The following is a 288,358-nucleotide window of genomic DNA, read 5'->3' as shown; positions in this document are numbered from 1 at the left end:
CTTCTAAGGATGAGGAGTCCACAGCCTCTCTGGGCAATCAGTTACAGTGCCTCACCACCTTATTTCCTTATAAAGAATTTCTTTCTCATATCTAATCTAAACCTGCCCTCCTTCAGCTTAAGGCCATTCACTACATGGCCTTGTGAAAAGTCCCTGTCCAGCTTTCTTGTGGGCCCCGTTTGGCTACTGGAAGGCTAACGAATTCTGGTGTTAACAGTCTAGAAAATTATAAAAAGCAAAAATAACAAGAAATCAATCTAGACAGAGTACAATCTATGCCATTTCCTGGTGCTTACAAAGTCTCTTCAATAAGTTACAAAGGACGACGTTTTCTTGTTTTGCATGGCCTAATGATAGCCCCAGAAAGGACTGATTTCACTAATGCCTGGAAACCTCATGTGTAATGTTGAACATGACACTGTTAGCTGTGTAAGTGCCAAAGAAATATTTTGGGTTGGGTTTTTTTCAAATTATAAAGTGATTTTTATTACTGTAGATCCAATTATACCAAAAGATGTTTGACCTACATGTACGATCTTCTAAAATTTATATAGCTTCTTCCATGATTGGTGATTACCAAATTATCTAACAAGAAGTTTTTCACAGGGATGGACATTTTTTATACTCAAATGTAAGTCAATCAACCTGTGGAAACAGGTAACTATAAAACTCAAGTAACATTTTAAGTTCACTAGGTTTGCTATCTCCAGTGCCCCAAGGTACTGGAGGAGAAATCATTTTAGCCTCTTAAGCCTGCTTAGACTCCATTTGCTGTTGTTGGAGAGAGAAATTTCTGTAAGAAAAATTAGTGGATATATAAGAAAAAGAGTTGAGTATTTCCACTGAGACACAGTTTTGCCCCTGCAGTTTCTTGTAATTGACTGAAGAGGCTTTGCCGTAGGGCTTCCTTCAATTACCTGTCAGTCAGCCTAAACTGCTTCTTAGAGCATTGTCCTGAATAAATGAACCTCTAGATTAAATCACTGTGATGGACACATAAGCACATATTTATAAGAACAATTACAAATACCCTCACAAACTTTATGTCTCCCCTTATGGGAATTCCTTAATGTTTCAGGGTTTCGTTCCATTAGCACTTCATTAGAAATGTGAATCGATGTAACTGTCCCTCCCATACAGTAAAAAACCTGATGATTTCATATAAAATCCAGTAGCCAATTATTTCTTCTGTGAAGCTTTCAAAACATACTACCAATTTAAGTTACACTCATGTAGGTAATGGTGGCAATCTCCTTTAAAGCATTTCTTTCCTTATTGTAAATTAGATAACCTCCATGTACAAGAAGTGCCATATTCATTATGCAAGAGCTGATGTATGTGATACTTATAGGAATATCTAATGCAGGTAAAAGCATGAGTACAGAATGTGGTCAAGTGAACTAATGACTGCAAAGAACATAAAATACTTAGAGAATTTTTCTAGCCTCCATACCATGAAGGACAGAAAGGTTAAATAGCCCCAGGCACTCTTTCTACCAAGAAGGAAGGAAGACCTTCTCAGCCTAGGAGGGTTTTTTAGTACTTTAGCATATTGCATGTCAAAGTATTAAACTCTCACCAATTATTCAATAATTTGGTCAATAATTTATTGCGTTGGTTAATGCACCCAACTGTTCCATAATTTATTACGTTGGTTAATGCACCCAACTGTTAAACCAGCTGTAGCAAAATCCTTATCCTGAGTGTTAAAGCTCTGAGATTGAAAGGAAGCAGGTCCACTGAATTCTGGTTTCATTAGAAGCCAAGATGACCCAAGTTCCTTCCTGATGAAAAGTGTATAAAAATGTATAGACTATTCGAGTCTAATCATATAATTTTATATTTAATTAAAAGTATCTTAAAAGCGAAGTGCTCATCTATTGCAACATGTAGAGTCTCAGTCTACATGATGAAAAAAAATGTTTTGCAACAAAGCAGGGGGGAAAAAAGAAAGAAAAAAAGGAATTCTCACTGCTCCCAAAACCCATCTTCAGACACAGACATGTTTGCCTTTGCCCAGCCTAGCAGCAGACATATTCAGAGCTGCCACCAGAGCGAATGCTTTTGGCAGAGTGAGCTCCTACATGGTGTGGATGTCAAAGTATCAGCTGCCACTGAATATATGTAACTTGTGCCTGTTAGAAGGCAAAGTGTTCTCTGTCACAGCCACATTACAGCTTGGTATGGAAGGAAAATATTTTAAGTTTCATGTAACAGATTTCAGGAGATAAAAAAAATGACACAGTTCTGAAAGGCAAAGCTAAACTATCTGGACTTTTTCTTCCTTTCTATCTTAGGCAGTGAACCCTCATGATGCCCTTCCTCCCTGAAATGACTAATTTATACAAACTCAGTCTGCCTCAAGAATTAATTTGTGACAGTGAAAGGAGAGCAGATTGTTATGCCTTTGGGTTAAGAACCTCCTGATACGTCAGGGACATTTAAGACAAGTTATCAGTGGTATTTTCAGACTTACATTTTATACTCCTCTTTCATTAGCTTATTTTAGGTTTTGGAAATGCAGTTTCACAGCTCCACACTAAAACCTACAAATCCCTAGCATTTCACATTTCCAATTGCTGTGGACCTGTGAAACTGCATTAAAACATGTCAGGAAAAGAAGTTTTGCATTTCAAAGACATGAACCTAAAGGTATATCAAGGTTTCTTCTTCAAAGTGCTTAATTAATGCACCATTTCCAGTATTTCCAAAGCCTTGGATTGCCCCCCCATGTCACACTGATAAGGAATCTGAGCATGCACCATCCTCACATCCTGTGACATGTACTACACACTACACCAGGTGATACTAGAGATTATGGCTATAACCCCATAATCCTCAGGCTCACTGACATTTGAAATGCAAAACATGCTCCTTGCCTCTGCACAGCCTCAATAAACCAAAACTCTGAGAATAAATGACTGCTGAGGCAGAGCAGCGACCCTTTGAATGAGAGATACCCTTCAAATTTAAAGAAGCACAAAAACCCCTGAAAAATAGTGAGTTATGTGCCACTGAAAAAGAGGCAGAGAAACACAATAGAAGAGCCTTGAATAAAAATGAAAACCTAATCACACTGCTGAGGTTGTGGATAGTGGATAGAACATTTCATCCCCTTTTTTGCATTCTGTTCAGTCAGGTAGGCATAAAAATGACCTTTCTTGTATTCATATTTTCAGAAACCTTTTTCAAGCAGATGTTCTTTTTATCTGCATGGATCTCAGCTGGCCTTCAGCACAGATGATACCAGATGTTCTGCATTTAAGGACTACATTCTGAAAAGTTAAGCCTGGGCAGTACAGCAGGTATCTGTGTGTGAGCAATTCACCTTCTTCATCCCTGGGATCTTTCAAGTGCTATGTGACCTCAGCAGAGGCTGCCAATAAGCAGGAAACTGCCTGGTTCCTCTGCTGCTCTGTGACATATGTTGTCCAAGAGTTCTGGTATGGTTCGAAGGGTCCTGTGGTGCTCCTAGGACCCTGGCTTACAGCATCAGAAGTACTCTCTCACAGCTTTTTTTGTGGACTTCCAGCCTTGGCACTACACAAGCTTCTGAGCCATCCTGTGCTCTTACTAAAGTGAGGTTTTCTCAACAATGAACAGGAGTTAAAATTGAGACCATTTCCTTCCTTTCAGCCTCAGACTGTAGGCAGTTTTCCCACTCTGTTTTGTCTAGAATAAACCCCCCCCCAAAAAGGCTGTGTACTGAAAGCAAAAGGGTATGTAGCTATTTAGCTTCCCTAGTACCGTGTACAAAACCACCTAGAATTGGCCATACCAAAAGATCACTGTGGCTCAAAATCTTCTCTCTGAAGTGGCCAAAAGCAGGTTCCCATAGAAGATGGCAGGTAAGGATACACCTGTAGCTACTTGACCCAACTAATGTCACAACATCCACAGGGACAATGGCCACAGTGAGGTGAGGGTACTGGTGTACTGGGTAGCTCCAGGTGCATTTATCTGTCTGACAGATTCATGAACTCATGCATCTGTGCAATGCTGTGGCACAGAGCTCATGGCTGACCTATACAGCACTTGATCAGATTAACAGTGAGCAGGTGAAATTTCACATGTTAGCAAAGGTGTGTGTAAAAGGAAGCTCTTGAAATAGAGACTAATGAACACTGAAAGGTAAATAGCACTAAGGAAAAAAAAATGAAGGAAAAAAATAAAAAATAGCATTAAGGAAAAAAAATTAAGTAGTACACGTAATATGGTGTTAATCTCTCATTTGCCTTTGGTCCTAACAGAAAGGTACTGGAAATTTAGAAAAGTAACATTTGCAACCTGGATGATGATGGTGGATGATGATGATTATTGTTACTACTACTACTACTACTACTACTACTACTATGACTACTAGTACAACTCCTATTGCAAATATCCGCTTGGACCAGATCAAAAACCAGGGATTAACAAAACTACACATCCCAGCTGCTAAAACTTATTTAGTCAGCTGACATCTTGTACATTTTCTTGAAGAAAAGGCAGACTTTTTTTAAGAACATTTAAGTTTAGTGTTACAACATATAGGGGAAAATAAAACAGGGACACTCAGGAGAAAAAAAGTGAAAAATGAGAATGGGCTAATCAAAGAAGAGAATGCAAATTGCTAGAAGTATAAGGATATTGATGAAACCTGAGGGTTGTCCTTCTATTTTTATACTTCGAAAGACTTTGGTTGTATCTTACTGTAACTAAGTGCCTGGAGACCTGTAGCAGCTCCAGCAACAAAATGCCAGCAAGTGGAAAGGTGGAATGAAAGAGGGGGTTTGCAGGCTTTTAATAAGTGAGTAGAAGAAGAGTGGTAGAGAGACATCTGCCACTCCTAATCCATTTACCAGCCAGGATTTCGGCTTTGAGGAGATTTCTTAGTCTGGACAGACAGAGGAAGGAAAGTGAAGAAGAATTAAAAGATGTCTGTTCATTCAATCACTTTGTTATGAATCTAAAGGATTTGACTGAAAGATCTCATCTGGTCCTAGATTTTTCCAGTATAAGTATCTTGATTTGTTTGTGGAAAACAATAGAGCACAGTTCACAGAGCAGTCAAATTTTCTTGCACGTGTCATTTGAGATTGTAAAATTGTTTTCAAAACATTTATATCCCTCTGGAGTTTTCCAGCCCTGACCCACATCTTCATATAATGTGTTATTATTGCTGCCATATCTGAGAGCCTGTGGGCAAAACCAAACACAGACTAATACTTCCAGAGCCAGTTTGCCTGCTTACAGAGAAGAGAGTATATACAGACAGACAGATGCATAAACAAGGAGCAAAAATATCTCTGAAAACACATTGCTACTGTCCCTAAGAGGCATTTGGCTCTTCAACAAAATTTTTTCACTATATTCCAGCATTTAATTACATTACTATGGATGACAGGAAGTCATGCTCCTTCATCCATGTGGGGATATAGAGATTACTGAAGGGTAGGCTAAAGAGCTGAGTGTATTATAGCATTAACACTGTTTTATGCCCCATTAATGAACCTTGTTCAAAGAGAATACAAAGAAATACCTTTGATTATAGATCGGAAAAAGATGTGTCAATATTGAAAGATATTCAGCACTAAGAGGAACTCACACAATTTATGGGGAGGAAAAATGAAGCAGGGAAACTATACCATGCAGTCTCAACAAATTCCTTTTAAAAAACTACAAATGCTTATTTACATAATTTCTGTAAAACTTATTTGGCTTGCAACTTGCTACTGAATTGACTAGTTCTAGAAAAAAACTATATACTTGCACATCAAATACTAGATGTCAAAATAATGGGGGTAGTTGCAAAGCAGCTGCTGCAGCAAAGGGGGGGAACCCCCTTTTTTGACACACAGGAGAAAGCAGAAGGGTTATTTGCATTTAATTTCTATCATGTTGTGAAGGACTTATATAATGTTAATGTATAATGTTTCTGAGTACTTCTTGCAGTTTATTAAGGATGTCGTTCTACTTCCTGCTCTTTTCCCAGTGTTTTTTGTGACAGCTTTTCTCAGGCAGATGGACCTTGATAGAAGACCAGGGGAATATATCTTCTAATCAGCACTGAATCACAAGCCAAATGCAATAAGCACATGGCCCACCTAGCCCAGGTTAGCCTCAGCTCAAAACACTTTTTACTCTTAGGTTGCACAGATTACCTCTAACCCCCAAGACACGTGGAAAACAAAGTTAATACCCCAGACTTGCTTCACAGAGGCCTATCACATGCTAGCAATTTTATCCACCAGCACCCTTATCCATGATCAGCTGCTTATAACCCAGAGGTAAGAAGTAGCTTATTTCAGGCTTCTGGAGTAACACCCCATTCCCTAGAAATATTTCCTGAGGTACAGATTATTTGCTGAATGAAACCACTGTGCTGACCTGTAGCAAATACGTGACTATTTCCAGTCACCTTTTTCTGCACAGCACATGCAGCAAAAAGCATAGAGTTCAAATTCTATTAAGAGGTTTACTCTAGAACTGTGATCATTTAATAGGATCTTAAAATTGAGTAAAACACACAGTGAGATTTAGCATAAAAAAGCATGGATTTTTTTAACAGACACACATTTTACATGGTTCTTTATTTATTAGAAATTTTAAAGAGGAATGATAGACCTATCTCTATACTATCTAATAAGCAATTATGTTCTTTATTTTAAAAATCAGATTTTTCAAAGATAACAGAGCATGCTGAAAGTATCAGAGTACAGAATTACTTGCATATCTAGCTGAAAAGTCGTGAAAATAAAGTAGTAACCCCTGGTAATTCCTAGGTATTTAGGATTACCATGGAATAGCACTGAAAGGAACTTGGCAAATGATTTAAGAATGCCTCAGAGTGTAATTATGTGCAGATAGAGGTCACTGGGTACAGTATTCTTGCTGTGGTTTGGAGTTCATAAAATAGTGAGGGTCATATTCTAAGGTACTTTTAATTCCATTCTATATAATTGAGGTGAAAAAATAGAAGGATGACAGTATCTAATTTTACTTCTAGGTCATTATAACACCTCTGATAGGATTTTTCCATTGGACAGCAGGACAGCCAGGAAGCATGTGAAGAAAAGATCAAGAAAATTAAAAAAAACAGATGTGAATTTGAAGAACTCGGAAGAATCATATCTTGAACTATTTTCCTGTCTTCAGGAAAGGAAGAAGTCAGAAACTTTTGCCAAACCATGAGGAAGCTGCTTTGTGCTCATCCAAGAGGTTTTACCCTCATACCTGGAGTGCGTCCCTCCTGAGGAAATAGCTCCCTCAGGACTCTTAAGATGCTCCTCTCGAGATGCTCTCTCTAGAAAGCAGTTTTACAAAACCAGTTCTTGACTCATTGCCAAGACACTTTCTGGAGGCCCTGGGAGCTTGTTTCTTTGCTGACACAGTGCCCTCACTGCCCCCACCTTAGTACATCTTTTCTTACCATTTAGTCAAGCACTTGTTGAGAAAAATACGCATTTAAAAAAAAAAAAAAAAATCCCTCATTGGCATGCAAAGACTCTCTCTTACACTGGAAAACCCCTTTGTTATTTCCCAGTGGCATGTCTCAGGGGCTTCAGCAGGGACCTGTTCAGATCAAGAGCCTCTGACCACACAAGTGCCCTGCAAAGTCTGCAAAGGAAGGATGAGAAATGCACAGAAAGCCCACAGTCTCAAAGTCCCCTGGCAGTGCCAGTCCCTTCCTCCCTCTCCCCTGATAACCACAGCTCAGGAGCTGTGCTTGCAAAGAATTATGAACCAAACTCGAGTGAAAATATCAATGAACATGGTGTTCACAAATCATCTGAACAAGCTTTATTTATTTGGGAAAAACTGTTACTTGTCACTGTGATCAAGGTTTGAAATGAAGCCACAATTATAGCATTAGTTTTCCTTCACAAAGACCAATGAATCAGAGACCTGACATTTAGGATTATACTTAATTTTATTAAGTGTACAAAACCAATGAAATACGGAATTTGCCTTTTTCAAGTCACAGAAGTTTTCACTTAACATTCAGGGTTCCTCTGGAAAAGAAAGAGGTTAATCTCGATTTATTATAAGGGAAAGAATTCATTAGAGTAAAAATAAAGTTCTCTGATAAATTACATGTAAATTATATTTTGTCAGGAAACTAAAACTGACAATCAAATAAAAATACCCTGAATAGTCATTATGGTAGCACAGATGTTCTCCTGCCCACATTTCACTTTGACTTTTTCTATTCAAGCAGCACTAAAATAGATAATTGAATAAGAAGCTCTAACAGCAGGCTACAAAACCTTTCTGTCCAACTCAGATCTTTCTTTTCCACCCTTATTCACAAACCTGTTGCTCCCGGGCCACATTTCCTGGATATTGAACAGGGGGAATTCTATTTAAAAAATAAAATATTTTGCAGAAATATGAGCTCTGCAGCTGTTATGATGCCTTTTTTTAAGCACTCTGCACTGCATCTTATTAGCATTTCATGGAATTTGACTAAGGAGTTCAAAATGAGGGCAAATGTGAAGTTCTCAGAAGATCCACTAATTCAACAGCTTGGAGAGAGTAAGCGTTCCAATAAATCACATTAAAAACTGTTAAAAACTGTTGCTGAGTCAACAACAAAGTTTGCATACAGAGTCTGCTAACTGGTTTCATGGAAAATTTATGTTTGTGCCTACAAAACCTTGGGGTTTGCTCCTGAGAGCTACTAAGGGATTTTGTTTTAAATGGAACTTTGCAGACCAGACCTCTGCAGCCCTTCTGAAAGTTCCTGAGAGTTTGCTTACATGTCATATGATTAACTGGTATTGTCAATTTACTATGTTAACTGGGGAAAAAAAAAAAAAAAAAAAAAAAAAAAAGGCAAAACAAAAAACCCACCAAAACAAACAAACAAACCAAACACACCCACACACAGACACACACACAAAAACCCCTCCAAAAAACAAACAAGCAAAAAAAAAAGCAAAACCAACTGAACAAAAAACAACCCTTTCAACAATCAAGCAGGCCCAAAGCACCAGATTCCTCAGCAAAGCAAGAACTCGAAAAATATCACAGGGAATTGACAGAAATGTTTCCAGTGGTCCATTCTGTAAAATGCATTTTTAAAATTAAACACAGTCAAGTATCACAGCCAAGGGTTACTTGGACCAATGCCATTATTATTTATCTCTTTTTTATGCAAACTCTTCCATTCAGAACTATGCACCTGGAAAATTTCAACTGTCTTACTTGGGGCCCAGGCACAATATCACTTTACCAAGTTCTGCCTCTGTGTATATGTGGCCCTCCAATACTGCTGCAGAGTAAAGCATATCAATTTTACATGAAGTCTCAAAAATTCTGTGACTGAGAGGACAGAACTTCTCCCTTCCACTCTGGTAGAGCTTTAAGCATCTAAACCTCTTTGAAATGAAAATATCTGTCTTAAAAGCAACCCATGACATGGTTTTCTACCCCACCTCATTGCAGACTACCAAAAAAGAGTGTGCAGCTCAACAAGGCCAGTCCAGGGACAGTGAGGATGTCCCCCCCCAGAGCATGACACACCCTGTTCTGGCTTGCCAAATCCTAGTCAGGATTAAGCACGTCCAGTTTTACCGCAGACAGAAAAATTGTTAGCTGTACTCTCATTCACCTGAGACAGCACCGTTCCTTGTCCCATGCCCAATCTAGACCAACACACGGAGGAAGCTGAATTTTTTACCTGCTGAAGCCACACCATGTGAGCCAGACCTCTCATCAGGGAGTCAATGCATTCATGAGCAAACCATCCTTAGCACTGAGTCACAGTCCACAGAAGACACCTCTGAAGCCCCAGAAACCCCCTCTGTGGTTCCAGGACCACAGGATGGGTCAGGCTGGAAGAGACCACAGTGGGTTATTTGGTTCCATCTCCCTTCTCAAGGAAGGCTATCCCAGAGCACGTTGTACAGGATTCCGTCCAGATGGTTCTAGAATATTTCTACTGATATATTCACAGTCCTACAGGGAGCTTTGCACAGAAACTCATTTAGGGGCTGCAGGCTGGGACTATGTTTCTGAGAGCTATGTTCCATGCATCTGCAATGATTTTTTCCTTATCTGCCAGGCCTTGAAAAAATCTCCTTTCCCTTCCTCAGCCATTAGTCATTTTGTGTTTAGATGTCCCTTACAAAAATGCTCTCAGATTCATTATTTCTGCTCTTTTTTCCTTTAATTGGAGTAGATTATTGTGGCTAAATGAAAGCATTTGAGGTCAGCTGACTGAATGAGGTAGCATTTTAACTGTCAGCACTTCAATTTGGAAAAAAAAGAGAAAGCTACAGCAATAAAACTTTGAAAGGCTAAAATGTTCTGAGGACAGAGATTCACTTTGAGTTGTTCCAGGTATTCTATATTTCAAAATCTCACTTACAGCTGTTTAATTAAATTGGCTTTTTACTTTCTTTTGGAGACATCAAAGTCCCAGTATCTGTCCTTGAGAGATAAGTCCTGAGATAGATAGGTACCTTCACTGAGGAAAACTCAGGGTAAATTCTAAAAATCTCCTTTGGACCCCGCTTATCTGAAATGCAGAGCAACTAAAGAGTCTTATAGAAAATAAAGAATGAATCTGGTCCAGAAGACACAATTCTTTGGAATTATCTAAAAAAATGGTTGAGCAACATGTCACATCAGTGTGTGTGATGATACAGCCTCAGCTTGCTTATCCTAAACATCAAATATTTAATTTCCTCCAACTCCTTTTTTTTGTATCTTCATGCTTTTAATGGAAGGATTCAAGAAGAGGTTCCAGAATTGGGAGGCTGCTTCTAGTGATAGTTGAAGAATATTTTCCTGCTATGTCTGAGAAATGTGTGCAATACGAACAGGTAATGTAAGGAAAGCAGGTTCTTACACTTCCTCTTGTGTCTGGCATCTTGAGACTTCCTATGCATGGCTGAGGGGCGCATTTCTAGCAGCTACTTGTGAGTGCAGAGGGCTTTGCAAACAGTGGTCCTCGCTGCTTCTTGCCTGTAAGCTGCTGTGCATTTTTTTAGTAATTGCCTAAACTAAACTGATTTTATGTGTTCTCCACAGCAGCAAGGCTGTCACATGCTGGCCCAAAGGTCTCTGTGGCAGATAAGTGACCACTGCTGCTTTTCCTCTCACGTTACATTACCAAACTACCTCCGGATACCACAGCTCTCTAAACATTTCCTGCCAGAAATAACTGCAGCCCAGGCTTTCTAGAATACATAGATGTGTGCTTTTCTAACACCCATTTCAGCCTGTGCATTATCCAGGAGAGCTACTGGAGAAGAACATGTGATATCTCAGTCCCTCTTTTCTCCTTATTTTGCAACCTGGCACTGATGTGATGAGATGCCATAAAAAGTGAAAAGAGGAAGGCAAAGTGGAAAGCAGCATGTCTCCACTGCACAGCCTTGGCTGTCAGCACTGACTGGCTTAGACACTCCCTGAGCCACAGCTCACACCCCAGCTCTCACATGTGCCTATTTGCCATAGACTTGACTAACCCTTTTTGTGACCCCATTCATACCTTTGGCCTCCCAAACATCCTGTGATGACGAGTTCCCCAATTTAAGCATGCATTGTACAGAGAAGGACTTCCTTCTCTTTGTTTCAAACCCACTGACTGGTATTTCCAGTGGGTATCTCAGACTGTGAGATCCCAGTGAACAGTTGTTCCCTTGTTGTCCTCTCTGTACCATTTTTTTTAATAAACTTTCTCAATCTTTTTCAGCCCTCAAAGTTCCCTCCTATACTGAACACAACTTACCTGTATCACAGAACACTAGAAAGTGTCAGTTCAACCAAACAAAAGCTCTTACATTTGTTTCTGCTTTGTTTACATAAATTTTCATTGTTTACATAAATTTACATTGAGGTTATTCATTAACCTCAATGAAACCCAAAAATGCTGAAAAATACAAGGCCAGTAGTGCTTAAATCTTCAACTGAATTAGGATTTCCAAACCAAAGACTGATGAATCCCCATACACACACACAAGAACCACACCAGCCTCCTTTGGGACAAAATGTCTCAATGGTTTTTTATAATTCAGATACCACAAACCAGCATTGATTTTCCCTTGCTCCAAGAGAAAGATTCTAGTCTGGAAAACTGCTCATGCACTATTGCAACCAGAGATCTATACCCGAGCACTTCACCCTCCAGATCTTATTCTAGTGCTTACTACACATTCAGTTCCCTGAAATGCTTAGTCTCAGAGAAAAAAAGGCCCCATGACACTAAAAATATGTCTCAAAGTAATTTTCCATTAATGGTGAATTAGAACTGTATCACCATGGCAGTAAACAGTAACTGAACAATGATACTCTAGAAAAATCTCACTGCAGCCATAGGGGCAAAATAAAAGTGTGTTCCATCAAGCAGGAGCAACATGGGAATTCATACAGTTGTAGCATTGAGAGGATAGGTCCCTGTTTTTATGAGAACAATCACGGACCTTTAAATACTTGGAATGTATTTAAAACTGAGCTTTGTGCCTAGTTTCTTAGTTTCCTTTCTTCAGTCTGAAGTCTGAAAAGTTTTGAATATTATGACATCAATCTCATTTTATAGGAATAAAGTTGTCAGAAACCAAGGATAGCTTTATCACTAGAGCAAAACCATGCCTGTAGTGTGTGTTTGTGTGCTTGTATTAAGGATGGGGAGAAAAATCTATTATGAAAGAATTAAGATGCTTAAAAATATCAAATATCAAGAAGAAAATACTGCGTTCACTGAACAGGAATTCAGCTCTAAGCAAAAAGTAGCAGACAATTTTAAAACTGTAACTGTGCCATTTCAAACCAAACAAATCAAGGTGATTCCCAAAGAGCAGTTAAGCTAGACTGACTCTTTAGACACAGATGACTGACTCTTTAGACACTGTGTCTTGTGTTAATTGTTAAAGTGCGGCTCCTTCAGGTACCATAAGATTTCCAGCCAGGAATCCCCAGCTGGTTTATGTCCTATTTTGTATGTTTGCCAGATCATTGCTGTACTCAGCACCACACTTCCTCCTCTCAAGGGCAAGTCCTCCCTGAAAATAAGCAGCAGCAAGCCCCTGAACTCACAAGACTGACTGGTGGCACCACCATGGGGAGAAGCATCTGGTTCTGCTCCACCTGGTGCTGGCAGTGACAGGGGGGTACTGCCAGAGTCCAGGACTGGAGATGGTCCTAATACATGACAGCACTTGCTGAGGGAGCACCAGTATTCCTCTTGCCATATCCATCTCAGCAGTTAGCAGACAGCCCTTCCAACATCTCCCCAGAATGAGCTGCCAAACAGGGGAGGCGAGGACGCTTGTGTTAAATCAGATTTCAGGAGAAAGGAAGCATCAGTTTCTGTATTCCAGTAGATTCTAGATTATATTGAAGTGGTATATTGATATCAGGGTTGGCAGAAAGGGGAGCAGTGTTTGGAACAGCCCAGGTACAGCCACACTGGGTTGACAGCTGGGTGGGATGCCCTTAGTAATGTAAGGATGCCTTTACACTGTCTGAGGCTGGGTCTTGCTGTAGAGACCTGACTGCCCCTCTCTCTGTCAAGCAGGGTCCCCTGGCCAGGTCAGAGACAGGTGACAAAGGCAACATCAAGTTCTAGTGTATCAATCTCTTCCCAACTACCTTGGAATAATATTTTGAAACAGTTAGAGGCATTTATTTTGCAAGGGATTCACCATGTTTCACTTTTGCTACTTAATAACATAGCTGAAGCCATGATGAACATGGCAAAAGAGAGAAGATTGCTATGCAGATCAGATACCCATCATTAACCTAGAGAGTGATAATAAGTGAGGTTAATAGTGCTGCTGAGAGAGAGTTCAATGTGCTGAATGTAGATGAGATCTGCAGCCAAACTTCTGAAGATTTTACAGGGGATAGGAACCTGTGTCACAGTCTAAGACTGGATCCAGCTGAGCATATCACTGGGATTAGGGTACCTCCAGTTCCAGCCCTGGGCCCCCTCTGCCCTGAAAACTCTCACTGAGCACTCTCCTCCCCATGACAGTTTACAGCACACACATACACGTGTAATGGAAGCTTTTTAAACATTCCGTGTTGCTTCCACACACAGCAGGATCGATTAGTCCTACAGAGATAGTACTTGTGATGATGTGGCACACAGAGGTAATGTAAATGCAAGAGCAGTCAGGAGAAAGGGAAGGTGAATATCACCATCTGCTGATTTATGATTTCACTGGTTGATCTTTCTAAAATTTCTAGAAATATGTGTTATTTAGGCAAATAAACTGTCTTCAAGTCAAAATATTCTTCATGTGACAGCAAGTTTAAGCAGGCATTATTTACTATTGTTTGGTTCCCAGTGAATCACTCAGTGTAATTTCCAAAAATTCACTAATATTGTGTTGGACCCAACTAATAATTCCCTGTAAATACCAAGCAAATAAGGTGCTTTACAGTCCCTTAGTATCCTTCCATCCACCCAGAGAGCACTCCATGCTTTATGCACTCATGAATTTAGCCTTGATGCCTGTAAGGCTGGGGGAGAAAAACAAGATTTGGAAAAATTCAGCTCTAACAGAGAACTGTAACTTACTTGTAAAAACATAATACAAACATATTTTAAAGCTGTTTTCTTTTTCTACAGGGATTTTCCATTACCATATTTCTCATTATTAATGTTAGTTGCAAATTATACTCCAAGCTGATGAATTTTACTAATTTTATTAAAGCTGATGCTAAGAGAATCTTGAATCACCTCGCTCCTTCTCCAAAGAAGGAACATACTGTATCTACAGTACTTCCACAATGTGTTTCTAGTTATTCACTGTAAAGCTATTAAAATAGTTCCACATGGCATAACACTGCATGAAACAACAAATCACCAGCAGTTTAAGTAACAACTATTTCTGAGGAGAAGCCATAGTTCTGCTTCCTTTGGGTCTGTGAACATCCCAAACATCTTAATATTCAAATGACAAGCACGAAGTTTCAACCAAAAAAATTATCTCTGATGAAAACCTGTTTGCCTTTCAGTAGATGCTGGAGGGAGATTTAAATCATTCATACCACAGTGATCAATATTCTGCATGGCACTTCTCAAAGGAATTAAAGAAAATCAATTTCCTACAGACCTTCCTATTCTGAGCTTTTTTATGAGTCAATGACAGCTGAAGTGTTTGCATCGTCAATGAGGTCTTTCAGCACATACCTCAAACACTGCACAAGACCTCTCTTGGGAGGTATAAAACAAACTCTCTTGTTCTGATGTGCAGACTTCAGAGCAACAACCAGAAAGCATGGCTGCATTGCACCTCTCATACGCCCATACACATATATTCTTTTTTAAACTAGCTCATGTTATGCAGAGTAATATATTTTCCTAGCACTCTGAGCTTAGCTGCATTCATGTGGAATACTGCAGACTCCATAGGAATCAAGAAAAGCAAAGGCACAACTACGTGCTAGACATTTTAAATCGTGGTGGCAGAGCCTGAAGGAACAAAGGAACACTGTATGAATTGCAAAGTAAAATATGGCTGTTCTGTTCCTCTGTTGTAGCTACATATACCCTAAAATCAGACAGTTAACTTGTGAGGTCTCCTGTCTAAAAAGTGAAGTTTAACACAGCAAGTAGCAAATTTCTCTGAAGAAATATGCAGAAAAAAAAAATAGGAGAGAGAGCATTACTCATGCTCACTGCCTTTAGGAATAACTAACCAATACCCCTGCTATGAGGTTTCCATTCCTGTGGTACCCCATCTCTCAGAAAACAATGCCTGATGGGGCAGCCCTGACTGCTCAGCAGCATCTCCCACAGGCTGCAGGAGTCTCCTGCTGACAGACAGCACAGGAGTCACAGAGATCTTTTAATTCCCTATCTCTTACTGAGAGGAAGCTACAGTTGTACTCACACTGCTCTGCAGCCTCCAGCTCTCCATGGGCTGGTGTCTGTGATCCTCCCCCTGCTGCTGGCATGCTGCACATATTCCTCTTCTGTGATATGCTTTTTTCACCCCAGCTTTTGAAGACAGCTTGCTGTGTCCTGGATTAGTTTGCCAATCAAAAGTTCACTATCACAGTCTTAGAAAATACCCTTTTTTGGGTTTCCATCTTATCAAACACATTAGTCCTAAGGAAGCCCTGTGCAAGCTTGGACACTTTGTGCTGTACCCAGGAAATTTTTAAGATTTAAGCCTCAGGGTTCTGAAAAAAATTACTTCATCTAGAGCTAGTCCACAGCTCTGCAATAGCTGCATGGTTTGCTCTGTTGGTAATTGTTTGTCCCACTTGCCAGGGCTCTGTAGGAGCGGAGTGAACGGGGCAAGAAGCACTTGAAATAGCAGAAAAGTTCTAACAGCACCCATGTCATATATCCAAAATGTTGTCAAGCACAGGGAACTCCCCCAGTGAGTGCAGCCTGGGCCAGGCATCCAGCAGGGGACCAGCAGCAGTATTGCACTAGTAATCTTTGCAGACACCAGACAGGTCCTGTTCTCATGTCATTTGGATCCCTCGAGTGAGGGTTTCAACTAAATTTATCTTGTCACAGCTGAACCCTCTTTCTGTGTATGATTTACCATATTCTTGCACCCAAAATTATGGCAAAAAAATGCAACATAGAAGTGAAAAATTGATGAAAAGGTTCTTGGGACTCAACAGTAACCAAATCAGAATGTGTAGGTATCATCTCTACCCCAGTGTCTGGTGTTTGCACTGCTGTTTAGGCAAACTAGAGGGTTTGGGTATTCTTTTAAAGAAACATACAACAAAAGAATATTAGCAAAAATATCATTTTACAGAGGAAAAGCACTCATCCATGACCACACCAACAACTCTACAACTGCATCCATCCATTCAACAGAAGCTTTACAACACAAGTATTTTTTATGTAAAGTCAAATCTTTGGGGAAAAACCCTTGCTGATGCTACAGCACTTCCCTACAAGAGCCTGACCATCCTGTGAACTGGCTAGGTGACCCAGTCATTAAAATAAATGAGCCACACATTTGCAGGACTAGAAATTCAGGAATCTATACTGCCCTATTATCTTACAATGAGTAAGAGCCTGTAAATTATGCACGTAACTATAAGCCAATCTGAAAAAAAAAAAAAAAAAAAAGGATACATTTTAAGGAGTATCTTGTTTTCTTTCTTGGTCTTTTTCTTTTCTTTGCCAAACATCATCCATCAGAGATCCCACACATTCTCCAAGAAGCTCTCCAAAATTACATGCATGAGACAAGCCCCTCAGGCAGATAAAAGGTTTAAATGCTCTTTCTTCATGAAATGAGTTAAAGGCCCATCTATGGGAGCACAGATATTCCTGCCCAAGGATCTCCTACTATTCTTACAATTTGATTATCATTTGGTTGTTTTGAAAAGGAGGTGAGGCAGGCTGGATGCTTGCAAGGCAACCTATCTAATTTAAGCCATCCCCAACACCTGTAACACAGAGTGGCAAATGCAAACCCGGACAGAGCAGGTACTAAAAACAAAGCATACTTTCACTCTGGACAGGGAGCTTCTGCAGGTTGGCCCAGCTGCAGGCACATGTCTTCTCCCCTCCTCTGCCCTGCAGAAAAGAACACCTGGGTCTTTCTCTGCATGTCTAACATCATGACTGGGGTAGAGAAAAGACTAAGGGCAAGTAATTTCTCTATTTTTCCAGAGGATATATTTGTCCATCCATTACATACCTTCTAGCATCCCCTCAAAACAACTTTAGCCCTAAAGTACCCATCACCCAAGCCAATAAAATTATTACTGTCCAGAATGTCCACCAAAGGGATATATTCTAGGACTAGAGCTGGGTTTGAAGCATTTTATTGTGAAAATTTCACCATGAAGGGAACTTGACTATAACCTACTATAAACAACTCATTTCAGAGAATATGACTCCACAGAGAATAGGATTATCAGATACTCTGGTGAATGTAAGATCCTACAGAGGTGTTGCCTGTGAATTCAATGTATATTCCGGATGCTTTTTCTTACTTGGATTTACTACTAGCGTGTCAGGTTCTACCTTTTTTCTTTTGTTTTTATCAATCAGGCTCAACAGTTGAAATTCACACTCATTCGTGTGAATGAGGGGAAGTCAGGGCCTCCTGTACAGAAGAGGAATTAGGAAGTGCTCTTTCCTACCTCTTCAGAACTTGGCTTTGAATGCCTCATCCTGAATAAGCTTTTTTCCTTCCATTTAACCAGACAAAGCATAGATCCAGGACATGTAGGCTATTTGGGTAGAACTGAGATACGTGTGCTCTTTGGCTAATCAAAAATTCTTTGGGTGAAGTACTTGAGGCAACATGTGCATGACTAGGAAATGATAGGCAGGCATATAAATATGCATAAGTGTATATTCAGACTTAATTTCTCATATCCTGTGGCTGAGCATTACCAGCCATGGGGTGCGGGGGTGGGAGGGGGAAGAGAGGGAATAAAAATAAAAAGAGCCATGGGTCTGTTTGCTGCCTGCTATTCAGTATCTCCTCTGCCCTAAAGGGGAGTCATTCAGTCTGCATTCTAGGAAATGCACGATCCAAAGTGAAGAACATTGTATGTATTTGAGACAACCAACAACCCACACGGAAATGTTCTTGCATCTCTTAATAAATGCCAATTATTTGTACACTACCTTCCATAAATGAAAATAAGCCTTCGTAATAAGGTATGCAATATTGTCAAGGCTTGCTGAAAAGATGTCTTCTGGGAAGTACCAGAAATCCACATCCTATCCCTGAATTCTGGGAAATCACTTAAGCCTGATCTAGCTGACATTTGTCTAACAATATATGGAGGCAAATACCTCATGGTTGAAAGCATATTAGAAAGACCGTGGCAACTTGTTTGTTCCAGCAGCAGTTAGAAACAAATTATATTCCAAAACGTGTGTTCTTTACCTTCTTGTTTATGGCTAGCTGACATGCAAAGCTAAAACCCCTTGCTTCCACTTAAAAGAAACTTCATTTACAGAGCAAAGCTCATTTCTAGGTCTTTATCCACAAGCAAGTTGAACAAGCACGTCTCTGTCAATTTACTCTCTGGCAGGGCAGTGATGTCCTGAAGGCTACACAGGATTTTGTGCAGCAACTGCTGATCAAGCCCTTAGATGCACAGGGAATGCCATTTTGGTGGTGTTTGCTGAAAAATCCTAACGGCTGCCAGGAGGTGAATTTCAGAACCAAAGTCAATAACATTCCTTGTTAAAACACTGGATTTGCCATTCTCATTTTAGATTCAGTTGAAGGAGCAATGAAATCACTTTCTATATAATAAAAAACATTTTTGAGCTGCCTTACAAGGCATTAAATTGCAAAAGAGGTCAAGGCTAAGCCATTCCACCTGAGAGTTTCCACATATTATGAAAGAAGAGACTGGAATATTAGTTTTGCTGGAACTGGGCTGTGGAGACACAAAGTCAAGTGAAAGGGTTTGGAGAGGAAATTGGGGAGAGATGGGGCTTTCTGAATGCCTGACTACTTGGAATTACAGTCTTTGGGTATACTAGGAGTGGTATCCAGTGTGTACTTTTTCTCATGTATTAAAAAAAAAAGTAGTTTTCAGTAACTGAAAGGATAATATCAATAAGCCAAATTCATTATCTCAGTCTGCATTTAAATGATACATAACCCTGTAAATTCTCTCTCTTACAGTTTTTTCAGTGTTTCAAAAATTCCTGAAGAAACTAACTTAAGTTTCCAACCCTGCACAAAACAAAAGCTCAGTATGTTTAGGAATTTACAGAAAAGTATGACAATTACACTACTATAAAAGACCAGCAATGAGCTTGCAGGACCCCAGAGATTATTTCTGACTTTGTCCTGATTCTAAAAATGGGCAGTGGGCAGTGTAAAGACTGAAGAGAGAATGAAAAGAATTTACAAGTAACTGATTGCTTAAAATTCCTGGAGGATGAGAAGGCAAGGAAAAACTTCAGTGAGATGGAGGAAATGTCTAATTACACATAAAATATACATAAATAAATGCATAACTGTTCTGGTAGGGCATGCATATAATACTAAGGAAATGTAAATCCATCTTTCAAATCAGGTCTCTGCTGATGTAGCCAAGTATCACACTTCTTTTGTGTGGCACTTAGGAACTGATAAAAGCGATGGAACAGATAAGTAAACCTCTCTTTTTTATTGTCTGCCACTGGAGTAGACTGGACCATTGCTACAATACAGAGTTCTTTATAAAATAATTGAAAAAAATAAGGATTAGAAAGATTTAAAGATGTTTATCCAAAGCAAGGTTTGAAATACTTGCTCCAAAGAAGCTGCTCATCTGTGCTGTTTCTCTGTCACTCTTCTCCCCAAGGCCACAAGACCCATTATGAACCATCCATTCTCCTCTTTCTCTGAATTGAACCTATTTTTTTTTAAAGGAATAATGTAGAACTTTTATGAAGCGCAGTCTCACTGTTTATTTTCATTTGAACTCTAAGCCTGACATGTTCTTCTCTGAAATCCCTGGCAATTCATTTGCTGTCTGTTTTTCTATTTATAAATTACTGTGTAATTATTGGATAAGTTCTAGATATTTTATTTTCATTTTGCAATTCAGGGTTCTGAGGGTGAAGTGGGATTATTTTGAAGTGCTTTTGTCTGCTTGTTTTCAAGACCACAGAACACCTTGAACCTGGACTGTTTGTTGTTTTTCCAGTAAATCCTTCCATGCTTTTTAGCTGAGCTTTATTTTACCTAACGGAGGAGTTGGACTGCTCTATTCTCGAACTGGAACATGCTATCATATTCCCCTTCAAGAGTTTTTATGAATATCTCGGGATTAAGTTTGAAGCTAGTTCAGGCAAGGGCACTGCAGGCACTGTTCATTTGCTGTGGCTACAGCTGGTAAGTAGTTATATAGGATTTTTTTTTTTTTTTTTTCTGTATCAGGACATAGTATTTCTGATTTCAGTATCTCCTAATCGTGTAAACTGCAACTTGAACAGATTTGCTTGGGGCATTTGCCCACTGTACTTTTGAATACCACAGAACAGCGGACTTACTGTTGCACTTACTTCTAAAAACCTGGATTATACATCCATTCCTTATGTGCAACAACAAAAACAATAATAATAGAGTGGACAATAATTTGTACCAGAATGAGTACATTTATCAAGCTACCTGGCAGAGGTCATCACATTAAATGACATGTGTTCTCCAAATAATAAACCGAATCAACAGTTCAAGGTGCAGATGCCCACAAGCCTCAAGAGCATTTGAGCTGACTGCTTCTTACACGAAGGAGTTTCACTCCTCATGCATTTCACATGTGCTAGCCACTCACTAATCCAAAATTTTAAATGGGAACATCCATAAGCCCCGATATACAAATGCAGTAAAATTCAGACCTGTGTGGTCTCAGTAATCAGTCCATCATAATTCCACCAGCTGTGCAAGAACATCATCTTCTCAGGAGAAATCATCCACCACCTCAGGAAAAACTTAACACCAACTCCCTCCAAAAAAAACATAAGAAGTTTTCAGTCAGCTCTTTGCTGTCTGCAGTGGCTTTGGCTTGTTCTTGTTCTAAAACTCTCCCCTTGCCATGAAAGAACCAAAGTAAAATGAAAAATGTCCATATGGTTATGATACAGATTTGTGATCAATAATATTCGGTACTGTATTGAAGTGCCTTGTGTTTCACTGATAGTCAAATTGTGCTGCATTCAGTCTGACTTGTATGGACTGATGAAGTGGTACCTCAACCACCACAGCTCAACCACAAAACCCTGCACTGATGATGGAAGTAGCATGGGTTTTGATGTAAATTATTATTCAAAAATAGTAAGATATGATAAAAATAGAATAATATTAATAACCTGTATTCATTATCATAGGTTTAAAATCCTCTGATTTGCAATACTTGCTCCATTTTTAGTTGGACCTGACACCCATTAAGGCAACAGACATTACATCACAGACTGCAGCTGACCATAATATCAATGACCAAGGTGAATGTCACGTAGACAGTCCACCCTCTGGAAAACTAGTTAACCACTCTACTCACTGAGTGCTAGGAGGAAGTCTAGTAAGTCCCTCCAGGAAACAGTCACTGTCTGAAAAAGCCAAAAAGCACAAAGAAGGTTAGAGAAGGATTTTCTTTCCACTAATGGTAATGTATTTTCACCTCCTGTCAGTCCAAAACCTCCTAGTAGAAGACAGAGCAAAGAGTCCCAGACCTGCTGTCCTGCATCATTACCCTTACCAACTCCTGTAGCTCCCAGAACACCTTGGAAGTCAGTCCTGTGAGGCTGGGAGGAGCATGGAGATTGCTGATGGATTTATTGAGCATCATACACAACACATGAAAGCTTTTCATTAGCAAATAGTCATCATTTACAAACAGTCATGAATGAACAATTCATTCAGATATGGATTAGTTGTAATCTCCCATTTTTACACTATCTTCTTGTTCAGTCTTAGCACACACACAGAGCTGTGGGGTATGCAAATCTCCAGAGAAGTCAGCTGGCAGAATAACACAGAGATCAAATTTACACCTTAGAATGATTGAAGAGAGGATTGTTGTAGTTTCACTGGGAATATCAGGAAGGCCTGGAGCAGCTAAAAATGTGAGATCACAGCCATCAGGGAGAAATAATATAAGCCTAAGAAACTGGAGAAGGAAGACAGAAGTGGCTTGGGTGTACTTGAGGCAATAGATCAAAGAGATGTGAATGAAATAAGTCACATCCAAAACTAATTGAGTAAATGGAAGAGCAGACAGACGCAAAGACTGAGGCAAGTCTGGCTTCCTTTACTATCTGCTTTACTATCTCTACTGTGCCTACAAAAGTTACCTTGATTATCATGGAGATACTGCAAGCAGGGCACCAGCAGAGATGGTGATGTTGACATGCAGAGTGATTGTATCAGAGGTGCTGTTTATTAAATAAAGTCGTGTCCTGTGCAACTGACAAGGCACAGCTGTTACTTGCCTGTTCTCTTTCCATGTTCAAATAATACTTAGGCAAGAGGAGCTCAGGAGCTTTGAAGCTGAGATGCTTTGCTTTATCCTGTAGGCACAGAGTCAGAGGTCACTCACTGGGGGCACTGGAAGGAAGATGTTCCATGGGACAATGAGCTGGAAAGGGGCCAAGGAGGCTTCCAGACCCTTCACAACATAAAATTGTCTCAAAGATTTAAACTGCTGAGGAGCAGGTCTCTGTAAAAGCAAAGCTGTTTCATCTAGACCTTTCCAGTTTTGACATACACTTAGATAAATCATATCAAGATATAAGGACCCCTTTTTACTCTATCACCAGAGGAAGAGGGGGTGAACTGAGATCATTTTTTTAGTTCTTAAAACCTTCTTTCTTCAGCATACTTTTCACACCTTTCCCTAATCATCTTTAACAGAGGTATAGAAATATCTCAATCTTCCAAGGCAAATTTAAGAAACAAATCATTTTAAAAACGTAGCACTAAAACATCTTTCACAGAATCACAGAATCATTTAGGTTGGGAAATTCTTTTAAGGTCATCAAGTCGAACTGCTTTAGTCTAGATTAAATGAGATTTATAACCAAGTCTGTTCCACACATTTCCAGCAGCAAAAGGTGAGGATTTCACTGCAGAATATGCTCTAAGAAAATACCCCCACAGTCATCAAAGGCCTGTGAGAGATAGAGAGAGAGAGAGAGACCAGCCCTTCGGGTTTGCTGCCAGGCTAGAATAGATGGGATCTTGTATGTCCTTCCAGGCATGCTTGGTGCAAAATGTGTCAGTGAGACACCCACCCAAAGTCAGGAAGATGCTTGCACACCTGGCTAAACAGAGTCCTGGTAAGAACTGCACCTCGCAGGGGTATTGCCCCAACAAAATGATGAGTTACTCCAGGGCCAGGTGCCACCTGGACAGATTAATTGCAAACGTTGTAGCCAAACGTGAACATTAGTGAACTGACTTCTTGGAACTGAGGTTCGCAAAAGAAGTCAGTCTGTAACATAGGCAGACTGAATAGGAGACACGTTTTTCCATCTTGCCACATCTCCTGTCTCCCTCTCCCAGTTCTGCGGTATGCACAGTCCCACAGAGAGCCTTCGTTTGACATCTTCATTTATAAAAGTCCGGACAGCTGACTGGCAGGTTTCTCACATGCCAGTTTTGCCACAGCAAGGAGACAGAAATAGGTGTATGAATATTGCTGCATTTCAGCCCCATCAGTCAACTCAGCAGTGATGATGTGACCAAATGAAGTCCTTCCACTCATTAGATTCCTGTGGTCTGCTGCATGCCAGGAGCTTGACCACAACTCCCTGGTGTGTGTAGATGGCTTCTGTGACTCCCAGGTGGTCTCCCATCAAAATATATCCCAGGCCTGGATCTGGTTAACTTTCAAGAACAAATTACACCAATATAGTCATGGGCTCCAAAGGTGATTATTGCTAAAAACTATGTAATTTTGAAGAAACAAAGAAAATAATCACCACTTGTGGAGTCAGAAATAAGAAGTCAGAGCAAATCTAACTTGTTTTGTTTTGGAACAACGAAGAAGCAAGGCTGCTATTTTATTTTTTCTTAACCAAAAGAGTACTTTAAAAGAAAGATCTATAATTCAATTATTCAATTATTCAATTCAAGATTTTCCAGTTACCATAGTCATAAATTCACAGAATGACTATGAAAGGGTCAATTCAAGGAAGGGACCTTGAAAATCATCGATTTCTGAACCCCCTGCCATGGGCAAGAACACCTTCCACTAGAACAGGACCCAATCAATATTTTAATCATTCAATCATTCAATTCAATAATTTTCTTTATTTTCAAATAAGAAGTATTATCACTTCCACATTTAACCTACTCCTTAGGCCTCTCTGATCTCTCCCTTCCTTCTTCTAGACAGCTCTGTCGTGACACCCCTCAGGCCCAGGCTACTGCAGGACTAAGGAAGTAATTCTTACTATGAAAACAAGATAAATTTCTTTTTTTTACAATGCCCTTTTTCAGTGGAATTTGGTACTATTATTTTTATTATTTATTATTTGATTCTGCAAGAAAACCACCTTGAATAAACACAGAAATAATTAAAGGACCTGGGCACAGATTTGATTTCCAGGCTGGAGAACAAGGTCTCTCTGTTTCCCTCCTTTTTTACCACACTGCTGGCACAAAAACATATGAAATATGCAAAGAAGATTCAAGAGGATTCAATAAATCAGTAGAAAGATTTGTAGGGTTTTTTTTATTATTATTTGAAGGGTGAAATATAGGAAAAGGACTGCAAAAAGCAGGGAGGGAGAACTAGGAAAAGGCAGCAGATGTTGTAAAATATCTACTTTCATGTTCCCTGTGCACCACAAATGTGCAGACTTATGTTGGCAGAGCTACAGTCAGAGTCCACAGCGAGGCTGCATCTTACACATCTGGAAGGTATTTGGCAGGGTGTAGAGTTCAAATGTTTTCTGCTTCAGCTGATTTCAGACATGCCTCTCAGTGACGGGCTGGGCTGGGGACAGCTCAGCCAACAGGCTCCTTGGAGGAGCCTTTCCCTGCAGTTCCAGCTCCGACTGCTGTCAGGAGCAGGCGTGGGGCCGGGCTCTGCTCTTCCCTCGGGCTGAGGGGTGCGAGCAGCTCTCAGCAGTGAGAATGATAATAGAGGAACTGGGAGGAGAGCAGGCAGAAGAAAATGGCACCACAACTCAGCAAAGCCTGGCCTCGTGTCAAGAAACAGAATGTACTTGGATGAGATCCAGGGTGTGAGTTAACTGGAGTGCAGAGCAAGCCATTCAGGAAATAAAAAGGTCCTCACTGCACAGAAACATGGAAGGGTCACATTAGAGCCCATGTGCCTTTTTTTTTTTTTTTTTTTTTCTTCCCCTCAGAAATCCCTCTGTTTTAAAAATAAATAAATACAAACAGAAAGAAAAAACATCAGTTTCTCTGTCTTAAAAGAAAGGCCAGCTTAAGCCAGCAGGGAAGGTGAGGCATGTTGCTGTGTCTGGGACTGACACTGCACTGGCCCAGTATGGGAGCTTACAGCAGCCACCAGAGGTTCTCTGCTTCAGCAAGAGATGTTTCTCAGCACTTTTAAGATCCCTACATCCTCCAGCTGGCACAACCCTGTGCCTGTAAGCTACCTGCTGAGCCTAGTGAGGAGAGAGCAAGTCCCTGGTGTGGTGCATAATTTACAGCACCACAATGAGCTTTCCAGGTGCACAACACCTTGCCTGTCTGTAACCTGCTAACCACCATGCCAACAAAGCCCTGCTGATGCTGCAGATCCTACAGGTGTGGAAGAGCTGTAGGGAACCAAGGGAACCACAGGACAGGGAACCAAGCCGGGGCTCCACTGATGAGGAAGGATAGCTGATATGACAAGGGGTCAGGGGACAAGCTTTACCCCTGTGAGTTGCCCCTGGACCAGCCAGACAATGTTGCCCTCGTTTCCTCTGGAGTCCCAACCATGCACAGAAACTCAAAGCAATTCACTAATCCTTTCAATGCTTGATACACTTAAGGCTTGCAATATATGTTACACACCTCCACTTCTGCCTTCACCTTCTCTTTCTCTGCCCAGAGCCATCCTGGAACTACAGCAGGGAAAGAGAGGAGGTATAGGATGAACCAGTGTGTAAAACTAGTGTCTAGAACTACACATTATCACTGAATAACACTGTCAGTGGCAGGAACATTTTGCAATGCAGCACACACAGTTCTTGCAACACCTCCACCTCCATCTCCCCCCCACTCACTATTTTTATTTTCAGTTTGTGCTCTCTGACAACACACATACCCAGATGCAAGTGATGTCACACTTCTACCTTCTTTATTCCCCTTTAAAACTTGAAAAGGCAGCACTTAAATTGCTGCTAAGATCACAGACACTGGTAGGCTTGATCCACACGTGCAGCAGAGAAGTGAGGGAATGGAAAGTCCCTGTGCTGTAACACCTCTGCATGGCCACCTCTACCACCAGGTGTCAGATATGTAGCCCCACTTTGGAAATATCCAGCAGCAGGGGCTTTCAGCTGGCTTGTCCTGTCAGCCCAGCCATCAAGCCCTGCATTTTCCCTGGGTCAGCATTTCCAAATATTTTTTTATCCTGACCCTACCACCTCTCTCTCCCAGGCTCCTCCTTCCCTGGCTCCCCTGTACCATTCCACCACTTCACTTTCTGACAGCTTCTCCAAAACAGGCATTCACTCCCTCTGCTTCCATCAGCTCCCCATGCCCCAGCCAAACTCACCCACAGCCCTCCTGTTCTGGGGCTGACATGGAGGAGCCACAATGTTTCTTTAGCTGACATAATGAGAAGTTTGTTCAGGGTTGAAAAAAAGTCCAAGAGAAACACTGAGATGCTTTATAAAAACTTGATATGACAGCAAGTCAGGAATTTAAAACTGCTGATTCCATACATCAAGAATACAGCCAAGGTGAAGGAGGAACCCACAATCATGGCACAACACAAATTGAAACCTGGAAAAAAGTTAAAATTTATCTGATCATGAATGAAAGACTGAGAGACCTGGAGCTGTTGAGCCTGGAGGAGACAAGGCTACAGAGAGACCTTATGGCACCTCATAGTACCTGTGCGGAACCTACAAGAAAGGTAGAGAGGTCTTTTGCTAGGGCATGCAGTGATAGGACAGGGAGAATGGCTTCAAACTGAAAGAGAGCAGGTTTAGGTTAGATATTTTGAAAAAATTCTTTATTGTAAGGGTGGTGAGACACTGAAAGATGCCCAAAGAAGCTGTGGGTATCCCATCCCAGGAAGTGCTCAAGATTAGGTTCAGTGGGGCCCTGTTCTAGTGGAAGGTGTTCTTGCTCATGGCAGAGGGCTCAGAACTAGGCGATTTTCAAGGTCTCTTCCAACCCAAACCATTCTGTGAATCTATGACTATGGTGACTGGCAAACCTCAGCAGACTGAGACCTAGCTGATTAGTCTTTTCCCTACAAATAGAAATTTTTTCACTAGGAAATACATATGAACCATAAATATAAAATTAACTTATTTTTTTCAGCTTGCTGTACCTGCCTTAGCAATACCAACATGATATAGTGCTGTGTAGATGAACAGTGTGCAGAGGAGGAGTGGTTTAACCACAATGTCAAGCTGCTCTGCCTCAGCACAGTAGCTCACCTCCCAGTCTCAGCCCAAAGGAATAGAGGAAAATAGTTTTGAAATGGGAGACCACACGCTGGAACCACCTGAAACACCTGTGCTTTGCTCCTATGTAAATAATCTGAATTCCAAAACAAACTGCAGGTTGTCACCTGATGATTTTTCATCTAAAAGGAGCAACAGCAGCAGCAAACCAGAGACCAAGCATCAGTCCTCACACCTTGCAGGTGTAGAGAGCCAGGTCAGGGTAAACAAATACCCAGATCCAATTGGCAGCAGGAGCCCTGGGGCAAGGATACATCACATGTGACGCAGAAATATGTGATCTTTCCCAAAGCCAGGAAAGGGGAGAGGTGTTTTGAGCACTAGATCAGCTGTTTCTCTCAAGACTGCTTCAGAAAAACCATAATGCTGGCAGACTGATGTGCCTGAGCTCTCAGTCACAGCACAAACAGCAGAGTTATTCCATCTTGGCAAAGGTGCTGCCAGCAGGCATGGGGCATAATGATCTAAGAACATAAAGCAGCAAGGTCTGTGAACAGAGGGGAATGAATATATTTTATTAGACTCACTAACAGAGTTACAGAAATAGAACAGACCAGCTTTCATCATGCAAGCTTTTCCTCAGGTCTGGAATGGAAGTGGCCCTCCCCAGGGGAGACTGTGACCCGTGGCGACCACAAGGAATCTGAGAAAATAATGGGATGCTGAAATTCAGTGGATTATCCATGCATATTTGAAATATTGAATAGCAGGATGGCTGTTGACTAGCACAGGGTTTGGCCAGGGGAAGAGGGCAGGCAGCTGCCTGCCAGGGGCTCTCCAAAATCCAGTGGGAATCAACCACACTGTGCTGAGCAGAGCAGACCCTCCTGCAGCTGACCAGGCTGGGGCTGGGAACCCATGTGCCTGAGACACCAACAGCTGAGGATCAAGCACTGCCTGGGTTCCCAGGCTCCCAGGGATTTCCCAGCAACTTGGCAAAGGCAGCACACAACTTTGCTCACAGCCCTGATGGAAGCTCTGCTTATGAGCAAAGCTGCCTGGGGAGGTGAGGCTGCAGATGCTTCACTTGTGTTAAGACTGAGCTGTCAGCAGTTACTGCTGCAAAGTGCACAGCTATGGGGCTCTTTGGGGGCTTTAGAATTCTGCAAAGAAGAGTTTGCAAGAGATAATGTTATTTTTCCCAGCTGTTCACAGGACTGGCCACATCTCTACAGAGCAACTTCTTTCAAAGGGTGTAAGGGCTTCTTTCAAAGCCCTTACAGTCAGCCCCAAGAACACTCAGGGAAATGCTCTCTTCCTGCTGAGATAAAGGTCTAGTGGCCCATGAAGAAAGACCTGTGCTCCCTTGGAAAAATGACAAAATCTAGTGCATCAGTATTGTCCTGACTGAGCAGAGGCCATTGCAGCTGCCCTGCTTCATTCTGTATTCCCTTTCTCCATATCTATACAGAGGGAAAGATGATGAAAGTGTAGCCCAGACCTGCTCCCACAGCCAGAAGTCAAACACAGACATGGAAGAACAACTTGTTCCTGATTTTTGTATGCCTGCTGAGAAAGAGATCTGCACATGAAAGTTGGAAAATACTTGGTCTGGTAGAAATAGATCCAAGTACGTATCTTTGGATGAAGGGATGAGACTAATAAGAAAAGGGAGGGAGGAAACAACAAGTGATAGGATTGAACACATGGAAACTGAAATTTTTGCAATTGGCATTCAACAGCTTCAGACCTAGTACTGAATGGTGCTTTCTACCCTTCATCTGTTGCAAGAAACCTCTCCAAATTAGAAAATTATGATACAGTCAGAAGTAATATTTAGGATTTTGAGGAAATGCAGGAATATGAATATTATTAATGCACGAGTAGTCATTGTAAAATAAGGGAAAAGCTATACTTGAGTGAAAGATGAGATAGCATGGAGTAGCATGGCATAATTTTTATTCATCTTCACAACAGGTTTTCTGCTTTAATGAAATCCCAAGCGCTGGTGAAAAAGGAAGGCAGGCTGCCAAAATGAGTAAGGCACTGTCATTTCAGAGTGGCCTGAGTTCCCAGTTCTCCAGCTCACTTTCAAAGCTCAATACCTCAGGCAGGAGTTACAGCTTATGGCTTCACTTAAATGTGAAGCTCAAAAATCATCTGTCTCTGGTCAGATAGCAAGAAGCCAGTTTGCTATTTTTAAAAATGGTATGTGTTAACCAAATTGAAAATAGAAGCAATTTCCTTTAAGTCACAGGTCCTTCGTGGGAAACCAAAAGACATCAGATGATCTCACAGTCTATCTTGTATCCTTCACCCCTCCTAAGACACTACCAGACAGTGCCACATCCTCCTCCAGAGGCTAAAACTGCCTCAGATTCAGCTCAGGAAGAAAAGCAAGTGTATGAAATGCCACCTTACCATGTTACCATCCTTCTGCTTCCTGAAAAACCATGGGGAGACTAGACCATAAGTTTCTCTGCAGGCTTGCCTTTGGCAGTCAGCGCTCTGGCCAGAGAAGGCTCATCTTCAGGACTTTGCAGGCAATAAATGCCCTTCTGACAATGGACCACTGATGCTGTGACACTTGTGTCTGGTACCTTGTTGTTTACCACTGCTGAACTAAGTGATTGCCTCAGAGAAAGACTGAGAAATTGGATGTCTTGCTTTTGCCTGTTGTCAAAATGTAGCTTAAGAGAGAAAATGGATCTGTCTCTCTGCAGATTTCAAAGATGGAGATGGGAGACTTCTCCTGGAATGCCCAGGAAGTTTTCTCATCACAGCACGACAGAGCTGAGAGGGGTACTGGGTGAGGGAAGGGAAGCTGCACCAAACTTCAGTTTTCCTTCAGCTCTGGTTTTGACTTTTATCGACTCTCAGGCTCAATGAAATTTATGACAATTTCTTTGTGGGCTCAACCCTGGTCACAATATGGCTGGAGTGACTTCCACAGAGAGACACCTTACATGTGACTGCCACTGTCACTGTTTGCTTCACTTCCAGTGCAGATCTGTGCCCTACAAATTTCCCTCTTGCTTCAGAGGCACTCAACCCTGTCCATTCCTGTTTGGAAAGTAACTGATTGAGCTTGGATATGAAGAGGAACCTTTGTCACAAACCACCTTCACCTTTAGACACAATACCTACACATGATGAACCCGAGAAAGATAATTAGAGAAAATGCAAGACTTCAAAAGAAAGTTTTTATTGCCACCATACCACAGATCTCTACCAGTTATCTAACTGCTGCTATAAACCGGCTGCAAAAGGGTTCATATAACCTTGGCAAAGTCAGCTCTGCCTTGCCCCATAAGGCCCTGGGTGCTTGGTGCCACCCTGCAGGGAGAGGCAGGATATAATATCCAACCCACGGGGCAGCTCAGTGTCCTGTGTGCTTTTCTAATTGATGCCAGATATTGGCTGGTGGTTTGAAGTTTATATGTACTACGTCTTCCAGATCATTTTCCTTCCAGTGTCATGAGGGCTGTTTTCACTTAAAGCATGTCTTGCTTTGCTATTGTCTAACCCAGTCCTCTGTTCTACTACATTTTTCCATGTTAAATCACTTAGGACCATTTTTACTGAAGCATAGTGGGAATCTAGCTTTTTTATCCAACTTCCTGGCCATCATCTTACACACAGAGGACTTGCTTTGTACAGGCATTAGTAACAGACAGAAAGTTTGTTGTGGAAGTACCTGAGGTACCTTCAAGGAGCAGGGACCATAAATCCTCATAGCGATGGTGGAGCAGGACAGCAACAACACCAAGGCCTCACTTGGCTTAAAAGAAAATCTTTTGCATCATTTCTGCAATGGACCTTCAATGTTATTGTAAATTATTGCAACCACTCTTGCCCCTTGTTTGTTTTTCTTTGTTTCTTCCCTTTTTTGTTTCAGAGTCCACAGGAACAGATTCATGGGTGTGGCAGGTGATTACAAACCAAGTGGCAACCAAAAAATAGTTTCAGAGGTGACCAAAATTCATCTGTTCATAATTCAGGTCAAAAAGTGTTAGCCAAACTAAGGCAGGTGATAATTTTTAAAGAAACTGTGTAAGTATTTTTACAGTGTAAAAATAATAATATTTCATTTGAGATGAAAGTAATATTTGGTATCTCCAAAGTAAAATTTTCCTTTTTATTACATTTCACTGGAAAAAAAAAGTACCCAAACTTGTGTGGTTTGCTTTTTTCTTCCCTCCTTGGCAGCTGAAACACAGTTCAGTCCAAACTTTCATTACTCAGGACTTTCATATTCCTTTCCCACAATTCCTATTGTGTGCTTAAGTACTTTCCAATTGATATAATTTCTAACCAAGACATAGGTTTGGCTTTACATGAACCTCAGCAAATATATGACAACAAGAAGGGACCATATCAAATTTGTTTTACTAATGTGCTTTATCAAACTGTGGAGAAAAGTGAAGAGAAATCAAGAAAGGGAGAACAGACGAGGTTTAATTACATCTTTTCACTGGTAAATTATGACATATTAACTTGGTGTTTTTTATGTAAGGCAATATGAGGTGTAACCCCATTTCTCTTTATCATTATCTGATATTTGCAACCTCACTGACACCTCTGCAGAAGACAGTCCCCCAGAGGTAGTGCAGGCCACATGGGTCCCTTCCAAAAGGCCACTGACTGCTTTCATCTTCCCAAACAGGGATTTGCCAAACAGAGGCTCAGGTCTTTAGGAGCTGCAGAGAACAGAGAACCTAAAACCAATTAGAAAGAAAGAGAAAAAAAAAAAGAGTTTTAGGAAGCAGAAGCTACAGAGAATTACCCTGCCTCGTTAGCAATCAACACCATTTTCTTACCACGTAATCCCTACTTGAAAAAGAGAGACAACAGGATTGTAACAAGCACACAGGAGGCTATAATCTTTATCTGAACTATTAACTAATGGAATGGAGCTCTCTGAGGGCCTGATAGCTCTCTCTCACCCTACAGCTGACCTACAAACCTGTGCCATGGATCACCTATCTTAGGCAGGTAGCTAGAAATCCTATTCCATTAAAACATCTCCAGGATTTCATATCGGAATGAAAACTAGACCAACATTTTTGCGAGAAGTCACAATATTGCAGTCTTTGTTTAAAATAATTACCAGGAAAGCAACGGGCTGAGGTTTAATTCTCGTTTCTGCTTCATTCAGAAAAAGATCTGAAAACCAGACCTCCAGCACCTCATGGGAACCCAGTGAGACACAGGCACACCAAGCTCCAGGCTTTGCAGGGAAACCCTGGCGTGCACACAAGAAACCCTGATGCAAGTGCTACTGTTGAGGGATCCAGCTTTCAGGGTGCTTTGCAACACACATGGTGCCAAGGCCACAAGGTATGGGACAGGGAAGGTGCAGACATTCTCCTGCTTAGCGCCTGTGAAGCTGAAGAACTTCAAACTATTTCTATCTGTGTGAGCAAAACCAAACTTTGCACACCACTTCTTTTTTACAAGAAAAACATTTCACTGACATAACCTGTGTATGGGCTCTGGCTACCAGAGAGAGGAGCCCAGCCTCCTGCCTGCAGTGCAAGGCCAGTCAGAGGGAGTGTGGGCCTGAGCTCCCTCGTTTGAACTGCTGGGATACCAGGCTGGAAGTGCTGCTGCAAAAGGAATGTACAGTCCAACTCACAGTCAGATGCCTCTTTCTCTTGCATTCCTGTACATTGAGGCTTCAGTTTTCAGACCTGCTCCATGGTCTCTCCATTCTTTCCCATGAGGAATAACTGACCTTGTGACTCTCTGTCCTGTCCAGAGAGCTGGGAAGCTACCCAGGAGATGTACTTTGATTTCCAAATCTGCCAGCCTCCCCTGAAGCAAGGTGCTGTGTTTAATCTTTGAGGCAGCAGCCAGATGAAGACTCTAGAAATTTCTGCTTTTTCTGGAGAGAAATAAATTGGAAGACACTGACAGTATTAAACTTAACAGTAACACAGATTTGGATAACAGACAGCACACTTTTATGAAGAAATAATTGATTAGACCACTGCAGTTGTTTGATTGACAGAACTGCAAGCTTAGTGGAATAGAGCAGATGTAAAACAACAGTACAACCTAAATTTGACCTCACTGCTGGGAGGCAAACAGGGGACCTGTTTTGTCTCAATAAGTGTCTTCAGCAATAATTTTTCAGCAAATGGAAGCTCCAATCCCCAAAGAAAGAAAGTGGTGCAGGAGTATTGTGTAATTTTCGTCTAGATTTTAGATGCACTAATTTTAAATGCAGGATGTGATGAAACAGTAATTGCATCAGCTCCACACAGTCCCTCTCTATGGGGTTCTGTGGGCTGGAGCTGACTCTGTGTAACCAATGAACTAACTAAGCAGTGCTTTCCTGTACCAGCTTTTCTGTAAGTTCTCAGGGAGGAGCTTGGGGCTGCAAATAAACAGTTCACTTAGTACTGATGAAGAAGAGGTGGAAATGACATGCCACAACTGTCAACTAATCCTGTTCTATTACGGGATTCTCTCTTTCAGGTTTGGCAGCCCACACTAACCCCATCACTCCTTTGGGGAAGTGCTCTTTGAGCAGAGCATGGCAACCTGCTGAGCAACCTCCGTGGCAGAAACAGCTCACAGCTCCTCTGTGCTACGCTCTGCACACAGCAGAGAAAAGTCACACAGGCTCTGCCACTTCAGGAACAGGCGTGGGAGAACACAGGTCCATCCTGTGTTGGAGGAAATATTTTTAGGAGTCATGTTGTAGTCCCCTGTTGGTCACATTCAATGAGCAATTGCAATGGGGATAAGCCAGACCAGTGCCAGGGGAACCAAAGGGCAGCTAGAGGTGGAATCTCATCCTTTGGAAGAAGCTAGTTGGTGGAGGTCTGGGGAAGCTGAATACCATTTGGCTTAGTTTCCAAGTATCTGGTTAAAAATCTGGCTTGTTAGGGCAAATTTGGTTCTCCCCTTTGATCATCTTGATGTGGAAAAACCACAAAGTGAAGGAGCTTTCAAACAGGGCTGTGTAAGACCTGTCTCTCTCCTATCAGGCTGCAGCTTGCTGCTCAAGTTACCACTTTTTGAATAAGTGGTTCTGCAGCATCATCTGTTTTCCAGTCATCTGAACATTCTGGAATTAATAAAATCAAATCATCCTAATATTATATATTTCACTGCAATATTCAGTGCTCAGCTGGAGGAAGGTTGAGGAGTTTGTTGAAATGTTCTAAAATAATTAAAGTGTTTTATGAGAAAAATGTTAAACTATTCTTCTGTTCCCCTTCTTTGTGAAATTCCAGGAAAATCAACCTGATTTCATAGAACTCTTCAATTTTAATAAAAATGCTTGAAATTTCTTTCTCCAGGTAGACATTTCTGTGTCCTACAAAAAATATCTGAAACTCTTCATCATAAAACTCCAGAGTAATTGCACTAGGCTTGGAAGCTGGAAGCATCATATTTCAGATGCTCATTTAATTCATTTGACACAGCCTTTGATAACTTAGAATTTGATTATAGTACATACATAAGAGAAGCAGCTCAAAATAATGTTATCTGAGATGGTAATTCTTGCTGCAGCTAAAGTGCAAAATTTTCATTGAGGATTAAGAGTTAGCCAAACCAGTCTACCTTTCTATATTCCCAAGCCACTAGATCTCACCTGGAATTTTCAATTTCTCCCATATACTCTCTCACACATCTTTTTTTTTTTTTTTTTTTTTTTTTTTTTTTTTTTTTCCTTGTATAAGCTACATCTTGCTCATCTACCTCTTTACTAAGAAAAACCACCAAAGCCACATTCTCAGCACACTATTCTTAGCTTTTTGTTCCCCCTGGAGGAATTGCACAGTTCATGTTACCACAAAACTGACTCACAAAAACTTATTTGCCAAATCTAGCTGCAGCTTGAACCAAGTTCTGAGCAAGTTGTATTTGATAGCTACCTTTGTTCAGACAAGCCACACACTACAAAGTTCAGTATTATATTCATCAACATACACACCAAAAATGAAAGTCAACACAAAGCAGTGACATTTAGAGCTCATGACAAAGCCACATTTGAAGTGGTGAGATTCCAAACATTCATCCCATGTCAGAGTGCAGCCACAATTAACTGCAGAAGAAACTCAGAATACAAGTTTCTTATATTTCTCTTTCATTCTGCACCACCATCCTTGAAAATGAGCCAAGACTCCTAGTGCTGTGGAAGGAAAAGCTGGACCACCTGACATACCAAGAAAAGTCTGGAGCCAGGTTGCCCTCTCTTTCAGTTTCCTCAGTGCAAAATGCTTTGAAGTATTTGTGTTATAGACTCGTAGAAGGATACAGCTAAAAAGAATTTGAAAGGCTATGAACTTCTTACCCCTGCCACAAGGACAGAATCAGCTGCTCCAGTGTCAGTTATGGGATATGTGTTTCCCTATGGTTCTTAAAAACTGGCATCGTATTCCGGCAGTTCACCATCACTACCACCAAAAATGCATTTCCTATTTTAAAGCCAGAAACTTTTTCACTGCTATTTACTAATTCCCACTCCACAGTAGCTCTGCAGCAGCAAAACCTTTCTTCCATCTCCATTCTCACATTCTTTCTGCTGGAAAACCCTCAGTCCCTCACCATCAAACATTATTTGCTGCATCACATACTGCTTCTTTATGGACTTTTTCCAGTTGCTGCCCAACTTCTCTGCTGTTGACACAGCTCCTGAGCTTTGTCACAGCTCCTGTCAAAGCTTCTGCTTTGTCACAGGCTCGGTGCATCCTCCTGGAGCTCACACTGCTGTCCTAACTGGGATTTTTCCCACATCCCTCTGCAACTGGAGGACAGTGTGGCCTCATGTTCACTTTTGAAAATAACTACATGCTCCAGAATAACTTTCCTCAAAACTGCTGCCCCTTTAGCACTTCCCTACTTGTGCCCATTGATCTAATAACTTCTGAGAAGGCAGAACTTTGGACTGTTTCCACTTACACCACCCTTTATCAGCCCCTATCTTTAATTCACCGACATCCTTTACAACTCCAAACCATTCTAAGATATGATCACTGCAGGCTAACCTTGGTGTTATCTGCAAATTTAATGAATTGTCTCTCTACTTCACTAAAATGTTGAGTAGTGATGGACAAAAACCAAACTCAGACAAACCTCTCATAACCATCTTCAGTTTTGATTTACTGGTTTCTCAGTCTCCCTGCTGAGTAGGGCTGGTTTTTTTTGATAATGAATTTACCTACACTTCCCCTCTGATTATAAAAACACAGTCCAATCTTTCATGTCTACCTATGGTGAGGTACAAATAAAGAGGTCACTAATGAGGGATGAGATTTTCTCAAAATTAAGTCATCATGCCTAACACGAGATAACTGAAAAACTGTTAAACAAAAGAGCATCCAACCCAAATGGAGAAATCTCCCATTTAAATGCATTAATAGCCACTGCTTTCACTTTCCATCTGGGTTTTAACACATTTAATCTCTAATAATTCCATGGACACAAGCACTAAGGTACTCACCAGTTCTCCCTCACAGCAAGGGGCAGAGCCAAAAACCAAGCCAGGAGAAAGTAAGATGTCAAGAAGAGTCAAGATACCCCCTAACCACTGTAACAAAGTTTAGGGAATAGTCTTTGGGGAAAGAAAAACGGCTACAATTGTTTTATATTTGCATTGTAAGTAGCATTACTGGTTCAGTTTAGGCTTTTGCATTGTGCCAGGTGTTTAAGACCTGTCTCTCTCACAGCATTCCTCCCCAGTTCAGTATTACAACAACTTCACATAGGTTATTCCCTGAAGCACTAAACATAAATAAAAGCATTAAGAAGATCAATGCACATTTCTAGGGTAATCTTCTGGTATTGCTCCACTGGTTGTCTTAACTCTAGCTCTTCCTCATAATATTCTTTTCATCTGTGCAAAATCTGACAATAATTAGTTTAATAATTAAATAATTATTATTTGAGATTGTCTTGAAGATCACTGCTTCTGTAACAGTAATTGAAATTCTTTATGAACATCCTCTTGGAGTGAAAACTATACAAAACCCAAGGCTACAAACATGTAATGGTTCTATGATTCATTTACTCTTTGTAATAGATATTTGATGTCCCTTGGCCAAAGCTTCTGGTCAGTATCAGGTTACAGTGCTGGCCAGGCTGGCTCCTGAATGCTGCACAGGTGCCCCAAGCAAACACTCCCCAGGTCACCAAGCAATCCAAATAAGGTGCTCAGGCAAACTTAGTCCCCCTGCACAGTGTTGCCAGAGGTAAATTTCAGTGCTCCTCCACCCACTCACAAGATTTACCCATCCTGGCAGTCAGCACTGCGGTGTTCACCCATTTCCCACAGTTAAGACTGGGCAAGATGGGGAGTCAGTTTGTCCTTCCCATTTACTGACACACCACTGATCTTTGTCCCAAAGGCTTTACAGTCCTCTTTGAAGAAAGGCATGAAAGAGCATAAACAAAGAGGGGAAGGACAAATGGAGATCAAAGGCATCCAGGGCAATGAAGATAAGATCGAGTAATGATGCATATCTGCCCTTGCTCAATTTAATGGTTTTAAATCATCTGAAAAATCAGCTGACCTTTGAACAGATTCACATTGTGTGTGGTTTAATTTCCCTATGTTTAATCAGATTTTTCTTTTTCCTCAGAAATGTTCCAGCAGAAGTAATTCTGACTGGAAACTACCTGGCCAAAGTTTTTGATCTAGCTCAGAAACATAAGTCAAAACAGGACAAGGAAATTCAAGGGAGGTGTGAAGAAATGAGCCATAAGGTGCCAGCCCAAGGAAAGAAGAGAACAGTCACAGAGATCACATTAGGAACTGGTGGTCTGAAATACTTTGAGATCTGGGGATACAAACCAAATCACATTCTGTTGGAAAAGCAACTCTTGTGTCTGAGAGCTGCAGAATGGCAGAGTTGTCTTTTTTCTACCAGGGATATATACAGAGAAACCAGAGATATTAAAGAGAGAGATGTCTTTGAATATTGTGTCTGACAGCAGAGTACAAGAGTAACGAGCCTGGGGAAGAGGGTGAGCATCATGAATTTGCAAGCCTGGTGCTGCACGGAGCCCACAGAGCTGTGCAGAGCTCTAATGAATAACAAGCTAGAGACAAGGAAAGCTAGGAACTCAGAAAACCCATAAGGTGATCCTGTCTGCTGTGACCCACTATTTAATAAAATCAAGATTTAACCTTTTCTGTAGTTTCATGTAGATAACTAACACCATCTAATATAGATCCAGCTCAAAAGAGCTTTACTATCCTGTCCTGCTGTGAAACCATATTATTCCAAATGCTTGACTTCATTACTACAGCAGACAGATCACCATTGCTACAGTACCTTTTAATGTATGATGCACAAACCATTGCTTCCCTGCTCCCTTTACTGTCCTTTTTCATTTTCTCCATCAGGCACAGAATAACAAGAAACCCTGCTGTGGTAATTTACTCTGCTCAGTATGCTATTTTGCTTAAATACTTTTCTTTCATATGGCATCCCAAAAATACATAAATATGAGAATATTACTGTGGTTGAAAAATCAAGCTAGTTAGGTAATGTCAAATTGGCAGACAGTCAGCATTCTTCAATTACCCCCCTTGTACATATGCATTCTGGCATATCCTTTAATTAACGTGATCTTACCATTTTTTTCTAGTGAAAACATGTCATTAAGTACCCAGGGTGAGTGAAGACCCAGTGCAGACCATTCTACCTTCTCCATAATGATTAACAGGCTTATTTTCTGTAATCCCCAAAACCCCGCTCTGAAGACAGACTAATTAATTTCTGCCTGTTTTCTCCCATGCCACCACAATGCATGAGTGCTTCAGAAACAACATGTTCATTTTCAAGGCAGCCTGGAGAGATGGGCAGGGGGTGAGGAGGTGTGGGAAGCAATAATTTTCATTTTTACATGAAGCAAGCCAAAACTGTGGGGGCCATACACAAAGACAGTCCCTCCTATCCCAACCCAGACTGGAAAAGCACAAACCACCCACCCCAAGCTGAAGCACAGTGCTGGGCTCCACAGGGACAGCACACACTTTGGCTGAGACATGGACATGGGCTGGTGCAAGCCCCAGGGGATGTGGCCCCACAGAGCCACTCCAAGGGTTGGAGCAAGTGTGGGTTGCTGCAGAAGAGAGCATCCACCAGGATTCAGGCACACAAGATGTGTGCTCAAAAACTGCCAAGTGTTTTGGCTGAAGTTTTCCAGCAAAATTGGCTTGACTCAGAGATCTGGTGAGGAAGTGCTCAACTCAGGGTCTCACACTTTGTCAGAATTTGATAATTGGAAGCACCTGATAACTATAAGAATAAGCTCTAACCCTTATAATAAGAAAAAAACAAGTAGTATGTCTGGCCATATCAAAAATTGAGATTGATTTTGACACTCTGACAACACAGTTTTAATTGCTGTTTATAGCACATCACTTTTGTATACCCACATAATCCATTAGCAGAGCTGTCAGCAGCTAAAATACAGCTACACTTGCATAGCAGTTCGAGGAGATGGACTGGGTGCTCTTGCGTGCCCTGGGCTGCAGATGGGCTGGTGCTGCTCTGGTCATGGTCACCCCTACCCAGGGCCACCTCTGCTTCGACTAAATCAGGGCACAGCCACCACGGTCACTTTAACATACAGAATCACAGAATGGATCACATCTTGTCCAGCCTCTCTGGCAGCTCCCTAATCTGAGAGCACACGGCACAGGACTGTGTCCAGGCAGTTCTTGAGTATCTCCAGTGAGAGAGACTCACACCCTCTCTGGTCAGTCTGTTCCAATGCACGGTCACCTGCAAAGTAAAGAGGTTCTTCCTCATGTTCAGGTGGAACTTCTTGGGCATCAGTGTCTACCCATTGCCTCTTGTATTGCTCAGCACCTCTGAGAAGATCCTGGTCCATCTTCTTGGCAATTTCCCTTCACATCCTTGTACGTATTTATGGGATCACCTCTAAGTTGTCTCTTCTCAAGGCTGAACAGCCCCAGTTCCCTCAGCCTTTCATCTTAACAGAGATGCCCCAGACCCCTCATCATCTCTGTAACCTCTGCTGGACCCACTCCAGGAGCTCCATGTCTCTGCTGTCCTGAGGAGCCCAGAACTGGACACAGCACTCCAGGTGAGGCCTCACCAGGGCTGACTACAGGGACAGGATCACCTTCCATGACCTGCTGCCAAGGCTCTTCCTAATATCCCCAGGATCCCATTGGCCTTCTTGGCCACCAGGACACACTGCTGGCTCATGGACAGCTTGTTGTCCACCAGGAGCCCCAGGTCCTTCTCCTCAGAGCTGCCCCCCAGCAGGTCAGCCCAAGGCTGTGCTGGTGCCTGGGGTTGTTCTTCTCCAGGAGCAGGAGCCTGCACTTGCCTTTGCTGAATTTCAGGTGTTTCTTCTCTGTCCATCTCTTCAACGTGCTGAGGTCCTTCTCAAGGGCTGCACAGCTCCCTGGGGTGTCAGTCACTCCTCACAGCTCTGTGTCCTCTGGATTTGCTGAGCAGGCATCTGCCCCTTCATCCAAGTCTTGGCTGAACAAGTTAAAGAGTACAGCATTGAACCTTGAGGGACACCGCTGGGGACAGGCCCCAGCTAGACCCTGTGCCACTGATTTTTGACCCTCTACGATCTGTTTTTCAGCCAGATCTTGATCCACCTCACTGTTCACTCATCCAGCTCAAGTCCCTGAGTTTCTCTATGAGGATGATGTGAGAGAAGCTGTCAAAGCCTTGGCTGAAGTCAAGGTGAACAGCATCCACTGCTCTCCCCTCATCTCCAGGTAGCTGTTACATTTCAGAAGGCAATGAGGCTGGTCAAACAGGACTCACCTTCAGTGAACCTGTACCCATGTGCACTGAAAAGCCTGCTTGCAAGGATACACACAGTTCAGGGCCACATCAGCACCAGAGGATTTTGATGAACAAACCAGTTCAAAGGACTCCACTTTAATCACGACAGGTGAGTCCAATAGTGTACTCACTTGTCCAGTGGGGAAGTTCAGCTGCGAGGATGAAAGACCCTGGGAAGAATGCTCTTCCAGCCATCATGTGTTTAAGAGTCACAGCCTGTCACAGTGAGACTCCTTTGCCATGGGGTTATTACTAAAAAACAGTAACAGTCAGAGACCCAACTGTTTGAGCCAGAGCACAAATTATTTTCTGAACCACTGACATTTTACTCAGCTACCATGAACAGAACAGACATAGCCAGACCTGAAACACAACAGCTAAAAAAAGATTTAAAAAATACATGCATGGAAAGCTGGCTGCTCAAGCACACAGAGAAGTGATCACTAGAGCCAGCTATACGTGTCAGATCTATGCTGTAGATGAAGTGCTGCAGGGGAAGTCTTCCCTGCTGAATTTGAGAGGCCTTACAGTGAACCACGTGAAAAACCTGCACCAAATGACATTAATTCTCTGCTGCAGCATGCATGCCTTCAAGGGCATCACAGCACTGCACCACCACTGCTACTTCTTGCTCTGATAGCCAAAGACTAGAAAGCCTCTGCAACAAACTCATGTCCATCTCTCAGAAACCCTCTGATCACCTTCTTTATCTTAGTGGCAGTCACCCCTCTTTTGCAGGCCCTCACCAGGCAAAGAAGGTACCTCGAAGACATATTTACTCTTAGAGGGAACAGCATAGGCTTCTGATAATGCTCCTCCTCTCCTTCTGAAGCATCAGTGAAGCACTGTTACATCCTTCTCAATGTCAGTACAAAATCAGACAATCCTCAAATTTAAAAATGTGCTTGTAGGGCTGAATTGAAAACCGAGACTAGATGATTTTCTAAGCCAAAGCCAGGAACAATTCCCCCAGTTCACTCCTTTGGCTTGACACTTGTCACAGTGGCAGAAAGTTTTGGTAATCACTTTTTTTGATACATCCTTGGTATCAATGTGAAATTTAATACATCCTTAATACAGCACTCTGTGTGGCAACCCCACAATATTTAAAGCAGAATGCAGAATCCTAATCTCTGCAGGACTGTACTAGCTCATAGCAAACAGCCCTGGGAAGAGCACACAACACCCTGTGAGACACAGGTAAGACAAACTGTTCCACATTACAGCAAATACCAGCATATTTTAATCATGCACAAATGAGTGGCGTTCTTTTGGAGGAATTAATGTAAATAATTATATTCAAACATCAAAACAATCCATTTGCAAACCTTACCCCATTTTGCTAGCTGGCAGGTGACTGCTTTAGACTCTTAGCAACCACAGGCTCTTGCTGTGCAAAACCAATGATTTTTCTGAATATTTTCATGATATGCAACCATTTAAGCCTAAAGATGAAACAGAGGCTTCTTTAGTAAGATCTTTCTGCCAAACTCTCTGAACACATGTGTCCTTAAAGTAGATATATATATATATACACACATCTCAAGTGACACCAAAAGGTTCAGTAAAACCTTCTAGCTCTGTTTTTATGAGCTGGGAATAAAGAAAGTTACATTTTGAAGGAAAGGGGAGTAGCAAACCATGGCTACCAATATTCAAATGACAAAAAACGTCTGAGAGAATTCCAGATGTCAGCCATGTGTTATGGTTTAATAGTTCAGCTCTGAGTCACAAGCACAAAAACCTGTTATGAAACACATGCCTGCCTGCATATGTGTATGTGCACACAACAGTGTGGGCTAGAAAAGGAAAAGTCATAATTTGGAGGGCATTAATAGCACTGGAGAAAAGCAGTTTATCTAAGCTGAGGTGGGAGGAAATCAGCACAGTTTGTCCTATGCCATGGACCAAGAGTGTGATGATTTATAGTTTCAACATTTACAAACTGAAGTTAAAACTGAAGAGAGATTAAACACCCACTTGACAAGCATGTGTAATCCCTTCAAATCCTAAAAGTCCAATCACACCCTGTGTCTTGAATAATCACTAACCTAAATAACCCACACCCCTGACATGTGAAAATCACAAAAGTTCAAGTAATTTCTAGCCCAGATCTTTCAAAGAGTAGCATTTATACTGTGATTTATTAGGTCCTTCTAGCTTTTTTTTTTTTTTCCTCTCTCATAAAAGGAACAAATATCTGTGGCACTGGTGCTTGCAAGAGATATCACAGGCCTCATCTTCTTTCTGGTGAAGAGACACAATAATTTATTCTCTGTGAGCTGCTGGTGTCCCTGGGCAGGCACCCCTCACTGGCTGATTTCAGCTCTCCCTGACTGTGGATGGTGGACCGGCAGGGGAGATGGCAAGCAAGATGTTCCCTCTCTGCTGTCCTCCAGCTTGGCTACCTGGCCAAAGCAAGGACCTGCACGATAAAGAAATTGAAATTATGCTGATTCTGTTTTTGCCTTGAAAAGCAAGAGATAGTGCTTGGTAAGTGCCTGTGTGCTAAGAGTGTACCAAGGTTTTGGTCTAACTCATGGATGCCTCCAAAAAGGACAATCCTCTGCTTGGGAGTTCACAATAGCCTTTTATATTTCCCCCAAATCTCCCTCCACTGTGAAGCACAGGTTTGGGGGGCAGGAAAGAATCACATAATCACAGAATGTGTAGGTTAGAAGAGACCTTCAAGATCATTGAGTCCAACACATGCCCCAACACCGCAACTAAACCATGGCAGCGAGTGGCACATCCAGTCTTTCTTTAAACACATCCAGGGATAGTGACTCCACCACCTCCCCGGGCAGACAATTCCAGTACATTATCACTCTTCCAGGAAAAAACTTCTACCTGATATCCAACCTGTATTTCCCTTGGCGCAGCTTGAGACTCTGTCCTCTCATTCTGTCAGTTGCTGCCTGGAGAAAGAGACCAACCCCCACCTGAGTACACGCACCTTTCAGGAAGTTGTAGTGAGTGATAAGGTCACCTCTGAATCTCCTTTTCTCCAGGCTAAACAACCCCAGCTCCCTCAGTTGTTCCTCAAAGAGTTTGTGTTCCAAGCCCCTCACCAGCCTTGTTGCCTCTTCTGGACGTACTCCAGTGTTTCAACATCCCTCCCAAACTGAGGGGCCAGAACTGGACACAGCACTCAAAGTGTGGCCTCACCAGTGCCCAGGACAGGGGAAGAATGACCTCCCTGCTCCTGCTGGCCACACCATTCCTGATCCAGGCCAGGATGCCGTTGGCCTTCATGGCCACCTGGGCACAGCCTGGCTCATGTTCAGCCAGCTACTGACCAGAATCCCCCGGTCCCTTTCCTCCTGGGCACTGTCCAGCCACACCATCCCCAGCCTGTAACACTGCAGGGGGTTATTGTGGCCAAAATAAACTCAGACTTGGACTCGGCACTTGAACTTATTAAACATCATCTTATTGGATTCCACCCATCCATCCAGCCATTCCAGGTCTCTTTGCAGAGCCCTCCTACCTTCCAAGAGATTGACACACACTCCCAGCTCAGTGTCATCTGCAAATTCACCAGTGAGCCACTCAATCCCCTCATCCAGGTAATCAGTGAAGATATTGAACAGGACTGGCCCCAACAGAGACCCCTGAGGCACACCACTGGTGACTGTCCCCAGCTGGATGCAGCACTGTTCACCACCACTCTCTGTGCCCAGCCATGCAGCCAGTTCCTAACCCAGCACAGAGAGCTCCTGTCCAAGCCGTGGGCTGCAGCTTTTCCAGGAGTGTGCTGTGGGAGACAGTGTCAAAGGCCTTGCTGCAGTCCAAATAGACAACATCCACAGCCCTTCCTGCAGCCACCAGCCGGGTCACCTGGTCATAAAGGGAGACCAGGTTGGTCAAACATGACCTACACTCCTCCTAAACCCGTGCTGGCAGGGTCTGATACCCTGCCCATCCTGTAGGTGCTGTGTGATGACACTCAGTATAAACTGCTCCGTGATCTTACCAGATACTGAAGTCAGGATGATCTGATTACCGGGATCCTCCTTCCCACCCTTTTTGTGAATGGGTGTCACATTGGCCAGCTTCCAGTCCTCTGGAACCTCACCAGTGAGCCAGGACTGTTGGTAAATGATGGAGAGAGGCTTCACGAGCTCATCTGCCAGCTCCCTCATCACCCGGGGGTGGATCCCATCTGGGCCCATAGATTTATGAGTATCCAAGGATCTCAGCAGTTCTCTGCCTCCTCTTGGATAATGGAGGGACCATTCTGTCCATCAACCAACCCAGGATGACAGTTGTCCTGAAGGCAAGTTGTCTTCTCACTAAAGATTGAAGCAAAGAAGGCATTAAGCACTTCTGCCTTCTCCTCATCTGCAGTTACTAAGTTCCCTCCCTTATCCAATAGAGAACAAAGGCTGGCCTTACTTTTTCTTTTATCAATAATATATTTGTAGAAACATTTTTTATTATCCTTTACAGAAGTCATCATTTTAAGTTCAAACTGAGCTTTGGCCTCCCTAATTATTTTCCTACATGCTCTAGCATCCCCCTAAAATACTTCCTGAGGAAAGGATGGATGCTAAACCATACTATAAAAAAAAAAAAAGCCTAACCAACAATTGTCAAACACATCTCTGCTCCAGTCTTTGAGGATTCCGATTTCACACGGGAATTTGGACAGGTGCAGTCCCACCAGATCTGGCAGTGGCAGCCCCCTGCCTGGAGAGCTGACCCTTGTTTGTCCTGCAGTGGTTTCCCTTGGCAGGGAGCTGCAGCAGGGAGGGTTTCAGACCTCTGTGACTGACCAGCAGCCAGTGAGGGCAGCAGTGACCTCCAGCACCAGGCACTGCTCTGGAAGGAAACCTCTGCCCAGGGCTCCCTGGGTGGCCATGGGCTCTGACCTGCTGTCAGCAGCATCTCCTCAATTATCTCCTGAGCTCCAGCAGGGAACTCCAGCTTCTCACAGCACTGAACCACTCCAACACAGGCTGTGAGCAAGGGCTGCCCATGACACCCTTCCTCCAAGCATTACAGACACTGCATATAGACCTGGCACAAACTTTGACAGCTCCTGTTGAGAATCCCCAGATAAATGCCTCTCCCTGAGCTGCTGCTCTTTATAGGGGCTGCTCCAACAGCAAGGGCAGGAGGTGTTTGGCTCTGTGGGCACAGCTCGACCAAAAGACAGGCGTGCCATAAGGTTTTCAAATGTATCTCACAACACAACAGGATTTACATCAATTTTTGTCTGCATTGGGACTCAGTGAAGAATGGGGCTGGTGGGGATAAAGCAGAGAGGGAATGAGCAGATGCTGCAGTGGAAGAAGATGGCACATAGAAATAGACATAACAAGACTCTAAAACATTGATTAAAAAGGACAGAAATGCCACAGGAGAGGGACACCATGATTGAGCAAAGGCTGTCTGCAGCCCTGGAGGGCTCATGTTTGCAGGCTGGGGTCACAGGCAAAGTCTGACTGGTGCCAAAGAACCACCAAAGAACTGGTGCATCTGCTCAGGACATGGGGCATTGAAACTTCCCAGAAGGTGAGGCACACCACAACAGCTGCCCCAGTGTGGGGCAAAGCTGCACTCTCAGAGTATTTGCCCCCATCCCCAGGGGAAACTTTTCACAAGAGGTCTTTCAAGACACAGTCTATCCAAATGTGCATTCAGCTCCAGCTGTTGCTTCTGAGATTTGCCTTCTTTTTTTTTATTATTATGATGATTTTTCATAAAATTCTACTCATTTCACTGTCATGGAAATTAAAAAATAAAATAAGATAAAATAAAATATATAATAAAAATATAATAAAGTAAAATAAAAAATTTAAGTAAAATAAAGTAGAATAAAGTAGAACAAAGTAAAGTAAAATAAAGTAAAGTAGAATAAAGTAAAATAAAATAAAATAAAATAAAAAATATGCCGTAGCACACTTGCTCCCCAAGGTCTGCTGTGAAATCCATGTTAGAATAGCTCCATCTCGTGGAAATCAGTAGCAGCAGTGGGAGCAAACAATGATCTGAAAGGAAACTGTAGGAAAACATTGGCAACTCGGTGTTTGTCCTCGTGTGCCAGCAGTGGGTTTGGTTCCATCCACAGGGGTTTTCCCAGCCCCATTTCTCCCAGAATTTCAGCCCGAATTGTAGGTTTGAAAAAAGGAAAAAATATCCATCTGCAAATCCAGCACAACTGGCATATTTTATTGGATTTTTGACATTTAACTGTAATATTTACACAGTTACTGTATGACCACGCTCAGAGCTCAGGGGCTGTGTGGTGGCTCCAACCTCTGTCACCCAGAGTTTCACTTCAGACAGTCTCCCAGAGAGACTCCCTCACCCCCATCACTCCCTGCTTCCATTGATTAATTTTCAGCTGTATCTGCACCTCAGCACTTTTTTCTTCTCTCTCATGTAGTTTCCCTCTGTCTGTAGCCCTGTGTGTGCACTTGTTAAATGGAGGGATCATCTGCACTGCAGAGCTCAAACACATTTCTGTCTTTAAGGACTTTCCAGTTTAGATAAGAAATTAATGAGGTTACAGTTTAAAAGAATAATTATTTACTCTTTCCTAATGTACTGTTGGATTTATTCTCTTTTTTAGCCAGACTCTGAGCTTTACATTCACATTAAAAAGTCACTTTAAAGTTTCCTTTTAAAGTGTGTTTAATCTATATCCTGAAAGAAGTGAATTTCAGCTTGAAGTACACGTCGTTTTGGTTTTACACTGTTACCACCACTTAGATTTATCTAAGTGATGAGAAAATCTTTCAGGACTTAGAGATCTAACAAACATCCCGTAAACTACACCAACAAGTCACCAGCACAGATCACTGAACGTACATGCAACAACCTCCTCAGGTAAAATTGCAGCTACCTGCAAGGTGCACAAACTCTTAAATAATGCTAAGAGGATTGATTACTCTGAAGAGAATTCCTCATTGTCTTCCCATGCTTAGGGTATCCCACAGTGCCTTAGCAAACAGTGCTGACAGGGCACGAAAGAAAAGGCCATGGAAAATGCTGTTAACTGAAAATCTAGACAAAGTCATGGTTGTGTCTCAAGTAACTAGCTAGGTTTTCCCCTGGCAGCAGGCAGCCAGCTAAATCAGCTACAAATTCCAGCTCCCCGAGGTCCTGCTCATTGCACAGTTCTGGGTACGACTCCTGCAAGATTGGGTCCACAGCAATTGCAGCTTGGGTATCCGAAAGGGTGAAGGAAAAAAAAAAGGCAAAACTAAATACAAACATAACATGAAGGCAAATTTTGGAAATCTTGTCAGGATCATAGGACTTTTCATTTCTGCTCTTGCTCACTCCACTGTCCTCTGGTAGAGTCATTTCCACTTGTGTGTAGAACAGTCCATTTGCACAGTCCTATTGCCCACACCCAGCTTGTGCCATTTATACAAACCAGGCAAAGCCTACCCAGGGCAGGCTTACTACCCACAAACAGCAGCACAACGAAAGACACTGCTGTTTCTACCACACCAACACAACATCTCAAACTTCCTCTCTGTTCATCAAAACGGAGTGCCAGTGCCCAACATCCAGTGTTTGTTTAAGACCCACTCTTCTGTGACCTGAGGAAAATATGCACCCCAGGGTGCAGGGCAGAGACCCGTGTCTGCCCCAAGCAGAGCAGCTGGGATCAGCAGCATGACAAAACACAAATCACACACCCTCTGAGAACATGTCTTTAAACATGGTTTTGTCCCCACAAGATGAGGGTGACAGCTCCGACCAGGTGGAGGAGCAGCAGAGGGGATGAGGGCTGCAGTGCCACCAGCCTGCAAGTGCTGCAGACAATGTCAGGAGGAGGAAAGGGTCGATTGGTCTCAGCTGTTGACAGCAAAATAAGCAAGGAGTTAAATGAGAGCAAGGAAAATACAGCTATACCAAGAGGAAAAAGCCTGTAGCTGACAGCGGGTGTAACAGGCAATGGCCCCCAGTGGCAGAGGAAGCACTGACTGTCAGCCAGCACCATCCCAGAGAGTTTGTCATCACTGCCTGGGAGGATGGAGCCCAGGCACCGCTCCCTTCTTTTTGGACAGAGAGATCAGCCATGCCAGGCCTTCCCTGCTATGAGGTGGCTGTTCAGCTGCAGGAGTCACCCCAGAGAGAACGGAGAGCTGGGGAACAGTCCCTTGAGAATTTCACTTCTTTCTTTAAAGTTATTGCAGAACACCAAGGGAAGGCTTTGGCTTGCTTCTGGTATTTCTTTGAAGGAAACTGGGATTTTGGAGGGGTGGCAATATGCAAAGAACTAATATCCAGACAAGCTCTGATGTGCTTTCTCTGATAGAAATAAAACCATGCCAAAGACTGAGTTACCAAGTGAAACCCTTTCAAAAGACTAATGACTAAACTGCAGACTATTACCCATGACAATACTCAAGGCCATGCATCCAGAGATTTTTCAGGAGGCTGAGGAGCAAACCAGGATCTGACAAACTCCACAAGTTGGAGTAAACATTTGGCAAATTCTTATCCTCGTACATAGTTTTGGAAACAGGGATCAGGTAATTGGTATATATATATATATATAAAAAGAAAAACACATGAAAGTTGGCATTAGAGCAGACAGGGTTTCAGGAGCAAATATCTGGTGAGAGAAATCACCTCCAGAAATGTCCCCAGGTCATTGGTTACTGCTGGCAAGAGGGGTCAAGGCTGACTAGCTCTGCACAAGTGGAATCACTCCTCCCATACCCCCACCTCTAGTCTGGCTGAGTGATAACAATTTACCCTTTCAAAACCATCTAATAGAAGCAGCTTATTAGCAGCACCCAACTGCAGCCTCAACACCCAGCAGCTGCATAAAGAACAAAACCCTGAATTTTAGCAAAGAGGCTGGTTTGTTCTCCCACCAGCAAATCAGATCAGTCAAGGATTCCTACTTGGCAAGAAAGGCAAGACCACCATGAGTCCCATCTCTGAAGGATGGAGACAACAAAGGAAGAAATGCTATGCTGTGGCAAAATGTATTTATTTTGACATATTCCTGAATGGAGAATGCATTTCCCATCATTACATCATGTTATAACCAGTAGTTACCTGGCAGCTGGGTAGATGATCATCAGGCGAAGGTCATCATGAAAGATAAGAATTTTTTAATATGAATGGGGGAGAAATAGGAGGGAAAGTTGAGAAATTAATTGAAGCAAAAAAAAAACACTGCTGAAACATCGCTTCACTGTCCCAAAACATCTGGTTGAGCATGACCCATGGGTTTTCTGTGTTACTGTGGCAGGTTCAGGTTTCTCCCATCACTCTCACCCACCCTGAGCAGAAGCTCAATGCTCCTGCAGTTCAGCAGGAGGGGGAGAGGTGGCTCTCACCTGCTGACACAGTCTCACCAAGGCCACTCTGACCTGAAGAACCATGGAAACCCTCTCACAGACAGGTGTGCCTGGAACACTTCAAACACACTTTGAATGCAGCTATGGCTCCTCACCAGCATTCTTCCTTGAAAGCAGCAGAGGTTTCTCTCTTATCTTCCCAGAGTTCTGTATAAAACAATTCATGTTGCTTAGCAACAGGGCTTCCTTTTAAGATGCTCTTTTGTAATTTCAAAGCCTCCATGCCAGTTCTTTAAATAGTCTGAACTCACACCAGCTTCCTCAGTTTGGCTCTTTTCCTTTATTTCTGCCTGATTTCCTTCCATTGCAAGGTTAATATCTGTGTCCAGCCAAACCAAAACCAACAAAAATGCAATTTCCAGTGATTAGTCCAGCCCCACTGGATAAGAGCTAATAACTTCCTTTTCCCCAAAGCCACACCAGGCAACACCCAATAGAGACCAGTAAGGAAAAGGGACACTAAAAAGGGTTTTAATTCTGACTTTTTGTTTGCTGCTCAAGTCAGAACTGTTGCAATTACTAGGTTTCTCTATTGTTTGTTTAAAATCTAGGATTTAGGACTTGTTCAGCCAAATTTGTCAGATTCTGTATTGTTTGGAGAGAAGAATAATGGCTTGTTACTAATCATTGAAATCTGCATTTTATCTTAGCTTTATAGTGCCTTTACAGTATTATAAAGCACTCACTCCCATGAGGACCAAGAACAATGAGTATTTTGCTTGCTAAGCACAGAACAGAGGCTGAATTTTTGAGACAGAGAGAAGTCTTACAGCTGTTTCAAATGTTAACAGGAAGCTCCAGCACTGAGATCCTCAAGAGATCATCTGATTTTTGAAAAAGCACAAGCTACTCAAGCAAGATAACACAGCAACAGTGGCTACAGAGAACCAGTGTCTGCAGGGAGCATATAGGAGATAGAAGAAGAAGCAGCATGGATGAACACAACACCAGTAATTAATCTGTTGCTAATTAATCATGTCAGCATTTTCCTTCCTACTTAGTGCCTTTGTCCTGGCCATTTTTAGTCTGCATTTCATAGGGCTTCACACAGTTCCACACGCCCCAGCCATGGCAAACTCAGCTTTCTGACCACCAGTAGGGTTCAGGATGAAGGCACAGAGGCCCTTTGTCCCCTGCCCTCTAGGAAGCTGCAGTCATCACCTGAAAGTTTGTTCATCTTGTCTGCTAAAAACACAGCACTGCTGCCTCCTCTGCAGCCGGGGATTCCAGGGCTTGGAGCAGCAGGAGTACCCTGGGTAAGAGCCTGCACCATGGATCCTTTTGAAATGTACCACACATAAAATCTGCTACAGAACAATCCAGCAGTGGAGAGGCAACCAGAGGAGTGCTCCCTTTATTTGTTTGGAATATTTCTGTTCACAATGCCCACATCATGTGTCTGGTCCCTTTCTTCCAATGGGCATCCAGGTCACTCTCTGTGCCAGTGGTTTTCTCAAGTCATGAAAATTTTGGATTGAAGCTGAGGTGTGTTTTCAGCACTAAACTCAGCCTTCAGTTCCAGAGAAAGAAGCTGTTTGTTTGGTCACCTGCCAAGGAGAGGTGGCAACCAGAGGAAGAGGAATCTCTGGGGCAGGGGCATGCTGTAGCTTGGTCTCTGGCTGCCTAAAACATCCCCTGGGCAAGCTGGGAGAGCACCACAGGTGCAGTCCTGCAACTCTTGTCCCACTTGTGTCCCTACCACCCCCAAGAGATGGCAAAGGGATATTGCTTACCTGCCCAGACTGTGGGATGGAGAGCACACCTGGCTGCTATCTCCTGCCCTTGTTTAGGATTTCAGAAAGATCTATTGCTGCAGCATGAGGCAAAGGAGTTTCACATGAAGTGTGGTAAAGTTGGCCATGTTCTACATCAGCTGTTACTCCCTGACAGTGATTTATCCTCTTGCTTCATCACTTTGTTTTAGGCTTTTCCTTAGAGTGCAGCCTGAGCCTGCAGCACCTGCTGCACGGGCAGCAAAGGTTTTCCTGCTGGGAAATACAGGTTTGGGTTAGAGCAGGTGGTCCTGGTCCTTCCCAGCTGCCATGCCTCACCTTTTTGTGGTACCATGCAGCCACAGCAGGGGAATAGTCACAGCCCAAATCCCACAGCAAATACTGAGTTCCTAGCATCCAGCATTCAAACATTTGGATCCCTATCTCATTTGTAATACCAAAGAAAACAACAAATGAGGAAAATCATACTTGAAGGAAATAGCTGAAAAGTATTTTAATCCTTTCATCCTGTGTAGGATTTACAGGTATTCTGGAAGCCTTGCTGCATTGAGTTACCAATCCCTTTGTCTTCAGAGCTGTGGAAGGCCCAGAGATTGACATGATTTATCTTTTTAAAAAGAGAGAATTAACATCTCATAAGGATTCTGAAGGTACTAAAGTCTTTTAAATATATGTACACAACTAAATGCACTTTGGTTTCTTCTTTATTTTAAACACCTTGGATTGATCCTCACTTATTCCTACAGATATTACACATGTTTTTCAGGTTCATTCAACCTGCAGCATCTCTTGGTGCCTGGGTTTTTGGAGGTGTGGCACTGAGTGATCCAACTGGGACTCTTTCCTGACACAGGAGCCAGGCCTGGCACAGGGTCAGCCAGCTGGATTTGACCTCACAGGATTTCCCTTCCACCCAGCCAGCCATCCTCCCACCCAGGTGGAGAGGCTTCTGCAGGACCCATGATCCCACCAGGAGCAGGACTCACCCTTCTGTGTCAGGGATGGGAATTGGCACACTGTGCCTTCCAAATTGTGCCAACAGTGCCTTGTCTGTGGGCCCGTGCCCTGGGCTGAGCTGGGGGACACAGCAGCACTTCACTGCCACTCCCTGCTAGGAGTGACACTACCTCCCTGGTGGTTTTTAGGTGAGGGGAGATCCATCACCTGTGAGAGACACTGCGAGTGACTCACTGCCTCCTGGTGACTTTTGTGAGCTGTTCCTCCTGTCTAGTTCAGGGCACCAGTTTAGAACAGGGAACCTGGGGATGTACCACCCTCTCTGGAGCAATCTGCAGGGCAGGCTGGCTGGGGTGCCACAGTACTGGAGGGGCAGATGGAGGCAGCAGTGTGCTCAGCCCTCTGCAGCATCTCACAAGCATTCTGTGACAAGTACAGAGGTCAATTATTACTGCTGGTGTTTGCATGCTCCTAAATTTTCCCCATCATCAATAGTGGAAAGAGTTTCAACCAAGCACAGAGAAAATATTGTTAGGAGCAGCAAATTATTCTTGAGGGGACTGTCCCAGCTACCCCTGTGGTCTGACAGCCACCCTGGATGCAGTGATGGAGAAAAAAATCTACCCAGCACTTGAGTAGATTTACCAAAAAAATTTTTTTTACAATACTAGAAAAAATCTACCCAGCAAACACCAGCATGCAGAAGAGGAGGAGTACTGAGCATGGGGAGTGGATCAGCCTGCAGCAGCCCTGGCTGTAGCTGTCACAGAGGGTCTGCAACCTTCCCAAGCCCATTGGGAATGCTACCATTCCCAAGGTAGCAAAGCCCATTACCAACATCAAAACCCACTCCCACTAGCTACTGCCATGAACTTTTACTCCTCCCCATTTTGCCTTAACAGCATGAAGAGCTAAATTAATCTGATAGGCACACATAATGAATAATTCAAATATCCCTATTAGTCTGTTTTGCTAAGCTCAACAATTACTTAAGCACACGGTCAAGAAGAGGAACTTCAGTCACCCAGTATTAATTCCTTAACGAATTCTTCATTACCCAAAGTGTGCAGTTTTGGGAGCCTCAGTGTAAGATGTAAAGCTACTAGAAAGTGTCCAAAGAAGGGTAACAAGGGTGGTGAAGGGCCTTGGGGGAAACCGTGTGAGAGGCTGAGGTCACTTGGTCTGCTCAGCCTGGAGGAGACTGAGGGGAGCCCACTGCAGTCACATCTTCCTCATGAGGGGAAGAGCAGAGGCAGGCACTGATCTCTTATCTCTGGTGAGCAGTGACAGGACCCAAGGGAATGGCCCGAAGCTGTGTCAGGGGACATTTGGTTTGGGTATTAGGAAAAGGTTTTTCACCCAGAAGATGGCTGGGTGCTGGAATAGTCTCTCCAGGGAAGAGGTCACTGCACCACGTCTGCCAGGGTTTGAGAAGCGTTTGGAGAATGCTCTCAGGCACATGGTGTGATCTTTGGAATGGGCCAAGAGTTGGGCTTTAAGATCCTTGTGTATCACTTTTCATTCAGGTTATTCTCTGATTCTATGAAATTGAGTTAGGCCTAGAACTCATTATTTGAATAATAAATCTTCCCATTTTCTCAACAGCCCCACTTGCTCACCCCACTTCCAAAAAAATCCCAGAAAAGGAAAAGAAAAAAACCACACACACACACCAAAACAAAAGTGTCCCCAAAACAAACAAACCAAAAACACAAACAAAATCTAAACCAAAACTTGCTAAAACAAGAAACATCTCTGGAGCTATTCCTGCTTTCTTACATGACACTAGTTCCTTGATGCATAATAATAGGCTTCGCTGCACCGCAGAATGAAACATGATTAGCTTTGGCTGATGCCCTTCTTGATTCAAAGGAGTTTTCATATGAAATAAATACCTCGTTCATTTTAATTTGAGGGTTTTGGTATGGATGGTCTGAGGAACCATCTGTGCCACCAGGGCTTACAGTCTCCAAAAAAATATGTCATAGGATGCAAGTGTGAATCCAAACTGCTTCACCCCTGGAAAGCAAGCAGGGATCACAGCGTGTGGAGGTTTCACCCTGGCTGGATTCCAGGCACCCATCACGCCCCTCCCCAGCTGGACAGGGAAGAGAAAATACAACAGAGGTTCATAAGCTAACATAACGACACGAGAGATCACGCAACAAATACCATTACAGCCTAAACAGACTGAACATGGGGATATTAAGTAAAATTATTACCAACTGAATCAGAGCAGGATAACGAGAAGTAAAAACAAACCTTAAAACCATCTTGTCCCCACCACTCCCTCCTTCTCAGACTCTATTTGCTCCTGCTCAGTAGCACAGGGAGGGGAGGTTATGGTCAGTTCATCACAGATTGTTCTTGCAGCTGCTCAGGGAGGGGATTCCTCCCACAGGAGACAGGTTGCTGCTGTTACGGACATGAAAGAATGAAGCAGGTAGTAGAAAGGTCAGCAGGAAAGTTCTGTCTTTATTTTTTTGACTCCATTTTATATACACTTTGATCAGAAGGCAGAAGACTGGTTACACAGGTTGCCACCACTTTGACCTCATTGGTGAACATCACCATCCATCAGAGGAGAAATATGCAAACAAAACATATAAGTTCTAATAATATACACAGTTTTCTTGAAGCTGCATAAGAATAAAGTGCAAACAATGAAAAGTGAGCAAACTTAAAACAACAGTTCTTCATGAACTGCTGCAGTGTGGGTCACTCTTCCATGAGGAGCAGTGCCTGCTCCATCATGGGTTTCTTCCTGTGAGATGCAATCCTTCAGGCACAGCCTGCTCCAGTGTGGGTCCCCACAGGTCACAAGTCCTACCAGGAAACCTGCTCCAGCACGGGCTCCTCTCTCCGTGGGTCTGGAGGTCCCTGCCAGGACCCTGCTCTGGCACAGGCCTCCCACGGGGTCACAGCCTCCTGTCAGCACCCTCCTGCTCTGGCCTGGGTCTCCTCCAGGGGCTGCAGGGGGATCTCTGCATCCCCAGGGACCTCCATGGGCTGCAGGGCACAGCTGCCTCACCGTGTCTGCACCAGGGGCTGCAGGGGAACCTCAGCTCTGGTGCCTGCAGCACCTCCTGTCTCTCCTTCACCAACCCTGCTGTCTGCAGGGCTGTTCCTCTCACATATTCTCACCCTGCTCTTCTCTGGCTGAATTACATTTGCACAGTAACTTTTTTTCCGTCTCAAATCTGTTATTACAGAGGCATTACCACCATTTCTAATTGGCCCAGCCTTGGCCAGGGGCACGTCCATCCTGGGGCCTCCTGGCTCTGGATCTGCTGGGCATAAAGGAAGTTTCCAGCAGCTTCTCACAGAAGATGTGGCATCCTCCTACCAAAACCTGTCCATGCAAATCCAATGCATAGGGACACACCAAGCCTCAGCTTTTGAGTGTTAACAGGGGAAAACAAGGAGCAAACATACCAACCAAACTCTTCAGGACTTTTTGTGACCAGCTGCAGGGCAAGCAGGGTTTCCAGCACACACAGAACTGGTTGGGGAAGAGGCAGAGCTGTGAGTGGAATGCGGAGTCAGCTTTTCAGCTTATCATTGAGATAAGGTATTTTCTTTTGTACACTATAAATTAAAGACAAGGGAAGAAACCCCAGCCAATCAGGTCAGCACAGAAGCTTTCTAGCAGCTGAGAAATACACCAGCAGGGCACTGGTTCTGTGGCCTCTCATTGCCTGCCAGCCCCAACAGGCCACCCTACAGGTTCAGGCAAGTATGCAAAATGGAGTGAGCTCTGCAGTTCTGGCAGCTTCCCTCCTGCCTTGGCGAGTCCTGCCCTCTCCTCAGCTGCCTGCAGGAATGAGTATGGCTCAGCACGGCTCAGGTGAACCCTGAAATCAGCTCCAGCTACCAGCACAGCTGTGGCCTTCATGCACTGCTTCAGAGCCAAAGATGCTGATTTTGTGCTTCTCCTTAGCACGAGAGAAGTTCATGTGTCTTCACCTTCCTGGGTGCTGACCTCGATGCATTCCAAATGGCATCCTGATTACTGGAAGCTTCCCTGACTGAGTACAGGGTCTGGATCAGCTCTGTGGGGCTGAGACACATTTTCTGAGCACAGTGAGTTTTCTTCATGCGTTTTTCTCTTTGGTGGCGAAGAAAGAGTGCCACTTACAGCAACGAAGTTGTCAAGCTAATTGATACACTCAGTTGTTTGAGAAAAGAAGGAAAAAGGTTGAGCTGTTTGGCTGAAGCTGATGCTCAGCCCTGGGCAGTCAGGACTCCTGACACCTCTGGCTGGCTGGGACAAGATCCCCTCCTGCAGCTTCCCACTTGTCCCAGGGATGGTTAGAAATATTGCCTCTCTTCACAACAGTGATCATTCTCTGTAACCTAAATACTAGAGGAAGAGTGTAAATTTTCAGATTGAGGTATTGCCTTCTAGCTTTACTCTTTGTGCTGCTGTAATTGTCTATCAGCAACTCAATCCTTTTTGCAAAAGCTTAGGCAGAGATCCTAGTGTCACAGAATGGTTTAGGCTGGAAAAGATCTGCAAGACCACGGAGTCCCCTGTAAAATCAGTATTTTTACCCTGTAAAACTCGTATTACGAAGTCCACCACTGCCACCAACCCCTAAAGGAGAACTCTTACTCTCAGATAGTTTGTAAGATTTTTTGCCTTTCCTAAGTGATGAATCAAATTTTGTTCAACTCAAGTTTCCCACTACATTAAATGCCCCTTTGGTAGTGTGCTACAGTCTCATCTGCACTACCCTGCAGAGACATTCCAGTCCACATTAACCTGAAGACAATTTTTTCTCACTTTACCCATTTTAAAAATCCGTTCTGCCTCAGAAAATCATCACTGCACAGTAACCTGACTATATTTAAAGCAGGCAAGTTCCTGTTTCGCTCTGAAACTACTGTTTTGCTCACTCTGGGTTCAGCCTGTCTTCTCATTGCAACCTGCCTTCCCACCAGCTCCCACGTTTGTCTGGCCTCTCTGCTCAGCCTCACTTCCACTCAGAGAAGACAGCACAAGATCATCCAGTGTGATGGCTTTGGCTCCTTTTCCTGCCAAGTTTTGGATTAATATACAGGATTCACAGTTTGGTGTTTAGATTTAGTGTTTATTTCCTCCCTGTTACAGCCTCACGAGCTGTGAGCTCTGACTGGCAAGTTAGAGAAATGAGGTAAAATGAGGAGTGCTCCTCTATCTCTAAAAGGCCTTTTCAAGGACAATCCATCCAATTATGAAATGCCACCTAAATTATTTTTACTTTAAGCCTAACAACTAACCATTTGAAGCTGGCAATGTGGACTTCACCAACCAGTTACAGAAAACCACCCAAACCCATGAAGAAGAAAGAAGAAGGTGAAAAAGGAGGATTTAAACAATGCCCAAAATCCTCCATATTGCTTCACATATATTACTGTATACTAAACCCCCAAAATTCTCAGTTTCCAGAATTCCAACAATTCAGTGCAGAAACCTGCCTCTCCACATTGGCCTGGGATTTATATCTTCTGGTTTGCTCACCTGTGCCAGCTGCAGAGCACCCAGCACTGCAGAGATGGTGTGTGTGGAGGGGAGTGACAGCCACCATCCCTCTCAGTGAGCAGCAGCTGCAGACATTGGGGTAAACACCTGCAAATGCCTGAATGTTTCCAGTTCCCATGGGATTTACTTTAAGGGAAGCTGAAGGTCGTTATCAGAGGAATAAGAAAGCTGTATTGGTGTATGCTTAGGGAAATCAGCCACTGTCTCTCCTCCTCCTCAGCCCTGTACATCTGAGCATCCTCACACCCTCTCCCACCACTGATGAGGACTTTGGGAGCCCAGAAAACCAGCACTGTGCTTCATCCCACAGAGAGCCTGAAGGATGGTAAAGGTTCCTAGGGGTGTTTAATAAGTATGAGAGATAGAGGAGAGATATAGGGACTTTACCTCTGTGCTGTGCTCTTGATACACAAATTTGTACACAGTGGAGGTATAATGATACCTCAATTTGCTGTTTGGTTGGTGTGCAATACCACATGAGAATAGTAAGAAAGTATCAGGGTTTTCCAGGGGCAGGAGAAAAGACTGACTCAATAGATTTTCTTTTTCCTCAATACTTTCTTTTATCTTTGCTTTTCTTCTCTTTTTTTCTTTTATCTAATTTTTTCTATTCCAAGTGGGAGACAACAGAAAAAAGACCTGCAAGGTTTTTGGTTCAGGGAAGAAGCAGAATGGAAAAGCAGCCCTATGAAATGCACACCTGGGGCTAACAGCAAATTCCTCATTGAATTAAATCTACAAATCTCTGAGCACTCAGAACTGCACAACAGGATTCCCCTTGGGATAGTTTCTCCTCAGTTCACTGCGAGAGCCACTCCACGCCCTGAAGCATATGGAGAGAGCTTATTTACTCACTCTTTTATCTGAATGGCAAAACATAGGCACTCTTCTCATTTACTGTGACAGTCAAATTATTTTTATCTGTCTGAACTACACATAGCAGCAGTTAGCTCCACAGGTTCTCCTTTGCTTACCAGCATTGAGTTATAGGTCCACATTTTGTCATTTTTTTGTAGGTGCTGAAGCTGTATCAGTGCTTTTAGGCTGGGCCTGGGTCCCTGTGTTATCACAGCAGGTTCTGGGCTCGTTTTCTGCCCCCAGGCCATGCCCAGCATCTCCATGTGGGGGCCTCATCCCTCCTTGCTGCTGCTGTCCCTGGGTGCTCACTGAACTCCAGCTGGGACCCAGCACACCAGAGGGACCTGGGCAGCCAAGGAGCTGCACTCCCCACACGGATTTTTGCACTGACAGCCCCACTCCACTTCCTCTCACCACACTGCTGCTGACATCCTTCTGCCCCTGCCTGCTCTGTCCACAGCAGTGGAGGCACACCTTGCTTCCCTGGCACCCTTCAGCCACAGGACTTGTGCTTAAAGGAAAGGAGGAAAATGTTCACCAAACCCAGACTGTGGTTTGCAACAAACACTACTGCTCTTCTCCTGAGGCTACTGAGTGCAAACACAGCCCACCTGCCTCCTCTAAGGCAGAGACGTGGTTTAGCCTCAAGCACTCACAGCTGTGTCCACAGACAGACCCGAGCCCCCTGCACTGCTCCCCAGGGCCACACGTGCACCTCAGCAAACCCCAAGGGACCCCAGGGCACACACCTGCACTGTGCCCTACACCCAGGGCTCCAGGGCATCCTCCTCTGGACACACAGCTGCTGCCCTGCTCTCTTCCACGAACACGAACACACGTAAAGTGCTCGTGTTGGCCAACTGTGCCATACATGTATTGACTTCCCCACAGGATCAACACCTGTAAGGTTATGGGGCAGGGACCCACCAGAGCTGGGTACCACACAGCCCTGGGTACCCCAACCCTTCCTAGGCTGGCCCTGGGACCAGCCAGGAGCAGACATTCCTCTGTCCTTTGGGAGGGGAGGTGGGTGTGGAGGAGGCTGGGATGAGTGCAATGCAGTGAGCATTCCCACAGCCCATCAGCACAGCAGCTATTTCAGGGTGGCAGTATCCTGGCTCTGCTTGGCTTTCATGCAGTCAAGCACATTCAGTGAATTTCCCTGGTATCCAGAGCTGACTTCTCTATGCAATACCTGGACTTATTTTCACTTAAAACTGAAGTGTCTTTGTAGACGTTTGGAAGACTTAGCATATCAGGCATGATCTTTGTCTAGTCTGAGCTAAACATTCCTGCTCTCTCCTGACTGCAGTGTGTAACTGAATTCATATCCAATTAATTTGGCCACATTCCTTCTAGAAACATTTTCCAGACCTGCTCTTTGCTACTTCCCCTCTGTAAGGTTTACTTAAGAGCTCTTAAAGTAAGTTTTGTTACAAGACTCATGACATTCACAATTTAAAACTACCTTGTGGAGATCTCTTTTTAAGGATTAGTAATTCATTCAGAAGAGTAAGCAATCCTCATATGTGCTAACTTCGATAAGAAAGTGCTGCAGATGAGACACTTCAAATTAATACAAGAGAGATTTAAGGCACTCGTTTTAAAAACACTTCCCAAAACCCCAGGGCTATGCACTGCAAGCCTGTGCTGAGGCTTCCTAGGGTTTTAGCTGCTGCATTTTAAATAATTCAAAATTCTCTTTGGGTTATTTTGTGGATTGTGTTCGTTTGAAACGGGGGGGGGGGGAGGTGGATTTTCCAAGTGCCACGTTTTCCTATTTATATTCACAGTACATAATTCTTTCATTTTCACTGTGTATTTTCCACAGATTACAGAAAATAGAAGCTACAGCTGGGAAGGGTTAGGACTGAGAGAGGTTCCTGTGACCACCTGTCACAACAAAAACCCTCAATTTCAGCTTCAACGTGCTCCCTTCCCTCCAGAATTCAACCTTCTCTGACCTGAATTCCCTTCTCTACTTGGACTTCACAAGGTATGGAAGGAGCATCCTCACTTCTGCTCATCACAGTTGTGAACTCCTGTCAGAGACAGAGAATTCTGGAGCACACCACAGCAGCATCTTCCTGCCTTCACAGAGAAACCACTACCAGCACTTTCAGACAGCTGGTGAATTTTTTTGCTAAGCAGAGATTGATCTGTTTGGGCAGTATCTCAGCTTCTCCTCTAAGGCCACCACTTACAGTTCAGTGGGTGAACTGTTCCAGATATTACCACCTCTAAGACAGTAGTGACAGCAAAGTCACTGCAGCAGATTTTACTGATTTTCAATATTGTTCCCTAAAAACTAGAGAAAGATATGTTTGGCCCATGGAAGTGGCTGGCCTTTTTAACAGGAAAAGAGCTTTTCTTGTTAAGTTAGAGATTAAATACCTCATGTCTCCTGACTCCCACAAATGCCTCCTCACACCCATCATTTCAGGACAGGTTTTTCTTCTCAGCAGAACCTTGTAATTAAATGTGAACTTAAAAGTCCCAGGCAAGCATCACTGAAAACGACAGACACTTTTACCCTGGTGAAAGCAACAGGTTGTGGGATTTTACAGATACGAGGTGCAGTTTGTGTAATCACATTACCAGGACAGTTTGTGAGACAGGCCACTGATGCAGTTTCCTGTTGTTTTCTCAAGGTGTCAGATCAGCTGGGCGCATGACTGTGCCTTTCACAACAACAGGCAGCTGGAGACACTCCTGCTGACCAGAAACCAGCTTATGTTTCTGTCTGACACAGCATTTGCTGGGCCATGTTCCCTGGAGCATCTTAACACAGACAGGAATAACATGTTCTTCATCCCAGTGACAAATCTTGACAGCTTAGGTATCATCATCTTGGGCAGCTACCACATCTCTTCACTGCAGCTTCCTCTCAACTTTCCCATTGGAAACCTCAAATGCCTCAGTTTTTCAATGAACGGCATGCAGGCAATCACAGCAGGAGATGTACAAGCTCTACAGAAGACCAGCTCTGTAACTCTCATCCTGGCAATGACATTACATACCCTGAACCTGGATCTTTTCAGTCCTATTTCTACACTTTGTCCTTGGTGGGCTGAGCTGGCATCCCTGCAGCCCTGGTGAGGATACACAACTCCACAGCCCAGGCCCTTTGGCTGGGAAGATTTTACAGTGTGGAAAGGAGTCCTGCATAAGCCCAGATATTTCACAAGGGCTCTGTTTTATCTCTGTCAAGGATCTCTATCTGCAGGTACGGCACTTCAGAAATCTAAATGCTGACACATTTCAATGCTTAACCAGAAAGCTGGACCTAACCCAAACCCACATCCATGCACTGCCCCCTGGCATCAGTGGCAGGAGCTTGCTAGAGGAGATGGTTCTCAATGCAAACTGTTTTGAGCACCTCTGAAACACCAGCTCTGCTGCCTCCCCTTCCCTCACTGCCTCCACAGCAAGGGTAACTCACAGGTTCTGCAGCCAGGCTGGGGCTGTTTGGAGAAACTGGCAAAGCTTTTAAGCTAAAGTCACACTGAGAATTCTGACTTGCTGTAGGAAAGCTCTGAGAGCTTTGAGCAGACTTCATTACCTGAATCTGAGCCACAACACACACCTCCATCTCCAGGACATGCTCCTTTAGCACTGTGCTAGCTCAGAGCTGCTGGACTTGCCCTTCACTCCTCTCCCTATCAACACTTCACAGAGCCCCTTCCAAAATCTGCATCTCTAGCAACTGCTGAATCTTCCCTTGTCCCACATTAACACTACCATTCAGCATTTCTTTCAAGGCTTGAAAAATCTCATGTTCTTGGACCTTAGTCAAAATAACTTCGAGCTGGGGATTATGCCAAAGGACAAACTGTTCTAACAGCTATCCAATTTAGAGGTGCTAATATTACCATCCTGCGAGCTGACAGCAATAGGTAACCAAGTATTTCACAACATCAGGAAGTTACAGCATGTTCATCTGCGTTACAACAAATGTACTGCATTCAGCACAGATGCATTTCCAAATCTCAAGAGTGTCTACCTCAGCTGTGCCCATAACAGCATCCACATTTTACCAGGTGACCAGCTCGTGTCCCTGGTTGGCTGTTGCACAATCCATTAAAACTACAACCTTCTGGACTGCACCTACTCTAAAATTTATTTAATCACCTGGTACAAGCACACCAGGATAAAATTGAAGACTCTGAAGGAACAGGCGCTCTGAATCCAAATTGCTGGCTGGGTTCAGCTGGCCACCATCTCACTCCCCTGCGGGAAGGACACATCAGGAATCATTGCAGTTCTCCTGGCTGTTCTATTCTGTAGTGCCATCTTCATTTGGGGTGCTCACTAGTTCAAGCAAAATTACCAGCAATTGCAAGTCAGCAGGGACAGAGAAAATATCTACAGCAACTGCATTAAGCTGGAAGACAAATCACTGTTTTTGTGACATGTATTTTCTTAACTTTTGTAATACCCTCTCTGCCTGTATCTAAAACTTTTAGAAAAATAATGAAAAAATTACAATTGAAAAAATAAATTATGACCTTAATCTTGAAAATTAGTAACTTATGGAGAAATCCCAGTTCAGTTGTAGCCTTATTGTACCAGTACTGTGCCAAATGCACTTGAAAAATCCAACAGCCAAAATACAAATGCTGTTCTCTTTAAAAAAAGAAAACCTAACCACCCCCAAACCAAAAAACAAAAAAAAACAAAAAAAAACAAAAAAAAAAAAAAGGAAAAAAAAGGAAAAAACCAAAACAAAACCAAAAACAACCAAACAAAAAAACCCAACAGACAAACAACCCCAAAACAAACAAAAAAACCCCAAAACAAAAAAGCCCAAACCAAAAACCAACCAAACAACAAAATCCCCTTCCAACCAAAACCCCCAACCAAATTCCACCCTCTATCAAATTCTCTAGAAAACCAATGTTTTATAAGAGTTAGCACTAGTGAACCCCACTCTGCTAAAACAAAACAAAAGAACTATTTGTGAAGAACAGATAGATTTATAGTCACATGGCTGCAGGACCGACAGAAACCCTATGTGCCACCTCTGATTTTTTAAAATATTTCTTTAAAATACTTTGGATCCTTAGAGAATTCCTGGCCATTGAAGTTCTGTCTATCCATCTTTAAGCCTGGGACACGCCCTGCTCCTGTGTTCTTTTCTAACTCCACAGTAAGTAAAGACAGAATGATCTTTAACTATAAAATTGTAGATCTGTGGGTCTAATCTGTAGGTCCAATATTCTGTTTGCTTGCACAGGGCAAAACCCCTCAGTGCTGACAGATACGAGCCATTCCTCTGCCAGTCTGAAGTGGACTGCTCCTTTCAGCCACAGCCCAGGTGAGAAAACCAGAGGCTGCAAAGGGGCAGGGCACTGGACAACCTCATCCCACAGGTGCTCCTGGGCCAGCAGCTACTTCACGCTGTCTTTGGTGTGCATCCCTGGAGTGAATTCAGAGACAATGACCCCTGCTACCATTGGATGTGCAACAGCTAGGCAGGAATAAAGACTTTATATAAAAGGAAATTGTTTCTCTGCCATCACTGGGTGAGTAAACCCAGAGCAAGGCAAAGTTATGTGCATTGGACCAAAGATCTAATGGGAGCTCACCAGGCCCACTCATCTGCCCTGTCTCATCATGAAGTCATTTCTATTTACTTAGTACTTTAGTATCAGGCTTATCCTGATGGACAGACACAACTTCCAGGTGGTGTGACCTCCCTGTCTCCTGGAGCAGGCACCACAGGGAGGCTTACCCAGTACCAGTCCCTGCTGGGTTAGGCTGGAGCAGGGCTCCTCTCTGAGGTGTGGAAGGCCAACTCTAAACACTTCCCAGGCAGGACTCTGCATCCAGGAAGGCATTTCCTTAACATTTTCCTCTCTGACATACTGACCAGCTGAAATTCCAAGGATTCCTGCTGGACTAGGAAGTTTTTACTCATTTCTGATGACACCACTGACAAGAAGCCCTGACTGATCTTCTCCAGTAAGAAACACCTCTCATTTGAAAAGCCCCTTTTGCCATCTGCTAGCAAATTCGACTCATGCAATAGTTATTTCTGCAGCTTCCAGATGCCTTTACATCACACACATCACTGTCCTACTCCCCAGTTTCTCCTCCTCCTGCCTCCACAGCCATGTGCTGCCCAAGGGAGAGGTGTTTGCTGTTCCTCCTCCAGTCGCACACAAACCCTCCCGGATTTGGAATACCAAAATGTTCCCTGTTGGTGTGGCTGCTGAAGGCTCCTCCTGATGCAAAGGGCAGGTGCTGAGCTCCAGCTGCCCAACACTGAAGCTGCCTGGGCTACAGGAGAGAGCTGCTCCTTTGCAAACCACGCTGGCCGAGCTGAGCACACCCTGGCCCAACCTTGGGAACAAGGCAGGGACACTCCTGCACTCAGGCCAAGGTTCAAGGTGCACTTCCCTTTCACTCTGCAAGTCCAGTTGGTTAAACGAGCAACATCCAGTATCTTAAAAATCCAGCATGATTGCCAGTATGTGTTCCACCCAAGACTGACTTGCTTCTTCCAATGTTTCCCTCCTGAAATGGGGGCTTCAGGAAGGTGTTAGACCAATACTGACATCAAAAGGGAGCACAACACTCCAAGGCCACAAAAAAAAAAAAAAAAAAAAAGCTGCAATTATCAGGCAGTAATTATGGGACATCCACTTACAGTAGTGACTGGAGGGAGGGAAAAGTGCATGTTGGCCTGAAAGGTATTCTGAAACACCCTTTTGTTTGGCGAGAACACCACAGGATTTAACTGCTACCAGTTTCTGAAATGCTACCCTGCATCATGGTGTAGACTCCGGTGCAGACTTCAGTTAAAACTCAGATGTCTGAGATGGCAAAACGTTTCCTGTGCCATATTTATTTGCACACAGAGTATTACAGTCTTCTTGCAATCTATCCCTTGCCCCCCACACAACTTGTTTTAGATGATCATATCTTCAGGTGTTCTGATTTTACTCTTTCTTTCAACTCTGCTCCATTTGCCTGTAAAAATGCTATTCATAAGACACTATGCCAACAATGCTGAACAGCATGCACTGTGTATTTCAGGATACACAAACTAAATACAGGGAATGATTATTCTGAAGGAGAATTTATCTCTGGACAAAATACACTAAAATGTTCAGATTATGTATTAAGACTTAATTAAATTCAAAGATTTATCTTTTGGGATTACTTAATAAGGATATACATGGAAAGAGGCAATAAATTATTTCATACAGAATTGCATACTTAGTCAAGCTCTGATGTGATGCACTCTTTTAGCATCCAGTCATGCCTTTTATCTCATTTTTTCAAATGTGGCAATCAAGCCAGAAGACAGAGACCACAAGAGAATTGTCTGAGGTGAATGGTGCCTAACAAGGTTTAGCACACCAGCACCCCAGCTCCTGGACTACACATCCCTGAAAGTCACAGTACCATTCAATACCACAACACAGAATTGATTACTATCTACAAACAGGAGGAACTTGAGCATATCTTCATTATTTCACAGACTGGCAAGCATTTAGCTTTATTCTGCCAGGACAAACCAAAACTCAGAGTCAAGTTCTGCTTTCCTTAACTGCTTAAGCAAGGTCTCTCAGTAAGATTCTCCATTTTTGAAGGGGCATTTTACTCTGAACAAGATGGTTGAGTGGGCCAATTCCTACATATATTGATTTCAAAAAACACACTCTGATGTCAATGGAACATCTCTTAAGAACTCTCATTCACTGGTCTTGTCTCTACCTGGAAAAAGAACAGGTGAGGTCCTTTCCCAAACAAGCTATACTACACCTCCCTGATCAGACAAAAACAATGGAAATTCTTCTCCCCCAGAAGCAGGAGACATCTCTCCCTGCCAAATCCCTTGGACATCCTCTTCCTCTTCCTATCTGCATTTCTTAGGGCTTAATGTGTACTAGAACACAACTACACCATTACTGTCTTCTTACTCTGCAGTCTTCTCAGTTCCTCCTGATGCTCCCAAATTTTGCTTCGTGAACTATCACAACCTTTACCATTGCTTCCTACCCACGGCAGTTGGAACTTTAAGGCCCCTTCCAGCCCAAACTATTCCATGATTCTTACACTCAATTCATTCAAATGCATCCTTGGCAGCTACCTGGAAGACTGACCTCATTAATTCTAATCAACTACTATACTACAGGCACAGTCAATGGAAAGAAAACCTGTTGCTAACTCAAGGTATGCAGAGGGACATGCATCCATACACCCTCTAGTATTTTCCTGTCCTGTGATCTTTTCCTTCTGATCTGCCTCCTCTCAGTTTTGATTCAAATCAAGCTGGTGTCCCTGCAAAGTCTTGCAGACTATGTAAAAATACAGTAAGGGGCCCAAGGGGGTTTAGCAAACTCAGAGTTCAGCGCTGAAGAAGGGAGCTCACCTTCCCTTCAGACCACCGAAGCATTCCCAACCCAGGTAAGGTGAAAAAGTGAAGGTGACAGGCCATGCCAGATGTAACACTGATAACTCATCTCTCCCAATCTCCCCCTTCACACAAACTCCATGTAACAAACACCACCCCTTCCTCTGGCCCACAACACTCTGGGGGCTCACTCTGAGGTTTCTCTGCCTCCCCTGGCAGAGACAGCAGTGCTGTGCACAGGGACAGCACAGATGCCAGAGGAATGAGACACTCAACCCTTAACTTTTGTAATTTCCTTTCCCTCAGATGCTGGATCCTGCTCTTCTCTCTTCAATCCATCACCCCCTGTCAGCACACTGGATTTGCTTTCTGATGGGCTGCAGCAAACTTGAAAAGCTGGAGGTGAACTGCAGCTTCCCCTCACCTATACATTTCAAACGGAGAGAAAAGCAGCAGAAGTGATGCTGTAACACTGCTGCACTTAATTCTGTACAGAGGAAAAAGACAGGGAAAACGATGCAATAACAAAACGTGAACACAAATTCCCAACTGCTGGGCAGTTCTGCAGAGCTGGGCGCAGCAGAAGAGCAAAGAGGTGCGTACTTTAATATATGCTGCTCACACATTAATGAATGATGATTTGTGTTCTGCACAAAGAATTTAAAGAATTTAATGCAGTCAAACATTACAGGCTACTTACTGCCCACAGAAGGCAGCAGTCAGGCTATGTCATCCACCACCACACCACACTTTTCTATCCAAGAGCAGAGCAGAGGATCCAGACACAGCCTGAGATACTCAGCCATGCACACCTCCTCTGTCCCCACACCAAACTGTGTCTCCCGATGCAAACCCCTCCACCACCGAGTGCCGTAAAGGGTGCACTGATCTGGCCCAAAAAACACCAAAACTGCCAGCCTGTGAGCACAGCAGAGATGTGCCTTACAATACAGCCGTGAAAGCAGTTAAAGAAAAAATGCTTACACAATAGTTTCATGCTGAATTTTTATTTCAATGTTATGCAACTGCATAAGTATAAATAATTGTGTTCAATATATAACAATTATGACATCCATAAGGAGTTTCTCAGAGAAAATAAGACTGCAAACACTTTATTGCACAGACCCTAACAATTTTTTTTTTAATTTTTTGAATTTCTTTTTGTAAGCTGAGAAATCTACTGCAGAAGTCTACAAAAGAACACATCAGATCTATAATCACACCAAGACTGACCAAGAAGAACACAGGCAGGAGGATCTCTAACAGCTCACTTATAAGGTAAACACCAACAAACAGTTACTACATAAACACAAGCTTATGCACTGTTACACTTCCAAAATGCAAAGAACTTATTTGTCAGAAGTGATAATACAAAATATTCATAAAGGTATACTGTAAACAAAAGCTAGACGTGTTTTAAAAGAAACAATGGGATAGTTGAAAAACTGCAGACTGTAAACTAGGAAATATCTCCCAGACAGAAATGTTACTTTGAAGTGCATCAGCATTCATTTGTATTAACTGCCAAAGCACAGATGAACTGTAAAATGTCGAGACCATTTTATTTTTAAGACTTCTCAAAAATTATTATCCACTGCTTACTAGCTCCTTTCTGAATGCACCAAAGGCAGTATGAATGTTCTACTGCCACATGAAAAATCAGGAGTTGTCTGTGGTATTGGATTTTCCTCACAGGTTTGCTGTAATCCACCTCAACAAATCAGTATAATAAAGTTTTCAGCAGAGGGAAATGAATTCTGCACACTATCTTTTGTCACACAAGTCTCCAAGTCAAAATTTCACTGTGCTTTTACACAAAAATTTTCTAGCTTTTGAGACAGAAAGACAAACCATAAGCATTGGTGAAAAAGTAGGGGCCTAGCTCTACTGTGGTTACAGAAAACAGAAATAAGCAAAACGACCATTCTTTTGATCCCCAATTATTAAAACCCATGCGCCTGCAGGGGTGTTTCATAGTGCTTCTGTACATGTTTCAAATTTTACCTTTCATCCCTCAAAACAAGCTAAATACTCCACACAAAAATGATCAAAGTTTACATGTTCCACTGTATACAAAATTTAAATAAGGCTTAGCAAAAGTAAAAAGACAGTAACATTCTAGCACCAAATAGCTCCAACAAGTTCCTTTGTTAAAAAATGCTTCTTTTATAATTACAGTATTGAATTATTTTTGCATACAAATTAAAGTGTTATGTTATGAAATGTATGGAGCTACTCAATGCATTTTAAATGAATATGAAACTCAGGAGTACTTGCTAAAAACAGCAAGTTAGGTCTACAACATAAGGCCCCAGCTATGTATTAGAATGTGTAAGATAGCCTCAACTTTTTTGAAGATATGATACCGAAGTGTATTTTTCCTTTTTACCTTACTTGTCATAAAATAAAAACCAGCTACCAGTTGTATGACACTAATGAAACAGACCTATATGCCATAATATGTATTCTCTAAATGTATTAAGAACAGGGATGAACTACCAGTCATGTGCTTATACTTTTGCCTCACACTGTAAGGGCCTGAATTTAGAAAAGCTCAAGGAACTCGAGAGGATTGCAGCAAAAACTAAGCACATGGCATGTGCTTCAGAATTTCAGCCTCATCTGAGGTCAAAGTCACACAATACACTCCCAAGAGACAAGACAAGAACCATCATTTCACCAGAGAACACAACTCTTGCTGAGATGCCCTGATAATTAAGTGGTCTTCCCACAGCTCTAAGGACATCTACTCTAGTCAAACTTTGTGCAGCAGGGAGATGAAATTATTTCTTGTGTTAGATCTGGTGAAGCAGTCAGCCAAGTACAGTACTATCAAAATCAGGTTATTAAAAATACATGTAAAAACTCACAATAAGTAACTGTATTATTCTGTACTAGTATTTTTTTAGCCTCTATCTAGGATTTTTAATAAGTAAAAATGTGGCCTGCTTTTTTTTGTTTCCCAGTCAGACCATTGCTTGTGCATGTCCATGCCAGGTCTGAATTTTAGTAATTTGGTTTCATATTCGAGTATGGCAAATACGTGGCAAAGCAACTATCTTAAAAAGGGAAAGAGTAAACAACGCAACCAGCAGCAAAGTATATATGCTACATTCAAACCCCAAACACATTGCTAACTATTTACAGAAGAAGTATTTTCAACAGCTCTAGGCTGTAAAGGTATTTTTGTACAAATACTATGTGGTAACAGTTTTACCGGTTACAATTGGAAAGGCATTTTGAAAAAAAGTCCTCTCTTTACATATCCCCTTGTATTGTTTCTTCAGTGACATAAAAGCTTTGCTGCACAAAGACACGACACAGTGCTGGTTTAAAGGCAGTACAACATATTGAAATTGTTCCAGCTAGTGCTGAATTCACACTTGCCAGGTCTTCAGAGTTAGCAGGCTTTTTTGTGAGCACTGCTCCGTGAAACTTCCTTTCCTCGACGCTGCCGAGCTGAGTCCTTGTCATCTGAAAGTGCGTTAGGGCGGTCAGGTGTGGCTGCTGACCTAGCTAAATCCTTACCTACATTCTGTTTTCTTGAAGCAGACTGCTGAGTCAGAACAGCATCTTTTCCCTTTACATCCACAGTGTTAACGAAAAGAGGCTTTTCTTGATTTCCAGGTTTCCCCCCAAGGTTTGAAGCAGGGTGGTGGGCTTCTGCTACAACAGCGGCACTGTGCAAGGCCATCAGTGAAACACTCTTAGTCATTTCTGTCTTACTGCTCCCTGTGGAAGAGGTGCTTTTCTTACTTAGTTCCTTGTAAGTTGCAGGAAGCTCTGATGAGCCTGGTTTAGCCTTTGCTGAAGATGCATCACTTCTGGCTGAAGACAAAACACATGCCTCCTGTCTACATTCAGAGAAATTGGATGAACAAGCCAGCGGCTTTCCTGGTGTTGCAGCCACACGACAAGAACTTTGCCCACTGGCAGCTGGTAGGTGTTTTATTGCAGTCTGCTTGTTTGCATCCTCTTGCTGTTTCTGATTAACTTGTCCCTTCCCTTTTGTGTCTTGAGAGATTTTGCTATTTGTGGTCGCTTTTTCTGCTCCTCTCCCTCTGACATCACAGGTTGTGAGACAAAGGGTCGGCTCCACTTTCCCACTGTCAAGCTGAACGTAAAGTGCATCAGTGCATATTTTTCCTTCAGGTCTTTTGTCTGCAGTGACCACCTCATTACTAGGACTTCTGTCTGCCTCTTTGTTCACCGAGAGGCAGTCTTTCACAGTGGAAAACTTTGGAGCAGTGGTTTGTTTTTCACTGAAACGAAGTTGCTTTTGATCAGCAGGTTCCCCCAAGCCTGCTGTGTCTTGCCTCTGCATCTGCTTAGAACTCTCTGGGCCTGCTGAGAGTGGGCCCATGGCAGAGGATTTGGGTTTGGTGTCAGGGGCTGTGCTGCTCATTTGGAGGGTGGTGACTGAGCCATGGTCCAAACCCACAGCCCTTTCAGCCTGCACATGTTCACTGTTCGTTCTTCTTGATGAGCCTGGAACAGAAGAAAGGTGATCTAGGACATTTCTACTGGCATGCTTTCCATCCTTCCGGGAGCTGGTAGACAACTGAGTAACAATTTCTTTTTCTTTTATGGTTGGAGCACATGTTTTTTGTGACAATGTCTGTTTATCCAAGGACTTAGACTTGGAGGAACTTGTATCAGAGGCTGGCCTGGGCTTATTACTGCTGCTTTCCACAGAGGTGGCAGCAGCCTTCACGTGTTCTTGAACCCCTACGTGAACTTCTACAGTGCTCTGTCTGCTTACTGCCTCTTTCACAGCAGGGGAGCCTGCAGTGTTAAGCTGCTGGAGAGGAACTTGGCTGGACTGCTCTCTCTCACTAGTTTGAAGCCTTGTATCAGTCAGTGATTTCTGATCTTTCTTTCCAGTATCTTTAGCACTGTCCTTCTGCACAGAGGAAACTGGTGCAGATTTCTCAGTTTTATGATCACAATCTCTTGAGGGTTGCACAGGCCATTTGGATGGAAGAGCATCACTCTTAGCCTCTGTGACAACTTTTTTAGACTCAGCTTTCTGCTTGGTTATGTCTCTTTCCACAGAACCTTTAGAAACACCGCTGTCATCTTTGCCTAGCTGTTTCAGTGATTCTCTGCCATCCTTAGGTTGTGCCTTGGGGCCAGATGACTGCATTTTTCCTTGCATCTCAGGTGGAATGGCAAAATCAGCACAATTTTTTTCACTGCTCTTGGAGCAGGTTGTTATCAGGACATCTGAGACAGAAACCTTCAGAGATGACTCCCTGATCACTTCCACCTTTGCAGGGATGGGCTCACAAGCTCTCTGGGCTACTGGCTGTTTGACAGGCAACTCTTTCTGTACTTGTTTCTCTTTTCCTACAGGTTTTTCAGGAGTGCTTTGGCCAACACAAGGTTTGGAATATGTCTGAGTAGTTTTAACACTCTGACTTTGAGTAACACAAGACTTCACCTCCAGTGAATGGTCCTTTTGTTTTGAAGGGGAGGTATCTTTCTTCTGAACAGCCTCAACAACAGAAATACTGCCTTTAGTGGATGGACCAGACACTTTTTTCTCTGTCACCGCTTCTGTAGTAGCCCCAGGGATGAGTGATGGATTTGGAGAACTCTTGCCTACTTGCAGAATCTGAGGCTCTGCTATATTGACTTTGCCACATTTTGGGTGGCTTAGCAACTGCTCTTTCTGAGAGGCCATTTCTGCCTTCCCACCACTCCCCTGTGGCACTGGGGGTTTAGGAGATCCCCCATCACTGCTGGTGCTCTGTCCTTCTGGCAGCACACACAAAGGCAGTTCAGTCTTCGAAGCCTGTGGCCCAGAAAGTAATGCAATGTCTAGGGTGCCTTCTATTGGCTTCAGACAGGAAACAGACCTCCCATCAAGTTTATATTCTGAAGGACTTTTCCTGACAGGAGTGTCAGTGGAAATAAGGGCAGATTTTTCCACGCTTATGTCGGCTCGGCCACTCAAGGTCTTGAGAGGAACAAAAGAAACGGAGTTAATCTGAGTTGCATGTGCACTGCCAATAAATGCTCTACCATCTGCAGCTGCAGTGGAGTCTTGCTGTATGTTTACAGGTCTGCCTGTACTGAGTTGAAGGCATTCATGAACATTAGATGTCATCTTAGGTTTTAGCACTGGACAGACACTGTCATCTTTTTCTTCAACAGACATTTTCTTTCTGAGATAATCAATATTTGCAAGTTTACCATCTAATCTTTCAAATTTGACGAATTCTTTTGTCGGTACAATTTTATCTGTGTTTTCTCCCTTTCCATTCAGCATCTTGTCAGAGGACTGAGGTAGCACATCTTGCAGGGTACATGAAGGGGAAATTCTTTTCAAGTCATAAGAAGTATGACTGAGTTCATTAGGGGGAGGCCCATGACACAACATCTGTGCATCTAAAGCAACACCATCATTTGATCGCAAGTTTGCATTCTTTTGAAGAGTGTCTTTGAGTATGCCACCAGCTGACTGGGTCTCTACAGTAACGATTTTTGTTTCAAACTGGTTTGATCTTTCTAATACCTTCTGGAATGCTTTTTTGTCTCTTTCTTCCAGTCTTAAGGTATTGGGATTTTCTGGTTCACTGCTAGGTTCATGTATGGCAGCATTCGCTTTTTCAGCAAAATCTTGCTTTTTCATGACTACCTTGACCTTCAGCTTCTCTCTGTCTAGCTCATCAATGGATTCTTGCCTACCCAGTTTTCGGGAGATGGGTCGTTTTAAGCAGCCCTGCTCTGCAGGCCTGACTCGTGTGAGCGATGGCACGTCACATACATTCTCCTCCAGGCTCTGAAGAGTTACTTCTCTTTGAGATAATTCTCTATTCACTTCTTCCTGAGTCACTTCCAGACTGTGTTTCCGTGAACATAAGTGTTTTTTATCACTGCCATAAGAGGGAGCAAGTTTCTCTTCAGACTGAACTCTCTTTAACAGGGGAGATCTTGGTGGCTCTGCGCTCTTTGGCCTGACAATATGCCTCACGATAGTTGGAGGTGAGTGCATTTTGCTAGGAAAAGACTGAGTAATTTTTGTATTTCCAATTGAATGTCCCAGCAATGGTGATGGAGACCGCTGAGGAGATGTGGGCTGGGGCGTGGGAGAAGGTGTCCTTGCGAGAGGAGAAAGGGGAATGCTGCCAGCAGATTTACGCCTTCCTGATCTGTATCTCTGCCCACCAAGCTTCGGACCCAAGCCATGAAGAGTGCTGGGTCTTATGTGCCCTGAACCAGCTGGAGAATTGGGAGCACTGGAACTAGGGGAGCTACTCTGAGAAGAGTTAGTACCTACAAAAAGAAAAAAAAACAAACAAAGAAACAAACATAAGATTAGGAAGACTTTTTCAATCTTTCCTAAATGTTCAGTGAGAAACAGAACAAAAGCCCTATGCTGTCTCCCACCACAGTGATCCAAAATCTGGAAGGTTTTAAGTGCAAAAGGTTTTAGGCTGCAAAATCTGCATCATTCCAATTGCATTTGCTGTTTCTCCCTTCCTCCCCTTCTTCCATCATCCCGGTTAAGTTATCTCTTGCTTCTACTTAAATAGAATAACTAATGCTTTCTGACACTTCAAAGCAATGATCAAGGCTTTCCAGATGATTTACCTTTGCCAAGGGATTGTACAATAGCAGACAATTCTAGTGCCCACTACAATTGTGACTGAAGTAAAAGAGGGAAAAAGGGGCACGCTTTTAGGAGTCAGATGTATATTCAGCACTTGGTTAATCTTTTCAGCAATAATCTGCATTTGTGAGTGCCATCCTCGTTCCATTATGTAGCAACTTTTACCTCAGTTTCACTCTTTTATCATGTAGCCTCTCTTATGCAAAATTCTCTTTTTCACAGCAAATTGGGACTGTTTATTACTCAACTTTCAGCCACTGGACTGAGATTTAAACACTAGGACAAACTTAAGAGACAACTGCTCTTTAGGGTGTCTCTGTATCATAAAAACACCTTTTGTTTTTCATCAGGAATCGGTTTCCTTTTTCCAGACAGAAAACAGTTGTTCTGTGATTATGCTTGTCAGAGCTGACTGCTCTTAAGAGTGTATATCAGATCTGTGGGGGCCCACAAAATGTACATTATCCTTCCAGTCCTTTTCCTCTGCTCTCCACTGCTTCACACCCACCTGATGGAAAATCAGGAGTGGAACGGTAGCTTGGGGTAGGAGATCTTGGAGATAAGCTGTGGGTTGGAGACCCAGGCAAGCTTTCCCCTGAAGAAAGTGATCGGTTCAGGCAGGAAAAACTTCTGCTTGTATGAAGAAGAGGTGAGGGTTGTTTTGCCAGCTTTTTAAAGAGTGATCTTTTCCTTGTGTGAGAAAAACACAGCATTAATCATAAGTCAAGGTGCACAGAAGATACTGTTACCACAGGCAAAACTCTTGCAAGCTAACACTTTGAGAACAGTAAGTCTATCTTTACATGAAAGCAAGCCACACTGCAGACTGTGAAGTTTAGAAAATAGCCTGTTTCCCGAACAGGTGGGACAGACACTGCAACTATTTTATTCACACTAAAATTTACTCACTGTATTTCAGAAGAACAATTACCACCTTATAAGTATAGATCTTTATTTCCTTAATTTAGCAACCTAACAAAACTGAACAAGTATCTATAAAGTACTAGCAACATATTTATAAAATACACATGAACATATCAAGTAAAAAACACTCATAAGCATTAGCACTAGAAAATTTAATTAAACAAAATTATATAGTTAAGCCAAATTAAGATGCAACCTCAGTTGTTCACTATTTTTAGAGGTTATTTGAGCAGATCTAGTTTAGGTTAAATGAGATTTGGAAGGCCACAGAACCCCAGAAAAGAAGGAAGAAATACAGAAGATGAGAAAAGAACATATAAACTTCATATTTCAAATTTATGGTTATGTACAGACACACACACACACGAAGAAAGAAACACCTTTACTGTGAAAGCAAAGGATTACTTACCTCTCTAAACTCTCCTTCTTCTTGGTCTTCTTACTGCGCCTCACCATTCGGCTCCTGTAGCTGTTCCTCCTGGCAGGTCCTGTCTTGATGGAAGTGTTTTCAAAAGGAGTTGTCATCACTGAGACTTTGTTGCCACTCTGCCAAAATGAAGGAAGATGCTTTAAGTGTGAGTAATGCACGACAACTTTGCCTTAAACTGAATCCACACCACACATTCAACTGCAATGAGAAGGAACTGCAGAGTAAGAAGTGTTTCTGCAGGGAGCCCTATGCAGACACTGCCAGGCATAGTTAAGTAAATGAGGACTGGGAAGTTCTCTAAGTCTTCTTTATTTCCCAACTTCCTCCATTCAAGCTCCAAGACAAGGAGTAACTCCAATAATCGTAGCCAGACAGGAGGACACCAAGGATTAACAAAGACCGCAAATTTCAAGACAAGCTTCTACAGAAACATCTGCTTTTCCCAAAAACAACAGTTGTCGCTGCACAGTGGTCCATTTACATCTCAGGACACCAGTTGTTACAAGGATGAACAGAGGAGAAATAAGGAAATCTTTGTTGTCAATTCCAAAACATATTTTTATCTTGTTCAAAAGGGTTAACAAGTATAATTAACCTAATCTTTTTAGCACTGATTGCACAGAGATGACTCAAAAAATATAGGTAGTCCTGCTGATTTTGTGTTTTAAAAATCTGTACCTCTTGCTCAGCACTACATACTCCTAGAGTGAACTTCTTTTCAAAGAAAAGGCTGTAGCTCAAAATAATTTATAATACAGCTCAACAAATTAAGTTATGGATATACAATGATCTCTTGTTTTCAGTTTACTCTTGTAAGTAGTGAGCAGGGTTGTCATGTTTCTTTTTCTGTATCTGACTCAGAAAATGAGTGCACAGTTGACTGCCTTAAATCACAAAATTTTCTCTTACATATTTTTGCAAAATTGGAAAACTTGGAAGTTCCTCCGGATTTCAGAGAAATAAAATGAAGACTGAAGAAAAACTGTATTTTGCATCTTTCTTTAGCTTTTTCTATTTTCCCATCATCTCACTGCTTTCCAGTGCTTTTCTTTGATTTGTTTTACTACTGAGTACTCACTTTGACAAGCAGACCGCTGCATGTAACACCATAAATAATTAATAACATAGGAAGCAAATATACAGCTGTCTAAAGTAATTCTGACCTACATTAGCTTACAATGAAACAATTTTATGAAAAATGAGATATGATGAGCTACAGAGAAAAGAGAAGTTTGTTTGTTTATTTGTTTGATGGAAAAAATGGTAATTTTTTAACAGGATGGACTTCAGAAAATCCCGTAAGAGAAAAATGTGACAGATTATTCATGGAAGTCCAGCTCCAGGATGAGAATTTCATTAATTGAAGAAGCTCTGTCAGATATGCCTGGCTATACATGAGACAAAAACCTTCTGGGCCCTATTAAGAAAGGCAACCTCTCCAGGCAAAGAAATATTTCATATTCTTGGTTTCTATTTTTCCTCACTGATTTCGCTTTTAAAGAAGAAAAATGAGAAATATCATCATTGTCAAAAGCCTGAATTATCTGATGAAGATGTAGGCATTAGTGAACATGGTTAAAAAGGTCAATTTTTTTGAGAGACAGAGACATCTCTTTGTGGCATTGCCTCGAATTTACTTCAGCTATCTCTGCATCAGTGCCAGTGTATGGCAGAGAAACTAAAATCATAGCACAATATAAGGAAGTCACTGGCCCTTTTCCAGATCTGTGGCAATAGCAGCTTAGAGTTTGTACTTCTAAGAATAATAAAATCCAGTAACTAATCTCAAGAAAACAAACATAACCCGCTATCGTTGGTGAAAACGGCAATCACTTTAGTATCTCAGCCGTCCAAGAGTTACCTTTAACAGCAATGCAATGACTTCTGTATGAACAAGACCATGCACTGGCTCTCCATTGATATGAGTAATCAGGTCTCCAGCTTTTAAACCTGCTTGGTAAGCTGCACCTCCTTCTTCCACATTCTGAAAAAAAAAGATGAAGAGAATATACAGAAAATTAACTCCAAACCAGTTGGCTGAAACTGAAAAAACTTACAGAAAACTAATTTATAAATATAAAAGAAGAAAAGAAGAAAAACACATTCAGCTCTTTCACCATCCCCTACTTAAACTTCATATTTAGGTGGGGCCTGGAATGGTTTCAAAGCTCACTGAAACACTGCTGGTTGCTATGGGTATTAAGTAAGCTCTGTAAATCAGGGAGTTTTCATGCATGGTAAGAAGGGGTGGCTCACTACCCACGGCAAAATTTCAGAACTGAGCGAAGATTTCTAGCATGTGACAGTGAGAAATGTTAATGTAATTAAGGTAATGGTCACATGCAGTACTCTAATCACAATAAAAATTAACTCCCTCCTATGGTTAAGGATTGTTTCCATTTGGTTCAAATTCACCAGGCTTCCCATTAGAGGGGTTGGTGCAGCACAAAAGTGACAAGTGACCAAAACAAACTGAATTGAAAAATATTTTTGAGATGGTTTAAATAAGTTTTAGTATTTTTAAATGGGTTTTTAAAGTGATGCAGCCACTTCTAAAGACCACCGTGCTAACAGAGCTAAACAATAAACTTACAATACTTAAAAAAAACCCCAAGATTTAACTTTTACTGCAATGTACTGTTTTCCCCTTTCCTTTCACTGGTGAGATGTTACACTAGTGACAAGAAATCACATTTTAAAATTTATTCCATTATCCACCAAATGTACCCAGTTCTCCAGATTCAATATTCTTGATGGATTAACAGGTCTAAGGGGTAAACAATATGAATAAAAAGTGAGTAATACACTACATCAGCATTGCTACTTCAAAATCTACAAAACATTTAAAACTAAGCAGTGTACAAAACTTAAAACTTATCTTGAAAACCCAAAACTTATATTTTGATAAATTTGTAATATATTTTTAGGGTAGTTGAAATAATTTGTATCACATACTGTTTATGTATGTGTAATTTAAATATATAAAATCATAATTTATTACACAAAATAACAAAGTATAAAATAAATGCATCTATATGTACATAAATATGCAATTACTTTACAGTTAAGGAGGCTTACAAACGAAGAATTGTTTTAGTCTCTCTCTCACTGTGTAATGTAGAGAGGATGAAAAACACATGATTTGTTCAAGACAGTCAATTTTTTTCCTGTGCTACACAAATCTCAAAAGTATTCACAATTCCAACAATCTGCACATTTCTTCTTAACAGAAAATCAGAGCTTGAGATCAGCTCACTTATGTCTAGTAAAATACTGCTGACTTTCATGAATCCCTTAATTGATGCAGTTTAATGAACTCCACCTCTTTTTCAACTACTTCTCTTTACAACTTTGCACCTGCAGATCCTAACCCAAATCAAAAAGGGTCTACAGCAAGCCTTTGGTTTTCTACAGCACAGTACTCTGAACTCAGGACACTATTTTTCAAAACTGAAAAACTTGCTAAAAGTTAAAGTTGCAGAAGTTAAAGTTGCAGAAGCCCAACATCATATGTATATAATGCTTCTGCCAAAGATGGTTTGTTGTCTTCCCTACAGGCAACACTGCTCTTGTGTACAGGCAGAATTTCATCCTGAGAAAAACCACTTGGCATGTCATTGTAATCCACACAGTAATTGTCAACAGAGAGATACCACAGGCACAAAAATGAGAATCCACCATTCCAGCATTCTGTGGCCATGGATCAGCAAGAGAATACGTATTATCTTACCCAAACAATGTGGTGCACAGTGTAGATGTCACTGTCCCCCACGTAGACCCTGATTGCTCGGATGGTAAAGCCATACTTTTTTCCTGAACTGTGAATTACAATTGGCTGATGAGGACTTGCAGCAGCAATTGATGAGTCACGGCTGGGAGATGAATCTCGGGATGATGAAAGGTCAGATGACAGAGAATGAGGAGACATAGGACTTCCCAAAGGAGAAACACCAAACACATCTGGGAAAAAAACCTCTGCATATTAACCTCTGAGCACATACAAATTTTGTTTATTTCAATGATATCTTCGTATTAAAAGACATTGTCTTTGTCTAAACAACCTCTCCTCTTCCTCGCCTAGTGTGCATATTAGTGAATGAGAAGTTCAACAAGATATTAGAATCTAACTCTTTTCCCTGGAGTGTAAACTGTATTGTTTAATGCAAGGGTTAATTTGTTAGATGTGGACAATTTTTTTCATTTTGCACAGGAAATGCACTCATTGGTAACTTTGCAAGAACAATTCTCAGCCTATTCCTAGCAACCAATGATGAAAAGAAAATCTGAGTAGGATAGCAAATGTTATGAGTACACTCAAAATCATTCCCTGAGTAATCCAGCAATGCGTAACAAATTACTAGTTGTTTTCTTGGCTTCAGTTATATAAAAAGCAGATAAAGACTGCTGCAATTAAACCACAATATCTAACTGTACCTAGGGCAGTAACTCAGTGTTTGTAATAAGGCCCCATTGCTACACCACGTAAAGATCACAAGAGTTTCTTGCAACAGTACCAATTCCAAATTAGTTTTATGGTTTTGAATGCACTATGTGCTCATGCTCGTGCAAATGTAAATACAATTGCAGTGGTTTGAACAAGAAAGAAAAGTACCAATCCTTCCTGTGAAAACACTCAATATTACTGTGATATTAGCATTACTTATAGCATTATTTCTGGCTCCAAATTTTGAGCATTTGATCTAAGTCAGCATAGCACAAGAAGGAGGCTCCATGCTATTTCTCTTTTTGTGACACTGCTCTCCTGTTTATTAGCTTTTCTTATAGGGGGTGAGAGAGAACTAGTCATATGCTGCCTTAATAAACATCTGCTTTTGTGAGCTAGTTAAAATTCGATCTACAGTGCCACTGTCAGATGGACCAAGGACTGCATTCACATCCTGCCATGCAAGCTCAAGGCCAAACAAGTCACCATTAAGCTGCATTTCTGCCTGTCAGAGAAGGCCCCTCAGCTGTAGTGTGAGCACCATAACTTGCTGACAAAATTGCACTGACTAGTCATGCAAATGAACAACAAGAGAAACAAAAGAGAGTGACACAGATCAATTCTGGACTATACAGAATCAGGCACTTGCATCATAAGCCTTCATAATCAAAAACATTTCAACTAGAAGTATTTATCTCTACCTCCTGGGATCATGAGAGACAAAGCACTTGCAGAAAGGGACTTTGTGACTTTCCCAGAGATCTTCTTTTTCTCTGTGCTTTCCAATCGCTGTCGAGCCATTTGAGAGGCAACTTCACCAGCTGGCTTTGAGGAGTTATCCGTACTGTCCACACTCTCACTTCTTCCATTTATTTGGTCTAAGTGTTCTGAGAAACTGCCAACTGTACAAAGAAAAAGCGATAAAGACATTGAGGGAAAACTAAGTATCGTTTTGCTAATGGACCATACAAAAAAAAAAATTACTCTTAAGTGTAACTGTTTAAGTACAAGAAGAGGATCACATGGTCTGAGTTATCACTGCAACTGTTGTGTTAATGGCAACACCATTACATGTGACCCAGGGGATAGCAAGCAAGACTTGGGAAACAGCACAATCAACATCAAGGTTTTAGACAAGGGAAGCAGAATGTGAACTACATAGGAAATCAAGGGCTTGGGAACAGAAGAGTGTATCTTGAAAAAAACTCAGTGAGGAACAAAAGAGAAATAAGCTGAAGACTGGTAGATATGTAGATAAGAAACTAAGGCCCTAGAGACTACTGAAATGCAGGGAAACAATGCCCAAAATTACTTAAACAGAGAATGGTTTGCAACACCTCCTCCTAGATTTGTAATGACCGAAATGACTTCCACAAGTCAAAGAAAATACTCTCAATTCTGAAAGGTGTACATCACAGAGAAGTCTTAATTTAAAACACACAGTGTGTAGTACAGAGTGCCAGATCTGATCCCAAACCAGATCTCTGTTGGGACAGCTGTTTTTAAAAGCAGTTCTGAAATGCACGGCTTCTAAATCCATGAATGCTACTGCCACAAGAAGGTGGTCTGCAACTGTTTGTAGTATCACCAGCCAAGACACCCACTGCGAGCTACCTGACAGTGTGGAGCTGCTGATTGTACTTGCGGGAGTGGTTACTTCAGGCTCGTCTTGCACTGTTTCATCGCTCACAAATGCAGACTTCTCCTGCTCCTCCCGGGGTCCCCGTGAGCTGCTGGACTCATCGTGCTCTCCTTCGGCTGACACAGACAATTTTGGAAGCAAACCAGAGCTGCGCTGCTGCCGGCTACTGTCAGTCTCAGATGAGATGGATGTAGATACTTGCTGTCTGCACGAAAGAATAAGCAAACTCTCATGCAGTTAATGAAAGGAGGAGGCCTGCTATCTGGCAAGCAGGATGCAGATGACTTGCTGTACATCCTTCTACTTACATTTCAGAATATTCTGAACTCCAGCTTAAAGATTCCACAGAAGGCAATGCTACACTTTTTGTTTTGTCTCCTGCATCTTCCTTTTCTTCACCTTGAATATGAGTGACTCGATCTATACTACTAAAAACCTATTAAAAAAAACCCACAAAAATTTGAGTCATTACTGAGAAATTTAAAATAATAAAAAAAAGATATGCAGGATCTACAGTTCTATGATTTTAAATGCTTATATAGTATTTCAGAGTGCAAACTTCAAAATTCTTGAAGCTTTTCAAATTTCCAATAGTTCATAAAATGCTTTCTTAGCTCCTCATATATGAGGACACAAATAGAGCCTCTTCTTATTATGAATTCTCCTAATTTCAAAATGTAAGCGAAGAGAGTAAAGCAAAAATCCTAGGTGCTCTCTTCCATTATTTCCTGCCAATTCACCCTCCACTGTATTGCCTGAGCATGTCCACTCTGCTTCTACAGATCTCTGATCAGCAATAATTAGCCCTCATCTCAGCTACTAGAGTATACTACCTTTTGGGCAGTTTTACCTTCAATTCAGAGGATTCAGATCACTCTCTCAAATCTACATTTCTCCATGACTGGAACACATGTTAACCATTATCTTGCTTTTTCCTTTGGTCAAATGTAATTAAATTTATACCTACTACATGGCAGTATTGTAATATTTGTTATGCTATCACCTACAAGACACCCAGGACACAACTGGAGCAACATGAAAACTATGTATAAAGAAACCAATGCAAAGAATGTGCATTAACATTTAACAGAACACTTCTTTGAAACTTTCTGTTATGCTATGATGAGTCTTCTGCAGAAAATACCATAATATTTATATAATTTTCCATTAGTAGCCTAAAGATTCAAGAAGTAACTTTTCTACACAATCTTCCCATATTTTGATTTAATGGTATTCATTGTATTCTTGCTCAGTTTCAGTTAACTTCATAGTTTCTTGAGAAAATAAGGTCTTTTAGATCTCTTCTATAGTTAACATTTCCAAATTCTGCAAAAGTAGAACAATACATACTAAGATTACAGAAATTTTTACTTACTTTTGAAAATCTGTGTGAACATGAGGAAAACTGTCTTATCTCTAAATTAAAATCTTCATCATTGGTATCATCTTCTTCCTCAGTTTCCATATGGTGGTATTTCTCAGAACGAGCTACAAACAAGAATAATAAAATATCTGGATTTATCAGGAAGAATGGATACCATGTTTTATTATTAAATAAAAATCTAGTTTTATTTTTAAGCTTATTTCTGCTGATGTGTCAATTCACCAGTGGAACTGCAAGCTGCCAGTGATTCTGAAAGAGGAGATTTTAAGAGCAGTAAACAAGAGCCAAAGACATTCATCACTTTTTTTATTACTGTAAAACACTCACTGTCAAAATAACTTGTGTCATCTTCAGACTCCAACTGTGGAATAAATTCGGCTTTCTGCCTCAGCAGACTATTCCAGTCAAGGCTCCTGAAGAACTGATGCTGCTTTACTTCATATGCACCACCTGGAGGAGCCAGAGGAAAACACTGAGCAAACTGTACCAAATCCTTTGACACTAAATGAATTAAACCCCCAACCAACAACGCAAATAATCATGGAAAGCCATAGTCATTGCTGTACACATGAACATCTACTACCCATTCCCATAAAGACTATCCTGAACCTGTCAGAAACACTCCCTGCCTCTGTTTTGTTGTGGCCATTTCTTTTAACAGTTTATTGTTTTATCATCTCCCTCTTTGAAGATTTTTATTTTTCCGGATGTACAAATCTGTTAGCTACACATTAGTCAGAACCATCATATGCAGTTCTACAAATATAAATATGTGCACTAGGTGAGTAAGTACAAGTCATAAAGTAATGTAGAATGATCCTTAATAGTTGCTCAATATAAATACTATTGCTGACTTAAGAGATCCTTTCAGCGTTTTATGACAGCAATACACAATTCTACAGGAAATACTCTACCATTTCTCTTATTTATTACTGCCTGCTCATTTAATGTGCATTTAAATTATCACACTAGTTTAAAGTTAGAAAACAACTCTAAGAACACAATGAAATACTGGAAATTTCATCCTGGGAAGGTTGAAGATGATGTAATTAATAAACACCCATCCAATTCTAAAATCTGAACAAGTAACCTGCAGCAGCAAGACCTGCTGCCAGCTTGTTTTGGGTTTCTGTTGCATGGTTTTGGCAGTGGGGAGCCTACAGGGGTGGCTTCTGTGAGAAGCAGCCTTCCTCTATATGCAACACAGCCACTGCCAGCTGGCTCCAAGATGGACCCACTGTCAGCCCATGAGCATTATCTGGGATAATGTATTAAAGAAGGGGGAAGAGTGTTGCACAACAGCCAGAAGACAGGAGTGAGAACAGGTGAGAAGAACAACACTGCAGACACCAAAGTCAGTGCAGACGGAGCTCCAGGCACTGGAGCTGAGACTCCCCTGCAGCCTGTGGTGCAGACCATGGTGAGGCAGCTGCACCTGAGCCCATGGAGGACCACGGTGGAGCAGAGATCCACCTGCAGCCCCATGGAGGACCATGGTGGAGCAGGGTGGATCCCTGAAGTAGACTGTCATCCCACACTAACGCCTGTGTGGCAGCAGTGCCCAGGTAGGAGCTGTGTCAGAGGAGCCCAAGCTGGAGCATGGTTACTGGCAGAACTTGTGACCCCATGGGAGACCCATGCTGGATCACTCTGTTCCTGAAGACTGCACCCTGTGGGAGAGACCCACATTGGACCAGGGGAATAGTGTGGGGAGGAAGGAGCAGCAGGGGCACCATGTGATGCACTGACCACAACCCCCCTTTCCCATCCTCCCACGCTGCTTGGAGGGAGGAAGTAAAGCAATAGTGTTAATTGATGACAAATTAAATAAACTTCCCTGAGTTTTAGTATGCTTTGCCATGATGGCAACTGCCTGTCCTTATCTCAGCCCACAAACCTTTGGCATATTTTCTCCTCCAATCCAGCCGAGGAGGGAGGAGACTTGCTGGGTACTAGTGGCCAGCCAGGGTCTACTCAGCACATTGATACAGCATGTATACTTCTCTATGTCAAAGCTACAGAGAGAAAAAATGAAATCTCCAGGATTGGTTTCTAAGTCAGTGTTGAGATTTCTAGATTGGGTTCTTTGCTTTTCACACTGCACCAGGGAAAAACTCAAAGAAGCCACATCTTGCCAAGGCAGACCAAAATCACAAGTCACTAGCTAAGCAGTGAATATTTCTTTGAGCACAGTAATGGGATAGATATTACATCAGAATTGTGTACTTCTTGATTGGTATCAGACACTTCAAGCTCAAAGAAGTCTTTTTACTGCTATTTTCATTCTTCAAAGTAGGTATACTGTCCGTATCTCTTCTTTCAACTTGCCTTTGCCACTCAGGTCTCCTGAGCAAACAAACAATTACGATCTTCATCAAGTGTTATGCAGCTTGCTAATAAATATTAAACAGACAGGACTGTAATTTGAAATGCATGGTGGAGCCTGGTATGAACCATGCCATTTTTCAGAGCCCATGCGGGACCTGTCACACTGCAGCCTCCATTTCTGCAAGCTAATTTTAACACTTAAAGATCAACTTTGTTGTGGTTTCTGAACCCTCTGCTTCAAAGAAATACCTGCCTCATTTCCTTCTTCAGATGCCAACTCTTAGACAGACCAGAGGCTTTAGAGATGTCAGTTCCTGACTGAGCATCACAGGTGCTTCATATTGTGGCACTGACCATTCAGTATTTAAACCTGCCTTATCTCACCCAATTCACTTTCTCCACCAGCTGTATAGCAACAGACACAGAATTTGCAACGCACTTCTGATCCAGCCTCTCCCAGGTCAACAGTCTTGAATTAACACTGTGTTTACCTGGAAATCCATCCTGGTAATGAAACAACAGTGCCTCGAAATAGTGTACTTAAAATAAAACTAGCTGTGGATTTTCATTTTGCTTTTGGCGTTGGTGCCCTCTGCAGCAGATGAAGTAGCCAAGTAGAGCAAGGGGAGAAGCTACTGGGGCATGACAACTTCCTCAATTCTAACTTGTTTAACATGGGGCAAAGGACAGCAATAAACCTTGCTGGATGCCACTTAGTCCAAACCATGAGTTACAGTGAAGGGTTGTTCAAACAGATCCAAGACACTCAGGCTAGAGGGACATGCAGTTCATTCATACCAGCCACATCACCATGCCTTGAAGGAAACTGAAGGAAGACATGTCATTTGGGACCGTGTCAGTAGTAATCAGGGTGTGGGTTATAATCACGTTTCCCCTGAGCAGCTGTGATAAGGCCAGTTATGAACTGGTTCCTAAAGCCTCTTTTTAATTAGGTCAAAAATAAGTGGCACAACTGGACTCAATTTTCTGAGCAATTTGTCAAGTACTCTCATGCTGACTCAACGTGCCACTTGTTTCCTTGGCATCCCAAATGTATGGCATACAGCATTCATTGTAAATATGGCTGCACCTTTATATCAGGGCTCTTTTATGCGGGAAGCTTTTTTTTTCCTGTGCTTACCTAGTTCTCTGCCTAAAGGGATGGCAGTCAGTGACTAGGGTTCCCATATATTAACACTTAAAAATCACTCACTCACACACACACACACACACACACACACAGCCTTCTCACTGAAACTCCCAAATAAATCCTAGTCTACCAACCAACAAATAAACTACTACATTAATGCACAGTACTTTCATTACCTATGGAAGTCTTAATACTTCCTTAACATTCAGGTTTCTTAAAATTCTTTTTCACACAAGGCAATAGTGCTTGATAAATGAGAATGACAAGACTTCTCTCACCACACAACCTCAGAAAGTAATTTCTGAATAAGCAGTTTGAATACACACCACCCACCCTAACACCTGGAGGAATTAATCTGCCTGACTAATGTACCTCTGAAAAAAGAAATTGTGTATTGATTCCCCTCCTAGATCTCTGTATTTAGTCATTTAATACTGTACTCATGAAGAAACCCCATTCACTGACTAACAGGGTCTTTGAGAAATTTCTGTTATATTTACCAAATTATGAGAAGAGTAAATGCAAATGAGCACATTTAAGTCCTACAAAAACCAGGACGGACATAATCACATTAAGTTTGTATTACTGGTCTGAATTTATAAATTATCATGGTTATTGTCATACTGCACATCATGACAGATGTTTCCCAAGCAAAACAAACAGGTGAACAAAAGCTCCCAATCCTGAATATAGAAGCTATTTCTAGTACATTAATGATTTAAAATTAGTGTCTCCTAACCTGTCCCCAGTCTTTCTAAAGGATTCTGCCTAAGCAGCAGAGTAATAAGATCCTGGGCATCTGGAGGTGGTGCTTCATCCTTTTCAGGCCAGTTGATTTCATCTAAAAAAAAAAAGAAAGTTGTTTAATGTTGCTGTAGTCTGATCCCAGCACAAATTGCATGAACGCTCTCAAAAGTGACCTAACAGCAAAGTAGAGTTAAAGCAACTTTTTCAACTTACTCTGCTGCATACCAATTATTTCTAATTTTTACACTCTATACAGACTGCATAAACATACTATGTTCCCATTTCCTTCGGAAGTATCATTTAACACAAAACTGTGTTTAACAGCAGAATACATGAATGCTTGGCTCATGGAAAACTTCCAAAATATTAGAACAACTTGTATGCTTTCTCTTCCCTCATCAAACCATGGTTTAAACTGTAGTTATGCTGCATAGAAACTGTTGTTAAGATGGAAACTGTTGACCTGACCTGGCAGTTGCTGCTCAGATCTGTGCTCCTTCTCTAATGCTAGTAGACTCCTTGAGGTCATTACTCCCATGGCTAAGGGTCAAGGTGTCACACTGTGCTCTGGCAACATGTATGACAATGAAGCTTTTTCTTCAGAGTCTCATACATCCATACCACCTCCCTCTACTGACTCTTACCCTACTATGGCTTTTACACTTCATGGCAAACTGGACCTTAACCATGCAATCAAGACAGGATATGCTGTGTATGAGCATGAACTTGGTAACAGCATGCTTTGCCTGATTTTTAGTTGAAGCTGCCTATACAAAGGTAATACGGTACAGGTTTAAAACTCTGCAGAAGTTTCTTGGGAGGTACAAGGATTTTGGCATCAGAGAAAGCACACTTGGAGCTCCAGAAATACTGAAAGCTGTTACGGAGCTTGTTGTCATTTTATGATCTAGACTTCTTCTATAAAATAATCGTAACTGGATAAATAATCATCAGAAGCTACACAGAGGTTTAACCTTCCCTTAACCTTCACATTTCAGCGTTTAAGGGAAGGTATTGATATTAACAGACATGAAATGTAATCTGTTTCTGAAGCAGTATTTTAAATTCTTTAGGTATCTAAGTTTACACTGAGGCCTCCCACAGCTGTCCTTGCACAACCTGAGGGCAGGAAAGGCAATCTACAATTAAAAAGGAGGCAGCAACATTTAAAAGTAGAATTTTAAACAGAATGTAGATTTTGTTCACAGAAACTGGAAGAAAAATCTGGGCTACAGTTTTGTTCTTTAAGATGGCTCTTACAGTCAAGAAGGGGATTGTTTATTTTAGCACACACTAAACATAGCCAACTAGAGCTCTTTTAGAGCTACTAAGAATTATTTCAGTAAGTAAGGATTTTTCAAATAAAAGAGAAGCAACTGACAAATCAACATCAATACAAGAAACTGAGCCAACCAACAGTCTTGGAGGATGAGTGGGAAAAGATGATGTTTACAAGTACAGACTTCTAGAATAATTTCTGTAAGATAAATTGACACACTCAAACAGATGAGGGTATTTACAAAAGCATCAGCCAGATTCTAACGCATGACGATATGTTTTGCAAAAGGTAAAATAAATACCACGTGCAAAATAAAGCAGAAAGTACCAATTTTGTCATTAATTTTAAGACTATTCCCTCCCCTTCTCCGGGTCAGAGAGTATAAGGATAAAAACACAGTTGTGTGTGTCTGGAAATGCAATAAAAACATGAATTATTGCCACGTATGCCTGCCTACAGCTTCCACTGCAGTTTAAATGTGATTTGGAAAATAAAGCATGAATATGCATTACAGCCATGGCGCACCCAGAAAACAGACAGCATTTGCTGCTTGTGTTAATTAAACAGTTGATTCTTCTTGCCACTCAGGCCTCAGCATACTACATCAGAAAACAACATGGTTAAAATCCATGTACACATAGAATGTCACATGCATTTTAATAGTTTACAAACAAGCCTGGCTTTTAGCTTCAGATAGAGAAAAGAAAGACGATGACAGAATGTCTCGAGTACAAAAGGGGATTTGTTGCATTCTCACAGGATGAGGAACTAGAAATGCATTCTCAACTACTGGACTTCTTAAGCAGACCATAAAACAGTCTGGGAAATACTTAGTAACAGAGGTGCCATTCTGTTAATCTTGTGTCATAAATAGTGACCCTCTGCATGTATGCATTTGGGAAATTTATGGAAACAGCAGGTAGGATAGCAAACAATTCTGTTTAATCATCATTCAGTTTTGTCACAAGACACATAACAATACTTACGGTCAGTTTGCAGGTTAAGATCTAGAAGGTTATTGAATTTTAAATGGAAGAAGAACAGCTGCTACAGAAATAACATTACACTCCAACAATCACCAATGAAATCATTAACAATCTGTGAACTGAATTAGTTTCCTTCTTTTTCTCATTATTTATTATTTGGGAGACATTTGTTTTAGGGCTTTATTACATCTTTGTTAATTTCTTCATTGTGCCATGAGGCATCTTCCCATTTACGCAGATTCATTTTAACTGTTTCTTCCCTGGTATAATTTCTTTACCAAAGACAGAAATCACTACTGAACAGTGGCACTACTTTTTTACTAACATAGCTTCTCTCTTCCAAACAGTGCAGCTTAACCCCTGGACGCTATATCAATGAACTTCTGTATTTAGCAACAATATACAGTAAGTCCAGCTTTTAATCTAAATTAATTGTTACTGCTTTGAAAGCAATTTGTGTAGCCTATCAGTAAAACTCAAATATATTTACTGTTAACAGCTTTTGGGTTTTTTTTAGTAACGATCCTCACCACTGATTACTTGTCCAAAGAGCTCTTCTGGTGTATCTCCAAAGAATGGCACACATCCAACAAGAAACTCATACAAAATAATTCCCATGGCCCACCAATCCACTGGTTTTCCATAACCCTGTCTCAGTATCACTTCAGGAGCTATGTATTCAGGTGTACCACAGACCTAAAAGAAAGAAAACAAGCATGATGGCAAAGCAAGTCTTAACTGAACTATGGCACACTCTTTGTAATTCCTGAAATGTAAAATAATATGAAAACACAGAAAAATATGAAATTCAGTTGAGTTTAGTCTGCTGAGTTTGCATAACAACTTATGTTTTTAGAACAACCTACCCAGATTAAGAGGCACCATAATCAACATTTGCATATTTGTCATGCAAAGGACAGTTGGTGCTTCGTACACAGGAATCCGTCATGGCAAGTATTTTATTTAACTTAAAACAGGATAACTTATTGTTGTCCTTATATGAAAGTTGTGATGGTTTTATCTTAAGTAATTTTTACAGTGAACAGATTGTGAGCAATGGTAATGAGGCATGCTTAAAGGGAAATGGGCCAAAGCACAGATTTTAGCACCCTTGGTTGTACAAGGCATAATGAGCTCCACAAGCAGTCTGCTGAGACTTATGAATTCTTTACAAAACAGGTTTCCATTTGTCTCTCTCACACATTCACTTGCACACAATTAGGTTGTTAATCTTACTAATAGATCTTAATGTAAAAAGGAAAAAAGCCTAGAATAATCTTCAGGGCACCAGATAAAGTACCTGACATATTCAGCTGGAACACCAACGCAGAAATAATTATGGTTTATTCAGTATTACAGCATGTTCTGCTGGCAAAATATCACTTCACGTGAATATTCAGTGTAGAAATGAAAAAGGCTGTTTCTTACCTGTTTGTCGAGGAATTCTCGGGCATCCTTCTCAATGTGACCCTCGTACAGATTGGTAGTCAAACTCATCAGCCCCACTTTTGACAGGCCAAAGTCTGTAAGCTTTATATGGCCCATGGATGTTACCAACAGACTGAAAACAGGAAGTTATTAAGTCACTTCGATATAACCCAACATTACGTGCTTCTCATTGTTATTACAATTATAATACTTAGAGGAAAACGTTTCATTAAGACTATAAATTTCATTAGGATTATAAATACAGCTCAAAAAGTAATTTAACTGGTATAGAATATCAGAACAGGTTAAAAATCTAAGCCCTACTATTGTTAATATTACTATCAGAAGTCAACTAACTTTTTATGTGCAACTGAACATCTTCTAGAACTACAGAGGTCTTGAGAGCTGAGCACTTGAGTCTTTGAAGAAAAAGCTATCATGTGAAAGACCTAAAATAGAATACATGTAATTTTTGAAGTGAGGTGAGTGTTTTCCCTCTATAACAAGCTGCATCGATCATGCATTTGGAAAAAACCTCTGAGTATTAAGTTAGTAACTAATATTACACTGTCCTAAGGTATCAGGCTATGAACGTATTGTCAATCAACACTCATGACTTCATTTCTTTTTCCTTTGTTGTGAAACAGGAAGATGATTATTGGAGTTGCAAGTGCCATACTTTGTATTTCAGCCACTTGCTGTAATGTTAATTAACTTGAATAGAAGCAACTGTACTTTTAAATATTGAAGTTGAAAACCCTAACCCCCTCAAAAAACAAACCCCCAAAACCCAAGCAACAGGAGATAGCTCCAGATCTGGTTAATCTTTCCTTCAAACATACAAATACCACAAGCTGATGATATTTTGTACCAGCGGTTTAAGTACACATTGAAAAAATTTTTCCTAACTCAACCAAAATATGTTTCCCTCTATCAGAAGCGTAAATACTTTTTAGCTACTCTGATAGCCTCTCCCATCTCAAACACAGAAAATTATTAGCAGCTCTTTCAGAAAAAAATGCATTTTCTGTAACTGCAAGTAATGAAAATTCAAATACTGTAAAGGAATTGTGAATCGACATAACATTTACAAAAAAAAATAATTCAAAGCAAGTTTGAATTTTTTATATTTTATCTAACAATTTCAAATTCCTCTTTCAGTTATATTCTATATACATACTTGTCAGGTTTCAAATCCCTGTGTACAATTCCGTAATTATGAAGGTATTCCAAGGCTAGAACAGTCTCTGCAAAGTACATCCTTGCCATGTCTACAGGTAAGGGACCCATATTCTTCATCAAAGTAGCACAGTCTCCACCTGTGGAAACAGAACAAATGGTCCAGATGACTCTGTAAATTCTGAGGTGTATCAGTATAAACCATACATGATGCTGAAAGGAACACAAACTGCAGTCATAAATTTTTATTTTCTAGTCAGACGATTCATCCAAACACATAACCCACTCAACTACTGTACTCGAAGTAGTGTGAAGCTGGGAGAGAGCACTACAAGGATTCAGCTGAAAACCATTAACATACTACTACCTAAGGAGAAAACAAACAAACATAAATTGAGGGGACGGGTGGGGGGGTGGTGGAAGCCCACAGAACCACACCTCGGTATCTCTTCAGTACTGCTTCTGTCCACTGCTCTCCTTCAGCATTAGCACCTTTTCAAAACCTCTCCTCTTTCCTCTCTCTTGGTAAAAATAACTACTACAAATCCCCCAACAGCTGCTAATGAAAATTTCAGCTCCAGAAACAAACCAAACATTTCCACATGAACTCTGAACACTAGCACACTTTCCATTACAATCTATAAGGAACTTACTCTAAGAGCAGTTATTTCCCATTATAGCTGGAACACAAGTGTTTTACAAGCTGTTTACTGGGAGATAATGACTGGTGAGAAAAAAAAAAGAACCACCTTGCTGCTGGATCTGGTTCCTAAATCTGAATTGCCATAGTGTAGAGGACACACAGGGGGCCCCTTCTAATTTAACTTCCATATGGGTTGTTTTGTGGTGTAAGGAAATTCTCTCCTTCCTCTGTAAAACAGAATTTTACCTTCTACATATTCCATGACCATGCATAAATGACGTCTTGTTTCAAAGGAGCAATACATGCTGACAACAAATGGATTTTCTGCAAACGTCAGGATATCACGCTCAACGAAGGCCTGCTGGATCTGGTTTCGGAGGATGAGATTCTGCTTATTAATTTTCTTCATGGCAAATCTTTGTCTGGTTTCTTTGTGTCTCACAAAGTAAACCGCACTGAAAAGTTTGAATGGGAGAGAAAAGAAGTCTGGTAAGTTACTAAAAAGGCATTTTAAAATACATTTTTCACTCAATTTGTTTTAAACTGTGTATATATCATAAAAAACACTTGTTTTCAATTCGGTGTAGTCTTTCAGTGGTTAAAGAATGGTTACAAATCTAATTTTGTTTAAAAACTAGGATGAATCTCAGTTAACACAAATTAGTACTCAAACTAAAACAAACAACTCTGCTGCCCTTCCCTCTCCCCTCCCAACCAAACAACAGCAAATATAACAGCAGATATAACAGCAAATGCTTTTAGCCCAGGCAGATTTCAGGCATTCCCATGATCAAATGATTACATACAAAATCCAGCTCTGGTACGATGTTATATATGAATGTGACAAATGCTTACTCTGTAGGTGTGCTGAAAGGAAATCATGACTCAGACTCAGTCCAGAAGATTTTAAAACATATCAAAGGTCTCTTATGAAGGTTGCTGAGAAGTTACTCTAAGGGGTGGCTCCTCATTACCAGATGCAAAATCTCCTGTTCTTGTTCAGTCCTGGCATCAGCACTGATCCATATCAGAGGAAGGTCACCAGTAGGTAACCTGAAACAAACCTCACTGCGCTAAACTACACGGCAGTGTGGGGCTGTGGTGCACATCTTGACTTGCAGAATTTCCACTGGGGTGCTGGGAACAAGGCTTCCTGTATATTTGGTTTGGTACAGTCAATGCAGTGAGGGAAGCAAAGAAAAGAAAACCTCACCTGGGCAACTCTTCTATCTTTCAGGTCTAAGGAGAAGATATTACCCTGCTGTGAAACACTCAGAAGGACTTTACTGCTGCATTTCTCAAAATCCCTTGAGGCAAATCCTGAACATTTTTACATTTTTGCCTTGCTTGAAATCTACTTCATAGCATTTTAATACTTATTCCATCTCCAGTATGTAATTATCACAGTGTTTATGGAAAGAAAGCACTTAAAGGAGAAAATAGAGGGGGAAAGGGGGAGGAAATGGGATTCAACTGTGAAGGTTTTTTTTTTTTAATTCAATTAATTATCCCCATGAGGTTCAACTATCAGTATATAATTATTTACATAAACACAAAAAATAACACCGGCCTTACTATTTCTATAAAGATCTTCACACAGCTACCAAAATTATAGGCACTGATAAAAAGGACTTCTTTCCTTTATGAAGGAAAACTTTCTAGCCAGCATAGTTTCTCTTACTGATTCCAAAAGCTTTCATTAACTCCTCATTCTTGTCTGAGCATGGGGCAGGTAGAAACATTACGCAATTATGAAAGCAGGTAAAAACTACCTTGGGCAAAACCCATGACAAACCCCACCCTTTGTGCCTCCTACTGAGTCTCACTCCCTTCTGCCCCTCCCAAGCTGGAATACAGACTGAGTTATTCAGCCCCAGTACTCCTCCCTGCTGACATCATGCCTTGTGTCCTGCAACTCTTCCTACTGCTCCCCTCATACTCACTTCTCTCTTCAACTGTTACTCTTAAAAGCCCTTCCTGGGCTGGTCTTTCCCTTGCATTTTGGTTTTCCTCTCTTCATTTGTTGCTTTCTCCTGTCAGTTTCATAATCTCCCGAAATATGTTCTCTTTTACCTGTTTCAGACCCTCTCCGCCTTCTTGGCATGTACAAAATTATTGCCTAAAGTCTCCATCCTTCAAAAAAATCCAGTTACATGAATGAACTAAGGACTGACTGAGGACTTGGCATTCAAATACTTCTCTAGAGTTTCAAATTGGACAGTGTGCCAAGATGGACTCTTAAAAGGCAAACAGACACCACAGCATATTATTACAGCATCTTAATAAATCCTCCTTTCAGATCATACACATCTGCAAAATCATTACTAACATACTTAAAAATTATTAAAGAGTAAGCTCCAAGGACTATCTAGTCCTGTAAATATCTGGGACATGCTGCTATATTTTCCCAGCTGTATAAACTGCACCAGTCTCACAGACAAAAGAAGGTAACTTTCCACTAGGATTCTGTTGTTTCTCAGAGAAAAAGCTATTTACCTCAAATGTACCAGACTCACGAGGCAACTGCAACACAACAGTCTCTCTTGCTTCTACACATGCATACACAATTTATATACAGAGTGCTTCTAAATGATCTTTAAGATACAAAAATGTCTAACATCTCTCATATCCTCTGGTCACAGTAAACCCAGCAAACAACATTCACGCCTTATGAAGAAAACTATACCCCAGCCAGCAGCATGTTTGATCATCAAATGCTGCCTGTGACCTTCAGCGTATTATAAAGACAAGTTCAAATTTAATTATTCTGACACAAAAACAGCATAGAAAGAGCACCCAGACTGTCCTGTCAATCACTGAATGACAGTGGCATGCCCTGTCACCCCACAAAGCCACAACCAGAGCGGTACTGTTGCATCCTCATACTGTTTCAAAAGAAGAATTTGATGTCCTTTCCTCCCTCAGCTTTCTGTTTTCGTAACACAGAAACAAGAGTTTCCAAAGCATCCTCTGACTTCACTGTGTACATTTCAACGGGTATGCGAGTGCTCCTCATTTTATTAATGCTGTAGATCAATACGCAAAAAAAACTTAGTTTTCAAGAGAAGTAAGAACATTCATAAAGAATAAAGAATATTCATTTGGCAGTGTCCAAACATTACCTTATTTCACTTTCAACATAAATCCCTCTGAAAATCTGAAAATCTCTCTCTACAGTACCTCCAGTTAGGCACAACTATAAAACACCGCAAAAGTGGTAAGATGATAAAAACAAGCTAAAATATATAACTAGGTTCCTGAATTAGTCCAATCTAAATACCATGCCATCTATTACTCCAATCTTACAGTCATGATTCCTGTTTTTTCTCTAAATTGAAAAATCTCTAATTACCAAAAAAAAAAAAAAAAAAAAAAAATATCCAGATAGACAGGTTTCAGGGTGAGTTTATAGCTCTCCAGTAACTCCAACTTTTAGAGTCATTTTACAATCTAGTCTACATTCAGTGCTTAAGGCTAACATAGCTGACACTATTTTTTAATCTGTCATAGGACCCTGAACTCCTTGTGGAGACACAGGTACTGTACTAACTGCTTAAAAATTATACCTGCTGGCCAGGAACTTTGTTTCATTTTTACAAGCAATTTCCTGAGAAGAGACTGCTAAATTCTGTTATACCCTGAAATTATGTCTCATGTTGACTCCAGTGAAGAAAAGCTATTTCTGATGCTGTGGTTTATAGTATTTGGTAAAGTTTATAGATAGTTATTTAAGATCAGAATTTAAAAGCAGGACTGTACCACCTCCTAACAAAGCAATGCCTGTGACCAGATCAGAGTTATGTGGGAAATGAGAAGCTGGCCATATGACAAAGAGAACGTGATGGCTTTGATCCTTCTCTCCCAACTGGTATCAGTCCTAGCTGTTCTAATATGTCATCAGTTTTGAGTAATAAAACCACCTCTCTGTACCTAATGGTACCAATGCCTTCTATCTTTACAGCAGCTAGTATACACAGGTTCAAAGCAAACTGCAGTCCAAAATTCTAATGGGTAAACTGTCTTGTGCTACTTTTAATGAACCTACAAAGTGACACTTCCACCTGCTCCCTCTCACTTTTGAACTAGTGGCTGCCAGGCTGATGATGAATTAACCTAACTGATGGGGTTTTGTTCTACAGCTGGTAACTTTCTTAATCATCTTCCAAATACAACTACACATGAGCAAGTACTATCACCAGAGTGGAGAAGGGACAGAAGCAGTACTCACAAGTTACACGCAGCAGCTGCTCAAGACACACTGCTTCCAAGTTTTTAAATTTAAATCAAGCAACACCATTAGCCAGTATGTCATGTACATTATCATCTCTGCAAACTGAAAACACTCCAGGCAGGAGCAGAAGTGGTATCGTGTATTTGCTTTAAACTGATACAGTTTAAGAGTGTTGAAGGGATATTGAACTAATATCACTTGCTTCCCTGAAATAAAATGTAATTTTTGTTTTGTTGAATTTTTTCAGGAACCAGGCTGATGCTAACTTGAAGAGATGGAACACTACTACGTGCTACCTCTCAAAAGATGAAATATGGGAAAAAACGTTGTGATTGCAGTAAAATTTAAAATTTGGGAAATATGAGTTTAGTCTGGCTGAATAAAGTCCACGGACAGACAGCTTGTGAAACCATTAACTTGGCCAGAATCCTGTATCTTTACTGATTCACAGCTCATTTAATGTCTTGTACATTCCTAGCCATTCCCAAAAGCCTCATCTACTCATCTACTACACCTCATGTACTATACAATCATTTAATTGCACTACAGATGAGTTTATCCAATCAATTAAAAGCAGAAAACTGCTAAGATATTTACTCAAACCTTCACAAAACCAATAGTTTACATTTAAACTCATCAAATTTAACACATCTGACAAATCTCTGCTACAACATGCCAAGACCAACAATTACCCCGTCAAGTAATCAAAGCTATTTCACTGATAAAAGAAAAACACCATAGCAAAGGAAAAGAATGTTATAGGGTTTCTTTAATTAGTTCAGATTTAAACCCTCCATTATAGCCTCAAAATAAGTAAAATATTACAACAGCATACTGCAGCTTTATTAAGTCAGAGGATAAAATACGCCCACTGACATATTTTAGAGAATGAATCAATGAAGCACAGGCAGAACTCACATATACTTAGATTATTTTAAAAAAATTAATGGCCTGAAAAACACAGGATGGAAAATACAACTGCTGTAGCATAACAATAATAACTTTAGTTTCAGCTACTTATACCTGTAAATAAACTACAGTAAATGCCTTCAGGACAGCTTCTTGCTTTATATTCACAAGAAATAGGTATTACTGGTTTATTACACTCTATTTCATAGATGGGTTACACAGCATTTAGGCTATCTTGATGTTTTCTCCTTTAAACTTGACCATAACTTTTGAGTAAAATTAACCATCAACTGTATTGGTGCCAACACCAAAAAGAAAACCCTACTCTAACAAAGACTAGAAAAATGGTCTGTTGATTTTACAGTCCATCTGACACAGTAGAGATTTTCAAACACGCAAGTAAGTGTTGAAAAAGTGATATCCTAGGGAACTCAGGAGCAGCCTGCTCAATTTACAGTATTGAACAGGTGCTAAAATCACTTTTAAAAGTGAGTAAACACTTTTAGAAGTTTATCATCTCCCATTTCCCTGTATTTCTTTCTCTCTCCATGCACTGGGTTCGTATACCAAGGTTTTGGTAGTGGAGGGGCTACAGGAGCCCAGAGTGGAGCAGGTTTCCTGGTACAACTTGTGACCCTGGCATAGGCCAGGCTGTGCCTGAAGAACTGCACCCCAAGGAAGAGTGACCCACATTGTAGCACTCTGGGGAAGGCAGTTGCTCATGGGATAGACTCAGATTGAAGAAATTCATGGAGAACTGTGTCCCATGGGAAGGGCCCCACAAAAGCAGAGGAAGGACTCTCCTCCCTGAGCAGCAGCAGGAAGAACACATGATGAACTGACCATAATCCCCATGCCCTGTGTCCCTGCACTGCTGGGGTGAGAAGGCAGAGCTGAGAAGGATGAGTGGTGGGAGGAAGGTTTTTTTAAAGTCTCATTGTAATTCTCATTATTCTGCTCTCATTTTGTTAGCAATAAATTCAATCACTATCCCTAGTTCAAGTCCGTTTTGACCATGATGGTATTTAATCACTTATCTCTCCCAGTCTATATCCCAATCCATGAAACCTCCATCATACTTTTCTCTCCCCCATCCAGTTGTGGAGTGACAGAGCAGCTTTGGTAGGTGCCAGGAATCCAGCCAGAGTCAATCCACTACACGCTGTTTTCTCATTTTTTTATTTTTCTTCTAAGAAGTAACCATTTAAAGAAAAATAAACCCCAGCAAAATCTACTTTGTTATTACTTCCTTAAGGATGGAAGTATTATCACACACTAAAGTCATGAACTTTTTCAATTTCCACTAATACTACTGCATTATAACTTGGCAGCTTACCTCTGTTTTTACACTTGCTAATGAAAATAATGATTCATGAAGAATTTGGATATACCTCAAGATGGTTATTTTCTAGCACCTTTCTTTTCTTTACATATTTATAAGGTTCTCATCCAATTTTCAAAGCATTACATTGACAATTTTGCGTATTATTGGCATTTAAAAGGTATTAGTAATTACTACTTTGCTTGGGATTTTTGCTGAGTTATGAAAAGACGTCTGGGCACAAGGCCTCCACTCAAATTACCACTGCCAACAGTCTAGGCAGCACTAAATGCCTCCTGCTCCAGAACTCACAGCAACCCCCAACTAAATTTCATCTCAGAGAGCCCAGCAGCCTCAGGCCATTCTGCAGGCACACAAAACTCCAGTGGGTAGATTGCAGGTGCTTTTTCTCCTCTGTCCAAGCGCCCTTCACAGAGTGCTCAGTCCCAGCAGCTCGCTGCCACTTCCTGCCCCAAGCAGAGTCAGCCCAGCGGGGTCTGTGCTGGAAAGCTGCACCACCCTCCTCCTCTGCCAGGCTGTGACACCGGGACATTCGGCACTGGGCTCCTCCTCTCAAGATGGAAACCCCTCTATTCTGAGCCAGTTTATATCCCTCTTGTTCCTGCAAGCTACACAGAACGAAAGCTCCTGTCTTGATACATTTCAGCGCTGAGGAGGAGCCAGACAAGGGTCTAACAGATGGTACAGGATCAGAAGAGGGGACTGAACATGGACACCACCACTGCACAGTGCTTCTGGAAAATGTTTGGAAGTGTTCATCTAGAGGCCCAGGTTACCAGAATTTTGTCTTGGTCTTCTAGGATATCTTCCAATGACTTACATATCACTAGGCAGTAAACTGTGCACTCTCCAAGTATCCAAGCTGTTTGGTTAAAATTTGAGAACTAGAATAGCATACACAAAGTAACAAAACACTTTGTTTTGTCATTTTTTTTTTGTTTTTTGTCATTTGTTTTGTCTTTGTTTTGCGGTCATACTTCAGGAAATTTGTTTTTATTGCAACAATATTTCTAGGTCAAGTTAGCACTCATTTTTATCAATCTGTCTCCCTACAGATAACATATAATTCTCTCTCACATCTGCATAAACACAGACTTTTTGCAGTATTATAAAGGTGAGCTTAAATCTGCCCTGTGATTTATTCCCATTTCATCACTGGCATGCTTATTCTGAAAAATCTTTCTGATGTAATATTCAGTACTTTAATTTACTGCAGCACAGAGTAATTCATTACTGCCTAGAAAACTTTCCAAAACCTTGTGAACTTAAAATAACTAGCAAAAAAACAAGAATGCAAAATGAAAAAAGCAGGGTGCAAACTCACTCCCTCACTCAAAGCCCCCTGAAATTAGAAATAATGGGAAATTAAGCAAAACTAAAATGCAAATGAGCTGTCACAGTCAGGGATTACTCACCCATAAGCTCCATTACTAATCAGTTTAATTGTTTCAAAATCACTTTCCCGAGGCTTCCTCTGCAGCTTCAGCGAGGTATTAGAGCTCTTCAAAGTAAGAGATGAGAATGAACAAAGTTAATACAATACTTTTCTTTCAAAATCAGGGAGGGAAAACAAACAGCTATCACCAGGCTATCACACTGATGAACCAGGTAAAATCTCTGGACAGACAGCCACACAGCCAACACAGAGAGGGACCAAGGGGCTCTTGAAACAAAGCTGCTTTTTCATCAAACAGGTATCTGCTGCACTGCAGCCAACTGTCCACTTCTCTCCATGCACAGGTTACAGACACAAAGACTTCTGGTAAAGCAGTCACTGGCAATTCTTATCTGAGTCATGGACTTCTGTGAATTCCACATGGCACTCGTTGGACACTGCCTCTCCATTTTAGTAAACCTGACTTTAGTATTACGGCCTGGTAGTAAAATAAACTCAAATCAACTCTGGCACACTTCAAACTAATGTTAGCATAGAGTGTGATATAACAGGGAGGATGGTGAAGAGAGACAAACTGAAAGAGAAAAATATGGAAAATAAAAATGCATTAATTCTACCTCTGAAGAGGTCACTTTAATCTACTTCTTTGTCAGAACCTTTTCAAAACCAAGTTGTCCTGAGTATGGCAAACCTTTTTTCTAGTTACAATTTTTAATTCATCTTGAAGATGTGTGAATTAGGATTGATGTTCAGGGGGAAAAGATGAAGGCACAGGACTCCAAATACAGACTTCCAAACCCACAAGATCTTTTTCAAATGTCTTTTGAACCTCCAAGAAATCCCATGAGCCCTATAGAGGCAGCTTAGTAACAGTCAGAAGTTGAAAGCAAACCTGGCTGAAACATTTTCAACTACATGCTTGCTAAAGAAAATTCAGTGCAAGACTAGTGAAAATGTTAATAAAATTAACTACACAGGACTTGACAGAGAGGACTTACTAAACTGTTCAGCACTCTTGTCTGCCAGTACAGGATTCTTCCTAATTGCTGTTTATGATGATTGTGAGCAACCCTGTACTTCAAAGTTTTGCTTCCTGTCACTTTCCATGAGTGCTTGTTCCACAGCTATACTTTGAGATGCTTCCAAATATTCCCTCCATAGTTTTCTTTACTAATTTCATCATCTCTCCTATTTACATTCCTTTATTACAACACATTATTCTTTCTGCATTTCTTCAGCATTTGCACAACACAAATAACTTCACAATTTCAATTGCTTAGCTAGTGCTAAGCCACTTTGCACCTTAGATTCAGTTAAGTACTTCAGCACTTCCCTTAAGCCTTCTAGTTATTCTGTTTTTTCTCCAATTTGTCAGTATCTTTCCACTAAATGCTGCTCAGGTCTAATACAGCACTTAAAAAGCAGATGAATGAAAGCAGCAGAATAAGAAACACCTTTTCTTATCAATTACAGAATCCCCAATAGGTGGCACTTTGCCAAATGTTATAAAATATCCCAATATAACATAACATGTACCAGAGAATGATGTGTTCTCAGCTATGTATCAGAACAGGTCTAACACACAATCCATGCCTGCTAACATTTGTAAATACTTGTTAAGTACCACTGAATTATCTAGATATCCTCTAAAACTGCTCATTTTGGATATCCACGTGCACTGAAAATCAAAACTGAAGCGTTAGAACTTCATCCCTCTATTGATTGAAATCTAAGGTAAAAGAACCAACTTTAAAAAACAAAAATTTAAAATAATCGTGTTTAAGCCCACTATCTCCAACTCGCTTTTCTTCTGTCATTCTCAGCAAACATCTCACAAAATAATACTGTAAGATACGCACTCCTTAGACAAGAGGTTTTGAACAGAGATTCAGAGGAATGATGCACAATCTTTCAAACTGTAAACTAACTTTCTGAATCCAAGCTACTTGCTAACTTTACTCATTTCTTCCTCGTCTCTTCACTGCATCTGTTCAGAATCTCTCAATTTGATCATTAGCTGTCTCTGTGAATGGACTGTTTCTAAAATCTCTTTAAAATACCTTGTTTTATTAAACAGTTTACCAATACCTCTAAAAGAAAAAGAAATACATCCATTGAATGGAAAAAAGAAAGCACTGGTGGATTTTGCAGTACAGTTGCTGCCACATGATAAACACTAACTTTGTGGAAGATGAAGACACAGATTTCTAGAAAAACAGGTAGAAAGCTTGGTTATACCTTCTGAAAACCTTCTGCCCAAAGAACTTCACAGAGTTAGTGTGAGTATTAGCCAATGTTCATTAAATCTTTTTACACATACCAGGAGAAAACAGAACAGGCAGGGTTGGGGGCACACACAGATTTTCCTTGCTCACATTCAGCAAAAGCAGCAACATAATAGAAAGCTTACATTTACTGATTCATCCACTTCCAGAGTTTCTGCTGTCCCACTGTCACAATTAGCTAGCTGAGCTATTTCTGGAAAGAAAGATAAAAAACTTCATTTTAAACTATGGAAAATGCAAAACTAAATGAAGCACAAAACACATGAGAAGTGACACCTTTCTGGAATACTTAATAGAGAATGGTGTCCTACCTGTAGCACTTGACAAATAGCTTTCAGGTCACCTCCAAGCATATATTAAAAAAATCCACCCAGAAAATGGAGCCTTGCTATTCAGTGCCTATGTAATAATCTTCCACTGAAGCAATGAAGATCAGCCATGAAGCAATAAAGAGAAATACAGCTTTCACTGCTGAGACCTGGGAATCCCAAGAGCTGTGTGCAAACTGAGTACTAAGGGAAAGGCAGCACTAATCTGCTAAAACTCCTGAGGATCTCAGCCCCTGAGGGGTAAACAGTAGGATCCTTCTTGAGCTCCTTCACAGTTACAAAAGCTTCTGGTTTAGATGTAAGATAGACTCTAAATAGTTTGCTTCTTCTACAAAGAGATGCTGATAAGCCTAGCAGAACAAACTAAAAGCCATTTTCATGGAAGCTTATCATCTACAGAGTCACTAACACAGATGACTTCTCTGGGTAAGTAAGATTTTAGGAGCCTACAACTTGATCAGATTGTCCCTGCCAGGGTCAGCCTATGCTGAAAGCTCCTAAACCAAGCCTGTTCTTCAGGGTGGATAGTAACCAAGAATTCATCTGGTTAAAAAAAAAGCTAAACAGGACAATCAGTCACTGAAAGACCCCAGCAAACATATACATATTTAGTGATATATCCTACATAGCCAAAGATACAGATTTTATCATAATTATGTACTGGGAATCAGAAATAAGACCACATGAAATTTACAAGGTTCGATTTTATCTCAGGACTGTTAAATGATTTTATGGCTATGAAATACAACTGAATATTCACACAGAATACCTAAACTGGATTTTTCTATATAAAAATAAGTGATTATTACAAGCTAAATGCTCCACAACATTTACTACAATTTTAAAAAGCAAATTAATCAGATAAATAATTTTCTGTTGGAACACGTAAAGATTTAAGGAGTAACTCTCATTTGTAACCACTATACAAACAAAAACATGTGGTAAGTGTAAGAAACAGAAGAAATCAGAATGTCACTTCAGAAGCCAAACAAATCTTCTAAGTGTTAAAGAAGCTAAAAAGCATTCCAAAAATTAAGTCAATAAACAGTGAAAAAAAACCCAAATAAAACCAAAAAAATCATAAAGAAAAAAATTATATAGGCTGAAGTTAAAGTGGATTTTCCAGTCAAAAGCCACAGCTTTGTGAACATGGGTATTTTAGAACAGAAGTGCTGATGAAACCTTTTCGTATGGGTAAGAATAAGCTAGCTAGAATAAGATACTTTGACAGCATTCTCAACCAAGACTAATTTCACAAATACGAAATTAAAATATTCTTTTGAAACAAAACTTTTGCAAAATTATCTGAGAAATCCATATTATTTGCAAGCAGTAGGTACTAATGAGATGGAACCAAAAGTCAGGTTTCACAACAAGGATGTATGGAACCATTTTGCAATGCCTGAAGAATTTTTCAAACTCATCTAAATACCATTAAACATCTGTCCTTTTCTTTCATTGTTTTAAAACATTTCTGAAGACTCGTGATTCAAAAAGGTAAAGATGGTAATTTAAAAAACACAGGGAAAAATTTCTCCCTAGGGAACTCTTCAGAAATGCAGCCACCAGTCTCTGCGAAGTGATGAATCTGTTATGGTACTGCTTTCAGTATAGTATAAATTTATCTAACATTATCTCCAAATAATGCAAGCATCATTTGACTCACAGAAAGGACACTACAGTTATGACAGCAAACAAAGGAGGCAAGTAGAGAAATGTCTAAAGTAGGTTGCTTTTCCCTGCAGATGAAATAAAATCCTTTGCATAAACATTTATAAACACTGAAGACATAAATTAACATCTTGGTTTAAAATAGAATTCTGTGTTGCAGGATAAGTAGTACTACTGAGGTGCACCTTTTTTGTTTTGAAAAACTTGGTTCTGCTTTTTAAAAAATTTCTATTTTTACGTAAAGGGCTTTAGAGTTCTGAGGATGATCCTCCTGTAATATTTTTATAGTAATGAATACAGTACTCCAAATAATTCTCTTTGTAAAACATTAATTCCAGGGCATAAAACCACAGTGCCCTTCTTTCATATTTGCTTAAGTAGCATCCCTATATGGAGACACCAATTTACATCAAAAGCAGGTCACTTAAGAAGTAACTGCACAGTGATTTATACTGCTTACAAATATTACTTTTTTTGAAGCGTGGGAGGAAAGCATTAACACAAATCCGATGGCCTAAATTACCTATTACAAATACTCATACACATTAATCTTTAAAAAACACTAAGTAATTCAATTGCTCAAATATCCAACTGAACTGAGAATCAGTAATCCCTCACTATCTACTGACAGACCACATAGACCATTTTTTCCTTGAGAAAAAACCCCAAACCTAACATTTCAATTACCACTTGAATGCTTCAAAGTTTGTTATATTCATTAATATTCAGTTTATGAAATACAGTAAGATGTGTCCTAGATGAAGTATGCTCCCATAAAACAAATACTTAGTTAAAGAAAGCACTATTCCTTATTTATTTAAGTAGGCATTTGTTTCTGAACCTCTCACAATTAACTATCAAAAAAAAGTCTTTATTAAACTTGGCTAGTTGCAGATTTTTGACTAGTGGTGAGGAACACTTTTATCCAAGTGGCCAGGAAGAGTCAGTGAGAAAGGTGAGGTTCAACTGGCAGAACCAGAGTCAATGACACAAAACTCAACCCACACCCAAACTAAATCTTGCATACTTGATCAGTGAAGAATTGATGAATTGTCAGTTTAGGACAACAGCTCACCAAATCCAGAATACAATGCTTTTTCTTGCAGAGAATTTCAATACTTCTTGATCTTTCCAAAACCAAAGACAAAAAAGTACTTATGTGCATTTTCCCAACTTGTCTGGCTTCCTTTGCTGCACCCCAAATATAAACAAAAAGCATCAAAGCTGTTAATCTGTACCTCAGACAAAAAAAACCATAATGCTAAATTTGGATGAGGAAGTTCTGTGAAGATAGGAAGTGGACTAATAATAGGCTTGACTTTCTTGAGAACTGTTAATAAAACATTAATGTCATCTGTAACAATACTCAATCTAACTGAATTAGAACTAACCAAATTCCTGACACAACTGGAGTGCTGAACTTCACAAACTGTTTTACTTCAGCAAAGAGTTTTAACATACAATATACTACTATTCTGATCTTACCTCATGAAAGCTAGCAAAAAAAAAAAAAAAAAAAAAAAAAAAAAAAAAAAAAAAAGGTTTATCATAGTTTTTTGCTATTATTTTGGGGTGTCAGGCCCTTTCCTAGTCCTGGTTAATAACATGGTAGATAAGCTAACTGGCACCAGCTATGCTCATTTTCCTATTATGGCATTTCTGCTAATTTCTTCTGAATTTCAAAACTAGCGCTGAACACGATACAATTTCTGCTTGTCACCAGTGATAGAACCTGGACACAGGGTGGCAAAGTAGATGATCTGGCTAGGACAGAGACGTAAATTTAGTTTTTTCAATTACATCCTTAAGATAACCACAGAATGCCCTGTGTTAAAAAGGACGTTGAAGATCATCTTCTATACCTTCTGCCACCAGCTGGGACACAGAATTACAGTATCCACTGAAAAGGGACCCAAAACGATGATGAAGTCCAGCTCCCAGCCCTACGCAAGACAACCCCCAAGAGTCACACCACGTGCCTGACAGCATTGCTCAACACTTCTTGAACTGTGTCAGGCTGGTGCTGGGACCACTTCCTGGGGAGCCTGTTCCAGTGCCCAAACACCCTTCGGGTGAAAAACGCTCCTAATATCCAACCTAAACCGATCCTGGCACACCTTGAGGCCATTCCCTTGGGTCCTGTCACTGCTCACCAGAGATAAGAGATCAGTACCTGCCTCTGCTCTTCCCCTCATAAGGAAGATGTGACTGCAGTGGGCTCCCCTCAGTCTCCTCCAGGCTGAGCAGACCAAGTGACCTCAGCCTCTCCTCACACGGTTTCCCCCAAGGCCCTTCACCATCTCCTGCCCTCCCCTGGACACTCTCTAGTTCTGTCCTTCTCTCCCTGTGGCACCCAGAGCTGCCCCCAGCTCCCGAGGTGAGGCCACCCCAGAGCAGAGCAGGGCAGGACAATCCCCTCCCCTGCCCGGCTGGAGATGCTGTCCCTGATGTCCCCAGGACACACTTGGCCCTCCTGGCTGCCAGGGCACTGCTGACCCACGTTCATCCTGCCATCACCAGGACCCCCAGGTCCTTTCCATGGCACTGCTCTCCAGCTGTCATTCCCCAGTCTGTCTGGTTGCTCCATTCCAGATGCAGAATCTGGCTCTTTCCCTGATGAATTTCATGGCTGGTGATTGCCCAGCCCTCTAATTGTCAAGGTCTCTCTGCAGGGCCTCTTTGCGTTTGAGGGAGTCAACAGCTCCTCTCAATATTTTAACATCTGTGAACTTGCTTAGTATCCCTCCCAGTCCTGCTCCCCATCCTTTATGAAGATGCTGAAGAGCACAGAGCCCAAGGTGGAGCCCTGAGGAGCCCCCCTGGTGACAGGTCCCCACTCTGATGTCACCCCGCTCACTGCCACCCTTTGTGCCTGACCCATGAGCCAGCTGCTCTCCCATCACACGATGTGTTTATCCAGCTGAGAGCTGGACATTTTATCCAGCAGGACACTGTGAGAAACAGTACCAAAACTTTACTGAAATCCAAGATGACATCAAGTGGCTTTTTTTTTTAATCAGCTTAGGGACTACCTTTTGGGTTACCTTTTCACCTTCCATTAGACCAAGTTGGTCAGGGACCTATTTCAGTCTTAAACACTTCCAAGGATGGGGTACCCACCACTTCTTTGGGCAACAAGTTCCAGCATCTCTCACTTTCATAGTTAATAAGAATTATGCAGTGAAAATACCTCCACTGCAACCTAAGTTCTCCATACAAAAGCCCCCAACGTGGACTCAAATTACACAGAAAATTAATGGGACAGTCTTCTCTGAGGCTCCAAGATGAAGGAATCTGGGAGCACTAAAAGGCAAATAACAGCTCGACCTTTATAACTGTGCTTAGATAACAGCCACCATCAAATCATCCCAGTAAATTTCAGCTAGAGCTGCAATGAAGAAGTTGCATTGTCAGGCTGGAAGAAGATGAGTGGTATTAATGAAACAGTGTATTTGTGAATGATATTCATGAAAAAAATTCCTATTCTGAAGAGACGGCCTTTTAAATGTGTTTGAGCTTGTTAGAGTAAAGTGAAAGCCAGCAAAGATTTGTTCTGCTACCATCTTTTCAGGTATGGACATATTTTTAAAATGACAGAACACCTCGAGAAAGAAGAACCTAGAGATCTACAGCTATTCCAGGAGATACACTTACCTTCCAGAGGATCTTTATTCAAGCCCAGCTGGCTAATAATATATCGAGGGATGTCTGTTTTAATGCCTTGACCCTCTTTAGCATGGCCTTCAGCTGCTTCCAAAAGATAGTAGAACTCTTCAGGATCGAATTCCTAGAGGAAAAATAACCATCATTTTCTCTGTTGTAACTGTTTCCTTAGGGTGGTAAAACATAAAAATTTCCTTTGCTTTTTCTAACTCCACATACATGGCATTTTCCTACTAAAACAAGTATCTATCCTACTAAAACAAGTATTCTATTACTAGTAGTTTATTTAACTATTCTGATTCTTATACAGTGTACATGATGAGAGCAATGGAATGGCATGCCATTATTTTGAGCACTAATTCACACGAATAGTATGTTTTTTGCCCTCAAAACTTCATGTAATACTGAGTGAAATGACTTATAACCAGCAAGAGTTCAAATACATAAGACTCTCCTTGCCTGTGCTTGCTTATAAAAATCCACTACAACTATGTAAATTGCATTTTTTACTTCTGAAGTATTAATTTCAAGTATTTCTAATCAATATATATGCACTGTTTTATGGAAAATACAATGAAATAAAACACTAACATTAGAAAGAAGACAAAATTGAAACTTGATTTAAAAAATCTGAGCTTCATTGATCCAATTGTTTCAAATCCAGAAATGAAACATTATCCTGTGGGAACTAACCATATTACAACTACCATATATAGCATACCAAAAAGGCAAGCCTCAACAAGGAGCAAAAGGGAACAAAAAGAACAGAAACACAAAACTCTACCTATTCCCAAGTCCCTTGGAAATACATTTACTTTACACTCATAATAAAGGTATATACTACCTTATAAAAAGAGAAATACATTGAAAGGAGCAAGGAAGATCATTAAAACAACATGGATAGGATTTTTTAATACATTTTATCTCTCTACTAGCATGAATTCATACCAAAAATATGTTCATGGTTACTGCATTCTTCAAGGTGTTTGTGCCTATACGTGCAATCCTTAACACAGTGACAGCCACCAGTCATTAATATAACAAAATAGACTTTTTCCTCGAGGAGGTCAGCTGTCACAAATACCTGTAGAATCCAGGCAGACTGCTGATACAGCTAATTTCCTGACTGTTTTGCAGCCAAACTCCATGGTGTTTTAGACTAGATGTTGAGTCACAAGGCTCCTGTCCTAGATCCTCAGGCTACTTAGGACTTGGAAAGTCAACATTCCAACCCAGAGGCAGCTTGAGAAATTCAGTACCATGTTTCATTTTGGTAGCATCAAAACTGCTGCAGCTAACAGGAGGAGCTGCAGCATGTCTGAAATAAAATATCTTTGAAATCTTCAGTCTTATGGAAACAATCTTAGTTTTACATGTGTCCTGAAACAATTTTCATCATGTACAGCCTACGGCGAAGGACTTACCACAAACCCCTGAACTGTCCAAGCTGCCTTACTTTAGCTCTAGGTCTCAGTATGCTGCAAACCTACCCAAAAATCTGAACCAGTAACTGAACAGTACATGCTGTTTCAGTCTTACTCTCCTCATCTTACATGCTGTCCCGGCTGTATCTCTTACATGTTACTCCTGGGCACTAAAGCAGCCAACAGCAGGATGGCAAGATTTCTATTTACTTTTGTCATGAAAACATTATCACCTGCTGACCTACTGCAGAGGCAGATCTACAGATAGAATCCTCCACTTACTAGCAAGACATAGCAATTTCAAAGCAGGTAATTTTAATCATATGAATATATGTGTGTGTGTGTGTGTGTACAACTATTTAAACACACAGATACATATACACAGGTCCAACTAATGAGAAGCAATGAATTTATTTTCTCATCTTCACTTCCAACTCTGCATTTCATTTTCCATGTAAAAATGGAGAAAAACATAGCTTTTACCACAAATGAAACCATAAAACCCTTATTCATATGATTATCAAGTAAACTAAAACAGAATTTCACATGTTATGAACACCTGAGACAAGACCACTATCAGAAAACTGACAGCTTTACTACATGGTGTCTAAAATGTCTGATGACCACAAAGCTGGATTTACTTTCCACAATTTTATGAACTTTCTTTCTGAGGCTGAGGTTTTCCACATCTACTATCTATTTTAGACAGATACTCTAAAATACCAGACAGCAAATTTCCAAAGTTTTCACAGAAACACTACAGAAAAAAATACTGTAAATTTACAATTATGCTTCAGATTTGGGCTTAACATCTTCTTGCATGAAAAACATATTGTTTTATGACCGTACACCTAAATTTGTTGAAGCTACCCATATCTGTAAGACATACAAGGCAGGGTTGTTACAATCCAGTTGAAACCTCCTGAAGATCCTGTCTAAAGTGAGAACACTTGGAAGCAAGCTGTGCTGGCTTTCCCTGCCACTGCTGCTCTGATACTCAACTGTGAGACACAGTCACATCTGACCTTTGCTCCACTTCTCTTTCACTCACTCCAGCATGCCCAGCAAAAGGAGGGGTGCAGAATACACATTACTCTACTTGAAGGATAAGGCAGAGCAAGTAGCCTAGGACAAAATCCCAGTGGAAGAAAGTTGGAACTAAGTGAACAGAGATTTGGACTTGATCCCATTAAAACTTAGCAATTATGGAGAATAAACTAATAGGCAAATAGACCAGTAGGACAGAACTTGAATTGGAACCACAGAATCATCATGGTTTAAAGAGACCTTTAAGATCATTCAGTCCAATAATCCATCCAGCACCATCACTGTAATCCCTAAACCACTGAACCACCACCCAGCAGAAGACCAAAACACCTCTTGAAAACTTCCAGCTAACTCCACCACCTGCCTACACATCCTATTCTAATGCCTGACCACTCTTAACAGGGGAAAAAAATTCAAATATGTAATCTGAGTCTCCTCTGTCTTAATTTGAGGCCATTTCCTGTAGCCCTGCAGGCACCACAGGCACCACCACCAGCTCCCACCTGGCACCTTCCTTTCAGGGAGCTGTGAGAGCAATAAGGGATCCCCTGAGCCTCCTCTTCTCAAGACTAAACAAACCCAGCTCCCTCAGCCACTCCTAGATACACCCTGCACACCCTTCATGAGTCTTCTTGCTCTTCACTGGGCACATTCCACCACCACAATTAGAAAGCTAACAGAGAAAGCCCAGAAAGATGATGCTGAGAGCAAGGTTTGATGGGAGAAAGCTGGCAAGTCTACAATGGAAGGATGTGAAATATTACTAACAAATCCTGGGCTGACTGCCTACAAGATGTATTTAAGAGCATTTTTGGACATGTACCAATACAGAAGGATGGAAACCAGAGAGGGATATGAGAAACTGGATGATGTGGAGAAACATATAAACCCTGTAAAACGGAGCAGGGAACAGCACACCAGGCATGGAAGGAACTTCTCAGCAAGAAGGAGTAAAACAAGTTTGGATTCAAAGGCAAAAGCAGGACATGCTAAGATCTTCTCTCTAAAGCCTTCCTTTTTGCTTTGTTTTGGTTGTTTTTTTAAAACATCTCTTTCATGCTGATTCAGAGCACATATCTTATTTTTAGATTCCTTCTGAACTGCAAATCACAAACAAAAAAGCAACTGGGAACACTGAGACACTCGGTGTTTCCAAAACAAAACAGAGGCAGCTCTCAAAATGCCCATGGCTGAACGAACCAGAGTGTGGATTAACTGTGCCACAGATGAAGGGACACAGCACAGAGCCAAAATCAGGCTGGAAAGACTGACTAGCTCAGATTTACTGTGATGCAAACGTATTTATGAAAATTTCTGGCATAACTTGAGTCTAGCACAAGGCTGGCTTCCACATAAGACCTGCCAGCCTCAAATAGCTGTATGCAGCATCAATACTGATCTTAGCACTGGCAAGCAGAAGTGGCTCAAAGTCAGCTCAGGCTTCCTGCCAGGCCTTTTGGACTCAGGCTGGCTCTGGCATGGTATTTGGGTGTCTACACCATCCTCCTGTGTACACTGTGTTCTGCAAACTAAACTAAACAACTGAAGCGCACAGGCTCTGTGTGTAGAAGCAATTCCCTGCACCTGAGCCATCCCAGCTCCCAGAAAATGGGCAAGAAAAGCAAAAACACACCCACAAGGCTCACACAAACTACCTCAGTCTGGCAATATTACTGATATGCTCATGCATAAATAAACTAACTCTTCTGCTCCTTCTAGTCTCCAGTATAACTACCCAGACATATAAGTATCCAGACAGCCTAACCCCTCTGCTGATCATCAGATCAGGTACTGCAGAGCTGACCTCAAGCTGTTTATACTTCAGGCAGCTGTTGAGTGCAGCAAAATTATCAAACTGTTAAGAAATGAGAATACCACCAAGCAATTACAATTCTGGAACAGTGTTCTGAAGAAATGGAGAATTCTACAAAAACAACAGAAAAAGCCAATTGGTTTTAAAGACCACCTTCCTCAGTTGAAAAGGATTCTGCACCACAGTATCTGCAATAGTAGGGAACCAAACAAAACTGCAGGAGGGTCCTGCTAGTATACTACATCCAACAATAGAAGTGGAAAGGATCCCACTAACAATGAAGCCCTACCACACTGTTTGCATGTTAAAAAATCAATTGTAAAGAGCCTTGAATGCTGAATCACAGAATTGCCTACAACACTAAAAACACTACTCTAAGTAGGCATGACCTTACCAGGCATTCCAGTAAGCGAGCAGGACGAGCAATAACAATCAGGATTTTTCGAACAAGTTGTTTAATAAATGCCATTTCTTCACTCTCTGATCGCTGTTGCGCCTGAAAGATAAAGGCATATTAAACCAAATCACATTCAATGCACTGCTCAGGAAAGCATGTATGTTATTTAGGACACCTGTAGGGTTTGAAGCATGTACTTGATACAAACAGTGCATCAATTTCAAGATGCCAGCAGAGACAACAAAGATCTAAACAACACTGTATCTTCTGTTCAAATAATCTCAGCTCAAGTAATCTCAAAACTCTAACACTGTAACAACAAAAGTGCCTCCAACAGACAAACACCAGCTTTTTTTCCCCCTTGTTTCTTAAGCCGACACAGTATTATTACCAGCAGTTTTGCACACAGAAACAATGTATCAATACAGAGCAATACAGACCTAGACCTGTGGGCCGCGCCTCAATTTGTTAACAATGGTAAGCCAAAATGAAAACTAACATAACCAATGGTAATAGATATAACCAACATCCACCTGAAATTCATGCTGTCTTTGGGTCAGTCATAGGAAAATGACAATTTATAGGTAGACATACATACAAAAAAAAAAAAACCTATACAAAAAAACCTATACTTGCAGAGAGGCTTGATCGAAAGGCAGATCATCTAAAGGCGCATGTAGGAAGGATGACAATAAAAACTGAGTTATAAAAATATTACAGAAGAGAGGGGGAAGTGCTATAGAAGAACACAGACAGAAAAAATACTTCTAGAAGGTTTGACAATATCTGCACAATGGTCTGAGCTGCATTTCAAGTTTCTTTTATATGTTCCCCTCTAAGAACAAATTACATCGAGGATGCTAGTGAATGCAAAGAAACCATATAATTCTCCTTCTGATTAGAATGTACTAACAGACCATGCCTCAAATATCAAAGCATTTTCTTACTCTGAACAGTAGAACTCACAGACTTAAAAGTTTTTCAGCATCTCTTGCTTATTCAAAACCACGAAGAAAATTAAGAAACTAACACTTCAAAAATTATTACTATGGACCAGTAAGTACTTTTCCTGTAATATATTACATTTTTGAAAAAAACTCTATGAAAATAGGAAGCTCTGCATATTGCTCTTAATGTAAGTACTACAACTTTAAAAATCACCAAACATATGAGAGGAATTAATTTGTGGAGTTGAAAAAAGGAAAAAAAACAAAAACAAAAACAAAAACAAACAAACAAAAAAAAAAACACCAGCACAAATATCATCTAGCAAGTTTCAGAAGAATCTTAACTGGAGAGAAGCATAATTCTGAACATTACCAACTTAGCCCAAATAAAACTCTTTTCTAAACAAAACACCTGGGTATTTTAACCACCAAACAAATTTAAAGCATCTTTGTAGAGTATTATGAACACTCAGGTACCTAAGTGAACAGGAGATTCAATACATACTACATTTAAGGACGATGAAGCAGGAGAGCATTCATGTCCACACGACCTTAAAATTGCAAAAATTTTGGCTGAACCAAGGTGCTTCAATCTCAAGGGAGTCTTCCCCTAATTAAAGTAACTGCACAGTGCCAAACAGCAGCAGGAAATGCAGCTTTGTACTGAAGTCTGCAGCTGGGAATTGACAACAAATGAATCAAGTGAAACCAAAGCACAACTAAGTGCCCATTACAAAGCTGTACAAAGAAAATGTTTTCATACCGTCATATCACACTATTAACAAGAGGCAAGCAGTGGACTCAAAAGTAAAGTCTGAATTCTTTAAGGTATAGTGTCTTTGCAAAACGGGAACCTTCTTCAAAACAGAGAATTAGCATCGTAGAATATGACAAAACAAGTGGCTTGGTGATTCTTTAAACAATGCATTGCTTTATGTGCAGACTGAAAAATAATGTGCTGGCACATTTTTTCAGCAGTTTTCGGGAGAAGCGTTAGTGAACGCACATTACCATCTCTATTTAATGTGTAGCCATTTTAAAGGTATACATCATCAGCAGTGTTAACAGTGGTTCAGTGAATCCTGCCTTAGACATGTTTTATTGATTTTGTCATTATCAACTGGCCAATTCTGCCTGCAATTGGCATGACAGAACTATGATCACCTGCTAAGAAGGTTACTGGTTCAAAACTTCCTCTTGACTAGTAAGCAACCTCTAAGTATTTTCAATGTTTAAAAATAGGGTTTCAATAGCCCAGAATAAATGTACTGATGTCTTGAATTTTGTTTTGCTGTATGAAAAGTTCACGAAACAGTAGTGTCAGAAATCCTATTTACTGAACAGAAATTAACAGCAACATAGGAAAAACAAAAAAACCAAACCAAGCCAAAACCAAAAACAAACAAAAAAACACCCCAAACAAACAAACACCCCCAAAACCCAAAAAAAACCAACCAACCAACCAAACTAACAAAAAAACAACAACAAAAAAAAAACCAACCCTGCTTGCGCATTCCAAAGCAAGCAGAAGAAAATTTAAGACAGGCAACGTATCTTAACATAGCAGCTGGAAAAAAATTTCTAACTTATTTCAAATCTGCTGCTCTATCAAATTAATTTTGACTTATAACAAAGTCACAAGTGAGAACACAAATAAATGAGTACATTACATGTTGCACGTATTCTTTTGAAAATCAAACATTAATAAACTACAGCAATTTATGTAACAGCACGTTTGCCAAGTTTCAAGTTTTTCTTAATTTAGCTGATTATTCTATGAAAGTTTCAGCACATTTAGAAAAGACATTATTTCTGTTAATCAACATTTCAGCTATGAAAGGAATGTTACAAATAATTAAATAATAAATAATCTCTCACTAATAGAAAGCTAAAGGTTGCTGTCTGCTTTCTCAACACAGTAGGGTTGATAAAAGAAAAGTGTATATGTTACTTCATTTACTTAAAGTAAATGGAATGCCAGCCCTGTCTGGGGCTTATGCATACACTTCTGTAAGCCACCCACAACTTGCACTGCAGGACATAATGTTGTTTTTTCTGTAATCTTTACAACCCTCTATTCCAGACCAATATGCTAGGATGCCTTATAGTTTTTGTAGGGGTCATTATGAGACCAAAGTATTTTCTGAATACCACCTGGACAATTACTACAGTAATCAGTCGTAATTCAAGACAATATTCAAGAAAACTCTCAGGCAAACAGATTTAATCAATTTTTCAGGCAAATACACAGCAGTCTCATGGTTCATACCTCCTGTAGCAATTTGTCTAATTTCTGCTGTAATTCAAGGAAGTATCGTGATGTGATGAGGCCCTGGTGAGATTTATCCAAACAATCTCGAGCCAGTTCTGTGATCTGATGGTGGGTAAAACTGAGCACTCCATCTGCCAGAGGGAGGATGTTCTCTGGAGAATGATTTGTTATAATGTCCTGAAGCCTCTCTTCCATCTGAGCTGTGGCCTATAGAAAAGTAGTTGTTCAACACATTAAATCAGCTCTACATGAAACTAACAGCCTTGAAGTTATTTCTGCGGAACATTTCTGTACTGCTTTAGAATTTACCTAGCTGGAATGCATGAAATGACTGAAGCCAACAGGTAGGTACACAAAGGCAAAGTGACAGATGACATTTCCCCACATTACCAGTACAGAAAAGCAACAGCCTTATTGCTCTGCTATGCAGCTCCCCCACTTTGTCTGCCAGTGGTGATTAACTGTGCACTAATCTTGTGACAATCAGTAACAGAACTAAAAAGCTTTCAAGTCAAAGCCAAAGTAGAAATACATAAAAAAGAGAATTCATAAGGGTCTACTTTGTTCTGCTAAAACTGCAGATACTACTCAGCCAAATATAGTCATTACTTTCACAAAGGTCATTCCATAAAAGTATTTCACTGAGCAGAGTTTGAATGAGGCTCATTTGACTAATTAAAAGCACCACAGGCTCACAGGTCCTGCCAAACATGTCTGCAGGTTCCCAGATGTGTTTGTTTTACAGAACCAACTATCTGGTTCTCACAGAACTGCAGAAGCTTAAAAATCCCCTTGAAGATATTACTATTATTAAACAGTAATCCCACACATCTTAGTTCATATCTCAAACACTAAGATGAGTGAGTGGGTTCTTCACACATCATATTGTTGCTCAGTTACTCTTCAATCTTGACAAATCTTTCTTCATATTAAAGAAATGCAAATAAAATTCTCCCTTTTCAACTCACGTTTTAGTAATAGTACCTTGCTTTATTTTCCAGGGGTAACCAAAATCATAGGAGCAACCAAGAGCATAGTGCTTCAAGCTGCGCATACACACCTGCACCTCAGAACTCATCTGTCTCTCAAAATCTCTGGACAGGAGAGCAAAACATCCTCCTGTCTCATAGCCAAAGCCCCACATCTGTGTACAGATCTCATTAAATGCACTAAATCAGTGCATATAATACATACATATGTATGAAAAGTATATAGCAAGTGTTTGGGAAAATGAAGAACTGGCACAAACCGAAGGAATCTGCTGGTATATCACAGCAGATGCTTCTCAAGACTTAGCACTGGAAACTGCTTTTGATTTACTAATGCAGTATGCATTGGCCCCAAGTACACACCACCTATTAAAATCCAATGTATCATCAGATTCCAATCAGCAGAGTATATTACCAGCATGATTCATTTCAAAACGAGTTTGGCAGCATTGCCAAATGAATGTCCAGTTCTCAGCCAGAGTTTTCTTTTTTGTGATTTTATCATTGCAGTAAGAGCTCAGTGATGCTTTATGTAAGCCATTACAGGGCTGGATCATTACTTCCCATAACAAAAGCACCACTTACTTAGAACATATGTTGTCTATCAATTTAGATACTGGTTATCTTAAATATAATTCATTACCTTTGGGAACCTTTCTTTGTAGACATGGTTCATCATAATTATTTCATTGTCACAGCAAGCAGGAGAACGTCCAGGGCTGCAAGCAAAGCAAATTATCCCTTTACACTTGTCCCAGCATGAACTACAAGTAGTTCTCATATTTTTGTATGATTTATTTGCAGCAAAAAGTCAGCACAGACTTCACTGGAAAAGTACAGTCTGCCATCAATGGTTCCCTCCTGCTATTTCTGTTCAAGTCCTCATGATTATTTAATGTACTTGACATCTAACTGCTAACCATGTTATTCTCCTAGCTTGTACCTGTATTTCAAGGCAGAAGCAGCCTTGTGAACATTATCTTTTTCTTAGAAGGGCAATGGAGATCTATTTAACTGATCTTACACCTGTATCTTTGAAGAATAGATACAATCAAAATAGCAAGATCTGACCAAGAACTCTGGTAGCTCCAAGTGAAAAAGTACAAGATGAGTTTGTCTGAGTTTTGTTTGTTTTTCTAAATGGATAATTTGAAAAAAAGATATCAAAACAATATGTTTTCAATCTGACCAGAAGAAAAAGGCAGTACCTTCCTACAAACAATGTCATGTATATGCACATGTCCAATAAAGCTGGAGCACTGTGCCTGTAAAAAAAAGCACAAGACTTCGAGGAAAAGAATTCATAAAAGATACCAACAGACCTCATGAACCTAAAAAATTACTTTTTGCTATCATGAGTCTCACTGTCCACTACAAAGCTCTTTAAAAAAAAAAAAAATCAATACAGATTTCCTGTGTTTGTGATTCTGGCCCAGTCAATCTGTCTAGAAAGTCTGGCCTAGTGGAAATGTCATTGCCCACAGCAGGGAGGTTGAAACGAGATGATCTTTAAGGTCCCTTCCAATTTAAATAATTATGTGAATCTAAATCTGGTTTCAGGAATTCCTAATGGTCAGAACTGAGCACTAACTTTGTCACAACATATTAGAACAGAGAGTGCTTAACCTGATACACTCAGTCTGTTACAGACATTCACAGGCTACTGAGGACAGAGCAGGTACATAGACTGAGAAATGGAATACTACAGCTAGATCATTAACGACTAGGTCATCAAGACAGCCTCTGCAGGTTTGTTGCCTTCATATTAAAACCTATTTTAACAATTTTTACCACTGAAGTTAGTCATGACCAAAACCACAGCAAGTATTTAAAGGACTATTCTTCATTTAGCCTCAGTTACATACACATTTCAGACATTTCAAAACCTGTACACATCCCCAATGTAAAACACCACGATGCTCCCCACAGTATCTGAATTCATATTCAATCCCTGTTTGCAGACACACAAGCTCACCTGAGACTTCGGGACCGAGGGCGCATTGCAGTGGTCCTGCACCTGTTATCACTGGCAATGCTCTCAGTGGTACAGAAATGTTTAGACAAGAAGTGTAGCTCATCAGGAGTTGGTTGATATGGTAACTGGTGTAGCTTCTCTTGGGATGAGCAGGACGACTGCAAGAGCACAAGAAAACACGAGCTTCCATCAGAGTGAAAAAAAACATTTTCAAGACTGTATTTGGTGCTCGTGAATAAAGTAATTTAAGTTAAAAATTATAGTTACTGTTTCACATGCCTGACTACCAATTTAAAGAAGAAAATTAATAATTACTCAAATTCATTAGCTAAGTATAGAGTAAATACTAAAAAAAACGACCACTTCAGTTCCAAAAGACACATTCCATTTCAAAAACTTAAGTTTCCTAAGGCAATGCTGGTGTCTCATGTCAATGATATATAAGAATAGCTAAAATGGAGTATGCTGAAAATTAATTATTGGAATACAACGGCCTATGTGTGGTAACTGTAAAGTACAACTTACTGTCACAATGCCAACTGTAAATCTTCATTACCCATATTAAAGACATTACTAATGCTCTTTAAAAGAAAATTAAATGCTATCTTGTTGAAAAAAAATAATACGCTAATATCTCATAAAAACTGTGCACTGAAAATAAAGTAAGACAACTCAATACATTTATCAAGACCAGTTAGATGGCTGTCAAAAAGTGAAAGGAATTACAGTAAAACCATGCACTTAGTATAAAACTGGAAGATATGGACAGGTATTAAAATGGAAGTGCTACCATGATAACCACCCTTGCAACATTTCAATATAATATAGAGCTGCATTACATGAGCAGTGCAAATGACCATACTATTGTATTTTATGGGGTTTTATGCAGCTCTACCAGAGCCATGTTAGATGCTTTCAGGTAGAACTTTTTCATGAACCTGGATCTGGTACCCTTTCTAAAGAAAATAAACGTATTTCAAATCATTAACAATCAGCTTTGCTAATGTGGACTGACAAACGTAGAGAAACGCTCTACTGTTTCTAGTAACAAAACCAGTTTCCAAGTTAGCTGATCCATAAATATTCTTGTCTGACTGCACAAAGCTGCTTAGAACCATGCAGACATTCCTTATATTTTACCTCCAAAATAGAAGAAGTTGAAAAACCTGAATATATTTCTGGAGCTCTTCAGTTTCCAGCTGAATTTCTCAATAAAATTAATTTCTTCTGTGTATCAATTTACATGTGCCCATTACTACTTATCTGACTTCTCACACTGAACACCAAGCCCCCCAGCAGGGGTGCTTTTTTAATGGAGGCAAACACAGTCAAGAGTTTCTTTGTTACATCTTTTCTAATGAGGGAAATAATAAACTTTCGTATTGTATGAATATTACCCTTGCATTGCTAAGGTCAGCAGATAATAACCAGGCTGGTAAGCACAGAAACTAAGAACTATTTTTAATCTCCTGGCAACTTGTGTGGTAAAGACTAATATCCTAACTCAGAAGCAAAAGAAAAGCTTTTTTATCACACTAGATCTCATGAAGTCATCTCCTAAATGCAAAAAGAAGAAAACCCATTGGCAGAAAATGCTAACAAGGACTGGTCTGCATGGGAATGCTGCACCACATCAGAACAAGCTGCAGTTTGTGAGACTGTGTTACCTCGCTTTGCTGCAGGCTAAGAGGCATGCACACAGAACTTACCACAGCTTAGATGATAAGTAGTAACTTGCTGAGTTACAGTAACTCATACATGGAATTCTGCCTTAGCACATTACCATGCATAATTCAGCAGACAGCATAGGTAAATTCTTTCTTATCTCACACTATAGCAGCTGGCTGCAGTTAACCTCATGGTTTATTTCCCTCAGCCATGCTGTGTAAAAATAAAAGATACTCTAGCACAGGGGAGTTTCCCAATACAGAGTATCACAGGTGGCTAGTCCTCTAAAATAATTCTCTATCTCTTTGGTATCAGGGGTTTATGGGAAGATCAGTGGGAATATAACTCATACCACACTTCTTCTCATAATAAGGTGTCAGAGTTTAGATCCAACACGACTAAAGTGAGGATCTTCCTATTTCTAACCACTCTTAGTTGTATTAGGATCATCAAAGGCACAAAGTACTTTTTTGTGGTGATCTGAATTCTGATTTTAGTACAAATGCAAATTCTTACAGTGAAACTCTGAAACAAAATAGTTCTCCTGGCATTCTACACTAAATGCTCCAAAAATCACACAAGAGTTAAAATATTTTTAATATGTTCACTGTAGTGCATTATGGAAACACAGATGATCTTCTGACACAGAAATGCAGATCTGAAAAACACACATCTGTGTATTGTCTCACTTCATCACTTTTATAAGGCTTGCTCTCCTGGAAGACACAATCATCTCAACTGCATGTTCTAGCTGCCAAGATTCGATCCAACTCTGCTAGAGTAAGACACACCAAGAGCTTCTTTTCAACTGAATAATCAAGCAGAACAGATTTTGATTTTGTTGTGAGAACTGGTATATGTGGTACTTGCACCACTTCTAAACACACAAGCTTCTTTTAAATAGGTAATTCTATCCATCTCATCATTTTCAATAATAAAATACAAACAAACAAAAAAAACCCCAGGGTAACAAGAAATGGTGAGCTATGTTCACCTCAGCATAACTGTGGTAACTACAGGCACTTTGTCCCCTGCTTTGACTTTCAGGTGCTTGTGAAGACCAAAGTTGTGCTCTATTGTGATGTGTAAAAACCGTTCCTGCTCGCTGGTTGATACATGTCTAGACTAATGTAAATTTTATTTGTTCATCACTGATAAGGGAGTGTTCCATCTGTACATTTATGGTGTTGTACAAACTGGTCTCTTATTTCCTCTACGAACTAGTAATAATGTGAAGGAGAAGGCTGAACTGTGCTAGCTCTTTCAAATTCTGAAAAAGCACATGAAATCAATTAGATGGGTACACTTCTGGTTTTGTTTTTGTGATTCACATACATTATCCAAGGGGTAAAAGAAGAAAGTGAAAAAACATCTCTAAGAAGTGAAGAAATAGCAGCTAGATTTAGAATTGAAAGGATATCCAAGTGCTCTTGCAGGCCTTATCAGCAGTAGCAAATTCTTAGGCAAAACAGAAAAAAGAAACTAAGAGATACTGCAGAAGCCAAGACAATAAAGGCTAATGTGTTTGTCTCACACACCAATATCAGGGTGGCTGTGGCACCAGCCAAGGACTGTTGGGAACAACAGCCAAGGACTGTTGGCAGTAACACTGTGAGAAAGAACAAGATGTGACTGGACAAGGGGCCATACAGAGGTAGGACAGCTCTTTTCTGGGACAAAGGTCTTTGATTTACCTCCTGGAGATAAGCACAGCTCAGTACAGCACAAACAGAGAAATGAGGTGGAGAAGCAGGCATGAACTGTAGAGTGGGGGGGAATCAAGACTGCCAAAGACCCCTGAAGTCCTCTGACCCACTTCCGCAAGGACCTGGAAGAATGGACTGTGAGTGATAACTAATCTGCATAGAAAGTGAGAAGCTCACCTTCAGGGTGACAACAGCTTCTCTACAAAACTGTACTCCCCCCACAAGCCGCGGGCACTTCCAGGACCCTAGACACCCCTGCAGCTGGGCTAATGCTGGAACCAGGACTGGAGATCTCTTCCTCCCCCAGCCCTGACCTTTTTTTTTTTTTGTTTTCTTTTTTTTCTTTCCTTCTCAGCCCATCCCTTTATGCAAAACCCACTGACACACTTACATAGCAGAAACTAACATACCAGTTTCTATGCCAAGTGTGTAATTTACAAATAAAACTTAGTGAGTTTTTGTGGATCATCTGACTTCTGTCATTTCTTTCAACCACAAGTATTTACCAATCTTGGGTGCTCCCTTACTCTTAAGGGTGGGACACCATAGATATTAACAGCATGAATTCTCTACCACTGCTTTCTTCAACAAAATTAAAATGTATTTATTGGGTAAACCAGGTTTACTTCTACAAGTAAGAAACTGTTTACTCAATGGTAGGGAAGCTGTATGTATTTTAGTATTTGTACATTCTAGTATGAAATAATCATGGGATAGGTCAACAATGATCTATTACAAAAGTTGAGACGTTTAAGTCCATAAATGCATGGACAGCATATGCAAATACCACGTAAAACTGCTCCACATTCCAGGATGCCTACAACAGCTAGTGAACTTAAGCGCAAAAAAAGTATATGAATTAAAATGACTATTTTAAAATTGAATACATCAAAGAAATTAATATGGACAGTAAATTACAACTGTGTTTTGATCTGTTTTTGACACAGCTTTTAATCTCTGTTCTAGCACAAGCCTGTTTCTTGCAACAGTGACGGTGTTTCTATGGCAATTACTTTTATCTGATATATACTCCTTTATGTCAATATATTTTAGGTGAAGAGCACAGCATATCTGATCTAGTTCCAGTAAGAGGTATAGAAACATGCTCTAACAAAAATGCTTATGGAATTAACATGAAACCGAGGAATTTACTTGGCAAAAATAGTATCTACACAGAAAAGAAAGCAGAGGTGCTTTAGAGGAAAGCAAAATTAGTGCTTTAGAAAAAAAGTTCTTAAGATACACAAAATTACTCAACATGGTTTAAGACAGACAGAATTGTCCTTCCAGAAGTCTTTGTGGACAGAAATAAAGTAAGAGTTGATCGCAAGATAAAATGGTCATATTTCATCATTGTACAGAATGTGGAACTCAACTGTTTCACAAGACAAACCCAACAAGCCCACTACAAGTGGGAAGAGAAAACCTACTTCAATTGTCAAAGAAACAGCTTAAAAAATCAGCTATCACCCATTCAGTCAAATGTGTCATTCATAAAAGGTAAAACACCCTATATATGCATATAAGGCATAAAACATTGAAGAGCCACAGTTGGATCTACACAGACCAAACCTTTTGCTGCAGTGAGGTGCTCTGTCACAATGTCAACCACAATGTCTTTGCCATTTCCAAAGCAGGCTTTCTCTACAACTCTATCTCCACAGCCTCTCAGGTGTGACTACCACAACCAAGAGCTTTGCTCTAGGCTGTAAGGTCAGACGGTCGTTCCTCTGCGGTACAGAATGTGCAGATGTACAAAGTAGAGGCTGGTATTTCTCCCATGGCCAGCTCCCAAATCTTGGAGCAGGATCCATGGCACTGCCATGGCACACAAGATGTACACGTATGGCAGGGGGCTGACACAAGACCGGCAGAAGTGAGCCTGAAGGGGGCCCAGCCCAGCCAAATATTGACAGCCACAGCTGAGCCCAGTGGTCTGGTGGTAGACAGCAACAACATGGACAATCCAGCTTTTTTGGGAATTTGTCTCTCATTGTTCCATTTTTGGCCTCAGGGATGGGAAATGCAAGCCACAGAGAGCAAATGCCTCCTTGTCTTTGTGTCAGCAGCCACACAGAACTAGGCTGAGGTGCTGAACACCTTTTGTGTGTAAAAGCACCTTCTCTTTTGTAAGTTTTGTTATCAATATTGTTGCCATTGCTGTGCATTTCTTATTCCTCAGCTGCTGGCTTTCCACATGTTGTTATCTCAACTCATAGTCTGTGCCTTTATCCCTCTCTCACTGGAGTGGGGCAGGGAAAAGGGGGGTGGCTTATTTAGAGTTTAATTTCCAGCTGCTTTTAAAACCACCACAATCACATTGAAACAACTGGTCGAAAAGGAAAAAAATTAGTAAGTTAAACTTATTCTATTATGCATCCCAAAGGATTCCTTCTGATTATATCTAAAATGCTAGGTATCTAACTTATTATCACACACTAACATCTCACAATTGCCAAAGGAGAAGAAAGGCAAATGTGTGATTCATCTCATCCTAAGACAGCAGTCTAACCCCGGACAGATGAATCATGTCATAGACAGTTTCTCTTTCTTCTCCTTATCAAGGCAGCCTCACTTAAAACTTGATACCTAACTACTATGTGATTAAAATAAGGCAGATCAAAAGGGGGCAGTTAAACACTACTCACTATCAGAAAGTATCTCTAAGCAAAGCACACAATGTGTAAGTTAGCTTTTATTTCCAGGAAGCAAAGCAGTTTCCTATCACATGCTAGTTACAAGTCTATCAAACACAACAAAATCTACACACTCTTCTCCTAAGAGAAGCATGTTACATTTGAGAAAGCTAAAGCCTGTGAAAGAGATGTATCAGCACAGCACAATGGATACTTACAGAAACAGTTGAGCTGGGTGTATTTGTACCATAGCCAGAAGAAGGGAGAGAAGCCAAAGACCAGCGGCGGCCATCAGTCCTGAAAGTTATGAAATGGAAGTCAGTCAAATGAATGCCGCAGTATCCTAATGCAGCAACATCTGCTCAAGTATTACTGCGTAAAACTGCATCCCAAAAGCATGATACATACAGGGGCTTTAACAAAAAGTATACTTTCACAGGGGACCACAATAAACAAGCATTCACCAAGGACATATTCTTTTTACTGTGTTTTTCTTTATGGTTAAAAATCTGTGAGATGAAACAGCCACAAAGAGAATGAACAGCTTCACAGATCTGCTATCAAACAGAAACAGAAACAGACAGGAAGTTTGCAACTTTTAGGTCCATCACATGAAAATTACTGAGAAGCAAATTAAAAAATTTGTGAACAAATGCAGACCACAGTGCTCTGAGCCACAACATAACTATCACAGTCTCTGACTGACATAACAGGGTAGTGCATTCTCCAGTGGCATCAGCAGAGGTATCAGCAAACTAGCAGGCTGATTAGGTAATGATTAGGTAAAATCAAACCAAAATGTTAAATGCTACATACATAAATCAGGTAAAAACAAATCTTCAGAAAAAAATCATGCTCACTCAGAAAAAAAACCTTAATAAATACACAAATTATAGCCAAAACCCGATTTAAGTTCTTCATTGTCTGATGTGATCTATACAAAGACAACATGGAATTTCAACATTCAAAGTGGCAAACTAAAAACCAACCATGAGAGAAATGTTTGGCTTTCTGAAAAGGTAGAATTTACCTGTCATTTCGATGCCCATGACTGCAATACAATTGAATCAAATGTGTTAAAAAAGGCAAAACAATATATAAATAACAAAACAAGACAAGATTTTATTACAAATGGTATGAAAGAGCAGAAAAGGAGAATTGAAGAGCTGTTTTACAAAGATTATCTCCCATGTTTGACCAAAAAAAGTGGAATTCTGAAGAACTGAAGATTAATTGAAGAGTAATTTTGAGGAACTTAAGTTATGTCAAATCAGAATCTTAAACCTATTGATGAAGAGGTTTACGAAGTCCCTTCCTTCAAGCTAATAGTCTAAAAAGCCCCTTGCTTCTGTCTAATATATCCATTTATCCATCCACAAACTACAATCAAAACTCTGGGACGTTGTACACATGAAGTGTGAGAAAAGGAACTACAGTTCATCAGTAGTATTAAAATATGAAGAGCACATGTGCTAGAGATTGCAAATTGTGTCAAATACTCTGAAAAAAACTTCCACCTCCGCTATAATCTTCTTCTGAATTCATTTTTTTACATTCTCTTCTTCACCCAGGTTAAGTAAGATACCTCCAGATGAAAGCACCATTCTAAAAGCAGTTTTCTCTTCATTTGGCTTAGCTGTTCACAACTGAAAGAAGAACTTAGGCAGTATTTAAACATGGGCGAGACCCATGTATTCTGTCTGCATCTGTGAGAAAGAAAGTGTGTTTTAATTGAGTAACTCACAGTGAAGAAGGTAACTGAATTACACAGAAAGGCTGTCAAGGGTACAGATAGGCTGTCACAGAAAGTTACCTGGGAGGCAAAGGTGGTAGTACAGGAGGCATTCATAAGGAATTATTGGAAAACGGGGGGCCAAGCCCCTACAGCATTTCCTCCTGGACTATTGATACACCACCTGCCTCTGTCCTAAAGTAAGGTTTTACTGACTTTCCAGCAGCTCTAGAAGTGCAGTCTGTCACCTACCCATGAGTTCGTAGATGCTGGAATTGTACATATGGCAGAAGTGCTGACTTCCAGAGGCACAGGCTGTTCCTGGGCACTGCCCACCCCACCAGGCATGGGCAGAGGAAGGTGACCGTCCAGCTTGGTGCTGGGGAAGGCCACCCCCAGCCCTGCCCAGGGCTGGCAGCACAGCACAGGCACCTCCCTGAGGCAGCTCCCTTTGCTGTGGCTGCTGCACGGCATGGCCAGCGCCTGAGGAGAAGCGGCTACACTAAGGAAGCAGCTTCACAGGAGGCTTCAAATAATTTCCTTTGCCTCTCTCTCTCCCTTCCCCACACTGTCCCAGCTTTCTGGTATCCCCACTGACTGGCTGGGAGCAGATGAAAAGGGAATATCCATACCCCTATACCATTGCCCCTGCTCCAACCTGCTCTATCACTCTTGTTCTTCCCTTTGTATATCCATTAAATTTACAAAATATAACAGAAAAGGCATAAAGCCAGAAGTCTGCTCTCATTAACCACAGTGTATTTTACTATGAAAATTCATCCCACTATAGCTTATATGAAAACAACCACAACAGACATACCAAATTTCCAAGAAAAAATTGCATTAATCCACGTTTAAACTTCACTGTCGCCAAGCATTTTCAATATAAACACAGAAAAAATAATCAGTTTCCACAGAAAATTGCTCTAAATGTTTCTTGAATCCTACTGAAATCGTGAGATATTTTTAAATCGGAGAAATTTCCTTCAGTTAAAGAATCTATTTAAAGCTCATTACAAGGCTCTAGAGAGGTCAAAATCCAAATGAAACACTGGAAAATAAATCCTTCTTTTTCATTAATTCTGAATTTTAAGGTTTGCAAAAGTATGTTTTTAAACTTTCTGTTGATTATGGGTGGAGAAGCAAAACCATTTCCCGACTGCTGTATTTCTAAGCAATGCTGGATCTTTCACATCTGCTTTTTCCGTTATAACCTATTTCTGGATTTAATGAATCTTTCTAAAAATATGCTCACCAACAAATGTAATCTCCGAAGAGATGGTATCTCTGACAGAAGGAAAACTATCAAGAGGGAAGTAGATTCAAAAGAAATACTCAACTTTCTTAAGATAATTTAAAAAGTAGCATCATAAACTATTAGAAAGATTGGCAAAATCTACTGTTGCAAATGAATTATATTCAGATTAAAAAACGATGTAAGTTTTCACCCCCTGGAGCTTTAAAAAAAAAAAAAAACAACCAGTTAAGACATTTCTTTGCACTTACTGTTGAGAATTTGTGTGTGCTATTTTACTGATCTCCCCAAAAAAGTAACTAAAACTTTTTCAGGCAAGTTATAGCTCAGTGCAAACCAAACAGTTACATGCCTGACACCACTTAAGCATTCCAATTTAATGTGTGTATATATATATATATAAATATATATATACATATATACACACTCCCAGGTAAACATATGAACTCTGCCTACCTTCACAGACTGAAGAGTTAACGAACACATAATTTGAAGCAGGGCGACAATGTCTTAAGTGACGGGGAACCACACTGGCACAAACAGGCAGTCTCCCATGACATGCTAGCAACTTTGGTTATGGTTCATTTAACAATAATTTACTTCACAGATCACTCCACATTCACTTCAGATTTCGAAAATTCTAACATTAACTAATCCCCACAGCACTCCTGTGACAATGCTGACTGTTCTGCAGATATTGGTACAGGTATTCAAGGTATGGTAATGGTATTGCTGCTATCAGTAAAATTAGGACCTGTATTAAGAGTAATCTTATAAGCAATGCACATCTTATATGTAGAAACCTTCAAGTAGTTTGTAACTTCCCCATATCTCAGTAGGTATGACAATAATGTCTGAATTACTATCATTACAATTAAAGCATTAATCCATTTTTTCAAATTCAAGAAGATATGCTTGCATTGCATCACACAATCAGTAATTTCTTGCCACTGAGATTTAAAAGGGTTTATACAAGAGAGCTAATATTTATTATTCTAAGTGACAGACCTGACAGATGTATTTGCAACCACCTTATGTACCTGCATCCAGCAACCTTTCCTCTATGCAAAATGTGTGTTGAATACTACAAACAACTTCTTACCTTCGTGCAAAAGAAAAGTGGGCTGAGGCACTGGGAGAGAAATTCCTAGGGCTATCTTGAGGACTGTTTCCTGTGGGAGATGATACACAAAAAAATTATTAGATGGTGGGGTGAAGGGAAGCCATTAAAAACATTCAGACATAGTAATGCATGCATTTCCAGCAGGTTAGAAATGCATTTCAGAATTTCTTCTCTCAGTCTCTCTGAAAATAAATTCTGAAACAGAAACTTATTTTGAATCATGTTTCATTTGTACTGAATTAGTGACTGGATTTTGTAAGTCATAGAGAACTGTTCATTTAGCGTTTTAATCTGAAAATTCTCTAAACAATTTGATAATTAATGTTTAAAGAAACCAGTACATTAGCTTGAAAGAACATATTTTCAATGTCAGAAAAAAAAGGCTGGTTTTTTTAATCGTACAAAATACTGAAAGACAGAAAAATCACTATCAAATAGATATAGCCCTTATACAAAATCTCTACAGCATTTCCACAGGATTTATTGCATTTTTTTTTCACTGCTCATTTTTTCTACCTCCAAAACAAACAAGCATACAAAGCACTCTGAACTGAACTTTTTTTTTTTCTTTTTTTTTCTTTTTTTTTTTTTACTGCATTTTGTGAAGAGGTTTCAGCTTTGGGGTTTGTTAGTCTTTCCTATTAGAACACCTGGCCTCCTGTGGGCCAGCGTGAGTGCAGAAAGGCAGCAGCTGCTGAGAGCTGCTTCTGCCACCCGTCACTATGCACAATTAGGAGAGAAACTGTATGCCTTCCATCAGAAGGAATAAAAGCGACCTCTAAAATAACCCAAAACCCCTTCAAAATAACCCCCAGCCAACTAGACACACACAGGAAAAAACCCAGACAAAAAAACCCAAACAAGCTCTCCTCAAAAAAATCCCCAAATCTCCCTCCCCAAAAAGCCAAAAGGATCCAATTTAAAGTGGCATTGACATACATGTAACAATTAATCCCCCTAAACGTCTCTTTAAAATGACTGCAGCAGCAATACATAAAAATAGAAAAAAAAAATGCATTTGTTGTAGCATTTTAATTTTGGACATAAATGAGACTGCAACAAAAACAATTGATAAAAAAATAGCTCCGAGGTAGCCAGCAAGAAACAACATCGAATTTTTGAGGGGAAAACTACCATCTATGCATGAAAAGGCCAGCACAACAGACTGAGTCCTTAAAGAGCTTCAAGGCCCTGACTGCTATTCAAATGCTTGAATTAACACTGTATTTATCATAGTGATGCCAATTAATCTATCATGGCCAAATTATGTCCTTCCTACATTCTCTCCATCACCAAGACCTCAGCTTCTTCATTACCCTTCAGACACTACTGAGAGGCCTCAATAGTTTCAAGGTGGCAAAGATTTTTGTTCCCTGAATGGGCTGGAGCAGAGGGAATCTGAAGCCACGAATTCCAATCTTTACGTGGAGACTAACAAAATTTATTCTTATCCTGCATCAACTGTAAACATGAAATTACTGATGAGCAACCGTTCATTCAATTTAACAGTGAACTGTATTTCTTTTTCTGCTAACAGAACTTATTTAACAAAGCTAAATTAAAATAGATATAGATATATTTGTAACATTGTGCAGATGAAACATGGTCACCACAAACTTTAACTGCTGCACTAGAAAAAAAATTTGCTGTAATTTGGAGTGTGTTGTGGACTTGGCTAAGTTAAAAAGACAAAGAAGCTACCTAGAACTCTGGCTGAAGAGCACAGAATTAGCCTTAACATAGTGAGACAGAAACAGCCTTTGACAGGAAGCAAGTCTAAAAATCAGAGTATGGGGCTTTGTAAACCAATTTCTTTTTTTTTTTTTTTTTTTTTTGTTAGCTGAAGTTTTTAAACATATTTTTAACATGCATCAAGGCCATGCTTTACTGTCCATGAGTTAAAATATATGCAAAAAATAAAGAAGAAATAATACGATTAAATAACGCAGCAATTTTATGGCTATTGGTGTGGATTTGGATTTGTGGAGACACAATGCTGCAAACTATGTTGCTAGAATCAACATAGATCACTTCCTTACAGACAAAGTCTGAAGAAGTCAAAGTCTTACTCAGGAAGAGCATCAGATCCTGTTATTAGGAAAATCAGCTTGCAAGCATTACTTTCAATAGCAAATCAGCTTTTAAAATAACAAGACTGGTGACGCCATACACATGCTACCTGGATACTAAATCCTGAAGGTTTATCTAGAAGTCGTAAGAACTCAGATAGATCTGGAAACAAAGAATGAAAAATACAATCCCAAAATGACTGGAGAACAGCTAGTGCTATTACAGGTTTAAGGTGTAGTGTTGCAGAGGAGCAAGACAGGTTAGAATGAGAGTCCTACAAGTGACCTTCATCCATCACAGCGTTCATCCACCCATCTGCAAGTCAATACCTGGGAGACTTTCAAACAAAACCCAGGGCCAGTTAACTCTCTCCATATGCACAGCGCTTGCTAATGAGTCAAAGCCCGCTGCACTTTGAAATCTGCTTGTATTCTGTTGTTTCAGTCCTACAGTATCTCTGTGTCACTGAGATTACTGCCCAAGTGTCTGATCTGGTAAAGTAAACTGCACTGGTGGTCAGACGTTAGGTAATTACCTCCAGCATCCTCTGGGAGACACAATGAATAGGCAATCAACATAACAAAACAATACTCTGCTTCATGACAACACAGGGCAACTCATTTTGCAAGCACCTATTGTTAAAGAAACTGAACCAAGACAATTAAACTGTGACTGTTATGCAAGTAGCTTCAAGAAATCCTGTCTATACCACTGAGGGAAGATGTTTCAAATCTTTTTTAAAAAGCATATTACGATCACTATATATTATTAATGTTTTAATAGCTGTCTACTTACAAAATTAGGAGTTTCAAATTTGATGACTTTCTGTAGTATGGAGATTAATGATAATTGTTATCCCAAACTCCTGATGGATCAAAGACAAATCCAGTTTGAATTTTTTTAAAATGAACCACAGTGCATCAGTGCCCCATTAATACAATATAACAATGGGTCATATGTCCCACTCTTCCAGTTTACATGGTGATGAACCCAGACTGTGAACTGAACACAAGACATCACCCACCTGCAGTTACAGGTCTGACTTTCTTACCATAACAAACAGCAGTCAGCAGAACATAAAGCTGGGCAGTAGAATCACTCTGAGTACTTCTGCAGGTGCTTTTCAAAAAGGTTCAACTTATGTGAGGAGCTCAGGCTATTTAAACATCTGGACTAACTATACCTGAAACCAGTGAATAACTTTTCCCAGCTATGGCAAGGAAGGTCTGTATGATCTTTAAATCCATCTGCAAGAAAGCTCTACATGTTCCAACCACTATTTCAATACTGACAGTGCTATTTTTACAGGATTTAATTTCTATCTGCATGTAACTTACAATTTAGATTTTCTCCTCCTGCCCTTAAACTAGTAGAAGATGATTTGAAATTTCCATAACCATTTACAAGAATGGTTTTTTTTTATCAAGTTTGTTTTAACAAATCTCTTTTTGTAATTCTACATGTGACAGTAGTCAGAGTAATTGCTATACTGTATTATTTTCATTCAGTTTTCTTTTAAAATCTGACATTCAGAACCTTGCTTTATATGCCAGCTTTTAGCATTTACACACTTCTCCACAAAAACACACTATAGGCCACATTAATTTACAAGCACAGGCTCTCTCTCCCTCAAAATATATGGTGCAAATAGCTTTGTTGAATACTACGCTACAACGTTACTAACTAAAGTACACCTCTCAAGCAGAATTATTTGATGCAAGCAGTGAGCCCTGACACAGCGAGAGCAGAGTTTGACGAGCCACTACTCTACCAGAGTCCACCTAGAAAAGTAAGTTCTACACAAGCCTGAAAAAATCCTAGAAATAGAATTAAAAGTGGAAGTAAAACCTTGAAACTTAAATTTTGCTTTAGGGAATTGCATCATGTAATCCCATTGTGAGAGACTGAGATTGTCTTGAGGCATTTGGGGGGCACGTGTGCTGAGGAAAGGGTCAGGTCAGACCTTACCCTGACAGGGGCCCTGCCCTGTAGACCCCCAGCCCCTTAGAGCCTGTATCCCAGCCCAACACAGATGCCACTCATTGGTGCAGTGGAGGCAATGTCCCACACTCCACCTTGGAGCCCCTAACCCAGCTCTGAGTGACTAAATGACCAGAAATCCCACCTGCAGAAAAAAACCCAGGAAGGTCAGGGGTATGTAAGGCAGAACACGAGACCATCACATTGTCTAAACCCCACCTCCTTGGGGAAGTCCTGTCTGAACAATGCTGAAACCCAGGAGTTGGTTACTCTATGTGTTTGTTGCTTTTCTGTTGTCTTTCTGTCCTTCCCTCCTTCTCCTTCTTCTAACCACCTCTTCTTAGAATTTCTGAGTAACTTAAAATCAAATAGGCTTAGCGTTTAATAAGTTCAAGTTTGCTCAAGTTAACACTTTGAAAAGTGTTCTATGCTGACTGAATGTTGCACTAAACCTTTTGCCCCAGTTCTCTGATACTTTAAAGTTGCCAGCGAAGTTCTTTATGTTGTTTTGACCTCTTGAGAACATCTTGTTGACATTTCTCTCATGCATGCAACTCGGGGCCTGTGAACAACCATCAGCCATTTAAAACTTCAATGAGTGAGTTGTTTGGGGCCTTATACTCAAAGATTTATCCAATCTCATAGAAAAAGTCACGTTTGTCCCTGCCATACTTGGGTGGACAATTCTTTAAGATCCCTCATGTTACAGTGTATCTGGCCAGCATGTGTTTCTCTTTCTACCCTATGAAGGAGAAACAGGAAAAAGCAACTCTGACTGGTTCTTCCAGTCTTCCATTGCTAAGGAAAGCACGTAATATCTTTCAGTCTTATACAGGGATCTCCCACATTCTAACCCATCAGCCCGTCTCCCCACACAGTCCCACGTAAATATGTATGACAATAAACATATGCAGTATTCCTGATGAAATCTAATGAGGATGCTGTACAGTGGCATGAAATCTTCCCAAATTAGACTGAGAATTACTTCCTTTATATATCTTCTGAGATTTCGTTTTCAAAGCTGCACTAGACTGGTCCTTGCAAACATCATCTTGATCAGAAAATGCAGTCAGATTCCTACCTAAATTCTTTGTAATAGTTGAGTTCACAGTTTATCATAGACATTTCTGGTTTGGAGCCTCCAGCACAAAATGCTGCATACTGCAATATAATTTCATACTTTATTCCAATCATTCACTCCAACAGTTACCCAATGCTATTTCATAGTAATGTCTTCCAAATTCGTATAAGCTACATTAATTTTATCCCAACGTCACTTAGAAGAATAAAATGTTTGGACACAGAAACAAAACCTGATGATTCAACTGATAACCTCCACTCCGACTTTATAATATCTCTCATTTTAGCACAAGCCTCTTTATATCCTTAAACAATTTCTTACTTATCTTAGAATTCTTGTCCTAGTCACCTCAGTGGCACCATATGGAATATTCTTAAAACACAGACAAATAAAATGTACGACACTGCTCCTAACAGCTAAATCTTGCTCCTTCAGCAGATACAGTTAAAAAGCACCACACGTGATTATTAATCATTAGGGGTTAGTATCACCCACATGAAGAAGCTCCTGTGACTGCTGAGGTGGGGACACCTGAATGCCCTGACTTGCTGAGATTATAATCATTCACTTAGCGGGCTGGGTGGTGCAGATGACCTGCCTACACAGCATCAGACAGTCAGCTAGAAAAGCCCATTAATGACATGGGCACCAGGTACCATCCCAGCTAATGCTGCAACTCTTAGTTTCCCACAGTTCTCCATGTTCAACAGCTCATGGAAAAATCAGAGGTAATTTTCAGCAGGTTTAACACCTTCCAGCCCAAACACTAAAGGGAAATTATGTCCAGACAACTAACCTAAGACAGTTGCTAATAATTGAGCCTGAAGCTATTACCTAGCATGTCTCCTATTTCTGCAAGAAACAGAAACAGTTTATATAGTGAAAGCTGATACCGTGTTATCTTTACATGTATACATAAAGCATGGCAAGAGACTTCATCTGCAAACTGAAGTCTGACTTTCCAGACACAAATGATCTCTGCAAGTAGCTACAGGTCCTGCTTAGAGGAAAATGGACTTGCATATATTTTATTAGCAATTAACATACATAACAGAGATATATAGAATCTGATGTACACACTGTCTTTTTCCTATCCCGTTTATCATCCTCAGTCTCAGACCCTACACCTCTCTGTGTGCTCCCATGCCTTGGACTACTTACTGCTCTAATAACTCTTTAGTGTAGCCCACAAGCTTTTATGGTCACTGTTGCTTACAAACAAATCTGCCCATTCCCTGACAGGTGCCACTCATGCAGTACTTGCATTCTGCACAATCTATTCACTTCATCAGTGTGGTGCTGTCTCACTGCTTCTCCCTCCCACCTGACATCAATCTGAGTAGGACTAGGATGGTACAGCTAACTGTTAAAAAGTTCCATGTAAGTATTCAGTGTTTGTCCAAATCAGCTTGTATCGGTAAAGATTAACAGCAAACTCCCTTGTAGGAAAAATATTCTATTATCTCCAGAGCAAACAATGAAAATTGTGGAGGGAGAGTGTGAGGGGTAATTTGCCTGAGATGTCTGTAGTGGACTTTGTTATATGGGGCAATTATTAATTATCCTAAACTTGGGCGACTGGTCCTACCCCTCAAAAAACATCTATCTAAAATAGAGAATAGCTGATACCTCCAGTTCAGACTACATCTGGATGAAAAACAGGACTATAAGGAAGAACATGGGTATAAAATGCACATTGAAGAAGTATGGCTACATTCAAGATGCCCATCTTCTAAAACAGAGCAATCCCATTCACATCCAAACTGTTCTGGCTAACTCAAATCCAGTTTATTATTTAATAGTAGCTACCTGAGCTCTTCAGCAGATCTTAAGTTATGGCACATTGCTTCCAAAGGTGCAGCCAGACTTCTAAATGATTGCTCTGCAGATACCAAAGATGAAAATATTCTTGAGCAAGGCCACAGGTACTGGCAGTAGTGCTTATGAAGTGCACTCTAAGAGAACTTCACCTTGAGATTCCTTAACTCACTTTGCTACATTTGACACCTAGGACTCACAGCACTTTTCTGTCCTCAGAGATGGGAGGTCTTGGGGGGAAAAAAAAACCCAAGTAGTTTTAACCAGTGGTCCAAATAAAACTATCTCAAGTATGTCATGTAAACAAAGGTAACTGAGTATGTATCTGGCTTGCTCTCAACAAGCAATGAGTTAACACTGAAGGGAAAAGGTTATTAGGGAATCCAAGGGTGTCCTCACGAAGAATGAAATACTCACTTCAGATGCCTGTAGGGCAGTGAATTCCCAAGCAATGCCAACAATCTCATTAGGACTGCACACAAAGCCAAGGATAACACTAAAGACTATTAAGATGATAGCTAAAAGAAATTGATCCTGGGTGGATTTTCAAGACAATTTTGATTCCATTCAACTTCAATAGTCTAGAGCAAAGAGCATATGGATTTCAGCTGCCATAGAATTTTCTTCTTAGTCACTGGTACAGTGCTATGTTTTGGGTTCAGCATGAGATGAACAGGCCAAAGGGATGTTTCATACCACAGAACATCATGTCCAGGATGTAAACTGTGGGGAGCTGGCCAGGAGGGGCTGACTGGTGCTGTTGGTGGGCTGGGCATTGGTCAGCAGCTGGTGAGCAATTGTGCTGTGCCATCACTTGTTTCTCTTGGTTATTATACACCACTCTCTCCTTTTCATTACAATTATTATTGTTGTTATTATTATCTTCAGAAGTAATATTGGTTGGGGGGGATTGTTTCAATTATTAAACTGTGCCAACCTTAACTCACAAGTTTTATTTTTTTTGTCTGATTTTTCCACTGGCTGTAGGGGGATGGTATGAGTGGGTAAGCAGCTGCATGGTACCTAGTTGTTATGGCAGGGTCTTCATCCCTTTCTTGTGCTTTAACCCCAGCTGGCAACTAAGATGGTACAAACGTTAGAAACCTAGTCCACTTAAACAAAGAGCAATAAATGGAATTCTTTTCAACAGGCTCTCCCCAGAGATGGATGGAGCACCTGAGAGTAGGGGGTACAGGAGTGTGATCCAGTAGAAGAAAAAGCCTAACACACAAGGTGAGGAAGCTAAAGGTTTCTAGGATGGGTGATACTGAAAGTCCTCAATGGCTAATGTTCCTAGTTTTCTCATCAGTTAGACTGAGTCCCTTAAAAGGCAGATGCAGGAATCAGTATTTTCCTTGACAACTCAGTGACAAGAAATTGTGCAATGGTCGCACAAAGTTACATCAGATGTTAGCGTGCACACAGTCCGATCCTCAGCCTGCATTCACTTGAGAAGTTTGCTTGAATGAAAGAGAGCTCTAACAACACACAAGAAAAACTTCTCTAGAGCATGTGCTCTCCAATGTCCTCCAAATTCTGCATAATCTCACTGGAACGTATTTGTCAAAAACGCATGTTTTTACCACAGTTCAGCCAAAAATAGTCTGATGAATAAAACTGTTTTCAGTAAATGCAAGCACTGATATTTTGCTGCACATTCAGCTTGCTACATGCTCCTCAAGGGCTTGAAACTCTTTGTTTGCCTCTCCCTCTTGTATTGTTTCCTCTTCCAACAGCAAACATTAGTAAGAAATATGTGAAGTTTTCATAGGATCATCTTCAGTCCCTCTGAGACTTAAAGCTTGAGGTACAAGCCCTTGGCAGATGATCTGGCTGCAAAGTAGCAGGCTGTAAAGAAAAAACTTCCAATCCAAAGAACTTTTCTATGAGAATCTACATTCAAAAAAGACCCTAATATCATCTGTAGCTGGACAGGAGCTACACTAGGTTCCCTCAGTGGAGTCAGGGAGGGCTCTCTGACTTGGAGTAATTCCTCTCAGCCAAGGCGGGCCAGGAAGAATAAACCCAGCAAGCTGTAAAGCACACACAGTCTCTTGTCACATCCCTCTACCACACTGTGCAAGGAAACAGGCCGCCAGAACACGCCACCACAGAGAGCAGGGAGACAATTTCAGTGTGCAGAAGCTAGGGCAGTTTAACACCTGGCAGCTCTGACAACACAGAACTAACAGGATCACTGTAAATCCAGCCCTCGAGTCTGACATTACCATAGATCTATAGACAATAAACACCTGAAACACTGAATTCCTACTGCATATGTAGAGGAAAATTTTCAACTTATTAAATTTGCACCTTTTTTATTTGTGTGGATTAGGGTGACATTCATAGGGATTTGATGTACAGACTTGTCTAGGCACACTAGCCAGCTGAGCTAGGAACCAGTGATTGTGTGAATATTTACTATGATTAGCCATTCACTGTAGCAAGCTAATAACAGAGCCCATGCACATGCAAATTTTCATCTCATATATGTGATGAGATTTACTAGTCGCTCAAGTGCCTAGCACATATGCCTTTGGAAGCATCCAAATTAAGAGAACCTACTGTATCCTGTAACTGGAAAAGTTGTCAGATTTCTGTAATACATTTTTGAATCAAAAGCACATACTGCTGAGTTTATGGAAAAGAACTGCTTACACTTAATCTGTCTTTTTAATTATAGAATTGGTTTTCAACCTTCAAAGCCACTTGACAATAGCTGTGACATCAGCAATAATATTTCTCTTTTATTGTTTGAGAAATCAATTCAATAGATGAAGCAATTTGCTGAAAGCCTGAGTCCACTGCCAGACAGGAAATTTCCAGCATTTATCAAATACTCAACCTATATACCCAGTAACACATGCTGGTCAGTCCATACTTCTGAGTTCACTGGGCATCACTGGTTTCCAATTGGACCAACTGGTCCAAGGTTTCCATTTCCAAACACATGGTATAGTCATTTACAGCAGCCGTCATACCAGAGCAAACAATGTTACTGCTTTCCTCCAGTCAACACAGCACAAACATTTTTATGGTGACCACAATCTCCACTTCCAAATGGAAATTTCTGTATTTGGGAGACCCAAAACGGCATTCCAAACATTCCAACATTTAATTTTTCAGTTTCGAAACAGTCTGCACCATGTTTTGTTTGTTTTAAATGCTCTGCTGCCTTGAACCCTTCACAAATTTTCATGTTGCCTGGATTCCTAGCTGTGACAGTTGCTTCTGAGAGTGAAAAACACCATGACATTTTCTCTAACAATGTTGCTTCCACAAGAATACTAGAGATACCCCAATATACTTCAAAAATTCACGTGAAGCTCTGCACCTCCCTAAGAGCAGTTCTCCAGAGTATTCAGTGTCATTGATTACAGAAGGATTAGCGTGGTGATTTCACTATGGCCTGTAATTACAGCCAATGCACCCCCAAAAATAAAAAGACAATAAACCTCTGTGGAAACAAGAGGCGATAAGCTAAAAATGTTCCTTTTTTTAAATTAAGGCAATTATTATAAATATAGTATTGTTTTATGGACATTCATTTAAGCTTTAAATGTTTCAGGTGTTTTAGGAGGAAAACAAAATTATCACCAATTTATTGCCATGCAAAATGAAGCACAGCAACTACCAGCCAAGTGCCCCACACCATAAATCCTAGGGAGCAAAAGTACCAGGAACAGAATGTAGTGCAGACTCTACTACCTTCATTATATGGTGCAAGCTACAGGAAGTGCAGTTGTGGCAGGAGAAGAAAAAAATCTCTCAGAATGCAAGGTGAGGAAATAAAAAATAGCTCCATGATATTTTTGGACTGCTCCTGATCATAACATAGGATTTATGGATCTAAATGTAAACCAGAAATCTGGAATGACATGCAACTTTTTGCTATTATGAACAGTGAAAAGAATAGTTTCCCAGAAAAACAGAGAATGTTTTCCTTCAGTTATTGAGACACCCTAAGAATTTCATAATAGTAGTAGCAGCATAGTTATAAAATCACCTGTATGAGCTGAGAGCGGTGAATGAGGCCGAGGCAGAGCTGGAGACTGGCCACTGCCCATCAAACTCTTCCTGTTACTTGTTCTACAGCTGTGGGCAAAAAGAGAGGAAAAAAGACATTAGCATCAGAAATACAGCATATACCACATATGGGCGTTTTGAGATTCTGCTACTGAGTTCCTTGACTTCCCAGCTTCCTATTAAAAATCAGAGCTATTGTTGTTTTTGTAGGCATGTCCAGGATGTCTACGATCATAACGGATAATGGCAAAACCAGAAGTTTTCAAACAAAATACACCATGGATACTTTTCAGGCTTGCACGTTTGCTGCTCCGTGCAATGACCAGCATTTCCCTGTAGAGTCATTTACAAAATTCTTCTCTGACTACAGCTTATTTCTCTGCCATATGCTTTTTATAAAATATAAAATTAAATACGTGAAACACAGTCTCAAGTTTACAATTGCCATTCAATGATCAAACATACTTCTGTTGCATGAACTGTAGCTTGAAATCACATGCAATAGAAAGCAAGGTTTATCAATCTGAGAATGATATAATAATTATAAATCTAATTATTGAGATAAATTTCACATCTGTGCCTTTTGTCAACAGAACAGATGATAGCTAAGAAGATGAACGCATTTTCTAACTCATACATTTTTCATCTGCAAAGCCACTAATTTCCCATTCCACAAAACCATTAAACAAGATAAAAAGTAAATTAACTCATCTATTAAACTCAAGAAAGGAGGTATTTTTCTTAAAGACATCATACAGTTTTTATATATTTGTTGGCAGTAGTTTTCTTTTTCCCTCATTCTACTAGAAAGAATATTCTCACAAACATAAATTCCCAACAATCCAAACGTTCATGCAGACAGAAACTATTTTCCTGACCTGAAAGATCTCAGTTGTGATTAAACTGAAGTGCATATGCTAATGTTTACAACCCTGCAATCAAAAATTTTTTGTAAAGGTTTAGAAAAACGCCAAGCTACTAAAATGGGGAAAATTTATACACAAAAGCATTTAATGAGCAAAGCAGACTTCAAGAGAAGCAGATTCAGATATTTCTGGACATGTCAAAATATGAATTTCGTAACATTATGATGATCTCTCACTATGTAACAGCCAGAAAGCAAGACTAATTAGTCTTAATATGGTTCAATTGAATAAAGTGAAAAAGAATGGATGGAGTTAAATAGTATAAAGAAAAACAGACACAGAAGTACCCCAAAGTAATACAGAACACAAGCAAAATAAAGAAAAAAAAAACAGTAGAGGAAAAGCTGAGTATGCAATCAGTATAGATGGTATCTGCAATATGCAAAAAAAAAAAAAAAAATCAAACACTAAGATGACTCTCCCTTTGAAAAATGCTTTGAGAGTGCCACTCCCAAATCTCTAATAGGTTAATACAAAGTCCATTTGCACGCTGCATAAAGATTTGGCATACTATTTAATTATCACATCCAGTGATTTAACTCGTAAGTGTATAATTACTGTAGACCCTTTTAAGAAAAGAATGTACAAAATTATTCCAAGTTTCACATTTAGAATACTGGAAAAGCCAAAACTTATTTAAAACATACACTGCCATTTTTAAGCCAAACAAAAAGGAAGAGTTTTTTAAATGTGAAATCATATATGTACGTATTTTGTAATCTGTCTAGATTAATTTCTACTTTTTCAATCATGAAACCTAAGCAAATATTCCATATTCCATTAGACAAGAAAGTTTTGTTTCCCCCCTTCCCTAAATTCTGTCCAGCTAAAGAGTCACTGAATTCATCTTCCATCTGGACCATCTGGAAGAATGGTCCAGAATTTTCCTTCTGGCTTCATGAAATATTTTTGCTAACTTTCTTTCCTTTATCTGCTACTCTTGTTTTAAAAGCTTGAATAACTGCTTCTTTGCAATTCTCCAAACTAAAACTGAACCCAGGAAAACCTTCTGGTATTCATTAATTAAAAGACACAGAGATTGCATCTATCCATGGTGATGTGATGGTATCACTACCAACATCTGCGGTGCAGGCTGGGGCTCAGAGCACCCATTATGTGACTTAAAAGCAGTTTTGCATGGCCATAGTCTGAGATTTAAAGGACCACCACAATTTCTGCCAAAAGAAAGTACCATATATAAAGCACAAAAATTCTAGATACCCTTGAAAGATTTTGCTACAAGGATTATTCCTTGCACTTACTTATCACCTGCCTTTACTTTTAGAAATTGACACTTTTATCGCCTTTAACAGATTTTCCTATGTAAATAAACAAATGCCCTGTATTCACTTTTACATTAATATCCAAACTTTACATTTCTCAGATGAATGTGCAATGTCTTTCACACATGATTATCAAAGGCATCTAATAAACTTATCTTTGGGGATTTTGGGAGGCTGTGTACTTTTAACACCCTGGGGAGTATGATGGCATTACCCTCAATATCAAAATCTTACATAATTAGAAATCTTTCCCCCCTGCTGCCATTTCAAAAACATCTTTGCTACTTGCTCAGATGTGGCTGCAGAGAGAATTTATCTTCTATCATACTCAAATGAAATGCTCTATTGAGAAAGAAACAATATATGAAGTCTCCTCTATTTGCCTTACCAGTAAGGTAAGATGCAACTCACTGCATGGAAGGACAAATCCATCCAGCAGCTCTCACTGTAAGCTTTGTTTTTCAGTGGTGCTTCACAAAGATTTTGAAACAATGTAATCCATCCTGTATAATCTGTGAAACACAATTCCTTCCCCAAAATAATGCTATTATAAAAGAGGCATTTTGTGGATGAAAAAAAATAAACTTCAGGGAACCTTGAAAGATGATCTAAGCTGCCAGAACTCCACAAATGGGAAGCAGGGTGGCACAAAGGAAGTATCAAAGCATTACTTACTGAACTGTATTTAGCCTTGAAACAGCAATCTTCCTTATACAAAAGAATCTCAGAAGTTAAAACCACTCTGCAGACAAAATAGTTTTTTCTAGATCTCTGAACACATCAAGTAACTTTCCCCTTCTATTGTTTTCATAGAACTATTCTTCTCCTATTCAAATCTGACAAGATAAACCAACGGATAAGAGGCAGCCCTGAAATAATGGCTCTTTGTCTGCAGTGAAGTTATAGCCGTGCAGGAACACTCTACACGGATTGTAACTTGGGGAAACATAAACCCAGGTAAACCAAAGAGCACTAACCCTCAAAATGCAATTCTCTAAGCCTTGAATTTCATGCTGAGATCAGGTTGCATGCCAAGAAGAACTAGCAAGTCAGGCAGCAGGTAAGATGCAAAGCTTAGAACACTTTAAAAAAAAAAAGAAGACAGAAAATCTTTTTACAAGATGAAAAAGAGCTGGTGAGAACACAGAAACACAAACTCAGTCACATTTAAGAATAACTAAACTTTGGGGGATGCAGAAAACTTGAACAGAACACAAAGTTTACATTTGTTGCCCTTTGCTTTCTTCTCTGCCCCACGAATATCATTCCTGGACTTGATTCCTCCTGGGTGACTACCTATCTGGAAGTCAGTGACCTTACACTGTATCAGCAGTGCCCCGGACAAATGGCACTGCTGCTTACCTTAGAGTCCAATTCATAATTCCCTATTTGTTTCCCAAATCCGCCCCCCTAGATAGGTTCTGTTGTACCTCCTGCTCTCTGTCATGGACACTCCTGCCCACTCACTCTTCCCCTCCTTATCCTGACTTCTCACCATGCCTCCCTGTGGGGGAATGATTCTTCCAGCATCATCCCCAATGCACTGACTCCAAGTCACTTCTCCAGCTGCCACCATCAACGTTTCTGATGAGAAGCACTCATGATAAAACAAACAGAAGGCACTACACAGAAGTGCTTTTGCTGAACTTCTACTGTAACAAAGCCAGGGTGAACAGCAGCAGCTGAAAGATGCAACCCAGTTGCATAAAGCTTGATTACTTTGCTCCTTAAATAGCCACAATTCTTCCCGTATCAGACAAAAGCTATTTGGGTAGAAATGAGGGGAACTGTTAGACTGACATTCTCAAAGCACAAGGCTAGAGTACAAGGATGGCTGTTAAAATAGAGCTGCATTCCACAGCCTCCTGGAAACATTAAACAGAATAAAAAGCTGAAGCAGAAATGCAGTGCTTCTAGGACAGACAATACTTCATCCAGAGCTGAAATGCAGGTTTCCCAGTACAGCAATCAAGAAATGGCAATAGTTGTGAAAGATATGCACTGAAACGGAAATTTCTTCCTCTGAATGAGGGCTAACAGATGAACAAATTACTGGCAGTGAAGGTTAATCACTTTTATTTATTCAAAGAAAGTAGGAAAAGCAGGCTATTTTGTCAGAGGTTATCACTTGCTAGGCTTTTCATGGGAAATATGGCATCAGCCTTTATAATTTGTAATTATTTTATTCCACCATCCTCAATTATTACTATTTACACTTGTAATGAAGATGGATTTGGACTGTAAGCTACTATGACAGTTCACCACCTCTCACAGCCTATGCTGAGCACAGCCCTACTCCACACCATCTTAATTCTGGTATTAGTGTAATATATAGCTGTTTAGCTGGAGGCAAAGATTAAAAGGCGATTTCTTCCATTCTAAGAAGAGGCTGTGAACAAATAGTTTTAGTTGCCAATACAAGTAAAAGAAATGAAGTTACTGCCATACCCAAAATGCAAAGCCTAACCATGTACACATGGGACACTAATAATCCAAGACCAGCCCTCCTATAAAGGCTCTAGGGATAGAAAAGGTAGCTATATTTTCTCTGGTGTTAAAATTGCATACTTGAAAACTACTTCTGCAGGAACATGCTGTCTCTAGCAAGACTTGAGATGTTGTGACTTTGGTTAGTTAAATTTAAGCTCTATTTTGGATATATTAACTTGTTTTGAAGGTAGCCAAGGTATGACATCATAGTTATTACCTTCAGCAACACCAGTACTGAAGACTCATTGAACAGTGCACACAGCACTTACAAAAACCCAGAACATTTGAAGTGAGGAATTTAGTTTGGTTTGTCTTGGCTGTATGGTTGTCTTGTGTTGTATGGTTGGTTTGGTTTACTTTGTTTTTGAAGAAGAAGCCTTCTGCATTAAAAAGCAGTTCAGTGAGTATTTCCATGTGCTCCAGAACCCAGACAAGTTATGTGGGATATTAACTGGAACAAATGCAAAAACCAGCTGCCCTGAAGAGATGACTCACATCGATACTGCAAGCATCTACCTTGCCAAAAGTAGCCTTTAAGCTTGTATTTGATGGAGCATCTTCAGACCTGGAAAGCCCAAGTAACACAGGGCCCACACTTAGCGCCAGTTCACACCTAGACTGCTTTACCAAAGGAAACAAATTGGCCAAGAACTTTCTTCACCGATCACTGCAGAATCAGTTACACGGAGACAATCAACAGACTCCATCCAGAGGTAATGACTGCTACCTTGTTCTAACTTACAGCTAGGAAAGACTAAAGAGCAAGGAAACTAAGGTTTATAATTCTGAGAGGTATTTCCTGTCTGCGTTACATTTTCAAGGTGATACAATAATTGAGGGAAGTATGCAAATCGTCTGAATGTAAGTAAAATATAGCATCAGTAACATACAATTTTCATTACATTCTTTTAAGAGCTGTCAGTATTTCACACTCATGTCAATTTACTATCATCTAGCAGTATTTTCTGAAATATTTTAACTAGACTATATGTCTGTATATACACTCCCCTAACCAGGTATGTGTATACAGATATGCGTACAAACACATACATATACACATTCATATTTACATGCATAAAATATATGCGCATATATATATATACATATATCTAACATCCTACATTCACAACATTGCACATACAGTCAAACATTCTTACTACATATCCTCTCTCTTTGAGGAATTATTCCACATCAGTCTGCAACAAGCTGGGAAAAAAAGGTTACTAGGACTTAAATTTTGAGTTTTACAATGTAGGGAAGGATTCAGATTTTCCTCCTTTGTATGTAAGGTTTAGTGAACTTAAGTAAGGAGAGCCTTAGTCTGAAGAAACAAAGAGTGCTGTGAAAACATAATGAGCACAGCACACCAAGACGAGGTATGCAGCAGCTTGCAGCCCTAGTTCCGTAGTCTCTCTCGAACCTTTGCAACATTACACTAAGTGCTTTGGCTATTGGCCAGGTAAACATGGCCAGTAAGCTACAGGTGCTCTCTAAGTACTTAAAAATGTGCATGCAACATCCTTCTCCCTAACCATTAATACCAAGTACCAGCATGCCACCATGCCATCAGAACTTTCCTCAATCATACAAAAGAAAAGACTTAAGTCTTTTTCTTTGTATTTCTAAAAAAGAAAAATATACAGGGAAAATAAGACAAAATGTGATCCACTAGATCCATGATCACTCTTTCCATGGACTGGCTAAAGGATTCAAACATAGACAAGACAGTATCACTGCGAAAAAAGACACCAGGAAAAATCACAGAATTGCAAAAGTATCTGCCAAATCTCTAATGGTCAGACCTGAGGAAGACAGACACAAAGACTTCTTACACTGTAGAGGGCTTCTCAATCTCCTTTACTCAGAGTGTTACAATACAAATAAGGAGATCATTATGCCATCTCAACTGAACTTGCTATTTGGATGTCTTGAGTATTCAGCTTCACTGCTTGCTCTCACTTTTACTCAATTTTGATCCATAATTTTTCTTCTTCTTGCACAGGAAAATAATCAGTAGTTATTAGAAATCAGAATTTTAGCTACAGAATTAAAAAGGTGTACTTCTATCTGTCCTGAACTTTCCTAAACCCACTGACTCACATTTAACTCACAAAATTACACATTCATCTCTATAGTAACAAAAAAGTATTAAGCTAACTACTAACTCCATAGTTGTACAATATTCATAAAATAGTTGCACAAAAGTTGAAGTCCGTACTACAACAAAAGTGAGTATGCAGAGGAATGCACACAAAAAGAATGCTCAGGATCACAAACCACCACTGAGCAATTCTGCTTTATTATACACAAAATGACATTTTTCTATCTTCACATCATACAACCCATTGAGAACATGATGATGGGATCATTTAAATCCCACTGCTTCTTGAATTTATAGTTTATTTTGTATTTTGAGAAGGAAAATAAACCAAGTTATTAGGTAAGCAGCATGTCTCCTATCATACTGAGAAATTTAACTAAATTCCTTGATACATAAATGTTATTCATTCAAAATAGAAGTGTAATTAGGAAGCTAGCACCAAATGTAGAGAAAAAACATGCAGGGCTGACCTAAATTACTGTTATGTATGATCCTCTTCATGCTACATAATTCAGAACATGCAAAAAGCCCCACTCCAAAACAAACAAAACAAAAACCCAACACCACTCAAAACAAACAAACAAGTCTAACTGAAAAAAGCCAAAATCAGTAGCCACTGTGGGTTTACAGTATATTAGAAGTTCTATCTTAAAAAAAAGTCCATGCATGACACCTATTAATATCGCAGCATCACTAGTTCAGAGGCATTAACCAAATGAAGCACTGCCTTGACTTGCATAGTAGATAATCCTGCAGAAACTGTTTGCACTAGACAGGAAATACTCTATTTACCAGAGGGCATGCCTACCCAGGCTGCAGACAGAAGGTTCAAGAGAAGCCTCCTTGTGCTTTTGGGCCATCGCCCGCAGTTCACATTAACCCTCATCACTCTGAATTCTCACTACAATTTCCTGGAGCATTCCTTGTGTTGAGAGAATGCAGCCAAACATTTCCTAGCAAGCTGTGGAGGCGAGGATGATGGGGGCAGGTTGTTCCTCACTCTGACCCACTGCTGGTTGTTAACAGATTGGGAGAAACCGGGGGAGCAGATGGAGGTGAGTCAGGATCTTGGATGCCACTTCCCCTGGAGCTGCCACTTCACCTCAGGCTGGCGTGCTGCCTGCAGGGCTGTGGTACAGACACTGTCACAGGCAGTGCCACTGGCTCTGTCCTGCCTCAGGGGCTGGGCTGGAGCCCTGCCGCTGCTGCTCACAACACAAGACTCAGACAAGGGACCCCTCAGATGAGGGACCACCTCCTCAGCCTTCCATCTCCTCAGCGGGGAGCAACAGCCTCTTCCACATGTACACTCAACAAAGCAATATAATGCTGACTTTTACCCAGTCAGTCTGTTCAAAACATAACCCCAAACAAAACCAATAAACAAACGGGTCCAGTTCCAGCCACATTTCCTTTGAACAACATCCATCCAGACCCAGGATTAACCATGGCCAGTTCCCCAGGACACTTCAGTACTACCAGCGAGCCAAACACATATCCTGAGTTTTCTGTACCTCTGGTTGAAACTGAGGCCGGCAGAGTTCAGAATTTAGATAAAACATGGGAGTGTCTCCAAATTACAGACCAAAGACCTGTTTGTCCAGTTACCTACCACAGTGAAACTCTGTTCACCTTCTCTCCAGCTTTCTCATTCTGTTTTCCCCTTAGACCTACCTCCTCTTGGGTTTCTTTGCTTCTTACTTGCTTGGAGCACCACTGCTCCTAACTTACCATGTATCTAGGAATTGGCAGGTCAGGATGATAAACCATACAGGCCTCTTTAAAGCAGTAAGCACATTCCCCAAACAGCATGGAAAGGAATTTGAAGGAATGTTTCTCTTGGCTAAAAATGTCTGCATGGCATCAATACTCAGAAAGTCCCAGTTGGTTAAAGTCTGTCATGTTTTGAAATCAGGTAGTTACATGCAGCCAGGCTAAAAGGGCCTACTTCCTCGACAGATGTCTAAGAGACACTGCAAAAATGACTAATCCATTTCAAGTTAGGGGAAGAAAACAAGAGAAACTATTTAGTTTGCCCTGCTTCTTGTTATGGAAGATGTGCTTCATCTTCCTTTCAACCTCCTCTATTTATTGCTACCTGTTAAAAAAATTTATGTTGCCAAGGCTACTTTCACATAAAAAGAATCAGAAGATTATTAAACAGAAGTATACAGAGCACCCTTTATCACATGAAACACTGTCTGCTTTGCACTGTACTCCAGAGACTCACCCCAGGAGAAAAGCCACTAAGAGGCAAAGTCCTAGAAATATTTTTCCTCCATTATTTTACAGTATTTTTAAGACAGTTTCAAGACTTTGTTTTCCCCTTTGTTTTCCACCCCACCTCACCGTTTTTTCTCCTAATAATCTTCATGTAGCAGAACTAAAGTAATCACATCCTAAAATTCAAGGATAGGAGATTGGGAGCTGCTTGAAGGAGAAAGATTTTATATCATTTTCTGTTCTAATTCAGTAATTTGTCTAATTCTTCTGGTTTAACTCCTAATTATAATTGCACTTGGCTCCTTTCTTCTGTAAGTAGGAACAATTCATTTTTACTCAAAAGAGCAGTAAGTCCAGACAGGACAGTACTGCTTCTTTCCTTCTTTGATAAATCTGGTAGCTCCCATTCTCTCAAAACTATGAGGCTCCACACGATGGATTAAATGAGTTGTCTTCAACCTATAGCAAATATTACCAAAGACTTAAGAAATGAACAGTAAGACAATGTCAGAGCAATGCACCTGACTGAAGGAAAACTACAGCAAATCAAACACAGTAGCAAAGGAGTCTGAACTCCTTTATTATCACACTCAGCATGACAAGGGCCTGAATTCTTTTTACTCCTACTTACACAGGTTTCCCACTTGGACAAGCAGAAAAACAAAGGAGGGAAACGCATTTAAGTAGTATAGTCCCTGGAAGACATATGCTCCTAACTAAGAACACAAAGTTACCTTTTAACCTCTTGAGACCCAGAAGTGGGGATACACATCTACAGATAGAAAAGCACTACAGTGATGAAGCACAGCTGCCTACTGAGCACTTGACACGTGAGGGAAATGAGCTTCATCCTTTCAGCAGCACTGCTGCACTAATTGCTGTGGTTTATCTTCTTGCTTCAAGCAAATACGAGAGTTGCCAAAAATGTGCAATAAATGCCTAATTTTAAGCAACGTGATGTAAATTTGCATATTTTCCTTAAGTGAATCAATGCAAATAACAGAAAAAGTGGTCCTATTCCTTTTCCCTTCCCTGGTTTTAAAAACCACAAGAGGCAATATTATAACTAAAGTCTCACACTTTCTATACAAGAAATATAAACACTTTGCAATTAATACTCTATCCTGCCTTTTGTTTGGACATAAGTAGTCAGTAATGCTCAAGCATTAAGTCAGTAATGTGCTGGACTTAACGAAAATAAGGAAAAAAATAAAAAAAAAATTAAAATCAATATTTAGGACAAAATATGTTTGTTTGAAAACCATGTCCTTTACTGGTTAGGAGACTGAATATGAACAATTAAGTGGAAGGCACTGAACCTCAAAACTACGTCTGTTCCCACAAGACCTCTGGCAGCACCATCAGTGTCCCACATTCGAGTGTGCACACACTGACTGCAGCTCAGAAATTCAGTTTGCAAACAAAAGACCCTCCTCTCTTTAGTGAGACCCACATTCTCCTTCCCTCACACTGACAGCTGACCAAAGGTTTTTTAATTAAATCATAATTAAGCATCTAGAAGCATTATTTTCCCAGGGGAAGGTGAAAAAAAAAAATTCCATTCACTGTGCCCATTCAGCTGTTGGTCCCTGTCAAGCCTGTGGCAGAGGGCATCAATTAATGCCAGCTACAGCAGCTTTCATAAAGGGAGTGTTTGTTCTGCAGGAACCAGACGTCTGCAAAGTTATACCAAAAGGTAAGTGACCAAACACTCCACAGTCATCATGGTGAGACACCACCACACATTTACCTGTGGCCAGCGAGCTGGCATTCCCCACCAGACATATGGAGCAGTAACAAATTAAAGTCTGTTTGCATTGGAGTTTCCAAACACAGTTATATCCCTTTAGTGGCAAAACAATAAATAACAGTTACAAAAAATGGGTATGTCTGATCTAGCTTTTACTGAGCTTATGTAACAGACATAATACTGATCATTACTTTTTATTTAACAAAGCCTCATGAGAAACTTAACAGAAAAGAAATTAAGTACATGCTGGCACATAGTTGACACCATTTACAAATGTACATAATTTCTTCTTGCCACAAATTTTTATTAGGTATCTACACTTAAAAGAGTTAGCTGTGTATCTAAACTGGTATAGTCCCCTATGCATATCTTCCCTCTAAAGACAAAGTTGAACCATAGATAAAGTCTTTTACCAGTTCAGAATTTCCCCATAAGGAAATACAAATGAACCATGAGAATACAAACTCCCTTTTTCACCTGCAATTGTGAATTAAGAAACCTGTGTCAGCAACAATAACTTGATACTAGCTATGGCTCAAATTATCATCCCTGTATAAAACCCAGCACCCAGACTAAGTCTGGGAGCAAACTTCAGCTCCACATGCAATATAGCTACTGAGGAAGGCAACCTATTACACATGTAGATACATCATCATACTGCATAGTCACAGTGAGGTAATTGGAAGCGCCTGAATAATCTCTAGTGAAGCAATTTAAACATCTCCAGGCACAGTCACAAGTGGGGATGACAACACACGGCCTCTGACATCTACTCCCTATTTTTATTTTTTTTATGGTACTGCTTAATCATCAAGCTCCACACAAGCCAGGAAAGATCAGATGATTTACGTGTTTCAGTGTGCAGCCACAGACCTGCATGATATACACAAGTACATTTATAGTATTAAAAAAATAGTGTGGCAAACAGATTATCTAGGCCACGGCAAATAAAATACTGATAAAGCATTCATGTCGTCATCAAACATCCTTTCCTTCTGACGTGCTGTGCCACTTTAGTAATCCAAGTCTCTGAATCACCAACACTGCTCAATTTTAGAATCCCTTTAGCCTATCTAAGGTTTTCTGCAGATCAAAAACACCACAGTGCTGGGTTGTGATCCCTCATACAGGCTCTGAGAAAAAACTGTGCATTACCCAGGGAAAGGGAAGTCGTTCTCTACAGTAATACACTTCAACTCTCTGTCACAGCTGATGACCCAGCACAGCTAGAACACAGTATAACTTCAAATTCATCCACCTGGTTATGCCTAATGAAAAACTGGTGAGTGCAACTGGAAACCTAAAAGCATCATCCTAGCAAAGAATCCCAGTACATGTTCAACACTAGAAGTTTTCAAGCAGGGTGAAGCACAACAACATGAATCAATCTGGCCCACAAAATCCAATTATAGTATGTCTTAAACAAGATTTCTTACTGAGGGTTAAGTTTTACAGGGGCGGGGGGGGGGGGGGGGGGGGGGGGAAGTTTCCAGAATCAAGTAAGTTTGATTTCTCATTTAAATCCCTCCTTCACTACTTCAATGGTCAGTAACACCTTATTCTCTCATGAAAACAGAAGAACACAGAAACAAGACGGAAAAAAAGTAGAATTAACTCGTATGCTTCCTATACTAGACTTCAATATAAACATCAATACAAGAACACAGAGGAAAGGCTAAGACCATGTTAAACACATTACAGAGTTATAAGCAATTTACTAAAGCAACTTTTGCATGTACTTTTGCCCTGTAAAAACACCCATACTGGTAAAGGACTATTTTACCACCAAAACAATTTACTAATTGCTCACAAATAGAAGTAGGTCACAGAAGATTCATGAAAGCAAATGCCAGTGACTCAGTGTAGAAGGAAGAAGAAAAGGAAAAAAATGAAGCAAGGATATGATTTATAGTGTGTAAATAGGTATGACCTAATAGTGTGAAGAGAACAATTTCACGATGAAGATTTAATTCACCCTGATGTGTCAAGAATGAAGTATCACATAAAATGACTAGTAAAGCAACATCCACTACAGAGACGAAAAGGAAGCAGTGGTAATTACAGTCAACATTCTAATTTTGAACACATCAGTTAACTTACTGTCTGTAGCCACAATAGCCCACAGCCCATGTGATGCAACCGCTGCAACAGCTCAGTGCCAGACCCAGCAGCGCTGCTGGCAGCAGCCAGAGCCACCTGAGACACTGCAGGAAACACTGCTCCTCAAAACACGCAATGACAGCTAACATCTGCTTTTAAACGTAACTGATTGAACAATACCTGCGCCAGTAAAAGCAGAACGGCTGACAAACTTAAAGGAGAGGAAACCAAAGTGAGAGCATTGCTGTCAAGTCCTAAATTATATAATGCACGCAGTCTCCAAGTTCTATCTTCTGGATTCACACGGTGACTCGAACAGTCCAAGTTTTCAGTGTTTGAGGGCAGGGGGTTATTATTGTTGGATTTGGTTTTCTGCTTTGTGGTTTGACAGTTTTTCTTGGAAGTTCGTGTTTCAAGCTCTATTTTGGCAATGGAGAGATTTAAGATGAACGGTAAGTATCTAAAACCAGAGAAAATTAACTTCTGCTACACTCTACACAGCAGTAATCAATTCCAAATAAAAAGGAACACTGGCTTTGATGCACATAAAGTTGAACAGTGCAATCCAGTGTACAGTTCTTCTACTTTACACATCAATCTTCTCCAGAATTTTGGAAATTTTATGATGTAGTTAAAAATAACTCAAGATTTCATAATCCTGCAAGAAGAGATGTGTACTGGCTTTTAACTTCTACTAAAATTCCACATTGAAGCTGTAAATGCCAGGGGTAGGAGAAACATGACAGTGGAAGAAATAAACTGGAAAGGGAATTTGTATCAAAATTGTCAATGAGGAGAGCTGAAATCTTCCCACAAAAGGTGATTTTACATTAAGTCTTGCTGTTCATAAGCTGTTCATTACCCAGAAGCTGTTAACTTGAACAAGAACCATGAAACTTACACAATAAACTTGGCAAAAAATTCACGTATTATGTATACTTCAATGGGTACATCAAAAAAGTAAAAATGGGATCCATAATGAGCAAATTTCCCCCTTTCCCCCTTTCCTCACCTGTAACTTGAAGTACCACTACATCATGCCACATTTCACAAATTCTCTAAGACAATACTACTATCCTAACAAGCAGCTCTTACAAGCCAAAAATCAAGAGTTTCCACACATTCTGTACTGCCATAAGGCTAGTGTCATCACTACTATTCTGATTCACATCCGTGATTCCACCACAGAAAGCAGCCTTGCACATTACCTGTTTCCTTAAGCAGCATGGCTGAAGAGAAAGAAAGCCGAACCTAGAGTTTAAGATAAATTCACTAGTTTTCAGAGAGGAATACCCTGTTCCACTGAAAATAACTTCCACACACTGTCCATTTGACATAATGGAGATGGAGTTTAGGTAAAACTACACCCCCTGGCATTCTGTGATCTCCCAACCCTCTCAGCAGTACGGAAGAATGAGCGGAGAATTTGAACACTAATTCTTCATTTCCTGTTTTTTTGTAAAACAGAAGCCCTGAACCTTTAATTTGGTTCAGTGGTTTCATCAAACATTAGATTTTCTATTAGGGTAAGTTCTAGCTCAGCTTTTCAAATAAACATCACAAATTACTTCAGACTACATTCAGCTTGAAAACCAAACATAGGCATACCTCTGAAAGAGAGATTAATGTCATCAACAGCTATTTTCTTAAATGTCTTCAGTATAAAGAGTTGAAGCTATTTGTTGATAATAAAGGTATTATCCTTTCTTCAAATCATAACCACAAAAACTACCACTTTGAAGATATGAATTTAATGAAAAAGCATAAACAGGAGTCAATTTAAACATAATCATATGCTTTTTAATCATTTATCTTCTATAAATCCATAATTAAACATAAAATCAAAACCAATCCTTCAAAAACCTCGAGGAAGTCTGTGCAGGCAGGCAGTGGTGGCATACAGGCTCAGGAGGGCTGGACAAGTAGTTGGATGTACATATGGGTGTGTCACCAATTAAGAAGTGACTGATTGTTTTCTCAACCTAGCGTACAGAGTTCTGACTTGTTTTTACGGGGATATATAATCTCTTGCCTCACTGTGACAAGCATAAATTTAGCTGATACAGGAAAACAATGACAATGAAATGTTAAAAAATTACCAATTAAAAAAGAAAAAACAAACCTAAGGTTGTAACTGGCAAACCAGCATACAACAATCTGGTGAAGAACAAATGCAATCTCATCATCTTTCCCTTCCGAAGTGCTTCATTAGGCTCCACACAACCGTGGAGAGCATTTATAGAGTGATGCAGTTTTTTGTTTTTTGTTTTTTTTTTTCGTATTTTACAGAGAAATATCATCTCATACTCAAATTTTTCTTTACTGTTTCTTAGTTATCAGGAAAGAAACCCAAACACTAGAATAACAGCTTCACACCTATTTAACATACAACAGGTACAGTATCATTCTACAAAAATCTGCGAAACTCCCTAAAGTTTCTCTAAGACTGAAGCTGAAGCAACATTACATTACTGATAGTTCTGTATTTCATATTACATCTTAGCCACTGAAACATTTCCCACTCAGAGCTCTAAAAAGAAGTTATAGTAATAAGAATAGTAGAAAATAATATTCTGCTTTTAAATTCTGACTACTCAGTATGTTATACCAGTCATATTTTTGAAACAGATAACACAGTCACCCTCTCCAAAGGGCAAATTCTCATCCTCCTATTCACTAATGTCTCCCAGCACACTTTACCACAAGTCGAGAAGTGGAAAGGTGTCATTCACCAGTGCTGGAGACAGGAATCACACTGCAGGGTGACACAAAGCTAGGCGTCAGGCTCTTTACAGGTCTGGCTGCAGTAGTCCGAGCGCCTGCAGCCACACCGCCTGCGACTCCTTCGCATCTTGGGCAGCGCTGGGCAAAGGAGCTGCTGCAGGAAATGATGATCACCTCCGAGTCACAGCTAAGCACACACCCCAGCACGGTGCTGCAGGGCACTGTGCTGTTTTGCAGATGAATCCGGGCTGCCAACCGCATGAGATCATTAGGGATCATTGCTTTGAGTAAACCTAAGCGCAGTGAAGCACACACTGGTGAAGAAACTTACTGAACATTCTGAAACCAAATCAACTGGATGTGTTTTCCTCAGCATTGGGTTGCTCTTCAAGATTTCGACAAGCTAACTGAAGAAAAAGTCCAATAATATAAACGGCATATTTGTGTTAAGAAACCCCCTGATCACTATAAACATTTCTCCACCAATGTTTATTTGAAGCCAAAAATGTCTTTTGAAGGAATAAAAAAAACAAACCGACCTTCCCAAACTAATAAAAATAAGTCTGTACACACACTAAGTATGTACAATTCACCAACCAAGAGAACTTAGCATGTCTGACAATAAACTGGGATCAAGATGATTTCAGATTGAATTTAGCATTCCACAGCTACCAAATCACAGGCAAAGTACTAAAAGTACCTAAATTATATTGAAAATCTTATTAAGAGGTTATCACCGCTGAGGACAGAAAGAGAAGTTGGGAAGTTTACTCCTTTTGTTAAGGCAAAAAAGTGGCTTGTGGCCACATTAAAAATTAGAAGTCAATTTTTCATAAACTAAACTAAAAAACTAAACTGAACTGAATCATACCGTTAAGATACATACAAACTTTTTTTTTTTTTAAAAAGTACTCGGTATAGTTCAATATGGTCATTTAGTAAATTCATTATGCTGGCAGAAAGGAAGGGAAAAAAACCAGTAAGCCTTAAGCACAGAGACTACAGCCTTACAGTGTAACAGGAGGGTAATTTCTAGCTTAGTTCAAACACATTCAATCAACAGAAATTAATCATATATTATGCTTGAAATCACACATGCTTGAAAACCTTGGTAACTGTTATAAACGGGCCAGGAGACCTGCTCCTTTGAAAAGCCTTTATTAGTCAGCTCTTTCAAGGGGGAACTCGAGGGGTCGCCTGCGCCGCCGCTGCTCCTGTCGTTGTTCCTGCTCCTGTCGCCGTTCTCGTTCAGGCCGCTGCTGAGGAGGTGTCAGGCGAATCTGCTGCTCTCGCCGCAGCAGAGTCGGGAGTTCCTGCCTCGCTGGAATCCCCAGGAACTCAACTGGGCTCGTGTGGTCTAGGGGCGTCACTTCTTCCCAGTCTCTTTGTGGTCATGGCGAGGCGGCAGAAGCAGAATTCGGTCTCTAGGTAGCTGAGGGTCTTCTCGGTGTTGTAGTGTCTCCCTTTTATCTGGATTTTGTGCTGGGTCCCGGCTTTTGGGTCCGCTTGCCGGCAACTGCACTTCGGTTTGGAGCGATGCACCATGGAAGTCCTTGGATTTTCCTATTAGGCGGGGCCAGCAGTTCGAGGAGCTGATGGGGAATGGGGACAGCCTAGCCCGACAGAAGGGGAAGGGAACCCGGGGTTTTAGAGGGGGTATACAACTTGGAATAAGATTTTGAGGGTACAAATTCTGGTACAAACAGCATAACTTTCTTAACAAACAGGTTACAACTGGCATAACATTTTAAACAGCATAACTTTCTTAACAAATGACAGACTGTGTCAAAAATGGGAATTTCTTACATTTCATTCATTTCAGTAACCACTACATTCACCAAATGCATTAACACTTGAACATTTTCTATTCCAGAGTTAACATGCAGAAAATATGTGAGAAAAAAATTATCTGCAGTTTTGTTTTCCTACACATTTAAACTACAAGGTCACATGAAAACAGAAAACTGCAGGTGTTCCTATTATGTCCCTACAGCCATACTGAAAAACACAAATTTATCTTTGGAATAAATGATAATGGCTTGCAGATGCTTTACTTAAGGTTTTACCTAAAAATAATTACTAGATTATTTTCTTTGTTCTTCAATACTGTATAGTGATTTCAGACTGTAGCCTTCCTCCTTTAGGCTGCAATGGAGTGAATATGAAGAAACTCTGAAAAAATGGCCAGCTTTGTACCAAGACTTCTAAAAGAAAAATATTTTAAGAGAAGATCTGTGATAACTGACGAAACCCCACATTTTCTGCTTTCAAGAACAAAACCACTCGGGTCCTTCACACAACAGAGCCCAGTGCAGAAAAGACTTTTTGTTTCTTATATACACAGTTGCACTACGAGTCTGCATTGTTCTCCACATCACAGGAACACAACAAAGGACAGCCTCCACTCCGAACAGCTTACACAAGCCCAAAAACCCAGGCTCAACACACAGACAAGACAAACATCTCCAACAGGTTGGAATAGGGTGTGGATGAGGTAAGGTGACAGAAAAGGGTGTGCCACAATTTTTGGCCATCAGGAAGAGTAATCACCCCACTACTCATCCTGCCCATTAGCTAATTTTAGGTTTCTATTTGCATCACAGCAGAAGGATGCCTTAAGAAGTAATGTTCATAAAGCACAAAACCACCATTTCTGTAGCCTTTGTTTTTGTTTGCAAAATGTCTCAGGTCTTATGAACACCACAGAGGATTTGTGAAAAAGGAAAAAAATGTGACACTGGTCAAAAAACTGCTTCAGTACCTCACAGTCTCAGCCAAGTCACAGAGAGAGGAACAAATTCACCTTCTACACGAGCTTCCTTTGTTCTCTAAGTTTTTTATGAGGCAGCAGTAGCTCTTACTTTTGACAGGACCTGGAAGAATACATGCCTAATAAAGGTAAAAGCTGGTAAAGTAATGGGAGTTGTTATCATAAAAGAAGAACAATTAAAAAGTAAATGCCTTAAAAGCAAAAAATCTAATACTGTCTTACCCAAAGAACGTGAAACACCACATTCCTTCCAAATCCTATTGTCATGAATTGTCTCTTAATTACTTGGACTTCAAGTCCTATACTCACTTGTCTTCACTTATCTTGAACTGGTTTATTGATAATACTTGCTGCCTTTGCCCTAAGGATGGTTAATGTAAAGTGAAATAATCAACTAACTCATGGTTTATGAGTTCTGTATTCACAGAATATTTGTACCTATTACAGACGTTTTTTATAAAATAATTCAAATTTTGTACGAAAATAACCCTACAGCACAAACTGTTTAGGTGAAAACTCTATATATGTATGAAAACTATGTTTCTATCCTTGCTTTTGGTTGTGCATTATGTGTCATCATGCTATGACTTCAAAGAGGCCATTATGTAATGCAGAACAATGAACCAGTTCTCTAATCCTTCCTCTAATACTAAAAATGTCTGTAACTAAAAAATGGGGGATTTTTCATGTAAACTGGATAACACATTTTCATAATTTATCTTCTGTTACATGCATGTTTAATATTTATACAAGAATAGTGACACCTTTCTGTAAATTTAAAAAAAAGCCTAAATTTTAAGTTCAAATCTCATCTGAAACTTGGCAGATACTCTTATTCTACAGTCATATGCTACCCCTGCAAAGCAATGTTCAGCAACAAGTCATTGTATTAGGATCCTGGATTTCTAATATGCATTGGGTCTTCCTGCCACATGTTTCTGTTCATACTGCATGTGCTTTATTTAATTCCTGCCTTTTTTTTTCCTTCAGTGATCTAGCTGATTTACCTACCAGATAAACCTGGGAGCAACTCTACAAATAACTTAAGACTCTCCATTAACAAGACCAATATGATACCTTTGCCTTCTGCTGCACTACAGTCTTCCAACACCATCTCAGCAGGGTATGTTCCTTCATACAACTACCACAACCCTTTCATCCTTCCGGACAGTCTCTCACGCCTAAGAGAGAACAGCAGCACACAACTTCCCCCTCCAAGTCCTGATAACGCATCCTACACTCCCACAGGGACCTTGAGCCAAGGAGTCCCACCACACAAAGAGGCCAGACCACACTCTCAGCTTGTCAGCCAGATTCCTGGGGCAGGTGTCTTTTTAGAAAACACAACTATTCTTCCCTCAGTATGACTTGAAGGGAAAATTAATTTTTCCTTACCAACTGAGGCAGAAAATGCTGCCAGTCCTCTGGACCTCTCTTAAGATTGTTTCCTTCTATTAATATCCATGTGGTGACCTCTGTACTGGATTTAGGCAGTCACAGTCACAAAAAACATACTGAACAATTTCTGTGTTTATGAAGAGACCGGCCCAGTATCTCTGAGGCTATTACTAACGGTAGAGTGAAAGATAATAGCATCAGCAATAAATTAGTAGTGGTAAAACACAGCTCACTAAAAGAACAAGAAGAAAAAAAAGGAAGTTGTCCTGAGCAGTGTTAAATCTTTCAGATTTTGCTAAACTCATCAATGATTAAACAAACAGGCTACCTTATCTGGGAGGGTTGAATTACTAAATCTCTAACACTATTACTCTGTGTCTTGTTTCCTGTAGACTGTCAGAGTACGTGATCCTACATGTTTTCTTCTTGCCTTATAATTTATGAATCAGAATAAGGAAACACATGATCGCTAAAAGGTATTAATTTGTAGATAATGCTGACTGCTTAGGTCTGACCCATACAAATAATTTGCATATTTTAAAAAGCAACTTAGTATATTCATATACATTAGTATGTTTTGTATTTCCCTTACAGCAAAGGAGAGGAAAAAAGCACATCTTGCTCTCCTAAGATTTGAAGAAGACACAGAAGAAATAATGTGAAGATGGCATTTTCAAACTTAAAAAAAAACAAACAAACAAAACTAAAACAAACCAAAAAATTAAAAAAAAAAAACCAAACCAAAACCACACAACCAAACAGGAAGAAGTTTCATTTTTCTGTTTTGAATTTCTTCCCACAGATAGAAATCAAAACCTTGCAAAAGATGATAATATTTTGACATTTGACAAGACAGAATAACACATCTAAGACACAGCCGAGCAGCAAAGAAAAACTAGACAGAAGTGTATTTCCCAATAGAACTGTTCTCCTGTTATTCGTAGGTCAGAGATGGGGAGCAAATGCCTCCAAACTCAGCAGTTCAGCCATCAAAACATGGCAGAAAGATTAGGGATAAAGCCAAATCACCAAGCCTCATAACACATAATGCAAGCTTACTTTAAAAAAGTGTTATATATTTTCTGTGTTCATTATGTGGTTAATGGAAAAGATGCTGTGGTAAGACCTGATGGTGCAGTGACCTGACATAATCATCTTTTTGCATGGCGTGTTCATAGACAAGGTGAATGGAGCATACTGGACTTGTCCGACTGCTTTTGCTTCTACTGTTACAGCCCTTATGGAAATTCCCTTGACATACCCATGCACAAGAATGAACTGAACAGACCCAGAGTCACTGAAAAGGCAAAACTGTAAAACAAACATACGCAACCTACTTCTAACTCCAAGAGGATTACCAGTACTAATACAAAAGATATTTGTTAATTACAACTTCTCTCTGAACAGCACTGTCTGATAAAGGTGATACCGATCAAGCGTTCTCCTTCCTGTTTCCCAAAAAGAGAATTCAAAAAAGCCATGTATTGATTTACATTATGAAAATCATGCTGAAGAGAAATTCTGGTAAACACCAAGACAGCGGTTGAAAGAAATACATCTGATTTATTCTTATCATCAGTATATAACTTCTGTTTCATCAACGACTGTTATGTTTAAACTATGCAAAATCTGTAAAAATACATTTATCAACTGAAAACTCTTAAAGTCAGTGTGGACTGTAATCAACAGGAAACAGCCCATTTCAGAACTTCAACAGAACTTCATTCTGGATGGCTAGGCTCATTGATATTAACCAATAGACTGTTTAATTTAATAACATATCTGTTACACATAATTCTGTCAAGAGAATAACCAGGGAACCTACATGGATACATGTTCTCTGAATCACAACACTACATCCTCTACAATGCTCCTGTGAAACTTTCATCTCTCAAACTCCATTTGCTCTCCAAAGTCCCTTTGGGACCAGCTTCCCTCACTGCTGTTTAACTATCCATACTGCAGGAGATGCTTCGTGGAGCCACTGATGAGCCATGTCTGGGGGGTGCTGCTGGCACTCCCAGGCACAGGGTCAACTTGGATGCAAGAAGGTACTGGCCTCCCGTTACACAAACCTCTCTGTGTCCACCAGGCACACCAGTAAGTTCTCATGTTCCATTACAGTTCAGTTTGGGTTTGAAGAGGGAAGGTGTTGTGGTTTTGAAAACAAACCAAGTAAGAGGTTCTAAGTCAGAAATAAAATTTAATGAGAAGAAAAGGAGAATAAAATAGAATAAAATAAAATGAAATAAATACAAAAAGAAAAACCAGTGACAGAGCCAGAATAAAACCTGATCAGAGTGATGGAAACAGTCCAGACGAGGTGGTTTTTTTGAAACAGAAATCTTGTAGAAAGGTCTGGTAGCTCTGGTCCTCTGGGAATCCAGTGGCTGCTTTTACTGTTTCAAATTCCAGCTTATATCCAGGTGAGAATGCTTGGCTCTTCCCCATGGGCGGAGCATCTCACAATGGATGTTGAGTTATGGAAGAGGGCCTTGATGGCCCATTAAAGAGAGAGATAACTCCCGGAGGGAGTTATCGCTGAGTCATGCAAAAGGCATTGATGGGCCATTAACTGAAGATGGTGATAGAATACATCCTAAACTACAACTCAGGACAGAAGGTTTCGTGGTTAAAGCACATGCTTAAAAAAACCACATGATCTTAGGATTACCTTTGTGTTCTATCCTTGAGGTTTCTGTATATTTTCATGTAGGAATACCTTTCCAAAACATTCTAGCATCTCATCCAAGAAGTGATAGTAGTAACAGTAGCTCCAAAAGGATTTTAAGAGTAGGAAAAATTTAAATCAGAAGCCAATTCATTACACTCAGATTTATTAAAGGAAGTTCAAACTACTATACTAATCTTCCCCACAACTTTAGGATTTAGAATTAATGCTTAAAAACACAATTTTGAAATGTATATAAAAAACAAAGTAAACACCTCTTACAGAAATCCATATCTGATGAACAGCTTTAATAAAACAAGTAATTATCATATAAACTCCTATCCTTCCAAGCATGCATGAAAAGAAAATGCCAACAAACCCAACAATAAAAGCACTGCAAGCTGCTTCACATATCAAATCTATCTCCTGTGATAGGTGGGATTCTGTTCATAAGCCTACTACAAATGTCATACAGGAATTGGGCCCAGCAGCCCAGAGAGGAAAGAGAGAAAAGGTGATGTTCCCAAATACATGCAAGAAAGCAACCAGAGAAAAATAGAGAAATCTACCTACTACAGCTTCAGTTATGTGTATCTTGAGTGCCTCTTAAAACAATCACAGGTGATAAATACCAGCATTCAGCAAAGCAACCTCTAATTTATTAGCTTTTTTAAGGTGATCTTCCAGACCAATCCAAAATCCACAGAATTACCTCAAAAATTGAATCCTTACCCTTTTACTTACGATTTAATCTGAATATTTTCCCCCTTATTTCAAAATGTATATACTAGATTAGTTTGAATTAGTCTAATTTTTTTTTCCACTTCCAACCCTCCTGCTATGAGCAGGGACACTATATATACTGATACATATGAAAATCAAAAATTAAAAAAAAAAATATTGACATTTTCTCTCCAATCTCAAAACAGCTAAGTTTATATTCATGTATGTCTGCATAAATCAATGGATAACAATTTCATCAGCTAAATAAAAAATATTCAGACTAATCTAGTTCCTTATTGACAAAAAAAAAGAAACTCTTTTTGTTCTACAACCAGCCATCTTACTGCCTCAAGAGAAATTATGGGTTTTTTTTTTAAATTCTGGGACACATTCTGGATTACTATAATGGAGTATTAAGAGAACTGAGGGTATATACATTTTTATTCAGCAAAATTATTTCAATGTTTAACACTTCACATTGTTTCAGTAAATTAAGCAGCAACAGGAATGGCATTCCTTCAGTCAACACCCTTGACTTTACACAGGACTACCTTAGTCTACCCATCATTTAATAAAATAGATTATATGTGGTTTTGACTTTTCCATACTCACTTGGATGTTAATAATTAAACCAGTGTAGTTAGAAGAGACAGACTCTTTGATTATATCTATCTATCCACACATATAAAACCATTTCCTTAGCTGTAAGCAGTGCCTCATTTCACATAATTGTCAACTTTTTTTTCAGGGAGGAAAACAAAATTCACAGTGGGTAGCCTCTTAAAATTTTTTCTTTGAAACATTATTTTAAACACAGGTTAAGGTCAAACGATGGGTATCAAAAGCTGTAAAATTTCATAATGACCACAGTGAATTTACAAATATTCAAAGGAAATAAATCCTCTGAAAGGTTCTCAAGAGAAAATCCAGGAGCCATCACTGGATGCAACACAGACTGTTGAATAAAGCTGTATCAAAAATACGTGAACTTTCTGATCCTCCTCAGATATGCTTCTCTTCTGGTGCCATCCCAGTGTTCCTCCTAACAAATCTAATTCCTACTAAACCTGTTCTAATGACATGTAACATCACAGCACTGATGTAGATCTACAGCCTAGATATTGGGACAATATACATGTAAACTACTGCACACAACAATCAGTTTTACATCACTTTCAGCATGATCCATTTAATGCACTTCACTTAAAATGCTCAACCTAAACCAGTTATCAGTATCTTCATATTCTAAACACAGTGGCTCAAAACACTGAGTGATTCCACCTCCGTAAGTAACAAAATCAATACCATTTCTGCACAATGACGTAACAAATTCAAAGAATCACAGAATGGCTAAAGCTGAAACCTGAGGAGCACCACAGTGGCTCATCCGGTCCAACTTCCCTGCTCAAGCCGAGTAATCTGAGAGCACATGGCACAGGACTGTGTCCAGGCAGTTCCTGAGTATCTCCAGTGAGAGACTCACACCCTCTCTGGTCAGTCTGTTCCAATGCACGGTCACCTGCAAAGTAAAGAGGTTCTTCCTCATGTTCAGGTGGAACTTCTTGGGCATCTTGGCTCTGCACCTTTGAGAAGATCCTGGTCCATTCTCTTAAAAACTATCCTTTGGATATTTATACACATTAATGAGGTCCCCTCTCAGTTGCCTCTTCTCAAGTCTGAACAGCCCCAGCTCCTTCAGTCTTTCATCTTAACAGAGATGCCCCAGACCCCTCATCATCTCTGTAACCTCTGCTGGACCCACTCCAGGAGCTCCATGTCTCTGCTGTCCTGAGTAGCCCAGAACTGGACACAGCACTCCAGGTGAGGCCTCACCAGGGCTGAGTACAGGGACAGGATCACCTTCCATGACCTGCTGCCAAGCCTCTTCCTAATGTCCCCAGGATCCCATTGGCCTTCTTGGCCACCAGGACACACTGCTGGCTCATGGACAGCTTGTTGTCCACCAGGAGCCCCAGGTCCTTCTCCTCAGAGCTGCCCCCCAGCAGGTCAGCCCAAGGCTGTGCTGGTGCCTGGGGTTGTTCTTCTCCAGGAGCAGGACCCTGCACTTGCCTTTGCTGAATTTCAGATGGTTCTTTTCTGCCAAAATTCATCGGAAACCTACCCTGAAATCCATTCTTCTGACCACAGTATTTCCAGCTTTGACAAAGAGCTACTAGAGCCATCAATGGGTATGTGTATCACAAGTTGGTACTCAGCTTATCACTAACAAAGTTTGAAGCGCTCTGGCAACAGGAGCAGCAGAAGAGGCAACTATTAACAGATGTATGCATGAGCTCCTGTGTGCTTAAAAAAACACTTGAGAAGGATGAGCCGAAGTCTAATACAAGAACTGTAATGACTGCAGAACATCAGTAGCACATGTAAACCAAAATACAACAGTGAATCCCTGTGTGCTGTGCCTAGACCATGTAGCATGTCAGAACAACCACAGTTGATGAAGGGGTGTCTGAACTACCATTCTTTAAATTCTCTGAGTAAGAAAAACAAAGACTGTCTCCCCTATTGTGTCACAGAAAATATTGACCATGACAGTGGAAATAAAAAACCCACAATCAGAGCTTCTTTCAGCATATTCCAGCATTTTCCTACACTTTTTTTTATTTTGTTCACATATAAACTTCCCTCAGGCTTTCTAAAATAAGATCCTTTGGTTACTTCTTAATGATCTTGATATAACTCTAATAAAATAACATTTTATCAGAGTGAAAATGAAGCAAAAAATAGCAGTAAGACCAGATGAATACAGGCTGAAGCTAAGGAATAGTGTTGGCTCATTTATACTCTGAGCAGAACTTGAAATACATTAACTGCCTGAAGAAAAAGATTGGTGAATTAAACCAACCAAAATAAAAACAACACATTCAATTTGACAGTGAGACTGTAAAACTACCCCCCTAACCGACAGTCTTTACTGTGAATTAAGGAAACACAATTACCTAGATACATTAACACTTCACTAGGTAGTAGAGAAAACAATGGGATCATTGGTCCAGCAGATTAACTTCTAACAAAACATATTCAATGACAGTGTGTTTGGAAGCACAGATAGTCTGCACAGATGTACCTCTTAATCCCCTCACTTCTCGGATAGCAATCTTCTCTAAACTTACTCAACATCTATTAGAATAATAGCTCCTCTCTCTTCCATGTAGAAACTAAGGTGAATAAAGAGAGTTGAAAGTCAGGAAATGGTGACGCTCTTGAAATTAACACACTCCTAAACATACATTAAAAACAATAAAAATACATCAAAAAGAAACACTTTTTTAAAAGTTTGGACTGATGTTTACTCTTATGCAGAAGTAAAATAACTCCACTGTAACACAGTTTCAGCTGACATCAACATAATTAAACATAGGTATTCTTACATTATCAACTTGACCACGTTGAACACCTGTTATTAAAAATAAAATCCATTTGCAATATACTTTTAGTATACTATAACAACACAGTTGAAAACCAAGATTTACATAAAAATAAACAAGCCTTCACGTCGTTATTTTAATATCACTGTGCCTATTCCAGCTACCAAACTAGACACATTCAAATAACCTGACTTCCAGGCAGCATGCTGTCCCAAAACCAACAGAACTAGAATGAAGTTTAACTACTCTGTTCTCTATTTCCAATGAAAGTTATAATTTCCCATCTTTTACAGTTTTGGAAAGGTTATGAACTGTCCCAACACATATTTGATGACTGATGAATATTTTAATCTCAGATCATGAAAGACTCACCACCACCTAAGTGACTGTAAACAAATAAAATGAAATTTCAACGCAAATCATCTATCAGTCTATGGCTCAGATGCAACTGGGCAAGCATTCATGAATTTCGTGCCTATGGGGAAAAAAAAATCCCACTCTGACTCAAAGGAAGAACAATTGCACTAACATTGTCCTAGTGCAACTACCATTAAAAAAGCAAGAGAAGAGGACACACACAGAAAGGATCACTGGCTTGTAGTTTTGTAAAAGATACACAGACAAAATCAGACACAAAGAGTGCAAGTCTCAGAGAGAACCAAATAAGAATCATAAAACAAAGCAGAAAGTAGTGATTTTTCCACGTGAAAAGAAGTGTACCTGTACCTATTTATCCAGTGGCTAGACAGCCATTTCCCTAAGTAGATATCCACACATAGAGACCCTCTCTCTATCACTCTAGCTCTCTATATGGTGGGACACATATTTCTTCACTGTAAAAGCACATGGTATAATCCATGGCACTTACAGTCTCAAGGATTTTAGTAACAAATGCCTCCAATTTATAATTGAAGGCAATTTTTCTACCTGCCAGCCACCCTCAAAACCCACTCTGCTTGAAAGTCAGGCTGTGATAGCTCTTATTCAGGTATCGCTTCCCAAAGAGCTGCTGCAACTGAAATTCAGCTAAGTCAACCACTGGAAAACCTGAAGGAGGCTCTCTTCATTCTTTACTTCTTAGAATCTCACCGAGATATATGATTATGTCAAGTAAATCTGTATGAAGACACAAAATCCATAGTCCTAGCAGACAATTCTCATGATCCCAGGTGTTAAGAAAGTAGGGTAGTACTCACAGAAACAATAAGGTCTAGCAGGCCACAAAAACCTGGTAGCAGAGGTAAAAATAATTGAACAGACAAAAGGAACATAACTGAGAGGCAAAAATGCCCAACCAAACCATAAAACGTTTGCTCTTAATCTGGGAAGGAGTCCCAAAGCCAACTGCGGATACAGCCAGAAAGAAACACTTTTTCAGAAGTCTTCTTGAAGCACCAAGGCATGCACCAGGCTAGACAAGTTTCATTAGGGCGTGTAACTATTAAGAAAAGAACATCACTTGAATCAGTGGACCCACAACTTTCACTTAAGCCCAGCAGGAGATTCAGATGACAGGAACTAAACTCCCTTCAAATCTCACTCCTTGACCTGCTCTTTAGGCATCTAAAATGCCTGGGAAGCTACACAACGTGAGTGGCTACCAGCAGCAGCCTCAGAAAGAAAGAGAAGGTATCCTGTGGTAAATTAAGTTAAGTAAGCAGCTGTCCATCTAGTTTTTAAACGCAGCTGCAGCTATGGCTGACTGGGCCTGTGGAGATAATGCAGGTGAGACACAGCACAGAACACATAAACCTGGCTAGTAACTTAATTAATCCAAACCCATTTCTACAGTACAGTTAGGAGAATCCATGCTGTCCAAGCTCGGTTTTATGCTTCTGACAGTTTTACTGCTCGTTAAGTTTTATATCTTACATCAGTAAATGAATTATGAGTACGGGGGGCAGAGGGCAGGTCCACCTTTCAGAAGGGAGCTGAAGAAGTGTGTGGACAGCCTTCCCCAGGAGACAAACCCAGCAGAGCACTGAATATGCTTGAAAAGCAAGAAGACATTCAAATATATTTTTAAAAAAGCCAATAGCACATACTTATTTCATGCTTCTTGTGAGACCTATGAAGCTTCTCTCCTTCTTCACCAGCCATATTATAAAAGGTGCTTCTAGGTCTTCACACAGTTACAAACCAAATTTGAAGAACAGTGAAGACAATTTGGAAAAAAACCTCTACATGTCTCAGCGGAAAAATCTTTAAGGCCTATTTCACAGTTAATACTGTGCAAGAGTCAAAAATTATTTACAAGAGAGGGATAATAATGATAAAGTAATTCAGCATTTTCAGCTACCCCAAGGAGGAGACATAGATATTTACTGCAGGAATAGTTTTTTTCACTGCTGTCAAACAAGCCTCTTGTTTTCCTTTTTTTAAACTTTCTTCCATTAAACAGACAGTAATTTTCTTCCTTTTGAAAAAAATTCAGACCATAAATATCTAAAGCTTAGTAAAAGCCAGCTTTGCTAAGCCTCTATCCTGCTTACTTTATGCCACCTTTTTAGCCAGCAGAAGAAACATTTTACACACGTTCTCCAAAGATAATACATAAGCCCATACTCAAGGTAGTCTCACAGTCAGGAGCACGTCATCATTGAACGCCACACCTGGTGTGTCTCAAAATGGCATGTGGGGTACTAGTGCATAGTTACAAACGTCTATACATTTTTTCTTTTCTTTGTGATAGGAACATAAATTTAACAGAAGGGGTCACCACAAAGAAAAAAAAAATATATTACTATGACATGAAAGCTTGTCAGTCTTTTGCCCACTGACGGCACAACTCTTTAACTTTTACTCAGCGTTTACTATTTCCTTTTTTTCCTCCTCCTGACAATAATGAAAATACTACAAAAACAAAAAAAAGGGCCGTTCCTGTACTAACAAATGTAAAGCTAGCCTGTTTTAAAAACGGTTCCTTATGCAAACCTGCCCCTTTAAGAACACCGAACAAAATAGGCTACCTCGAGTTGTCCATATAAAGAATATCTGTTTCCAATAAAAGGTCGAATACTGGAGAGCAAGTAGGAAGCGTCTTTAAGGGGGGAAAAAAGGAGGAGGGTAGAAAGGCTGGACAAAAGAAAGACTTTATAAAAGGAAGCAGCGCGCTGCGCGGAGTGCGGTTAGAAAAGCCACCAGGAGGGCCCCGCCAGGAGAGGCTCCCGGCCCCGGCAGCCGCAGAGCGGCGGAGCTCCGGAGGCCCCAGCGGCTCCCAGGGGCGCTTCTGCCGGGCGGCAGCAACCCAGCCCCGCTCCCGCTGCTGCAGCGGCCCGCCCGCCTTACCTCTGCGTCCGGCGGAGCCGGCTGCCTCGCCGCAGGTGGGGCAGCGTGAAGTCGGAAAGGAGCGTCCAAAAACTGGGACTCGACGTATCCATTTCTCTGCCTTTGAAAGCTTAGTAACTCAGCGCCATAGTACGACGAGGAAAAGGAGGAAGGGACAGCAGCCCTGGGAAAGAGAGCGGGAAGGCACCCAGCCTCCGAGGGGGCGGAAGGAGAGCGCAGAGATAGCAGCAACCCGAACCGACCGAAACTTTTCCGTGCGGCGAGTGCCGCCCCGCCCCGGCCATTGGCGGCCGCGCAGAGGCCGCGCCGCTCCGCCCGCCCACCGCGGCCCGGGGCCCCCCGCCCACCGCCCGGAGACCGGAGACCGGGGCCGGAGAGCCCCGACTGCCCACCGCCCGGAGACCGGGGCCGGAGAGCCCCGACTGCCCACCGCCCGGAGACCGGGGCCGGAGAGCCCCGACTGCCCACCGCCCGGAGACCGGGGCCGGAGAGCCCTGTCCGCCCACCGCCCCCCGCCCGGAGAGCCGTGTCTGCCCACCGCCCCCCGCCCGGAGACCGGGGCCGGAGAGCCGTGTCTGCCCACCGCCCATCGCCCGGAGAGCCCTGTCTGCCCCCCGCCCGGAGACCGGGGCCGGAGAGCCCTGTCCGCCCCCCGCCCGGAGACCGGGGCCGGAGAGCCCTGTCCGCCCCCCGCCCGGAGACCGGGGCCGGAGAGCCCTGTCTGCCCCCCGCCCGGAGACCGGGGCCGGAGAGCCCTGTCTGCCCCCCGCCCGGAGACCGGGGCCGGAGAGCCCTGTCTGCCCCCCGCCCCCCGCCCGGAGACCGGGGCCGGAGAGCCCCGACTGCCCACCGCCCCCCGCCCGCCCCCGGCACAGCACAGCCCCCGCGGGCCGGGAATTGCTGGGACTCCACGTCCCCCGGACGTGCTGGGAACTTTCAGTTAAGGAGCAGTGACTCTCGGTGCAGTGCACAGTGTACGTGTGTCACTGCGGGGCCGCTGCTGCTCCCGGGAGAACTGACGGTACAGGTACTTAATTACCATTTGTCACGCTGGCTACCTGCCACTCCAGACATCAGGCGTTTTCCACGGAAAGCTGGGACACCCGCCCCCCTGCACTGCCAGCCACCGCTTCCGGGAAAGCTACCCTGAAGCACAGGCTGGCAAGAGAAGGGTACAGAAAGGCTCCGAGTACCTTTCCCACTCATAACAATGACCTAATCCCTCAGGTACTTTGACTCATTTCCTCCCCTTCTTCCTTCCAACTTTCTTCCTTTGCTTCCCTCTTTGCTACTACCCAGCTGCCTCCCAACTCAGCTGGTTTGCTTTTTTGACTCCCACCACCCAAATATTCCACCTTCACTCCTCATTTTAGCCTCTACTGACTGCTATCCTCAATCTTTTTGTACCTAATTCCAGCAACCAGCCCTCTCTTCTCTCCCTCTGCAGCTCTGTCTAGACTAGCATTTTTCCTCATATCTCTGCAGTATGCAAATAAAAGTGTTTCTAAAATTACTACTCTACTACCTTGTCATTCCATAATGTCTTAACTCCAGATGTTGAAAACAATGGTGGTCAGGTACAGAAAAAGATACTGAGGATTCAAAAACTAGGAGGTTTCTTTTAAAAACTAAAAAAATTCCACTTGCTTTTTTGTTTATCTGAGGGTCACAGCGCAGAGCTGGAAGGACTCACATGACACTTTGGATTAGACAGCTTCCATTAGACAGCTCTCACCCTATTTAGCACCAAAGACTTTAGTAAAAATCTCCAGCAAACACCATTTACTGTCATGCCACAGAAAACATCAGTGTAACATTGATCAAACACAAAAGAATAATCAAACAGTTCCTTAAAGACATATTAATTTTAGACAAGACCATTTCCATGTAAGAAGGGAAAACAGCCTCATCTATGTCTCAGGTCAGATTTTCTTGTACAAGGAAGGGTGAAATAGCTGCAGAAGCTGGTACTCAGGCTGATGTCCATTTGTGGCCCACGGGAGGGCACTTCCCAGCGTGACTGCTCTTTTTATACCTCTCCATTAACACTGAGTATTCACATCTACTGCAGCCACTAAAAGAGAAAACTCTCATCCATTTATTTTCACTTTGAGGCATGCCTAAGCATATTGAGCATGAAGTTTTAAAGGTTCACATGAGTGCAAGCATGGCTGGTAACACTCCTTCCTTAAAACTGCATAAGAAGGAAATTCTCAAATCTCTACATAACTACCAAGAAACACCTCCTCCTCCTCCATGAACTCTGTAACTTTATCTTCTCTGTAACATACACAAGTTCTTGCCTGTAATCAGCATGTTTGGAGAAAGAACTGTACACAATCATGAAACCAGAGAATTATATATAACTCGTATTGAGAACAGCACTGGGTAAAGATTAAAAACATCTTCCACCTATCACACAATTTCAGTGTCCTCACTGCCCTCAAGTTCTTCTCTCGCCTCATTACTCTATCTAAGAGGCAGTTAGAAGTAAAAAAAAGTATTTCAGGTTCCACAATTCAGTCAAGCACATCACTTGTGGGGTGACCACGGAACATGAAGTTCAAACTTTATTTCACACTAAGGCCAAAAATTACCATTTTTTTCTGTTTCAAGCCCAGGACTGAAACTGAACTTATGATTTCTTTGTGAAAATCTCTACTACTTTATAAAAATGATGTGAAGTCAGGCATTCTGAAACATACCCTAAAAGCTTTTAAAAGTTAAGCAAGACTAGCCTATCATGTTGGCAAAGACTCACCAGAAAAAAACAAGACTGTTACTTGCAAGTGGACAAATTCTGATGGAAAAAAGTTTAACTCTTCTGTCTACAACCAGACATGATTATACCAAAAGACATTACTCAGACTTCATTATCTGAAAAGCTGGATTTTTGCAAAAGCAGAAAGGAGAAAAAATAGGATAGCAGAAAGGATAAATTCTAGGCAACTGTTTCTGTCCATGTATTCTGTACCAACAGAAGGTATCATATTGTCACAGTTTTAGGAATGGTGTTCCTCAACTTAGTGGTCTCACTGAGACTCTACTAACCATAACACACTCACTTCCCTTTCCCCCTCCTCTCCATGCCCCTGCGGCAGGGTGGAGACAAGAACTGGAGATACAAAGCATAAAGATTACAGGTTTAGATAAGAACAATTTACTGGAAACAAGAAGATTAAAGAACTAACAGTAACAGTACCAATAATAAAGGAGTGTACAAAAAATTAATGATTTGCATGTGAGTTCTCACACCCCTGAGAATACCTGATTACTCCCTCCACCAACCCCAAAAAGACCCTTTCCCCCCATCCCCAGAAAGTCGCATGAGGCGGTATAGAATAACCTTCCTGTCCCAGCCATGCCCCCTTCTGGGTACTGCAAAATTTCATACTGGCCAGAACCAGGACACATAATCGTATCAATCAGCAGCAAACACTGTTCACTTCAAACAATGATGGTCAAATCCCTTGCAAATCTCTGTCTAGATCCTGTACAGACTATCCACAAGCAATAGCTTCCCAAACTCCATGGCCTGTAGATCCAAACATAACTTCACCTTGGCTTTCTGTGCACAATTACAGGCACACACAGTGATGCTCAACAGTCACACTGTTTGTAGCATGGGCTACAAAGCAAGGAAACTTGAATTATTATTTTTCTGACTTGCTTGCTGGACATATGCATATTAAGGCACTACAGAGACTTTGGCAAAGCTATGAAAATGAGGGGAAGAGCTGTAAGAAGTCCAGCATCGTCCCGCAACAACCTTAGACAAATTATATTCTTCATAAGGCAAAGCAGAGGCCTTATCCTTTTAGGAGCCCATGTAAATGGTGGTGAAGACTCTGCAATACCCGTCAATAAACGACAATCCTCCCTAAGTGGTGCCTGCAGTTTGTGACTTTCCACGACACAGAAATGCCTGATTTCAAAGCAAACACCTCAAGAGAGAGTGAGGTTTTGCAAGCTTGTTAACACTACACAGATGCTGAGGACACCTTCTCTCCCAATTCAGTGAGCTGAATCAGCTCAATGAAGGACATCCTGGGACCAGACCCAATACAAGGGACACAGATGGAATGAAGGATCAGGCAGCAGGACTACTTCTTTCTCAGTGACTGTCTGTTGTGGTTTTGAAAACAAACCAAGTGAGAGGCTCTAAGTCAGAAATAAAATTTAATGAGAAGAAAAGGAAAATAAAATAGAATAAAATAAAATAAAATAAATACAAAAAGAAAAACCACTGACAGAGTCAGAATACAACTTGATCAGGGTGATGGAAACAGTCCAGAAGAGGTGGTCTTTCCGAAACACAAATTTTGTAGAAAGGTCTGGTAGCTCCAGTCCTTTGGGAATCAAGTGGGTGAGGGCTGCTTCTACTGTTCTAAATCTCAGCTTATATTCAGGTGAGAATGCTTGGCTCTTCCCCATGGGCGGAGCATCTCACAATGGGATGTTGAGTTATGGAAGAGGGCCTTGATGGCCCATTAACGAGAGAGATAACTCCCAGAGGGAGTTATCTCTGAGTCATGCAGAAGGCATTGATGGGCCATTAACTGAAGATGGTGATAGAATACATCCTAAACTACAACCCAGGACACTGTCCCTAAAATTGAGGCCTCTTTCACTATCAATACTGATAATGCTGCTTACCCTTTACAAACACAGGGTCAACATATGTATTTTCTCATGTTCCATAAGCCACTGCAATTTATTTATCCCTGCCATGTAGAACTGGACAAAAAAAACCTGACCAAAAAATAAATGTTTTAAAAATATGAAAACCCCAATTAGGAACAGATCCCAGCCATATTGATAAATGCATAGTTGACAATTAGCTATAATTTTCCTGCAACAAAATGTTATTGGCATGTTCAGCAACTTTCCCTCAGTATGTAACAGAATTCTCTAGTTGTCAAAAATAAATAAAATAATGAAGTTAAGAATCTGCAAACATGTTCTTAACAGCATTTATTGCTTAAAAGTTATGCACTATACAGCCACTTGCAAAGTAACACGCAACTCAGGCAACTTCATCTCCTGGGAGATGCTTTACTATAGAACTTGAGTGATGAGTTTTATTTATCACAAAGAGTTACATAAGCTAGAATGTAACGAAACAAGTCATAAGTATCATTAAGTTTTCCCTTTCATATTCACTTGAAGATAAAAAAACATCATATCACTCAAGTCAGAAAAGATCCTTAATCTACCCTTGCTTTGAAGAAAATTACATTTCCAAAAGCAAACTTATAAAAAGCATCCTTAGAAAACTCTCATTCAATATATAGGACAAAAAAATTTCAAAATGTCAGTATTTACTTCACTAATTAAAAGTAACAAAAATTCTTCCCCAGTAACTTTTTAATTGTGTAACACTGATTACTGATTTTAAATGCCACCATAAAATACTACTTAGGAAGTTGAAAGTGCACGTTTAAAACACAATGCCATACCAATACTAAATCAGTATTTTGCACATAATATTCTAATGCAAAAGTTATATAATCTACCATCTTCACACTGATAATTACACTAAAAACACTGGAATTTTTAAAAACATATTAAAATCTTGAGATGTCACTGCCCAAAGGCATTACAAAATGCTCAAGTCTCATTAATTTTTATAGGATGATGTACACTGAATGCAGTTTACCAGCAACAATCTAGACAATAGAGAGTTCCTTTGTGATACTAAGACTAGTAAAATCTTAAAAGCATAGGCCTCATACTGAAAAGACAAGTAAATTTGTGAACCAGGAAAAAAACCCTGGTCACCTTAAGGCACCTTCTCTGTTTTCATGGGCCAGGAAGATTATGAAATCACACCTTTTAGCAACGAAGAAACGATTCTCACTTCATCGACATCTTAGAAGAACAATAGATTATAACTGAGCTAACACATTCCTCGAGGGGAGTTTGTTTTGGTTTAGGTGAGTCTTTTTAGTAAGATAATTATTATCCGATGACTAATGAAGGAACTGGAGAAGCTGCTCATTCAATTATTGCTATTTTCAAAGTGCCTTGAAATAGTTGGAAGTTATTACAATGGTTGAACAAAGCTGTCATGCCATAATACTCCTTGAAAAGGACAAACAGGATATTAGCTGCTACCAGTACTGAGTTCAGGTACAGTAGCTTACTTAGTATCATGTGAGACAGTCAGCCAAAAAAATGTTTCAAGTAAGATTTAAGAGTCTGGTCATTAAGCATCTCAGCTGAAAATACATTGAGACATTTGTGAAATATTCTAAAAAATCTCCTAACAGTGTTGTAGTAAGTTCACTACCACAACAGAAAAAAATTATGCATAAGGGAAACATTGAAATTCACCTACAGATTGAAGAAAGCAACTGTAGATTAAACATTTCTAGTAGATCATACAGGTTTGTGTTTTTCATTTAACACAAGTAAAATTGCTATCAATAAGCTGGAAAAAAATATGATATCCTTTCTACCGAACAAGACATACGAGGTAAGTAACCATAGGGACAGGATAATTTATTATTGGATAAAGCAGCCTTATTTGAACAATATGCAATATAGCCTTGCCAGCCCATCAAGTCATACCAAAGGACAAAAGCACCCCTCAGTCATAATATACATACATATTGTATAATCTATCAGGAAAACAATTCAGGTATTATCATAGATAAATAGCTAAGTAAGAGGTTTTTATGTGATGTATAGATAAAATAATAAATGTCCCTCAGTTCTACGAGCAGGAAAATCTCTCATGTGAGCAAGGAGATGATATAACTGAGCACTAGGAGGCCAAACTTTCTATCTAAAAAAATAATCACACTTCAAACAAGCACTAGGGGATGGATTAAAAAAAAACCTAAGCGGCAGACAAAGTCTACAGCCTGTGTTTTAAAGGTTGTAAAACTAAAAGATCTCACTAGTATATTCAGTGCTTAAGATGTACTAATTAATTGTTACCACTGCACCTAATTACAACGATTGAAATCTTGCTCCCCCTAGTGGTTCATGTCGGTGTTTATTACCTCCTAGTGACTGCACAGGATTTTCACTGTGGGACGTTCGGCGTAAAAATAAGTTGAAGAAATCACAGCACAAAAGAATACTTTGTGGGTGTACAATAAACGTCTGCCAAATTTCTAAGTTTTCTTAGCTGTGTTTATAAATACACATAAACACTATTACTCTAACCAGTTTTGAAGTAGCATGCAAAATACAAAAAAATATCTCCCACTGCTCAAGCTTATTATAGCTCATCTAACATAAACACATTTAGGAAAAGCAATGGCTCCAGCATCTCCCTCCATTTCTAAAAGGTTCTAAAATTATGCACAATATATTTGGAAGTTAAATATGTGGTCTATCCATCTGCATCAGAATTCACATCAGGCAGCACTATTTTTAATCCAGCATTTTGCTGTCTGTAGGGGAATAAGCCAACCATGCTAACAGCTATGCTGCCTATTTACTCCGGCCTAGAGATTAGCTTCTCCTTTTGAGCTAATTTAGCAAAACAGCTAATGAGAAAGTGTAAAAGAACCATTTCCCATTTCTATCACTGAATTTTCATTCATCTTGGCACATAGAGCAGCATTACTACATTTCAGAAGTGCTGCTTTAAGCGGCAAACAAGTCCAGAGAAGGTCAGAAAACATCTAACAAAAACGCCGTAATTTTCCAGATACCATGATGCTTGGACCTTGACTTCATTTACCACAAATACCAGGGGGTGGGGAGAGGAATACTTGTAAGTATTAGTATTATTCTATCATACTTTGTTTGTTCTTCAAGTACATTTTGCCAGCACTCAACAGCATACTAAGAGGATCACATCATTTTTTCAAGTTGTTAATTAACCTTTTTTTGTGGCTGCAGTACCACTGATTTAATGTGAAGGTGCTGTGTTATGCAACAGATGTGAAAAGAGTAATAATGAAGTTTTCAATAGTTCTGGGCACTCCTGTGAAACAATCACCACTTAAGACTTATTTCATTGCACTGGTTACATTCTACACATTTATACGTTCTCCCAATGTCACAAACATCCAATTGTATTTTTATCAAGCACCTGTTTAAGTCAACAGCCATAGCTTATGTTGCAAATGGCATTTTTAAGGGTCAAGGTCCAATTTCTAAATAATTCTTAAGAAAATGTGAATACAATCACTCTTCTAAAACAGTTATATACTTAGAAACTGCCATCCGCTCCAGATCACAGCTGCATTCAACTAAGCTGTATTTTTTGAGTAAAAAATATTACTGAATTCAATTTAGAAAATCCTTTTTTTAATAGAGAAGCCTTTTTAGGTTTTTTACACCGCAAAGTTAAAATTTTCTGACATTTTAAAATAACATAAATATGGATAAATCAGACTTACAGCACACAAACTTTCTCTGTCTTTTAAAGATGAAAATATTCATAATCTAATTTTCTTTATTACAGGAAACAGACAACGTAAAATAGAGTTTGAAACACATATGTAAAAACAAACAAACAAACAAACAAACAAACAAACAAAAAAAAAAAAAAAAAAACCTGTTTAGCATTTGTAAGTTTATCTAGGTTTGTTTCATCTTCATAAATTTCTAATTGTGGAAAACTGAGTCCAAAACCCACAATCTTCAAAAGGCAGTTTAAGTGCCTTTTATCCTGCCACCACAGCTTTCTAGGTTGAAGAATCGCAAAGAACATACTCCTCTGAGAGAAATACTACCCCTTATATAGAGCCATTTCCTCATGTTCAGCTCTGCCCCAGGACATCTCAGTGCCGTACTGACAGATTTGAGTAACAGACTTCAGGGACTCTCTGTTTTTAGTCAAGTGAACTAGGAAAAAAAATCCAGCTCAAGTTTTGTTTGATAGCTTTTAGTCCTGATAGATTTGGGAAAGATGTCAACATGAGCTGTAACTGTCTGCATTCTTACAACACCTTTTGGGGTACAGGGGACATTAGCAGAGGTCAGCACAGTGAAACTCTCAAGTCTGTCAAAATCTGAACAGATCAACTCCTGTGATACTGAACTGAAAAGTATTTATTCAGTATAAATGCTGTCTTTAGTGAGACAGAAAACTTCCTCAGCTCTAATATTTACATACTGAATGTCCTAAATTCATCACCCAATCAGAACAAGACTAGTAGTTACAGATCCTTTATAGGTCTCTATAGAGCAAGAACATTACAGGCTCCTCCCCAGAGCTGTGCACAGAACTCTGTTTACTTCCCGTATTTTAAACACACAATTTTCTTTAAAATCATGATTTATATGACAGTGAATGAAAACCAGGCACCAAGAATTTAGAGCTTTGCAATATATATACACCCAAGTAGTTGCATTTTCTGAGCTTTCCCTGCACTCTTCTGGCTTCATGCTTCAGTTAACCTCTGTGATGGACCTGCTGTCAGCAGAACGGTGTGAGATGGAGCACCCCATGCAGTGCAAGCTGGCAAATTGGATCCCAGGTACACAGGAAGTTGAAACAGAAAACATTATCTTTAGAAGAATATTATGTGAGCTACCCATTAACACTACCCTTGGTATTTCAAAGACCTGAGCACACAGCACTGCAAGTTTACAATATTCTTAAATCAATTTACAGGTCACCCTTAATGGTCTCCTCCTCAAAAGCCTAAACAATAAACAATCATAGATGTGCTTCAGCACACGCTTCTGGTTTAAATCTGAACTTTTGAACAACCACAATTATACTCGGCACATACTCTTATGTGTAAAAACATAAGGGGTTTACTAAACAGTTAACTATCAGACATGCAGATGATATGGCTACCAAACAGACCACTGAAAGCAGCAGAATTAACTACACAGAAGAAGGGAACCTTACAGAAACAAAATTAAAAGCAGGCATCTCGAATTGCAAGACTAGTAAAGATCATTCTAGTTAGTTATGCTTATAAAAACATGACAGAAAATTAGCAAAATTAAGGACAAAATACTAAAAATTACCTCATGGCTAAAGTGCCTCAGGGTCTAAGACCTCATGTCATCTACTTATTTAATCTGTTTGTGCTTCTTGAGAATGCAGCAAAGATAATTCCAAAAACAGCTGTATCAAATGTTCAGACACTAAAAATAAGGAGGAAAGACAGAAGTAGACAGGAACAGGGAGATCTTCTCTGGGCTGACTGCTTTACAGATTCAGAGGTACTGAATGAAATCCTGCCTCCCTATAAGCAAAGACCATTTATGCATAAGTTGAAAGGGATTCAGATGAGTCAAGAAATAGTTTTAAGTCTCTCTGATATGCACATCAGGGAGAATGACAAGAGTCAGGGAGGACAACACGGTAAGTCACAGAATTTCACCCTCCACTTCCTAAGACAGACAAACACATTTCAGCTTATTTTTGTAGGCCTAGGAGTGCACATCAGCTTTCTCTAACGAGGAAGCTACAGTCAGCACCTGAATTGTCACCAAGATTGTAAAAATTACGCAAACCAAGAAGCCAAGGATCAGTACAACTCACACTAGCTGTTTTAGGCCTCCAGCATTCTGAAAAACTCTATCATAGTAGAAACGAGATGATTAACTGTTCAGCTTTCAAATAGCAGTTCCACCCACTAAGTGTCCTAATTTCTCTCATACCAGACAAACTGATTATTCCATTTGTGTAACTGCAAAGTATGTAAGTTTATGGAAATATCAATATTCTAATACGAAAGAGACTCTAAGTATTTATCACTGCAAATATGCACACTTCCTATACCAGCAATAAAAAAACTCCCCAAACCTATCTCAAAACCCCTTCACCATTCAATCAGCCTCTCCTCTGACCATCTCCAGTCACATCTGGACATGACTAACCATGAATTTTAATGAGCCTGAACTATGCAAATGTATATGGTTTGTTTCTTTTAAATCTTCATACTCATTTATCTCAGTATTTTGCTTTTTTCTGGTACAGGGCTCAGATCTTTAAAATTATGCAAAAAAAAATTCTGCAAAATTTAGTAATAACCATACTTAGCATTGAAAAAGGATTACCTCAACCTATTCTATAGTCTACTGTTCCTCAGCATCCACACTTACACACTTCTACATACTCACAAGAGGAGCAGATTTCATCAGTTCAGAGGTAGGCTGAGTGGAGGGAGCCTAAATGTTCTCTTGGCAAACAGCAGTATGAAGGTGGATGTGAAGGAGAAACACACCAGGCTGCTCATAATGAAAGACTGGCTTCAGGTGATATATATGTACATCAGCACTTGCCATCATTCTCTTCTATCAGGTACTACACCATCTTTTAGAAATATTTCCACATTCTTTCAGCTGGAGAAGTTCCACAGCATTTACAGCCTTCCCAAACTCGATAGCATGTGTTCCTATGTACTTGCCAACAAAACTACAACAACCAGTCTATAACTTCTAAAACACAACAAGAACTCCTTCCAGTGTTGTTGCTGCACTTCGCAGTCCCACAGACATGTCTTTTACAGTGTTTTTGTTGTGTGAAAGTTTAGGCCTGTTTCTGTCACCATTTACTTTTCTACGAAACTGCCTTCCTAGCCAAGCAGTATCATGCCAATCTCCCATCCAAGAACCCTTCTTGGAGCAAACCCCTTTTTCCTCTTTCAAGGTACACATTTTGGCTGTCAGACACTAATGTTTTGCTAGATAACCCTGAAGCTCGAACCTCCCACCGGTTTTGCTCTGCTGAAGTGTTACTGTGCTCAAGTTCCTAACTGCAAACCACCTTCTCTTTTTCCAGCCCAACCAGAGTCTTGCTGGTCTCTTTCTGAAGAGCAGAAAAAGAAGCCTCTGTCACTCCTGGCATGAACAGAGGGTATGCCATGATTCTGCTTGCTCTATGACAGCAGCTTTCTTACTGCTACGAAAAAAATTTTGCAGGTCTGGGTCATTTCCTCTCAGTCTATAACATTAACAAGCAGTTTGCCACAGACTGCCCTGTGGATTTGAGCACCAGACTGCTCTGGGACAAGCTCAGCACGTCACAGTGCTTATCAAAGCAAGATGTGACAACGTGCACCCAAGAGGTACGGGATCACAGGAACACTGACATTGTCACACCACACAGGGAATGGTTACCACGAACTGACCAACACACTAGTGTGTGAAAGCTGGGTTACCAGGAGATGGAGACAAGGACACCTTCAAGTTGGGGTCACTCCAATATCAGGTTCGTCAATGCTTGCTGCTTCCCATCACTATGCCCTAGCCCAGGAGGAGCTTCGAATACTCTCTAAGTTAAGTGGTGTCCCAGCAGTAGGTGGAAACATTTCCTCAGAGTTGCTCATGAGTACATTCACTACATACAGTATGAGCACTTGCAAGAGCCCAGCTGCATCTCATCTCATACCAGAGGATGGACACACTGGGGTACCTGATCAGTCTGTGTTGCCAAATCACGCCATGAGGTAATCCTCTCCCACAGCATCCAGGGAAACTGCTCTCCTGTTACAGGTCATGAAACCATCTGCTGAAACTTCTGATCAGGAGCACTGGCCTTCCCTGTGCTAACCATTGATGCATCTCATGGATCAAGACGGCAAACTAGCCACAACTGGCTTCAGGGAAAGAACTGTAAACTCTCAAATACAGCAGTTTAGGGATGTTCTCCAGTTTTTTACAGCTGCAAGGCATTGCCTCTAGGAACCTACACACGTACTTTGTTTCTGAAATGGTTAGTAGCAGGCAAGAGTAGAAACAAAATCTGTGAAAAACAAGAGTTCTGCTTCTGGGGGGTGCTCAGTTTCATGTTTTTTCATTCCTATTTACCACTTCGTTTCTATAACATTCATTTTTAAAAGGTTTTCAGAACTCTGCAGCTGTGAAACTGTCACTTCCATAGTACTCAAGAATAAGCCATTACCAAAGAAAGACACCCTAAGGGATCACCAACTTTCAGTGCAAAGCAATTCATCCAGCACAGCAGTGGAAACAAGTTGTGTTGTGTACAACAGAAATAATGAAGCCCTCACAAAAGGCCACTGCAGGGACAGCAGTGTGTTTTCAATATACACCTCCTTTTTCTGCATTCTTCACTTAAAATCTTTGAGAGTCTCAAAGCATTTCCTCTGCTGGAGGTGTGTGTTGTAGGGAAGGCTGATGCACACAGCACTGGTTTCTGTTCTGCATCTATTTTTATCAAGGTGTGATAAAATGATGCAGATGCAACATAACACTGCAGCGTTGGCACTGAGCAAGGTTGAGAATTTCCATCTCTAGAATATAACTGCAGGATTTTTTTTTTTCTCTGGCATCTCACACAAGCACCAGCTGAAAATTGTCACTGTACTGCAGAAACACTGCAGGATTTGTGATTTTTGGTGGAATTACCTCAGGAAATACTTCTGCGGAACACAAACCACTAATATCCCTACCAGATGAAATTAAAAAAAAAAAAAAATTACAGGACATTTGGAAGGTTACCCTAGCAGTTTCTCCTTATCTACAGGAACTGATTGGCAACAGATTACAGACACATTTTGGAGAGTAAGAGGACCTTGAATTCAAGATGTACTAAATGCATTCTTATCAAATCAGATTAAGCCAATTTTGAAGCCATACTACAAAAGTCTGAATTGTACACACAGGCTGAGGGCAGCTGAGGCTCAGCACATTTCAGTCAATACTAACAGATATGTCACCTGACAGGCAAAGCAAAAGCGATCAACAGGAATAGTCAGACAACCACTTATGATGGCTGCCAGTAGGTAACTTGCATGTCCATCAAACTCTGCAGTATGACAGCATAGGAAGATAGCAGACTGTCCATTTTCCAGTACATTCCAAGACCCACCTTAAGAGTTATTTTCGTATGCAAAATGCAGATCAATTGTTCAAATTTTAACCACCTCCTTGAACTGCAGTGATTTCTTAACACCACTGTGTGCAATTCCCAACTCACCCAGTCTATGTGCGGCCCCAAACAGAACTCCCAGTCAACCTCCCTCCTTTCCTACAACTACTGATTTAGATGTGGTGTATTTTTGTAAATATTAACAACTTATGCTGTGAGGTTTTTTAATTAAAATTGGGGAAAAAAATTCTACAGAGTAACGTCAGGTTTTGATTTCAAAATGGGACTGTACCAGGTCATCTGTGTTTAAGACCTGGATGGCATAAACATTTAGCGATTAGCTAATGAACACTTTACTAAATAAGCTGAGCAGCACATCAAATTATGGTAAAAGTAAGTATTATTATGAGGGAATATCTCAGTGGGAAATACTTCTGGAATATTTTAATTCTCTGTTTTAGAAAGTAGTAAAACACTTCAAGAAAGTTCACAGTTCACAGCCTTCAAACTTGTAAGAAAGACATTTTTAAGCAAAATTTTGAATAAAAAATTAAGATTTTAAGATTTAGCACTCTCCTGTTACAGCTCCACTGCAAAATTACTGTAATTTTCAGATTCATGTTACCTCCTCAAAATGCTTATAAGGCCCAGCATACTACATTCAAAATTTAACATTCAGTGGTAAACACAAAATACAACCCCAAAGGCTAAAAGATTTAATAAAACTAGCACACAAGTACTTTGGGAGGATTTTTATGAGAGTTGAGGGAGAGGAGATCAACAAACTGGCATTTAAAATGATTCAGATGAGCTCTGTGTCTGTAGCTTTCAGTTTACCAGAAAAATAACTGTCAGAACAACTTCCTTGATTTTTAAACCAAAACAAAACCCCACCCACCCAACAACACAGGATTAAAGCAAAGATCTCTAATTTTGGTAAGCTTTCTAGAATTCTGTCATCTGTCCCTGTAAGTGAGAGGGAAGCTCTTTTTCCTTCTTTACATGATCTAAAAATTACATACCTAAATCTTTCTGCAGAATATTATCAAGTAGTACAAGCCACATATTAAATTGAGAAAGTTATTTTTCAAGATAAAGTCATACAGAAGAATTCAGTTGGTCCTGTGAGCTTTTAAAAATGTCTTGAAGGCCTAATCTTTATGATACGAGAAAAACAAGTTTTATACTCCAGAAGCTTTGCAAAACATCATCATTACAATACAGCCTTAACCTCCTTGATTTTGCATCAGTGTGGGGCAAGTAAAACCACACCTTCTTTAGCAGCAGCTCAAAAAAAACAATCCACAAGGAATCAGAAATTCACATTCCTATATTCCTCTTGGATGAAAACTAATAGTGAAGATCCTCCAGGGGACCCCATGCTCACTGATGACACCTCTGCAGCTCTCAGCTGAACCCTCATTTACACTGGTGCAATGCCATTACAATACTAACATGCTTATGCACGTGTAGCGGAGTAATGTTCAACAAAATACTGATGACTCACAAGCAAAAATCCTCTCCTCTGCTGTGACTCCAGAGAGCTCAGGGAACAGAAAACTTTTTTAAAGTATTTCAAAAGCTGAATCTAGAATAGCACGCTTGAGCACACAAGAGATCACATCTGCTGAGCAAGGGGCTACTTTAACCTAACCAAGCCTCAAAATTCACTTCTACATCACAAAAATCTAGTATATGCAATGAAATTGTTTTTCACTTTCCATCTTCAAGTTTCAATGGGAACAGCTCTCCCTTTGACCTGTCACAAGTCATAATATGGGAGAGTATGGGAAAGAGCTGAGGAAGTGTTTTGTAAGGTTAAATATGTAGTCCCAAAAAGACCTAAGAGAAAACAGCAAGGACATAAAAATAACTTCAAAGCAAACACACTACTTTTGGAGGAGAAAGCCAAAGATTAATTTATTTCACCTTGAGAAACTCGTGCTTCATGGCGGATGTCCATGAATATTCATCAGATTACCTTGAGAGATGAACCAGCAGGTTTTCCTCATTTTAAAGGAAAATTTGAGAAACAAATAGAGCCAAGTGAATCTTTACCTCATCCACATCAGCCGTTCCCAAGGACTTCCCCTTTCAGGGTAACAAATCAACAGCTTCATCTTTCAGCATAACCTTAAGGTCAATGTACTTTGTACTGGTATCAGAAAACAAAGGTGGAAATAAATTTTAAAGAAAAATGTCTGCTTGAGAATCCCTGGGTATGGTGGCTATGTCACTGAGGAAAGGAGGGAAAGGAAGCACCCTCTGGCATGTACTCCTCACCTGTCTTTTATAAAACCTTAAGAAACCAAGAAGTAGCAGTTCCATAGAAAAATTACACAGAAGTAAAACTACTCTGAGACCAGAAGAGCCCAAATTTAACAGCTAACTCCCCTAACGACAATTTTGCTCTACCTTGAGAGAATCATGTCATGTCTCTGCCCAAGACCCTCCTCATCAGGGACTGAGTACTAGTTCTTCTTTTTCTGCAGTATTCCCTGGCTAGCTCGACTGTATGCTTACACCAGATTTAATCATTAACCAGCGTGTAAAACAGCTGTCACCTTGGCTTTTGCTCAGGTCTGAGTGGGCAGCTAGTGCTGCCAAAGGCAGCAGAATGCCAGTCCAAGAACACAGTGCCACTGCGTGCCCCCATGCTGGAAAGTGCTCCCCCACTCCCTGCTCCCTCCTGGCATGGGAGGGCTCTCACTCATGGTGGAAATTCAGCCTGGTGCAGCCACGCCATCACAGGCTAAAGGAGAAGAGGGCAGGAACATGGTTCTGCCAACAGGGTAAAGGACAGGACTGTGCAAGTCCCTGAGGCAGTTCTGCCCCAGCAGCCTCACGGCCACCCCAGCCCAGCGAACACACCGACACCATCCACACCACTTTCCTCCTGAAACGCAGGAATACTGACTGCTAAGTTTAGAAACAAACTATTGCCGACAGTAATGTAAAAACCAAACAGCAAACTAAATTCCTACTGTCCATTACATATTTCACATGGGTGTATATGCCCCACATGCCCACAAAGCTTCACACAGAGCCAGAAAACATTTAAAAGCTCTTTAAACGTGCTCATTTTCAGACAAACAAACAAAAAAAATCTAGACATTTTACTGTTCATTTTTCAACAGAAGCCATCCATTTCGTTGATGATTTCATAATACAGACCAATGGAGTTGTTAGAAAGTAGCTATTTTAAGCTTTCTGTCATTTGATTCTGGGATTAAGAATGTCATGGGGGGAAAAAAGGGGGTATAGACGAAGTGGAAGAATAGGAGCACATTGACTTTTTATTTCTGTATTTAGCAATTTGATATATGAATTTAGACAGCTTAAATAAAGTTGCATATAAAATTTAATATTTGAATTTTTTATTTGTATGAAATTATATTTTAAAGTCTCATATGAATTCTCCCTTTGTAATGGTTACTAACTCATATTATAGATTCAGGTCACATTTAAAGAAAATGCAAGTGTCAACAGTTTTTGGCAGTTCCCAGATATAAAAAGTTAATACTAAATACAAAAAAGTGGCCAAGCTATCTGTGACACTGACATTTGTTTTTCTTTCAATTCAGTGTCAACAGGATGATGTTTAATCCGTGTCAGTCATACTTCTAATTGCTGCTCTTGGTAACACGTATATAATCATTTGACAACATGACCCCATGTAAAATGCAGTGTTTACAGTGGCATCCTCACCAGCTTCCCAAAAGAGCAGATTACATTACTGAAAGGTATAGATAATGATCCTCGTTTGCCTTCCTGCCAACTCAGCTGTAGATACGATCAGGTGAACTGGATTTTCCCCATTCAGTACTCTACTGAAAAAGGGGCTTCTTTACTTGATGCTTTCTTTTTCAAACCTTCAGAATGAATCCTGTCTACCTCTTCAGCAGTCTAAGCCAGGTAGTAACATTTGTGTCTGTGCAATGCCTAACACTCATGCAATCCTCATGCTCCTGTGTAGCTCTGGTTCGTGCTTGACGTGTTTTGGTTTTCTGAAATTCCCTTCCCAAACAATTTTCTGTACACAAGGCACATGTTTTTCTAACTGCAAATTTGTTTACGTTCTTTCCCTAGGAGGGACTTCTTCTTGATGTCCCTCTGGTCTGACCAATGTGACTGAAGAGGTTGCTCTTTAAAAGGGAGACACATCCCCAAAATAAAGGAGTCATTTTCAGCCTTCTGAAGTCAGAAGCTTTGTGTCATTGTGGTGTACAACAGTGTCACTCCTGAGTAAAGGTTTTCTGGAAAATTCACAACAATCTTTTCTTTTTTCTAGAAGCTAAGAGTTTTCTATCAACTGCCTTGGAGATTTTTTTCCCCAGCCCAGTACCAGAGACATTAGTAAAGCAAAAGGTTGAATAAAAAGACTTGTTTGACAATCACCATTCTGTACTTTTCAAGTTCAAATGCATGCTGTTATATATTTTTTAGTTTACTATCTCCATTTTCTTTATCACTCTTACTAGAAGCTACTACAGCTTCTAGCACTCAGTCTTTCATCTTGGTTATTTTCAAATACTTGTCCCACTCCACTCCCCATTACTGTGACAAAGGACTCCAAACTATTCACAGCAAAGAAAAACACTAAAATTATGCTAGAAGCATGAGGATATTTAAGATAGTGGCTGTGATGAAGCAGGGTAGCTGTGCTCAATTATTTACATCATCATCTGTCTTTCCTTGCAAATCTGCTGCTTATAATTGTTAGTACTAAAACTGCACATACTTTTCCTCCAAACAGCAGTTGGAAATTTTCAGTGACTCAAACCAAAGATAAAAATATAATGGCAAACGTGTGCATGTCTTCCTGAGATCTGAAATATCGCTCCAACCCCCACCCTCTCTCAGAAGTAAAGAATGGATAGCTGGTACAGACCAGCAAGTAGGTATACCCATTCACAGGATGTTACTGTTTATTTTGAAAACATCATCATCATCTAGCTGGCAAAAGGTTCCCTTTAGACTACTACTGTATGTGACAACTGCTATAAGCAGAACTTCAACAAAAACAACCGCCCAAGGAGCAGCTGTGCGAGTCAAAGGCCACGAGGGAGATGAGCCAGCATGTTAGAGAGAAATACCACAGGAAAACCCTATCCATTCATTCTGGTACGGCTCCCATGTTAACATTTCTGAGTATAAGCTGGAGTCACTGAAGTAATTCCTCCCCTCCCACATACAGGAGTACTCCAAGCTAATGGTACAGAAAGTGCTAATTATTTACAAACCCTGAAAACCAACACATTTCATTTTTCCACTATGCTAGGTCAAGCTTAAGAATAACTAATAACTAAAACATTTGATGTTCAGTACACCAGCAGTCCTCTACAGCTAGAGAGAAATACAACACTCTGTTTCAGATTTAATCAGACTTTAAACATTTCCACTCCAGGGAAAAACTAACCATTCTGGCAGAGTCTTACATAAATCTCCGGACAGAACCTAAGAAAAATCCCTGTGAACTTTCACGTTTCTCAGCCATATCAAGGGATGAGGCTTCACATTAAACAGTATCAGTAATTTCCACTCTGTTTCTTCAAAAGGCATCTGAAAAGTCTGGTCCCAACATCCTCCATCACAGAATGAAAAGCTCAAGCTTGGCACTCTTGGGAGTCTCTGCCACCCAGAGGGGTAAACAAGGTCTGAGCTCTAAAAACACTGAGGGCTATGTCTATAGCACAGTTTGCACAGCAGCACATCCACACATCTACAGAGGCCGTTCCGTAGGTCCTCCAGGTCATACAAAATAGAAAATCTGTGTACAGCTTTTCTAATTCCACAAAACTGAAATTTTGGAAAAGAGTACATCCTTCACCACAAAGGGAAGTGATTTTTCTGGCTGTATAAAATAAAGAACCAATTAGAAAATGCTAATTTCACCAAGCATTCTACACCAGCTCATGATTTTGCGGGTAATTCATCAAACGAACATCATAAAAGTGTTTTCACTGAGGAAAAAAAGTGTACTTATTTAAATCATACTGAAAATTGCACAAATAAAGGATGCTCATATCACCTTTCCCTACCAAAACAGAATATATAAAAAACTACAATTTTTCTTTAGAAACATGTATCAAGTTTTTAGGTTATTGCTCCATTTTTCAGTGTCACTTGAAACCTTGATAGAAGGGCTCTCACTCATTAATTTGGTCAGTATACTGAAGCAGATTAACACATCAAAGCAACCCTCACCTCTGCCTATGTCTGAGCTGCCAAAAAAGCACAAATATACTTTATTATGTAATTTAACAATGTGGTAGTTCTTACTCTCACAGTAACAAGTGAGACCTCTGACCAAAATTAGAAATGCTTTGGGTTTTGTGGGGTCTTTTTAATCCATGAGGGATTGATAACTTATTAGTAACTCATTTTAAGAACTACTTTCCCTATGGAGCAGAATCTCAATGACTGACAGTCACGGATGAGATCCCTGACTAGAAATTTAACTTTCTGCACTAAAAAGAAAATAACGAAGGAAAAAAAAGTTTTTCTGTATCAGAAACATCGATCAATTATTATTTATTATACTTTTATATAATAGGAAGGATTATGAAATACTTTTATCACTTCACTCATGAAGATAACTACCTTTCCGACAAGTGCCAAAAAAATTATTCTTATGAACAAAACATGGAAGTAAAGAAGAAAGAACAGGGTGAAAAGGCCACTGTATGTGACTGTTAGGGCTTATCCAGAACATGAAATAGAAGTAAAATTTAAAACCCTCCTAGTCCTGAGGACAAAACAGTCATACCAATTGACTGAATATGACTTTTGTGTTCTGAATCAACTCAACTCACTAAGCACACTACTAGCTCTCGCATAAGCAAAAAATAACCATGTGTTTTATGAATCACCCTTATTTCTGAACACACCTTAAACTTCTCACATAACAGAATACAATCTACGGTATGATCACAGACAGCAAACTATAAAATTTCAGATACCCTCCTAAGTAGTCAAAGCAACACAGCATTATATATCAGTATCTTGAGTGTCTGTACTAGGTCTCAAAATACAGATTATCCTGGCGTTTTTTTCCATAAAATACTTACTTTCAGAACAGCAGCTGATCTTGTAAAACGTATTTAGGATTGCAGAGACAATACTTAATCTTTTTTTTTTTCAATTTTTCCTTTTTCAATATGTTTTGATCATTCGGTTTGGGATGCAGAAGAAAACATCAACAATGGAAGTTTACTTGCTTACCTCCAAAAATGAAAAGCGAACAGAGGACTGCATGGACTGCAGGGGCTTGTTGGGGTTGGGCTCAGGCTCCTTGGGGTGAGACTGCAAGTTAAAATAATGTCATCTCTAGTGAACAGAAAGTTTAGCAAGAGTTGCATGTTTTAGTGTAGGAGTTACGAAAGGAGTTTCGGGTAGAACCAAAACATGACAATCCTCCTGAATGAAGTGATTGACAGTAACCACACAGGTTTTGACTTAAGATGAAATTGATTTAAATAAAAATAAATATGAGAACTGGTGTTGATGCATATGCTTGACTATGTCAGACTCCCTCCAGGAACATTACTTGTGTACAAAGTCCCAAGAGTGGTGAAACATGGTAACTATTTTTAGACAGCTAACAAACAGAATATGCAACTGGGTTGCTTTTCTTCTCTTAAAGAATCTTGAGGGGCAGGCGATTTAAGCTTCTCATATGCAAATTGGATTTATGAAAACAAAAGGAAAACTAAAACTGATTACAAACTTCCATCAGCAATAGGAAAATTTTAATAAAAATTTCCAGTTTGAGAGCCTAAAATTTGCACACTTACTGAAAATCAGAAGTGCTCCAGTTAGCATCAATTTCATTATGAAATGTTTCTTCACAAACACTAAGTTCATCTTCTAGGTAATCAAATATGGATATAAACAATTCATCCATAAAATCTTAACTTGAGCATTTGACTTCAAAGGTGTCTTCAAGGAATTGCCTCAAGTACATGTCCATTCAAAAGGTTTCAAAAAAACAGCTGGACATTGCCAGATTTCAGAGATGCTCTTTTAAAATATATTCATGCTATCATATGCCCCATAAAACTCCGAAGAAAGCTTTTAAATAACATGCTTATAGTGTGCCTCTCACTGCAATTTGCTTTAGCTATCTGTCAAAAAAAACACTGCGCAGACTGAGAGAAGGCAGAAGCTTATGGGCAACTTTTTTTCAGCTCATCTTCATAAAGATTTGTTTTGCTTTGCAGCAGGCCCTTGCAGCCAGCCAATGCTAGCACTCCTGTCCCCAGTGGAGATGCAGATCGCCAATATGCTAAGCACAGCTAAGGTCCAGTTCATATTTTCAATTGTTTAACACTTTGCCAGATATTAATACTCTGCCTTCAAAATCTCTCAAGGTGGAAACCTGATCCAGGTTTTCTAAACATTTCAGCAGGAAGAGTACTACAGCTTCTAGAGCAGATTAGGAATACAATTCTGACATTCTACATTTTGACATTGTGACATTTTTTGCAACTTTTTCCTTTCTGAGATGCCTCCGAGAAGGCAAAAAGTTTGGCAGGGACATGCACACTGAGACAAAGATGGGTCTGCAGGTAATTTCTGACAAGGCTTCTGTGTGTAGATAAATTCCTCTGGCTGCTGACTGTGCCTTTATAATTTCTGAACGAGGTGCACAGAAGAGCACCAGCAGCTAAGTACAAGCTAGTACTGCAGACCACCTGAGCTAGCATAACAGTACCTCTGAGCTGACAAGATCCATTAAGAGCCAATGGCTCAATACATCACTTTGAAAATGGCTAAACTGAACCCAGGTTCATACAGTCAGCCCATGCAGAAAAAGGTGTGGATCAGCAGGCAGATTTCAGCTGTTCCACTGGGGCAGTCTGTGTTGCATTGCACTGCACTGACCTGCGGCAATGTGCACTGGAAGGATCATTGTTTCTGTACGATCCGTACAGCACAGACTGTAAAAACTGCTTCTGTACTTCTACACTTTATCTCTTCATCTCCACTGCAGCAGAGCTGGTAGTTTGTCCCCAGTTGTCCCCTTTTTGCCCAGCAGTCAATTTGGGTCCTGACTGACTGTAGGCTGGGAAACAACCCTGTGCTTGCACTGCAGCTCCTGAGGGCACTGCAAGGTAAGATGTGGAGGCAGGCCATGCAAACCACCACCAGCCCTCATCAGGACCAGGAGCACTGAGGGGAAGCTGGAACTGATCCAAAGATAGTCCAGGTGGAGGGAGAACTGGCACCAACTGGCCAAAAGCAAAGGGCTGAGCAGAGAGCAACTGGACTGCTATGGAGTAACAACCAGGGACAAGAAATCTACTAAAACCAGAAAGGGTTAAAGGAGAGGAAAAAACCAGCTCTGGCATTGAATAAGAAGAATATATTAACTTCAAACCCCAGACTGAGATCTCTAATTCACCTTGCTGTGAATAAATCCTAGAAATACTCTAGGGAGTAACAGGCAAAGGGCATGGCCCTTCCTCTACCGGACGGCTCACACACAGCAAGTGGAAGTCCTACACTTATTCTTCCTCCTTTTCACTACTGTAACACATCAGACTCTCAGTAATGGCACAGACTCTGAGGGCACCCAGTATCAGATGTGCTATTACTATGGATCTAAAAATTCCCACCAAGCGATGATTCTGGTGTGTCAATCCAGTTCTTCTACAGAACTCGCTCTTCAGCTTTGCTTTTTTAAGACCTATGAAAACCTGTTAAAACAAATTATCACAGTGCATGACAGGCAGTCTTACTTCTTACACTTACTAAATTTGGAATGCTTTATTTTGGATTTAATATTCTTTCAAGGAGCTTTTTGCAAGTAATGAATATAAAGTAGACAGACTATAATTGTTTCTCAGGGAGACAATATAATTCTAGTCCCAACACTTAAACTTTACTGAAAGAAAATTCATGAGACTCAGAGTGAGAGGAATAAATTGGACTTTTTTCCCCCCAGATATGCTCTTCTTCAAATGATTGCAATTAACAGTTTGGGAGACATGATTTAAGTCTGCATTGACTCAACTCTGGCAAATCATGAGAGAATGATTCTATGGAAATCATTATGTGCCAGCAACCAAAATATGGTATTTTCTTTTCTCTACAGGTAAATCAAGTTCGAAAAGTAGCAAGCATGATGATAAAAGTAATTCAAATATATGAAAAAGTAAATATATCCAGACAACATTTTAACAAAAACAATGATCAATTCTGAATTTAAAATATAACTATTATCAGTATTAAATATTTTGAAAATATGGCAAGTGTAATTATGTTAGGTCAGTGTGAAAAAGGAGGAAGCCGTAAACAATTACTTCATATCATAAAAACACACACATACATTGAAAAACATGAATCCTTTCTCGTCCTTTGCAGCTAGTGATGCTATTCTCACATGATGATTACATAATTCAGAGAAGATAGATTTAAAAATATTTAAATTGCCACATCTCTAAATAAGTATAATTATCAATTATTCATGGAAACCATTTTAATGAGATCTCTGATAAGACCCCTCCTCCAAAACTCATGAGAAATTAGTAATGCTGGTTTTTTTCAGAAAAAATATCTAGTGCTTAGCCTGCCCACAGCTAACAGACACTCCTCTTACCAGAAGATGCCTGACTGAAATGCAGATTTTCTGAGACATTTCACAAATGTAGTTCTGGGGAACCAGTATGACATCTACATTTGTTCCTTGGAATAAAGTGCTCTGTCACCTTCTTGTGATTATTAGAATAAATTATTTGCTACACTGCACACTTACCTATAGCCCTCTCTTTAACACATGGCAGATGCCAGAGATAATACCTTTCACAGCTAAATAACTTTACCGCAGGCATCTGCAGCATTCAGGGTTTTTTTTGTTGTTTTTTTTTAATCAAGCAAGAATGGGGCAGTCCCAGAGAATACTAAAGGATCTGACGTATTATCTATTTACCTAGATAAAACTAGCAAGTTCCCATGGTGGCTGTAACATGCATACATACATGTCAGTGTATACTACAGGTATATACGTATGTATAGAAATAAATATTTGGCTTTGACTAACATATCTGGGGTAAACATATGCGGGCATTTATGAATAAAAGACTACACTTACTATCACTGTACATTAAAATTACACGTTTTCATTTAGGCACTCTCTAAACAGCTGAAAGCACAGAAATTACTTAATCATTTTAAGCAAGTATAAGTAAACACACTGCTAAATTAGGTAAACATACTTACTACAGAAACTACCAGGAATCCTCCAGAATGTCAATACAGGTCATTAGTGCAGCTACGTATGTGAAATACGTCTTATTCCTGATGAATTTTCACAAACAGCGTTTTTATAACGCTTTAATCTCTTGCAGTGCTCTCTATTATTCAGCACAGAAAGAGGCCTTTCTAAAAGGCAGCACAGGGATAAACAAACAGCAACAGAGAGCTGAAGAGAAAGACAGACACCATGGCCTACTGACAGATCCTTCCCCTACAAGCTGACAGGACGCTGCATGCACTGAGATTCAGTAACTCCAAATATGCAGAAACGCTTTCTTTCCAAACGCGCTGCAATATCCTGGCTCCAGGCTCACACATTTGCTGAAACCAACTGCAATGCACTGAAAACGTGTTCCTTCAACCTGGAGCTGCAGTGCTCCCCGGCTGTCAGCACAAACGTCTGCTAAAAGCTCCTGACTGCACAAAAGCCGGCATCATGCAGAAACCATTGAAATATTAAAGACAGACAATACTTACTCCAAGGTCAGCCCTGGAATTTGTAGCCTTTCCCGCTGGGCTTTCATCGCTGTTACGTGTTACCACACTCTATTGTAATCATGACACACATTCGCGGGCAGCATTCTGGCGATGACAGAGAGCCAAAGGAGCCACTATAAAGGAACGGGCTGAGGATCTCTCGGGGGCGGGGGGAGGACCACGAGTTGAGGTCCTTCCACCTCTCGGTGTCACCGAGAGCCGCAGGCTGCCTGTCTCAGGTCCGCTCTGGCGGAGCGAGCGGCACCTTCGGTCGTGCACACCGAGTAATTCATGCCCGGAATTCCGCAGCAGCCGCCACTGCGCCGGCACACGCACACACACACAGGCACTCTCACACACTCACACACACGCTGCACCTCGGAGGATGCGGCGGTCCCCCCTCGCTACACCGGCACACCGCGCACAACAGACGCCGCGCTTTAACACGGCTTCCCTTGGCAAACGTCCAACCTCCCCACCTCCCTCCGATCCTGCCAAACGCGATTGAGCCATCTCCTTTAAGTCACATTTTATCCCTTTCCGTGGTAAACGGACAGTTTCTGCAGTAACGGAACAGCAAACTGCTGAATGAAAAGCAGGCGCTTCTCCTTTAATGGAGAAAATTAATCGCCAAGGTTTCTCAGAACAAATGCATTCCTGTAACACAATGGTTAATACAAAAGGAGAAGTCATCGTTTGGTTTTGTCACATCTGCACCTGAATCTTAAAGGGAAATCATCTATAGTTTATATTAAAGGTGAGAGCCAAATCTAGAAACTGCAGAAAAGTCTAATTGTTTCAGCATTAAAGGTAGCATCACTTAAAAGCAAACCACTAAACAACACTTTACAGAGACAGTTTAAGATCAGTGCTGCTGCCATGTGGGATTTTGATTATAATTTAATTATATTTTTATGTACTGTCTCTTATTCTGAGATTACAATTTTAATAAGTATGTACCATGAATTGTTCCATGAGGAGTAGCATTTTTTCAATCCTCTAAAAAAAAAAAAAAAAAAAAAAAAAAAAACAACAACAACAACAACAAAAACCAGAAAAGCAAAGTACAAGTCCTTATTTTTAGTAATTTTAGAGCTGGAATATTTTTCTCCCACCCCTCCACTCTTTCTGTACACAATATAATAAAGTCAACCTCATGATTTTATTTTTGCTAGAGCTCTGGACCTGCTCTGTGGATGGACGACTTCTAGGACCAGATGAAGCTGTTTCTTTTTGGGCCCTTGGCTTAATTTTGGAAGACATTAGTGAGTTCACAGGTAAGTAGTTTCTGAGACAGAGGGAAATCTAGTAACAGAAACTGCTGAACTGCATTGGGTGAACTTGCTTGTTTTTTCAACCATACAGTAAAAAAGAATAATTGAATTCTCAATTATATCTCTTATACTGCCTACATATTTCTATTGGAAGGTATTTTAAATTTATGTTATATATTATCTTGAGTCTTCATTTGAAGACATTTCAGGCAGCTCCATATCCCCATTACACAACACCTCTGAAACCAAGATCTTAAAAATACCTTAAAAATCCTTTGATAAAAATATCTTTTGTACATAATACTTCTTCAGTTGCTGAAAAGTTCCGTTTCTGATGGAGAAAGAAAATTTTGAGAGGTAAACTCTGACTGTGCACACCAGACATGCACAGTGTTAGTTAAACTTTAAAGGATGTTCAGAGGGCTTAACTTTGTGGATACTAACCTTTAGTTTGGTGCTTTATTCTGTCAGCTGTGTAAGCACACACACACTTAGCACCCAAGTGCTATCAGCTGTCCTATAAAACTGTCCAATTTTTGTTGAAGGCACAAAGAGTAGGAGACAACATTCAAGGGGGAAAGCCAACTCCAGCGAATCAGGATGGCACCAGAACTATTTCTGTAAGCAAACGAGCAAAAGGACTAGCTCTGGGTGTGAAGGTATGCTTCCATCAAAACTGTAATACAAAGATAACACACTACTTCCATAAGGCAAATTTTACTGCTGAGATGAACATAAGTCCACAACAAAGGCACTTGTTTTGTTTTTTCCTCCATGTGCAAAGAAATAGTCTGTCACTAAACACTACTTTATGAAACACAAGAGTTGAACATCAAGTCCATTTTACCTGCAGGAAGACAATACTAGCAGCTTGTCTTGTCTAAAAGGAAACTGAGTGGAACTGGCAGTTGGGTACAGGCGCTTAAACATAAACAATTGCATCTAAGGGCTATTTTGTGACCATGATAAATCTTTTTCTGAGCTGACTCATGCAACCACCTCGCATTGCATTAATGAAAAATTATTCTGAACTGAGACTGAGCCATAGCATGACTTTGAAAATTCTTCTTTGATACATTCTGCCTGATCCATAAAGAAGTTTAGAAAATCATGATTTACTGAAAAAGAGAGATGAATCCTGAGTACGAAATCAAATTTTTCTCAATGTTGCAGTCTTACAGTTTTTGCAGGATCCTCTTTAGGATCTGCTTCATTAATTGGGAGGCAAAAAAATGCAGCAATTTAATCAGATGAAGCTTTGCAAGTGAAAGCTGATGTCAGGCTTGATCAAAACATCTTGGCTGCTGTTAATTTTGTACTGCTTAGATTTCATCTCACCAACACAGAGTTGAAGAAGGAAGGGAAAGTTAGCAAGAAGGCTTACTTATACTATTAACCTGAAAATACTGGCAGATGTTGCCTATATTGACCCAACTTCTGTAAAGAAAATGTCTCATCTGGAAAGAATTCCAAACAAAAAGTCACTCACAGCACCAAAGGACTGTAAGCACTGTTATTCCTTTGCAAATGCAACCCCCGGTCTACTCTGAGCTAGTTCAAGAGCAAATTTAAAAAGCAAGATGTAGGAAAACATGGCTCAAATTATTCATTTACATCTTTACTGAGGTCTCTTCGGTAGAGTAATCTCAGACACCTAGTTAAAACAAAGCAAAACCAGAAAAGCACAGGAAAATGTTTATTTCCTTGAAACACAAACCAGAAAGATGTTACTTCCATAGCACAGTTATTAATGTTGTATGCTTTCAAAGCCCCTCTCTTCTGCAGATGTTGACTATTGCTTTTTCCTCTTAAATAATGGTAACACGATAATATCATTGACAATGCAGGTGCCACTGGCTTTCATTATTCTGTAACATTTAACAGCAATTACACTAATATAATTAACAAGTCAATGCATCCTTTGGTTTTGTATTGCTCTTGGCTAATGCCTTCCAAAGGTATTCTAGGGTTAGTAATCAACTCTCAAAGAATGACAACACCTTTCTGTATCAGTCCTTAAACAACAGATCATTTAATCAGAATTTCTGTCATCTGACCTGTTTAGCACACCAATTCACACATTTGTGCATTTCCAGCAAGCACAGCTGCTTCACTGCTAGCACCATAGTTTATAAAGAAGTTCTAGCAGGAATGATGCAGTAGCAGTTGAGTTCAACACTGCTTCTTGGCATCAGTGAAATACAAAATACAGCACAAGAGAAATGGGGTGAAAAACACCATTTCTTTTTACAGTCTTTCAACACAGCATGCTTGGGCATATTATTACACCAAAAAAAGGTCTGAAATATGAATATTCCTGTTTGTTACCTCGGCCTGAAGTCAACAGACTTCAGACCAACACAGTATGTATAAAGCAAACCTCATGCTTCAGCTATCTGCCAGAAAGCACCCAAAAGTATTCTTCATACTGATCTAACCGGCCTGTTTATTGAGGGTTGTTTGGCTACTTCCTACTTCTCCCCTTAGTATTTGAGATAGGTCACAGCTAAGGAAGCCATAACAGATGGTGAAAGCAATCCTTTTCCTAAGATGCCTGTCTGGTACATCTCACTCATATGCTCAAACTCACAATAATTGCCCAATTTGCAATTGCAAGGAATATTTCTTCTCGGTCAGCTTACAAAAGGAGTAGGAGGTGGGCTGTCCTGTCGGTCTCCCTGGGGAAGGGAGGAAGTGGATGCGAATTACAGTAAGTATCTGCATTCACCCACACCCAGAAGCTCAGTTTGCACAATGGGCTCAGCATGGCATACAGAAATAAAATCCTTGTCACTGCAGAGCAGTGGATAGATTTTGGTAGAATCTGCATGTCCCTGGGTTATCAGTGCCATATGCCAGCACAGAGCACTATGAACTCCCCAGGGTACAGGCATGACTGTTTGGTATGACAGAAAGACAGCCTAGACAATCCCCTTCCAGCCCTAAGTCAGTGAGAGAAAAGTTCTCTATTCTTTAAGTATCATCTGAACTGTTACTACAGGTGACACCAGCAAGAGTGCCAGCAGTCTGTTAAGGCAGCCCTCCTTGCCTTACACCAACCAGTGTTCCATCTCTCTTGACTACGCAGCATCATTTTCACACCTACCTGTGCAAGCTCAAAAATAACATCCCATACAAAATCAATACAATGCCACAGAATACCCTTTGCCATTTATTTTTTATGGACAACTCCCAGAGCAGCTACTTGAGATTTGGACAATCTCCTACCGTATTTCACTCATACTGTAAGAATAAAAAAAAAATTAAACAAAAATTAGAGAGCAATGAAAGTAGCTCAACAAATAAAGTCTCTCTCCAACAGACTTTAAGCTAATACTAAAACTGTAAAAAGCATGTCAATAATAAATACGATCTCAATCTACACTGCCTTTCATGAACAAAAAGCATAAAAAAATTAGATGCAAAAATGGATATACTTTCTGAAGAGTTTTACATTACACAAGGTTTAAACAGTTGTTCTTTTTTTGTTGTTCAGACCTTTGTTACACAGGGATAACCCAAACACAGGCTCTTAATGAGCATTTGTTTATCTAGTCTTCATTTAAGCTGTATTTCAGTGTTAATTGGTGCCATTTGACTTTCATGTATATATTTTTTCATCAAAAGAATTAAAAATGTAAAAAACCTTGAAGACTTAAAGCCCATCTACTGAAGTGTTTTTTAAGATCATGATGGTATCTGAATATTGTCTTCAAAAAGTTAAAGCACAAGCAGGAAATTTCATGATTCCACAGTCCAGCCTGCTGCTGGATTCTCCCAAAACCTTACACCCATCTATCAACAATGAATATATACCTACAGAGTTACCAAGTTTTGTTTTGGCTGGTTGACAACTGATTCTTTGTTAAGACCCTATCATGCACACAAATACATATGTACTTGCAGAAGAGGTTTCCCAACAATTCTGTAAGGCTACCCTGTGTACGCTTCAATTTTTTAAAAAAAATTCTTTTTTAAATTCACCTTCTGGTTCTCTTTGTCAATAAACAAATAGGCAAGTCCTCCAAATGGAGGTGAGCAGCTGAAAGAGAGCCATCAATCTTTCAAAAAAAGAAACAGACAACCAAAAAAAAAACCACAGGAAGTTTGAAGCTTGTCCTTTTTTAGGTGTATCTTACGCTTACATAAAGCCCTCTACACATTTCCACAGGGAATTCTGTCATTATAAACAAGTACAAATGAATAATGTTGTCCATTACGAGACAGTATTTTCTTCCATCAAAGCAAACACCTAATACATAGAATCGAGTTTCAGCAGAAAGTTTGAGCAAATAATCCATGGACATAATGACCATTTATAAAGAGAGCTGGAAAAGTCAAGTGGTCATATTTTCCTTCCCCTGGAGAGGTCCATTATACCTATAATACTCTTATTGTTCCTGTCTCCTCTTTCTTATATTCCAGTCTCCTCTTTCTTTTTTGTCTCCTCTGTTCTTATAAACTGATAGCAATTTCACAACACTCCCAGGTATGCATTCCTCTGCTACATTGTTTAGACACTGCCTCAATCACGTCTGAGATGAATCCCCCTTGATCCAATTTAAACACACTACATCTTGCTGTACACCCCAATAATACAGAAAACACTTTTACTCCCTACTCATGGCAGATGTTTCACACACTGGAAGACTTCCATGAACATCCCTCAGCCTTCGCTTCTCTAAAATAAATAACCTCAGAACAATAAATATTTTCTATATACCATCTCAAATTTTCAAAGCAGCTGAGAGTTGTCATCTGTTTCCAGGCGATCCACCTCAATACACAGCACTCCAATATAAAGCCTTGAAAGTTCTGTGTGGGATAGAATAATGCTGCCTGCTTTGCAGCTCAAGATACACACTGCCCTCCAACAGCAACTGTGATACCTTAAACCTCACAGATCACTTCTGAAAACTAACACCTATTGAACTATCTTGCATATCTGCAGTATTTTCTGCAAGAGCAAGAAATTCTATTTTACTTGGTGTATTTTCTTGATGTTGTCAGAATGGTTTTGAAACCCCATATTGTTCTTCAGCATACTTGAATTCTTCCCAGCTTGTTGTCTGCTGCAAACTTCATGAACACCATCTATTCTATCACCTAGGTCACTAATGAAAAATAATGACTATAGCCAGTCAAGCAGGTTTATTACACCTGCAGCCCAGTGTAATCTTGTGCTTAGTGTTTCTACCCTACAAGCAACAAAGCAAAAGGCTCTTGAAAGTGACAACATCCTTCATCTCTTCACCCCACCAAGACACATTTGCTGGTATGGCTTACTTGTAAAACTTGACTTTTTTAAAAAGCCTGCAAAGTTTTGATTTATAGAGCAAGAACCTAAAAGCTTTCTAGATTTAGATATATGTAGGTATATTCGTGGTACTTCTGACAGGCATGCCAACCATAAAAACAGCCATATTTTTAAATGCAAATGAAAACGTTTTACATTTCTCCTAGCAGAATCTAGTAGACAAGCATTCACAAAATATGACAATGATCTGTAAAAGCTCATTTTCAGCAGCATCTCAATGACACTAAGAAGAATTACAGAACAACTCGGGGCCATACCTACACATGAATGTAAACATGGCTGATTTAATCCTGTTTCCATCACATACTGTGTTGAAGTGGGGTACGCGTCCAGTCACCTGATGGTGAAGTAGTACCACGTAGGAGAGGGGAAAAAAACACTCCCAATGTCCATGTTCCCTGCACAGCTTTTACAAAGGCACTAGAGAGCTTTTCCATTCAGGCTATAACAGCAGGAACCTGCTTGTTTACAGCAGCACGCTCAGCCCCATGTCAGGAGCACCAGCAATTGCATGTTTGTCTCAATACCATGCTTGCCTTCACTGCTTAGGGGCATGACCACACTAAACATTCATGAGTGAAGCCACTGGGATTTGGGGAAATGTGATTATATGCAATTACACTGCCTTCTGCACTGTGGCAGTCAGCACACAATGAATATAAAGTAAGAAACTCCCTGCGTCAGCCTTTTAGACTCACTTGCTCCCTGTGGCAGTTATCTGCTACCCTTTTCAGACAAGCACGGCAATAATGCAGATCCACTTATCCCCAGCACCCTTCCTGACCTTTTCACATGCCTGTGAGATCTGTTGCAACACATCTCATTATACCTCACAGGTCTAAGCTTGAGCGGCTTGCTAGGAAAAAATGTGACAGAGAAACGGAAACCATACAATATTTGGGAGAAAACACAAGAGGACAGAGATGGCAGAGAAGAGCACATAGATGGAAGGAATGTGTGCTAATGCCAGGTTGGCTGCTGCGTTGACTTAGAGAGCAAACACTCATTACAGACTACGCAGAGGCAGAGCTTGTTGACTCGCCCTTATGGAGCAGGAAAGTATCATGCCAACACAATATTTTCCTTCTTCAAACCTACAAAAGAAGAGCCCTGTGCTGCTGCCATCCAACCCCCCCCTTTTCAGACTGCCACGGAAGCCACCCACCTTCCTGCTGCCCATGCTTTTGACTAAAGTAACCTATTCAGTTTCTGCACGCTGCAGTCCTTCCGTGAGCCACCAACCCGTCCACGAGAACTGCACATGCTGCTGGCCCCTCGGCTGACCCCCAAGAGCCATCACCCATCCTCCCATACCCAAAGCTTCTGGCAACCTATTGGTTCTTGGCATGCATATTCCCACATGGAAACTACACAGAGTGAGTTCTGCAAGCCTAAACCTGTGTCAGGACCTCTGCCCCAGCTCTCCACTGCTATTTCCCAGAGAACATGCCTGCAAGGAAGGCACATGGCTTTACACAAAAGAAAAGAAAGGTGGGAAAACTGCAGCAAAACAGAGCATGCAAAGGACTGCATTCAGTCAACAAAACTTTTAAGACAGCATGAACCGTAACACTCAGAGGGAGCAGAGGCAGCAAATAGTAGGGTGGAAGGAAATTTATAGGATTCAGAAGCTTTAGACAGGGACAGAAGTGGTGGTAGGGGCAAGAACGTCCAGAGCCACAAACATTATGCTGTATGTTCACAAAATATAAAAGAACACAAGCCAGTACAACTTAACTATAGGCAGGTACACTCCCAGCTGTGGCCAACAGAGGCCCTGCTGCCACACTATCATCTGTCAGCTTTAAAACTTTCAAGTCTGTCTATGGACACATAACTGCAGCAAAAAAAAAAAAAAAAAAAAAAAAAAGCCCTTTATGATAAGCAACAGTATAAGTTTAGAATACTGACAGTAATAAAAAATGTTCAAGTCTGTATTTCATAAGAGTGAGGGGGAAAAATACTTCCTTCCTCTGAGACAAAACAGAAGTGGTTCACTGGGATTTCATGATTGTTATTCATGACATCTGTGGAAAGTCATCCTATACTTTACATAATGGATTGGCAGTAATACTGAAAATTTCAAGGGGAAAATCTGTAATGGCAGAATTGCCTAACTGAAGATGCAAGGCAGCAGATTCCTGATGTTCAGCAACTGTCTCTTTTCTTCTGAGAGCAGATATTTAGAATACAGGTGATACTACTGGCACCAGAGGAAAAAACATACTATCCAGAAAAACCTGAGTGCTTCTTTTCTTAAGGTAAAAGCAAAAATTTATTTATAGTTGTATTAGGGTGACTTTATGATGCTTGTATCCCTAATTGTCTGCTCTCTTTCTGCTGGATGTTAAGTTCTGCACCTTCAAAACTGGTTCTGAGAGCGAAGCGGGAGAGAAGAAGGACACGGTTTGCTTTCAGAAACGGCACTTGCTCCCCCACATCCTTTATACGGACAGCAGGGAGACCTCTCCTTTGCTTTTAGTTAGTTTCTAGCTAGCTGAGGCAGAGAAGTTCTCCAGACTGTGGCTTTTCTTTTTCTTGGACCTGATCACCCTGCTCTGGACCGAAAAGGAGCACCAGGAGCTCAGACCTGTGGCCCACCAGGGCTGGGACGTGGCATTTTCCAGAGCAGGAGGGACTGATAAGGGACTGAGCGAGCCGAGCTACACCCCACGACGACGACTTTCTGAATTTGCCATCTCTTCAGAACAACGAGAGGTTTTATTGTTTCAAATTATTCATTTTTTATGCTTGTGAATACTTCGCTTCTTAAATAAACAGCCTTTTCCATTTTTTCCAAGGAAATCTTTTTCCCAAACCAGTAGGGGGGAGGGCCACTTGAATCTACTTTCCACAAGGACCCCTTTGAAAGTTTCCTCCCCAATTTGCCCTAAACCAGGACAGGAGTGAAGGAAGGAGGGAAGGAGGGAAGGAGGGAAGGAGGGAAGGAAGGAGGGAAGGAGGGAAGGAGGGAAGGAGGGAAGGAGGGAAGGAGGGAAGGAGGGAAGGAGGGAAGGAGGGAAGGAGGGAAGGAGGGAAGGAGGGAAGGAGGGAAGGAGGGAAGGAGGGAAGGAGGGAAGGAGGGAAGGAAGGAAGGAAGGAAGGAAGGAAGGAAGGAAGGAAGGAAGGAAGGAAGGAAGGAAGGAAGGAAGGAAGGAAGGAAGGAAGGAAGGAAGGAAGGAAGGAAGGAAGGAAGGAAGGAAGGAAGGAAGGAAGGAAGGAAGGAAGGAAGGAAGGAAGGAAGGAAGGAAGGAAGGAAGGAAGGAAGGAAGGAAGGAAGGAAGGAAGGAAGGAAGGAAGGAAGGAAGGAAGGAAGGAAGGAAGGAAGGAAGGAAGGAAGGAAGGAAGGAAGGAAGGAAGGAAGGAAGGAAGGAAGGAAGGAAGGAAGGAAGCCAAAACAAAGCCCCAACCTCGCGTTACAATTCAGTAATTACAGCATAGGTTCTCAAGCCATTATGTACTCCTCCCAGAATGCCACCAAGACCAGAATCCTACAGAAACTAAGTAAGGTGTGCACACTAGAAATTGCACAGCCTTGGGAAACTCCCTCTCTAGACTAAGAGATTATTCAAACCTTTGTAGCATCAGTGTCAAAAAAACCCAATTCACAACACAATATATAGCAGCTTAGATCATACAATTCATCAGGACAAAGCAATTGCTTTTGTGACTAACAATTCTTTTTAACAAAATTCAGACATTCCTTAAATGAAGAAAACTGAACTTCCTGAAATTAATAACATGGGGGGAAAAACAGTTTTAGAAACAGTATTAGAAATTCAAGCTGTGCTGACTAGCAGTGATTACCCACATGATGTCCTTCTGCCAGTTTTCTCAATGCATAAGTACCTTCTCAGGAAGCAGAATAAAACAGGTGGTCATATGGTCATTTTTTTCTTTTTGTGTATATGATACAATTTTGAAGCTTTACTGGAACAAAATCAAAGACAAATAATTCTACTCACTGAGAATGCAACTTATGTTCACAAAACAAGCCAGAAGACCCAGCCAATGCTGATTTAAAAATGCTTATACACATAGATCACATCTGCCGCTGCCAGGCAGAATTTAATTACACAACCACTGCACTCACACACTAAGGTACCCCTAGACCACACCCTAACACTCAGACATCAATGCTCCCTTGCCTCAGCATCTCACATTCCCTGCCTCTGAATTCCCTTAAGCATTTTCTGTACACTCTTGCTCAAAGCTTTGCTGCTTCAATATACCCAGAAACACTGCAAACACCACCAAGTGTTGGTTCAGCAGGTAAAGCAGGGTACAAGTGCAGAACCCAGACACAGAGAGAGCAGTTCAGTGAAAAAGACCATAAACAGAAGAGGCTGTTAAGAGGCAGAGACTGTCACATGGGGCAGTCAAGAACATTAGGGTAGTCAATCTGTCACGCCTCCATTCCATTACTCTTACTTCATTTTGTCATGTTGACTAATAAAGTTTTAGCAGTGAACTGATGAGACCTTTACTGCTATTTCTTTGTAGAGATTCAGTTATTTTAGGACCTTGGTACCTGCTTTCACATCACCAGTAACCCATCACCCATGAGATCTGGCCCTCAACTCAGGTTGAACCTCTTGCATAAAAGAACAGCTTTTTGCATATGCAAAAATATTTTAAGCTACCCTGTGGCACAAACATTTTTTACTTTAGGCAAAACTTGGAGGCACCCAGCTATTTGATTTTCTTTGCTTCCAGAATCGTGTGACTCTCCCATCCTGAAATTCTGCAGTGTGCCTACAGAACCATAGCTTGACTCTACAGGCTGATTTAATTTTGCTTTTTCACTGAGGCTTAAGTTTGACTGATGCCTTGGGAAGGCAAAGTTTTCAAAATCACTATTTTGAAAAGGATCTACTTAAGATTAATTTTCATTCTTGACCCTGTCCTGTCCTTGTCTAAGTGGCTGAAACAAAATTCCAACAGGCACAGCACACCCAGCACACCATGGAGAAACATGGTACTTGGTCACTTTACATTACTTAGACACCACAGCAGTCACAGAACAGTAGATAGATGCAATTTTACACAATTAAGCTTTAAAGCATGCTCACCTCATTTTCTAAGCATCATTTCTTCAGAGAAGCAAGTTATTTTTAAGAATTTTGTTATCTATCTGAATAGTTTACAAATTTACCAAAAAAGCCATCACCATCACTATCTGACTTTTTTGCATGTGTAGACAAAGGTTGTGTATATGTACACACACAAAAATAGGTGAACATGAATTTACCAGTAAAAAGGTATTTACAAAGCTTTAAAACACCCCCAACAGAGTATGCATATTTTTTCACTGAAAAATGGACATGATGAATTACATTAAAACAGATAATTTCTTTTTCTAACATGTGATGTGATAAATCATAAAAAGAGAATGTAACTGGACAAAATCCATATATACACTAGTAAAATCTGAGTCCAGAGAAACTGGAGATATACATAGTAATATTAATATTGGTGTCAACGAAGCAGGGATGCAAACTTATGTGTGCAAGCACCAAAAAACCCAACGGAACAAGAATAAACAGAACAGCCTGTACTGTTAGCCAAGGATACAGCTAACAGCAATAAAATACCAAGGGATGTGCTGTTTACATCTAAATCAGGGCAGTGCTCTCCACAGCACAAAGGAGTTGTTTGCAGAAGACCATGCACTGACAACAGGAAGGTGGCAGCAAGGCTAACCCAAGCACACTGCACAAGCCACAGTCCTCCCTGTTAGACAAGCACAGCTTTGAAAGAAGGAAACACAGACAATGGGCAGCACGCTTGCAAAGAATTTATGGAGGCTGAAGTAAGCAAGACTGCGAGGGGAAAGGGTCATGCTATACTAACTGTTGGCTCCTAAATTATACAGAAGACATAACCACGTTTTTCACTGTCAATCACAAGGAAACCAAGAGATGCAGGGGGGAAAAATCACTCAGTGACAGCAGTAGAAAACCCTTGAAAGTCGAAGACAGAAACAATGCTAGTAACAACACTAAAGAATATGCAACTTGAGAATCAAACACAGGCTATGGAGAATATCTACTGGATACTCCATATCAGAATGGAGAAATTCATTACTTGGCAACAATAATCAACCTACTCCACTCTCCAAAATTAAGGTAACAGGTTACCCATGAACATAGCCATGAACAATTTTTTATGATGTAGATGTCTATGTGCACACACAAACTGTTGATCAAATTCCAATTTTATCCACCTACATGACACAGGCATCAGAGCTTTCTTTTTTTCCACACTACAAATTATTTTTCCCTAAGGGTAACTGACAGACCATATTTTTCATTGATTAAAAAAAACTTTGTTACAGAATTGGCCTTGCCTTTCTTGAAGCTTACTTAATCAAGCACCTAAGCAAGCAGCGGTTTTAACTACTGTTTATCTTGAATTCTTGGCTGGACACAATTCTATGTTGCTATTATCCAAGGGTATCAACTGTTTCACTGAAATACATAAATTAGTTCTATGAGAATTTTGTGACCAACTCTGACATTTGTGAAAGCGAATTATATAATTGCTGGTACTTGAGTCCATATTTTATAATTACAGAAATTAGTTTCAGAACTGTAAAGGACAGATGCAGCAAAAATAAATACACTGAAGCAATAGATCTCCAAATCAAACAGAAACTGAAAGATTAAACGAAAGAAGACAGAAAGATAATAGATTTAGCCTGGATTTTCCTACTTACTGGAAAAGTAAGGAATTTTGCTTCTAGGGCACATACTTTAAGCACTGAGGTGCTAACAAAATGAGAAACTGCCTCTAATTAGTCACTCCTTCTTATTGTGTTGCTGTTCCTGAAGGCTCCTCTCCACCTCAGAGAAGCCTGTTGTAAATTTTCTTTTAGGAGAAGGGCATATTAAACTAGAATGTACCTACTCAAAGCTGAGTGCGATTTTTTTTGCCACAACATTTGAGCTCATGCCCTCTGTCTATAAAAAGTTCTAATTTTTCTGAAACCCACTAGTATGTAAAAAACCAAATCAGGATAAGGATACTCACATCTTAAATTCCGTGATGGAAACTCACCTGCTTAACACACACTGAGAGACCATCTGTGGCTACCTACTTCAGCTAGATACACTATGAATGTCTAATGGATAGGGATGTGTAGATGCTATCAGACATTCCTCTAGTTCATAAGAGGATTTGTGTGCTTCACAAACAGCAACACTTAATTCTGGTCAAATTAAATCTGTACTTCTGAGTTTGGCTTAACATTGAACACAAGTTATGTTCCTTGGTCTTACAGAATCACAGAACAGACTGAGTTGGAAGGGACCCACAAGGATTATAAAGCCAACTCTTAAGTGAATGGCCCATACAGGTATCAAACCCACAGCCTTGGTGTTATTAGCACCATGATCTCACCAACTAAACTAGGGTTAGGGTTGGAAGTGTTTGGTGAAAATAAGCAAATCAATAGAAATATTCCACCAAGATGAAAAAATATACTCCTGTTTAGTTTTCCAATGGACTTGCAAAGTGGAATGCTAACAGCCACGCAGGTTTACAATCATGCTAAGCTTGTATAAAGTCAGTTTTGCTGCTGGAGTCAGCCTGAGAGAAAGCTCCCATCTTTTCATCCTGCCTCGAAGCCACTGCACATTGCTGCCAGAAAAAAAGGCATCTGTTCAGTTGGGCAATTTAACATGCTGAAGAAACTGCATGAAGCTAGTTGCAACCTGAATTAATTCTGCCTGTGTCCAGAGGAGTTATGCCAACACAGCCAGGGGGTGCTCCGAGCATGGAAAAAGCTTACCTCTCAGTCAACCACGACTCTTTATCTCAGTTTATGCCAGCTATGCTAAGATTGCTCACCCCTGAAATAGCTCTCCTTGTCCTGCTTAAAGCTGTGTCCTTGGCATGACATTGGGTCTGAAACTCCAAAAGACAGTGTGAGATGTGCCTACCTGGAACTGCTCAGGATCTCTACATGTCTATGCCAACAAAAATATAGGACTTTTCACATTTTGAAATTCAATCTTCATGTCAACATTTATGTAATATGCAAATAACAGCAGCCAACACAGCCCATACATACAACACCTGATGCCACAGCTATTGCTAAACTCAGCAGTATGAGTCCTTTTAATTAAGTACTATAAAACCATTTTAAAATACCATCGTATTGGCTTTGCATGGCCAGGTTTTAGTAGCAGGGGAGCTATAAGATGGCTTCTGGGAGAAGCTGCTAGAAGCTCTCTCTGTGTCTGGCAGATCCAATGCCAGGAGGCTCCAAGACACAGTTCACCAAGGATGGGCCAATGAAATGCAACACCTCTGTGATAACAGATTTAAGAAAGAAAAAAAGTTATTGCACAAGTGTAATTGCAGCCAGAGAGTGGCAGAGCGACAGTATGTGAGAGGAACAGCCCTGCAGACAGCAGGGTTGGTGAAGGAGAGACAGGAAGTGCTGCAGGCACCAGAGCTGAGGTTCCCCTGCAGCCCCTGGTGCAGACACGGTGAGGCAGCTGTGCCCTGCAGCCCATGGAGGTCCCTGGGGAGGCAGAGATCCCCCTGCAGCCCCTGGAGGAGACCCAGGCCAGAGCAGGAGGGTGCTGACAGGAGGCTGTGACCCCGTGGGAGGCCTGTGCCAGAGCAGGGTCCTGGCAGGGACCTCCAGACCCACGGAGAGAGGAGCCCATGCTGGAGCAGGTTTCCTGGTAGGACTTGTGACCTGTGGGGACCCACACTGGAGCAGGCTGTGCCTGAGTGACAGTACCTTGTGAAAAGAGACCCACTCTGGGGCAGTTCATGCAGAGCTGTTGCTTATGGGATGGACTCACATTGAAGAAGTTCATGGAAAACTGCCATGGGGGAGACCCCACACTGGAGTCAGGAGAAGCACTCCTCTCCCTGAGCAGCAGCAGGAATAATGTGATGAACCAGCCATAACCTCCATTCCCTGTCTCTCTGTGCCACTGACAGGGGAAAGCAAGAGCCTGGGAAGGATGGAGTGGTGCAGGAAAGTGTTCTTAATACTTATTTTTCTTCTCATTATCCTGGTTCTTTCAGTATTAAATTCAATCATTATTCCCAATTCAAGTCTGTTTGGCCTGTGACAGTATTTGGTGAGTGATCTCTCCCAGTCCTCATCTCAACACATGAACCCTTCATTGCATTTTCTCGCTTCTGTCCAGTTGCAGAGGAGAGTGACAGAGAAACTCTGGTGGGTGCCTGGCACCCAGCCAGGGTCAACTCACTACAACCATCTGCAGAAACATAAGCACTTTAATAACTGGATATGGTTATGCTGACACAGTGCTGTTCTCTAGTATACTTTAATAAAGCCTCAGCAAGATCACAGAAACCACACTAACATCTCAGTCATCAGGTAAAACAGTATGTATGAATGCAACTGAGGTGATTGCACTGTGGTCATTTTTCAGATTAGGAGTAAACTAACTAAAAACATTCAGTGTCAAATATCCTAGCAAGCTTAAATTAAGGTCAAGTTCCAAGAGCCAGTTTCTGCCCTGACTGAAGTGAACAGCAGTTTAGCCATTAACTTTAACAGAGGCAGTCTTCTACCCACACAACAGTTTCAGGTTAATATAAAGCACTAAAGACACAAAAGAATGCACCAAAAATAATTTTCTTTAGCTGTTTTTCTCTCTGTCACTGATGTACTTAAATATTTAAATACTTGACTGGAACTTAAGTTTCTATTTTCTTGACTTTTCTTATATAATGGGTTTGCTTACTGTCTAGCATAAGACTTCTCATGCATCCAAACCTAAAAGGAGAGTCTTTTCCAACAGAGCAGATATCCTGTCAAGTACAGACTTCTGGTATGCTCTCTGAGAACAACAGAGCAGAACAACAGAGCACTTCACTGCCCTTTCCCATTCACATACCTCACCTACTATCACTAAAAGCTACACAGCACTATCAAATCGAAACCAGTAATCACCCTCTCATGCAAGGGCACAGGGTTGTACTCAAAAGGTTCTGTCACAAATAATCTACAGAACAGCTTACATAATTATTTTTTGAAAGTAACCAGTAAGTAAACAGAGTTTGCTTCTTGAGACATATTGTGATTTTCTTATCCCAACACTTTCTCAACAAGTTACTAATACAGAGTAAGAAATTAGATGCAAATAAAAAATACAAGCTCCAAAACCAAACAGCTCAAAACCACTGAAGAGTCAACGCCAAGGTATACAAATCTAAGCAAAGCACAATTAAATTCAGTATTTGAGTAGATATTATTACAACTAAGTAACAATTTACATGATAATATATAGCCTTTATTTCCATAATCAAAATAGTATTTTAACAATTCTATACATTTAGTAGAACACATCTATTTTTTTTCCTACCTTCTCATCCACGGGACTTTTCAAAGTTCCATAAAAATGACAAATTTCTTTTGTAACATTCACAAAGAAAGCATGTTTCTTCCTCGATTTTTAACAAGAAAAATCTTTAATACAAAACAAAAACCTGAACTTAAGAACTTTTTATCCCTTTGGAAATCCCTCACAATAGCATCTCTAAAAAATGCTGACTGCACAACTCACAGGTTTTCATTTACAGTTTTCATTTCTTTGTATGTGTTTTAAGGCAGATCAACTGCCACATTTAACCTCCATTCTAACTGCCCTGGAAAGAAAGCTAGCCTACTCTAAATCTGTCAAAAATACATACTACAATCTAAGCACAATAGAGAAAAACTTCATATACTCACAAGCTTCCTCTTCTTGGAAGGCTCAACTCTTTCTGCAACAGAAAAAAGTTACACTATATTAGCAATAAAATATTTTAATTGGAGGTGGTCTTTTTGAGAGTAATCCTCTCATCCCATCAACAGCAGAGAGAACGAAAGTTGTATACTGGGACAGTAAAAGATGTTACAGATTTTACATGTACCACCTTCCTTTCTTATTTGAAATATTAACATTAGCATTTGGAAGAGTGTATACCTTTTTATAGCAGCAATATTACAACATTTCAAGCAATAGACAGATCTTAAGGAAAAGCTTTACAATCAGGTATGATGCACTGGCAACAAGTGCAATTAAAATTTGCAAGAGTCACTGACAAAGATAAACTAAATTCTTTTTAATACTCATAATTTGCAAAAATTGTTAATAACAGGATCACAAACTGAACAGGTGACCATTGCCACCAAACTTTCTACACTATATTCTTAAACCCAAAAAATATTAAGTACGTAATAGTCTGGTCCACAATAAATAATTACAATGTATTACAATCTTCTGCAAAGTACTAGCATAACAACAGAAACACCACTGTTAAACTTTTCTACTTTGCTGAGAACATTTAAATAGTCAAACTACAGTATAACAGTTAAACAACATTTTATGGGATTGATGAGATAGCCTCCAGTCAAATGGAAACTGCAAAACTGTTATTTTAGTGTAGAAGAAAGCCACAAGATCCATAAAGTTGTGCCCATCAGAAACAAGCAAAATACATATACCACAAGTATATACTGTCTTCTATTGTATAAATCACAGAACAGCTGAGGTTGGAAGGCATCTCTGGATATCTTCTGGTCCAACCTACTCACAGCAGAGGAAACTGGAATACTCCAGACTACATCTAGTTGGGTCTTGAACATCATTTTGAACATTTTGCAAAGACAACACCCACAACCTCTCCGGGCAATCTGTTCCAGTGTTCTGTTACCTAAATTTCTTTTTATTTCTCACATGAACATGAATGCTACATTAGTTAAGCATTATCCTTGCAATCATGCCCAGGAGGGAGAATCAGCTGCATTCAAATAAAAGCACAACTCGTCTGACGTAGAGGATACAGAGTCAAGATACATTTGAAGTTGAAGGGCACGATGCTTGTTGAAAAACAAGGTTGCATATGCAAATGGTTCAACTTACAGGGCTGGATGCATTTAGCAATTTAATTGCATTCTTTTATGTTTATTTACAATGACCTCACAAAAAGCTGTTTTAAAGTATGTAACAGACACTCAGTTTACATTCTAGAAGTTGTCAAAGGGAGTAACTGAAAAATTTACTTCCAAAAGTAAGTAAATTATATATATGCCTGCTGTGTATGTGCATATGCATTTATTCATACAGCAAAGAAAGTTATAGGTATTGACCAGAAAACACGTATGAGAATACAATCAAATGGACAAAAATAGTTCAGCCAGGCACCTTAGATAAAAGGCCATAAGGGAATGAATAATTATGTATTCTTTAGAGAGTTTTAAATGGTGTGCAGTAAATAAAGCCCGGGCTGCTAACTGAATGATAAGGACTAAAATATCAAGTAGCAGCTCAATTCCTGAGCACCGCCCATCCTGTTCACTGAATGAGGAAGGAAAAAATAGTGTGAAACAATGCAATTAGACATCATAATGCAAAGGCATAGGAGAGCAGAATTAGGGGCCTTGGTAACAAATTCTTGTACTTCCTAGGAAGTTCCAGCAACTGTTCAGAATTTGCATTTTAAAACAACATCTTTTAGCATAACATGTGCTTATGTACAAAAGAACAGTTACACCTGCATACAATATTGCATTATGAAGCTGAGTAATTCCCCTCAATTTAAAATGTCACATTCATCATGAACAAAATGTTACTGCAAGTTAGAACCCACGTACTTCCCTTTCTGTTTTTTTTTCTTCAGTATTACAATGTCATTGTGTTCTATTTCTATCATGTAACTTTACTGCTAATGGTAGGCACTGTCCTACTGTAATGGACAATGCTTGTGGGAAAGCCGCCAAACAGTAGGACCAAGAATCATGCATGAGTCTGAGTTGCAACATGTACTTTAAAGTTTTTGTTTTATTCAATCAGAGTGTTTTGGTTGTAATTGATCATCGTAACAGCAGCACAAATGAGAGGCACTGGCTTCTGTAGACACCTGAAGTCACGTTAGTCTCCTGGCACATTCTCACGGATGCCATGCTGAAGCACTACTTTTGACTATCAAATGAAGTTCCAAAAGAATAATGGCTCACTGATAAAGATGTTAAAACCTGCCAAGACCACCCCTTATAAAGGAAAAAATAAAGCAAAACCTTCAGAACACAATTCACACAGGACAATCTACAAAACATTGCATTGCTAAGGCTGGATTTTAAAACAATATATGTATAAACAAAAGAAGTAACCTCATTTTTCCTATCTAATACAAGCATGATGTTAAAATGAAAGGTCACTTCTTCCATGCTTCTTCAGCTGGAGTACTTTCAAGAAAAAAAAGTAACCTAAAATATACTAAACTACGCATATTTTTCTCTCTCAGATCAGACTAAATTATTACAGCTCCTACATGATTTTTTTGGTGTTACTTAGGATTCATCCACCCCAAAGACTTTTCCACAGCCTGAAGGAATTAATAGATTATTGGCTATGTCATTATGACTTTCTCCCTCCTAAGAAGGGTCACCAACATGATGCTAGCTTTGCCATTGTACAGCACAGCTCCACAACTGGCTCTACACAAAATAGGTGGGAGAAGCATGAAAGTGCTCTACATGGGGCTTAGATCTAGCTTCTGGCTCAGATTAGAGAAATTATTTATTTCCTAGCTATACAAAACACTATTCATTCTAAAAAGCAAAAGACAAGACTTTTACCCTATCTCTTTCAGCTATTTCTGTCACAGCCACATGGAACAAGGACGACTGATACCAAACCAGAAGTCACTCAGTTCTTCAGGCTTCCAACACTCCAGCCCAGATCTCATTTAAACTCCAAATGACCTGCATCAACTTTTCTGGCAGTTCAGTATTTCCTTTATGAAAGCCTCAGCAGAAGACCCAGAAGACCTGTCTGCCCTCGTTCCACTGCTCAGCATCCAGAGCATGCAGACTGCTGAAGGTAAAACTTAGCAGGGTCAGGACCTTTGGATCACATACTTAGGAGGCAAGCACCTGGGGCATTAAAAAGAGAAAAAGATGCCTTCACTACGACTCTGCATGGTTCTCAGTCACCAGCTCTGCCCCAGAGGATCCCACTGTGCTCTTTTGCCCTTGTCCTACATGGAGTCCTCCTCTGGCCAATTCAAGTTGGGCTGGTTTTGGGGCTCTTTCATTCCACTGCAATAACACAAAGCAGATTTAATGGACCAGAGACTCTTGCCCTTGAGGCCCTGTGTGTCCCAAAAACTATTGTCCCAAATATCATACACGTTGCCTCAAGTTTAAGAGATCCGTGCAAGTCATGACAAATTGCTGTCATGAAGCATTAAGAACCAAGTATATTGAATGTAATTGCAGCTGTCATTAATCAGTTCAAACTCTCAACTCTGTACATTTTTCTATCAATAACATGTTTTGACAAGAACAATGCTTTTTGATTATTTCAGTAATTATGACTCTTCCTCTGGTCCTACACACCTCTAAGACACTTCAGTATGCACAAGTTCAGTGTCTTCACCACAGTGCAGATATTCAGCCTTATAAACAGATCACAGAGAACAAATTAAACACAGTCAACTTTATTCTTGGTCAAAGCCTTCACTCTACTAATCAGAAATATGGTTTAGAAAACAAAACTATGTAAATAGATTTGAACAGAAGAGGTGACTTAGAAAACACTAACTTCTTCACATTCCTTGAAAAGATTACCAGCAATTTACAGAAAATTTAAAATATTGAATTTTGTCCTCTATACACAAGGAAGAAAAAATGCCATTAACTAATTGCTTGTTACTGGTTCAATTTTAAACAACCAATAAAAAGTTGCAGCATTCATAAACTACCAAAGACACAGCTAATATTGTTGATACAAGGTTGATTTTACAATCACAGTAAATCTGCTTCATCTTCCAACAACTGCAATTTTCAAATATTCAAGAAGTCTTTCAGAGTTTCGAGTTGCTCATAATAGTAGTCTGGAAAAGTGCACCTTTTCCAAACAAATTTCAGTTAAGCATTCTTCAGCTAGTGAAGTGTTAAGTATAATAAGATTAATTTGAGGAGGTTGTAAAGCACTGTTGCTCTTACCCATCAATCATAAACTGTAAACATCTGACAGCTTTCTGGTAACCTGTGTTAGATCTTAACAGCTTAAAATTGTAGAATTATCACTGCATTAATAACAGTAGGAAGGAAAAAATCAGCAGGGCACAAAATTCACCTTATCATCATCAATGACAGAAAGACTTACTGCTTTGAGGAATGAATTTGAAGGATTTCTTCTTAAGCAATTACTATGTTTTTGTTGAAGATAAGCTGGTGGATGACAGCAGATCTTACATTTGGATGTGGCAATAAGGAAAGAAGTGCAAATAACAAAGTATTGTTTCAAACTATCAGAGAAAGGTATTATACTGTGCAAGAGGTTTTTACAAGCTAATCTTGACCTCTTTATAAGATTAATATATCAAGTCATTGCACTAATCCATTCTAAATACCTTCTAAGCAAGGCAGTGGCAGGCTATGCTTTTTATTTTATTGCTTCCAACTTTACCAGCATTTGGTTCCTTTGAACCACAAAGCAGAGACCTCTGTGTGGAGACAGATCAAGCACAACAAATGGCAAGTGTTAGTGTCTCACACTAATGTGCATCCTCCACTCTAAGTTTGTTTCTCTTGCAAAGCTGTCTTTTGTTTCTATGACAACTTACAGTGTTTCCTGGTTCCAGGAATAGTAAGTCTTTGCCTCAGAAATGGTATTCTATGAACATCAGGGTGGAATTTTAGGAGTGGCTGTTGACCCAAAAAATTGTAGTTGAACACAGGATAAACCAATTTTCAGTAAGATGCTGAAAATACATTGAGGTCTTTCTTTGTCAGTCAAGGTGCTTTCACATGGATCTGATTTCTCTCAAAACAGGTGTAACTACAAAACTGTTCTTCCTTTCAGATGACCCAAGTAAGCTTGTGTTTGCAACACCTCCTTCTCAGCAGTATAAGCTCTAGTCTTGTCCAAGATGCAATTCTATATGAACTTTTCTTAGGAACACTGTACCAATACCTGCTTCACTGGTAATGTAAGTCAAGATCACTATCTTTCCTTTTCCACACTTGCTGCCAAGGAACCAGGATTATTGATGCCTTAGGGTAAAGTCTGAACTTCTGCCTTTCAGCAGAAGGCTTACAGATTCTTTCCATTCATTCAGACACAGCCACCAGTTTACCAGGGTTTTTGCTTGCCTATTGTGTACTCTCACCAATGAAATCACAGATCATCCCTTCACAAGCATTTCCATGAACAAAAATTGCCACTTCTGCACTGGAAAGTTCTGGAAGATAGTTACCACTACTCAAGAAAGATGCCATTCACATTTGCCTTGCCACAAGATAGTGACCTTGACAGCAGAACACTCCTTGAGAAAAACCACAATGCTCCTTAATTCTTAACTCTGCACATTCTTAATTGTGCATTTCAAAACTTAAAGATGTTATTCTGCATGGTAACTTATTCCCCTCACATCCCCAAACTTTAAGTTGCAAATTAGCAGCATCACCACAGATTGTAATGGGAATATACCATAAAAGTGAAGAGGCACTTAAGCTCCAACTTGGCCAGAAAAAGCCACGTTCATTCAATTCAATATTGTGTGTTCTGTGAAATTCGTTTTTATCTCCTTAGTTAACTTTCCTGTTTTTGTTACAGGCACTGCTGACTCTATCCTACAAAGGAGAAACATATCTTTGTGCCAGGTCTGTGCTCTGAGACATGATGTAAAAGGAATATTCAGGTGCTAGGCATTATCAATTTAAATACAAATTAACTGGACCAAAAAATGCCAAATTGGCTATATATAAAAACCATATAATACCTAGAAAGCAACCATTTTATCACATACAAGAGCTATTTAAATAATCTATTTTCCTACAGATAAACCAGATACAACATGAAGATTTATAATAGACTACACTCAACTAAGTAAATGTTAAATGTGTTTTGCTTTTTACATAGTGTTCTAGAAATTCTCATATACCATTAAAGACACTGATCTGTATGAAAGATGAAACGTTTGAGAAAGATTCTGTGAGTTAACAGTAAGGATTTTCCTATGAAATACACTATAGTCTGAAGACTCTTCAACTGCGAGACTGGTAATAACATTTAGTAAGCAAGAGGTTTACCTTGTTAAACATCATTAAGGGATACAATACAATAATACTCCAAATTTAATTTTGAAATTAATTTACAGAAAACAAAGAAAAACAATTACACTAGGTTTTTTTGGTGGGTTTTTTACAGAAGACAAAGAAACTACTAGTTTCTTCAGAGAAAGTAGCAAGAACCTGACAGGTGAGTCAGTCACTCAAAGTAGTTTTGAGTATCATCTTTAAATCTTGGAAAGAGAAAAAATAACCAAACTGACACGGCCAGCGGGGAAAAAAAAAAAAAAGTTAGTGAATAAATAAGTAAATCAAAAGTGCTACAAACATACCATTTAGGAATAAAATAGGAATAAAATTCATCAACACAGAAAATAAGGCATGCCTATTTTACCACAATGGAGTCCATAACAATCAATGCTTCAGGGACATACCCAATCATCACTGAAAAAAAACAAAAACAAAACAACCCTACCAAACTGTACCAGTAACCTACTGCCCAAGTGACAATTAGGAATGCAGCTAAGAATTATTCAATGCTTAACAACATTATTTCTGCTGGATCTCATGTTCTCCATAAAAAGCAGCAGTGGCCACTATCTTATGACAATAATGCAGCACATCTTATTTGATAGTAGCTACTGTAATTAGTAAAAAGGTGAAAATGGTCTTTTAATGAGAAGCACAAGTCTTTCTGAAAAGAGAGCAATTAAACTGTTGCCAACATTAATTCTGTAAATCTCTGCATTAATTTTCTAGGCCTAATTTTCCTTTATTTCAAATAACTCACAGTAAAACATAGTAGCAAAACACTACCTAAGAGACTGTTGTCCACTTAGCTCTAAGTGTTACCCACATCACCTAGATGTTGCACTCCTAGCTCAACTTTAAAAAAAAAATGTTTCTTTAAGGAAAAAAGTGTGAAAACTCTGAATGAACTCTCCACCTCCAAGGACACAAAATCATCTAACACAGGATAGAAAATCTATGCTTCATTATGACCTGCTGTCCTACAGTTTATTTCCTCCCTTGGCAAAGTACATCACCACATGACTAATGGAGAAAATGCATGGACTGCAAAGTGTTTGAAACACCAACACTCAACAGATTCCAGCTGCCATGTTCCCATGAATATTCCCATCATGAGAGTCTAAAAGTGTTACTATCTATTAAGGGAAAAGGAGATAAAAAAGGAAAAAAGAAAAAAAAGGAAACAAAGTCACATAAGTCACATAAGACATAAATGCCAGCTACTGGCACAAGTGTTCATCTGAACAAATATAAACAATTATAAAGTTAACCAGAACTGGAAAACCCTACATCCATGGTTTAGCTAAAGCCAGTGATTTCTGTAAGTTCTGTTTGAATCTGTAGGCTTCTTCATCTAATAGAAGGCAGTGCTTTTTATATGGGCATACTTACAAAGGATTTTGCCTACTAGTAAAAAAAAAACAAAAAAACCCCACTACCACAGCACACAGTGGCCACTATCAACACTTCTTGACAACACAGTTGCTAAAGACGATTATGCCCACAAGAATCCAGATGCCTTCCTTTCCCCAGATGCAAATCATGTTTTGTATTATACAATTCAGATGCTGCTGCTGACTTTTGTTGAAATCAGTAACTAGAAGATAAAATGATTAAGCTTGCCCTCAGCAGGAGAGACTTGCCTGCACCCAGGCTTTGATTGCAATGTTTTTTTAAGTTATTTTGCACAGGATAGAAGGGGCAAAAAAAGTCAAAATATATTTGTTTTATATTTGTTTCTTACAGAACGGATTAGGACTAGCAAAATACAGGCCTTTTTCTACCTTGACATGTTCACAACAATCAACTGGAGGAGACCAAGCCAGAAGGGGAAAGTTCACTGGAACTAAGTTTAAGCTCAGCAGAACTGAGTCACAGAGTTTGGTCAAAGCTCTGCTGTGCCCACAGTGCTCACCCTCAGACCTGCAGGTCTGAGCTCTGCAACTGCTCTTCACACATGAGAGAAATACTTGGGGAAAAACAGAAACAAAGGGCACACAAAACTCACTTTTTCACCCAGAAAAAGCACATGGAACAGCTTTTTGTTCTGTTTTGTAATGACAAAACATTACATATTCCTTTCAAAAGATATCTCTTTTGCAGAAAAAGGATAGTCTATATTTGCTCTGTTTATGATACCAGATCTTCTGCCGCTTATGCAATTGAAACTCCCAAAATTAGAGATTTTGCTTAATGTTGACATTTTAATCATTTTTTACAAATTCACATTTGAGCAGTTCAACTGATCCCACACAACTTACTAGTAATATACTCCACTGATGTGAAAGAAAGTTTCAAGTCCTGAACCAAGGGTCACACTGGAAAAAGTGAGTCTATCTGGAAAGCAACTTGGTAAATATTAATCCTGTTTCTGAAAACAGTATAGTCAAAATGCACATTTCATTTTTTCACTTCAAAACTTTAGTCACACATTCCTCCTAACATTTGATTTTCCAGCTTCAATTTCAGCAGAAGCTTCATTTCTTACAGGGCTGTAATTGCCCTGAAAATTTTGAAGATCCTCTAAACCAGATTAATCTAAACATAGTTGTTTGTGGACCTTTTCTCCATGTCTTGCCTTGTCCTTCCTGTTTGCCACACTTGTTTGCTGCTGAACTGCAGAAGGCTATTGTCACTATTCCTCTTCCTATTTGGTAGGCAAGAGGACCACCAGCATGAACTGTTTCATAAAGAGTCAATTACCAGTCAACACATACTCCAAATCAAGAAAAATTGATTTCAGCCTCTCCAAAGATAGTACAACAAAAATCCCATGATCCAGATTGATATTACAGTGCTCTCCCTGCTGATGTTATCCAGGTTCTCTAATTAGCTGGAATCTCAATTTTAAGTATCCATCACAGGAACACATGGAAAAACGTAATCTAGAAATTTCAATGCTCTTTTTAAATATTCCTTTCCCTAACAGAAAGGGAACATAACACAAACCTTATCAGTCTGCTGTTTTTATCTTTATCTGAAAGCATCAAAATGTCTGCAAGAACACACACATCTACTGTATCAATCTCAGGTCTAACATCTCTGATGCAGAGAGGAAGCTGATGGCAAGCAGCAACTACCCTGAGGCACAACCCCAGCTTCCTAATACTGACAATTTCACTGGAATAATCATTGATAAAACAATAGAAATCACTAGACCAGTGCCGTACCACTGTGTGTAAGAATTTCTGAACTCTTGACATAAAATACTGTTTCATCCTAGACATAGTTTTCAGCTAAAAAACACAGCAGACAGACAATCCTTCTTCTATAAAAAAGCAAACATGTAACTGTGATAAATCCTTTTCCATAATTTATACGGTTACCTGGTCCCTCTGTATGCACTAGTAATTAAGTCAGGTATAGTTTATAGTTTTTATTTGGACTACTAACACACTAGATCAAATGAGATTAGGACTCAGATAGTCTTTTTGGCTTATTGCCATTTTATAGACAGTTTCATTCCCCTCCTTGTCCAATATGGGAAAATGATTCAAGTGAAACTACAGTAAATCACATCAGCAACTGTATTAAGTTTTGCAAGCACTACCTTTCTTAAATTTCCTTTTACCTTTGACTGATAATCCTATTTACGCCAGCTTAATAGGATCTAACAGGATCAGTGAAGGTTACTCGAATTTGTATCTCTGTCTAATATGTTTGTCTGCAAGTTTCTGTCACGAAATACCTGCTAATTAATGGGAAGAATTTTCCAAAAGCATGGATTTCTAGTGCAACTAGTCCAAAAGGCCCTCACAAATAAAAAGATAAAAGAACAATACAAGATACACCATCAGATTTGTATCTATTCAACATGAAACAAATGTAAAAGCCAACAGTAGTTTTTTCTCTACGCTTCCTTGATGGTTTTAAACCAGGAGACAAGCCAGTTCTAAAGTAAGTCTGCAAGAGGGAATAGTATAAAAACTTCCTCCCAGTTCACATACTGATTTATATTATTAAACTGGCAGGCTAATGTATCAGCTTTCCCCTTTTCTGCAGTCATGCCACTAAGATATTTGAGTCAGGGAAAGCCTCAGTGTATCTTCCATGCTATTTTCACTAGTGAAGACGACAGAATCACAGAATAGTTGGGGTTGGATGGCCTCTGGAGACCATCTGGTCCAATCTCCCTATCAATGCAGGGTCACCTAGAGCATGTTATACACAGGAATTTGTCCAGCTGAGTATTTAGTCTTCAGAGAGGCAGATTCCAGGACCTTCCTGGGCATCCTGTTCCTCTGTTCTGGTATCCTCAACATAAGTAAGTCCTGCCTCATGTTAAGGTGAAACTGCTTGTGATATTGCTCCTTGCTTGTCATGTCACTGGGCATCACTGAAAGAGTCCTGGCACCCACCTTTGGGATATTTATATCCACTGATGAGATCCCCTCTCAGTCTTCTCTCCTCTAAACAGGCCTGGCTCTCTCAGTCTCTCCTCGTAAGAGAGATGCTCCAGACCCCTCATCATCTTTGTGGCCCTTTGCTGGACACTCTCCAGGAGCTCCTTGTCTCTCTGGCACTGAGGAGCCCAGAACTGGACACAGCAGTCCAGATGTGGCCTCACCAGGGCCCAGCAGAGGAGGAGGATCAGCTCCCTTGATCTGCTGGCCACACTCTTCCCAGTGCAGCCCAGGATCCCCCTGGGCCTCCTGGCCACAAGGGCACACTGCTGGCTCATTGTCACCTTGGGACCCACCAGGACCCCCAGGTCCTTCTCTGCAGAGCTGCCCTTCAGTGGGGCAGCCCCAGCCTGTGCTGCTGCTTGGGGTTGTTCCTCCCCAGGTGCAGGACCCTGCACTTGCCCCTGTTGAACCTCACCAGGGTTCTCTCTGTCCAGCTCTCCAGCCTACCAAGGTCTGGCTGAAAGGCAGCAGAGCCTTCAGCTGTATCAGCCACCCCCCAGGTTGTATCATCAGCAGACCTGCTGAGGAACCTTGGATCCCTTCATCCAGGCCAGTGATAGACAAGTTGAGTGAGACTGGACCCAGTACTGATCCCTGGGGAACACCACTGACTACAGGCTTCCAACTGGATTCTCCTGTCCTGATCCTGACCCTCTGAGCTCTGCCATTCAGCCAGTCCTTGGTCCACCTCACTGTCCATCCATCTAAACCCTGTTTCCTGTGCTTACCTACAATAAGTAAGTAAAATAAGTAAAAGAATACTGATGCTCCTCAGTGTCCAGGAAGCTTACCAGATGACCTTGAATGTGATCATATGGCACATACAGGACATCCAAGGGATCAGGCTCAGCTAGCATATATTCAGGAAAGGCAGCTCCTACATGACCAACCTGATCTCCTCTTATGACCAGGTGACATGCCTGGGGGGATGACAGGAAGTCCATGGATGTAGCCTTCCCTCAGCAAAGCCTTCAGAGCCTACTGTCTCCTGAAGCATTCTGCTGGAGAAGCTGCCAGTGCAGGTCTCGGACAAGTGCACTCCTCACTGGGTTAAAAATCAGCTGGTGGCTGAGCCCAGAGAGTGGCAATGATCTTGGCTTACCCCCAAAACAGGCCCCACAGCCTCCAAAGGAAGGACCCTGAACAAAGGACCACCTGGGCTTTTAGAGCCTGTGCAAGTCTGGGGCCTTTCTGCTGAGTCACCAGCTCCTGCTGTTCTCTGCTGTCACCTGGCTGGCGAGGAAAGCCTCACGCACTTTGCAGCACAAGGGATCAGTGCCAGCTCACAGCCTCTTGGCCTCAGGCTCCCGTGAACTCAAACTCAATCAGCAGCTGCACACTGAGACAAAAGGGTAAAGGCAGTTCGGCAGGGGGAATCATGACCTTCGACTCACGAATCCAGAAACCCACTGACTCAAAAGAAGAGCAAGACTGAGCATGCAGACTAATCAGCATGAGAAGCAAGAGAATCATTCAACCAATAGAACGCAGAATACTAATTAAAACGAGAACTAGGTAACTTTGTAGCCAATATGTCTTCCTTTGCTGAAGTGGATATATAGTGTAAAGTTTCAAGAATGGGTGTTAGCTTTGCAGATTTACCACACAGCACTCATCTAAGCACAAATATGAAAGAAACAAATACCTCGGCTCTGTGTGAGAGATTGCTGACTGCACACCAGCCGACAACAATTTTAGGGACAATGGTGCCACAGCCAATTGGCAGACAGTCACTAGTGAGGTTCCCAAAGGCTCAGTACTGGCCCCAATGCTGTTTAAATCTTTACTGATGATGTGGATGAGGGGACCAAGTGTACCCTCACTAAGTTCATGGATAAGACTAAGTTCAGTGGGAGTGCTGACCCGCTGGAGGGCAGGAGAGCTCTGCAGAGGGATCTGGGCAGGCTGGATCATGGGCTGAGGCCAGTGGTGTGAGGGTCAACAAGGGCCAGGGCTGGGTCCTGCCCTTGGCTCACAACAGCCCCAGGCAGGGCCACAGGCTGGGACAGAGGGGCTGGAAAGGACCTGGGGGTGCTGGTGACAGTGACTGAACATGAGCCAGGCTGTGCCCAGGGGGCCAAGAAGGCCAATGGCATCCTGGCCTGGATCAGCAATGGTGTGGGCAGCAGGAGCAGGGCAGGGATTGTCCCCCTGTGCTGGGCACTGCTGAGGCCATGCCGCAAATCCCGTGTTGTTCTGAGCCCCTCAGTTCATGAAGGACATTGAGGTACTGGAGTGTATCCAGGGAAGAGCAACAAAGCTGATGAAGGGTCTAGAGAGTGGGTGCTATGAGGAGCAGCCGAGGGAGTTGGGGTTGTTTATCCTAAAGTAAAGGAAGCTCAGGAGTGACTTTATCTCTCTCCACCCCCTGACAGGTGGGTGTAGCCAAGTGGGGGGTCAGCCTCTTCTCCCAGGTAACAAGTGACAGGATGAGAGAAAATGGCCTCAAGCTGCACCAGAGGAAGCTTCAGTTGGACATCAGAAAGAAATGGGTTGTTAAGTACTGGAATGGGCTGCCCAGAGAGCTGGTGGAATCACCACCCCTGCAGGTGTTCAAGAAATGACTGGACATAGCGCTAGTTGGTCAGCAGGTGGTGATCCGTCAAAGATTTGCACTAACCACCTTCAAGGTCCTTTCTAAACTACATGATTCTGTGAGTAACATAGTTCTCTGAGGTAAAAAAACACCTGAATTTTTGAAGATACAAACCTTATCTCAGTGTGGCTGAAATACTTCCCAACACTGGTGTGACCTGACAGTCCCCCACCCCACTTCTAGGCAGGCATTTCAAAATCTAGCTCACAGCTTGGTCCCATTCCACCCCTTTTTTGTGTGTGTACTATGCACTCCACACCTAAATGAGGTTTCATGCTGACTAATTTAACCATATTTTAAGACTGACTACACTTCTGTAATATTTTTTGCATACATACTAGCATTTATTCTAGCCTAACTATTTATAATACTATTTCTGCCACAGCTACTTCTATTTTTAATCAACTGGGAAGCATGCAAGCAACACTGAGATGGAGATCACACATCTGAAGTAACAGCTGAAAATATCTAATTATAACTTGGTATTGCCTTGTATAGAACTAGAGTTTTAGTAAGGAGAAAAGGGAGTAGTGTGGATTTTTCCCCCCAGTTTGGTGTGTAGAATGTTACAGAACCTATCTAGTTCAATAAATATTACACTACTGACAGACTTACTTGGTCAGGAGAATAATTTTATAAGGAAGACAGTCTTAACTTGCCAGGGAGGATGCATATGCAATATTTGACTGTAACATATCTTCTATTTCTATTTATATGTCTGCCAGGCTCTCTAACCTTTGGTAAACATAACTTTCTAGCAATCAATTTGCCATCAAATCAACCTTCTGTCAGCTGTTGCCACAGAGCAGTCCCAGGGAATAGTGCTCCATTCTCTGCACTCTCCTGCCTACTGTATGATTTTTCATATTAACAGATCCTGTGATTAGCACATCACACTAATATCCCACTCTTACAATAAGACTCTCTGATTTGTGTTGGTGTTATGGTAAAAAGCATAACTTTTTACCATAAGTAAAATTTTAGGAGTGTAGGTTTAAAACATACTTAAGGTGGACCCTAAAAAGATACAAATAGCATGTGAAGAACGATTTAGCCATTTATTATCAATAGCCACATATAAATCATTATTTTTAATGAGACCTCTCAACTATTCAAGACCTACATTCTAGGTAAAACAAGTAGAGACATGGCTCTCAACAGCAAACTATTCCTTTACAATTACAAATCATGACCCATTAGGACAGGCAGAGAAAACAGGTGTAGAAAAACTTTATTAGCTGAAGAAGTACAATAAATTGCTTGTTTAAATTCAGAATTTACTTTATAAGCAAGCATCAGATTTTAGATAAAAAACTTCTGCAGAAATTGTTCAGTATGAGTTAAGGGAAGACTACTTTGCTCTGCAATTAATTGATAGGGTACTCACAGCAGAATGTGTGGAAAAGCAAACTATTTGTGCTGAAATGTCTTCTCTCTTCACCATCAGTCTGGAGTTCATTTAATTCATTCTTCTACAGCATTTTTTTCCAAGCTAACAAAATTCTGGGTAACCTTCATAATTGTTACAGACAGATGTTCTTAATTAATACCTGCAGCCTCATCTGAATAAAGATTTATGCACTGAAACACAAAAAAAGTTTGAAAATTGTCTGAATGTTTTCCCTTGTAACTCCTTCTCAATTGATATGCTCCCATATCAAATTGGTTTTTATTCAACTGTTAACTTTCACAGTTTTATAAATGCAAATTTTATTTTGTTTTTCAGAACATTACTACTAGAGCACTTTCTTCAATTTTGTCTACCTGTGTCCAAACTTGCTACCCACTAAGAAGCTCCAGCAAACAAATTAACCATCAAACCTTTATATTAAGCTTCTGTTTCAAGGTACAACCAGCTAATGTATATAAAATAATGCAATATAGAACAAGCAAACACTATTTAGAGATTACATCTGTACTGCTTCCATGTATATCTGAGAACCCTGCTCTGTAGGTCAAGCAGACAAATCAGAATCCCCAGTGTTTCAGCACCTTTTATACTTCACATTTTTTAATGATGTGACTACATCAGTAGACAAGGGCAGGGTTATAGGTAGCATTTATCTGCACTTCTCTACAGCCTTTGACAGAGTCCCCTACAACACTCATCTCTCTAAAATGGAGACAGATGGATTTAATGGGTGCAGTGGGTGGACTGTTCATAGATAAGGAATTGGTTGGGACAGTCACATGCAGAGGGCAGTGATCAGTGGCTCAGAATCCCAATGGACACTGACAAGCAATATCCCTTGGGTCATTAAGCATTATTTAATATCATCCTTAATGGCAACAGACAAAGGAACCAAGTGAACCCTCAGCAAATTTGCAGATGACCCCAAGTTGAGTGGTGCAGCTGACACACCTGAAGCCATCACAGCACCTGGACAGGCTGGCAAAGTGGGACCATGGGAATCATAAGCTTTAACAAGACCAAATGCAAGGTCCTGCACCTGAGTTGGGACAACTCCCAGTGTGAAGCTTCAGGATGAACACACAGAGAGCAAAGGACTGAAAAGGACCTGGGGGTGCTGCTGGCTGAGAGGCTGGACATGCCCCAGCCATGGCACTGACAGCCCAGAGAGCCAAACGTGTCCTGGGCTGCATCCAGAGCAGTGTGGGCAGCAGGGCCAGGGAGGGGATTGTGCCCCTCTCCTCTGCTCTGCTCAGAGCCCATATGGAATATTGCCTCCTGTTCTGAGGTCCTCAGCGCAGTAAGGACACTGACCTATTGAAGTGAGTCCAGAGGAAGCCATCAAAACTATGAGAAGGATGCAGCACATGTCCTATGAAAAAAAGGCTGAGAGAATTGGAATTGTTCAGCCTTGAGAGCAGAAGATATATGGTGACCTAACTGCAGTCTCCTAGTAGCTGAAGGGAGTCTAAGAAAGATGGAGACAGCTTTTTACAAGGGCCTGTAGTGAGAGGACAAGGGTAATGGCTTCAAACTAATATCCGGCTTCAAATATGGAAGCATTTGTTTGAATGGCTTCAAACAAATATCCAAAGATTGGCTATTAGGAAAAAAGTTTTTTCTGTGAGGTTGGTGAGGCACTGGAACAGGCTGGCCATTCCTAGACGTGCTCAAGGCCAAGCTCAAAGGAGTTCTGGTCTAGCAGAAGATGTGCTTGCCTATGACAGGACAATGAGTAACCTTAAAGTCCCTTCCAATCCAAACCATTCTATGACCATATAATTTTTTGAAGTTTAGGTTTCCCTGATTTGCACAAGATCAAACCTGAGCTCATAGCTGGCCAAGTTAACAGCACCAAATCCTAACAATTTTACTCTTTTTGACAGGACAGGCCAAGATCCTCTCCCCTCAGGAAACATTAGTCTCACTAAGGCAGTACAGCACATCCCTTGCTTCTTTGGGTCACCCAAATCACTGACCCAAAAATGCACTATATCAGGGTTCAGGACAAGCAGACATCCAGTGAATCACTGCAGTCAGCTGACCACAGATGAAAGATCTTCTGGGCAATTTGTACCTCAGTGTCCTCTGACTCACTCAGCACTGCTGCTGTTCTCATGAGACACAGTGCCTTGCTTCCAAGTCTCCAAAATACAACCATTCTCCCCTAACCATGAGGTTTGGAGGCAGATGCAGGAAACTTGGAACATGCAGAATTAAATGCCACAACAAAGACCAGAAGAATTTGGCATAAACCATTATTCTTTTACAAGTTTGTGATGGTCTTGCCCGAAGCCCAAGTAGCATCCCTGATACACACAACAGTCCCTGCAAGCTGTGCAGCCTGAGTTTCCATTACATCCTGCCACCTGGGGAAACAGCTGCTGCACAGGAAGGCAAAAGGAATAAAAGAGATCTCAGTTTTTACAGTGCCAAGATACAAAATTTTCAAGATACAAGATTTTCAAAGTAACAAGTTTGTTTGGTTTGGATTTTTGTTTGGTTGGGGGAGGAGGAGATTGTGTGTGTGTAGCATGTTTTTTAAACCAGAAAGAGCTGAATTAACAAGCTTAAAGAAAAGCATGTGAGATTTGTTGATGGCAAAGATTGCCATCTTTGGTCTAAAAGCAGACAAAACAGTTCTTGTTTTAGCATAACATGACCATGAGGCTTCTGTGCACCTGTACCACCAGGAACAACTGGCAGCTCTTCCTGAGGCAATAAATAAACAAGCAGCTGGAGAAGTTCTGCCTTTCTACAGCTTCCTATCCTGGAATTTCCTGCATAACTGACTCTCCATCATATTCCTGGTCTTGATCAGGAGAGCATCCTTGCTCCCCCACAGCCCAAGAATGAATGATCAATGATCATAGGCCCCAGTGGTAAAGGAGGCTGCCAAAAGGCACCGCAGCAGATGTGTCTGCAGAGAGACAAGGAGTATGCAGCCTAAGTCATTGGTGGGACTGGGAGATGTACTGCTGTTGCCTTTTGCCATTACTGGAGTTCAACTTTCCCAGCCGAGTTACAACTTCATGAGAGAAAGCTGTAGGCTTTCTTCATCAGCTGCTCTGAAAATGGATTCCTTCAAAGGGAGTGCTTGCTAGTAAGGTTGTCACAGCAACTACTGGTAAGGACAATCATGCCACACAACAAGAAAGATGGATTCTGATGACAGTCCTACTGACTTGCAGCAGTCTGCAGGTGACTGACAGGAAACAATAATTCTTCAAGTGCAAGCAGGAATACAAAGGAAAGACATAGTTTGTCTCCCAGAAGCTCTGTGCTAACAGCCCTTCCCTACTTTAATTTCATAGTCATCTGAATAGTAAATACTGAGGATTTCACACTGCCCAAAGCACGTCCTTGGAACAGAGATGTGCCTTTGAAGAACACAGTGTTTCCCCCCTTTTGTTAAACAGTGTACTGTGCCATGCTTCTCTCCAGCCAAATCTGCTCAAGGTTTCTCCTCCAATCAGTACACAATCAGCTGCAGTACCTGCTTCAGGACAGATCTGTCTTCCTTCCTCTTCTTGAGTAGTCTCACCCCATAGAGCAGTAATCCAGTACAGCCCCAACAGTCCTGAAAAAAGGTGTCGAAAACTTCCTTCTCAACTTCTCATGCCCACTTCCAGAACATGTCCCAGATAGAGCAGCAAACTATGCCACCTTGTCCTAAAATCACCAACCAATATCCCTACTCCAAAATTTCTGGTGAGCTGCCAAGGCCAAATCCAGATTCTACATTCCATCAGCTGGGCCAGCCTGAGTGGAATCTGACCACAGGTTAACATGATATCTCACAGACTTGAAACCCAGAGAAGTATTAGACATGAGCTGTGTCTCAAGAGGTTCAGATTGAGTATTAGGAGCAATTTCCCCACTGAAAGGGTGGCCAGGCAATGGAACAAGGTTCCCAGGAATCACCATCACTGGAAGTGTTCAAAAGACATATAAATACTGCACATGAGGACATGGTTTAATGGTGAATATGGTGCTGGGTTGACAATTGGACTTGATGACCTTTGAGGCCTTTTCCAACTCTGACAATTCTCCATAGCCCAAAGTAAATCATCTAAGCCTGTGACCCATGCACAAAAGACAGGAGAAGATATGCAGGAATGAGGAGGAAACAAACAGATATTAATACTTCAAAATTACCTCAGCCAAACCAGAGATGTACAGTTCTTTCAGCTGTTGATTTCAAGAACGCTGGGTGAGAAGAAAAGGCACATACACCTAGGACATAAAGTGTGGCATCTATTCTTCACTGAGAAATGAGCATGAGAGAAGAGGAAAAGAAGGGATGGCTGTCAGCACAGATGGGTACAGGTGCTTGTTAGTTTCACAGGCTTGCCATGTCTAGGTACTGCCCACTCAGTGAAATGTTACACTCAGAAGACTACTGTTCCAGATTTCCACCAGTCTCTTGCCTGGACAGCAAGGGAGGAGATTATGTAAATGACCTGCAGATCACAGAGAACTATGAACTTGCAGTTTATTCTTCTTTCCCACTGGCACCGAAGAAGCACTTCTTATTTATCTTCTCTCTCCTCCTCCCTCTCCATCCCTCCCTCCTCTTTCATCTTCTCTCTTCTCCTTCCTTCTCTCTCCAGCCACATTTTAATCAAAACAAAACATTAAACCAGAGCAATGTTCATACTATGTGCTGAGGATTCTTTTCTAAGCAGATGGGCATGCTGAAACTGCTGGCAGTCATTGCAGGGGAGAGGTGGAGCTGATGTGATTTGTGGTAACAGCCCCGCTCTGGATGCTGGGCTGGTGCCCAGCAGAGCTAAGCTGGCTCCCAGTGCATCAGGATGTTCTCCCAGCAGCAAATAAACTGAAGTACAGTGGCTTAGAAACACAATCAAGACCCTTTCTGATCCTTCTGTCCCAAACAGAAGAGTAAATACTAAGGACACTCTGTAGCTACCACATTAAGGTTTTGATGGCACACCTACCTTTGACAAAGTATATCCAGACACACAGCAGGGCACTGGGGCTTGGCGAAGAAATGCAGGAAAATTAGGTAAGAGACAGCAAAACCTAGCACACTTAGGTCCACAGAACTGTGCTTCAGTAGACATTTTTCATTTACACATTGAGGCTCTACACATCGCAGAAATTACTTGGAGTGATTCTAGTAAACAGTAATGCACACAGAAAAGTGACGTGTCAAGAGAACAGGCTGACAGATACATGTGTGTGTATATATATGTGTGTGTGTGTGTTTGACATACTTTAATTCTTTAAACCCCAAAACGCCCTTTCCCAGACCCCCAAAAGGATATCTTAGTATTGATAATGTTGCTACATGTTGAAAGAAATGGTCAAAGTCAACATTACTAATACCTAATGAATTAACACAAACAGAAACAGAAAGAATAAGCCTGACAACAGTATCTGGAATTCTAATTAGAGTGTAAGACAAAATATAAAACCAGAGGTTTTATTTCATAATTAAGACATATTAAAAACCTACTTCAACCTGTATCAAAAGTTGTATGTAAATACTGCAAATCAATTCTGCAATATCTCAAATAAAGTGAAAAATGGGATTTCCAGGCAGTAGTAGTAATGGATACACAGTTTCATGCTAGAGTATCACAAAAAAGTAGCACAAAATAAATGCAGGTGAACACTGATGCTCTAATAAAAGATGCACTATAGTGTATTTTATTCTAAGTTCCACAGTAACATCACCCTCAAGAGAAAATCTATCAAGTTTTCTGAGTACATCTCTAAAAAGGTGGAACAGCCTTATGAACCAGCAAGTATTGCCATTGTATCTGCTGATATAATCTTTTGATGCCAGTCTATTTTTTTACTCTGAAAATTCATATTGCTTCATAGCACTTGATAATAGTGTTTGATTATTTTCCATATCCTTGCCAATTTTTTTATTCAATGAAAGCCTTTTGTTTAAGAATGAGACAAATGAACTCTACATGGATTTACAAAAAGACATCACACAAACTGATAAAAGCAAAGTGTAACTTCTCATACAGTTTTTATTACATGTGCAGAGACAAACAAAAATCTCCCCACGACTTCTGAAGTTAAAAAAACAACTGCTGCACTTGAGTAGGAATCAACTCAGTGATGAAGTTCACCTTTAAAGACAATGATCATATATCATTTGCAGATGAGTAAAAATAACTAAATCCCCCACCAACCACAAAGAGCTTCTCTTTAGCAAGAAATCCTCTGCTGACACAACATTCCATTTTAGAAATGGTCCTTCAGTAAAGGCACTCACTTTTGTAGCTGATGGTTCCACTAGTCTCTGACGGTGGCGTGCTGAGCTGAAATGACTCTTCTGAGGCGTCCCTTCCTGACAGGGAATGAAGAAAGGGGAGGAAGAACAGAGGAAAAGAGGGCAATGGATCATGGAGGGGATGGAATGGAGGATGTTGGAGAAGGGAGAGGGAGAGTATTTAACTGAACTGTATTTTCACTAACTTTGAAAAAACTTTATTAAATCAATATAAGTAATACCAATGTACAAATATCAGAAAGAAAATTAGGCATTTGCTTTAAAAGCAGCCCCTCGAGACTTCTATATACATATTATTCACACACATTTAATGACACTGTTTCCTATAAATCCATATATACACACGCCTACTTCACTTCTAGATACACACATGTTAAATATTCATTTCACTTTTCCAAAGTACAAACATTATCTTACATTTTGTATATCAACTTATGAAGTTAAACACAAAAATCCACTACCCATCCAGCCAACTGGATTTAGGTTTCAACACAAACATCAAAATCTCCTCTAGCAAAATAAGTTTTTTTTAGATTCATATTCTCCACCCAGATCTGCAAAAATCACCTTAATTTCTAGAGATTTTTACTTATCAGAGATTAATGTCTTTGCCTGAAAAAACTGAGAAAGACCAGGCTCACCAAGGTAGAAAGTAAGTGTTTCTCTTAGAAAGCAAAACTTGAAAGAGCATTCAGCTGAAAAAAACCCTGAAATTTGATAGTCTTCATTACATGTGCAAAACAACAAGGATATGAGATACGGGTTCCAAATCCTCTACCTGCTTAATATCCAAGACTGACATTTCGTTTCTTCCCCAAGAAGGAAATAATACTATGCCTCAATCCCTCCAGAAACTTTCCAGCTTGGAAAGCCCCTCATTGCTGCAGTGAGTATGAACTCTACAGTCTGCTATTTCAGGTATGTGTCTGAAGGGGAGAAGATATGGGTGAAGAGCCTGCTCTAAATCACAGGAATCAGAGGATGAAAATTGATAAGACTCATTTTTTCTTTCTTACTTTCTTTTTTTTTTCCTTTTTTCTTTCATAGCCAATACACAATTCTCCTAAGAGTCTCTGAAAAAAAAAAAAAAAAGTCACAATATTTTAAGAATACAGGACAGACCTGTTCCTATTTCTGAAAAGATATTCACAGGATTCTTTAAATGAAAATACAATGCTTCTCACCTCTGCAAATATTTTTCAAAATCTCAAGATTTGTTTTTCAAATGGCATTTTTATAAAAGTCATTTTTACACCTCTTTAAAGTAAAGGCTTCTATTTCTGGCATGACACCATGCAGACAGAACCAGTCCAATAACTCAAAAAGATCTGGTGGAAATAATCAAAGATTACAGCCACCATGGGAGGATTATATCATAATTCACCTAATCCAAATCAGTAGTAGTGCAAATTAGCTCTAATTAATAGAACCAGTGTTACAGACTAAGTAGTTATCCAACACTTGGTTACAATTGCAGAAGACTGTTCTGATGGTAATGTACTTTGGTAACATTCCATTAAATTACTCGTGTAATGGACTAAAATTAGCAGTAAGTACTAGGGCTGGATGACCTTAACACTTCTTCTTCAACAATTTATTTTAAATTTTCGCAATGCCCTTGCCATTAAAATCTAACATCAAATTTTGTATCATTAACAACAGATGCTTGAAAAGCGTCTCCTTTCTATCACAGTTTGGAAACAATGGTAGAGTCAGCATAATCAGGACATTAGGTAGCAAAAATGCTGAACTTCAGAGGCCGTACTTTCTCTCATATTAAGGTTATTAACTAAGCTAACATGGGATCCTTTACTTAACTGAGAAATGTAGATTCTTCTCTTATTAGCATTTTTCTTTCTTTCCTGTCTCTCCTTCAGAATGCTTTGCAGAAGCAACTAAGAGCTGGCACAAACACAGTTAACACATGGAAAAAACCCAATACAGCACCAATACCATTTCAGAAGCAGAAATGTATACCAAGATAGATGTGATTACTCCTACAAAAAAAGAAAGTCAGAGTTCAGACCATTAAATGTTTATGTGGGCTGTGCCTTCAATGATGCCAGCCAGTACAACAATCCAAATCAGAATACATTAACAGTTCACTTTTTACCCCAAAACAGCCAGGGCAGACTTCATTAAATACTGGCCCATGTAGAGATGATAGTTTATCATCAGGACATGTGAAGATTCAACTAAGATCAACAAGACACTAAAAAAAGCTGCAAAGAAGTTGTTTTTTTCACTAGGGAAAAGTTCAATATAGAGCATTTGAAGCCATTAAAGACATTAGATTGTACGCATACAGCTTCTGCATCATAATGTCATATTCCTTAGTACTGCATTTCAGCTGATAAAAGCAGAAACCTTCTGCCAATGTCAGCTGTAGGTATTGCTCCATACAGAACTGTCTAATAAGGGCAGACAAACCTGGGTCAATGTCACGTAGACAGAGCAATCTTTCATTTGAAAAGAAAAGATAAAGAAAAAAAAAAAAAACACCACACCTACACACTGAAAGACTAAGCATTCAGAGTGGCTGCAGTTATTACCAGTTAAAGAACCTACAGTGTATCGATGATGAAGGACAAATGTCCTTTAAAGAGGAACCAGTCATCTCCAATTATAAGTTGACATAATAAAACTACAGTCAGAAAACTAGCTCCTTGCAAAGGCCAACACAATTCACATCAACAAGGACAGCTGAAGGAAAAGCTGAAGGATCCTAAACAATTCTGTGGTAAGGTATTTCACTTAGGTGGCAATCAGGAAACAGGCGTGGGAGCAGAAAGAGACAGAGGCTTATTTCATTTAACAGGCGAGTAATCCAATAAACAATCTTGTGGGAAACACAATATTGGGGAAAGAAAAAACAAACAAACAAACCAAAACCAACCCACCTCACCAAAAAAAAAAAAAAAAAAAAAAGGAACACAGACTGGGGCCGCAAGTATTGCACATATTATGTAGTTTATTTTTGAAGTCACAAAAGCCTGAAAACAGCTGTGAGGAGAAAATATATTTTTGGCTACAGAGGCTGGTAGCTAGTTCAACTATGTATAGGCTTTAGTACTGATACCAAAAGCAGTTTCCATTAAGAGCAGCTACCATTCACTGTATGGCCGTTCTCATGAAAATGGTAGTATCAAGAGATAAGCAAGAATAGCAAGTGACATAAGCATATGGTCTTATCTGAAGAGATTTCTAACTCCAGACTGAAGAGGCCACAGACCTCTTTTTTTTTCCTTCTCCATTTTTATTAGCTGCCAGACCAAGACCTGAAACAAGCGGCAAAAATTCCACACAGAGGAGCTGAATTCACCAACAAACACCCAGCTGGTCCCTGACAGATCTGCAAGTATTTAGCACTGAAATAATTTACAGACACAATTCCATCCACATCAAGCTGGACAAATCCTTATGCTGACAAGGCTACTTCAATGTTTTTACATTAGTAAGTGTCATACTGAAGAATACCTCCTCACACACTCAAACCATGATCATTCAAAACATGCTTCCTCTCCCAGGACTTGCCCTGGGCTATCTCAAGATACACCTACACCAAAGACTCAAGTCCCTGTCCTACAGTTCAGCCTGAACATCCTGGCATTTGAGTTTAGCAAAAGCTATAGCAAAGCTTATGGCCAAGACCTGTTGTCAGAGCTAAGTCTTCATTTAAACTTCTCGTTACTTTCCTTTACATGGCAATCTATCTCCTGTTGTAGAATGTCTCACACTAGATGCAGCTGTTCCATTCAATTACCAAATCACTACACTGTGTATTTTTAAATGCTCTGAAGATTCCTTTTTTCTTTCTTTCTACCATGTAAAACAAAGTTTAAATGTTACTCGGTTATCATTCATCTATTTAGAAGGGCTACATAAATACAGCTGTGAGAGTACAGCAAAAATACAAGAAAGGACAAAGCAAATAAGAAAATTGGAAACAATAATTATGTGTTAATGTTTAGTCTGATTTTTCTCTTTCTGTCTTGCCTCAAAGAGGCCAAGATATCACCAACAAAGAACTCCATTCAACTTCTGATAGCTCAATAGTTTCAGGATGTAGCAAAGGAAGCAGTAAATATTGTGAGACGGATACACAATCAAATCATTTCACATTACTGAGACCTTCAACAGCATCACTGCAACACTAATTTACCATATTACCCAGTTATGTTTTTATTAATTACATGACACCATTCAGCAAGTCAGCATGCCATATCAGCATTAGCATTTCTTCCTACACACAGCTTCCTGGAACTGGTCATCTGCTGGACAGATTTGTGAGCCACACCAAGGCCATCACTATCAGATATCTGCTTGCTAACAGCTACTGATGTTTAGACAGGATCCATCCAGATACTAAGATCATTTCATACTTATCCTTGAACTGTATTAGTGGATAGAATTTTGACTCTCTGCTTTGTTCTGTTACATCCTATCTGTTTTAAGGTCACCAGTAGCCTTGCAGTCTTGTACAAATAAATTTCTCTGTGTTTCAACTTACCTAAGAGATAATGAAATGCTATTCCTGTTTCTGCAATAATGTAACACTAGGAAAGAGGAAAAAACAAAAGATCTAGGGAGACTTAAAAGGTAGATTATTCTCAAATTTTCAGTGTTACAGGTGCAGATTGGTTAATCAGCTTTTCATAATTAAGAAACAGAGAAAAAGAGTGGTCTTTACGGGCACTGGGGGCCTTTTTCTCATAAAGATTATTAATTCAACTGATTAAAACAATTTGATACTTCCTAAGAGATAGAGGTAGCAGGAATGTGCAGAGAGGGAGGGAGGATGTACACATTCTGCTCCCATAAAAATTCACAAAACTAGACAGCGAAACATACTCTGCTTCCATGCCATGATACCAAAAATTACCAACCCTCAAAGGGTATACAGTGTGGAAAAGCTGAATTACTCAATGTGACATGCAAATAATGCTAGAGATTGATGACGAAACTACGAGAATTAATTTAGGCAGAGACAGACAACTCCAGCAGAAATTCAGCATCTTGGAACATACCCTTCTGATAATATAGTATAATCCAAAAATGTCTCCAAGCCCTTGTGCTGCTACAAGAAGTAACAAACAACGCAGTATAATCCTGCATCATAGTCTCCATGACTTCAAAGTACGCTGAATTCAAATTACTCATTTTTGTAAAACAGAGCAGCAGACAGTAGGCAATTCAGTGTGCCAAGTGTGGGGGCAGGACCAAGTTACAATTTATAACACACAGTCCTTTCCTCTCAGCTTTAGATTCAAGCAAGTGCGAAATGTTTGGGGATTTACTGGGGGGGAGGGGTGCACTGGTTTGGCTTTAATTGGTTTTAACTAGTAAGATGTTCATTTCTTGCTGATGTCCACCACCCCAAACTTTGAATTTCAGTGTAATACTTAACTAGGCTCTGAGCCAAACTTTATAGGCTGATCAGGAAAGCTCTTTCTGCTTCAGAGGCATCTCACAGCAAAGAAAAAGCACAGTTAAGTAAGAAAGATTTCTACATAGTTATGGATATTTCAAAAAAGTCCTAAGTTGTCAGTTATTTGATGAACAATCCTTACAGCCAAGGCAAGGCATCATGTCAATAAAAACCAACACTTGTGCAGCTTCAATTTTAAACAGTAAGAAAACAAACTCTTGAAAGTTATTTCCCAAAAACAACACAAACCAAAGCCCAGGACTGCATTTTGCATTAATTACCAATTAGCAACAGGAAGTACTGGCAAACAAAAAATTCATCTCAGGTAACTTCTTGTATACCATTCTTGCAGCACAGCCACAGATGTTAAATTTTAAGTAACAAAAATGTGTAACTAACATGTTTGGTGAAATTGCTTGGCAGCCTAACATGTCAGTGTGCCAGCCACTCTCCCATTAGCACTCCTGGTTATGGCACTATCCTCTTCTCCCTGACCACATCCAGTTCTACGCAATCATTACAGCATTTGAACAAAGAAAACTGGGCCATGAAGGAGAAAAGGCAAGATCTAATTTTTGACAGGATCCTCATTGATTACTGCATTTCCTCAGTGGTACTAGAGAGAACGCACATGAAAAATGTGTGCTTTAAGTAAGATCTTTTTTCTAGAATAGCTTCTCTGCAGAAACTCATCCATTTAAAAGTGAGTCTTCTCCACGTATCTCCTGAGAGCCTGAAGACAGGAAAACACACTTCAGGAACATATAAAGCCAGACCAGCATTACTGGATTCAGCATCAGAAGAGGTTAGTATTGATTTGCCAGAGATACTCTACGTCAGAAAGAAATTATATTGAAATAACTGAAGGCATCTTTAGGGTGAAACAGACAATCAAAAAGCATACAGTACTACATTTTGCAGCAGTGCTAAAAAACTAACTGGAAGGTTCCATTCTTACTGTTAAAATAAAGGAAGGGGCATAAGGTGCTACAGAAACCATTAAAAGACATCAGCTGTAAGCATGCACAAATACAAAGGAACAAAAATGGAGGAAACAAAATGCATGCACAAAATAGGTGGCTGTTCTTTCATTATTCTATTCTAAAAACCCTGAACACCGTAAGAAATAAGACCACAAAATCAGTTCCAAATTCTTGTCACAACTGCTCAAAGATATGCAAGTCCTGAGCTGCAATCTCAATCAGATGAGCATTTTGCTGTGATCATAAGGAGAACATAAGGAAGAGTGCCAGAAGACAAAAAGGAGAAAAACAAATTTGGCATTACTAGTAAGGCAAATTGCATGCAACATAAAACAAATTCCAAGGACTCATGAAAAGAATCTATGCTGAAATATGAGGAGTAAAGCGATGCACAGCCCTAAGAGCATGGACAAGAAAAACAACTACTATTTGAGAAATTAAATTGAAGCAACTTAACAGTCAGTCAAGATGCTGCTCCAGTTTACAGGCAACTGGTCTCTTCAGAACACCAGGGTGAAGTACAATGAGGTCTTTGCAGCTACCTCATACAAATACGCTCGTTAAGGATTAAATCTCTTCTCACAACCACAAAACAAAGCATGTAAATGCACAAACAGACCCTACTCAACTAAAAAATGTGATATCCTCTACATCAGACCTTCTCTGCTGCCAACCAACCCAAAAAACTTGTAATTTTGGCCACCCTGTCCTAAAAAAACCTGTGAACTGTTGCTTCCAGACAGGAGCAAATACTCATGACAAAAGTGACAAATATGAAAATGCTATTAATGCTTGAATATTAAAGCTTTCTATTTATCATTATATGCTACTCTGTCTTGAAAAACTGAAAGAGAACAGTACATGAATATAGAAACAGAGTAGCATGAAATACAGCTCTTACCCTCATCATGAACATTTGCTAAAATTTTTTATTTATATTACTCCTTCCTTTATTGCACTTCTCAACATTTACTAAAATCTTTAAAAAAAAAAAAGAAAAAAATTAATTTAAAACTAAAAAGCTGTGTTCCTAAGGGGCACTGAAGTCCTAAAATCAATTTTCCACTCATAACCTAAATTTTCCAGCTGTGCTCATGAGTGTTGTGTTCAGAAAACATAAGCATTTGGGGAATACTTCCAGGTTCTTCTGCAAACAAATTCTGACTGCTAAATTCCCCAAATGTATCTGCACTACTTGGGTACCACTAGGATTTTTAAAGCAACTGAAATAATATTCTTCTGGTGGCATAATTTAAAGCAAAGTGGTAAAATACATTAAAAAACCCTTTTCACATCAGAAGAACTCAAAACAGAAGTCAAAGCAAGCACACACTTCATACACTTGTTAGCACATCCTCCTTACTTTTCACATGGAAAAGAGAAAGTTACACTGTGGGACAGGAGAAGAATCTACATTAGCTGAAAAAATATCTTCAGATATGTTTCTGTACTTGGTTGTAACATGATTTATCTTTAGAGAATACCGAGAACATTCAAATACACAAAACGCATGCAGATATATGCACACTTCAAGTTGCAGCTTTCCAGGGCTAGAATACTATCAGATGACATGACATTATCTCCACAAAACATATCAATGCACTTCAGTCAGTTCTACAGGGAAGATGTTCTGAACCCAGGTCCCAGACAGCTGAAAGTGAAATTTGGTAAAACATGTATTGTTTCATAACAGGAACTAACAGTTACCACAGGTCCATCTTCTAACCACAGACCATCTATTAGTTTAATTAGACTGTTAAGTTTGATTACTAAAACATTTTCTTCGAATCTGATCACTTGCAACATTTTCTTTTACAGTATTCAGACAAGGACAGAATTTTTGATATAGTGCTGCTAAACTAGATCTCCTATTTCTGATAGTAGAGCTTAAAAATCATCCATTTTGTAATACTCTTCAATGAACATGGGTCCATTGCTTTGAAATAGTGTCTTGGTTGGGGAGGATAACCAGATGTCATGGAAGTGTGTCCTGGTTTAGGTCAAATTTGGGAGGAAACCTCTGAATGGGGTTCCTCTGGGGAGCAAACCCAAACAGCCCCACTCTCAGCAGGTTCAGGAAAGAAAAAAAAAATTTCCTCAGAGAAAAGTGGAAAAAACTATTTATTTAACAAACAAAATGCCCACGGGCATGAGGGATGGGAAAATTAAACAACAAAACCTCTCACTGCTCCGAAGAGGGATGGCAAACTGAGGAGGCTCTCGCCAGAAGTTAGTTTCAGTCTTTCTGGTGCTGGAAGATGCTGAGGTCCAGGCCCTGGTGGGCCATGGATGCTGGATCTCAGAGACTTCTCTGAGTTTTCAGTCCAGAGCAGACTTGAACAGTCCCAAGAAAAAGAGAGAAAAACAGTCCAGGAAGCTTCTTTGCCTCAGCTAGCTAAACTAACTAAAAAGAAAAAAAAACCTCTCCAAAGTATCCAACAAACACACCGTCCCGAGGAAGAAAAAAAAAAAAAAGGAATGTGGAAGAGTGAACACTTTTCAAAACAAACTGCGCGCGTCTTCTTCCCAGCTCACCCCCAGAACCACTCTTACAGAGTACAGAACACAACCTGCAGCACACACAGAACAGATGACTGGGGATACAGGCATCACAGTCACCCCAGGACATTGCGTTATTTAACATCCTTATGAAACTAAGCCAAGCACACATATACAAAACACGGGAATTTTAAAAAGGACGAAGTACTCCAAACAAAACATGCAATGTAAAAACCTGGTAGTTAGTTGCAAAAGTCTCGGAACTTGTTTTTCCTCAAGGGCATAGACACCGAGTGCAAATATCCTTTTTGTCTCTAATCCCAGCTGTTGTATGCCACTGAGAAGCACTAAACTTCAGACCTAAAATCAAGGGGGCCTTGAACGAAGGCAGGTGAATCCAAGAGGAACTCAAGTTAGAAACTGAGACAAAGTATTGAATAAGATTACAGAAAGCATGACTTTCTGATGGAAAACAATTTTGCTCTGATTTACATTGGATGAAGCAAGGATTCTACAAAGAATAAGGTTTAAGGTTGCAGAAGTTAGTTGTAGTGCTACATGTAGAGGGGAAAAAGTAAAGCCCAGAAAACAGGATCAAAAACAATTATGAAATTGTGGTATTGAGTGTTCTGCTTTGAAATCATAGCAGTAACTTATGGATTTTTATGTAATTTTCATGTTCAGATGAATAACTGGTACTGTTACAAGCAATTTGAAGCAAGTATTGCTTCAATCTAATAGAAGGAATTAATAGCATCTCAAAGCCTGTGGGCAATTTTGAGTAAACCACTAACTTAATAAATCTAAAACTTTTGACTTTTAAAGAAAACGAAGTGTATCAGTTGGTGAAAGAAAATCTAAAATAATTATGTGAAATATCACACATGAAGCAGCATCACAATCAAAACTGTATCACAATCAAAGGAAGCATCTTAAAAAAAATTTGAGAAGAAAATACAATTACTGGTTTCATTAGTTGTGACTAAGTAAAATCCCGTGTCAAACCAAGGACATTTCATGGAACTACTAAAAAAAATCCTGTTTCAGTAAGATACTGTCCTTCATGCAGCTATTATTCCTACTGCTGCCAACAAAACAGGCAAAGAAAAAAATGAATTAAAAAAAAACCCTACACAAGTAGATTTTGGAGATAATCCAAGTGACTCAGAAACAGGAGCTAACGAGTACACAGAGGATGCCTAATCTGCTTTATTTTATGATCCTTAGAACACAACCAAGATAAGTTCAGATCATTACAGATTCTACCACAGAGCTCACCTAAGGATTTGACACAAAGAAATGTTAAGTTTATGCTTCAGCTTCCAAACCTAATACAAAACAGTCAGTCAGCTTTGTGACATATTGTAGACTTCATCAAGAAAGGTTGCTACAATTACCAAAAGGAGTTAGTATGAAGTGTGATATGGGCTACAGGCATCAAGTTTGGCCCCATGCCAAATATTTTAACTCTGAATGCAGCATGGGGCTCTCTTTTATTTTTTCTTTTTTTGATATTGGACTCCAAAATAAAGTGTCCACAGCACACAGAAAAGCAAAGACGGGGGGGGGGGGGAAAATATAAACCCTTTCAGAAAGGCTTTCACTGCTCAAATAATAGCAAAATATGTCTGACACAAAGCATTTTAGAGGATCTGACAAACATATAACAATGCATGAGTGTCTGGGAAACAGAGGTGAATAAACTGATCAAGAGATTGTACACTCTATTAGGCCTGCACAAGTGACAGCTAAGAAAGAGAGGAAAAATGTTCTTTATCTCATTGTATCTTCTCTCAGAAGGCTGGCTGGCCCTTAGCTTTCTAAAGGCAGCTATCACTGCCTATCACTATTAAAGCCAAGAAAACATCTATTCTAACTTGCACACCTCTTAGTACCTAAGATGCTCTGGTTTTTTATAACAGTGTATATAGAACAACTCAAAAATAATTATGCCTCTATTAGGAAAAAAAGACATAGTACTTTACTAAGGTTATACAAAATTCATGGTTTGTTTTGGGTTGTTTTTTTTTTTTTACATTTTACATCTATGTGTGTTGCTCATGTAATAAACTCACTAAATGAAAGAGCAAGTGTCACAATTTAAGTAGTTCCAAGTAGCTCAATTACCTCAAATTTTTTGAGGTTTTAGTAAATGTAGAGAAGTTCAGCTTGCAAGTGTAGCCCCTCTCAGGCAGGTCTGGGCACAACTACTAAGCAGGGCATGAATGCAGTGTGCAGAGACAGAGCTACTCTCACACAACACCATTTAAGTGTTCTGTCTGCTTCTTAACTGATTCATCTGAATCCGCTGCGTACTGACATTATTGGGTTTTTTAACCCTTCTCTGGTTCCACGCCCTCCACAAACCTTTTCTTCCACACGCTCACTGAGAAGCAGAGAGATACATCAGACCTGATTCACAGTCCTCTTTGACACTGTAAAACTGTTTCCACCAACCTCATCTGTAAGACTGACCTTTACACCATTTTTTCTTCACTTTGCAAGAGACGCCAGGCCAAATTCCAACTAATGCTCTCCAACTTGTACTTTTTTTTTTTTTCCTCAGCAGGCCACCCAACAAACATAATCCCAAACACAAACTGCATTTAGAAAAAAGATGGTTACAATCTACCTCCTTCCTCTCCTGCAGGGTGTGGCTTCCAAGATGACCCTTTTACTTCACGCACCAATTTTCAGTATTTCAGAAAGAATTCTTTTTATTAAACCTTCTACTCCAAAGAAATCTCACCTGCATAGGAGCTGCAAATAAGGCCATTTTTTTCCGTGAAGTTCTTTCCTTTCTTTCTTGTTTCTCAGAAAATGCATTTTCAGTTGAGCGAATAAGCAAGGACTTAGAAAAGTCTGTAAGGTAAGACTTCTGCCAAACGTCTGGACAATTTCTGTACCAAATTTTAAAACACCTATATACAAATATAACTGCTTTTCTGTACTGAAGATAGAAGAAAGGAGTAGTCAAGGCTACATAATGACCGTGCCCCTTGCCATCTTTTCTAGAAACATATGGAATTGGTACAAACTGATTTCCTCAATTCCATAAAATAGCAACTTTCCATTTACACCACATCTTCCTTTACACTGCCTACTTCCATTTCTACAGCAGTAAGTCTGAATTTGGCTATTAAATTATTTTTTTACCTCATACCCATTCTCCCCTCAAATCAATGCATGTATTAGATTTCCAAGTGGAATTTTCCATGTTAGCTATAATCGTATCACTGCAAAGAATGTAGTGCAGTCACCCTGACTTTAAAGAAGGATTAGATTCTCTATTAAAATTTTCCAGCATTGAAAACAAAATGTGCATATATACCTAGAGATAAGAAAAGAAATAAACACAGCATTTTCTTTGACATTTAAGACATTTCATGTAAAGCTGCTTTCTCTGCCGTTGGTCAATTTCCCCGCAAGTCTAATTAAAAAAGCTCATGTAATTACCTGAAGATTTACGAGACGCTGTTTACAAGCCACTTAAAGGTGGACTGAAATTAGCTAAAGGAAAAGTGAAGGCCCAAAGCATCTGTCTGACAAAGTGAAAGCATAATCGGCACTGGAAGCATGACTGAAGCTCGCTGCTTCTGGCAGTAAGGTTTCTCCCACATTCCCATATCCTTACAAGCTCAGGGAAATGCCTGCTACCTCTACCCACCATCATGTGGGTTTGGAGTCGTTGGTTTAAGGCAATATGAAGTACACTGTTTAGTCAAACAATTACAAACATAGGCTGCTAAGAGACTGCAATTAAGAATGTAATTAATAATGTGCAAGAAATAATTAGCTGTTTTCACCTTTTTCAAATTCATTTGCAAGAAATTGTTATTTCAACCCATACTAAATTGCACTTTAAAAACACAGACATTGATAGAAATTGTCAATTTTATCCTGATGTTTCTTACCAAAAAAGGGCACTTTGCAACTAAACCTTCAGGATCTGCTCATTGAAAAGCATATACTACAGATTCAGATGCTTTTACTCTTCTGCTTATATGTAACTAGACACAGGAAAGAGGGTGTAGTAAGATTAAGTAGATGTGTGTATTCAGGTTGCAACAAATTAAAGGCTCAGTTTCTCTCAGAAGCCTGAGCAACAGAAAAATCTTTCATATATCAAGCTGAAACAAGATTTATCCAAGTCTACATATTTACTTAAGACTTATATTTTGAGATTCAATTCAAGCTGCTTCCTGGCTTTTTTTAAACACAGCATGATGGTACAAGGCATTAAACACAACTACATCAGGTTCCCATCTAAAAGGAAATGGTTTGTGTGTCCTGTAAATGAACCTTTGAAGCAAACTGTGTACAAAGAAAACAGAAAACCAGCAGTTACACCAACTTCTTTTTTAACTTACTCATAGACTATTTATCATATCTTCGGTTTAATTTAAATGCACCATCACCTAAGAAAGCACACAGCTTTTAAGCAGATTTACCTGCTTTTAACATTTCTACTTCTAAGCAAGAGAACTGACAAAGTTATATTAAGTTATCTAACCTTATATTGAAGATCACAAGTATTTCAGAACAGCTTTAACTCAGAATTTCTATTTCCTTTTCTTTTCCCCCGTTTTTTGGGAGGTGTTTTTCTGTTTGGAGGGGCAGATGAGTGTTTCTTTGTGGGGGGTTTTGTTTGTTTGGGGGTTTTTTGATGGGGAGGATTTTTGGGGTGTTTTGGTTTTTTGATCTTTGGGCATTTTTTTTGCTTATCCTTTTCAGAATATAGTCAGTAACATTTACAAGAAAGTACCAATAACATATTAAAAAAAAATAAAAGACAGGGCAAAATACATGGATTACTCCTACAGAAAACAAAGACCTGAGAGTTATTTAGGGTTTGGTTTTTTGTTTGAGTTTTGGTTTTTTGTGTTTTGGGGTTTTTTTTTTAATGGTAAAAACATACACTATTACTATAAAATAACCAAGCCACTATTTTGGAATGTACTATAAAATCAAAAGGTCAGCAAAATAAACAACTCAGACACTTAATATTTATTAATAGAACTTGAACTGCAGCTACGCCCCTTGTCATACAACCTACTTTCCAGGTCACATCATCATCAAACCTAGTCAAAAGTCTCTAGGCTAGCTTCATGGACAACAGATGAAGACAGAAACAAAGCAACAGAAGACTGCAAGGGGAGCAAGAGAACAATATGAAGATGGATTCACTTTAAAGATCTGATGAATATAACTTGAGTGTAAACAGCATTTCTACCCCTCCCATCTTTTTCTAAAGGATAATATGTCAATTTTAACACTTCTAACCACTAGCTGATTTTCTCCATTGTAGGACCAGATCCTAAGGACAGTCATAAAGTCTTCAAAAACTACATGCACTGCAAGTGTGAATATAGGCCCCTCTGGTACTTGGATTATTCACTACATAACCTTCAAAGCTCTTAGGTGACTGTAAGCAGATCTGTAAAGTATTTCTGCCATTCATTCAAAATTGTTTTGTTAAAGTTACAGAAAATGAAATAAAAGCAACATCTGCAGAACTCAACACATTTCTTTCACACAGAGGCTTAAACTATAACTTAATCAGACCAGACTGCTGTTCAATTCTTGTCAAAAGGCAGAAATCCGGTTTACACTACTAAATGGATTAGAGCAGGTTTAAGAGAAGGAAATCCGGTTTCACTACGAAGATCTACCTCCTGAAATTTACATCCTTTAAAAGCTGTCATCCAGTCTCAACTTGCAGCAGAGATTATTCCTCCTACTTGGCAATCAATTGATAGAAAATATCTGGGGTATAAGGACTGACTAATCTTGTTATGGAAGTTATTCACTTTCCACAGGCAAGTGTTATCATACAGAAAGTTAAAGAAAAGCTAATGGGTTCTTCAAAAGGCCCAAGAGAATTTCAAGACTTCTGCATGCTACATAACAACATGTGCTACAAATTCTACTTGCACACATCCACCCAATAGAAACTGTCGCACTGGGTCAGCATCAAGTTGAAAGCACTTATCCAAAAGGGTGTCTTACCAAAAAAAGTTCAGAACTGTGCAATTTCAGTGCATGTTAAATGTGTTATGGGGGTTTATATCACTTAAGAATAACGATCCCAAATGTATGGAGACTTTCCTTTTCACCCTCCTCCCATTGAAATTGCAGATGTGGAGGAAAACAAAAGAAAGGAAGTACATTCATCGCTGAGAGCTACTTGAGCAAAGGGGCTTTCTGAACAATGGGCAGTAATGATGTAGTTTGAGGTGGTGCTCCATTTTGGTGAAACATTAAAAAAGTAACTACACCCTCTCTTCGGCCGTAGTCACATATTCTTTATTAATGCACTTTCCGCCAACAGATATACGTATATAACCATGCATATTTAAAATATCTGAGCGGATTATGCACTATCCTAGGAGAGTACACGGTTCCAGTCTTGGGTTCAAAGAACGCAGGACACCAACACCGCGTCATAACCCTCAGAGCATTCGGGATACGGGGTTTTCTGGAGTTTCGGGGCGCCGGCGGAAAAGTCAGCCCGGGAAAGGCTCCGCCGCTCGGCGAAGCGCGCCGCGGCCGCCGGGAGCGCCGAGCGCCGGCCAAACTTCGAGCCCCCGGTTCTGCCCGTCCGCCGCCCGGCCCGGAGCAAGGCTGCCGGCGAGAACCACGCCGCCGGCGGCTCCCCGGGAAGCGCCCGGGCAGCGCTGCGCCGCGCAGGAGCCCGCCGCCCGCACACAGGTGCGCCCCCGCGGCCGCGCCCGCCGGCACCGCGCCCCGCCGCAGGTGAGGAGGGCAACTTCCCAACTGCGGCGGGGACCGCGCCCCGCCCCGCCGCGCCCCTACCTGCAGCCCGCGCCTCCGCAGGATGCCCGGCTCGTCCATGCCGGCGCTCCGCCGCCCTCACGCCGCGCGGCGCCGCCTGGCCATGCCGGACCGCCCGGACCCCGCTCCGCATCCCCGCAGCTGCCGAGCGCTGACATCACGCCCGCGCCGATTGGCGCCGCCGCCGCACGTGACCGCGCGAGGTGCGCGCCCCGGCAACTTCGGGGCGCAGTCCGGCCGCCGCTCCCGCCGCTCCCGCCGCTCCCGCCGCTCCCCGGCCGGGCCCACGGCTCCCGGCCTCCTCCCCTCGGCACGGAACCGCAGCGCCGCGCTAACGGCGCCCCGAAAGAAGCCGCGCCCCGCTGGATGCCCGCGTGAGGCTGCGGAGAGCCCGCGGAGGGAGAAGGGATTGTCCCAGGGCTGCGGGCGGCCAGCTCCGTGACCTCGGGCCTCGCAGCGGCTCAGCGGACACGACTGGTGCAAGGAAAACTCGTCTCCCTCAAAAACCAGGTGCTAGATCCTTAAAGGTTATGTCTGGAGGCACAGATCTTAGGGAGCAAAACGGTGCTGGAGTTTTCCTATCTGCCAAGGTGTTGGTTAAACAAATCACTGATTTCCGCCCTCCTCCCCAAAGCTGTCACCATACTATTAGCTATTCACCCATTAACACAGTCCGACACGAGAACTATGACAATCACATCCTTAAATCTAGTATTGGAAAAGAAATATTGATTTCCTGTCAGATTGCATCATTTTGAGAAGTAGCCCATGTACATTTCATCGTAGTAAAACCTGCCAGGAGCAAAGGCATTTAGAACAAAAAGACTGCTGAAAGGATAACGCTAAGCAGTACAGCTTATCTGAAGAATAGGGGGGGGGAAAAAAAAGGCTGCTGTATTCCCTGCTCTCAACCCTCAACTCTTCTTCATATGACTAACATGCACTAACGTTATTGTTTTGCACTTGTTACAATTAAAAATACGTAATTTCAGCTATTAATCTACATTTTTCTGATACTTCCAACTGATTATTCTCAAAAAACAGTCAATTTTTACCTAAGTTGCATGGTGACATTAACTGAACATGTTTCCTCTTCCCTCTCCCTCTGTGTCTCCAGCTCCAAATGCATCCATTACATTTGGCCAATGGCTTAAAACTTAGTCATCACAGACTTCAGCTTCAGGATTAGAGCAGCATTTTAATTAAGAAAGGAGATGCTCACACTGACCAAAACTCCAGTTCCACAAGAGGGAGACAAGGAAAATCAAACACACTGATAGATTTACAAATCTGTAGGCCAGAAGAGGGTGTGTGATCATACTGCTGTCCTCTGGAACAAACACTACTCATCCCTCCTGAATTAGTTTTTCAAGAGTAATATCTCCTCAAGCAGCATGCTGACCCTAGTGAAAGCTTTTTTGCTTTATAAAATCAAACTGAAAAGTGACTAGATCCCCTCACCTGCTTCACTCTCACCTGAAATAAAGGGGAAAAAAGTTACATTATCCCCTATGGATTATATCCAATATTTTTGTTTCCTTTTATTCAATTTCAAAATGTCATCCTTTTTCTTCTTATAACACTTCAAAACTTTATCACAATCATTCACATCCATGTGTCCTCACATTGTATCTCTTCTGTGTTTCTGCACCCAAAAATGACACAGGCAAATGAATTACAATCTAAATGCTCTTACATGCTTCAAAAATTAATTAACCAAAGACTGTCAAATTTTAAGGATGAGAGGCAAAATCCTACCATTTGTCTCTCATGACACACTGCAAGTTTCAACCGAAGGCTGTTTGCATTTTTACACCCAATCTTTATACATATTGCACAAGTATCATTTCAATCACTGAAATACAAAATCTCCCAGGTGCTCAATTTATCAGTTCCTTTAAAAGTAAGTAATACTGAGGTGTAGTTAGCTTTAGTCCAACCACCGTTTCATATTTAACTGTACATATTTATATTTATTCATATTTAACATTTCATAACTTCATATCTAACTGTATATGTATGAATTAAAAGCACCCCATGCCATCTAGCTCAGAGGTCATTACTGGAGCAACAGCACAAGAAAGCTGTACAGTCAAGTAATGTGTCATTGACAGGCACAGATGCAAAAAGCATCCACAACCTAACAAAACACCTCAAGTATCACAGAAGCTTTAATTTCATAGGAGGACAATTCAGAGAAAGGATTACAGGCAGACAAAAGACAGCTGTACATGAAGAAACTATCCAACTACAGAGTGCAGGGGCAACAAGTTCTGCAATATGCTGAAGGTCATTGGTACAGCTACCTAAGTAATACTGGAAGGCAGAAGAACAAAACGAAGAGAAGACTGCCTTCCAGTGGAAGATGAGATAAATCCCAAATAGAGGAGTATAAAACTGTCCTTCAGTGAGAAGTGCATTCAGTATCAATTCTAGAAGTGGCGTTTTCCTAGGCTTGTGCAGCATTTTATAAAGGTGTACTGGGAGGAACTGAAAGGCAGAGGTTTGCACACAAGAAGGAAAGCAACTACTCCATTGTGAATTTTCTCACAATTTATGAATCTCTTTAGTTATTGCTAAAAGTGTATCTTCATGTTTAAAAATTCATATAGCCTGATAGTTTTTTCTGGGGGCTTTCATTATTTTCAGATTATTATTTCAGTTATAGTCACCATCAAAACCATGGCAGGTGAGATTGTGGTATGGAAGAATTTGTATTTTAGAAGAAAAATCCACACACTTTGAAACATTTTAATATAATTATCCCTATATTTGTATACACAAAATACAGCAAAATACCTCACATATTCTTTCATACCACTTGTAGCAGAAAGGCACAGTTCAGTTGTACTTGCAGCACAGAATGAAACACATACAGCATATGAAAAATAAACTTTTTTTTTTTCTTCCTCCCCCTCATGGAAGACAAAATTATTTTAGGATGGTGGTAATCAACCTCAAATTTTGCCAAAATATTTTCTCTCCCATAAATGAAGTATTTGACCTGATTAAATGTGAAGGGTGTTTCAGAATTAATTTAGATATGTATTCCTAAGTCCATGTTTATTTAAAGCTGCAAAGAAACATGGTAGAAGATAGTTTTCAGGACAATTACATAAATCTAGTAAGTTTTTATCTTCATTCAACTGCTATTTTTTTTGCATTATTCATACAGCTTCACTTTGATTGACAAAACCAAGAAAATTCAGAAATCGCTGTAATTACTGAAATCAGCCAATCAACCAGATAAAACCTAAGCATCCAGAACTATATGTGAATATGTAACTAGAGTTTTACAATGCAGATTTAATTTAAATTTAATTTTATGCATACACATATCCCATGTGTGGCTGCCACTCTCATACTACACATGGTGGTAGCACATGATAAATCATATTAATTATACACCATGAAAAAACTCATTTGTACTCTGCCCCTAAATTTATCTCTATCAGGGCTATTTCCTATACCTTAAATCCTCTACAGCATCCAGTCACCATCACTGAGTTTTAAAAATAATTATTTTCTTCCTAAATGTGAAAATTCATATGCTTAGAATAGATAACAAGCAATGAAATAATTGCCTTATATTCCGATAACTTGCAATCCAAACTAATAGGAACTTTTTTTTTCCACCACAGGTAAAAGGAGAGCTTTTCATCATATTTTTGTCCACTGATAAGCTATTCAACTAACTTACTAGAAAAATTAAAATATTTCAACTGCCACAATTTCATAAGGTAAGTGTACAAAATACAACTAGAGATACCTGAAAGTGTTTAACATTAATTCTTATGCAGCCTTTCTCTAAGCACATTAGAGAAGAGAGAACAAGAACAATTAGAGTATTCCACAGCTTACCCTGGATGTTGTAGTTATAATGATTTTGAAACAAACTCCTGCAAACACTGTTTTTGTGGTTTTGAATGGATAGCAGCCCCACAGTAAAGGACCTGGGGGTCCTGGTGATGGCAGGATGAACGTGGGTCAGCAGTGCCCTGGCAGCCAGGAGGGCCAAGTGTGTCCTGGGGACATCAGGGACAGCATCTCCAGCCGGGCAGGGGAGGGGATTGTCCTGCCCTGCTCTGCTCTGGGGTGGCCTCACCTCGGGAGCTGGGGGCAGCTCTGGGTGCCACAGCATAAAAAAGACAAAAAGCCATTAGAGAGTGTCCAAAGGAGGGCAACAAAGATGGTGAGGGGTCTGCAGGGGAAGCCAGAACAGCTGAGGTCACTTGTCTGCTCAGTCTGGAGGAGACTGAGGAGTCTACAACATCCTCACAAGAGGAAGCAGAGGGACAAGAATTGATCTCTTCAGTCTCATGACCAGTGACAGGACTCGAGGAAAAGGCATGAAGCTACGGGGGAGGTTTAGGCCAGATATTAGAAAAAAGGGCTCCTCACCCGGAGCGTGGCTGGACACTGAAACAGGCTCCTCAGGGAAGTGGTCACAGCACCAAGCCTGACACAGTTCAAGGTGTGTTTGGACAATGCTCTCAGGCACATGCTGTGACTCTTGGGGTGTCCTGCACAGGACCAGGAATTGGACTCCAAGATCCTTGTGCGTCTCTTCCCAGCCAGGTTATTCCATGCTTCTGTAGTAGTTTAAGGAATAAACTGTCAAGGAAAGACAACCTTACAATGCCACAAAGGAGCTCAAGGTTATTTTTCTGAATGGCCATAAAAGAAATTGAGCCACCTTTATGTTCCACACCAAAACAGTCATACTCTACTTATGATTAAGAAATAACCTAGATAACATTCCTGCAGTATTCTGCAAATGGTTTCATTTCCTAAAGGAATTTACTCCTAATATTTTATACTGAATTTCAAACACCTATGCAGACACAGTACATTTTTTCTATTATAAACACACACACAATCTCTAATAATATCACCCAGAAGTTTTCAACTGTCCCATACATATATATCCACACCAAACCACCCATACACCAAACCACCCATATTGTCACTCCACAATGCTTCGGGGAAAAAGTGATTTCATGAGCATCTTCGTGGATAGTAAAAGACATTTGGGCAAGAATCACAGCATGGATTGATAGAGCCCCATTGAATTAGTGTTCCACTTTACCATCTTATACAAACACACATTCACGTGAGCCAGGCTGGCTCACTGTGTGTCCAACACACATTCCAACTACCAGGTCCAGCAATGGATTAAGAGACAGTTTATTATTCTCACTGTATGTTGCTAATGCAGATACAGATCACAAGCGGGGAAAATTCAAGATTCATCAGTTAGCAAAACTCTAATTCTTCTTCTAGAGCTAATAAACACATACTTCAATCCACAGGTTAACAGATGGGTGCAACAATGTATTACACTTAAGGAAGAAGGGCTGACTGCTGCTGTTTCTTAATAGAAGAAAATATTACAGATTCTGTTACTTATATTTTAAGGTCCTTGAAAATAAAGTGCTTTATCCCATGACAGCACGTGTGCCAGCAGTCAACATTACAGACTCAGGAGTGGCCACATTCCATGGGAAGCACAGGTACACACTGGGTCCTCTCGCCACCTGCCGGACAAAATCCTGCTTGCACCAACTAGCTTCTGGGCTCACCACTCACTGGGAGGGCTACTTTGTTACCTACCGTAACCACTCAGCCATGAAAATATCGCCGGAAAAATAACTGCTGCAGAAGCAAACCCGTTGTTGAAATAAGTTATTTAAATAAGGTAATCGACAACTCTTTCAGTGACAGAACATATACAAGAACACTGTTCACTACAACACGCCAGCTTCATTCATTTTCCCTTTTCCATAAAATAGTGTGTTTCTTACACCATCAAAAGGCATAGCTAGATCATCGATTCAGAAAAAGGCAGTCTTTTCTTTCTAAAAAGACAGGCAGATCGTGACTACAGTCTGTATCTCTCATGAGTCTCCTTTCAACAAGAACTGAGACACACATATAACGTTCTCCCTTTTTTTCAAAAGTTGCTGAACTATTGTATCTCCCCAAAGAAAGCCCAACATCAAACACGGAGGAGCTATACCATTTTTAATCTTAGAATGTCAAGTGCCACGCATATAGCTATGTTTTCAGAGAACAAATAAAAACCCCTCTGAGATGAGGCTTTCCTACCAATCAGCTCAGTGGAATATTTCAAATTCTGCATATGGAAAAGAAATCAAATTCTTAAAAAAATCTCACAGCAAAACAGTAATAGCAATTACATTCTGAATAATCCCTGTGAGACATTTATAAGTTTGATTCTCAGATAACATCAGTAGTAGGCAAGCTCCATTCCAATGGCAATTATCAAACTTTTGGCAAGGCTTAAGTTCTTGTTTTGAGATCTTTCTGAACAAAGATGCATCTAGTCTCCCTTATATTGATGCTCTATTTTCCTTTTTAGGAGCATTTCATTTCAAGACTTGCAACAATGCAGTATTTTGTCAATGAGATAATATATTATTGTACTTTCTCTTAAGGACACATAATTCTTCTTAATGTGTTTTGGCTGTTCCTTCCACTCTAAGATTCAATACTTTCCACTCTTCATGTCCAGCTTCTTCACAAAACCACTCTCCTGAGCACAGAGGGCAATAGTTAAGCCTTTCAACATTCAAATTAATTCAGAGGATAGTTTACCTTGCTGAAGCCTTAACTCCCTATGAAGAGAAGTTCCATTCCAAATTAGCAAAGTAAGGAAGTCTGGAATAAAAAGGAACGTTCTCCTAACGACTAGTTGCAATCCCGTATTTAATAGGTAGAGGACGTACAACAAGCATTCCAAAAGCATTTATTCACCCTTACAGGTTTCTGAAAACGCAATATTATGCTAGCAATGTTTGTTCAGGATATGCAACACTTCAGCTGTAGGCTAGTTCTCTTGATTTTTTTCTCCCTCATTTACAGCAGGCAATCTCATAATTCAACTTTGTTTCTTACCACCTTCATCCTCAAACCTAACAGATATAAAAAGGAATCTGTGATTAGCCAAGTGTATGTTATTACTATGAATTTTTCCATGCTTTACAAAGCCAACCATCATTTCTGAATTTAACTGACCAAATACTGGGTATCTTCCACTGTACCACATAATTGCAGCTATTCTGCAATGATCAAGAGGTTAAATGTATTCATGAGAGAGTAGCAGTTAACCAATCTCCTGCTGATTATTATATCTTTTACTCAAGTGACACTAGGTCAACTTGAGCATTTAGCTAGCTTCTTAATCTCCACAGCACCATGAAAGAAAATCCTTAACAGATGCAATGATCTTCCTGTACTATTGCTTGATTAAAAATCTGATAGAACTGAGTACAGATATATGTGCCAATTTGGCATACTGTGATTTTTTAAAATAAACAAACAAAAAAGACCCCCCCCACCCAAAAAAAAAAAAAAAAAAAAAAAAAGAAACACCACCACAATACTTTCTACCTTCACTTAGATGACAACAGATGTTGATGCTAAAAATCACCAGTCCACCATGAGAGGGTACAAGAAGAGGAAAGCAAACACTCCAGTGAAGCCAGAACAATTTAAATCCCTGTATATCAGAACAAGAGCACTTACAGGTAAGGTATGGTAAAAACTACCAGGTACAGTATGCTAAAAGATATCAAAGTTCACATTCCCACTCACCTCCACAGGACAGAAGTGGAATTCACAGTAACGCACCTGGTTTCATATGAATGTACAAGAAAGTCTGACCAAAAAACAAGGTTACAAACACCCAGCAGCATGTGTCAAAGCCATGTGTCAAACTGTGGCAGTCAACCCACCTCAAGTCTCAGGTCAGTAAAACCAGAGTTGCTTTCAAACTTAAAACTGTAAGAGATTAGAAGCAGCAATGCACTATCCAACACCAAAGTACTCTCTTGTGTGCTCAGAAAAATTCGTGCTAGATACCTTTGTGGAACTTAAAAAAAAAAAAAAAAAAAAAAAGATCAATCAATGAGGAAGAATGTTCATTCTCACCAGAGATCCTGAAAAACTACATTTCCCCACCCTGCTCCAGTGCCTGTAAGTCAGCAGTGTCATTCAACTAAGTTTGAGTATCTTTGTTTTGAGAGTTACAGCTGTCATCAGAACCACGGGAGCACTGAGCTTGAGCAATGAGAGCTATTGTTTCCACACTGTCTGCTTCCATCCTCTGCTACCCTACAGTCACTTTGCAAGTACCACAGCCATGAGAACATGCCCCCTTACAGGAAGGAAAATAAAAATATTACTTCATCAACTTAAAATTGTGCCCTATTCAATTATCCTTTAGCATAAGGACAATACTTCACAGCAAAAAAAAAAAAATAGCAGAAAGGAATACACCTCATCAGTTTCCAAACAATCCTATCATTTTAGGCCAAATATTATTTGCATTTTTGAAAATTGAAACTGCCAAAGCAGGGATCAAGTTTTCTACAGCAATAGCAGCACTTGGAAGAAAGTTTTCACAAAGCTAAGAATTAAGTTTCTTGACAATACAAAGAGCCACTATTAAAATTCAGGTCAGTGGGACAGTATCTTGTCCTCTATAGCTCTTTTGGTTTTTTTTTTAATTGATCTATCTATCCTAATTATGCATGAGAATCTTTTGACTGCTAAGAACAGTCAAAGAAATTTTAATTGCCTTATAAGAACACCAAGCAACACCCTGACCTACTGCTGCTCACCCACACCACACTGGGAGCTCTCACCTGGAGGTTACCAACACCTCACACTTCAGATTCTGAATGCAGACAGAAGTACAGACAGCGGTTTTCCTACACTTATCACATTATTCCCCATGCCCAATTTATCTCTGTCTATTTTAAAGACAGAGCTGTGACTGAAATTATTTTAAACTCTCATTGTATACTTCTCAGACTGGAAATCAAACCAATCAAATTAGATTTGTATACGAGCACACACACCTCAAGCAAAGGAAGACCTCCTTGCAACTTGTGGTTTACTATTTCCTCATTAAATGTTAAAAACTACAGATGCATCAGTGTTTCAATTAATATGTTAACTGAGAGACAATGAATTCATGATAGTTTCCTTTTCGTGACCAGAGGGAACAGGAGACAGCATTATGGTTAAATTTTCCTCAATCCTTCCAAATGTCAGTTATTTTTCCAGTTTCTTCCTGCTCTTCATGCCCTTTCTAACCTCTTTATTCCCCTTCCATTTCCACACCTATAAAAATCTTTAAAGGACTTGCAGAAGCTTTTGATCTAAGGCCAAAGAAATTCATCATTATATTCCTGAGTTTTATTCCTTGTTAATCACAGATTATCATTATATGCAGTTATCCCCTAAGTAAAGTCCAACAACAAGCCAAGAAAGTTTTATTCCCAGAAAGGCATCTAAACTTCAAATACTATAAATGATTACACATTGATTTCTCCTGGTCATATAGTTTACTGCCAAACATCACTACTCCTTTGTTTCTCATGTGGCCAATTCTACCTGGGTGAAAAGTTCACAGCCTCACTTTTGTAACACTTCCCATCTTTCCCACTTTCCAAGTGATACCAGCAACACAATTCTAGATGATATTTTAAGATAACCATCACTAACACCACACACAGACAACTCAAATGTTACAGCAGACAAGAATAAGCCCTTATTCAGAGCCACTGCTAACACAAAGTAAGAAGCTTCATTCTAGAGATGATGCACTGTATTTAACCCAGCTTACTGGTCTCAGCCGTGTGGGTCAAACAAAAATCTAGAAGAGCAAAAGCATCCTCAGCTGACAAAGACTTTAACAGCCCTAGATTCTTGATTATCTAGAACTACAAACTGGTCGTAGTGAGCCTTTTCACCATTCAGGGTAAGTCTCTCATGAAGGAAGAAGACTATTAAATGAGACATCTGGAAAACAGAAGCATGGTTCAGGCAAAATAGGGATGTATTGCTTAGGTCCTACATGTATTTGATCTCCACTAATTCTGTACCATTAATAGGATACAGAAGAGGGTTATACCCACGTTCAGCTCTAATAAACTGTGCAATAGCTCCTTTCAGTTCTCTCTCATGCTCAGTACATCCTGACAGCTGGAAGCTAACTGAGGCTGATGGGAAGTGACCTACTTCACCACAAAGAGGGTATTTTTGAAAAACACACTGCATATGCTCACAGGACTTTTTAACCTATGCTAGTCTTCTCTGAGAGATGATTATTTTATCTACTTTTCCTATTATTCTTTAGCTAATGCCAATTTGCAGCCCAAGCTGTGTTCTCAAGTCTGAGAAATCACAAGCTCTCTCTGGGAGAAATGCTAACCCCAGCCATCACCATGTCTTCAAGTCTGAGAAATCACAAGCTCTCTCTGGGAGAAATGCTAACCCCAGCCATCACCATGTCTGTATTTTATCCACATACAAGAACAAGCAAGAAAAGTATAAGAATTAATAAAGCACTAGTTTTTAATCAGATGACTTAGGAAAGGATTCAGTATCTAGAATTCTGTCAAGCAGCTGAATCTACAGTTTTCTTTTAAGTTCAAGTACACCATGACTATTTTGAAAACAACGACAGAACCAGGTAGAAATGCATTGATATTTATGACTGAGAATACCCAGTCACCAACTTCTTGCATCAGCTTGTCAAAGTTATAGTTTCACAGCTCTAGACCAGGTCTATTCCAGCCTTTTGCTGTGTACAAATACAAACCACATAGGCATATCCATAAAGATGCATGTTCACCTCCCTCTTGCTACCACTAAATTAGATCTATCTACTGAATTAGAACTGCAATTAAGTATTTGTTAAAAGGCAAATACAGAAAAAGAAATATGAATGAAAATGTATATTCATGGGTAAGGAATTAATGGAATAAAATACACAAGGGAAAGAAACTCTCTAGTTTTAAAAGTTGGAAGCAACTGAAGTACAGAAAACCTGCTATCATTACCGGATAATTTTAGCATTTCATGGGAATAAAAACCTCACATTTTAAAAAGATTTTCAGTAATTACTCTTAGATGTTAAGCTTATTGTAAGTTAAACAAGAATACTGTTTTCAGCTCTATACAGTGGTTTAGCATTCAAGCAATTTCCTCAGTTTCCTCAGTGTCTCTGAAGTCTTGCTAACTATTTTGGGGAGATTCAAGATAGCAAGCCAAGATTAGCTAGTTCGGCAATTTCTATTATATAGTTTTTGTGCCTCTCATAAGTGCCATCCTCATACTTGCTCTGCATTAACTTTCAAAGTATTAATTAGCTGCTCACACTCAAACATTGAAAACCTGAATCTCTGGACAAGAACTACTAAAACTTAAAGCAACCTAAGCTTCAGATGCAGCTTTCTTTTGCTTTCAAGGAAGTTTACTTAAAAATAAGTTCAGCCACACCTGATATTTATTAGATAAAACTGACACAGACAATTAAGTGTTTTGAAAAACTTCCTACAATTCCAGCATAAAACATTTAAATAAAAGCCTTTTTTAATTTGTGTGGGTTGGCTAACCACAACTGATACTGTCATTCACTTATCTAACCAATTAGTGCTTCTAAAGAATGTATTTTATTTGTTCACAATCATTTATTATCTATGCTGTAATTTTGCAGCTTCTCAGACAACAAATGGCTGTCTTACATCTGGGGAATAAAACACACAAAAGGGTGTTGGTGTGCTGTTTGAATACATGCAATTACTGGTAGTTAAGTTCTAATTAGCATAATTAGTTTTGAAACATTTCTCATAATAACTGTCAACATTATGTCAATTTAGCTGCAGTTAATGGCATATTTAACAAAGACACACTTACTCATTTTCAGTATTATACTATTTAAAAGAAAGGAAGAAGCAAGGCTTTTTCTGAAGAAGTAGAACTGTTTTTCAAAGACATTGAACATTTCTTATGTTTTGTCCTTTCAGCAATCCAACTTATAAACCAGTACTTTATATAATTAGCCCCCGCCAGTTTCCATAAAACTATTCTTACAAATTAACACTTATAAAACGGCAATAAAAAGCAATAAAAGTACAGATGTTAGCAAATTCAGTCCTCTGTTGTTTTGGGGAAGGCAGTTTGCAGGGGGATGTCAGCTTTGGAGGAGGAAGAAATCAAGAGGTAAATCCTCTAAAAAATAAAGTAGTATGCTTTAGAGAAGTAGCAAATCCTTCAAGTCATACCTAGACAAAACATCCCTTCACTGATTAGTAGGAAAGGGCATAAGCCATTCACAAAGGCCAGTTCTACTGCTTTTCTGGTTTGGATGTTACAAGAAACTATTTCCAAGAACCAAAAGATGATCCATTATTAAATTAATAATCATTCCACTGACATCTTTCACATTTCCAAGAAGAAATCACATGCCTTTCAGAGCTGGATTTACTTCATGCTGTATATTCATCTCACACAACAGAAGGAATAGCCAACCTAAACTCAATACCTGCCATAAAGCTGAAATAACACATCCAGTCTTGACTGAATTTAAAAGGCAAGTGTATTACAATCTAGATGTTTCATCTGAGGATCGTCGTTATAGTGTATTTTTATTAAGTGAATATTTCATAGAGCAAGTTACCATAAAGTACTCATGAAATATGCTCTCAGAAAGCTCCCTGGACTGTGAGAAACCTTGTGGCACAAAGGATTTTTTTATTTATATAAAACATATAAACAAAATGAAAGACTTCCTGCTCCTTAAAGCAAGAGATTTTTTTTTTAATTCAGAAAAAGCCACCATAGAGCCAAACAAGCAAAAAATCAATAAAACCTATAACAGGACTTTGACACACAGCCATGACAAAGCCAAATCTGAAGAAATTTTGCCCAATTAATTTCAGCAAATTATTTTCATTTATTCATCTACATTTACCAATATGTATCATAGAGACACTTTATTTTGAGGTTTCCATTGTTTTTATACATGAAGCTAACTAGAAAACATTAAAATCAAGAATTAAATTCAATCTGTGTCACAGAAAATATCTTTCTGCCTAGAACAGTAATTATTGCTCAGTTTCAGACTTGTTTCATAAGTTTAAACATATCAGGTTATTACCATGAGAACTTAACAAAATTGGGTTTATTTCAATTCATTTTGAAGGATTTTCCAAAAATTCTCACAGTAATAAATGGAAGTCAAACCAGTTAGTTTACAATGGTATTTGAAAATACTTATGGAGTGGGAGGGGACTGCTAGAGCACAGGAGAATGACCCCTAAACTTTGGACACTGAATGAGGCAGCAACTTCAGGTCAACTCCCAATCCAACCTACCCTGAAAAGATGCCTGAAGTCGAGTGAGATGACTGACAGTCTACAGTGCAGGGAGTCAGATAAACTAGCTCTACCACGCCTTCCCTACACTCCTGCAACACTCAGCAGTGAAACACACACTGAATTGCCTTCCAGGAGCACATATTACTGACCGTGGAGAGGAAGAGACTGACCAGACCAACATGACTCATAAAAACATCCTAACGCAGAACCACTTCTCAACCCAGCTTTCCCTTTCTATTCAGTGTTGAAGACTACTGCATCATTTTCCTCATGTTTTTAAGTCCACACTAATTCTCTGTGCAGACTCCCATCATCTGTTTCGCCATCACAGAATCGGTTGTCATGGAGGGTTCCAAATGCTCCTGACAGATATTGAAGAGCTGCCAGAAACTGAAGCTACTAAAAAGTGTCCAAATGAGGTTAAAAGGATGGTGAAGGGCCTTGAGGGGAAGCCTCATGAGGAGACTGAGGGGAGCCCACTGCAGTCACATCTTCCTCATGAGGGGAAGAGCAGAGGCAGGCACTGATCTCTTATCTCTGGTGAGCAGTGACAGGACCCAAGGGAATGGCCCCAAGTTGTGTCAGGGCAGGTTTTGGCTGGATATCAGGAAAAGGTCCTTCACCCAGAACGTGGTTGGGCACTGGAACAGGCTCCTCAGGAAAGTGTTCACAGCACCAGCCTGAGAGAGTTCAAGTGTTTGGATAATGCTCTCAGGCACACGGTGTGATTTATGGGGTTGTCCTCTGCAGGGCCAAGAGCTGGACTTCATGATCCTTTTGGGTCCCTTCCAATTCAAATTATCCCGTGATTCTGTGAATTAAAGGTCCACATCAAATCCAATACACTACCCACTCATCACAAAATGAACCTTCTCCTATACATCTTCAACCTAATTCTGCAGGTCTACATGGGAACTGTACTTTTAATTTATAGTCCAGCTGCCTTTATTATAAGATTGAATCATGCACAGCTATTAACCTCTACCTAAAGTAACACCTGCAGCTCATTTTCTATCAATATTCTGTTAAAAAAAATCTATCATTTCCCACAGAAAGGTTTTACTCCTGTGAACCAGTGTGAGATTTTGCGAATTTTTAATAAATTATTGACAGAACAAGAAGAAAAAATGCATGTTTTTTGTGCCCTTTTTGTAATTGCACTAAACACTAGCATGTATCTTTGTATGACCTGTTCACTTGTCATTCTTGTCTATACTGGCTCACAATCCCTACTCAGTCAGAACCATATCAGCTGAATCTCAACCCAAATTAGAATGATCAATTCTAGTAAAAAAAACTAATAACAGGCTAATCATTTTTCAGATGAGTGAGACAATACATTTACAGTAATTTCAAGTCAGACTGTGAACAGCTACACAAAATTCTTCAAAAAAATCTCTTCTACATAAAGGTAACCGCTCTCCTAAGTCTGATTAAAAGCGCCAATTACTAAAATCTAACAATAGGCCTCCTAAATTCAACTCTGCCAAATTACAGAATTGAGGGGAAAATAAAAGCATGCAAGGAGAGGGAGTGATCCCTAACTTATGGCCACTTTTAAGCAAAGACCAGAGTCCTTCAAAAGCCTGACAGCAAAGTATTTGCCAAAGGAGGCTTGAGAAGAGCTCTGCCTATGTGACACTAACATTAACCTCCTTAGGAGGCAAGTCTGATCAGCAGCTCCAGATAATAAATAAATACTTCTGAAGAACCTGCACCTCCACCCTGTGCACAATCTGCTCAGATCTGCTTAGACGAGTCCTGCATGCTTTTGCACCAGCATGAAAGAAACTGCAGTCAGACACAGATAAAAGATGTGGAGAGACAGGAAGGAAGAAGTATGTAGTAGACAGATATGCCATTAAACTACATAGGTGATGAATTAAAGGGCCTTAAGGAAGAAAAGCTGACTAAATTTTTCATTAGTCTATTGTTTTATGACCATTTAAAGCACTTATTGTCAAAACACTGCTGGATCTTCCTGTAGTTTAAGCATCACAGCAAAACAAAAACCCAGTACTGCTAGCAGCATGCCCCCTAATAGTTGTGCAGGTAGAAACAGACCATCAAACAGCAACATAGCCCTTTTCAAATTTAGTTAATTTGGAAGAAATACTTTTTTTATTCCAAAATATTGAAAATAAGAAAAAATGTGGGTTTAAGGCAATGCAAATTCATTTCTGACCATTCATCTGCTTTCTTTTTCATTTCAATATACATAATCCAAATACTTCAGTCACAATTAACAAAATACATAGGATGACACTTAATTCCCTGGAAAATATTAGGGTTCAAAGAACAGAACATCTAACAGAATTAAGTGTTTATACTAAGTGGGGAGTCCAAAAAGCCATATCTGCCCTAAGGAGCCAGAAACAGTACCAACACCAAGCAGAAGCTGGATTAGATTTAAAGGAAGATTTGTTGCATTTGAAGTGAAATACTACTTCAGACAGATCACGAAGAAAACAACCATCAACCTATCAATATGATATGAAAAAGTGTCATGATGATATCTGTTCAACACTGGCTGACCATAGCTGCCTTCAACCTGAATACTGTGCTTAAAAAATCCAAAACAAGACACAAAACAAGCTTCCCTTAGAAAGTAGATATGGATGAACAAAGTTTTAATGACCAGCAAAAGGCAGGAGAGGGGGGAGGCAAAGCACTAATATTTTTTTTCTTTCTTTATACAAGAAATATATTACCATAACTCTTTGAAGAGAAGTATAGCCTAGTGCACAGGGCCCTGCATTAAATTTCAACACTTCTCAAGGTACTAATATACTGAAACACAAAGCAGTAAAATAGATGTTTGAAAACAAAAAGCTGAAAGTTCAAGTGTATGATGCACCTCTCCCCCTTTCTCTTCCCTTACCATTTTATCCAAAGGACTTAATTAAACTCATGCTTCACACATCTATGCCCTCATGAGACAAAGTACTTCAGGAAGTAGAAACAGATATTGATAGAAAAGAATGTGCAGGAGAAAGGACAGTTGCCTTCTACTGCATGACTTTTTTTAAAGGAAAGAAACCATTTAAATGCAAACAGCTATATTAATGCAACATTCAGCTCAGGCTTTATGCAAAATCCAGTTACCCAATTCAGAGTTACAGCTACCATAAATGTTATTCAGCTACACTCAACATATTAAGTAATGCTGTGTGTAGGCATGCATTAGGTACTTTAAAAATGCAGCTTAAGGAGGAGAGATTGGTCTGGAAATATGCTCTGGTTTAATCCCGGTTCTGCCACCAACAGACACAGAAATACCATTTTTTGGGCACATTTATAGCATTGAAAAAACAATTACTCACCAAGCTAGCAGTGAGTGAAGGTGCTGACTGTCCAAGTGTTTGGTAGCGCATCCGAACAAGGTTACTGGTCTCTACAGGTTGCCACAGCTGCTGTCCAGTTGCACTAGGAAGTAAATATTTACCTGTCAAGATCAGAAAGAGTGAGTTAAAATATGAGATGCTGCAGTTGAAGCAATGCAATGGTCAGTTTACTTTAACACTCTTGCCACTGTAAAACATCCTTCACTGCAGCTCTGACCACAGATCATTCCAACAGAATTCCTGCCATTCACTTGTTAGTCCTTCACATCATCCTTCCACTAGATACAGTTCTCTGTCCTCAAAACCGTACCTTTTTCCTACACAGAAACACATTTAACACAGCAGCAACCAATGCAAACATCTAGAATGCTAGTTCTGAACCAAAAGGAACTTAAACTCTGAAAGCCAGCCAAAAATGAAAACAAACAAACAAAAAAAAAAAGTATTAAGAAATGTTCCTCTATCACCCCCTTGAAGGAATAAGGTTCTGAGTCTGAGGGACAAAGTGAGATTTACTGGAATAAGACACCGTGTGGATAATTACACCATTTTGTGGACGAGGACTATTCTTGCTTCTATTCCAGAATTCCTCATAACCTACCTAACATGCATCACTCAATTCCCAAAAACCTTTATCCAAGTGAGGGGAGATGCCCAAGTGCAGCCCAGACATTCATTCCCTAGGAGGGCTCCCACAGGGCTCTCAGTGCCTGTGCTCCCTAAACACTTGTTTCCTGAAATTATCAAACCTCACTTCATAAATCTTGTCACCTCAAGACAGCTATGCAGCTATGTGCACGACCACTGACACAGGATGTGTGCCCTGGTAAATCAGCACAGATTTGCCAAGAAATCAAAAGCCTCAGCTTCATAACTTTGTTTTAACAGTAGATTCACAGTCAATTGCTTAAGTCTCTGGGAAGTGACTGTCTTGGAAGTCAGAAGTTCCCAAGCAGCAGCACAGGATAGTCTTTTAACACTTTCCAATTAGTCTTCCAAATGTGCTATTGTTCTTTGTTACACTGGTAAAGCGGAACCCATAAACATTTTTTCACCCAATTTGCTAACAGCCTGCCCAAGACAAGAAGAAAAATGTACAACAAAGCTGTGGTTTCTTGGCCAATTATCTAGGATAACATTTCCCAGAACTGGAAAACCTGAATTAATTTCCCATCTGCTCTCTCTGCCTCCTTCCATGAAATTTTGCTTCCCTCTTTGCATAGGCTCCCATCATCCCCAAGTAAAAGGGTGCCATAAAAAGCTTAAGGCATTGATTGCAATACATACATCTTTGATATTCCATTGATGGCAATCCTGAAATATATCAGCGACACATGCAGTCAGAGAGAGCTTTATATCCCTCATCTCAAAAGGTTAGTTCCCTCTCATCTGTACAGGAAAAAGGGAATTAAGTAACTGCAAAAAATCTAAGTTATACAAACCTTCCACTTAAATAGGTATGTTTTACTTCTTTAATGTTTTCTACATTAAAATAAGTCTATGCCTTTTCTTTCCTTCCTTTCTGACTCTACTTCTCAGACACTCGTAAGATAAAATTTTCAGAAAAGGGGGAAATCAAACATTTCCTAGTGCTGGGATCCAGGTTTCCAGGCTGCCAGGAACATCCAGACAGCTCCAAGCCATCAGCAAAATGCCATCAGCAAAATGCTTCAGCAATATTTTGTCAAGTAGACATACAATACACGTAACTCCTTCAGAAACTCTCCATTAAGCCACTCTGGAAGCCATCAGGAAAACTAAGTTTAATAACTTTTAACTTCATCATAGCAGAATAATATTAGGGCAATTTATCCTCAGAGAAATCAATATTTGAAAAGCAGTAAGTGTTCCCATGATCCTTTCAAGAAAGAGAAAAGGTTCATTCTATTAAACTTTGTTGTAAAACTGGGCAAAATAGCACTCTTTGGTAAACAAGTGCACTTTCTCATAGGGTGCTGTAGTTTAGGAATGGTATTCCCCCCAACTTAAGTTTTCCTAGTTAAAAGAAAATCATAAGCTGCTCCTCTCCCACTCCAGTGGGACACACAGAAAGCAGAGACGAAGGATTGAGGTAAGGACATTTACTGGAAACAGCAATGAGGTAAGAAAATGAAAAGCAACAGCAACAACACAAAAATGTACACAGAGAAAGGGTTATTTACATGCAAAACTGCTCAGCAAGTCCAGGACAACAAAAAACAATGGCAGACAGACCCTCCACCCACCATGCTCTCTCCAGGATCAGAAAGAAACCCATCTCTTCTTGGTAGCAATAGAAAGAGACCCTTCCCCTTACCTCCCCAGCAGTGAGATAAGATGGCAATGGATGTCATTTGGATCCTGGCCTTGCCCACCAGCACAGCACATGGCAGCCCAGAACCCCTGGGCTCAGCCTCCACAGCAGCCAGGACTACAGCACACACCACCACGCACAGTGCTGTACAAAAATACTAACTTTGTCCCGGCCAGAACTAGGACACAGGGGGTTAAAACCAGTCTCAAAATCCACTATCAGACACTAGGCTCCTCCCAGACTGCACTAATATTCATTTCCTATTAATCCCATTTGAGTTCCCCAGGAAAAATGATGGAAGGCAATCATCGGCATTTAGTACACAAATTAACATTGTTTTGTTTAAATCTGGATCCCCAAGACAAAATAACAGGACAATTTAGTCTAGGCAGAGAAAGATGTATGAGAAGTAACTGCTATTATTAATGCTTGTACTTACTTTTTTGCTGTAAATGTGCCCCAGAACCAAAATATGTAGGGCTAATAGTGTCTGTACCTTATCACGTGCAGGGCATTCTAACAGCCACCTTTACTATCTGTCCTCTACAGTAATCTCCATTTTACTCTGCCTTTATCTTGCTCAGGCATCTGAAAGAAAGTCCACGATATCTTGATACAGAGGCTAGAAGAGATGCAATCGTACACAACAACAGAATCTTGTATTAAGCCTTTCCCTGAACTGTAATGTTTTGCCTGACTGACAAGAAAGCAGAGCGGATTTACTCTAATACTATAGTCAGTATTATCACTGTAAGAATTCACTTAATATTTCATTAATTTTCCTGCAGGATTAGTATCAAGAAATAATTTTAAAAATATTAGGGGTGTCTGTTGAAAAGCTAAATTAGGCAGTAAACACTATCAAAATTGCCAGTGAAATCGTGAGCATGTGTGATTCTGGAATGATCTCTCCTCCCCTTTTCACCCCCAACAGGAGCCTTGAAGGTACCACAGTTTTCACAAAATACTGGAACTAAGGCAAGCAGACTGTCTAAAACTCCAGTTCTTCTTTTCATAGTGCACAGGCTTTAAACACAGAGATGGCATACAGGAAAAACACTTTTTAGAGAAGCAAAATTAGCCAGGCCTTAGACAAAAAGATAGTAACAGATAAATCTCTTACTGAGAACAGCACTAATCACTTAGCATTAAACCACTACACGGTAAAACATGGCCTACCCAAAGTTAATCAACTCTCCCTCAATTCCTCCAATAATAAAAAAAAAATTTAAAAATCCCCTCATAATTTCCACTCCCCCTTTCCTTGACATTATAGCACTCCTATACCTTTCTTGCTATAGTTTCATTCATAATTGTATACTTTAACATACTGCTTTTACACTTTTTTCTCTTAACACTTGAATTTATATGTGTCCACACCTTCCCTGGTTAAGCGATTTCAATGCCGGTATTATACAAAAAAATCAGGCTGATTTACATCACCCTTTTCATACTGCATTCATATGTGCCTTCAAGTTTAACGCTCCAAGCAGCTACTTTCCTTTTTAAGTGAACTGATTCATGAGGGATTCATGAGGGACTGAGAGGAAGGCTTCAACTCCAGCTCAACCCTTCCATCTGAATTTAGTATTCTGGCCCATATACAGCATGTAACACTGACACACTGGTAGTAATGTTCATATTACTTTCACAAGCTGTTGATACTGAGTCATCCACTGATACAGGTCCCCTACTTCTGTCCTCTTCAATTCCAAAATGGTCACTTGCTCTGTGGAAGCTTTGTTGGTACCTTTACTTCCCTTCCTTGTGCCTGAAATTACCAGGACAGCCTCAAGTAGCTACACTGGAACAGCATCACCTCCCATACATGAACGCAATCCTCGTTAGATGAGCACATTTATCAAAACATATTTTGATGAAGGGTGGTTTAAATTCACTATGTAATGGCAATAGTTTAGCATTATTTAATAATATTATATCATTGTTGGTGAATGTAGGTAATACATCTCTGCAGTTCAGGGGCATCTTTCCCTTGAACATGCCTCTTGTACATCTAGGTTCATTTGTAATGAGTATTTTTTGAGGTCCGAATAGAATCGTTGTTTATTCTTGTTTCTATTGCATTCAGCATTTGTTGCACAACTTACTGCATAAGGACAAAATTACTTGTGTAAGGACAAAGACTAAAACCACATACATTTCCACAAAAATCAGTCACAAAAGGCAGGCTTTGCTTCATTCTAAATAGGAAAGTCTTTCCTACTGCTGAAGTACTACTCTCCTTCCTCTGACCCTCTCAAATACAAATTATAATAGGACGGCTGAGAATTACTGAATGAGCTCAAATCTAATACCTAAAAATCTTCCACTTTCAGTCACAATTTAGAAATAACTTTGTTTCTGATGATTGAACAACTGTATATGATTAAGAAAATGTTTTGGCATCCAGGTAAGGTTTTACCTTTATAAAAGTAGTTAGGATGGTGTAGATTGCACTGCTAAAAAGTCTGATTTGTAACCAGTCAACATGCAAAAATAAATACAGCAGAAGCATCTTGAAAGTTTTTGATAGAAATCTTTTTGGTTAAAATAATAGAAGCAGTTTTCTATTACACTACTGCTAGCAGAAGACAGGCATGTACTTTGCTAAAATGGAAGAATCTGAATTTGAGCTGACAGCAACTGTAGACACAATTAGTCCAAAGCAAAGCTGTGCATATGATTACAGTGTACCACGGACTTACCAGAAGTTAGCATCAATGTTTGTGTTAGCTGCTGTGAAATAGCAGCTTCCAAAATAGCCCCTTGCCATCTGGACATGTCTAAGGCAAGGGCTAAGAAATACTTATTTCAACTAATTATCTTGTAAATCCACTACTGGTATTCATGATGTAAATGCAGAACACTTTTTAAAATTACAGAAAGCTAGATACTTCTCCCTCACTGGTTTACTTAAAAATGTAACTGATCTTATATCAAGAACCTATGCTCTGGACAAGTCAGACTTACCAAGCACAGTTTCAAGTGGGTTGCTCACTCCACACACCTCTTTTTGGGGACCCTTAGGAGCATGAACTACCTCAGAGCAACAGCAACAAGCCACAGAAGAAGAGAAAACTGGACTCTACTGCAGAGCACTCTGAAAGATTTTCTGAAAAGAAACACAGGTGCGTACTGTTCCCTCTTCTTACCCCTGACAAATTTCCAAACACAAAAAAACCCCTGGGTTCATTGACAGGTTCATTGTCTTGATGTGAACAGAAGGACTGAAGCCACCACCTAGCACCAGGTCACCAGAGCAGCAATGGCAGTCCTGGCATATCCAAAGCAGCCACTGATACCAGATGATAAATTGCCTACATCTGGTGAGCTAACACAATGCTTCTACTCCAAAATCTACTGGCCTATGGAACTGCACAGTGTCCACTGTGTTAAAAGGAGAACTGGATATTCACCAGCTCCCGTGCCCTGCCAACTCAGACAGGTCAACTGGAACACCACAATCTACAACCACCAGGGACCACCAGAGAAACCCCCTCCAGGACAGAAAAACACATGCATAAAGGGGAGGAAAAACATGGTAATGATTTCAGGGAAATGATTATCATATTCTGGGACAATCAATCAATATGTATGTGAAATACAGTGTACCAAAGGAACTTCTCTGTACTCCAGAATGCATGGCTTTGGGGAAAGCTATTCCCCTGTGCATGTGGCCAAATAAAGAATGCTAGCTTCTTAATGCTACAGTGGTGTTTAGAAACTTTTTTATTTTACCAAATTTTTGGTAACACCACTGCCACTCACAAACTGCCTGAGCAGCAGGAAGTGAAGACCAAAGCTGGAAGCAATGTTCCACCACTTTTACCATCACAAATAAGTGAAAGCCTCACTCCAGGTTGAAACACTCATCTTAGTATTTGCTAGGTTCAAGTTAGGGCACTTAGCTTTACTGCCTCAAATAACTGAACTCCTGCAGACATCCCAACTGTATGAAATTATGGGGCACTGTAAATTTTAGGGTCTATTTTCATATCTGGGGGCAGGGAGGAGGGTTAGAAAGGTTCCCATTAGCTGTTAACCAGAAAGTAAGAGTGGATGGATTTGAAGTTATCACAAGGAAACTTTTTAATATTTTGCCTTATTCTGTTGTAGCTGCACCAACTTAAATTTCAAATTATTACCAACATACAAAAAAAAATTAATAATGTCTCATTTATTGCCCAGAACTTAAAGGAGCATGTTTTGCATATTACTCAGCCACACATGGTTGAAGCTAATGAATAATGCCACTTTCCCAGTCTGATGCAGGAGGTGAAATTTTCCCTTCAGTCAATCTCTCCCCTAAACATAACATTATTCAGGTGAGCCTATAATTACAATTGACTCACTTACAATTTCTTTTGTTACTGTAGAAGAAGCCTTCGTTAAAAAATCCTATTACACTCACCATAGCTCTTTCAGTTTTTGATGTATTTCGAATCTCCTAAAATGCTCTATATTTGGTTTACTTTCTAAAATCAGATGAAGCAGTGACACTTTCAGGCACATGGTGCAATTCTTTGGGTCATCCTGAGCAGGGCCAGGAGTTGGACTCATTGATCCTTGTGGGTTCCTTCCAACTCAGGATATTCTATGCTTCTATGATTCTGGCTGGCAATGCACGAAATAAAGGTGGCCAGCTAAAGGCAAAAATTTGGGGCGAGATTATGAACTTCAAACAACACAAAAAAGCCACAGAAGGCCTACCTTAAAATTTCACCAGCATTGGCAGAATTGGAAGCAGAAAAGGACACATCCAGTTTTGGACCACAAACTAGTAGGATGAAGGCTTAGATCTGTATCCAAAAATACATATATATAAAAAGAAAATGAAGCCTAACTACAAAGCCATGCAGAATCAAGCCTGTTTATAAATCAATTACCCGGAATAAGTCATCACATCCCAGAAATAATGGCTCGTGCTTGGAACAAAATTCTCTCACTGATAGTCATTTAAAAGACAGTAAAAAATTTTGCTGATAAGGAAATTACTCAGAGTTCCTTTGCTCACAGATACTTGCTGAAGTTATATTGACTATCTGCAATCTATTATTGAAGTACTGTGACAGCAAAATAGTAACTGAAATGCATTTGTGATCAGCAGCAAATCTCCCTACCTTTAACTAGATCTGGAGGATAAGGATAGGTTTGGGATTTTCAGTTTTGTTTGTTTGGCTGGGTTTTTCAAGTTTTCCACACCAAAAATACCTAACTCAACAGCACTGTTAGCCAACCAGTGACAACAATAAGTACATGAAAAAAACACCCTACAGATTGAAGTTGTCATTCATTACACTACTTCCTTACCTTACAACTCTACCGAAGTACTACTCAGCAAAATAATTAGTTGGCAACATTTATCAGTGAGCTCAGAGATGGAACACTCTACTGCTTCCTTTTCTTTATCTTGAGAACAAATAGGTCCTTTTCTCATCATTCTAACATGCAGTTCCAAAACTTGCAAACTGCTAGTCCATTCTATAACACAAACATAATAAATAGGTATATTATCCCACATCCCTTTCATCCTTTTTTACAGCTTACACCTGCCCTAGAAAAATTTCAAGGTCTAGTTCTATAACTCTGTTAACAGTAGGAAAAACAGATAATTTAAGATTCACACTGCACACATGATGCTACAAAAAGCACATTAAAACTACATGCCAGTGATAAAGAGAGAGTTCCTTTCAACTTATAATCAATTTTGCAAAAACAAGAATCCTGAACACCAAGAGATCAGAGATAGCTGATACTGGCAGACTTACAACAAAATTGTACCTAGAACACAAAGGACCTCAAAAATTCACTGTTCAGTTCAAGCATTATGTAAACAACTGCTTCAATCAGTGGCAAATACTCCTAGCTCACAACCTTCCACGAGCTCAACATTTTGGGTTTTGCTAACAGAATTTACAGTAAGAAACAAGCATCTCCCATTGCACTATGAAGAACATGCCCAGCAACTCATAATTGACTTCAAGACAAACATGAAATGATGTGTTAACATGCTATTTTCTCTACAGTATCCACTGTGATCCCCTCTTTTGTCTCATGAGTATGTTGTTAGGCCCCATAATTAAATCACTACATGCTTATAGAAATTTTTCAAAAGGTGAAGTTTCCCAATAGAAAATCCTGCTCCAGTTTCCACTGAAAAACATCTATAAATTTTTCCATTCAGGCTGTCAACCTTCATTCTAAGGATTAAGTACAGCAAGGCTTTTCCCCTCTTCTCAATCATTTCTTTATACATTTATGCTAAAGCAAGTGACTTGGAGAAAGCAAGTATATGGTCAAGTCATTTACTTTACAACATCCACTAGAGAGAGACCACAGGGAAAAAAACAGGGAGACTTAAGCCTCTAGGAGTATAGATCGTGTGTTTTTGATGTAAAATTACAGTTCATTTATAAATATGCTGGAGTCAGTTTTGCACTAATGAGCTCAGATACTAGCAACAACAGGACTGCAGCTTCACAGACCTCAGATTTAGTTAATCACCTGATTAAATACAAGCATATACCTAAGTCCAGGCAAATTCTTTCATCTGTGTTTCCAACAGTTACACTACTGAGCACACTTGAGCCAGCTAATTCAACATCTCTTAGGGTACTTCTTAAGGAGATACAATTCAAACTTCAGAAATTTAACATGAATATTGATTTTCTCCACTTTTTGTTTTTCCACTATGACAAATGACTCTTAACAATTTTCAAACTGCTTTTATAAGTGTCCCAAAGAGGGTTAAACCCTACTTCTCCCTCCTTCAAAACTGGCAGCTTGCAAACATATCTGCTAATTAGGTACTCTACTGCTACAGTTTGCTTTGATCTCAACAACAATCAACTTCTCATGTTCTGATGATACAAGCACGATTAAGCAGCAATCGAGGAGTTAAAGGCAAAATAATGAGACAGGAATACAATATCTTCTGTTCTCATCTCAGTCCATTACATGGTGCAGACTCCAGACATGTCAAAGAATATGGAAATTATCTTGCTATGTGCACAGGGGAAGTAAAAATCAGCTCCACTATGCAGGCTGATTGAAGCCTTAAATGATGAAGGTAACTGACAATGACAAATATAACCGCATGTCATCTCAAACGCCAGTGCACCAAGAACCATCTAAAAATGCGTATTTCATAGCAGAATCTATTTTCTTCATCTGGAGAAGACAGCTTTGTACTGAATGCATTAAAATCAACCAAACAAAAACCCTCCACACTGCATTTCCTCAGCCATGTAATTATAGAATAGATTGCTTCTATCTCTTTCTACTAATTCTGGAGTAAGTTTAACACCTGGCATGGTGCTTTAAGGAAACCTCTGAGGAAGGCAATTGAAAAGACTGCCAGATACGCTCTGGGCAGGTAGGGAATGAAAGAAGCATGCTGTGCCTGTGATCCTGCACACATGGTGCTGAACCCCCACCTCTGCAGCCCGGAGCCCAGGGGTGTCAGCACTGCTGGGCTCTGACTCTCCCTCTGCTGCTGCTGGGCACAGCCAGAAGCCAGCTGCGGCTGAAAAGGCTTTCTGAACTGGCAGCATCCAGTCCTGACAGGCATCACAAAAAAAGCCATTCTCAAATACTTCTGCTCTTATATGCGGGAAGTAAAATTTCTTATTAAAAGGCACATTTGGTAGAGCTGTGGCACTGGCAGTCATTCCCCTCACCCTACAGCACCCCAACTTCTGGGGGTGGGGACAGGCCAGCAGAGTCCACCAACCTGTATCCCAGGATACCAAGCTGCATCTCCGGAGACAGCTGTGAAATCATAGGGCTTTTTATGGAGTGGTGAAATCATGTATTGTATTTATATATTCCTGGTGTAAATATGTGTAATTTCTTACATAACAGGAAGAAATTCTGATTAGGTACATAGGAAATACAGAACACTTCCTCTTATCTACACCAAGAGGACATCAGTAATAGAAATAACCCTTTTTTAAAATGTTGCCATTAAAACAATCACATCATCACTAGGACAAGCATTTGTATATTATGGGAAGGTCCCATTCCCAAAGAGGTTTCAAGGTACAAGTCACATGATGGTCCAAGTTCAGTTTTCCCCATTCACCAAGTTGTACCAAATAGTTGACACTGTACGACTTAATGAGCTAATCTCCATTTTCAACAGTATTAATGATAATTTATACAGTCCAACATTTGTGAAAATTGTGCTACTGCCAATTGCTCCTCTGTATGAATGGGGAAAACCTCGTCTTCCAAGTCCTGCCAGCACATGCCATGGATAAGAGAACAGCTTGTTTTTCATGGTCCATAAAGCTGTTGATCTTTCTGCTAATTAGTGTTAGCAGAGTGATGAATCGTTGAAGCAAAAAACAGACTGAGAATTCCCAAATTCATTTCAAATCAACCATAGATTAATTATACGGGAATAACAACAATTGCTGAGCATATTTGGATGACTGATGACTCAGAGGTGGAAAGCTGATCAAAGCAAGAACATTAAAGAAAAAAGCATATAAATCACAAGGTTTTTTTTGTTTTAGCTCTTCATGATCTGTAGACAATACAGAAGAACATGAAGTGATTTTACTAATGTAGAGTGCTTTAGGACCCCTGGATTAAAGATTCTATAAAATGAAATTATTATGTATTATGTTATCTGTACTTGTGTAAGATCAGTGTAAGCCTAGCAGGTAACAGCCCTACCACAGTTAGACACAATTAGCCCACCAGGAAATATTTTCCAAGTAGTTAGTGATGAGATTACAGTAGATGAGATAAGAAGTTCAAACTATAGGCAGCTAAAGTGTATTTTTTTCTTTATAAGTGACAGCAGAGCTTATCAGTATAGAAACAACTGAGCTTGCTGCAGCACTTTCCAAAATACGACTTCTCCCCGGAAATATGTTCTCATATCTTTCAGAAGTAGAAAGGGAGATAGCAATCTCCAGATGCTGCACAGCAACTGAGAAGACAGAACAGGGCTGCACTGCCCATCTCAGGGCAAAGTGAGGAGCAGCAGTGAGACATGAAAGTAAGGGCAATTTGTTTTGCTTGTCTAAGTGATTTGCTAGGTTAACCCTCTCCATGGTAAAAGCTCATTTAATTTCTCATCCTTTCACATTACCTTCTGCCATGGATTCGATTTAAGAATCTCTGAACACAGCAAACTAAAATCTGTAGACGATTTAAGCCAAAAACCTTCTGACTATAGACAGCCCTTTGAAGTTTGTGGAGATCAAGAAAACCAGCCACCACAGAAAAGCAGCTTTTTAATTAAACATCTTTTCTCCTGATTCGAAACAAGTTTTAAAGTCCCAGTCTGTGTATCATTAGAAATCCTTAAGAAGGCAATCTAAGGCTACAGCAAGAGGCATTTTAAATACATGTGTATTAAACAGATGTCTATTGTCCCAAGAATAGCAGAGTTGATCTCACCCAGCCATGCTTTCCTCTCCGTTCTGTCTAGCACACCTCCAATGCCCCTGCACCCAGAGGGCACCAGTATTCTTCTGAAGCAATCCTCTTTCCCCAACCTGACCTAGGGCTATGAAACAAGCAGCTACAGCTCAGCTTTGTGGCAGGGCTTATCCAGCAGCTCAACAGCCTGTGCAAGGATTGTGTTTTACACTTTCTGTGACACAAGCAGAACTTCTAAAAATCCAGTTTACTTCCCAGACAAAGAGTGAGGCAAGCACTGTTATGGGCATGTGTTCATGCAGGAAGGGGGGAATCTGAAGCACGAGGGAAGCTAGGACACAGGAGAAGAGAAAAGGGTAAATACTGATTATAGTGTAAAGTGACCATGTTACCCAAAACTTTAAATATAGCCTGTTGGAAACATGACCTTTCAAATTAAAAGATGAATTGGTCATAAGTTACAATCAAGCTCTTTTACTCTGTGATTGTTTTATCTCATTAATTAATGCTTATGTTTAGCAACCACAGTTACAAAATATTATTTTTCATCTTGTCTTTCTATTAAACAAGACTGTTGGCAGTTCACAACAAGAACTATTATGGGAGATTTGCTAGTTTCATAGCAGGCCACATGCTATTTTCATTCCAAACTTAGTCTCTGTTTTTCCCAAAGTCTTCCTCCTTGGCAATGAATATTAAGGAAAGCAATACTGTCACAACAATTATATAGAATGGGTTTTTCCAAAATATAGTAACATGGTGTGTCCAGGAACCACTATTAATTTATTTCATTGGACAAACTTTAATCAGTGGTTGAGTAGGAATCTTCAACATTGATTTCATTTTTCTTCTACTTTGAGATGCATTTTTTGCTTGTCACTGAAAACAAATGTGGTTGCTGGATTGCCTAAAACTGTGCAACTAAGGGGAAAAAATTTGGCTGTAGTTTCCTTGAAGCTGTGTCAGAAATAATTTCAGTCGCTATCCCAGCTCTGCAGGGATATCCCACCTTTCCAGCCCTCTTCCCCCTGATCACCATGATCAGTACATCATGATCTACTGATGACCCAACATATCCTTCTCAATTTTTCTCATTTTAGTACAAAAAGAGTTTTGTAATTTCCTTCAGCCAATTCAGTACAGTAACTTCTCAGTAACTGTGACCTTTCCGGTTTTGCAAGTCTCATTCAATATACTGCAACAATATAGATTTTATTCCTTCTCATATGTCCCACATAGCACTATTCCCTCCTGTAAAGCTCAATCAACTCATTTATTTGGGATCTATTCCCAGAAATAAAGCCCCAATCTATTTACCTCTATTAGTATTCAGCCCTTCAGGAATTGAACTATTCTGTTTTATAGAAACAAATAAATTTTGTTTTGTTTTCACTGTTAATACTGCTTATGCTCTATGGCTCAATAACACTGCGTTTTTAATAGACAAAGGAGAGGGAAAGTAAAATAAAAAGAGCAATTTTCTCTTCTAACATTTGGAGTGAGCAACACACGTCAGCACAAGAATATTCTGCAAATTTCCAAGCTAGGAGTCTTGTCTCTTGCTTCACTTACTCCCACCTACTGTATTTTAGGAGTTGCACATTTTTTAATAATAGAGGCAAAGACTGAACTGTAAATAATTTCCCAAACTATTTTCCAATGAACTGATTCCCACTGTTAGGCTAGCACTTAAAGCTGTATTAAAAGTAACAAAACAGAAGAAAGAATAAAGGAAGACGGTAACCAGTAATAGTGATATTACAGATCAAGTACTTTCTCAAATTACAGGCCTCCAAATATTTTTTCCCCCTCTATGAACCAGGAATATTTTTTTCAAAAACGTTAAGACTTAAATAGAAATTTGGGAGGGAATATGCAAGCACAGAAGTTACCCCTTACATAGACAGCTCACCATTTTAAACTAAGGATTTCTTATACCCCACTTCTTCCTTTTTTTTTAATGACATTGTGCTTCTTGTAGTTTCAAACCAGAGTAGCAAACTACTAAGCATTAAAGAAAACTAAAAAAACCCCAAACTTCAGTATGTTAAAAAAGGTACATAAATACATGACCAAGACAACACTAAAATTATTAATTTCAGATTACTGAACATTTGAAACAACTCTAGGAATCAGTTCTCTATCTGCAGTGGTTTCTTTAAAGCAGTTTTTTAAAAATCCCAAAGAATGTAAAGAACTTTCTGTCATCAGAATGAGTTTGATTAATTTAATCAGTATCATGAAAGCTATTAAGATATTGAAATTATTCTAAGATACCAAAGCCCTAGGGTATTCAGGTTCATTTAAAGTGCATTAAAGCAGTTTAACATCACTGCACACTATATTCCCAAATTCTGACATTAAGCCCTGCACAACATATTGCATGCAGACAAAAAGCATATCCATTTCCCTTTATAAAGGCCTCAAGCAATAATTCAAGCATAAAGACTAGAGACAATGGCAGCAGAGCACAACTGCTGTTTGTTTTTTATTAGGCTGTCTTCTTCCTCTTTATCTGCACAGCTTAGATGGCCTTATTAAAAATCAGTTTTTGAAGACAACAACTCCACTTTAAAGTTAGACAAAAACAAAATTAAAAAACCACACCAGCTCCTGCTGAAAAAATAGCTGTGCTGGCTGTTTTCAATCTCAGTAAAACAGTACTTTGGTTTACATTCTAAGCTTTCAGAATTGTAACGCTCCAGAGTTGCAGGAGAGTTTACTGAAATGGGCACCAAAATTGACACCTGTCTGCTGCAGGTCATTTATTTTTCATGAAAGCCCATATGGATCACAAATACTCTTACACTGCTTCTGAAAGCTTCATAATAACTCACGATAAAAATGAAGTTGCAAGGGAAACAAGAGGTCTTACACTAGTGACACTAAAAATCAGAGCAACAACTATCTGATGATACGATACAAGAAATTCCTTCACATAAACTGTGAGACACTTTTATATTTTAAGTTCTTTAGTTTCCTTAAAGCCCCTTAGGACAAAATTATTTGTCATTTACCTTAAGCCATCTAGGTGATTTTAAGGTGGTGATTACAAAGACAGGTACTGCTATAACTTCTTGGAGCTTCTTCCAGGAAAAGGTTAGGAAAAGGGATAGAGAGAAGTGAGAAAGGCAAATGCTCTGAAAGTACTTTTCAGACACTTACTGCAGAGGAGTCAGCTTTATCCACTGTGGAACCCTCTTTCAACCCCAAGTGAAAGCAACCCTGAACAATTCACAGAATTTAGTGACACAGGACAGTCCTATCTCAAGTAAACACCATTTCAACTTCCTCTAACCTAGATTTCATGCACTTGATTCTAGTATTAATCAACATCATTGAGGCAGATAAAACAATTTCCTCACGAGAGGAAGAGAAGGGGCAGGCACTGATCTCTCATGTCTGGTGAGCAGTTGTTGTGGTTTAAAAACAAACCAAGTAAGAGGCTTTAAGTCAGAAATAAAATTTAATGAGAAGAAAAGGAAAATAAAATAGAATAAAATAAAATAAATACAAAAAGAAAAAAAACTAGTAACAGAGTCAGAATACAACTTGATCAGGGTGATGGAAACAGTCCAGACGAGGTGGTCTTTTTGAAACAGAAATCTTGTAGAAAGGTCTGGTAGCTCCGGTCCTCTGGGAATCCAGTGGGTGAGGGCTGCTTCTACTGTCCCAAATTTCAGCTTATATCCAGGTGAGAATGCTTGGCTCTTCCTCATGGGCGGAGCATCTCACAATGGGATGATGAGTCATGGAAGAGAGCCTTAATGGCCCGTTAAAGAGAGAGATAACTCCCAGAGGGAGTTATCTCTGAGTCATGCAAAAGGCATTGATGGGCCATTAATTGAAGATGGTGATAGAATACACCCTAAACTACAACCCAGGACAATCTACCCCTTATTCTATTACCATCTACAACATGCCTAAATCAATACATTCTTACAGATGAATGCATATATACATACAGAATGAAACCTTACACACTGCTCTCACTTAAAATTAAGTCTCCCTGTGGTACACAACGGGTTTCTCCATCTTTTTGCATTACCCACCAAGTGTAGCCAGGTCCTTGAGCAAAGACAATCTCATGGACGGGTCTGCCTTTGCCTGAAGTGGAATTAATCCAAACACTCTTTCCTAAAATGCCCTTCATGTGTACCACAGGTACTTTGTCTCCATCCACTGTGTGTAAGGGTTCAGACTGGGCAGGACCACTTCGATTGATAGACCCTCGGGTGTTAACTATCTATGTGGCTTTGGCTAAGTTTAGTTCTCAATTTTTGAAGGTTTCCCCACCAAGTGCCTTCAGGGCAGTCTTTAATAGTCCGTTGCACCGTTCAACTTTCCTGGCAGCTGGTGCATGATAAGGAATGTGGTATATCCATTCAATACCATGTTCTCTAGCCCAGGTGTTTATAAGGTTGTTCTTGAAATGGGTTCCATTGTCCGACTCAATTCTTTCAGGGGTGCCGTGTCTCTAGAGGATTTGTTTTTTAAGGCCCAGGATGGTGTTCCGGGCAGTGGCATGAGGCACAGGATGGGTTTCCAGCCATCCAGTGGTGACTTCCACCATGGTCAGCACGTACCGCTTTCCTTGGCGTGTTTGGGGAAGGGTGATATAGTCAATTTGCCAGGCTTCCCCGTACCTGTACTTCAGTTATTGTTCACCATACCACAGAGGCTTCATTCGCTTGGCCTGTTTGATTGCAGCGCAGGTTTCACAGTTGTGGATGACCTGTGAGATGCTGTCCATAGTGAGGTCCACCCCTCGGTCACGGGCCCATCGATATGTTGCATCTCTTCCCTGATGACCAGAGGCATCATGGGCCCAACGAGCTAGGAATAATTCTCTCTTGTGCTGCCAATCTAGATCCACTTGTGATACTTTCACCTTGGCAGCTTTGTCTACCTGCTCGTTGTTGCGATGCTTTTCATTAGCCCGGCTTTTGGGTATATGCGCATCCACATGTCGAACCTTCACGGTCAGCCTCTCTACTCGGGCGGCGATGTCTTGCTAAATGTCAGCGGCCCAGATGGGTTTTTCTCTGCGCTGCCAATTGGCTTTTTTCCAGCGATTCAGCCATCCCCACAGAGCATTAGCTACCATCCATGAGTCAGTGTAGAGATAAAGCCCCGGCCACTTTTCTCGTTCAGCAATTTCCAAAGCCAGCTGGACAGCTTTAAGCTCTGCAACTTGACTCGATCCACCTTGTCCCTCAGTAGCTTGTGCAACTTGTCGTGTGGGGCTCCATGCTGCAGCTTTCCATTTCCGGTTAGCTCCTACAATTCGGCAGGAGCCATCAGTGAACAGAGCATATCGTCTTTCAGTCTCCGGTAGCTCATTATATGGTGGGGCTTCCTCAGCGCGTGTTACTTGCTTTTCTTCTTCTTCTTCTTCTTCTTCAGACGATAATCCAAAAGTTTCACCTTCCGGCCAGTTCGTTATAACTTCCAGAATCCCAGGGCGATTTGGGTTTCCAATGCGGGCGCGCTGTGTAATGAGGGCAATCCATTTGCTCCATGTGGTATCGGTGGCATGATGTGTGGAAGGAACCTCTCCCTTAAACATCCACCCCAGCACTGGCAGTCGGGGTGCCAAAAGCAGCTGTGTTTCAGTGCCAATCACTTCTGAGGCGGCTTGAACTCCTTCATAGGCAGCCAAGATCTCCTTCTCTGTGGGAGTGTAGTTGGCCTCGGAGCCTCTGTAACTTCTGCTCCAGAATCCCAATGGTCGGCTTCGAGTCTTCCCAGGCACCTTCTGCCAAAGGCTCCAAGACAAACCATTGTTTTCAGCTGCGGAGTAAAGCACATTCCTCACATCTGGTCCCGTCCTGACTGGGCCCAGGGCTACTGCATGAGCAATCTCTTGCTTGACTTGAACAAAACTTGTTGCTGTTCAGGCCCCCAGTGGAAATCATTTTTCTTGCGGGTCACCAAGTAGAGAGGGCTCACGATCTGACTGTACTCAGGAATGTGCATCCTCCAAAAGCCTATGGCACCTAGGAAAGCTTGTGTTTCCTTTTTGTTGGTAGGTGCGGACATGGCTGTGATCTTGTTGATTATCTCTGTGGGGATTTGGTGATGGCCATCTTGCCATTTGACCCCCAAGAACTGGATTTCTTGAGCTGGTCCCTTAACCTTGCTTCTTTTAATGGCAAAACCAGCTTTCAGCAGAATTTGGATAATTTCTTCTCCTTTCTTGAAGACCTCCTCTGGTGTATTCCCCCATATGATGATGTCGTCAATGTACTGCAGATGCTCTGGAGCCTCACCCTTTTCCAGTGCAGCCTGGATCAGTCCATGGCAGATGGTGGGGCTGTGTTTCCACCCCTGGGGCAGTTGGTTCCAGGTGTACTGCACGCCCTTCCAGGTGAAGGCAAACTGAGGTCTGCACTCCGCTGCCAAAGGAATGGAGAAGAAGGCGTTGGCGATATTAATGGTTGCATATCACTTTGCTGCTTTGGACTCCAGCTCGTACTGAAGCTCTAACATGTCCGGCACAGCAGCGCTCAGTGGTGGCGTGACTTCATTCAGACCACGGTAATCCACTGTTAGCTTCCATTCTTCACTGGACTTACGCACCGGCCAAATCGGGCTGTTGAAAGGTGAACGGGTCTTACTGACCACCCCTTGGCTTTCCAGTTTACGGATCATCTCATGTATGGGGATCACAGAGTCTTTGTCTGTGCGGTATTGCCGACGGTGTACTGTTGCTGTGGCAATTGGTACTTGTTGTTCTTTTACTTTCAGCAGTCCCACAGCAGAGGGGTCATTTGAGAGACCAGGCAAGGTATTCAATTGTCTGATGTTTTTTTTCATCACTGCGGCTATCCCAAAAGCTCAACGATATCCTTTTGGATCTTTGAAATATCCATTCCTGAGATAGTCTATGCTGAGGATGCATGGGGCCTCTGGGCCAGTTGCGATAGGGTGTTTCTGCCACTCGTTCCCAGTTAAACTCACTTCGGCCTCTAATACAGTCAGTTCTTGGGACCCTCCTGTTACTCCTGTAATAGAAATGGATTCTGTTCCTACATACCTTGATGGCATCATGGTACATTGGGCCCCAGTGTCAATCAATGCCGTATATTTTTGTGGGTCAGATGTGCCAGGCCATCGGATCCACACAGTCCAGTAGATCCGATTGTCCCTTTCCTCTTCCTGGCTAGAGGCAGGGCCCCCCTATTCCTGGTCATCGCATACGTTGTTCTCTTCCTGTAAATGAGTTGCTGAGGTTCCTTCAAGAGGATCAGTCATATCATCATTCCTGTAACGTCTGGAGTTTTGTGCACGAGAGACCGGAGCAACACTGATTCTAGATGAGCTTTTTGTGGTAGGCATTTCTCTTTTCAGTTCACGTACCCGGGCTGCTAAGGAGGAGGTAGGTTTTCCATCCCACTTCTTCATATCTTCTCCATGCTCCCGAAGAAAAGACCAAAGGTTACCTCGGGGTGTGTATCCTCTCTGCCTGCTCCTAATCGCAGAGACTCTCGTCGGCTCTGGTGAAATATCGTAAATTTCTTCCTTAAGTTCTTTTTTCAGTTTCTGATGGCCTTCTTCAATTAAGTTCCTGACTTGCTCAGCCAGTCTTGTTTCCACAGATGACACATGGGCACGAACTGGGGCGGTGACAGTGTCTTTGTAAATCTTTAGTTTATTAGCCAGGACACCCACCTTGTCCTCACTTTCTCTCCATTGCAGTGTTGCCAGGTAACGTGAGTACATCTCTGGTCCAAGCCGTGCAAATCTCAACCACATCCGTGATGTGCACTGGACATCATCTGGGATCTTAGGAAATCTCTCATCTTCTGCAAAAATGATCTCCAGCACAGCCAATTCCCTTAGGCATCGGATACCTTGTTCTATTGTGTTCCATTTTCTTTGGTGCACTAGGAGGTCTTCTTTACAAAGGTATCTGTCTTTCACACTTGTTAGCAGTCGCTGCCAGAGGCTGAGAGTTTCTTGGGTTTTTCCAATTCCCTGGTCAATGACCACATCCCGGGACAGTGATCCCAGTTGCCTGGCCTCAGTTCCATCCAGAATGGTGTCATTGGCTGCAGCATCCCAGATGCGGAGCAGCCAGGTGAGGATGGACTCGTTGGTCTGACGGGTGAATTCTCTTCGCAGGTCACGCAGCTCACCCAGAGATAGAGAGCGGGTGATGATCTCTGTCTCTGTCTCTTCAGCTGAGTGCGAAGGTCCT

The 288,358-nt window shown here is 40.3% G+C and overlaps 2 protein-coding genes across 3 annotated transcripts; one reads left to right on the top strand and one right to left on the bottom strand.

The window, feature by feature from the left end:
* The first annotated feature begins 48,603 nt into the window (after positions 1 to 48,603).
* Positions 48,604 to 64,605, top strand: CD180 (CD180 molecule). The gene is given in 10 exon segments (XM_066339589.1): positions 48,604 to 48,621; positions 62,026 to 62,084; positions 62,086 to 62,190; positions 62,846 to 63,192; positions 63,195 to 63,356; positions 63,359 to 63,610; positions 63,613 to 63,713; positions 63,715 to 64,339; positions 64,342 to 64,402; positions 64,404 to 64,605. Coding segments are annotated over 10 exon segments (1,932 nt in total).
* Positions 64,606 to 69,562: 4,957 nt separating this feature from the next.
* On the bottom strand, positions 69,563 to 268,554 carry MAST4 (microtubule associated serine/threonine kinase family member 4). 2 transcript variants are annotated; one of them, XM_066339021.1, is made up of 27 exons: positions 268,446 to 268,554; positions 215,175 to 215,206; positions 142,507 to 142,595; positions 131,531 to 131,600; positions 127,660 to 127,738; positions 121,432 to 121,589; positions 120,100 to 120,175; positions 118,465 to 118,674; positions 115,246 to 115,347; positions 110,559 to 110,691; positions 105,030 to 105,097; positions 102,639 to 102,724; positions 94,988 to 95,196; positions 94,100 to 94,238; positions 92,920 to 93,052; positions 92,022 to 92,187; positions 89,219 to 89,320; positions 85,329 to 85,451; positions 84,993 to 85,105; positions 83,926 to 84,053; positions 83,590 to 83,822; positions 82,677 to 82,877; positions 81,262 to 81,491; positions 79,393 to 79,515; positions 77,511 to 77,647; positions 76,686 to 76,867; positions 69,563 to 75,840 (listed from the first exon to the last, which is right to left on the bottom strand). In XM_066339021.1, the coding sequence occupies exons 1-27, from the start codon at positions 268,494 to 268,496 to the stop codon at positions 71,960 to 71,962; spliced, it is 7,254 nt and encodes a 2,417-aa protein (XP_066195118.1). In that variant the 5' UTR covers positions 268,497 to 268,554; the 3' UTR covers positions 69,563 to 71,959. The 2 variants fall into 2 exon arrangements, with proteins under 2 accessions (XP_066195118.1, XP_066195117.1); XM_066339020.1 differs by lacking the exons at positions 215,175 to 215,206; positions 268,446 to 268,554 and adding an exon at positions 172,360 to 172,568.
* Between the last annotated feature and the right edge of the window lie 19,804 nt (positions 268,555 to 288,358).

The sequence above is a fragment of the Sylvia atricapilla genome, chromosome Z (genome assembly GCF_009819655.1).
Source record: "Sylvia atricapilla isolate bSylAtr1 chromosome Z, bSylAtr1.pri, whole genome shotgun sequence".
In the NCBI taxonomy this organism is placed as follows: Eukaryota; Metazoa; Chordata; class Aves; order Passeriformes; family Sylviidae; genus Sylvia; species Sylvia atricapilla.
The sequence above is the reverse complement of the archived record's forward strand: the minus strand, read 5'-3'. Positions and strand labels throughout refer to the sequence as shown.

Excerpts from the sequence above, each read along its gene's own strand:
- MAST4 (XM_066339020.1), bottom strand. The coding sequence starts at position 172,451 with ATGGATACGTCGAGTCCCAGTTTTTGGACGCTCCTTTCCGACTTCACG. Across the intron at positions 93,053-94,099 it reads AGGGATTTGAAACCTGACAA|TCTGTTGGTAACATCCATGG; the intron begins GTATGTATATAG and ends TCCTGTTTTCAG. Across the intron at positions 75,841-76,685 it reads CACTCCTGATTTTCCATCAG|GTACTAACTCTTCTCAGAGT; the intron begins GTGGGTGTGAAG and ends TTCTTTTTGTAG.